This window comes from Delphinapterus leucas, chromosome 6, assembly GCF_059928025.1.
Source record: "Delphinapterus leucas isolate spDelLeu-1000000601 "Yukka" chromosome 6, BTC_Dleu_Yukka2, whole genome shotgun sequence".
NCBI classification, from domain to species: Eukaryota; Metazoa; Chordata; class Mammalia; order Artiodactyla; family Monodontidae; genus Delphinapterus; species Delphinapterus leucas.
The window spans coordinates 103155504-103397731 of NC_143134.1; the positions used below are offsets into that span (position 1 = coordinate 103155504).

The 242228-nt window shown below is 38.0% G+C and overlaps 4 protein-coding genes and 1 pseudogene across 9 annotated transcripts; 3 read left to right on the forward strand and 2 right to left on the reverse strand.

The window, feature by feature from the left end:
• The first annotated feature begins 4633 nt into the window (after nucleotides 1-4633).
• DNAJC25 (DnaJ heat shock protein family (Hsp40) member C25) lies at nucleotides 4634-25508 on the forward strand. 2 transcript variants are annotated; one of them, XM_089913583.1, is made up of 4 exons: nucleotides 4634-5715; nucleotides 18075-18227; nucleotides 20314-20784; nucleotides 20968-22158. In XM_089913583.1, exons 1-4 carry the CDS (start codon nucleotides 5383-5385, stop codon nucleotides 21211-21213), a joined length of 1203 nt encoding a protein of 400 aa, XP_089769709.1. In that variant the 5' UTR covers nucleotides 4634-5382; the 3' UTR covers nucleotides 21214-22158. The 2 variants fall into 2 exon arrangements, with proteins under 2 accessions (XP_089769709.1, XP_022434766.1); XM_022579058.3 differs by lacking the exon at nucleotides 20968-22158 and adding an exon at nucleotides 22165-25508 and having other exon boundaries at nucleotides 4686-5715.
• Nucleotides 25509-31163: 5655 nt separating this feature from the next.
• On the forward strand, nucleotides 31164-52339 carry GNG10 (G protein subunit gamma 10). 2 transcript variants are annotated; one of them, XM_022579060.2, is made up of 3 exons: nucleotides 31164-31303; nucleotides 35943-36074; nucleotides 40373-52339. In XM_022579060.2, the coding sequence occupies exons 1-2, from the start codon at nucleotides 31223-31225 to the stop codon at nucleotides 36066-36068; spliced, it is 207 nt and encodes a 68-aa protein (XP_022434768.1). In that variant the 5' UTR covers nucleotides 31164-31222; the 3' UTR covers nucleotides 36069-36074; nucleotides 40373-52339. The 2 variants fall into 2 exon arrangements, with proteins under 2 accessions (XP_022434768.1, XP_022434767.1); XM_022579059.2 differs by lacking the exon at nucleotides 40373-52339 and adding an exon at nucleotides 37335-38295 and having other exon boundaries at nucleotides 31175-31303.
• Nucleotides 43877-126018, reverse strand: SHOC1 (shortage in chiasmata 1). 2 transcript variants are annotated; one of them, XM_022579053.3, is made up of 25 exons: nucleotides 125939-126018; nucleotides 118368-118552; nucleotides 111153-111318; nucleotides 110855-110948; nucleotides 109756-109906; nucleotides 108700-108801; nucleotides 107515-107623; nucleotides 99523-99617; nucleotides 98556-98795; nucleotides 92224-92637; nucleotides 88988-89116; nucleotides 87848-88024; nucleotides 82843-82947; nucleotides 79149-79327; nucleotides 69422-69494; nucleotides 65292-65358; nucleotides 63462-63640; nucleotides 61682-61799; nucleotides 60380-60491; nucleotides 58985-59106; nucleotides 54776-54869; nucleotides 50682-50813; nucleotides 48284-48433; nucleotides 46661-47624; nucleotides 43877-44064 (listed from the first exon to the last, which is right to left on the reverse strand). In XM_022579053.3, exons 1-25 carry the CDS (start codon nucleotides 126001-126003, stop codon nucleotides 43964-43966), a joined length of 4323 nt encoding a protein of 1440 aa, XP_022434761.2. In that variant the 5' UTR covers nucleotides 126004-126018; the 3' UTR covers nucleotides 43877-43963. The 2 variants fall into 2 exon arrangements, with proteins under 2 accessions (XP_022434761.2, XP_089769710.1); XM_089913584.1 differs by having other exon boundaries at nucleotides 88988-89107; nucleotides 110837-110948.
• Nucleotides 101466-103620, reverse strand: LOC111177329 (heterogeneous nuclear ribonucleoprotein K pseudogene; annotated as a pseudogene).
• Nucleotides 126019-203293: 77275 nt separating the features above from the next.
• UGCG (UDP-glucose ceramide glucosyltransferase) lies at nucleotides 203294-240071 on the forward strand. Of its 3 annotated transcripts, XM_022579052.3 has the most exons (9): nucleotides 203295-203824; nucleotides 222166-222307; nucleotides 229217-229319; nucleotides 230265-230366; nucleotides 232231-232343; nucleotides 233865-234043; nucleotides 236182-236268; nucleotides 236770-236959; nucleotides 237435-240071. In XM_022579052.3, exons 1-9 carry the CDS (start codon nucleotides 203727-203729, stop codon nucleotides 237603-237605), a joined length of 1185 nt encoding a protein of 394 aa, XP_022434760.1. In that variant the 5' UTR covers nucleotides 203295-203726; the 3' UTR covers nucleotides 237606-240071. The 3 variants fall into 3 exon arrangements, with proteins under 3 accessions (XP_089769711.1, XP_089769712.1, XP_022434760.1); XM_089913585.1 differs by lacking the exon at nucleotides 236182-236268 and having other exon boundaries at nucleotides 203294-203824; XM_089913586.1 differs by lacking the exon at nucleotides 230265-230366 and having other exon boundaries at nucleotides 203294-203824.
• The last annotated feature ends 2157 nt before the right edge of the window (nucleotides 240072-242228 follow it).

Below are 242228 nucleotides of genomic sequence, written 5' to 3' on the forward strand. Positions count from 1 at the left end.
GACATTTGTTACAACTGATGAATCTGCACTGACACAACCCGAATCACCCAAAGTCCATAGTTTACACTAGGGCTCATTCATTCCTGTATAACATTCTATTTGTTTGGACAAATGTATAATGACATGTATCCATCACTATAATATCATACAGAGTATTTTCACTGCCCTAAAAATCCTCTGTTCTTTGTCTATTCATCCCTCCCTCTCCCAACCCCTGACAACCACTGATTTTTTTTTTTTTGCTGTCTCCATAGTTTTGCCTTTTCCAGAATGTCATATAGTTGGAATCATACAGTATGCAGCCTTTGCAAATTGGTTTCTTTCACTCAGTAATATGCATTTAAGCTTCCTTCATGTCTTTTCACGGCTTGATAGCTCACTTCTTTTTAACCCTGAATATTATTCCATCACCTGGATGTACCACATTTATCCATTCACTTACTGAAGGACAAACTTAGTGCTTCCAAGTTTTGGCAGTTATGAATAAAGCTGCTATAAGCATCCACATGCAAGTTTTTGTGTGGACACATTTTGAACTCCTCTGAGTAAATACCAGGGAGTGCAACTGCTGGAGTGTACAGTAAGAGTATGTTTAGTTTTATAAGAAAATGCCAAGCTGCCTTCCAGAGTGACTGCACCTTTTCGCGCTTCCGCCAGCAGTGAGCGAGAGAGCTCCCACTGCTGCACAGCCCCCTCAGCGTTTGGTGTTGTCGGTGCTCCGGATTTTAGCCATTCTAGTAGGTGTGTAGTGGTATCTCGTTGTTTCAATTTGCATTTCGCTGATGACATATGATGTGGAACATCTTTTCATATGTTTATTTGCCATCTGTATATCTTCCTTGTTGAGGTGTCTCTTAAGCTTTTTGGCCCATCTTTTAATCAGGTCTTTCATTTTCTCATTGTTGAGTTTTAAGAGTTCTCTGTAATTTTGGCTAACAGTTCTTTATCAGATGCGTCTTTTGCAAATATTTTCTCCCAGTTTGTGGCTTGTCTTCTCATTCTCTCAACACTGTCTTTCACAAAGCAGAAGTTTTTAAATTTTAATGAAGTCCAACTTATCAATCATGTCTTTCATGGATTGTGCTTTTGGTGTTGTATTGTTAAAGTCACCAACATACTCAAGTTGAGATAGCTTTTGAATCTGTGATTTTATTTTTAAATTATATATGCATTGAGCATTTTTTTTCTTCATTTGGAAAAGAAAGATTTTGAGACTTCCTGCAATGTGTGTGAATTAGTTGCGAGTGCACTTGCAAATCTGCAAATGTTACTGTTAATAGAGACTTCTATTTTGGAGTAAGTATGTGTGCTTAGTCTGTGACAAGTTAACGTCAAATGAAATAAAATTAAGTTTATGGAAATTTCAAGTCCATATTGATACTAGAAAATTAATTGTATTCCATATGACTTTCCAATACTGTTTATCAAAACTTAGAAATGCTGTAGAGGTCAATCTCAGTTACCAGAATCCAAAATTCAGCTGTCATCAAGTTGCTCATTATGAACTCTGTTTTAGGCTATAAGTCTTCTAACTCATTGAGGTCATTTGACTAGAGACTGTCTGTGAGGAAATCACTGTTTACTATGCTCTCTTTTCTCCTTTTATAAAGAAATCCAAGGAAGAGATAAATAAGGAATAGAATGTATAGGTTACATCTCAAAATCCAATGTTTGCTCATCTAATCTTGAAATTTGGACTAAAATAGAGCCAAAGGCCAGAGATTAGATAATAAGGATGTTTTGGTTTCAGATGTTATTGCTTAAATAATTTAATATTCGTCAACACAACCCTAACCGTGTTAGGGTTTTGTTGATTTATTGAATGTGTTTTTACCTAAGCAGTTGAGCCACAGGAGGTAATAGCTCTTAAACCCCATTCCCCGGGTTCTAGTATGAAATGAACCAATGATTGATAAGCCTCCCTGCTTCTTCTAGTAGAGCCTTGGGAAAGAAAGTCAGGAAAGAAGAAGTTCTGCTCTGTGGACAACGGTTGTGGGGAAAGGGACTTCCCTGGAGGCACAGTGGTTAAGACTCCGCACTCCCAATGCAGGGGGCCTGGGTTCGATCCCTGGTCAGGGAACTGGATCCCACATGCATGCTGCAACTAAGAGTTCGCATGCCACAACTAAGGAGCCCTCAAGACACAACTAAGGAGCCGGCAAGCCACAACTAAAGAGCCCGTGAGCCACAAGGAAGGAGCCCATCTGCTGCAACTAAGACCCAGCACAACCAAATTTTAAAAAAAAAGGGTTGTGGGGAAGAGCCTCCTCTGCGTTTCTTAGTTCCTTATTTATTTCCATTTCCCTCAGTCACAGGGGTAGTGGCTACCCTTTGTATTTACTATTTTTAAAATTTTCTGTTATGTGTAAACATAAAATCTACCACCTTAGCCATTTTTAAGTGTACACACACTTTTGTTTCACAGTTCTAGAGATTATAAGTCTGAAATCAAGGTGTTGGCAGGGTTGGGTCCTCTTGGGACCTCTGAGGGAGAATCTCTTCCACGCCTCTCTCCTAGTGTTTAGTGGTTGCTGGCAATCCTCGGTGCTCCCTGCCTTGTGGGAGCATAACTCCAATTTCTGCTTCTGGCTTCACATGGTTGTCTTCCCTGTGTGCACGTCTCTGTTTTCTCCTCTTATAAGGTCGCTGGATTCAGTGACTTCATTTTAACTGATTACATCTGCAAAGACCCTGTTTCCAAATAAAGTCATATTCACTGGTACCAGAGGTTAGGACTTGAACATATCTTTTTGGGGAGACACAATTCGACCCACAACAGGAGTCATCATCAATGTGGTGGCAAAGAAAACTGATGCCACACAGAGAAATCTGCACATAGACCTGTTTACTTGAGGAAAAAAAAAAGTCCCCGTTTCCTTTTCCAGCCTTGCAGTGTGCTTCAAGCACCCTCTACTGGCAGAGTTTAACATCCAGCCAGCTGGCAACAGGCAAACGCAGTCTGCAGAGTGCCGTTCCCTGGGGCAAGGGATGATGGGCTTTGCAGCTCAGAGGCAATAAATTCATAACAGCCACAGACTAAAGTTCTGTCTGCTTTGAAGTGAGCCTTCCCTACGTTAGTTTTAGCTTGACTACGGAGCTCTAAATCGGCTCTGGGACTAAAACCTGGGAAGGGAAGAGTCCAAAGAAAGGAGATGCTTAGGCTAGGTCTGGTAGGTTATAGGAGGTTGGAAGACCTTGAAGTGGGAAAGGGATGATATTTTAGGGAGAGGGACCAGTATGGGCAGAAGCAAAGCATGGGAGACCCTAGGTTGTTATGGAATTCTGAAAGCCACGTTAAGGTATTTGAACTCTAATCTGAAGGTGAAGTTGGGTAAGAGTAACATGACCAAATTTGTAATGTAGAAAATTTCCTTTATCTCCAGGCAGCATGGGAACTCCTTCTGTTTGGGAAGGAGAGCCCTGAACAGGCAGCAATGAGCTTCTATAGGAGGAGTGTGCACGAAGGAAGTGGACTGGGAAACCTGCATAGCTGAAGAACCTCATGGGAGACAAGGTTCAATGAGAATCGTCAAATGTTTCAAGTATGGAAACAACATGATCTGATGTGGAGATGGCTGGCATCTCAAAACACAACACGTATCAATGAATGCATCATCTTACACTGTAAGTTTGTGTTCCTTATTTCAGGAATGGCACCTGATTTCCTAATCTAGAAACCTTAGCGTCATCAGGACTCAGTGCTCTCCTTCACTCCTCCACAACCAATGATTAAATACTACCCATTTTGCTTCATAAATGCGTCTCAACTTTTCTCCATTCTCAATGCTACTACCTTGAAACACGCCTGTAGCATCTCTTACTTGGACTCTTATAACTGTCTCATAACGGTCTTCCTGATATCTCCCAGCTCGTTTTCTCAGGCAGAGTAATTGTTCTGAAATGCAAATCTTAAGGTGTCACTTTATTACTTAAAAACTCTATGCTGGCTCTCCATTGCTCTTAGGATAAATAGCAATTTCTTCAACATGGAACAAAATGACCCCTCATAATCTGGCTTTTTCCAGTTTCATCCCCTCCACTCCTCATCCCCCAGCCCCACCCCCAGCCCAGCCATATGGATTGTCTTTTTTTTTTTGCTGTACACGGGCCTCTCACTGTTGTAGCCTCTCCCGTTGCGGAGCACAGACTCCGGACGCGCAGGCCCAGCGGCCATGGCTCATGGGCCCAGCCGCTCCGCGGCACGTGGGATCTTCCCAGACCGGGGCACAAACCCGTGTCCCCTGCATCGGCAGGTGGACTCTCAACCACTGCGCCACCAGGGAAGCCCCATACTATATTTTTAACTTTATTTTGTTCCATTTTCTTAAAATAATTTATTATTTCTTAAAGTTTATTTGCTTGTTTATTGTCTGTCATCCTCCACCAGAATATATGCTCCTTGAGATTAAAAACCTTGTCTACCTTGCTCACCACTATGTCCTCAGAGCCTACAACAGTGTCTAGTTCATAGTAAAGACTCAAGAAATATTTACTGAGTGAATGATAGAAACAACTTTTTTTGAGGTAAAGCTCTTCATGTTGCTATAGAGTCCCATGCAATATTTTGGACATAATTTCCAAAAAAAATGTTTATCTGAAATTCAGATTTAACCGAGCGACCTGCATCTTTTCTGGCAGCCGTACCCCCAGAACACATTTGAGAATACGTGGATACATTTTTGATTGTCACGACTGAGGTGGTGGTACTACTGGCATCTAGTGTGTAGAGGCCAGAGATGCTGTTAAACATCGTACAATGCATAGGACAGTCCCTACAAGGAAAAGAATTATCCAGGCCAAATGTCAATAGTGCGGAGGCTAAGAAACCCGGAACTAGATGGCCATGAACTTTAAGGCACAGAGCGCCAAGAATCTCTAAGTTAAACTTCCTTTTGGAAAGGGAGAATGGAGTTAGTGAGACGGAGTCGGGGCTGAGACCCATCTTTAAAACCCTGGGCACACATCTTGAGGCTGATAACCAGAGGGCAAGAGGGCCAGACTACCAACCAATGGCAGCAAACAAAGTCATGATGCCTAAAAGACTGCCTGGGAAGGGCACTGTGGACAGTAAAGCACTCTGCATACACTGGTTAAGTGCACCTCAGACACAGAGACATCCTTTAGGTCCGTCCACCTGAGGACAAATCCTCTGGCCGCTGGGACTAGGAACGCGTTCACAGACATAGCGGAAGCAGCCGGGCGGCTGAGGCGTCCTGCTGCTCCCCTAGCAACGGTCGTGACGGAAGTGGCTGAAGCAGCCGCGCCCTGTGCGCCTGCGTGGAGGCGCCGCGTGCTGACGTGGATCTGGGTCCAGCAGCCCAGCCGGGCGCGCGGTGGAGTGCCGGGGTGCGGCTGGGCTAGTGGAGCCGTGGCCCAGCCGGGATGGCGACGCCGATCGCTCCGCGCCGGGGAGCCGGCGCTACCGGCCGGGGCTGGTTGGTGCTGCTGCCGCCCCTGCTGCTGGCGGTGCTGCTGCCGCGGCCCGCGGCGGCCCTGGTGGAAGGGCTCTACTGCGGCACGCGGGACTGCTACGAGGTGCTGGGGGTGAGCCGCACGGCAGGCAAGGCGGAGATCGCGCGGGCCTACCGCCAGCTGGCTCGGCGCTACCACCCCGACCGCTACCGGCCAGAGCCCGGCGACGAGGGCCCCGGACGGACGCCGCAGAGCGCTGAGGAAGCCTTCCTGCTGGTGGCCACCGCCTACGAGACTCTTAAGGTAAGCCTGGGGGCGCGGATGGGCTGCGAGGACCCGCTGGCGAAGCGAGCGGCGTGGCCCCTTCGGCCCCTGGCCCGTGGAGCGAGGCTCCCTGTGACTCCGGCGCCGGGCGCGACCACCGCCACCACCCTTAGGATGCTCGCGCTTCCCCACGTGAGAGAGCGCATACGGCCCACTGACAAAGATGGGAACCCCCTCGGTCTTGGAGGGCAGCCAGCCCCCTCCTTTTTGTTACAGTCTTTTTTATGCAAAGCTTTGGGTTTCTTACGATTTAGTGAAAATGTTTTAATAACGTGCAGCTCACTCTCGGAAAGCAGGGTGATTATTATTACCAAGATCTGTGATAGAACACAGGAAAGGGCTCCAGTGACAGTGAGATCGCCCGAATTTGAGTTGACAGAAACTTGGTTTCTGGGGATGGTATTAATTGTGACATTTAGCTTGGGTTTAAGGATGTAGAAAAATACTAAGAAGAACACCGGATGTTTGACTCCGGCTCTGAACGCCCCTGTATGACCTTGGATAGTGACTTAATAGGTCAGAGTACCTGTTTCTTCATAGACAAAATTAAGGCCATGATGCCTGCTCCACGGGTTGTTATGATGAATGAGATGAATGATGAATGAGATGAGAATGAGAATGATGAATGAGAAACCCCCTATACAGGACCTGCAAATAGGTGCTTAATGACTTGGGTTTCAAGACTGAGAATTTCTAGTAGGAAATATTTTGTGAGTATATATGTGTAGTCATTTGCCAAAGGTTTTATTGAGTCTTGTGGGGATGGGGAGATTTAGCCTGATCCTGTTTTCTTCTACTGCTGGGAAAAGCAAACCATAAGAAATCACTAAGTACAAAACATATTTGGTGGAAGTGTTACTGCTTCAAGGGCCCCATCATGCTAATGCAACAGCAGTTGCAGTTGTAGGGTACTTTTTTCTAGCTTTTTCTTTTCTTTTTGAGGCAGAGTTTTCCATGTTGCTGTATCGTCTGCTTTTAGTGACTACTTTGAGTGGGTATGCTATAATTTAAGCATGGATTATTTTTCCAGGTTAGATTTCCAGAGCTGAAAACACTGAGTCAAGGAGTTAATGGCTTACTTTCCAGAGCAGTTTGGATAATATGGAGTCATAAAATTCACTAAATCCTCACCAGCATTGGTGAGATTGTAATTTTTATTGGCAGTTAACTGAGGAATGGGGGGTTTGGGAAAGTGCTGAGGCCAGAGGGCTTGGTTGCCTATTATTTGGGATAGAGAGTGATTGAGGAAAGACTTCAGAAAGATGGGAAAGAACTTCATTCAGGGCAGCCCAGCATGTGAAGCTCCAGTCTGCTTTTCTGCAGTGAGGAAGGATAGTGGTCCAGACGGCCATCCAGAAGGCCCGCCACTGGTCCTCCAAAGCCCTCGTGGCACAAGAGGGAGCACTGGGCAGGTGGAGAACTTCCAGAAGAGAGGCAGCAGAAACAGTGGCAACTGTTCCCTTCTGCTGGGGTTGGAGATGGGGAGATTTGGCATGAAAATGGTGAGCATGATAGTAAATAGAGACTATAGAAAATCTGGCTGGGAGGAATCCCAGGACTCTAAATATTCTTGCCATTTTCTCGAAGAGACAAATTCAGAGGCTGATCTGGCTGTAATGGTTGCCTCTAAATGCTGCTACGAGTTTAGCACTGATTTGTCAGCTAATAAAAAGCTCAATAAAATAATGTGTCCACTCAAGAACAAGGAACTTTGAAGCAGTTAAAAACTAGTATGTCTGGAGAAAGTAACACTTACTCTTGATTGGGACAGGTTTGCGGTAGCTGCAAATGCCTCCAAACAGGAAAACTAGAATTGTAGTTGCACTGATGGAGGGTGGGAGAGAGTGTTCTATAGCTTCCCCAACCCCACTCATTATTACTGCAGGAGAATGGAAATTATCTGTGAGAGAAAAGGGGTGTCTGGGCTTGGTTTGGACCCATGGAAATCAGACTTAGTTGGGCTCTATGAAAACTCCCATGTTAAATTTATAGAGATAGACAGGGGTTCCACTTCCAAGTGGAACACCTTCAGAAACTTTTTTAAAAACTTCATTGAAGATGCTCTCTCCTGGAATAAGGAAGAGGACTTTGACTTGCCATGTGTGGAAGAAGTTATTAAAAACAAACAGGGTGGTCTGATTTTATTGCTGTCATAATGGAGAATTGTGAGAAGGTTGCCGGAAGATATCATTTCTGGGTAATGCAGAGATCTGATAAACTGGGGTCATCCCCTTGAGGCAACAGGGAGGCAACCACTGTTTTGCTTGGATTATATCTACAGACTGGAAAGAGGGCTTGTGAGGGATAAGAGGTCCACCTGGCCTTTACTACGAGCAGGTCAGATAGAATAGTGGGAGAAGCTGATAAGTTCCAGTGGCTCTGGAATGAAGACGAGCCGCAGAAGCCTACCTGAAATTCCATATATCATCTCATGGGGGCAGCAACTGCAGACCTGGGACCGCAATTCATTTCTATTTGCTCTTTTTGTTATACACTATATATTTCTCCATAAAGAACAGCAATAAACCCTGTGAGAGCTGAAAAGGAGGGAGGGCCTTGGGAAGACTGTGTCCTCCTTCACAGCCATGTTCAGTTACTGCTGGCATATGAAGGGAAAAGTTGATTCTATATTTGCTTTGTAGAATGCCCAGGTAGATTCCATCTCTGGAACAGTGTATCTAACAGAAATTGTTTCTTTTGTGAAATCTGAAATAAATTAGTTGTAAATTCATTGGAGCCAGGAACCTTTTTTCTCTCCCCATAATTTTTTGATAACCTTCTTAATTTCTTATTCTTGGTCTGTTCAAGTCTCTTAGCATTTTTAACATGTATAATATAAAAAGCTATATTATATCCTCATTATAATCTTAAAATGGTGTTCCATCAAAACTTATAACAACCAAGCATCTCTGAATAACCAAAATGAGAATTATATTTGTGTAAGATATAGTGGATTTATGACTCTGAAGTTGTCTTGGTTAAATAAATGCCTCTTTGAGAGAGAGTTTTTTTAGATGGAAATTGTTAAAAATAAGGATACTGACATGATTTAAATGCAGTTGGTCAGACAAGGAGATATTATCACAGTTGGTCATTGTTTTCATAGCAACAGAGATTCTACCTGTGAATAGAGAGATTGAGAAAAACCAGAAAAAGAAGGACGGGTAATAATGGAAGGCAAAGGGACCTGTCAGATGCTTTTACCAAGTCATGCTTAGTTCATGTTCTCAAATAACTTAAACCTCTAGATCTCAGCAGGACTTGAAACCATTATGATTTCACACACTGCTTTATATTTGTTTCATAATATGAGTTAAGCCGGTGAAATAACTATTTAGTGTATTTGACTACTGGGGATTCAGGGACACATGGACTTTGGAAGTTAAGTAAACAGACTCTCACTTGCTGTGTCAACATTGGATCTTTTTATGTGGATATAGCACTTATCACACTGCACTGTAAATCCTGAGTAGCCCTTCTCCCCTCTCCACTAAACTTCATTTTTGCATGTATATCCATGGCACCTAGCACAGTGTCTGGCACATAGATAATGAATGCTTGTAAAATAAAAACTCCTATCTGGAGATAGATTCAGATAGGATGGAAATCGAAAGTGGATTTCTGGCGTTTTGACATTGTTATGTGAAGCCTACTTTGGCATTTTACCCCAAATTAATTGTAGTCTTAAAGAGTGGTACAGATAAAGTAGATTGGATGGGTATGAATGAAAAATTCCTGCATGAGAGAAAAATTATACTTCTGTTTTTAAGGAGAAATTATTTTCTCAGGGTTTTTGAGAACATTAATTATTTTTGATATAGATACAAACTGGATGAATTAGATAAAATGAGAAGGATGGCATAGAAATAAGCAGATGAGGGAACAGGTGGTAAGGACGCACTTAGAAAAACTGCAATTGGTAGAAAATGGTAGAGTTTGACAGCATTTTGCAAGATCATGAGAGAAGAACATAGAAAAGGTCTTGGAGGTATTACTGGCGTGCAGGTTATCTGATAAATTGAAGGGATGTGTAGAGAGAGCCTTGTGCTCCTCCAGCCTTGTCTTGGCAGGAAAGTCACAGGAACACATCAGTTTCTTTTTGCCAGTCTGGTTGATGTGGCAGGGCTTTAGCACTTAAGAATGATTTGACAAAAAGGGGATTATGAACTTCCTGCCCTGTTATGGTTACTGTTTATTGTTCTCCCTTTGTATATTCGCTTAACCCTTTATCTCACTGGTACTGACATAGGTGCTGGGGGAGGAGACCATAACAATGAAAAAGGTACAGTTCCTGCCTTTAAGCTTTTAATATAAGAAGGATACAGATACTTATTGTTTGGTTATTATTTATCTAAGTTATATAATAAAAACGTGTAGATTATATTGCAGCACTGAGAGAACACAATTATTTCTTCTCAGGGGATTGGAGAAGAATGCACTCTTTGATCTGGATCTAGAACAATCCCCAAGGTTGACTGTGGAGGGACATTTCTGGTAGAGAAAAGTCTTGATCCACGAAAACATGGAGTCATGAGTGTGCAAGGCTGGTTCCAGGAATGAGATGTAGGATCACTTCTATTATGCTTTTCCCTGGAACTCTTCGTTCTGGAGGAAAAAAATTAGCTGCACTTTATTGCTATTACTATTTTTCTTTTCCAGCATCGATCCAGATTTTAATCAGTCATTCATAATAATTGGGTATTCATAAAACTAATAGAAATGATGTAAATTTCTATCACAGTTGTGAGGCTGATACACAGCCAAGTTAAGTCAGCTTGATGGCAGATAATTTTCATTTCACGTGCCAACTGTAATTGGTCTAGGCTCCATGTAACACTTGTAAATTTGGGGGCCTTGTCTGGGTTTAGTGGAAAAGATGACATGTTAAACTGTTCTCCCATGGGCCCAGAAGAAGGGTGTGGTACCTTATGTGCCACATTTGCTATTTCTGCTGTGAACCCATAAGTGTTTTTCATTTTTTACTCATCCCTTAAAATTTCACCTGTTATTCCCTACTTATGGCCAAGGTTGATTACACCTAGTGCTTTGTTTAAATCTAGTGCTGTGACTACCTGACACATGATGGTATCAACAACCCATCAGAGCTTTTTTGAGTAACACAAAAACTACTGAGTTGATATAATTCTAGCCAGAAACTAAGCACTTGACGTTTTAATTTTGCTTGTGCAAATTTATCATGGGTAAAAAGAATATTCTGAGATAGTCACAGCACAAAGACCCTTACTGTATTTTTAGAGACTGTAGGGAATCTACTGTTTCTAGGTTAGAAGCCAGTCAGGTGCATGGTAGGGAGAATGTTTCAGGAGACTGGAAATAGTTTGGGATCGACCCTTTAAGCTGTGTTCAGGCATGTGAACCTGATGTATTGAAGAGTTACCACAGGTTTTAAAGTGCATAAGTAACACAGTCTGATGTCTGTTTCAGAAAGAAAGTTCTGGGAACAATATGGAAGATGGGTTGGGGGAAGGCAGGAAGGTATTCTTGGCTGAACTCATTTTATTTCCATCTTAGTCTTCTGGAATCTCATCATTCCTCTTTGGTAACTTAAGAATCTCTTATTTGGTTCATTTCTCATTCCTTAATTTTGCTTCTTTTAAAGCTATGGTCACATTTTTCTTCTCTCCTCATTGTTGGCTATCCTTACTTCCTCGTCCCCCTTTCATTTAAACTGTCATAGACTGACATGTGCATCAGCACACGTTCTGGAGCTGTTCTTCCTAAGATGAAGAGTGATGCTCTAAGCATCAGATCAGAGGGCTGCTCTTCCTTTTGGAACTATTTGTGGCATTTGATGTCGACTACGTAGTTCTTTAAGCTGTTCTCCCTTGACTCCCTTCATGTAATTCTCTCCCCTTTCTCCAAGCTTTCTAGCCATTTCTTTTAGTCTGTATTTCGTTTCCTCTGCCTTCACCGTAAACATTGCATTTCCTTAGAGTCCTGTCCTTTGGGTACTCTTCTTTTTATTTTCTAAGCTCGTCCTGATGAAACTCAACTACATCCTTGACAAGCCTGAAATCCGTGTATTCTCTAGGTTCATATTTTTCAATTGTCTCTCATTTGTAGCACAGGTACCCAAAATTACACATGAAACTAATCCTGTTTTCTTTGTTAAAGCATAAATTTTAAAAGAGCTTGACTCTTGTACAAATACAAAATAAACACGTGTCAAAGATTTTATTTAACTCATTAATTAATGAGGGAACCAGTAAGATATTAAAACTGGTTCAAAAGAGAAAAAGTGCCACACAGTTTACAGTCAAGACAAGGAGTGCTGAAATGCCTGTAATACTGGTCAATATGACAAGGCAGTTATCAGTTGCCTTAATTCCACTGGTCACAATTTGTCTTTTTGTGAATAAGAATTATTTGCATTACTTCCAGTTTTCCACAAGTTACTTCTTTCTCTACAAAGTTAAAATAGACTTTTCAAAGACAAATAAAGGCACACCCCTCCTACAGGAAAAGATAATCCTTGGAGGCTCCAGACACTGAAAAGCTATCCAGTAATTTTCTTTCCTCCCCATTTCAAAATCTTCCACAATTTTCCCCTGCATCTTCTCCACACTTGCTGTCCTCTTCCTTTATTCTTAGAATAACATGGTTCACACAGTGACTATAATTAGAAACATCAGTATCATGCTTAACATGATTGATTCCTGTACCCCTTTAATCACCAAGTCCTATTTGTTCTACTTCTTAGTCTCTAAAATCTGTTTCTCCCTCATTCCTTTCTTTACAATACTATCAGAGTTATCGTCCAAAAATATATACTTCTACTCAATGCTATTTATTTTTATCATACTTGAAAACATGTTATGTTTGAATAGCACAGACAGTAACACCCTAACACTTTAGCATGGCATATAAGATCCCCTGTGGTTCTTATCCAAACCTATCTTCCTGGCCACATTTACTGCTCCTTTCTTCCCTAAACTTCCCCAGTGCTTAAGCTTCACTGAATCTGTTCTATACACTGATGCTTCTGTACCTTAACACTTGCTGTTCCCCTTGCCTGGAACAAATTTTACCACATCTTACTTGCTTTTAGGATCTAGCACTCATTTCATGTCTTCTGTGAATCCCATTACCAGTGGTCTCAGGCACAGTTAGTCCTTAGTACATTGAATTGTGCTCTTCTCGCCTGCTAGATTCTTCTTGTAGATGGGAGAGTTACTGAGGCTAGGTCCTTAATTTATTTGTTTTTTTTATCCTCCTTTGTGCTCAGCACATGGCTTAAGGCCCTGCATAACTATTTTCTGAACTGAAAATAACTAAGGTTTTTTAAAGCTCAGGTAACCAAGTAGATGGCGATACCGTTAACTGAGACACAGGAGCAGATTTGGGTTTTGAGCATGTTGAATTTGAGATATTTATGTTACATTTAGGAAATGTTCAGGAGGTATCTGAAAATAGTAGGAGCAGGGAAAACAGATCTGAGTGTCACTCGTATATGATATATAGGTGATACTGCAAATGATGGAAGTTGCTATAACCACGTGTAGACTGAGAAGAGAAGACGTAGAAAATAGTTGCACGAGTGGCTGGTGGGTAGGGAACAGGAAGAGAAATGAAAACTCAGAGCAGTTGACTTTCTTCCTCTTTAGTAGGGTGTAATGGCCTGGAAAGAAATTTAGGGGAACAGATGTTATTTTTTTAAAGGATCATTTGTATGTGTATTTCTCTTAAAAACAGGATTACTATATATATTTAAGAATGAACAAACTATTACTATATTTTCATATATTATTGATTCTTGGCCTTTGCCATTCTAAATGGTTTCTATTATTTGTATAATCGAAGATTTTTAATGTGAACCTGGCTGCAATATCTGATTATTGCAATTTATGTTTATTGAAATCAAACAATTCATTATTTCTTTCAAGGACAAGAACATAATATATTTTTGCCTCTGGGGAGGGGGGAATGATCATTTTCATAAGAGAAGGAAGGATTCAGTGCTTTCTTTGCTTGTGGGTTTCCTCTTGTTCACTTTTGATCTAGATATTGGTGGTTATGTTCCAGTCCTCCTGCATATGCCCAAGAGGATTGGGAGTGGAGTGGACACCAGCAGAAGCACCATTTTTTCCTGTAGAGATTAGAAACAAGGAGCTTATTGCCCTGCTTGTCAAGGCTCAGGACAGAGAGGAGGAAGAAACAAGTATAAAGGTTTTGGTTTTGGAAAGAAGTTGGAATCTCCTGACCCTGGGACCTTAAGATCCACAAAATTGCTGAAAGAAAAAGTACTACCTTATTGAAAGGTAAGATATTACACTGTTTTAAGGTTTAAGCTATTTTAGCCACATTAGCGTATCTTCATAAGCTATGAAATCAAGCAGTCATTTCTGCCAAGCCCAAGTTTTTGTGGCCTAATCACCCGTCTCGCCTTCCTGCTGAGATGGAGACCTGTGTGGCTGGAGAGATGTCTAGAGTGAGGGAGAGCCTTTACAAAATTTCATTCAGTTTTGAAATGATGTTTATTGAATGCCAGGCACTGTGCTAGGCCTTGGATATACAGAGGTTAAGGAATCACCCTACCTGCCTTCTAGAAGTTCTCATTCAAGGAAAAGAAAAAAACTGATGATGACAATGTGATAAGTGCTATAATAAATAGGTAATAAGTGTAATAAGAGTGGTCTAAATCTGTCTACTAATGTTTATGTTCTAAAGGATTAATAGGAGCGCATGAGGTTGGAAGAAAGGCACGGGCATTTGAGTTAAAGTGAATTATCTGTTCAGTCATAGATATAAAAGAGCATGCTGTACTTGAAGAACACACCAAATTCCAGAAATTGCTATCTGAATGTTTGCTATGGGCAAAAGAAGGGAGAGTGATAAGATGTTTCTTAAGTAGGTAAGTTTGGGTCAGTTATGGAGGCCTTGTTGCATGACAAGGAAAATTGAACTTACCTTACTAGACACTGGGAAGCATTGGACAGAACAAACAAAAAAACTGTGAGGCTACTTTAGTCCCAAGATGGGTAGGAAAAAAAATAAATATATGGTATTAAAAATAAAAATATGTAAGAATGTACATGAAACTCTCTAATTGGGTCCCAGTCTGTCTTTTCTTTTCTGCTAACATTCCTGGTATCCTGTGTTCTTATTAGGTTGATTCTAAACTTAGTAGGCTACTGAAGAGTAGGACTTTGACTTAGATTGTTGAGAATCCCTAACTCTTCAATTTGTGCCAACCTTGAACAACCTTGTAAAGTGTATTATGCATGCCTCAGCCTAAAATCCATTTTCTTCATTCTGGAGAGAAAGCTTTAAACACATTAAAGAAAGAAGACTGTGTCTGAATAAACGCTGTAACAAGGAGATCGCAGACCTTCTTGTCTCTAATCATGACCAAAACAGGGTCATGAAATTATGGTGGCCCCAAGGAAAAGAAAACCATTCTAAGAGAAGTCAGACTTGACCCTGAAACCTTTTACAGGGATGAGGTAGTTTGAGGACTCATTATAGAGGGCCCTGAATAGACCCTACAGGCTTCTGGTTACAGTAGAGAGGCTAGACATAAGGTATAAATTTTGGAGTTGCTGGTACTGGAGCATTAGCTGACCATCCTGTTAAATGAAGCTCTGTCACAAATCTAGGGACCAGTGAGAAGATGGTGACTCTGGGGGAAGATATGGGTGAAAAGCTTGAAGAAGGATATCTGCATTCTGTGGACTGTGACCTTCAGTAAGATAAGAGAACAAAGGAGAGGACAGCCACTAGACGCATGACATTCACAGAGCAGATTTCAGTGACACTCACAGATCTTGCTGTATACTTCAACCAGGAGGAGTACAGACAGTCAGAATGGGCAATGGACTGTGCAGAGATAGTGATGCTGGAGGACTGTAGGAATCTCATCTCGGGGGGGCAGTTAGTTTCAAAACTACTTGTAATCTAGTTGGAGCAAGGAGAAGAATCGTGTTTGAAGAAATACATTTCAAAAAGCATCTGCCAAGACTGGGAGGCTGAGTATAAAAGGCAACGAATTCAGGCCAGAAGCAGAGCATATTTATAAAATTAGCCAAAAGGGCAAAAAAATGGAGGGAGAATGGAAAAATTCTCAAAGGATGTCTTGAAGTACTCAGAATGAAATACATCAAGGGACATAGGCTTTAGTCTTCAGAGCTATCTGTATGACCTGTAACATTTTACCCTCTTTCGGTTAGAAACTCTAGAATATGATGATGGCTTATAGGAGGAATGGATTGACAGTTGAGGCGTGTGGCACACAGCTTGCGGGATCTCAGTTCCCCTACCAGGGATTGAACCCAGGCCACAGCAGTGAAAGGCTGGAATCCTAACCAGTAGGCCACCAGGGAACTCCCGAGAAAGTCTTTTCTAATGGAAGAGAACATACAAGGAGTGAATTTGAAAATAATATCAGCCTGAGCTCAGCTTTCCTTATATAATAGATGATTCGCATATTGGCCCTCCATACAGTGCCATGGAATAGACTTTAAATATATTTACATCTAATTATACTAGATACTACTTCATCTAGCTTCAAATTCTAGTCAGAGGTAAAAAATATTTTGAATGTAATGAGCGTAAGAACTGTTACTGAGGGCTTCCCTGGTGGCGCAGTGGTTAAGAATCCGCCTGCCAATGCAGGGGACACGGGTTCGAGCCCTGGTCCGGGAAGATCCCACATGCCGTGGAGCAGCTAAGCCTGTGCGCCACAACTACTGAGCCTGTGAGCCACAACTACCGAAGCTCACATGCCACAACTACTGAAGCCCGCGCACCGAGAGCCCACGCTCTGCAACAAGAGAAGCCACCGCGATGAGAAGCCTGCGCACTGCAATGAAGAGTAGCCCCTGCTCGCCGTAACTAGAGAAAGCCCGCTCACCATAACTAGAGAAAGCCTGCGCGCAGCAACAAAGACCCAACGAAGCCAAAAATAAAATTAAATTAAAAATAAATAAATTTATTTTTTAAAAAAAAGAACTGTTACTGAGAATGTGCTCATTCAAATTCAGAATTCTTAATAGAAAATATATAATGATATTAATGGGTACAGGAAAGATTTATCATTAGCAAACTTCTTATTTTAAATCTAAGAAACAGCATATTGGAGGACTCGGGAGGAGGCCCTGAACAGACCCCAGCGCCTCTGTGGTAACAAAGCACTAAGTGCAGATTTTGAAATGTTGAGCTAATAATCTGCAACTTTATGTATGTTGAATAATTAATTTATCATAGAAAGAAGTCATCTAGGTTAAAGAAAGATTTTTTTCCATAATGGTTTATGTTGTATTCACTTATAGAGAGTAAAGAATTTGCTGTAGTTTTAGTCTTTAACATTTTTTTGGAAACAAGACAAGCTGAAAAATAGGTTTCCTGTGGGCTTAAAAAAAAAAAAGCAAATCATAACCTAGTTTGGTAGCTTTTCAACCTATGTAGCTCAGTAAAAGATTACCTTTTAGTAACTGGTTAAAATTAGAGAAGGTTTTAAGAAATGCTTTATTTGTGACCATTTGAGCAGCATTTCAGAATGCTATAATTTTTTCAACATGTTTGCATGATTAAGAAAGAGCTATATATTACCTTATTTATGAACTGGGCTGTGAAAATGTGTTATAATAGTGAATACTACATATTTTTAACCTGTTTTTGTATACTGTATGTCATCTGATATACAAAATAACCCTGTAAAATTAGTAGGGCAGCTATTAATATCTCTAATTTACAAGTGAAGAAGAGTGAGGCTCAGAGAGGCTCAAATTTTTGCCTGATATCACAAAGCTAGACTTTGACCATTATACTGCATCGATGTCTCAATGTTTCCTTGGGATGAGCATAATTCAGTTTTGAGGGCATAGACTGGTTTTGTCTACTTTTTTGTTGTTTTAATCATTGCTTTCAAAAGAAAACCTTCTATACAAGGTTGGGAAATGATTGTGAATATATACAACAGAGATAAACATTCTTTTTTTTCTATCAACAGTTACTGAGAGTAGGTGTCAACATGCTCTTAAATTATAAGAACACGGCGACATCCTTATTAGCACCACAGCACTGGCTAAAAAGGCATGGTTCATTGCTACTGAAGTGTTTTTATTTTTTCCAGGAGGACTAATACTCCTCAAGAATTTGAGGAAATTTTTTTATTATGCTTTATACCTAGTATTAAAGTTCTGGAAACAAATTTGTGTGTCCCTTTGAGGAATTATGGGAAATTTTTTGATTTTAACAGTTTGTTCTTTTATTCAGATTGATTACATAATTACAAAATTCTAGATTTGACTTTAACAGATTATTAACTAAGACCATTTTATGAGCTGTCCTATTAAACTGGATATCTTGTTATTTTACAGGATGAAGAAACTCGAAAAGATTATGATTACATGCTGGATCACCCAGAAGAGTACTACAGCCATTACTACCACTACTACAGCAGGCGCTTAGCCCCTAAAGTGGATGTGAGAGTTGTGATCTTGGTCAGTGTGTGTGCTATTTCAGTGTTTCAGGTGTGTATTGATGGATGTGTGTATCTATGTGCATGTGCAGGAGTGCACATTGGCTAGTGCTAGTCGTTAAAACTGAACTAGAAGTACCTTTTTGTAGAATTTTACTTCCAGGTGAGATTAATGTTTTATATTAGAAAAATATTTATTTAACCAATTGATAACATTGGAATCTTTGTTGGCAGGCAATCTAAGAAATCATGAATGTCATTATATAACTGTCAAAACCAAACAAACAAAAAAGTCAGGTATTTTTCTCTTTTCCCCCTCTAGAGTATTTTCCATATAACAGCCAGAGTGAATGCCAACTAGACCATATCATTTACAGGTGACCCTTGAACAACATGGGTTGGAACTGCAGTGGTCCACTTACACACGGATTCTTTTCACTAACTGCAGTGCCGACCCGCAGCAGTGCACCTTCTGAGGTTGGCTGAATCGGAGGATAGGGAGGAGCCGTGCATACGGACAGCCAACCATACGCTGCACTCAGACTCTGAACAGGGTGGTGCCCCCCCCCCCGCATTGTTCGAGGACCAAACTACCTTCATAGGACTTTTCAATGATTTCCCATTAAACTTGGGGAAAATTCCAAACTCCTTAATATGGCCTAACAAGTCCTGGCACCTACCCACCAAATGCCAGGAGTGTAGAGCTTGCCATCACTGTAACAAACAAAAATGTCTCACACATTTCCACATGACGGCTAAGGGCACTCCTGCTCAGTATGAGAACCACTGAAATAGACTAAAAGTGCTACAGTAACTTTTTATGTTGTTTTAAAATATCACAGAAATACAAGTTTAGCCTGAAATGAGTTTTCCCTACTATTATTCCTCAACTAACCACACCTATCATATCCTCCTCTAGAAGAAAAAAGAAAGTCAAGTGACTAGAATGAAGCAATTTACTAGTTTCAGAATTACTTCTCCAGTTTAATTCCCAGAAATGAAATTCAATCGATATGACAAAAGAATTCCTACTGAAAACTAAAGCTGTATATATATATATATATATATATATATTTTTTTTTTTTTTTTTTTTTTTTTTTTTATTTTTTGGCCGTACATGGGCCTCTCACCGCTGTGGCCTCTCCCGCTGCGGAGCACAGGCTCCGGACGCGCAGGCCCAACGGCCACGGCTCACGGGCCCAGCCGCTCCGCGGCACATGGGATCCTCCCGGACCGGGGCATGAACCCGTGCTCCCCGCATCGGCAGGCGGACTCTCAACCACTGCACCACCAGGGAAGCCCTAAAGCTGTATATTTTAAACATATCAGCTTTTGTAGTGTTGCCTTTTCAACAGGGAGAGGAAGGGCAACTTTACTTTTCTGTTTTAGATAATGTAATACCCTCATCACTTTTTTTTTTTTGCTATTCCTAATAGATTGCTACTATAATATTTCAGGATATTATTGGTACAACTGCTGTATTTATTCAGTAAAATAGCTGAAATGTGTGGAGGTACTATATGAAGAGTAGGACTTTTTCTGATAATAAAACCCTTTGTGGTTGAATATATTTATGAAGTGACTTAATGTCTTCCTGTCCAAATAAGTAAAGAGTTCAAACATATTTGAATCTTTCAGTTCAGAATGTGACGAGCGTTATTGTGGTATGTGCAGATGGTTTAGAGTTGCCCGAGTCTATACCCAGGGATTTTTTGAAAGAAACTCCTCACCAGCTAGTTTTACCATTCAATTCTTCCTCCAGTAAGTAGACTGCAACCTTAAAAAAAAAATAGATGAAAAGGGATTTCTTAATTGTGATCTAGGGAAGAGTCAAATGGTAAAGATGTGAAATGAACAGGTGTGATGTGATTCCACCGATCCATCCTCTGATCCTGGGTGTCTCCTGTGGAGAATCAGTGGCTTTTTGGCTCAGCTCAGGGCTTATCTGACTTACCAGGCCTGGAGATCCCGTGTCCACATGGGCATTATTCAACTGTATCTTCAACTTACAGAGTAAGATTTTTGAGGTCCCTGTTTTTAATCAGAATAGGTTTTGGCGGCCGGGGGGGGGGGGGTTGTGTTCACCAAGATGAATTTTGTAATAAAAATTACCCAGTTTTTTTTGTTAAATATTCTAGTTTTTCAGCTGGTGGAACAGCTACAACAAGGCAATCAGCTACCTGGCCACGGTGCCCAAGTACCGTATCCAAGCCATGGAGATTGCCAAGCAGCAGGGATTGCTGAGAAAAGCCAAAGAGAAGGGCAGAAACAAAAAGTCCAAAGAGGAAATTCGCGACGAGGAGGAGAACATCATAAAGAACATTATAAAAAGTAAAATAGATATAAAGGGAGGCTATCAGAAACCCCAGTTCCGTGACCTTCTCCTGTTTCAAATTCTCTTAGCTCCCTTTCACCTGTGCTCATATATAGTCTGGTATTGCCGGTGGATCTATAATTTTAACATCAAAGGCAAAGAATATGGGGAAGAAGAAAGACTATATATCATACGTAAATCTATGAAGATGTCAAAGTCTCAGTTTGATAGTCTAGAAGATCATCAGAAAGAAACTTTTCTTAAACGGGAGCTTTGGATAAAGGAGAATTATGAGGTGAGTAATTACTGTAACCTTCCTTACCAACTTAAAACTAGGTATGTGACGGGATCACAGAAGTGTGCTCAAATTTCTGAAATCGAAGAGTTAAATATAGAAAGATCTTACTTTTGTTGACTGTATGACTATATTTAGTAGTGGAACAGTGGGTTTTTAACCTATAATTTGTCTTTTTAAAAGATGAACTTCAGGGCTTCCCTGGTGGCGCAGTGGTTGAGAGTCCGCCTGCCGATGCAGGGGACCACGGGTTCGTGCCCCGGTCTGGGAAGATCCCACACGCCGCGGAGCGGCTGGGCCCGTGAGCCATGGCCGCTGGGCCTGCGCGTCCGGAGCCTGTGCTCCGCAACGGGAGAGGCCACGGCAGTGAGAGGCCCGCGTACCACACACACACACACAAAAACAAAAGATGAACTTCAAATACTTTAATTTACTAATGCTAAAAATTTACAGTATGGTCTAATTTGTTGGGTTAAACTGTACTATGAATTGCCAGAATGATTTGGCAAGTAGATATATTCAGCCTACTTATAAAGAACATAAAAATGGAAGGTAACATGGTAGCTCCTAAATTATTTGATAAGTTTTCACTTTTAAGTAGTTGAAGCTGCCCACTATACAGTAAACTCTGTCTGTCATAGAGTGCTATCCTGGGCTGAATTATCACGGCATTACATGAGGTTATCTTAGTTGTTACTTCCTGAAATTTGGAAGTAAAATAATTTCTTTCTGAAATTTGATATGGCTGTGAAATTGGTTATGAAAACTTGTCCATTTAGCTTCAACTGATATACATGAAAGGTTATAGAAATGAAAGATGTTCTTTGTTCTTAACCTCTGTGGTTTATTTAACCTTCTTTGGGAACTTTAAAAATATTCTGAAAAACCAATAATTATCATTGAAGATAAAATTAGTTGTAAGTTCAATTTGGAGACAAATGTATTTATAAGGTCACTTTGTTCCTTGGTTAGGATCAACAAAACTGAAAGTCATCTGTTAAATTTACAGAGTACCATGTTAGAAAAATAAACTGTTGACTCTTTAATATTGGACATTAGTCGTAGAGAGGAAATGTTTAAACCCTTTAAACTCAGCTTATATATGATTTCAAGGAGGAAAAGAATGTATTTCCAGGTTACAGAAGTCAGTGAAAAAAATTACTAGTTCTTGCACAAGTTATTCTTTTTTATTTAACATTGAACATTAAAGTGCTTAATTGCTTAGTAATCTTAGGTGCATGGTCTTCAGAAGACAAACCAATACATTCATTGGAAGCTTTTACCTAAAGTTATATTTGAAAAATATAAACATGCCATAAAGCTAATGACAAATGTTTCTCTTTGGATTGTCAAGTTAGTTTATATTATTTATACTTACAGGTCTACAAACAGGAACAAGAAGAGGAACTAAAGAAAAGATTAGCAAATGATCCTAGATGGAAGAGATATAGGAGGTGGATGAAGAATGAAGGGCCTGGACGGTTAATGTTTGTGGATGACTGAAGATTGCTGGAATGCTACTATGCCAAACCTTAATTGTGATACTATTTTCATAACTGAATTATTTTAGAAATGTACTGACTGTTCCTCAGCAGTAACTAAAACTCAAGTATTTGATTAAACAGTATAATGTAGAAATTTAAACTTTCCCTTCAAACTTTATACATAAGACATTTATGATTGTTCAATTTTTATAATCAATTTGTGGATTTTGTTAAAAGATTTGACATGAAGATTTATTAGTTGCCATTTAAAAATTTTATATGTTTGGTTAAAAAATTTGACATGAAAATTTATTAGATACCATTTAAAAATTTTACGTGTTAAGTGTTTATTCTTCAAAAGTGTTTCCTTATTTTGTTATAGTGCTACACTTTTCTGCTTTCGTGGCCTCTATTAGTTTCACAAAACATAAAAATTATAACAGCGTTTAATTACATTTTTGAGTGTCTTTCTAGACACAGACTTCTTCAGCAAAATGATTCAACTATCATGTCATCTTTATGACAGTCATTATAGGTTTGATTTATGTTCAAAATATCTCTCTAGGAGAGTCTTCTGCTGGACTGTCTTTATAATATCTCCCCCCAGTCATAATATTCTTACTAAGATCAGAAACTCTCCAGGAGAGTGAATCTACTTTCATGTCCTTGTAGGATGATCTTGATTACAGTCATTATAGGACTATAACTGTATTCTCAAACACTGCTCCAGAAAGAACCTTGTAAGAAGGTCTTTTGTACCACAGTATTGTTTTACCCCCCTTCAATTAAAAAAAAAAAGAGCAGAAATAGTGTCATGAAAAGTTCATATATTATGAAGTCCTTGAGTGGTGAAAAATACATTTTATGTGAGCATATTTACATGCATATAAACCAGAAAGAAGGGGTGCATGGCTGTGTGCTGTTCTATCAAACAATGAAATGTAAATGCTTTATACGTGTGAAAGTGAAAGTAATTCACACATAATTTGACTGAATCAAGTATGATACTGCAGCAAAGTATCGAAACACATTCATGGTAGTGAATCAATACTCCTGTTAAAAGACATATCCCAGTCCATCATATTAATAAAACGGTTGCAATATATCACAAGTTTGTTGGTATGACATTTTAAGTCAAAGATTAACATATTGCTTTTGCATTATATAACTGTAAAAGACATAGCATAAAAGTGTAGCATAGTAGCTATGCAGAGTCTGTTTCTATTCAAAGTAAACTAGTCCTTTCAAGAGCTCAGCCCAAATATGTGACACATACAGAGATGCAGGAGGGGGAAGAGTTCCATCCTTGCTAATATAGCAAAAGGCCTGAGGTGGGTTTTTTAGCCTGTGAGTGAAGGCCTCAATTCCTCATTAGAAAATTAGGGGAGGAGTTTGACCAGATTATCACTAAGGCCTTTTGCAGCTGAAATTATATAATATTTATATTTTTGTAAACTTCAGATGAAAGTGTTTTATGCATTCATTCTTTTTTGGGAGGGTGGAGAAATTACAGTGCTAAATTGTAGGAAGCTGTGCTTCAAACCCCAAATGCCCAACTCTAAACCATAGGTAAATGCCTTTGAAAAGTGCTGTGGTTGCAGTCAGTAACCCCTGTCCCAGTGACGATGTTACCACACCCGTGCCACACAACAGCATTATCACCTAAGATTAGACGTGGGTACCATATGTTATGCAGACCAGAAAGAAATGGAGGCTCTTGCCCTTCTGTTAAAATTTCAAATAAATTTATGATTAACTGTATTTCAAAAAAACCTAGTGATAAGGAAAAATAGGAGGACTGAATATGTTAGCATTCATAAAGGTTGGCTGATAAAAACTATGTATCTTTGGATATTATTTTGCATATATGCTAGATTGCTGTATTTCTTTCTGTCTTTATATAGAAGTCTTATTTCTGGAATTGTTCCTGGCAGCCTGCTCACTTGGTAAAAGTTTGGTTGGTCTTTTGGAATCATGGTCACTGTATGGGTGAGATGCATGGACTCTCCTTAACGGAAGGACTATGATTCTTTTCTCCCCTTCCCTCAACAAAATGGCTTTATGCATCAAAATCCTGGAGGAAAGGAAGGGCAATTAGTTGTGTCACAAGTGTCGTTCACATATGTTGGGTATCTTTACTATCTCCATACTCTGCCAATCCCCCACCAAAGAACCAAAAGCTTCTCCATTTCAGAAACACTTGGAGAAGAATCCTGGGTAGGGGATCCCAGAACCCCACTATAGTTAGAAAATTTCTCTTGTGCTTCATTTTAGGGCTATCACCATTTCCTCCTTGCTTGGAATTCAGGGGTTTATAGAGCATAGCTGCTTATTGCTTTCTATTATCACTTCCTATAATTGAGGTCTGTGCTAAAATTACCCTTAGGGTTACTTACATTCATGTCAGATATCCTCACAGCAGTTTCTAAAACTGACCCTTCCCTCACTGGTCTTATTTCTTTATGAATTCTCCAAGTTCTACAAATCCCGGGTTGCAGTTTCATAACACATCTATCAAGTAGGGGCCATGAGTAGAATTTTAAACACTACAAGTGGTATACAGAAATTTAAAATGTTACATGAAAAAATAATTCAGTTTATAGAATTAACTATTTTAGTACTACTGAATTTATGTTTAGAAAAACAGTAGTTTTATTTGCTTTGAGATTTTTTTGGACTGAAACGGCAGGAAACTTTTAACACCCACACATTGCAAATATTTCCTTGAGTAGAAGCCAACTGCTAAGCTAACATGCAGCTAGTGTTATGGACCAGTGTGCCAGCCCCATACTGAAAGTTCTGTGGAAATTAAAGAGAAATAGCTTTTATTAGACATTAGTATGAACAGGTCTAGCTACTTAAAGACTTTAAATCAGAGGTGGTCTCTGTTGAGTTATAATTGTGCAATTGAGGCAGATAAATGTTGGTATTGATACAAAATAGCTGTGTACAGATGAATTTCTTTTTCTTTTTCTTTTTTAGCTGCAGCATGCGGACTTCTTAGTTGTGACATGTGAACTCAGTTGCAGCATGCATGTGGGATCTAGTTCCCCAGCCAGGAATCGAACCCAGACGCCCTGCATTGGGGGCATGGAGTCTTATCCACTGGACCACCAGGGAAGGCCCCGGATGAGTTATAATTAATTTTATTTACAAAGTGTGATACTCTTCACATTTAAATATGGGCTAAAGCCAAATCTAGCCCCTGATAACTAAATAAAATTTGCTAAACAAATTTAACCTTTCTGGTTTCCTCATCTGTGAAATGAGGGGATCTTTTTATTTTTTATTTTTATTTATTTATTTATTTTGCGGTACGCGGGCCTCTCACTGTTGTGGCCTCTCCTGTTGCGGAGCACAGGCTCCGGACGCGCAGGCTCAGCGGCCATGGCTCACAGGCCCAGATGCTCTGCGGCATGTGGGATCTTCCTGGACTGGGGCACGAACCCGTGTCCCCTGCATTGGCAGATGGACTCTCAACCACTGTGCCATCAGGGAAGCCCCAGGGGATCTTTTTAGATAATTAGGACTTAAAAATCTATAAGCCTGTGAATTTACATAGGTTTAGGGTCTGAAGGAGATTAGACTGCCTGCAACTGCGAAATGTTATGAGTATTTAAGTAAAAAGCCTATATGATTTGTCATAAACTTTAATCAGTTTCTTAACAGATTCAGAGTATCCTTGACAATTATGTATGGAGTGGATCACATAGTCTTACAGCAGTGACGTATGGGATTTCCTACAGACTCCTCCCCAGTTTCATTAGTGGATGAAGAAACTTCCTCCCATTTGACAGTGTCTCCTTTCATAACCTCAAGAAGAGGGAGCAGGATGCAGGGGAATGGCTCAGGCTTTGCAGCCGGTTAGACCAAAGTTTGGTTCCTGGCTCTGCAATGAATAGTTTGACTTTGGGCAGGTTAACCTCTGAACCTCATTTCTCGTCTCTAATAGTTAGTACGGATACTAACTACTTCACAGGATTATCATGAGAATTAAATGAGATGGGGTAAAATGGCTAGCATATATTAATGCTTCAGAGGCAACAGGAGTCTCGTTTGTTAAAATCCATGGTAATAGAGTGTTTAGTGATGATTACAAACCCGTTGTTTCTTTGTTACTTAAATAAGTATTTGAACCCCTTACTTTGTGCAGAGTACTGTGCTAGAGTGAAAAAGTGATGCTCCTTAGGATTGGAATTGTGTGTCTTAAAAGCAGCCGCCTGCCCCTTGTTGTACCCTGGGGTACAAGGTGAAGCAGCTGAGATGACAACTCAGGAAAGAAAGAACTTTCAGAGCGAATAGAATAATCTGCTACTCACTAGTTCAAGGCCTACATTTACAGAAGGGACACTTCCAGTGAGATACAGAGGCATGCCTGGAATGGCTGCTCAAAAGAACATCAAGTAGCCCTAAGTCACACTGCCTCTCAAAGTCTCAAGCAGCCTGTAAAAATCTCTCCAGAGAAGCTGAATCCACACACCTGTTGGTGAATCTTTCACTCCTGAGTCATTAAGTTCTAAAAATAATGCAATGGGTAGAAGGAAGTGAAATGATTTTTTTTTGGTACATTATACTCTGTCACATTAAATATAGTTGTTAATGTGTTTCCCTGTTTCTTTTTTAGAAAACTGAAGGTAGCAAAAACACCTTCCCATTTTATCATTATTTTTATGGAGAAGAGTGATTTAAAGCTGCTTTTCTGGAAAAATAACCTACTGTTAGTAAAAGGGTGACAAAAACATGTCAGGAGTGAAGACTTATAGATCACAACAGGGAAACAAATGAAATGTTTGTCTTTACAAGGACACTGACATTTCTCAAAAGTACTGAGACTCTTAGAAGCAGTGGAAATTTATAAGTTTTTATCTTAACCAAGAAATAAATGGGTAACAAATTCTCTAAAATAATATATTGGTGATCTGTGCATTTTAGCTGGGGTGAGGAGGAAAGGATACTCTGTCCCCATGCCTCACCTTTCAGAGCTCTGGAAATAACTGCATCTGTGGGGACAGACTCTAGTCCTCCAGGTGAGCAGTGACTTCTGTTGAAAGCTAAAATGGAAGTTCTTTTCCTCCCACTTTGTGTGATACTAGGCAAGTCACTTTTCTTAGTGGGCCTTAGTCTCCTCGTCTCTAAAATTGGGAATGGACTACCTTATCTGAAGGTCTCTTTCCACCCTGAAGTTCCACTATGCAAAAATAATGGATGAGAAGACATTTTGGTGACGTATAAAGCAAAGCACAGATGTTCAGCCCTCCGTTAACAAGTGGCACCTAGCCTGCCTGTCCATGGATCACTGCAGGAGGCTGCATGCTAAAACCTGGCTGTTTCTTTCAAAGCCAGACCACTTCTCTCCAAGAAAAGCACCATCAGTCATACAGCAGCAAGCAGGGTGGCGGGTGTGATCGGGCATGAAGGAGGGAGATGGGGCACACTCCTAGACCTTTTCTGCTACCTCGTGGCTGACACACAAGTATCACCTTGGGTGTTTCCTCACAGTGGGCAACCCCAAAGCCCCCTTTTCTAACTAGAGATCATTTCATTTCTTCAGCTAACACATCAACATATGCCACTAAACCTTTTCAGCAGCCTGGAGGCACGAAGCAGTCCAGTTGAAGACTTACTTTCTCCTAAGCCAAACTCATCCTTATTCTTCGCTCCTACCTTCAAACCTAGTCCTGTTTCCTAATTTCTGTTACAGGCATCAGATCTCACCTATTCTCTGCTTCAGAAGCCTCTGCCCACTTTCCTTCGCATTTCATAACTACAATGAAGTCCTACTGGTTTAGTCTCTTGAATTTGTTCTCCATCCCACCTGCACAGTCCTCTCTAGGGCCTCGATCCAGCCACTCCACCAAAAAGACAAAACTACTATTGAAGTCATCTTGTCTCCCCAGCTTCAGTTCATTTTCTATCCTCATCCCAGATTAATATTCCTAAAATGTCTTACCACGTGGCTACCCCGCTGTTTGCCCAAAACTCCTGTTTCTTATGAGGTTTTCTGTGACTTTTCTGTTACTCACTAGAGCCTTCTTTCATTCATTAACGAATTCATTCCACGTGTGCATGGACTCCTGTTCTCCCTGCTTTCCCCCTTCCTTTCTGCCATCTGCAGGACACGTTTCCAAGGTCTAGGTCTCACCATCTAAGATGAGCTTTTCCTGATCCTTCCAGTCTATATCTTTGCTCTGAGTTCTTTGCCTCATCTTTCTGACACACAACTTTTCTATTGTGTCACCAATTTAGTCACGTTTCTAACGTGTACTTTCATGTTTTGACAAGAATATACGTTCTTTGTGGTGAGGGAGCCCACGGGAGAGGGCTTTAAAATTTGCTAATCTGCTCTTGTCATGAGATAAGAAAAACTCTTTAACACCTCAAAGATTGAACACATAGCTCACAAAAGGAATAGAAGAAATGTGCAGCCTCAACAGTTAAGACATCTAAAAGACTTAAGACACCATTTTTCATCTATTAGGTTTGTAGGGATAAAGAACCACAATACAGAACTGTGAGGGTGCAGAGAAACAGGCAGCCTTCTGGTGGAAATAGCAATTGCTACCACCTTCTGGAAACGTTTTAAAAACTGTTTTATATTCTTTGATCCACCAATTCCACTTTTAGGAATGCATCATAAGGAAATAAAAAACATCCACAAAGCTGTATGTTTAAGGTGGCCACCACAGTGTTAACTAATAGGGCAATAGGTAAATAAATTATGACCCAGTTGTACAATGGAATATCATGCAGTCATTAAAAATAATAGCCGAAGAGCAGATCTTTTCTTTGACTCCCCCTGGCCCCCTTCTAGTATCAGCATCCTGGTTTTCCTTTAGGGAACTGATCTTCCCCTTTCAGTCCATATGGTTTGGGGGCGTGTCTTAGTTTGGGTTCCCCAGAGAAACAGACTCTGAGATGGAGATTTTCATGCAGAAAGCCTGTTGCAGAGTGTGAAGATCAACACCTGTAGGGCAGTCCAGGAACTGGGGATTAGGCAGAGGGAGGCACCGAACTGTGAGGCAGCTGCCATAAAGGCCTCAGATGGCCCCAGGGGGAGCTCTGAGCTGCCATCATCCTTCACTGTTGTGCCAGCTTGAGGCAAGGGGGTTGGGGTGCAGATCTTATGCATCCCACACATCCGTCATTGGATGAGAGATGACCCTGGGAGGGGCGGCTCGCGGGCTAAGGGCAGTTTCCAGAGGGACTCAGCTGAGCGGCGTCAGCTGCTGCTACTCCCGGCAGGTGGGGCAATGAATGCCTTGGTCCTAAATGGGAAGTTGGGTGGCACACCACAGGGCCCCCTAGAGGCGGGGCTGACCCCAGCCCACAACCTGCTCTCGGCCAGGGGCAGCTAATCCGGGCATTCCAGCACCACACAAACCCTTGCCTTCAAATCGACTGGTTCAGGGGTGGACACATGACTCAATAAGGTCAGTGAGGTCCATTATGGGGATTTTTGCTGCAGCAATTAGAAAGACAGAAAAGAGGTACTACTGCTCCTGGGGTTCCTAGGCTGGGGCAATAAAAGCCTGAAACTTTCCTTCGCAGCACTAGAGGGAGTCTATTTACCATTGAAAAAAACAAGGCCAACACTCAGAAAAAGCAGAGCCAAGAGATGGAGAATGAGAGCCCTACTGCTATTATTTGGGCAATTAAACCTATTACTTTAAAGTCCTTGGGCTTTTCAGTTACACAAGCCAGTGTATTACCTTTTTGCATTACTCATTTTAAGTGGGTTCTAACAAATACAATAGCGCACAAGAATAATCAGGAAATATTCATAATACATTAAGTGAAAAACAAAATCAACAAAAACCACACGTTTGGGTCTTCCCTGGTGGCTCAGCGGCTAAGAATCCGCCTGCCAATGCAGGGGACACGGGTTCGAGCCTTGCTCCAGGAAGATCCCACCTGCCGCGGAGCAACTAAGCCTGTGTGCCACAACTACTGAGCCTGTGCTCTAGAACCGGTGAGCCGCAACTACTGAGCCCACATGCCACAACTACTGAAGCCCACACGCCTAGAGCCTGTGCTCCGCAACAAAGGCAAGCCACAGCAATGAGAAGCCCGCGCACCGCAATGAAGAGTAGCAATCACTCTCCACAACTAGAGAAAGCCCTCGTGCGGCAACGAAGACCCCACGCAGCCAAAAATAAACTAAAATAAATTAATTAAAAAAACCAAAAACCACGTTTTACATATAGTAATGATGCCAGTTTTGTGAAACAAACTAATGTCCACTATAAAAAAAAAATGCAGTACAAGAGAAACAATGGTTACAGTTGAACGGCGAGACGGGAGTGAGGGGGGCTGAATTTAATTTTCTTCTGTATGTTCTGCAAAGATGTCAGGGCCTGCGATTTTACCCTTCTTACTTTACTGACCCTGCCGGGTCAACCGCTAGGATTCCCGTCACACAGTCACAGGCTAACGCAGAAACCTGTTTCTGTTGCATGGAAACCCCATCGACCGTCCTCACCTACCCGAGGGTAACTCCCTCGCAGGGCTTCGAAGCCTTCACACGTGGCCCCTTATTTCTGCCACTCGTTCCACACCTTGCTCCATACACACGCAGTCACAGTTCCGAGTCTCCAGGAGAGCGTCTTCTCCTTTTCCATCCCCCACACCCACTCCTGCTCCTCCTAGAAGCTTCGATGTGCAGGTGGGCGCCCTGTGTGGGCCCCGCGACGCGGCTCGGGGGCCTGGGGTAGACGCAGGCGCCCTCCCTGCTTAGAGCGCAGAGTTAGGTGTCCGTCAGCTCGGGACCCCAAGGTTTCGCTTACCTGTTGCGTCTGCCACTGAGGGGAGCGGCTGTCGGGCGAGGCCGGGAGCGGCCGGCGGGCGGCGGGGCAGGCGCAGCGGCTTCCCCGCCCCGGGGCGGCGCTGGGCCTCGGGGCCTCGCGTCTCCGCCCGCCCACCGGCTCGCTCACTCGCTCGGAGCTCAGGCCGCCGCCATGTCTTCCGGGGCCAGCGTAAGCGCCCTGCAGCGCCTGGTGGAGCAGCTCAAGCTGGAGGCCGGCGTGGAGAGAATCAAGGTGAGGCCCGCGCCGGCGTCTGGCCTCGGGGTGCGGAGACCGCCCGGCAGTCCGCGGGCCTGGGAGGAGGAGGCCGAGCCCGGGCGGACAGCTGCGGGTCCGGCCTGAGCGCGAGCCGGGTGGCCGGACGCGGTGGGCGGCCCTGAGGACGGCGCCCGACCAGGCTCGCGGCTCGGCCTCGGGCGGTGGGAGTCCGCGCAGGGCCGGGCCCGGACCCCGGCGCCCGGGAGAAACGCACCTGTCCCCGCGAGGGCGGTCCGGGACCGAGAGCCCCGGCGCAGTCACGTTTCAGTGATGGGGACAATGACTCGGGGTGCCCGACGGACCCGAGGACACCAGGAATGCGGGCGACGTGCTGGTGGCCCCCCCGGGCTTGGCTGGTGTTGGAGGATGGGGTCCAGAGCTGCGGGGGAGACTGAATGGATGGGCCTCGGTGATGGGTTGATAGGCTGAGGGGGGAGGAGGGCGCTGCTCGGGTTTCTGGCCTGGTGACAGGATGGATGGCGTTGCCATTCGCTACGGTGAGGAGGAGAGATGATGCGTAAGTTTCGGATACGTGGACTTTGAGGGGATGCCCGGGAGGTGTTTGGCTACCTGGGCCGAAGCTCAGAGAACGAGGCTGAGAGAACGTATGGGAGTGAAAGCTGTAGGAAGTGACCAGAGCGTGGAACCCAGGGACCCGCCGAAAGAGATGCCCGCGAGAAGGGAAGCAAGGGAAAGCAAGGGTACTGAAGCGAGGAAGGAGGGGTTTTCACAATTCTGAGGCTTAGTCAACGTGTCCAGTGTTTAGTCAGTTGATTAAAAAGCATCTGATGTGTAATTGTGTTTACCAACTGGTATATAGCATTACTTGCAGAATGTGTGTGTGAATGAATGGACCCTGCTGCGATAGTCTGTGGACCTCAGTAGTGCCTTTTCTTTGTACCAGGCCCTATTCTAGGTACTGAGAATACGTCATTCTAGTGGGGAAGATAGACAATAAACACACTAACCAATAAATAAAATAATTTCAGAGAGTAATTGATGTAATTGATTCTAAAACAAGGTAGAGAGAGAGCTGTGGAATGCAGAAGAGGTTTCAGTGACATATGTAGTAGTAGATGCCGAATCTAATTTGTAATAGGATAGAAAGACTTTTTTGAAAAAAAAAACCTGGTTTTAAAGAGGAAACCTTTTTTTTTTTTTTTTAATTTAGGAAATGAAAAGCTGTATTTTGAGGTTGAGAGGAAGGAACACACTGTATTTTTAGGTCGAGGGGGAGAAACAAATGGAGAAGGAGAACTGGAGGTAGAGACAGGTAGTCTCTCTAAGGGGGTCTGGGGTTGGAGGGGCACCTTCTGAGGCAGGAAGAAAGGAGGAAGGATATGTGTTAACATAGATGTTTCCAGATAAGGCCTTAATACCTTGTATGATGACAATTTTCTTTGTGAAATAGGAGGCCAAGTTTTCTTTTAAGGCAGAAAAAAGGGAACTTACGGTGTCACAAGCGCTGAGGATGAGGGAGAGAGTGCTGTTGGGAATGGGAGAGGACCCCCTAGCAGGCACCATCATAGACACTTTGTGATTCTGAAGACCCAGCTACTGTGAGATTGATTGTCCTACTTTTTTTTTTTTTTTTTTTTTGTCTCCAGCAGTATTTGGCTGCCCAGGAATCTGAGTGCCCAAGGTGAACGGTAGTTGATCCAAGTAGTGGGTTAGCGGGGGAGTTTTGCCAGAAAGATAGAAATGGGAGTGGAGAGCAAGGAATTTGAGCGTCTGGCCGGAAAGAGGCTGAACCCAGGCTGAATGGAGAAGGAACAGAGCCAGCCTCCCTGTGATGGGCCAGACAAAAAAGGAAGAGATGTTCCCCCTGAGGTCAAAGAGCAGGTGTAGTGAGGAGAAAGGAAGCAGCACCCTGGATGGGCAGGAGAGATTGTGATCGGAAGGCAGGATGTTGGAGTGTGAAATTACAGATGTGGAGCAGTTACAGGTATTGGCTGTAACTACTGCTGTTGAGGAGAAGGTTGTTTGAAGAGAGGAGCTCAGGGAAATGAAACTAGGGTTGTTGGAAATGTTTAGGATGATGTGGGGACCTGAAGTGGAAAGAAAAACTGTGAGCCAGACGCCTGCCTACCCTGTGCAGTAGCTGGGGAAGGTATTCTTATCTACATTTAAAAAGTAGTTACAGGTGGTGAAACTGAGACACAGAGAAGTCAAGTGAATAGCTCAAAGTCACACAGATAATAAGCTTATTTGCAGGGTGTCCTCATGGGAGTATGGTTTGGGGTGCTTGGCAGGGCTTTTCTCAGGCAGCACCTTAGGGAGTCACAACCTTCCAGGGTCTGGTTTGACTCATTTCAGGGCTCAGTGACGGATGGAAGTTCTCAGCACACCCAGAGATGTCTTCTCTTTCACAGACTTGCTAACTGGTAAATAAACCAGAATACCAGTTTCTTAGCATATGATGGAGGGCACCCCTTCCCAGTGCTTCAATGCTCAGTATCCTTCCAAGGACCCCTTCTTTGCTTTGGAGAAGTCTCTCAGAAGTTGATGGGTCAGCCTGGGCTCAAACCAAGGAAAGTCATATGATTTGGGTAGGGATTATCCCACCTCCATTGGGAGGATACAACTTCTAAGGGTTTGGGCTTGTATTCTCCCAGGCCAGAGTTTTTCCCTTCAAAGTGCTAGAGAAATGCTGACCACTTTACTCTTCTCTCATTTGCTTTGCATATCCCTCACCTTAACTTTTTGACATGTTCTTTAGGCTAGGGTGCAGTTAGTCCCATTTCTCTGGGAGTCCTGGGAGACAGTCTCTTTCCACCCATCATGTGTGGAGTTCACTCGTTCCCTCTGAAGCTGAGATAATAAGTATGAGCATAATTGGTTCCAAATTTCTTTTGAATTAATAACATGTATATATAATCAGTAATTCCAATTATAATTAACATGAAAATGTCAGAACTTCTGTTGAGGGAAAGGCAAGCTTAAACATTAGTTTGGCAACATTATATTACATGTTTATATGATATAAACTGTTATTACGTTAATGAAACTAAAATTCCTAAAGTATTCTAGAAACTAGATAGTAACTGACACCTAAGGAATTGATTTTTTCAGTTATTTGGAAGCTTGGAAAATTAACACAAATTAGTAGTAATACTTGAACAGCAATTGGAACATTTTTGTACAATATGGGTGAGATTTTATACAAAACACTTTTTCAGTACAAGAGAAATGGAAAGCAAGGAAAGCCTCCAAGTACAAATATCCATCAAATGGAGGCTAAGAAGAAAGGTAGAATAATATAGTGTCAATACTGCCTAATACACTTCTTCAAAACTTAGTGGTTTAAAACAACCTTTATAAACTCGCAATTCTTGGATCAACAGTTTAAGCTGTGCTCAGCTGTATAGTTCTGTTGGTCTTTGCTGGGCTCTCTGTGCATCTGCCATCAAATGGAGGGTTGGCTGATGGCTGGATGATCTAGGATGGCCTCACTCATATGTCTGGAGGTTAGTAGGCAGGTGGCTGGGGTTTGGCTGACTGGTTCTCCTCCACAAGACCTCCAGTAGGCTAGCTTGGGCTCATTTGATGGTGGTCTTACGGTTGCAACCATAGCAAGAGAAGTAGCTGCAAAGGCTTTTGAGGCCTAAGCTTGGAACTTGCCCATTATTTCTGCCATTGTCCTGGTCAAAGTAAGTTTCAAGGCCAGCCCAGATTCAAGGGGTGGATAAAGACTTTACTTCTTGGTGGTAGGAGCTGCAAAATATTGCGACTGTTTCTGCAGTCTGCCACAAATGATTGCTAACTAGTGTCAACACTATTCTAAGTGTTTTACGTGCATTAACTCATTTATTACATCAACTCAGGGAGGTAGGCACTGTTACTAAATACGTTTCACAGATGAGAAAACAGGTACTGAGAAGTTAAGTAACTTGTCCAGAGACTGCACTCTTAACCAATAAGCTGTTCTGCTTCAAAAACACGATGGAGGGCTTCCCTGGTGGCACAGTGGTTGAGAGTCCGCCTGCCGATGCAGGGGACGCAGGTTCATGCCCCGGTCCGGGAGGATCCCACGTGCTGCGGAGCGGCTGGGCCTGTGAGCCATGGCCGCTGAGCCTGCGCGTCCAGAGCCTGTGCTCCGCAATGGGAGAGGCCACAGCAGTGAGAGGCCCGTGTACCGCAAAAAAAAAACACCCCAAAACAAAACAAACATGATGGAGGGACCTCGTCACTTGTTTTGAGCAGACCAGATAAGGCTCCATCCAGCCTTGTAAACATTAAAATAGTCTGTTCACATGGCAGACCTGGATATATCAATGCATGCTTTATAAGTGAAAATTTGTAAAGGGCACACTAGGATAAGCTATTTCTTTCAAATTCAGTCTCAAAACTAGGATTCTAAATGGATGAAAGGTACGGCTTTATCTTTCCTTTGTTGAGTAAGCCACTAAACCAAAAATACCCTAAATCAAGTTATAGAAATTGTAACCTTTCCTCTTTGGAGTTCAATTATTAGAACTTTCAGCAAAAAAGACTCTTGGAGGTTGTACAAAGTATGACCTTTGTCAGGTTGTATGATCATTTTTCAGAGTCTCAAGTGACTGCTGGATGGATCTGGCTGTGAGCAGCATGTCAAGCTCTTGTCCCTTTGTTTCAGGTCTCTCAGGCGGCAGCAGAGCTTCAACAGTACTGCATGCAGAATGCCTGTAAGGACGCCCTGCTGGTAGGTGTTCCAGCCGGAAGCAACCCCTTTCGGGAGCCCAGATCCTGTGCTTTACTCTGAAGACTGGTGAGTAATGGTACACCAGGCCATCTTGGGGCCATGGCATTATCATGGGGCTTCCCAAAGGACTTGGGCAACTGAGTTTTAAGTATCTACCGTTCTTGGGGGAATTAAAATAAACCCAGCAAAATGCACAACTTTCCCTGAAGGATGACTCTAATCGGCCGCTTGTGGAATACATCTAATTAGAAGAGTCTCAATGCTCTTTGCATTAACTCAAGAGATGCTAATATCCTTGTGTACTTGAGCTTTTGAACTGAGCTGGCCAATAATAATTTCTTGACCTCAATACCATCTTCTCTGTCCTTTACACCATCCTGGAGTTGTGATTTGTTGCTTGGTGCTATCAACTGACTTGTTATTCTTGGGACTAAGGACTCTCCAGAGGAGACTTGGTCCCATCACCAGCTGTGATTTCTTTCCTAGAAGCTTTCAGAATGTATTTCTGTGTTTTAACGGAGGAAGAAATGGAGTAACTGGGGAAAGTGTGAGTAGGGTTAAAAGAACCTTAAAAATTTATTCTTGAAATGAAAACACCTCTTTGGTGGCCTATAATAAATTTCCTGGGTTCTAGTGTGTTGTATGGGGTCTCATTCACATTTTCACTGTTTTTCTTGGAGGCGGGGGAGCAGGGCAGGGCATAGATTATTAGAGTCTTTTGGGGCCAATATATTTCAAATTACATGTTCTAAGGGGTGTTTATACAGGAAGTAATCATCTTAGGTCTTTTTTCATATACTTGAAAAGGAAATTATTCACATTAACAAGAAGGAAGTAATCATTCTATCAGGTACTATTGTACCTTTTAATGGAAAATGTTCACATTTATGGTATTAAAATAATAGTCTTCTGCTGGCATAGCATTTTTCTTTTTACAGAGCACTTTCATGGGTCCTACTCATTCAATGGTGTAGTCTGGATTTTCTGGTATTAACATGTTACTTTCTTTGAGAACCCTAAAGTGACCTATGAAATGATGACTAGTTAATTTTTTTTTTTTTTTTTTTTTGCGGTACGCGGGCCTCTCACTGTTGTGGCCTCTCCCGTTGCGGAGCACAGGCTCCGGACGCGCAGGCTCAGCGGCCATGGCTCACGGGCCCAGCCGCTCCGCGGCATGTGGGATCTTCCCGGACCGGGGCACGAACCCATGTCCCCTGCATCGGCAGGCGGACTCTCAACCACTGCGCCACCAGGGAAGCCCGATGACTAGTTAATTTTATGTATAATTTTACTAGGTGAAAGCCTACCAAATTCTCTTTCCAATAGGGAAGAAGTCCGCTGAGGAATGCTTTCAAGCACCAAGTGATAAATGACTGCCTCCAAATCTCAAGAACACACTTCTCCAGCCAAATGACTTCTAGATATTTCACAGGACCTTTCCTGTGGCCTGGTCCTTTAGCCAAAATTCTATGGAAATTTATGAGTTTCTACTCAAGGAAACTGGGTGAAGGAGTAGATTTTAAAAAATAATGGCCTGGTTCTTTGTTGAAGTGCTTTATACTTAAACAAAAACCTTACCACCAAATATACCAAAATACACCTCTTTCATTAAGTGAATTACTAGTGTTTCTATACCTGGAATGTTACATATGTTTTATTTACTAGATGTTTACATTTTGGGAAGAAAAACAGTATTGTTTGTTAAAAAAATTAAATATTTGTAATTTGTTGTTCCCGACTAAGATTTTTATACCATAACAAAATTTGTTCTTTTCTCATGAATTTATAATTTCTAAATGAAGACAAGCAAGTATAAAATTGGGGGAAGAATGGGCTTTATTAATCAAATGATGTCTTGATTTTTCTAAATGAGAAGATTGTTTTATTTTTAACACTAAATATGGGAGCTGTTTCTTAGCAAACTTGTTTGAAAGGATTAATGTTGTGTTGTGTATTAGATTGCCCCATCGTGTATATGAAGCAGATTTGATCTTTGTCTTCTTAAGTTTCTCTATTTTATAATGGTGGTTTTACTTTAAAAAATTACTAAATTATTTCATGTCTTTAAAACAATGTTTAAATGTGATCTACAGAATATTGCAAATGATTAAAAAAAAGTGATGTGAAAATATTACAACCTAAATGAATTCTCAATGTCACAAGTGTTTTACTTTGATGATGTGCCTTTGATTTAATTTGGGACACTTAAAAGAATACTTTATATGTGTTTGTTATAATCTTTGAAGAGCTTGGAAATAAAATTTCTGCTTAATTTCTGCTAATGACAGCAACATTTTGTGTCTGATTTTGTTTTAAGGCTTCATAGATTTTGTTTGCTTGTGAGATTGAGTGCTGGAAGTGGGAGGTGAAATTTTTGTTTACAAGCCCTCACAGAATTTTGTGAAAAATAGATATATGTATAACATGCAGAAATATCTCAATTACTGGCAACATTTGCTCTTTGAAATAGCTATGTATAAATCCATAAATAAATGAGAATATATTTGAACATAAGTAGTGTTATAGTAGAGAATGTAGAAGTCATAAGATGGAACTTCTTTTACTTCCGGCCACTAAACTTCCAAATCTAAGTGATCTGAATCCCTTCCATTTGGTCAAAATTCAGGTGTCGTTTTTCTAACCCTCTTATTCTGTGGATCCGTTTCACCTCTGAAATGTCACACCATCAGTTAGCCCTTTTCTCCTTTATCTTCAGCTTCTCTACTGCATCCTTTTATCAGCATTTAAACATGTTCCATTCTCCATCTTAACAACAAAAAGCATTAAAAAAAAAATCTCCATTAAAAAATAAATTTTCGGGACTTCCCTGGTGGTCCAGTGGTTAAGACTCCATGTTCCCAATGTAGGGGGCCCGGGTTCGATCCCTGGTCAGGGATCCCGCATGCTGCAACTAAGAGCCTGCATGCCGCAACTAAAAGATTCCTGCATGCCGCAGCTAAAAGATCCCGCATGCCGCGACGAAGATCCCGCGTTGCCGCAACGAGGATCCCACGTGCCGCAACTGACAAATAAAACGAAAAACAAAAACAAAAAACAAATTTTCATCTATAAAAGATGAGTATATCTTAGAAATGTGCTGTTCAGCACAGTGCCTGTAGTTAACACTGCTGTACTGGATACTTTAAAATTTGGTAAGAGGGTAGATTTTATGTTAATTGTTCTTATGACAAAAAATAATAAGGCAGGAGGAAACTTTGGGAGGTGATGGGTAAGTTTATGGCATAGATTATGTTAGTGGTTTCATAGGTGTATACGTATCTCCAAATTCATTAAGTTGTATACGTTAATTATGTAGAGCTTTTTATGTGTCAAAAAAAATCTCTTGATTTCACTTTCCATTTGGCAAAAACTTGGTAAGATAGTACAAGAAAACTATAGACATCTCACTTATGAGTATAGATACGTCTTAAATATAAGCAAGTCAAGTTCTGTAGTTTATCAAGAGAAGATACAACCTTACAAAGCTAATTCAACATAAGCAAATCTATCAATGTCATTCATTACATGAAGGGTTTAAAGGAGAGAATGTTTACATCATTTCATTTTTTCATCTTACTGCATTAGCTAAGACTTCCAAAGTAGTGCCGAATAATAGTGGTGATAAAAAGTATTTTGTTTGTTCCTAATATGCTGAATGCTTCCACATTTCACCATGTAATATGAAATTTGCTGTTGATTTTAGTAAACTGTCTTTGTCATCTTTAATTTCCTTCTCTTATTTCACTAATTCACTTAGTTTTTATTCAGAACAGCTATTGGATTTCATCAAATGACTTGCTGGCATAAACATTTAAGAAGAAATAATATCTGTATTTATGGATTATATAATTTTAACTTTGAAAACTCAGTTTAGTAAAAGAAATACTTGAATTTGTAATATTACAATTTGGGAGGCTGGCTGGATACAAAGTATATATAGAAAAATAAAAAGCATTTTCTACACTGACAATAGCTAGTTAAAAATGGAAATGGGCACAACTTTGTAAATCAACTATAATTTTAAAAAATAGAAATGGAAACTATCCCATTTCCACTTTAATGACAAAACTATAAAAAATACTTGAAAATACATTTAACAAAAGTGCAAGAATCATAAAAGATTTTACTGATGTTTATAGAACAGGGTCCAAATAAATTTCAGGATATTAGGACAATTTCATTAAAATGCAATCTTACTAAAATTTCTATAAATTTATTGGAATTCCTATTTTATTTTTTAAGGGAAACTGGTTAAAATATCTAGAAGTTTATATGGAAAATCAAGTGTCCGAGAATAGCTTTTAAAACTGTGTGTGTGGACTTCCCTGGTGGTGCAGTGGTTAAAAATCTGCCTGTCAATGCAGGGGACACAGGTTTGAGCCCTGGTCCAGGAAGATCCCACATGCCACAGAGCAACTAGGCCCATGCGCCACAACTACTGAGCCTGCGCTCTGGAGCCCGTGAGCCACAACTACTGAGCCCATGCACCACAACTACTGAAGCCAGCGGGCCTAGAGCCTGTGCTCTGCAACAAGAGAAGCCACCGCAATGAGAAGCACATGCACCACAGCGAAGAGTAGCCCCCGTTTGCTGCAGCTAGAGAAAGTCCGCATGCAGCAATGAAGACCCAATACAGCCAAAAATAAAAAATAAAATAAATAAAACAAAACAAAATCATGCGTGTGTGTGTATGAAACGTGGGAGGGTGAAACTTGCCTTACCAGATACTAACTTACTTTGAAGCTGCTGAATCAGAACAATATGACTTAAAAAAACAAAATATTCAAAACAAAAAATTCAAAATAAACAATATTATTGTAGTATAGGATTAGACAAATAGATGATTGGATGGATCATAATAGTTCGGAAATAGACCTGACTTTTTTTTTCTATTCAGTGGAAAGTATAGTTAATTTAACAAATAGTGCTGGCATTATTGGCTATGCATTTGGAAGGAAATAAAATTGGCCCTGTATTATACTATGCAAAAAAAATTCCATAGGTTAAAGAAAGGTGATAAAAAAGCATTAGAAGAAAAATTAGGAGAATAGTTGTGTAACTTCAGGGTAAAAAAGGGCTTCGTAAGCAAGGCAGGAAACCCAGAAATCAAAAAAGAGAAGATGTGTATACTTGATGATCAAATTAAATTTAAATAAGCAATTTAAATAAATAATTTAATTAAGTATGGAATTTAAAATTCTTGTATGGTAAAACTGATAAACCAAATACAAAAGCAAAAGACAGAAAACGTATTTTTTTCAGCTTTCATTTTGGATTGCTACAGTTTGCACTCCCCATTCCCTCCAACCTAGGCTACTCCATTTATTAAAATTGTTGGATACTTTGCTTTAGGGCAGGCTTGTTATTTGAGGAGAGTAACTGGGCTCTTACTGTGAGAGGCAAGGTGTGGGACACCCTGGTGTTGATCCCCAGTTGTATGCTGCGTCTCACTGACGAGGGAAAGAGTATCTTATGTCCACCCACAACTGGAAGGGACAGCTGATGTTCTGATGAGTCCTACAGTGTTTGGGCTGGGCCTAGGAACTTGGGGGTAAGGCCACTCAAAAGCCCTCAAAGGTGAGCATCACAGCTACCAGTCATAGATCTAAGGGCAAGTAACTCCCCTTAGAACATGAAAAACCTCATGGGGAAACGCTCTCAGATAATCGAAGTTTCCATGGCAAGAGCCAACCTGGGAAGCTGGGCCTATTCTAAATAATTCCATGTGATATGGTGTTTGGGAGAGGATCTTGGAGGCTGGACTGACAATTCTGACCCCCTAACAAGGACCTATCCAAACCCTTCAGGCTTCTCCTATGGACCAACCCAATCGGTCATGTGACAGTCGCTCCCTGGGAGTGCTCTGCTGAAGCAGAACTCATTTACTTTATCCTCTGTTCCCAGGCTACAAACACAAGACTTGCCTCCCAGTAATACCTCTGATGGGCAACAGCACTAGAGGCTACTCCAGACCCAGGCAGAATGAATGTGTCCTTAAACACCGAGCATCGTTGAGAAATACAGGCAGGAGGACTCAGAAGCTTTCACTCTATTTGGTGAGGAAGCAGGGGTGTGGGTGTTGATAGCTTGGCCTAAGCTTGCCCCAGTCTAGGGCCTATAAAGAAACTCCTCTCCTCTGCAAGCTGATTAAAGATGGGATCAAGGGACTTCCCTGGTGGCGCAGTGGTTAAGAATCTGCCTGCCAATGCAGGGGACACGGGTTCCACCCCTGGTCCAGGAAGATCCCACATGCTGCAGAGCAACTAAGCCTGTGTGCCACAACTACTGGGCCTGAGTGCCACAACTACTGAAGCCTGCGTGCCTAGAGCCCATGCTCCACAACAAAAGAAGACACTGCAATGAGAAGCCTGCGCACCACAACAAAGAATAGCCCCTGCTCGCTGCAACTAGAGAAAGCCCAGGTGCAGCAATGAAGACCCCATGCAGCGAAAAATAAATAAGTAAATAAATTTTTTAAAAAAGTTTTTTTTTTTTTAAAAAAAGATGGGATCAAGGAGATCCGCAAACTGGTAAGACAGCCTTACCTTAGTTTAGGAGAAATCCTGCCAAAACTTTAAGAAAGCATAACAGAAATTCCAATAAAATTTCCAGAAATAGTTTCTCTTTGAAGTCTCCACCCTCCACACACCCAAGCAAAACCAAACATCCTATAAATAAAAGTGTAATAAAAGAGTAAGAGAGTTGGTTTAAAGTCAAGTTAAGCCAGTTTCAAAAAGGAGGACGTGATTAACAGTATCAAACACTGAAGAGAAATCAAGTGAGGTGATGTCTGAATGTCCTTTGGGTCTAAAAAGGTAGAGGTCAATTTTGGTAGTAACAGGGTGATAATTTCAGAAGCCAGGAGAGAGAGAGAATGCTTGTGGTCTTCAAACATTTTTGCAAAAAAGATGTCCCAAATCCATGTACCTCCATTTTAGAGTTGACATGTAAAAGTTTCATCAGAACTTTGAATAGTTGCAAAGAATAAAATTTTATTAGAAATATTGACATTTTAAAACAAAATTATTACATCTTTCTTTTAAATGTATTCAATGGAATACAAATACTATAGTAATTAGAAACCTACAATCATCCATGTAAAAATATACCAACTCTCCTCCCCAAATGTTGTACCAACAATACAGGAAAGCATTCTTTCTCCCATATGCTGACACTGGAATTCTCAAAAATTTTGCTGATCTGATACGTGAAAAAGCAGTAATTTATTGTTTTAATTTGCATTTGCCTAATAAATAATGAAGATGCATATTGTTTCAAATGTTTATTGGCTATTTTTGTTCCTTCTGTGAAATATCTATTCATATATTTTGCCCATTTTTCTATTAGGTTGTCTTTTTTCCTATCAATTTGTAGGAATTCTTTGTATATTAGGAATGTGTGCCCTTTTTCTGTCATGTGGGTTGCAAATATTTTCTCTCAGTGGTTTGTTTGAAAATTTTGTTTACGAAGACAGCATTTAAATTGGAAGTTCTTTAACTTCAATTTTGCCCTAGGTTTTAACTTTCTTGGTGGTGGAGGGTTGACTGTGGTGATCTTCACTTCTGGACTCAGAGGGTCAGACTGAGATGGAGGCTCATTTCAAAGGCTTTTTGCTGGAGGAAAGATGGAGGCAGCAGGCCCTTCAGGAGACAACAAACAACCCTTTGATATACATCGGCAAGGTTTTCTATTTCTCTTAAAAAAAAAAAAAAGGCTTTTCATGTTTCAGTGAATCTGGGAGCTATTTGGATCTTATAACAATATTATGTTAATTAGAATACTTACAAAGATATAAACTATAAGGCAAGATATATATTACGAAAATTTAATGTAGAAACACCGAGAACATCAAAGAACAAGTGCATTTTCATTGATATATGAGCAAACCTAAATCATTTTATTACTAGTTTATCATAAAAAAGAAAGAAATGTGGCATGCAGCACTATCAATTCTTTCAAAAAAACCTCAGACGAGTTTGTCCATCACGTCTACCAGGGACTTTTTCATACACTAGACGTCGTTTTTTGAATGGTGGTAGTTGTGAGCACGTGAAATCTGTTAAAAGGAGAAAAAGGAAAACCATTTTATTGCTGATAATAATACATATAAGTATTTTTTTTCCAGCTGTTCAAGTGGATCCTGTTTCTTCATCATCTATTTACAAAGTTAAAATTTCCAAACTGAGATAAAATAATTATTAAAAATTACATTTTTTAGCATATATATGCTTGTTCTTAAAGGCCCAATACTGATTAGTGTTAGATACATGTATTTGTATTTGTATGCTCATGCCTTGTACAATTAAATCTCCCTGGATTTAAGACTCTTGCTTTTAAGTTTTCCTTCATTAAGCCTGTTTCTTAATGCATATCTGTAATGTTGTGAAATTTATCCTGAGCTCTGATATATGATAGGTAGTGATCATGTATAGACTCATCTTTTATGATTGTATTATATATGACACATTAGCCTGAAATATTCTAGATTTGGATACTTATGGATATTGATTCATTAAATCAATAAAAAGGGAGGCTAAAATATTTTAAACAGTAGTAATTATTCCTGGCCATATAATCTCAATGGCAAGAGTTGGATGCCTTTATAAGCAAATTCGAAAGGGAATGTAGCGCTCCCCTGGTGGCGCAGTGGTTGAGAGTCCGCCTGCTGATGCAAGGGATGCGGGTTCGTGCCCTGGTGCAGGAAGATCCTACATACCGCGGAGTGGCTGGGCCCGTGAGCCATGGCCGCTGAGCCTGCGCGTCCGGAGCCTGTGCTCCGCAACGGGAGAGGCCCGTGTACCGCAAAAAAAAAAGATTCTTCTTAACTGTTTGAATTAAGTTATAAAAATAATTGCAAAGTGGAAAAAAGCAATATTTTTAAACCAACATTATTTATATGATATATGATTTTAAAATATATTTATAACTAAATTAATGAATTAAAATATAGGTAGACATTGACTATTCCATCTATATCCCTAAAACCTTAAATACTGAAATTTATTAAAAAATAATTTCTGAGATCTTCTTATTGAAAAATTGGGTTATCTCATACATTGGGATGCCCTATGTTAAAAAAATATACAGTAATTCACATGCTTAATTTGTTCCAGGGTGGAAAAAAGATGAAATTTTCAGCCAGTTCATTTATGAAGCCAGAATCACCTTCATGTCAGACTGTTACAGAGTACAATTAGAGCACAATAAATTAATTTCATTATGAATGTAGATATGAAAATCAAATAAATATTAGCAACCATATTTAATAGCATATTTTAAAAAATCATTCCTTAAAAGCCAATTAGGGGGATATGGTGATATATGTATACATACAGCTGATTCACTTTGTTGTACAGCAGAAAGTTTAACACAACATTATAAAGCAATTATACTCCAATAAAGATATTTTTTAAAAAAGCCAATTACGTTTATCACAGAAATGACAAAAATGATTATTAGTAAACCTGTAAACATTTACATTAATGTCAACAGAGAGAACATGTTTGATTTTCCCCAATAGGGACCAAAAAGAGTTTGAATAAAATTCAGCATCTATTCCTCACAAAAGTTCTTACAAAACTAGGGATAGAATATTTTCCCTTAAAATCAGGGACAAAACAAATTATGACTATTAAATGGGACCAAGTCCAAGTTTTGTGAGTCTGGGACTTATATCGTTTGAGTGTTCCTCTTTTAATAAAACAAAGAATATAAGATTTTCTGGGCCCCTTTTGGCCTCACAAAATGGCCTGGGCAAAAGAGGAGGTTTTTTTTTTTTTTTTTTTTTTTTTTGCGGTACGCGGGCCTCTCACTGTTGTGGCCTCTCCCGCTGCAGAGCACAGCCTCCGGACGCGCAGGCTCAGTGGCCATGGCTCATGAGCCCAGCCGCTCCGCGGCATGTGGGATCTTCCCGGGCCAGGGCACGAACCCGTGTCCCCTGCATCGGCAGGCAGACTCTCAACCACTGCGCCACCAGGCAAGCCCAAAAGAGGAGTTTTGAAGCTTCCAGCTTCTCCTTTCTTTTTGTTTTTTCCCCATCATAGTAAGGCCACCTTTGTATGACCATCAGAACTTAATATTTTGTTCTAAATGCTTAGGCCAAGGCAATAAGAAATAACACAGAAATAAAAGGTATAATTACCAGAAGTGAGAAAATAAAATTGTTCTTTTAAAAAATTGATATGACTAAATGTTCAGAAACATCAATTGTAAAATAGATAGCCAATAGTAGTATCTATTTAATAGGATTGTCAAAATTAAATCCACATAAAGGAAATATAATAAGTTCTTAATAAATGTTAGCTCATTAAATATCCCTGCTTGACAAAGAGGCTACTTTTCTAATTCACTAATTTCTTTATTTAATCTTTGTTAATTTTAGTCTTCTGCTTGACTTAGATTTGTTCCATGTTTTTACTTGTAACTTCTTAAGTTAAATGCTTAGTTCATCTAACGCTATGAGAATTTGACATATTTTCTTTGCCTTTATTTTCTTAAAAGTCTATAATTAGAATTTTGATTTTCTTTGATGCCAAAGTTATTGAAGATTCTTAAGTGTAGTAATTAAAACAAATTTTTTTTTTAACTTTGAGATGAGTCTATCTTTTAAAATTACACTAGAGAGTAGTTTTATCAACTATAGACAGTATTACCTGTTAATGATTTCTTGTCTCCTGAGTTAGATGAAGATACAGAGTGCCTTTTCTGTCCTAAACATTTTCCAGCTCTTTGGTAGAGATAAAGACTGTTGAATTCTTTTTGACTTACATTAGAATCAGAAGCACAAAATAAATCCAAACTGGGGACGGATGGTAATTCTTTCCAGAAAGTCTTTTTAGTCTCAGCATTTGAACTTTCACATATGAGGCCTTCTAACTCATCCGATAGACATTTTTGCTGATTAGTGAATAAATTATCTTTCTGAGAGGACCATTTGTCGCATGTATTCTGCTCTGCACCATATTGTAAGTTGAATGAGTGATTCTGTTGTTGCCATACATTTCTTTTAAAGTTCCAATGAAGAGGAGATTGAGAACCCTCTAGTGAAAAGACAGGGGCAGACAATTCTTTATTTGTAGGTCCTTTTGCTTCATGTGTTTCCTTTTTCTGATAATTTATAAAGTTAGGGGTAACTCTCTTCTGAGTGTCAATTGGTGATATCATGGTTTCACAATTCATTGCTGTTAGACCCAAAGAAAAGACATCTGACCCTGAATCATTCTGGTTCAGAAAGGAACTACCAGACACATTCCTTGCTTCTATATTAGTCAGGAAAGAATTATTCTGCATTATGTTAGGGTTACAACTGGACTCTTTCCAGTAGCTGGTCTGATTGTAAGAAGTCACAGGTGGTAAAATGCATGGCATTTCTTTTAGTTTCATAAGGGAAGAGTTATAATCTGAAGCGGCGTTTGTGTCTTCGTGCACTGTCTCTCCTAAGTCTGAATATTGGTAATATTCATTATGTTCTTGAATGACAGAATCTGAAGAGCCAGAAGCTGAAGTCTGAGAAGTAAAGGCACTAGTTTGATTCCTATTTTCCTGAGGTGACGAAATTTGAGGTGATTTTGTTACAGAAGGACTAATCTTGAATAAGGAAGTGATGTCACAAAAATGCTAAAAAAATTTTAAAAATTAATTAATATAATAAAAATACAACATAAACATCAGTCAAGTAAATATAAGTGATGACACTTATCTAAATGGAAATAAGGAAAAATATAAATAAGTAGTCCATCCAAAGGTATTATATTGATCCATGTAGTGAGAACATAACTTAATTAGGCTCCATTAAAAGAAAAACATTGTAATTTGCATCTATTTTCTAATCACTTAAAATAAAATTTTTAGTTACACAATTTATGTGAATACCATTTCCTTCATAAAAATTAAAGAAACTTACTGATAAGGCTAAAGTTCTCTTTAGCTACTACTATAAAGAAGGGCTTCAGGATTATTTGGAAGAGATAATGTAAACACATATGAATAGAGTGTGTAATTGAATATCTGTGGGCAGTATAACACTTCAAAATGATTTGAAGTGTGATAAATGATCTGTACAGAATTATCTATATAAGATAGCTTTAAAATATATAATGTGACTGACGACCAATGAGAATTCTGTATGAAATTTAGTTTAAGTAAATAATTTCTTTGCTCTGTGAAGTCCAAAACAAACTTGGATAACTTCATTTTGAAAACCCTTATGGTAAAAATAGATACTTAAATGCAAAGGAAATAAATTCATAGAAGAATATGGATCTCAAATAGCTAACCTTTAACACTTTTTCTGGAACTTCAGGTAGGAGTTCCTGAAGTTGACAAAGAGTTGCTAATAGTATCCAGTTCAGTGAAGGTCCTTTATTTAACATGAGCTGAGCCACCAATGGATTAACACTTGGAAAATCAAGTAAGTACATTTCTTCCTAGAAAAAAGTGTAAGGAATAATCAGCCAGTGTTTTTTTCTTACTCTACTCACTCCAGCAGATTAAAATTTTTGTTGTTGCATTGCACCTACCACTCAATTTGAGATGCTCGGGGGAAAAAGTATGGCCAGGAAGAAGGAAACTTGTTTGTCAGTAAAGATTCATACACCCAGAATTGGGAAGGCTCTTAAAGTTCATTCAGTCTAATCACTCATCCAAAGAGACTCATTACAGTCCATTTCCTTCAAATGACAATCGTTTTATCTAATGACAGCTCTTCTACCTTTCAGGGCAGGGTTCCCCAGCCCCCCGCCCGCACAGCAGGAGGTGGCAGAGGGCCAGCGAGCGAAGCTTCATCTGCCGCTCCCCATCGCTCGCATTACTGCCTGAACCATTCCGCCCCACCCCAGTCCGTGGAAAAACTGTCTTCCACGAAACCGGCCCCTGGTGCCAAAAAGGTTGGGGACTGCTGTTTTAGGGGACTTAGTTATATAGCTCAAGATTTCTTTAGCTCTCCCTTTGTAGACCATATACTATCATGGTTTGGTTAAAAGAACCATGTTTATGATATCTAACAGATGTTATAATTTCAGGAAAGGCTTATTGTGAAAAGTACAGGAAGAATTACTATCAACCAGAACTGACCCTGACAGTCTAAAAATATACATTTTCAGAGAGATCTCATAAATGTCTAGAAATGTAGCAGCCATCTTTATTGCCAAATTTCTTTTTTTTTTTCTGGGTTACACTGGCTTTTTGCACCCTCTTTTAGTTTATCAAACGACAGACATGTGAGTAGATTGGACATGCCTTTGTAGGAAGGAAATTGCACATACATACATATATGTCATAATTAATTATACCCATACTTGTTGATAGTGTTATGTTCTGTTAGGCATGTAAAAGTCCTGTGATTTAATATATATGACTATTTTATTTGTTTTATAATTTTATATTTTCCGTAGGTAAAATTCAAAAGGCACTAAAAGGTATACAGTGAAAAGTCCCATTCCTACTTCATTACCTCAGTTCTCTCTAGAGATAATCAATGTTATAATTTCTTGGTATCCTTCCAGAGATATTTTATTCATTTACAAATACATATAAATATTAATTTCCCCTTGTTTTACACAAATGGTAGTGTACTGCATGCTCTGCACTGCAACTTTCATGTTTCACTTAATATATTTTGAAGGTCACTCCAAGTTAGTACATAACGATCTTCATCATTCTTTTCTCATGGCTTCAGGATTTGAATATATTGAAAATAAAGGTAACAGAAACACTAGGTTGGTATGAAAGCCTGGAAATATTTATGCTTAAACAAAAGGAATTTCTAAAAATTAACTAATCTTATAACTATTTCATAACTCTACTTTCAATTATATAATTGAGTTACTGACAAATCACAGAATGATAGAATTTTGCTATTCTCATAATATACCTACTATTCTTGAATGCTGAAATGTAGGAATTAGAAAAATTATTATATTTTAAAAATATTAGACATTGAAGCCATTAGATCACCTTATAATAAGTTAGATTTGAAAGTTCATTATAAAAGATCCCATTAAAATAGTTCTATGAGGGACTTCCCTGGTAGTGCAGTGGTTAAGAATCCGCCTGCCCTCAAATCAACTTCAAGATTTTAATGTACCTGTTTACCTTTTAACAGGCCAAGAGCTAAGGACGGTTTTTACATTTTTAAATGGTTGGGGGGGAAAAAGACTATTTTGTGACATTTGAAAATTATATTGAAATCAGATTTCAATGTGACCAAATAAAGGTTCTTGGAAGAATCCGCCTGCCAATGCAGGGAACAGGGGTTTGAGCCCTGGTCCGGGAAGATCTCACATGCCACGGAGCAACTAAGCCTGCGAGCCGCAACTACTGAAGCCCGCGTGCCTAGAGCCCATGCTCCGCAACAAAGAGAAGCCACTGCAATGAGAAGCCTGTGTGCCACAACAAAGAGTGGCCCCTGCTCGCCGCAACTAGAGAAAGCCCACATGCAGCAACGAAGACCCAACACAGCCAAAAGTAAATAAATTTATAAAAAAACAGTTCTATGAGATTGAAAAATACTCATAATTCTGGAAAACTGTCTAAATAAATGCTGTGCATTATGGCTATTGTTACATATATTCATGCAAGCATGATAGAACAAGAAAATGCTACCAGAAAAAGAATTCAAGTACATGTATTTATATTTGCTTTGCAAATATCTAATTTATATATTAGGAAATAAACCTTAGATGGTGAGATTTCAAGCCAGGATTTATCCAACCATTCATGAGGATCCCTCTTCGAGGTCATTAAATTGTGGTCAGCAATTTGTCGAATTAGCAGTGCAGTCTCTTCCACTCCTGGGGCAATTAGAAGCTAAAATATATTTTTTATGTTAGATTATAGGAAATACTAGGAAACAAAATATATCACTCAAAAATTGTTTGCAATTAGGAGAAAAAAAACCCCAGAAGATTCTAATCTTTGTACACTATTTTAGATATAATTTACTAATTTATCTATGTGAAATCCAGGATGTTTTATTTGTGAGGATAAACAATTTACTTTCCTTCTTTAAATATGATATCCTTGTATTTTCTAATTTTTGGAACTAAATTGTTATTCTTCACTTCCATTTGGCATTTATTAATAAAGTCTTTTAAACATATTTGGTGTTTTATTTCATCTGTATTAGAAAAAAAGCAATTTGGACGTCACTAGCAATAATTAATATTTTGCTTTTTCTAGGTTAAACTTAATAGTTCTCAAATAAAAATAAGAATTAAACAATAGTGCAAGATTTTTCAAAAACAAAGTTGAAAAATAAGGATATTCACAGATTAATTTGATGCTGTATTCAAAATGAAGAATATGTTCTGATTTAGAGTATTCTTGGAATTATTCATCCAATCTTGGCTTATTTGATGGTAAGATACCCCTGCCAAAAATGTGTGATGTGTGAGTGTGTTAAACTTAACTCTAAAAAGAATTTCTTAATATGTCCTACTTCCTGTCTGTCTCTTGTGTTTTCCTCCATGCCCTTCCCTCTTCTGAAATGCCAGCCTTTTCCTTCCCCTTTCATTTCTATTTTTATCTTCTTCTTCGTCTTTTGGCTTTGGTTGAAGGAAAGATAGTTCATGGGTTAGCAGTTTAATGTGGATAGAGAACACTGCCCTAAACAATCACATCTTAAAAATATGAATATTCTGTCCTGTAGTGGAAATTTAAGAAACAAAGACTGTACAAACCTCACAAAATAATTATGACATTTTTTTTTCTTCCACAAGAATAACAAATACGAAACTGCTAGCATATACCTGGGGGTATATGCATGCTAAAGAAGGATTTTCTTTTTATATGAAATATATAGAGTACACAGAAATACACTGTTTGATTCCAAATTTATTTTATTAAAAGCTTTGGATGTTTTGAGACGATTTGAGACTTTTATTTAAATATAAATTTTATTTTAAAGGGCATAATTTTATAATGGTAATGAATATTACCTTAACTTAAGGGTAAGGATTCTGGAGCTCATGGCTAGACTTTGGGAGATTCAAGAACCCCTGCTAACATTGTTTTCAAAAATTTGCATATGTGTGTATCTATGCATTTTTCTGCAAAGAGAATTCATAAGAAATTTATAGAATTTTTTTTATATTAGAGTAAAATATGGCATGACACTACTAGCTGTATTTTCTTTTAGTTTAAGAAAATGTACTTAAATTTCTTAATATTCCCTTTATGGCTAGGCTCTCCAGATGCTTGGAAATAAAAAAATAATCCAACCTGATGGATTTTTTTGGCCTAAGAGGCCAAAAGCCATATTACTAAATGTATTCTAAAATAATACGAGTCTAGGGAACCCCCTTTAATGTCATAGGGTCATCAAGTTAGGAGAATGGGAGACTTGAGTATTGGTGATACATTGATACAAGAATTAGAGCAAATTAATCATCTTGTTTCTCAAATTCCATGGAAAAGTGGACATACTTTTAAGATTATCATGTGAACTTGAAAAGCTTTTGGAGTAGTTAGATCCAGGTGGGAACAAACAATCCATTCCATTTCATTTGGAATGGATTGTGCCTGAGAAGTACCTCCTATTTCATCTCCAAATGCCTTGCTTGGAACATGTCCTCTGTGGATCATGTCACTGTACCTGAATAGGGTAACTTTCTGGTATCAGATACCCCATGTATAGATTTTTTAAATGATTTTCTAAAGCATATTTTGTATATGACTGCTTTCTATTAGCTGAAGAGAAAAGAGGCTGATTAAGTGGTAAAACCTCACTTGAATGAATAAATGAGACAAATTTATATTTATTTAGATAACTTTTCTAAGAATTTTACTTCTATGTTTAACATGCATCACAGGATCAAAATTATCTGGATTCTATTTCAAATAGATCATTTGTTGATTTTCTTAACAGGTTCTGCTTTCACTGAATTCTATTTAGTAGATGTTTGTTGAATATTTTTACTGTGTACAAAACACTGTGCTAGATGTTATAGCTTTTACAAAGAAAAGGGCCTAGTTCTCACCATCCAGGGTGGAGGATATATGAACAAACACCTCATATTATAATAAAGGTATAAAGCATTATTAGGAGGATGGGAGGAGAGATTCATCTTGAGAGAGTATAACTGGTGCAAATTTTTTAAAGGAGGTGGTATTTGAGCTGGGTAGAAAAAGTCAGAACTATGAAGACTGGCAGTAAGGGGATGGGGAATAGTATTTCTGGGGGAAGACAGGACAGAATCAGATGGCTGAGAGGTGGGGGCATATTCAGGAAAAGGTGAGTAGAATGATGTTAAAGGAAGGATTACTAGGCGTCAAATCATGGAGGAGTTTGAATCCACCTGAGGTTAACTCTATTTTGATGAAGTAGGAAGCTACAGAAGGTCTTTTGAGCACAAAAATTCAATTCAACAACAAATATTTATCAAGAGGCTACTACGTAGGCTCTGTGCTTGGTGCTAGGAAGACAAAAATGAAAAGCATGTTCCCTTTCTTTTATGCTTACAGTCTAGGGAGTGAAATATTCACAGCTTATTTCAGAAATGTAATTGGTGTCAATATACATGATGCACGGGAGTGGGAAAAGAGTAGAAGTAAAGAAATTAATTAGAAAGTTACCTTAGAATGCCAAGTGAGAGGTGAAGGCCTGAATTTAGGGAAATAGCAATGGGAGTAGAAAGGAGAGGCATACTCTAGAGACACTGCAGAGTTAAAAGGAAGATTTAGCTACTGATTAGATTAGAATAGTGATGCCATAAACTAGGTGTAAAAAACTATCAGAAACCTTAATTAAAATAGAGTTGGGAGACCAGCAGGAGGAGCTCTCATGCCCTACCATGATAGTACAATTCAATAGGAAGAAAGAGTTCCTCTTCTTTCCTAGCAAGAGCTCAGCCAATAAGAGGCTGTCACAACTCAGCCAATGAAAAGCCACTATACTTCGAACTCTCAACTCCTCCAATGGACTCTTTGTTTACTATAACCCTCCCAACTTCCTTTTCCCCTCTTTAAAAGATTTCACCTCACCTTACTGTGCCCAGACTTGCATATGGCTTGCCATGGTTGCAGGCCCTGAGTTGCCATTCTTTGTTGATCCCGTAAAAACCCATTTTTGCTGCAGAAATAACTGGCAGTCTACTTGTTTTAGGTCAACATCAAGTTTGGGGGAGGATGAGAAGTTGTGTTTTGGATATGCAGAATTTGAGGTACCTGTGGGATATTCATGTGGGGATTTCCAGAATTCTAGAATATAGGTGCAGACCTTAAGAAAAGTTAGAAAAATTTTAAGGATTTTCTTAAAAATGAAAGCTAAATTTGTGGGAATGTCTGAGTTTATCAAGGAAAGAATATAAAGTGATAATAGTAGAGGACTGAGCCCTGAATTTTGGGGAAATATATAAACTTCAGAGTGGGACATTGAAAAAAAGCCAAGAAAGGAGACTGATTAGAGATCACCAAGATATTGCTCTATTCATATGTCATAAGATTTCCATTTTACAGCAGATAAAAACAGTATGTCTCTCATAAGTGAACATTTTTGATCAAGGGATATTTATTTTTATTCATATCCTGACCTGTTTCAAAAAATCTAAGTAGTAATGAAGAGATAAAATATGAATTTAAATTCATTAAAGGCTTTTAGAGCAGAAATTTAATTGGAAAGAATATTTGTTAATTTTAAACTGTTCTTTATATGGCTTTTAAGTGTTTTTTAGTTTACCCATTTAATGTTTCTTCTCACTGGGCAGTTGAGTTTCAGATTTCATAAATTTTGGCTTATGAAAAATACAAACAAACATATAGAAAAAGAATACCTTTACATCCAGTTCTTCTGATTTTAGCCCAGATGAAACCAAAGCTGCATAAATCAAAGCTAGGTGATGAAGTGTCTTTTCTGTAAGATAGTACCTAAAAAAAATTATATTATTATATTCTACTCATTTGATGTTTGACTATACTTATTAAAATTCATTTTATTTTTCACGTTTTATAAAGTTTTTAGAATAACCTGGCTAAAAAAATGCTTGTGTGGCAGACTCATTTTTTTTGTCCACTCAGCACTCTTTTGTAAGAACAGTTCCACTGCCATTCTTCAATAGTACCGTTAAATCTAGGAGATGCTGAGTGTGTGTGTGTGTGTGTGTGTAGAAAAGTTTAACTCATCCCCTTACTAGCCCCAGGGATGGCTATGTGACTGAAGCCTAGCCAAATACCTGGCCAAGGTATCAGGTTCAGATATGAACATATGACCAGAACCAGGATAACTAGAATCCTCCCTGGGTCTTTTCCCTGAACTGTTAGAAAAAACACTCTTTTAAATGATCATTATATGACATGATAGAGGTGTTAACTAACACTAAGGTGGTAATTATATTACAGTATATAAATGTATCAAATCAACAGAGTGTACTCCTCGAACTTACACAATCTTATAACTCAGTTATATCTCAGTAATTTAAAAAAACACTGCTATTTCCCTGTCTATAGTTATTAAGCACATCAGATGTGACTCGAGCTGTGGGTGGATATTCCTACTATCTTTATCCACTTTAAGTACTCCAAGCAACGAAAAAGAAATTTATTGGCTTATATTACTAAGGGGTCCAGGAGAAGACATTTTTGGACCCAGGGACTCAAACAATGTCATTGAGACAATGGCTCTCTTAATCTCTTTGCTCTTCTTTCCTCTGTTGGCTTCTTTCTCAGGTAAGCTCTTTTCAAAAGAGTGGCTGATAAGAGAGACACACTGTGCCTAAACTGTTTGTTCAAACAATGTGGTTTCTATTGAACACCTGCTTTCTTTTTGGAATCTAGAGTTTTGATTCGTGACTAGCTCTTAATAAAAGCCCTGGGCACTGAGTGTCTGGTGAGTTTCCCTGGTAGACAACATTTTACAAACGTTATCACAACTCGTTGCTGGGGAAGTTAAGCATGTTCTGTGTGACTCTCCTAGTAGAAGACTCTTGGAAGCTTCCTCCTAGTTTCCTCTGGACTTTGATCCATACCCTTTCTCCCTTTGCTGAATTTGCTTTGAGTACAAGAATATTTTCAGCGCTGTGAATACTCCTAACAAATCATCAACTTGGGGTTGTCTTGGGGACTCCTGACACATTTCCTCAAACAGGAACTAATGGCATGAAGTACTAAAGTAATTAAAAAATTTTATTTTGTATTTTCAATTCTCCTCATTTGGTCAGTTGATTAAGATACTTTAAAAATGTTCCAATGATCTAAAAATATGAAACTGAGATACCTAGAAGTCTGAAAAGAATTACATTTTATAATAATATATTATTGTGAATAAATGATAATTCTATCCTGAACACAAAACAATCTCAGAGTGTTACATAATTAATTTTTTCATGAACATCTGGATAAAAATAAGTGTAAACCTCCTCTTATTATCTCTTGTACTTCAATTGTACCTCTAGGTGGATACCAATCTAAAAATAACTTTAAAAAATTTCACATCAATTATTTATCCAGAATACTTCCAAGTTCTTGATAAAGCTTAAAATGCTTTACAGCCTTTATTAATCTTCAAAATGAAGATTTTAGACCTGAATAATCTTTAAAAATATCTTTACTGGAGTATAATTGCTTTACAATGTTGTGTTAGTTTCTGTTGTACAACAAAGTGAATCAGCTATATGTATACATATATCCCCATATCTCTTCCCTCTTGCGTCTCCCTCCCTCCCACCCTCCCTATCCCACCCCTCTAGGTGGTCACAAAGCATCGAGCTGATCTCCCTGTGCTATGCAGCAGCTTCCCACTAGCCATCCATTTTACATTTGGTAGTGTATATATGTCAATGCTACTCTCTCACTTTGTCCCAGCTTTCCCATCCCCCTGTTAGAACTGAATAATTATTTTAATTTTTCAGTTCTGGTAGAAAGGAAAACTATGTTAAGTGACTACTAGAGGTTATTGTTAATAGAGGAAGGAATAAGAACCAAGTTGTTTGTATTCTTACATTCTAACTTACACTTATCCTCACATGATAATAATTTTATACAAAGAGCTTGGTACAGTAAGATAAACAAAAATGGAGTCAAACAAGAAAGTCAATAAAGGAAAAAAATCACACAGATAATGTAATGTTAAATAAGATAAGATATCTGTACCTTATCTAATAACTAAAGAATATTTTTGAAACTTCTACTATGATGTGGTATGTGTAATGTAGTATTGTAGAGATCAAAAAAGTGAATAAGACTAGTGTGTAATTTAGTTGGAAAGATTCATTCATTCAATCAAAGAGTATTTACCAAGCATCTATCAAATGAAAGCAATGTGGTCATTGCTATAGGGCAAGTGCCGCAAAATGATAATACAAAACAAAATATGATAATATCAAAGATGAGGAAAAAACAGGGAGCTAAGGAGTTGGAAGGTTGGAAAGGTTACAACTAAATATCTGTTTATATGCAAGAGTGGGAGATACTGAAGAAAGGTTGAATAGAAACAGAAGATAGGTCCTGAAAAATAGGCACAATTTCACCAGATGGAATAGCTGGAGGAAGGAAGGAATATTGTAGGAAGAAGAGAACTGTATGAGCAAAAGTGGAAGCAGGAAAGCAAGGAGGATGTTTGCAAGCCAATGAGCAGAACTTTTGATTGAAATGGAAAGCAGTGAAAAGTAAGCCTGAAAATATAGGTTAGGATTATATGCCAAAGACTTTGAATATTAGGGTGAGTAGTCTGTATATATTCAGTAAATAACGGGGAAGTCAGTAAAGGTGTTTTATCAGAGTGAAATAATAAGAGACTGGTTTTAGGAATATTAATTGAGTGTATGACAGATTATGAAGAGTAATGTTGAGAGTCATCTGGAGGTGTGAAAACCATTTGTTATAACAGTCCACATAAAATAATGAGAAACTGAACTAAGATGTTGGTAATATAAATGGAGTGAGGGGAGAGATGAAAGTCCAGTGGCTGAATCTATAGGATTTGTTTTCCAGTCTTGATGACTAAAAGAAAGGCAATGGTCATAAATAGCTAAAGGGCAGAAAAGAGGAGATACAGTTTTGGAGGGAATAGTGAATAAAATGAACTCATACCATGTTAACTTTGAGAGCCGGTGGAATATCAGAGTGTAAATATTATATAGAAAATTAGAGATATTAGGTCAGGAAATTCAAAGAGAGACTGCAGCTGCAGATAGAAATATAATAATTATATGCAGAAAGATGATAATTGAAGCTAGGGGAGAGGATAAGATTTTTAATGGACAAAACAGAAGAAAAAAAGAGATTTCATATCTATCTGGAGACTGGGACAAGGAAGAAGAAGAGGTAAAGACAAGAAGTAGAGAGGTAGAAGATCAAAAACATTGAAGTGCCATGGAACTGAAGAGTTTCAAGGCAGAAAGCACTGACAATAGTCTTAAATACTTCAGAGTAGTGAAAGATAAAAATATTTTTGGATATGATCATAAGAAAGTCACAAATGATGAGTGACATCTGAGAGATAGAGATCAGAATAGAGATAGAGAGAAAAGCCAGATTGCAAAAAATAAAAGGAGAAAGTGAAAGCAGTACGTTCATAAAATTTAGAATGAGAGAAAGGAGAGACATATAATGATAATTTGAGCCAGTGTCTTGGCGTGGATTTGGGGGGCAATTTTTCAGTTAAGCACATCAATGAAAGAAAGTATAGTAAGATGCTAGTTAGTTGGTATATCTAATAAAATTTTAGAGAGAAGTGATTTAAGAATGACATTTTTTAACAGATGAGTCCAGAATTAAAAATTAATAAAAAATGAAACACTCACAGCAGCAATTCTTAGTGAGGTAGAGGTGGGGAGCATGATTTGCACTGACTGTCCAGGGGAAATATATCATCTCCAAAATTCCGATTTGTTTTCCTATGGGCATGCCTTCACCTTGAGAATCCCTTACTTAAAGCAAACTAGATGAGCAAAAGGAAAATTTACATACCTACTTTTATTCGAAGAAGAAGATGGAATAACTTAAAAGATATATATGTGACTTTGGATGGAGACGTGTTTACTTACTCTGAGTTTAATGGTTTTTTGGCATATAAAATTATCCAACAATAGCTGTACTGGAATGATAATGCCATCAGTCTCATAATGATATTGTCTGATGCCTTCTCACAGTTTAATTCTTCTAGGTCCTACCAGAAAATAAATAAAATAAAAAGATTCACTAGGTTGACCAGTTGTTACAAAATTATTGTTGCCATATTTCTAGAATCTATGATATATAAATTATAACTTGAGAAGAAGCATGGGTATGGGTTCCCATTTTATGGAAAAATTAAAGTCACACTGGAAGTAGTAGGGGAAAAGCTACAGTAGTTGTAAAACGGTTAATGATAGACTCAGCAAGGGGGGTTCATGAATCTCCCAAAGTCCTAGACATGAAGCAAGCAGTCTACAGAGTGCTCCTATCTGGGCAGTTCTTTGTAGACAGGGATCTGGCTACTCTTAAGGACAAAAACCCATGGGATAATCTGCACTTAATGCTTACTTAAGGAAGATGAAAAATCAGCAGTTAATGGACTTACAGGAATGTCTTTCTAATGATCTAGAATCTCTTTTTTCCTTTAACAATATTAATTTTTGATAGAGTGAATAATTCAAGAAGTATTTTATTCTAACAGTAAGTTATGTAAGCATGGATTAAAACAGTTTTCCCAAACAGGATTTCCCTCCCACAAATAACTGTTATTTAGTAACCTTAAATATGCAAGATACAATATTCCATAAGAATCTTTCTAACAGAGCTTTTTTGTTTCTGTCATATAATTCTTATAGTATTAACATTTGCTTATCAAATCAGACTTCTACCTTACCATAATACGTGCCATTAATTTATACTCCATACCATCAAACTGCTTTCTGCTCTCCACTCCCACACTATTCAATTAATTTCTTTGTAATTTGTACTCCAATCAAGCAAACATATCAGGGAGATTCATACATCTTAAATTCTAAAATATATGGATTTTTGAAGAGATTTTCTCTCTCTTTTTAAAAACTGACTAATTTATAGGCAATCCCCCCTTACTTTAGAGGAAATCCCGTATTACCAATTACAGATTAATATGTTACCTCCTTTTAAGAAACACAGTGGCTAGAATTTGATTTTTAAAGTTTTCAACACTATAATTATTCTATAAATGTATTTAAAAAAAGGTCAGTACATAATATTAAAGATACTATATTTGCTCTATCTTCTTAAAGTACGTTAAAAATTACAAGGCATTGAAAAAGCTTGGTAATAGCCATTTTCCACGGTGATGATTTTAGCACTTATGGCCCATTTGCAAAGTTTTGGAAGAAATCATAAGTAGATTATAGTTAAGCTCTCTAAAGCTAATAGATTACATGGTTACACATGTATTTTAATATATTTGATGTATGTTTTTTATTGTATAGTTTTACCTGCAAAATTATGGTGGTGTCCTCATCAATTGTCACCACTACATAATGCTCTGTACCTCCAAAGAGTTTCAGTGACTCACTGCAGCATCTCTCCACCAATGTGATATTATACCTGTAAAATATAATATTTTGGGGTGACAGATGGCTAAGAAAAATTCTTAAGAAAAACTGTATTGTCCTCCTGCATATTAAATTATTTGAACTACTGTTCCAGTTTCATACCTCAATTTATTCTACTTAAGAAATTTGAGGAATGAAATTATGAATTATTCCGTTTATGACAAATTAGTTGAGATATGTGTTGCCTTAGGTATTTTGCTAAATATTACTGTACATGATACTATTATAAATGTCTTTCTTTTGTTTGTTTGTTTTTTGGGGTTTTTTTTTTGCCCGCACCCACGTGGCTTGTGGGATTTTAGTTCCCCCACCAGGGACTGAACCTGGGCCCCTGGCAGTGAGAGTGTAGAGTCCTAACCACTGGACTGCCAGGGAATTCCCCTATTATAAATGTCTTGACCAATTTATTCTGGTTCTGTAAGTAATAATTCATGAAATTAAAACATTGTGTTATGAGACTAAAACATTCTGCATTTATCAGAATTTTCTTTTTTCTCCTGAAAAGTTGCCTAGATTTAAACTATCTTTTATAAGCTCACAGTTTTCTGTGAATGCCCCACAGCCTTAAGATATAAAAACAAAAGTATGGAAAATAGATCTGCATTTTAATGAAGGTCACAGCATAATTATCCTTCCTTGATATACAGCCCAATGTCTAACCTTCCTGTGACAACTTGTATGCTATGATAGTGTTTTAGATCATTTAAAAATGCTCCGTGTTGGTATGATATTAGAACTAAAGGTCTAAAAACTTGAGAATTCATTTAGAACTTCATAATCTTGCTTCCTAGTCAGTATTTAAAGTCCTCTAAATAAGAATACTCATTCTCAATAATATCAATGACCCAAAAACATGACCATGTAATTCACAGAAAACCCCCCCACATAAAATCCTCATATTTGCTGCTAACAAAAGAAATGCAATTAAAAATGAATTGAAATAATAATTAACTATTTTTTCTCCACAAAATTGATATATAACCAAAAAAAGACAATATTCAATAATTATGATGGTGTACTATAGGGAGAGAAGTATAAGTTGACATAAACTCTATGGAAAACTATTCCTATGTGATATAATTCCAGGCTTGAATCAGAAAGAAATAGTACCACATATATAGCATAATATTTAGCCAATTAGGGTATATACATCTTTCCTAAGTTATGAAGTCAATAACTTACTTGGTTTCTAACAACTGAAGTATTTCTGGAGTATTAAGAAGTCCTTCAGATGCAAAAAACACATATGGAATCTGAATTTCCAAAAGAAAACCACCAAAACTATCCAGCAAGGTGCTTCCTAAATATGAAAAAATTTATAAATATTTCTCTTTTTTCTCACCCCTCAGTTCTTTCTCTTTTTACTAAACATGAGAATAACAGGTGTATGCTCAAGGAGTAGTATAAAAATAAAACATATTCATTGTAAAAATATGAATTCAGAATAAAGAAAGGTCTGAAGAATAAAATAAAAATCATGTTATTCTACTCCTAGAAATAATAGTTAATAGAATTTATTAAAACTACTATATACTAAAAACAGAGTTTAACACATACTTCCACACTTTTTTCTATATGTTTGCTTGTCTATACTTACACATGTACATTCACTTGAAAAAATAAGGAAAAGAAAAAACAGGATCATACTCTACCTGAATGTTAATATCTGCTTTATTCAATTAGTACATATTGGACATTTCCTGTGTAAATATATATACTGATTTACATCAAAATTTAAAATTATGCACAATAATCCATAGGGAATGCTACAGATCAATAGGAAAAAGATCATATACCTCAACAAATAAGTTGACAAAGGACATAAACTGGCCATTTATAAAAGAATGGCTATACAAGATCAATTCACTTATGAAATGGTATGGATAATCAAAGAAATGCAATAACACAACTATAAAATATTATTTGCCTCTAATCCTTTCAAAAATTTAAAAGATTAATAATACCTACTTGTAGTAAAAATATGAGGGAAAGGATTCTCTCACACTTTCCGCGTAAATATAAATTGGGATAGAATTTCTGGAAAGCTATTGGCAATATATAAATGTGTGTATACCTTTGAACCAGCAATTCATTTTACCCTGGAATTTTTACTTCTTACAACAAGTACATAAAGATATATAAGATATATAAACTACTATAAATCTTGTGGTATAATAGTAGAAAATTGAAGCATTATAAATGACCCAAATAAGGAATTGGTTGAATAAATTCAGTTTAAAGATGAATGTTTACCTTTTATCCTTTCTTGAACCCATGTTTTAATTATTTAATGAAGTTAATGCTTAAATCTCTGTATCAAAGATTCCAAAGTAATAATTATGGTTGTATTTTTAGAATTGAGTTGGAATGTCTCAGAATTCAAACTTCCTACTCATACTTGAGGTGGATGGAAAGTGACTTATGGCAAGTTTTGAATGAGAGATGCACTGGGACTAAAAATATACAGGACTTTTAATTTAATGGATCTGAGAACTCACAACCTTAGTCATGTGAAGCGTTACTGAGAAATACAAAGAAACCAAATGCTATGCAAAGTGGTTTAGACTCTTTGCCAAGCATTTGTGCATAATTTTTTGTTGTGTATTAAAAGTTCTCTGTGTCAGTCAACATACTATGACATATTTTTCCCTAAAATTCAATAAAAATATTGTTGCATAAAAGTCAGTTAAGATTAGATATAATTATAATTTAATTGTGCTATTATAAGTAAAATTTAGAAGCTAAATGGATGAAGACAAATAGAATCAGTAAAGGCTATTTTACAAAAGAGGCAAGAGATAGTTAAAGGTCTTGCTCAAGGTCACACAGTTGGTGGTGAGGTTAGAGCTTGAACTCAAGTCTTCTAATGCTATAGTTTATTCTCTTTCCATAGATCAGAAATAGAAAGCAGCAAATTTTCATGCTAATGGAACAAAAAAGGAATTTTAGTTTATATCCTTACTCTTTAAAACTGTGTCTGGAAGAATCACTTTAAAGGCCAAGTAAGGAATATTCAATTTTTCACAATGTTCAGCCCAACAAGAGTTTTCTACAAAATTGTATTCCACCACAAAAGAGAAATTACTCCAGGGGAAATCTGCTCCGATATATTGATTGTGTACAACTGCACAGAAACTTGTACTGAAGACAAAAGAAAGCCAAGAAAATAGAATTAGTCTTGTGTCATTATACACTTGGAATGCTAAAAGATGACTGTTTTGGCTATTTTATTCTTCTCTAATCTATGCCTACTTATCTTGGAAGGACACTGGCGTATTTTCTGTTGACTTGTTTTCCAATTGTGCTAATCTCTTTTTATCTTTCATTTTGATGGTCATACTTAAAAAAAACAAACAAACCAGGATATAAAAAAACTGTGGACTATTTCACATCCTCATATGCAAGGGACCCTATTTTATTACCTGAGTCTTATCAGTAATACACAAATCACCATGAGAAATCAACCTCATTTTCTTATAAATGTGAGATTTTAATCTTTGAGAATCTATATAGTAGAATATTACCTGATTACTTTGTTTTTTATTTATTTATTTATTATTTATTTTTTTTGGCTGTATTGGGTCTTCATCGCTGCGTGTGGGCTTTTTCCAGTTGTGGCGAGCGGAGGCTACTCTTCGTTGCAGTGCGTGGGCTTCTCATTGCGGTGGCTCCTCTTGTTGTGGTGCATGGGCTCTAGGTGCACAGGCTTCAGTAGGTGTGGCACCCGGGCTCTAGAGCGCAGGCTCAGTAGTTGTGGGGCACAGGCTTAGTTGCTCCGCAGCATGTGGGATCTTCCCAGACCAGGGCTTGAACCCGTGCCCCCTACATTGACAGGCGGATTCTTAACCACTGTGCCACCAGGGAAGTCCCTTCCTGATGACTTTGAAATGGCTTTTTTTTCCTCAATGGGCTTCATAAGTGATTTAACAACAAAAAGGTGGGTACTTAAGTATCGTTAAGTTTATCTTTCCCATCTTCGAATTTCATATAACATAGAATTTACTATAATTAAAATTCTCTGCTGCTGCTTTCTATCTAGAAATAATTTCTACATAAAATAAGGCAAAATGAAAACATTTTTAGACAAGCCAACACTAACTTTATTATTAGCAGGCTCTCACTGAAAGAATTTCTAAGTGATGTACTACAAGAAGAAGGAAACTCAAAAGGAATGAAGAAAATATAAGAAACAATGCTGAGCAAAAACACTGGTTAGAAACAAGTGTAAGTCTAAATAGGTACTACTTGTACTGACACTAACAATAACAATGATAATTTGGAGATATTAAAGAAAGATTGTACTAAAATTCTGGACGACAATAATACATAATACACAAGGCAATAAACTTAGTTAAAGCATTTTTCAGGAAGAGAGTGGAGACATTGATTAATTTCAGGTTTTATTAAACCTTTTTTGGGACTTCCCTGGTGGTCCAGTGGTTAAGAATCTGCCTTCCAATGCAGGGGACGTCGGTTCAATCCCTGGTTGGGGAACTAGGATCCCACATGCCGCAGGGCAATTAAGGCTGTGCGCCGCAACTACTGAGCTTGTGCACTCTGGTGCTCACATACTGCAACTAGAGAAGTCCACGCGCCTCAACGAAAAGACCCGCATGTCACAACGAAGATCCCATGTGCTGCAACTAAGACCTGACGCAGACAAATAAGTAAATAAATAAATTTTTAAAAATTGGCTAAAAAAAACTTTAAAAAGTTAAGTTCTAGGAGAAACTGCACTTTTCCCATGGAACTGGTATGTCTCCTCCCCAGAGATGAACAAATATGTTTTTACCCATTTAAAACACCTTTGGATTCCAGAAAATCTTTTTTGTTCGAATGTAAGACAGTCAGTGTCAAACCTGTTGGAAAAAAGAGTAATGCAAAAAGTTTTTTTCAATATTTTGTTCATATATATTTTTAGGTGTGTCATATATTTCACTACCATAGAAATGAATTAAAGATCTGTGAACAAGGATTATTTTTCTAAGTCTAGGGAATCAGAAAGTTTGAGCCATGGTCACTGTTTCTGGTGTGTATGTATGTTGGGTGTATATAAGCCTGGAAATTCTGAATTTATTATGTAAAATAATAAAATAGATCAAAAACTTAATGTTAAAATAACTAAATACTTACCAATTCTGTGCAGTTCACTTTATTTTGCTAAAAATTACGGTAGATTTTACCTTTTTTCTAGCCAAAAATTTAAGTACATAACTAAACAGCAAGAGACTATACATTTCAGTGCAGTAGGAATTTTTTTTTCCTTTCTCCTTGCTGTATAAGAAAAAGAAGACTTCCTGGACACTACCTGTTTCATAGATTCACTCCTGCTTCTCAATTATAATTTAAATTACTTATATTATTTATGTTATATTTTAAACCAAATATAATAAACTTAAAAATTTTATTATACCCACATATACAGTTTATTTTTGGTACACATAATTGATTTAAGAGTAGCTAATTCTAGTAAAAATAAATTCTATACTCTATTAGTGAACTTTTGTCAACTGTAGAGTTCCCAAAAGTGTGATGTAATAATGGCAGAGTAATGTTTAATAATTTCATGTTTACTTGATATGACAGTAGTTTTGGTGATAATAAGAATGGAGTTAGTAGTATTTCTCTTTTATAATTTATGAGGTCATATTATTTAAAACCTAATCTCCTTAAGTGGTTTGTACTAGCTTTGATCCCAAAGCAGATTACTTGCTGAGCACATTACTAGGATCTTTCAAACACGTGGAACGATGGAACCACATCTTTATTTTCTAACACTAGACACAAAGAAAAGGCCTAGCTTCTAGATACAGAGGATAGTTGCCAGTTACAAACAGAGTAAAAACATTTTTCAGTATATAGAGTCAATATTTTTGTGTCAGCAGACCTTGTTGAAACAAAACAATAAGAGTAGTAATGATATAATCTCAAATGTCAAGAGAAATAGGAATGTTCGGCATGAAGCCTACATAAGAACCAATATATATACAGCAATAATTTGCCACTATATCTTACATGACATCAAAGGAAAATGTGTCTCATTAAGTAGGTTTAAGTATTCTTTTCTGGGGGCAGGAATATTTCCTCAGCTTCTTCACAAAAATATTCCTTTGGTTATCCAAATCCCTTTGTCTTATTAATATTTTAAAATTTATTTTTTAGAATTTTTATTGGAGTATAGCTGATTTACAATGTTGTGTTAGTTTCAGGTGTACAGCAATCAGTTATACATATACATATATCCCCCTTTGTTTTATAATGCTAACATTGGTCAGCGCAATATACACTACTATGTATAAAATAGATAACTAATGAGAACCTGCTGTATAGCACAGGGAACTCTACTCAGTGCTCTTTGGTGACTTAAATGGGAAGGAAATCCAAAAAAGAGAGGATATATGTATACATATAGCTGATTCACTTTGCAATACAGCAGAAACTAACACAACATTGCAACTATACCCCAATTAAAAAAAAAAAGTTTCCAATTACCCTGATTGTCTAGACAACTGTGGCAGCTTCAGCTCCTCAATTGTTAAGTATTGCTCTAGCATTTTGGTACTAGTAAGGATCTTGTGATTTGGTAAATATGAATTTATCTTCCCAGGACTGGAAAACTGAACGAAATAATAAGATCCAAGCTTGAAAATTTGGACTCTAGCACATGATAACATTGTCAAGAAATAGCACCGTATAAGGCTCTGCTTAAAAGAGCTTTCCATTCTCACATTACTATTGATATGTTTTAATAGTTTACTAACTTCACAGAGTAGCAGATATTTGTCACAATACTTGCATATATTTCAGTTAAATCTTTCTCACGAGTCTTAGTCTAAGTAGGATATATAGGGAGGTATTCATTAGCTTATTCATTTATTCAATAAATCTTTATGATGTGCCTTCCATGTTCCAGGCATTTTTGTGGGTGCTGGAGATACAAATCAGGGCATGGTCATTACCTTCCAGAAGCTGAAATTTTAGTGAGGAAAACAGACAAGATAATCAGTTATTATAGCCCAGGATGGTAAGAAGTGTCTTAGAAGGATGCACATAATACCCTGAGAGTAGAGAGGGAAAGTATTGAAATCAAGGTTTCCTAAACAAATGTTTTAACTAATTTTTAAAGGATGTATAGGAGTTAGCTTCCTAAAGAAGAGGGAAGAGCATTATGATAGCAGGAACAGGAAGGGTAAAGGCATGGAGATAGGAGACAGCAAGATAAATAGTTTGGTAGGGTTAGAGCAAAGAAATATTTTGGGAGATGACAAAAGATGCAGTTCATAGAGGGAAGAGAATAAATAAAGGTTGACACAGGTTGAGGGTGATATTTTATTTTATTTTATTTTTAAGACTGGAAGGCTTAAAGATTAAGAGAAAGAGTCATTAGAGAAGAAGGCTGGCTGGGAAATAACTGATGGAACAAACTGTTTGAGACTGCATGAAGAGATGGGATCCACAGCACAAGTGATAGATTGGTTCTCAAAGGGTGGAGATTCACCTCCTCTGTAGAGAAAGGAGGAAAGATAAAACAATAGAAGAAATAAATATAAGTTTGTAGATGGTGGGAAAGATGAAACTGAGGAGGATTATTACTGGACTAAAGGACGTTAGAAGGCATAATTCCCTTCTCAAAATGAGAGGACGAGTGGCATGGTACGGGCTTATGGTACAGCCATTAGTATGATAGGAATGGGAACTAAGAACATATAGAAAGATTGTTAAGAATTATTAAAAGCCCTTATAAGTTCAGAGAACCTGATTTTGTAGTGGTACCAATCTATCTGATTTTCTCCAGTAATGCTCAGCAGCTCAGGTGTAGGAATAGAGAGATTAAATCTTGATTGATTGAGGGCTGAAGTTTAAATGGAAGGTATCAATACAATAGAAGAACAAGACTGATTAAAGTGATGGCCATCCCCAATTCTGGAAGGAGAAAAAAATGAAAAAAGGAGTTGACAATTTATCAATCTCTAGAATGCTGAAGATCATGAAAGAGCTAGAGGTAGCTGTAGACAGAGAACAATGTATCAGAGTTTAAAGTTTAGAGGCAGGACAGTTCTGTATTATCACAAGGTCGATAGCAAAGTGAAGGAGTGAATATCATATTTGTTGTGAAGGCCAACGAAACTAAAAGGTCAGGGTATTGAATGAGTCATTCACATTAAAGACACCTAGGATAATGGCAGGACCAGGAATAAAGAGAGTACCATGAATCAGGTGCAAAACTGTCCATGGATGATTGTGGGGTAGTAGAGAATGACATGGCAATATGAAAGAAATGGCCTTCTCATCCCTATACATAGAGAGGGAAAATTATCAGCTTCTATATGAAAGGGATACAGGGGAAGCATTATCATCTAGGGAAAGTTGGGTTTCACTTAAGACAAGGAGATGAAGAAGGAGAAAAGTTTACATCTTAGCAATGGGTTCCACAGCACAAGGTGGAAAGGGTTGGCAGAGGGGGCAGCAGTGGGTAGAAGAGTTGAAAAATGACCCTGGAACAAAAGAGACTTAGGTTCAAATCCTGATTCCCTCACTTACTACCTGTGATTTTGGCGTGATACATCACTTTTATGAATTTTAGTTTCTTCATTTGTAAAAACTGACTTAATAAAACCTATTCATAGAGTTGTAAGTAGTCCATAATATTAGCGATTAGTAGACAATAAAAGGTGTCAATTGGTAATAATAATTAACAGTAATGATAATGTACATATAAGTACATTGTAGTATATTTATATTGCAGACTAATATAGTCCACATTGATTTAAAAACTGATTAGATCCCACTGAATTATATATTTTTAAAGTATGAATTTTATGGTGTGTTAATCATATCTTAATTAAAAACTTGGTTAGATCAGTACATTTTTATATATTCAAGCATTTGTTATCAAATGAAGCATAATTTAAAACTCCCTACCTTCTATTTTGTTAAGGATTTTAATGAGTAAATGTTTTTCACCATCTGAATCCATTCTTATTATAATCAGCACCTGTTCAAAAATAAGAAGTTCATATACATGTATATCTGAATGATTATTCTTTTTCATATTCTTTTGCTACAGTGACAAAAATAACAAACTTAATTGGTTACATGAAACTAATGACAATAAGGTGGCAAAGTAAATATTTGTGTTGCAAAAGATATCAGTGCTTGAACACAAAGGAATAAATTCTGGTAAGATCAAATATTAATGAGGAAAGTATTTTGGAGTAGGGCATTCTTAGTATTCCTCAAGAATTCCAATATAGGTGACTATATATAAGTTGTCTCTGCCTGTACTGTAAGTGTTAAATTTAACCCAGGCAGGTTTGAATTGCTGGAGAAAACCAATGATTTGCTGCTATACTTTCCTACTTACCATTACAGTTTTGGGGGCGTGCAGGGTGGAGATAACAAATCAACCATAGGTTGTTTCCGTATCTTGGCTATTGTAAATAATGCTGCATGAACATAAGGGTGTATCTTTTCAAACTAGTGTTTTTGTATTCTTCGGTCAAATACCCGGAAGTGGGGTAGATGGTTCATATGGGAGTTCCATTCTTAATTTTTTGAGGCATCTCTATACTGTTTTCCACAGTGGCTGCACCAACTTATGTTCCCACCAACAGTGTATGAGGGTTCCCTTTTCTCCAAATCCTCACCAATATTTATTATTTCTTGCCTTTTTGATAATAGCCATTATGATAGGTGTGATGTGATATCTCATTGTGGTTTTGATTTGCATTTCCCTAACAATTAGTGATGTTGAACATCTCTTCATGTGCCTACTGGCCATCTGTATGTCTTTTTTGGGAAAACGTCTATGAAGCTCCTCTGCCCATTTTAAAATTTTTTTGTAGTTGTTGTTGAGTAGTATGAGTTCTTTATATATTTTTGGATATTAACAGCTTATTGAATATAATAATTTGCAAATATCTTCTATTCAATAAGTTGTCTCTTCATTTTGATGATGATTTTCTTTGCTGTGCAGAAGCTTTATAGTTTGATGCAGTCCAATTTGTTTATTTTTGCTTTTGTTTCCCTTGCCTGAGGAGACATAACCAGAAAGATATTGCTCAGACTGATGTCAAAGAGTGTACTGTCTATGTTTTATCGTTTCAGGTCTTACATTCCAATCCTTAATCCATTTTGAGTTGATTTATGTGTATGGTGTGAGACAGTGGTCTACTTTTTTTTTGTATGTGGCTGTCCAGTTTTCCCAACACCATTTATTGAAGAGACTATCCTTTCTCTATTGTTTCTTCTTTGTTCCTTTGTTGTAAATTAATTGTCCATATATGTGTGGGTTTATTTCTGGGCTCTCAATTCTGTTCCACTGATCTATGTATCTGTTTTTCTGCCAATACCATGCTCTTTTTATTACTATAGCTTTGTAATGTAGTTTGAAATCAGGGACTGTGGTACCTCCAGCTTTGTTCTTTTTTCTCAGGATTGCTTTGGCTAGTTATGGTCTTTTGTGGTTCCATATAAATTTTAGGATTTTTTGTTCTATTTCTGTGGAAAAATGTCCTTGGGATTTTGATAGGGATTGCATCGAATATGTAGATTGTTTTAGGTAATATGGACATTTCAACAATGTTAATTCTTCCAATCCATGAGCATGGAATATCTTTCCATTTATTTGCATCTTTAATTTCCTTCAACATCTTATAGTTTTCAGTGTACAGGTCTTTCACCTCCTTGGTTAAATTTATTCCTAGGTATTTTTTGTTCTTTTTGTTGTGATTGTAAATGGGATTGTTTTCTTAATTTCTCTTTCTGCTAGCTCATTTTTAGCATATAGAAATGCAATAGATTTTTTTTTTTTTTTGCGCTATGCTGGCCTCTCACTTTTGTGGCCTCTCCCGTTGCAAAGCACAGGCTCTGGACGCGCAGGCTCAGTGGCCATGGCTCACAGGCCTAGCCGCTCTGCAGCATGTGGGATCTTCCCGGACCGGGGCACGAACCCATGTCCCCTGCATCGGCAGGTGGACTCTCAACCACTGTGCCACCAGGGAAGCCCACAATAGATTTTTATATGTTGATTTTGTACCCTGCAACTTTACTGTATTTGTTTTGTTATTTCTCATAGTTTTTTGGTGGAGTCTTTAGGGTTTTCTACACGTAAAATCATGTCATCTGCAACAGTGACAGTTTTACTTTTTCCTTTCCAATTTGGATGCATTTTATTTCTTTTTCTACTTAATTGCTCTGGCTATAATTTCTAATACTATATTGAATAATAGTGGTGAGAGTGGGCATCCTTGTCTTGTTCCTGATTTTAGAGGGACAGTTTTCAGCTTTTCACCATTGAGTATGATGTTAGCTGTGGGTTTGTCATATATGGCCTCTATCATGCTGAGATACACTCCTTCTACACCCATTTCATTGAGAGTTTTTTTTTATCATAAATAGGTGTTGCATCTAGTCAAATGCTTTTTTCTGCATCTATTGAGATGACCATATTTTTTATCTTTCATTTTGCTAAGGTGGTTTGAGAATATTGAACCATCTTTGCATCCCTGGAATAAATCCTACTTGATAATGCTATATGAACGTTTTAATGTATTGTATTTGGTTTGCTAATATTTTGTTCAGGATTTTTGCATCTATATTCATCAGAGATATTGGTCAGTAATGTATATTTTTTGTATTGTTTTTGTCTGGACTTGGTATCAGGGTAATGCTGGCCTTGTAAAATGAGTTAGAAAGTGCTCCCTCCTCTTCAATATTTTGGAAGAGTTTGAGAAGGATGGATATTAATTCTTCTTTGAATGTTCGGTAGAATTCACTTGTGAAGCCATCTGATTCTGGGCTTTTGTTTTTTAGGAGGTTTTTTTTTTATTACTGTTTTAATCTCTTTACTAGAAATTGGTCTATTCAATTTTTCCATTTCTTCATAATTCAGTCTTGGAAGGTTACATGATTCTAAGAATTTCTTCATTTCTTCTAGGTTGTCCACTTTGTTGGTAACTAACTATTCAGAATATTCTCTTACAATCTTTGTATTTTTGTGGTATCCATTGTTATTTTTCTCCTTTATTTTCTAATTTTATTTATCAGAGCCTTCTCTTTTTTTTTCTTAGTGAGTCTGGTTAAAGGTTTGTCATTTTTGTTTACCTTTTCAAAGAACCAAATCTTAGTTTCGCTGATCTCTTCTATTGTCTTTTTAGTCTCTATTTTATTTATTTTTGCTCTGATCTTTATTATTTCCTTCCTTCTACTAACTTTGGGCTTCATTTGTTTTTTTTTCTAGTTCCTTTAGGTGTAAGGTTAGATGATTTATTTGAGACTTTCTTGTTTCTTGAGATAGGCTTGTATTGATATAAACTTCCCTCTTAGTACTGCTTTTGCTGCATCCCATAGATTTTGGTATATCGTATTTTCATTTTCATTTGTCTTAAGGTATTTTAAAAATTCTCCTTTGATTTCTTCATTGACCCAATAGTTGCTCAGTAGCATGTTGTTCAGTCTCCACATATCTGTGATAGTTTCAGCTATCTTCTTATAGTCTCATAGTGTTGTGGTCGGAAAAGATGCTTGATATGATTTCAATCTTCTTAAATTTATTGAGACTTGTTTTGTGTCCCAACATACAGTTTACCCCTGAGAAAGTTCCATGTGTGCTTGAGAAGAATGTGTATTTTGTTGCATTTGGATGGAATGTCCTATACCAATCTATCAAATCCATCCAGTTTAATGTTTCATTTAAGACCACTGTTTCCTTGTTGACTTTCTGTCTGGATGATCTATCTATTAATGTAAGTGGGGTGTTAAAGTCACCTCCTATTATTGTGCTGCACCAATTTCTCCCTTTAGGTCTGTTAATAATTGCTTTATATATTTTGGTGGTCCTATGTTAGATGCATAGATATTACTAACTATTATGTCTTTTTTTGTTGTTTGTTTTACTATTATGTCTTTTTGATGAATTATCCCCTTTATCAGAATATAATGTCCTTTCTTGTCTCGTTACCTTTTTTTGGCTTAACGTGTATTTTGTCTGATATGAGTATGGCTACATCTGCTTTCTTTTGGCTGTCGTTTGTTTGGCGTATCATCTTCTACCACTTCACTTTGAGCCTATGTTTGTCTTTAGAGCTGAAGCGAGTCTCCCAGAGGCAGCATATAGTTGGCTCTTGTTTTTTAATCCATCCAGTCACTTTGTGTCTTTTGATTGGTGAATCCAATCCATTTACACTTAGGGTGATTATTGATAGATGAGTACTGAGTACTGCCATTCTATATTTTGTTTTCTTGTTGTTCTATATCTCCATTGTTTCCTTTTCCTGTGTTTCTGTCTGCCATTTTGGTTTGGTAGTTTTCTATGATGTTTTTCTCAGTTTCCTCTTTTTTTATGTTTTGTGTCTCTGTTTTAGATTTATGCTTGGTGGTTACCAAGAGGTTTGTGTGAAATGTATCATAGATAAAGTAGTCCTTTTTCTGCTGATAGCATCTTATCTTCATTTGCCTATATGGGTTCCCTTCTTTTCCTCTTCCCCTTTTATGTTTTTCTTGTCTCAAATTATCCCTTTTTATATTACATTTGTTACCAAATTGAAGTGGCTATTGTTTTTTTCCTGATATTTCTCCCTTTAACTTTTATGTTGTAATAAAGTATTTAAAAACCTATTCTGATACAGAGTTGCAATTTTCTGATTCTGTTCATCTATTTATCACCTTAAAGTTTTGTGTACTTTTGCCTTTTTTTTCTGGCAGCAGAGCTCCTTTCAACATTTCTTATAAGGCAGGTCTAGTGTTGATAAAAATCCCTCAGCTTTTGTTTGTCTGGGAAAGCCCTTATTTCTCCTTCGTATCTAAATGATAACTTTGTTGGCTAGAGTATTCTTGGATGACAGTTTTTATCTTTCAGTATTTTGAGAATGTCATTCCACTCCCTCCTGGCCTGTTGAGTTTCTGCTGAGAAACTGCTAATAGGGATTCCTTTGTAGGTTGCATCCTTTTTTCACTGACTGCATTTAAAATTCTTTTTCATTGACTTTTTTTTTTTTCGGTACGTGGGTCTCTCACTGCTGTGGCCTCTCCCGTTGCGAAGCACAGGCTCCAGACGCGCAGGCTCAGCGGCCATGGCTCACGGGCCTAGCTGCTCCGCGGCATGTGGGATCTTCCTGGACCGGGGCACGAACCTGCGTCCCCTGCATTGGCAGGCGGACTCTCAACCACTGCGCCACCAGGGAAGCCCTTTCATTGACTTTTGACAGTGTCTTGGAGAAGATCTTTTTGCATTGAGGTGATTAGGTGTTCTTGTAGCTTCATAGACTTGTATATCCAGTTCCTCCCCCAGGTTTGCGAAGTCCTCAGCTGTTATTTCTTTAAATAAACTCTCTGCTACCTTCTCTGTTTCTTCTTCTTCTGGGATAACCATTACCCTAATGTTGCCCTTCCTAAAAGAGTCAGATAACGCTCATAAAATTTCCCCCTTTTTTATATCTTAATTCTTTTTCCTCTTCTACCTGTACCATCTCTAGATTTCTAAATTTGAGCTCAATAATTCTTTCTTCCATATGGTCTTCTCTATTTCCAGTGCTTTCTAATGAATTCTCAATCTCATTTATTGAGCTCTTCAGCTTCAGAATTTCTGTTTGGTTCTTTTTTAGTTTCAGTCTCTTTGGTAAAGTATTCCTTCTGTTCATTAATTTTATTCCTGAGCTCATTGAACTGCCTTTCTGAGTTTTCTTGTAGCTTGTTGTTTCTTCATGACAGCTATTTTGAATTCTCTATCAGTTAGATTGCAATATTCCATGACTTTAAGTTTGATTTCTGATGAATTGTCATTTTGTTTTTGTGATACAGTGTTGCTGTGGTTCTTCATAGTGCTGGATAAGTTGTTCCTCAGCTGACACATCTGAAGTATCGAACACCTTTCTTCTTTAGGTAAAAATAATTTTTTCTACTTGATTTTAATGAACCAACAAGTTATAAACTAGAAGCCGTTTTCTTTTTCTAAAAAAACATAAGACCCTGTTAGGAGATTTATTTATCACAAGGAAAAGAGTTATCCGGCAAAAAAAATCTACTGAGACACAGCAGTTCCCTTTTCAGAGGTGCTGCAATAAAGAAGACAATAGCAATATCTTTACTGTTTAGGTCGATACAATTATTGGATGGGTGAAAGCAAGAAGCAAAATATATAAATTTCATACTCAGTGACCTAGTAATTTGTCAGTCATTTTTCTGCATTAAACCTAATGCATCCTCTGGGACTGGGGCAGAGGATTCCAGAGAAATCACACTCCTGGCCTGGCCATGCTCCAAATTCCATACCATCTTTTCTATTCCTTTCTTTGTTTTTTAAATTTTCATTGAGGTATACTTGATTTACAATGTTGTATTAGCTTCAGTTATACAGCAAAGTGAATCAGTTATACATATACATATATCCATTCTTTTTTTAGATTCTTTTCCCATATAGGCCATCACAGCATATTGAGTAGAGCTCCCTGTGCTATACAGTAGGTTATTATTAGTTGCCTATTTTATATATAGTAGTGAGTATATGTCAATCCCAATCTTCTAATTTATCCCTCGTCCCTTATCCCCTGTTAACCATGTTTGTTTTCTACATCTGTGACTCTATTTGTTTTGTAACTAAGTTCATTTATACCATTTTTTTAGATTCCACGTATAAGTGGTATCATATATTTGTCTTTATGTGTTTGACTTACTTCACTCAGAACGACAATCTCTAGGTCCATCCATGTTGCTACAAGTGGCATTATTTTGTTCTTTTTTATGGCTGAGTAATATTCCATTGTATATATGTGCCAAATCTTCTTTATCTATTCCTCTGTTGATGGACATTTAGATTGCTTCCATGTCCTGGCTACTGTAAATAGCATTGCAATGAACACTGGGGTGCATGTATCTTTTCGAATTATGGTTTTCTCTGGGTATATGCCCAGGAGTGGGATTGCTGGGTCGTATGGTAGTTCTATTTTTAGTTTTTTAAGGAACCTCCATACTGTTCTCCATACTGGCTGTACCCCTTTACATTCCCACCAACAGTGTAGGAGGGTTCCCTTTTCTCCACACCCTCTCCAGCATTTACTGTTTGTAGATCTTTTTTTTGGGGGGGGGTACACGGGCCTCTCACTGTTGTGGCCTCTCCCTTTGCAGAGCACAGGCTCCGGACGCACAGGCTCAGCGGCCATGGCTCACGGGCCTAGCTGCTCCGCAGCATGTAGGATCTTCCCGGACCGGGGCACGAACCTGTGTCCCCTCCATCGGCAGGCGGACTCTCAACCACTGCGCCACCAGGGAAGCCCTGTAGATCTTTTGATCATGGCCATTCTGACCCGTGTGAGGTGATACCTCATTGTAGTTTTGATCTGCATTTCTCTAATAATTAGTGAATTTTTAAAAGACTTATTTATTATTTATTTATTTATTTATTTTATTTTTGGCTGCATTGGGTCTTAGTTGCAGCACTTTGGGCTCTTCGTTGCAGTGCATGGGCTTCTTGCTAGTTTTCTCTTCTCAAGTTGTGGCCCACGGGTTCCAGAGTGCGTGGGGTCTGTAATTTGGGGCCTGCAGGCTCTCTAGCTGAGTTGTGTGAGCTCAGTAGTTGTGGCACACGGGCTTAGCTGCCCCGCAGCATGTGGGATCTTAGTTCCCTGACCAGGCTTTGAACCTGTGTCCCTTGCATTGTAAGGTGGATTCTTTACCACTGGACTACCAGGGAAGTCCCTAATTAGTGATGTTGAACATCTTTTCATGTGCCTTTTGGCTATCTGTATGTCTTATTTGGAGAAATGTCTATTTATATCTTCTGCTCATTTTTTGATTGGGTTGTTTTTTTTTTGATATTGAGTTGCATGAGCTATTTGTATATTTTGGAGATTAATCTCTTGTCGGCTGCTTCATTTGCAAATATTTTCTCCCATTTTAAGGGTTGTCTTTTTGTTTTGTTTATGGTTTCCTTTGCTGTGTAAAAGCTTTTAAGTTTAATTAGATCCCATTTGTTTATTTTTGTTTTTATTTTCATTAGTCTAGGAGGTGGATCAAAAAAGATCTTGCTGAGATTTATGTCAAAGAGTGTTCTGCCTATGTTTTCCTCTAAGAGTTTTACAGTATCCGGCCTTACATTTAGGTCTTTAATCCATTTTAAATTTATTTTTGTGTATGGTGTTAGGAAATGTTCTAGTTTCATTCTTTAGCATATAGCTGTCCAGTTTTCCCAGCACCACTTACTGAAGAGGCTGTCTTTTCTCCATTGTAAATAGAAGCCTTTCTCTTACTTTCCAGTAGGTGGCACTATAGCACATTGTTTTCTCTTACCTGCGCTGCCTCTGGTTGTGTTTGAGTATTGGCACTTTCTACCCTCCATGTCTATGTCAGAGGGGTCATCCAAAGCATTTGTTGTCACTGCTTGTGCCTCTGGGGTTGTTGGTGCCTTGCTGTTTCTGGTGTTATTTATGTCACTGCCTGAGTACTAGGATGGTGGTCTCATTTGGGATCCCTGAGTCACAGGCTCTGCCACTGCAGGAGGAGCAGGAAGGCTGGGAGGAGGAACTGGGGTCATGTGTGCCGTTCCTTTTCTGGTGTTCTTGGGTTTCTGGGCTCACCCACTGCTGATGGAGGGTGGGGCGCCAGAGCTGTGGGTGGCTCTGAGCTGGAGGGACAGGGTCACGGGCCTCGTGCCACGGCTGCTCCAGCTATCTGTGGCTGTGGGTACCAGTGCAAGTGGGAGGCCGGGGTCATGTGGAATGCCGCCCTCGCTGCTACTGGGTTCTCTGGACTGGGGTTCAGCTGCTACAGCCCAGGGTCCAAAATTGCAGGCACTGCCTATGCTGATCCTCCAGTTCTGCCTCTTCTATGGGTTCCATTCCACCTATCTTTACAGGTACAGATGGGTGGAACTCTCCAGTGTCCTGGTGTTAGGCAAAGGCCCCTTTGTTGAGTTGTGGATGTTTTCCTGGTTGCAGATTGAAGGGGAGAGCCGAGAGAGCATCTCTTCCTGCCATGATGCTGACATCACTCCCCAATTTTAAATTTCTTACTGACTGATTTAATTTGTTTTAATGACAGGCAAGTTACCCAAGTAACCATAGAGTTAGGGATAAGAATATCCCCAGCAGGGACAGAGGAAAATGAAGAAAAAGGCCAAATTTGTTTCCAGATTTAGTGTAAAGATTTTGAGATGCTTTTCTGCTTGAAAATATTTTTTAAAGTATTTTCCCTTAAATCTTTACTTATGCAAACTTTGTTCAATGCTTGATGTAGAATGGGCAAAAAATTTCCAACATAATCCAAGAAATAAACAAGTGCTTTTTTTTTAGAATTATATAAATGAGATTCTGGCTCAATATCTAAAAATTAATTATTGTAGTTCTATTGTTGGTATGTGTTCATGAACTTACGAGTAGAAAACAAAATTTTTGAGATTTAAAGGATTAATCCACAGAAAACTATGTATAATAAAAATTAAAGTATTAAAAAAATCCAAGACATATAAATAATGATGCCAATGATCCTTTCTCTGGGTCTGATTCTGTCCTGTTAACTTACTTAAGGAGAAAACTGTCAAGGGACCAAATAGTATATACTACACTATTTCATAATTTCAAATTAAATGCAAAAATTTATCTTACATCCAATTCTTATATAAGCTGATTGCTGTTATCTGCTTTATTTCAGTACTTACCTTAATTTGCTGTCCACTTTGCATCCAATTTAGTATCTGACATTGCAATTCTTGTATCTTATAGCTGGTTTCAGGCTTTTTTTCCCTAATAAACTGTACAATCTCCAGTTGTCGCCAAATGTCATCCAAATAGGAGCCTAAAATACTTTTGTAGATATCTTTTGCATTTGACAAATATCCTGTTAAAAACAAAAGTGGGAAAAAATGCATGTCTTTTTGTTCTTTTAGAAACTGCATGGTAAAAACCTAAAAGGAAATAAGGGTCAGAGCAGAGACAGTTAAATTTCCCTTTACTACTTTTCTGATTTTGATCAAAGATAGAAACTAATGAAAACCTTAAATTTAAGTGAAGCTGAGAAATATGTAGCAAATGTCTATTTTTAAACTACATAATACCAATATAACTGGATATACTCTACATATTCTCTGAGTATTTCTCATCCTTTCCTGCCTTCTGGCTTGTTAAATGCTATTGCCTTCTTCCTAAACCCTAGAATCTACACTTACATGCAAGTCCTGTGGTAATGCATTTCACTGAGATTTTCTTGGTATGCTATCGATACAGCTTTGCACTTGATTTCTGGTTATTTATGTATACAACTTAACAACCTCACTACTCTATAAGCTCTCATAATCCATGATATTTAAGCATAATTAATTTATGTAGCTGCTAAAACAGCAGTGCCTAAATTCAGACTCACTAAAAGCAATTTTAAACACAGAATCCTGAGACCTATCCTTGAAGGTTCAAATTCAAGAAATCTAGATTGAGTCCCAGGGATTCCTATGTGTAAAACTTCTCCCAGTGATTCTACTGCACAGTGAATTTTGTGAATTACTGAAGTAGAGCACCTGGTAGAGTAACTTATGTAGATCGGGTATTCAATGAATATCTGGACAATAAATACAATAATAAATCAAAAAGTTAATGTTCATATTTTTATACTATGTACATATTAATTATAATTTTATATTAATACAGCTAGAATGATGGGCAATTTAGAGACTGACTTATGTTCTTTCTGCTTACTAATCTCCAAACTTCCCACTGATTCTCCATACTGCCATTAGACGTAACCTTCTGAAAGACAAACCTAATCCAGTAGCTTCCCTGTTTCAGTGGCTCCCTATCATTTACAGAGTAGTGACTGAACTCTTTTGTGTAGCTTAAAAGGCTTTTCATGATTTGGCTTTCTTACTTCTTCAGGCTTAGCTCTCTTTGCTTTCCACCTTGTACTCCTCAATTTAGCCACATGGAACTGTTTGTCATACACCCACTAAGTCATTCTTCTGGGCTCTTAATTCTGCCTACAATACCCTTTCATATTTTATTTACTTGGCGAACTCCTACTTATTTAAAAAAAAATTCAGCTTGAAAGGGTAACAGTCACCATCCTTTGTGCCATTACTATGTATCTCTACTACAGTACCCATTACACAATACTGAATTTATTTCTGGGTTAAAGCCCAGAAGTGAAACTCTATACTTTTAACCTTGAAACTAATTACCTTGCTAGTTTGGGAGAAGAAGCAAATTGGAAGCTGGGAGAAAATACAGAATTCTGGGTCCAGGGTAGGCAGTCAGACCCACATGGACCTTTCTTCCTCTGTCACTATTCACAGAGAAAGAAAGGAGGACAACCTAACTTGCTCTTTGATTTTGAGAGGTTTAGAGGAGTGAGAAAGCCTTCTACTAAAAGTGTCCAAGGCAGCAAGGTTACTCATTATGGCTTGGTACCTAGGGCTTAAGAAGTTATGTTTTCCAACAAGGATTTTACTTTTATAAGTATTCCTCAAGGTAGCCAAATAGTAATGCCAAAGTTTGCTTTAGTAAAAGCATTTCTTTGAGGAACAGAAACAGTTCAGTTCAAGTATATAGCTCTCAATGGTCTCACTTAATCCTAGGGTAAAATATAGAGTACTTAAAGGTAAATATACTTTAAGCAATTCTCCATAAATATTATTTCTCTAATGCAAGATTTTGATAAGTATTGAGCACGAGTGAGTCACAACTGTACTCTCCCTGGAAGTCCAAATATTCTAGATTCTGACATTCTGCCTTACTATTATGCTTTTATAGTTAGCTTAGTTGTTGGTAGGACTGACAATCTTCTATGGCAGCTGAAAATTATAATGAAGACAGGTGACTGAACAGAAGCATGTGACACTACACCATTATACTAGCTACAGATACTGTAAACTAGGGCTATAGTTGTCTGGGAATGGAGACAAGACAACTTGATCCAGCATCAGCACTCAAATGCTTTAATTGGAGAAGAAAGGAAAAGCACCATGTTGGGCTTTCTAAAGGTAGCTGTAACTTAGTTACAATACCTGGCCAGGTAATACTAATATAATACTTGGCCAAGTATTACAACTCCCAGTGATGTAGAGGGAGTACAGTTGTAACGCGCTGCTGCCCAGTACTTATCCAAACCTTGGATTAGAGAAATAATATTTGTCTGAGTCACAGATAAGAAAAAATGTCTGCGTCACAGATCAGAGAAAAAATATTTTCACTTTGTATATAATGGGTTCTAGAAACTTTAAATTATAAAACATAATCCTAAAAAGATACCATTACTAAACAAGTCTAAACAACCTGCAATAAGGGGCCTAAAACAGTAATGCAGTAAGACAGATACTTTCAGGATTTTAATAGTTTAGAAAAAATTTCCAAAATCTTAAAAATTTTCAATACATTCAAAATAGTTTCATTTTTAATACTTAAGTAATTCATATCCTAACTTACATGCACAACTAAAAAAGAAATTACAGAAGATCTTGCTATATAGCTATATTGCATCTAGCAAAGATTCAAAGACACAGATATTCAATGAGGACCTAAAATGTATATGTCAAAGTGTCATCTTACATTAAAAAGCAGTGCATAATAAAAAGAAACGAAATTGAGTTATTTGTAGCAAGGTAGATGGACCTAGAGACTGTCACACAGAGTGAAGTAAGTCAGAAAGAGAAAAACAAATACAGCATGCTAACACATATATATGGAATCTGAAAAAAAAAATGGTTCTGATGAACCTAGGGGCAGGACAGGAATAAAGACGCAGATGTAGAGAATGGACTTGAGGACATGGGGAGGGGGAAGGGTAAGCTGGGACGAAGTGAGAGAGTGGCACGGACATATATATACTACCAAATGTAAAATAGATAGCTAGTGGGAAGCAGCCACATAGCACAGGGAGATCAGCTCGGTGCTTTGTGACCACCTAGAACGGTGGGATAGGGAGGGTGGGAGGGAGATGCAAGAGGGAGGAGATATGGGGATATATGTATATGTATAGCTGATTCACTTTGTTATACAGCAGAAACTAACACACCACTGTAAAGCAATTATACTCCAATAAAGATGTTTAAAAAAATGCAGTGCATAATAATGATTACACAGTCAAATCCCTTAAGGCCATTAGGAGCCTGTAATTCAGGCCTAGAATAAAGAATCTTACACCTATTTTTCTAGGTGATGATTGTTGTTACAGAAAATTTCTTTTAATGAATATAAGGAGAATAAAATATATACTCCATGATAATTACGTCTATATATATAATGTTTAATGCAGGAAAAAACTACATAATTTCTTACAAAGTGCATCTTTTTCAGAAAAGTAAACGTTATTTCAGACAAAATATTTCAATAGGAAGAAAAGGGGAAATAAAAAATTTTCACACCAACCCAATGCTGTGTCCAAGCTACATGTTAAAAGGACATCTCTAATTGTCACCAAAAGGTGTAAGAGGGCAGCATACTTGAATGTCATTTCTCTTTCAACATTTTTACCTAGGTAAGCAAAAACATATTTAAAGACAGAATATACATTAGAATTTTAGAATATATATCAGAATGCTTAACAATAATAGATAACATTTATTATTGAGTGCTTACTATGTGCCAAGCTGTATATAATCTGTTTATTTCATTGAATCTCTAACAATAACCCTATCAGACAAGTTTACTATGATCTTGATTTTATGGATGAGAAAACAGTCTTAACGAGGTTAGGTAACTGCCCAAGGTCAATTTGTGCATAAATGATGGAGATGGCATTCCAACCCCTACAGCTGACCTCAGAGTTCATACTTTGCTGCTTCCAAAGAATGTTCAATTATTTCTACTCTTGGTGGGAAGAAGGACAATGATTCCCAGTTATGAAACAAGAAGAAAATTAAACTCATAACTTGCCAACTGGTTTAGATAAAGGTGGAGGATCATAACGTAAAGCAATACATTGAAATGGAGGTAGACACCTAGGAATATTTGTCCAAAGATATGACTCAAACAAAAGAGGTACTTATATACAAGACAATTATCTAATTAATACGTTCCATGTAGTTGCAAGCTTATTGAAGATGATAGATTGGATTTTACTGCATGCAAAAGTGGGGCCACGAAGACCGGATTCCAGGCCTAATTTATTATAAAGCAGAAACTAACACACCATTGTAAAGCAATTATACTCCAATAAAGATGTTAAAAAAAAGTATGAAAACTATTGATTTAAGCAATGAAGATCAAAGCAAATAATCAGTGGTCACTGGGAATCAAGGAGCAACAGAAAAACCAGTTATGGGTAGTACCTCCAGCCCCTGGAAGGACTTGTGTTAACAAGTCAATCATGACCAGGAAGGGAAAAGAAGAGAGCAGAGAAACCAAATTTGGTATCATTTTCCTCTGTCTTTAGGAGAACATTTCTTACAGTGCAGATCCGCAGCCGATGAATTCTTTCAGCTTTTGTATGTCTGAAAACACCTCTATTTCCCCTTTGTTTTTGTAATGTATTTTTGCCTAGTACAGAATAGGTTGGTGGTTTTTTCTTTCAGGTATTTTAAAGATGTTATTCCACCTTCTTTTCACTTGCACTATTTATTTTTTTTAATTTTTATTTTTTTAAACATCTTTATTGGAGTATAATTGCTTTACAATGGTGTGTTAGTTTCTGCTTTATAACAAAGTGAATCAGTTATACATATACATATGTTCCCATATCTCTTCCCTCTTGTGTCTCCCTCCCTCCCACACTCCCTATCCCACCCCTCTAGATGGTCACAAAGCACCGAGCTGATCTCCCTGTGCTATGCGGCTGCTTCCCACTAGCTATCTATTTTACATTTGGTAGTGTATATATGTCCATGCCACTCTCTCACTTTGTCACAGCTTACCCTTCCCCCTCCCCATATCCTCAAGTCCATTCTCTAGTAGGTCTGTGTCTTTATTCCCGTCTTACCCCTAGGTTCTTCATGACCTTTTTCCCCCTTAGATTCCATATATATGTGTTAGCATACAGTATTTGTCTTTCTCTTTCTGACTTACTTCACTCTGTATGACAGACTCTAGGTCCATCCACCTCACTACAAATAACTCAGTTTCGTTTCTTTTTATGGCTGGGTAATATTCCATTGTATATATGTGCCACATCTTCTTTATCCACTCATCTGTTGATGGACACTTAGATTGCTTCCATCTCCTGGCTATTGTAAATAGTGCTGCAATGAACATTCTGGTACATGACTCTTTTTGAATTATGGTTTTCTCAGGGTATATGCCCAGTAGTGGGATTGCTAGGTCATATGGTAGTTCTATTTGTAGTTTTTTAAGGAACCTCCATACTGTTCTCCATAGTGGCTGTACCAATTCACATTCCCACCAGCAGTGCAAGAGTGTTCCCTTTTCTCCACACCTTCTCCAGCATTTATTGTTTCTAGATTTTTTGATGATGGCCATTCTGACCGGTGTGAGATGATATCTCATTGTAGTTTCGATTTGCATTTCTTCTAACACATGAAAGAATGCTCAACATCACTTGCACTATTTCTGACAAGAAACTTGACGTCAACCTTGTCATTGTTTCTCTTTTGCAGCATATATTTTTTTCCTTCTGGCTGCTCCTACAATTTTCTCTTTATCACTGGTTTTGAGCAACTTGATTATAATATGCCTTGGGGTAGCTTTATTATGCTTCTTGTGCTTAGGGTTCATTGAGTTTCTTGGATCTGTGGGTTTGTAGTTTTCACTGAGTTTGGCAAGATTTCAGTCATTATTTCTTCAAATATTTTATCTGTTTACCCCCTTTTGCCTCTCCTTTGAGAACTCTAATGCTAGTATATAAGGCTATTTGAAGTTGTTTCACAGCCCACTATGCTCTTTTCTTTCCTTCTTTTTTATTCTTTTATCCACCTGAGTTTTATTTTAGATAGTTTCTATTGCTATGCTTACAAGTTAGCTAGTCTTTTCTTCTGCAATATTTAATCTGCCATTAACTCCATCCAGTGTATTTTTCATCTCATGCATTGTAGTTTATTCTCTAAAACTACGATTTGCATCTCTTTTATGTCTCTAGCTTATTGAATGTATGGAATACAGTTATAATAAGTTTCAGTGTCCTCTCTGATAATTCTAACATCTTTGTCAGCTCTGAGTTTGTTTTGATTGATTATTCTCCTTATGGGCTGTGTTTTCCTGTCTCTTGTTATGCTTGACAATCTTTGATCAGGTGTCAAACATTGTGAATTTTACCTTGTTAGTGCTAAATATTTCTGTATTCATATAAATAGTCTTAAGCTTTGTTCTGGGATGCAGTTAAGTTCCTTGGAAATAGTTTGATAACTTTGAGTCTTGCTTTTATGATTTTTTTAGGCAGGTCCAGAGCAGTGCTAAATCTAGGGATAATTATTCCCTACTATTGAGACAAGACTTCTCTAAGTATGGTGATCAATACTCCATGAACTATGAGTTTTTCTAGTCTGGCTGGTGGGAACAGACATTATTTCCTGCCCCGTGTGAATTCAGAGTACTATTCCCTCTAATCCTTTCAGATGGTTTGTTTCCCAACCTTTTGTAGGTTAGTTCCTCACATATACATTTATTTTTTTTGAGATGGCTGTTCTTTTTTTTTCCATATTCTTTTCCATTATGGTTTATCACAGGATATTGAATATAGTTTCCTGTGCTATACACTAGGACCTTGTTGTTTACCCATTCTCTATATTATAGTTTGCATCTGCTAATCCCAAATTCCTAATCCATCCTTCCCCCACCCCACCCCCTTGGCAGCCACAAGACTGTTCTCTATGTCTGTGAGTCTGTTTCTGTTTCATAGATAAGTTCATTTGTGTTATCTTTTAGGTTCTACATATAAGTGATATCCTGTGGTGTTTGTCTTTCTCTGTCTGACTTACTTTACTTAGTATGATAATCTCTAGGTCCATCCATGTTGCTGCAAATGGCGTTATTTCATTCTTTTTTTATGGCTGAGTAGTATTCGATTGTATATATGTACCACATCTTCTTTATCCATTCATCTGTCAGTGGGCATTTAGGTTGTTTCTATGTTTTGGCTATTGTCCTCGCATATACTCTTGGATCAGTACTCTGCTGAATACTTCAGGGAGACTCTCTGCAAATTTCTAGGACTCTCCTTGTGAAGCTCTCTGCTCTCTAACATTCTATCTTTTTTAAAAAATTTATTTATTTTTAGCTGCATTGGGTCTTCATTGCTGTGCGTGGGCTTTCTCTGGTTGTGGCGAGCAGGGGCTACTCTTCACTGCGGTGTGCAGGCTTCTCATCGCAGTGGCTTTTCTTATTGCAGAGCACGGGCTCTAGGTGCACAGGCTTCATTAGTTGTAGCACGCGGGCTCAGTAGTTGTGGCTCGTGGGCACAGTAGTTGTGGCTTGCAGGCTCTAGAGCTCAGGCTCAGTAGTTGTGGCACACGGACTTAGTTGTTCCACGGCATGTGGGATCTTCCCAGACCAGGGCTCAAACCCATGTCCCCTGCATTGGCAGGCAGATTCTTAACCACTGTGCCACCAGGGAAGCCCCTAACCTTCTATCCTTTGAACTTTAGTTGCCTTGGTCTCCCTGGACTCTTAGCTCTGCTTCTTCAACTCAGATTGTCCACTGAGCTCTGCCTCTGGTACCTCTCCCTGTGCCATGGCCTGGCATTTCTTTCAAGGCAGTAAGCTAGGGCAATGGTAGGGCTCACCTCACTTGTCTCCCATCTCTCAGCAATCATTGTGCTTCGTTGCCTGATGTCTAGGATCTTAAAAACTGGTTTTGTCTATTTTGTCTTTTTGTTTGTTTGTTGTTGTTATTTCTGGAAGGAGGGTAAATTCAATCCCTGTTACTCCATTTTGGCCAGAAGCAAAAGTCCAGGATTGACTTTAATCAATTTACGTTTTGACCTCCCCCCACCTATTTGGGGGGGACCTAAGTGGTTCAGATGCTAACAGTAATAGGGTTAATTTGGTTTCTGCAATAGGAATCTGTCAAGTAATATATATGTCAACTAGGAGCTTTACTGAGACGCAATGCCAGATGATACGGGTTTCCCCCACTATCTGAAAATATAGAGTTCCTATGAAACCTTTTGTAAGCTGAAATGGAGTAAAGAAGCAAATACCTTTTTTCATAAAAACGAAAATCCTCTTTGATTTCTTTCAGTTAGTGAAAACAGATATTAATGTAGGTCTTCATAAAATCAAAGTGACATAAAGCAAACATGAAAAGCAGGCGACACTTGTATTTCTTACCTTTTTATCCTTGCTTAGCTGATTTTCCAGCATTGGTCTGTGGGTGTCATATGCTGAATTACAGTTATGCCTCCATCTATGACTAATTTCTGCATTTTCTAATAATCCATAAATTTATATCCTTTAAAATAATGTGACTTTTATTTGTACTCACCTTGGTGAATAGCATCACTTATTACTTTTTCTTGTTGTTTTAAGAGGAACCTTGTTTGGTCAAAAATGACAGTGTCAAATTTCCAGTTAGCAGCAGGAAGAGTACAGAGGCATACAAGTTTTTTTAAGATAGGAGAAGCTGCTGCTTCTAGGAGACAGTATGCTTGGCACTGGCTATCTGCAAAAATAAAAGCATTAAAGGCAGTGTTTTTATAAGGATGGTAAGTTCTTTTTGACAAATCAATCATACATGTTACTTCATGGAAACCTGAACTCTATCCAAATTCTTTTCTGAGTTAAAAATCATTAGATTCTATAGAGGCTTATTTTAGGATATTTATTCTAAATAAACTAGTAAAAACACAACAAAAAAAACCCTCTGTAGAATTAATATAATTTTATGGTTATCTTGTTTATTAGACATGATTTATTCAGTGACTAATTTGGCAGGGCAAGTATGAGGAAGAGAATCACAATTTTTTTCTTCTCCCTCCACTATTAGCTTACAACCTTAAGATGAACACATTTATAACAATGACAAATTGTTTTTAGTTTTCACTAGAATATCAATATTTAAAGATCTGCATTGTCATCTAAAGGTCATAAATGAAATTTAGCCAAAAGAATGAAATGATGTTCAAGAACTAGTGTCATATTTCCTTATCGATTTTAATAGTGAGCATGATGTTCTTAAGGGGTCAATGAAAAGAATATTTTTCTTTACAGCAGAACAAATAATTTTAATTGGTATAGGAATCAATAATAACTTATTTACACCACCCTGAAGGTGGGTAAGAGAACAGAGAGGGCAACCATCAACAGTTCATTTTTCCAGGCTGGGAAGAAAAGTCTGAGTGAGGAGTTGCAGTTTGCTGTTCTCTGATGCATGTAGGGAAGCAGCAGTTTAAATGAAGGAAGAAATAACACTTAGTGGACTGGAATAGGGCGATGGGGAGGGAGGGGCAGAGGCAGTGAATAAGGCACTCCAGGTTTGGAAATAACCTGAAAGTAGGACTGGAATGAAGAAATATCTGAAACAAGTGAAGAAAATTACATGGAAAATAAGGTGTGTCCTAGATACCCAGGAAAGGGCTTTCAAATTTACTTAATTTGAATGTATTTAAAAAAGCATAATGCATACCTGATGCTTGAATTTCAATGACATTATCTGCTCTCCTTTCCTGATTTGCTTTCTCTAGTGTTTTATTAGTACAAACAATAGGATTTTCTTCTTGAAGAGTTAAAGAATGTTCTTCTTTGTCTTGAAGTTCTAATAAAAATATTAATTTGCATTGTTCAGGGAAACTTAATGTTGATTAAAATGCTCTCTTGTAATATGATCATAATTGTTAAAATTCTTTGAAATGCATCAGTATTAAATTGAGCAACTATTCAGGTCAATGGACTTACAGTGCTGGGTAGGAAGCTGAATGGTAATAAAGGAAGGAACTTTGGCATCAGATCAGTGTTTCAATCCCAGTTCTGACACTAGCCTCAGTTTCCTCATATGTAAAATATTGATTAATATACCTATTTCGAATATTGTTATAAGGTGTTATAAATACCAAGGATGATTCCTGATACCTAAAGGGCACATACTGTTCTGTATCATTTCTCTGTGACTGTCCACAGACCCTTCCTCTGTTACTAATTCTCTCCTATGCCCCAAACCCTACCTGTCTCCATCCTTTCTTAATAAGGTCATTTCTTACTACTTACCCTTTAGCTCCCAGGCATTTTCTACAGGAAGCCTTATAAAACTGCCCACTTGGGGCTTCCCTGGTGGCGCAGTGGTTGAGAGTCCGCCTGCCGATGCAGGGGACGCGGGTTCGTGCCCCGGTCTGGGAAGATCCCACATGCCACGGAGCGGCTGGGCCCGTGAGCCATGGCCGCTGAGCCTGCGCGTCCGGGAGAGGCCACAGCAGTGAGAGGCCCGTGTACCGCAAAAAAACCCCAAAAAACTGCCCACTCTACTTCCAGGCCAGCAAAGTGCCTCTCCTTTTTGTTTCCTCAGCACTCGGCATAGTCTCTTGGCACTGACAATGTTGTATGGAAATTATCTGCATGTCTGGTCCACTGTAAGCTTCTCATGGTCAGTAACGTTATCATATTTATCTCTGATATGTGATTTAGTGCCTGGTACACAAGGTTCAATAACTGTAGTTTTCTTCCTTCGTTTGTAAGTATTGTAGAGGATTAAATATATATATATATATATATAATTTATTTATGATTAGAGTTATATTAACTAGATTGCAATGTTATCCATTAATAATATGATTACAAGATAATTTTAGAAAAACATTGCCATCTTGAAACGTTTGAATATATGAGCTTTAAATACACAGTGAAAAAAAAGAGTAAAATATCCTAAACTAGCTTTTTATTATTTTCAAGTATACTTTTTATTAACTATAAATAATTTAAATAGCTATGATTAAATACTACAAATTATTAGAGTTTTTGAGGGGGCCTAATAAGTTGTAGCATTCTTTCTCACCCCTGTATCAACAAGAAGTAAAATATGTATCAAAATATTACCTCTGTTACTAATAAAAACTAAGTTGGAGAAAGGAGCTTAGTTTGAGAGTCAAAAGAGCTTTTTAATTAAACAACAGAATTAGAGTTACCTACCCTGCCCCAGACTATACTGTACTGGGCCAGGATTCTGCACTATTGGGGAACTGCTTGGGAAAGATTCATGACATAGAGAAGCAGAGGAGAATGCCTGTTACTTGTGAGGCAGCTCATTCCTACAAGCTTATGCCCAATTTATTCTTTTCCAAATTTACAATACAGATAATTAATTCCAGTGCCTCTGGGGAGAACACATTAAAGGGCAAAGAGGCCAGGAACATAATACTATAGAGAAAAAATCAGGAGTACAGAGCATTCCCACCTAACATCAGTATTCCTTTAATTGTTTAATTAATGGCTAACTTTTAAAATAAGAAAATACTCTTTTTATCTTTGTCTCCTTTCTTGTTGCTTTCTCTCATTTTCTGTTGCCAATATACCTTGTTACAAGACATCATCACAAGTATGAAAACCAGAAAAGGGTGTCAGTGCTAATTTTGGATTGGTTTCCTTTTTTTTGTTGTTTTCTGGCCTCAAATGTGAATAGAATCTGAAAACATTCACAAACCTGAAAAAAACAAATCTTTAAAAAATTCCTATTTATGCATCACATTCATAAGATAATTCTTTATATTTTGCTCATTCTTTCATGTAGAAATTATACTCTGAATTATGGTGCAAATTGGTTAGAAAGATCTGTTACATATAGAATTGTCACCTAACAAGGTAAGTTATAATGCGGTCAAACAATTACACAAAAAGAAACTTTATGACAAATATATATAAACATAAAGGGTCACAAAATTCTGAGATCTTTAAATACTTTTCTGAATTTTTGTTGAATTTTTCATTGTGAAAATGCACTGATGGACACAGTAATATAACTTTATATAGATCTATAAAAGACTGTCATATCATGCTGCACACAAAGAACAAGCATTCTTTTCTGCTTTTCTATGTCATGACTTTTTCCCAAGCAGCTCCCCAGCCATGGGGAATCCTGGCCCAGTCCAGCATAGTCTGGGTCTGGGTAGGTACTCTGCCCAATTCTGGTGTTTAGTTAGCAAGCTCATTGGACTCTCAAACTAGTTTCTGGTATATATTTTACTTCTTGTCTTATTTTACAGTTTATTCAGGGGCAAGACCTTGTGTACATTAACAGTATCAATACATAGGACAGTAAGACCTAGGTATACTCTAACTCTCACAAATAAATATTTTTGTACTTATTTCATTTGGGTAAGCTGTGTCAAACACATTCTAGAATACTAGAATTTTTTTTTTTACCAGAAGTGAAATGATATGACACATTATACTACTTTGATGTTTATAAGCGATGAATGTAAAACAGTTACAACTCAAACAGAAACTCTTTGATAAAGTTAAAAAGAGTAATAGGCAATGAAACAGGCAAAAGGTTCTTAAGTACACATTAAAATACAAGTTAAAATATGGAGGTAGAACTGTGAGCTAAAAGAGAAAAAAGAATGGCAGAATGATCAGCAAAAGTTAGAAATGTTATGAATCTGTATGACCAAGTTGTAGAAAATGAGTTTTTACAAATAGTGGCTTTTCTTAAAAGTTCAAATGCACTTTTAAATTTTTTGGAAAATACATATCTATATCTATATCTGTATATCCCATATCTATCTCCGTATATAATGTGTCATGAATCAATGACATTTTCTTTGAAGAATAATGTGTTTTATCTGAAGAGCTTTATTTCTTTACCTTCTATAATAAATTATACATTTAGTCCTTGAAGCTATCATACCTACACCAAAATATTAAATTACTCACCGTCTTTTCCATCATTGTCTGTGACTTCAGTCTTTGAGGTGCAAGTCTTATACTTATTTCGCAGCATAATAAAGTCATTCAAAAGGTCCAAATTATTCTCCTGTTTTTTACCATGTTTAAAAGATGCTTCTTCAATTTTGGAAGAGGAAGATGATTCAGTAGATGGTACTGTGCTGTCAAGTTCCAAGTAATCTTTATTTTCTTTAGTTCGGATTATTCTATAACCTAGTTCTAGGTCAATCTTTGGCTTTTCTTCTTTTCGTGGTCTTTCAACAGCAACATATTCATCAGAAAAATACGAGTCTGTTACTGCTTTTGACAGAGGTGGAGTCTTTTGTGAAGGTGATAAATGATCATTTGTAGATATCTCAATAAGTTTAATAGGCGAGGAACAACTTTTATGTTCTAGCCATGCTGAAAACAGAAAATGAAAACATCCAATGACTTTCATGCCTAAATGAATGTTCTACTAGGGTATTAAGATAACCTTTAGTTCTGGGTTCTTATTAATATAATTTGATCCTTACGAGTACTTTGTTTACTGCTTTTAAAATCAATTTTTCATCTGAATAAAATAAATTTTTAAAGGATAAAAATTCAGCACCTCTTTTTCCTATTACTGGAGCTAAGGTTACTGAGCAAAGAAATATTTCCAGACTGTTGTCAATAGTCTAACAACAAGTCATAGCCTTGGAGCTATCATACCTACAGTTATTCTAAGGGTCAAAAACTTACATACAAAGCAAGCCACAGACCAGAAGAAAATACTTGTAATACATATACTTTAAAAAGGACTGTATCGGGCTTCCCTGGTGGCGCAGTGGTTAAGAGTCCGCCTGCCGATGCAGGGGACAAGGGTTGGTGTCCCGGTCCGGGAGGATCCCACATGCCTTGGAGCGGCTGGGCCCGTGAGCCATGGCCGCTGGGTCTGAGCGCCCGGAGCCTGTGCTCCGCAATGGGAGAGGCCACAACTGTGAGGGGCCCGCGTACCGTAAAAAAAAAAAAGACCGTATCCAAAATATTTGAAGAACTGTTATAATATTTTAAAAGAAAGTCAATTAAAAATTTGACAAAATATTTGATCAATACTTCATATAAGATATGCACATGCTGCATATGGATGAATCTTGAAAACATGCTAAATGAAAGCAGTCACGAAAGACCACATATTGTATGATTCCATTTCTATGGCACATACAGAACAGACAAATCTATAAAGACAGAATGGGAGTGACTGCTAATGGGTACAAGATTCCTTTTGGGGGAGGATTAAAATCTCCTAAAATTGATTGTGGTGATGATTATACCTCTCTGTGAATATACTAACTTTGAATGGTAATTCAATGGTTTTTAGTGTATTCACAGAGAGGTATATACTTTTTTTTTTTTTTTCGGTACACGGGCCTCGCACTGTTGTGGCCTCTCCCGTTGTGGAGCACAGGCTCCGGACGTGCAGGCTCAGCGGCCATGGCACACGGGCCCAGTTGCTCCGCGGCATGTGGGATCTTCCCGGACCGGGGCACGAACCCATGTCCCCTGCATCGGCAGGCGGACTCTCAACCACTGCGCCACCAGGGAAGCCCGAGAGGTATATACTTTTAATGGGTGAATTATATGGTATGTGAATTACATGTCCATAAAGCTATTATATATTTTTTAAAAGAAGGTATAAATATAGCCAATGAGCTTGTAAAAAGATGGTCATCGTCATTAATTATCAGGAAAATACAAATTAAAACCACAATGAGATACCACAACATACCCATCAAAAGGGCTAAAATTTAAGATTTTCAATGCCAAGAGTTGGCAAGGATATAGAGTAACTGAAACCCTCACACATTGCTGGTGTAAATGTAAAACAGAGCAACCACTTTGGAAAAAAGTAGTTTCTTAAAGAGTTAAACATACACCTACCATAAAACCTAACAGTTATACTCCTAGATATTCACTGAAGAGAAATGATAACAAATGTCCACAAAAAGACTTCTACAAGAATATTCATAGCAGTTTTATTCATAACAGTAAAAACCTAGAAAAAAATCCAGGAGAACTGATAAACAAACCTTGGTACATCCATATAATGAAAAATTCCTCAGTAATAAAAAAGAAATGAACTACAGATACACACAACATCATGAGTGAATCTCAAAAATGTTATTCTGAGTAGAAGGCAGACACAAAAGAGTTCATACTGTATGATTCCATAAATGAAATTCCAGAACAAGGGAAACTAATATATAGTGACAGAAAGTAGACCAGTGGTTACTTGAAGTCAGGGGTGAAGGTTGGTAGGGGAGAAGGGTGGGATAGAAGGAGAATCACTATAGAATGCAATGGAGCACAAGGGAACTTCCTGGTGATAGAAATATTTTATATCTTAATGGTGGTGATAGTTTCATGGTATAAAAATACATGTGTCAAAATTCATTAAACTGTACAGTTAGAACAAGTGCATTTTATTATATGTAAATTATACTTCAAAGTTTATTTGAAAAAAACATAAGTGCCTTATAGGCCAGCTAAATATGTAAATGAGTGAAGTACAGGGCCAGTGCTTAAATCATAATCTTTGGGAAGATAGATTTTGTTTTTTTCTTCCAAAATGTGGTCTATAAATTTTTTTGCTTTTGCTTTTATTAGAGATACTGGTATCGGAAACATTTTACTTTTCTCTTAACTATTATAAATATAAGACAAAAGTACAAGAGTAATGCTAAATACCAACCAATACCTGGCCTCAATTTGTGAGTGCTGGGAACTACGGTGAACTGGAGGGTGCATGGTCTGTCTAAATGGTGAGCTATTAGCAGCCCTAACCACTTGTTGCCATGTGAGAATCTGAGTCTGATTTTTGGAATTTTAAAGACAATTTCAAAATACAGATCAGTTTCGTACAACCCTCCAAATTTTAAATGCTGGTAACTAATTAAAATACCATATGGGTCAACAGTACGTGGGCTGAACAGGATCTGAGTGCTACCAATTTGCAACCTCCAAGATATTTTCTAGAGATATTCTGGAGTGTTTAGTAGGTAAATAGGAACTGTTTACTATTTCACTTTTCTGATTATTTTCCTCTACTACTCTCTTTAACCACCCCATCCTGACAATGTGGCCATGGGCTCCTGATAAAGTTATTGCTTTTTAAACTTCCGGATGAAACTTCGGGATTCATAATTCTACTAGATAACAAGATGAGTTATATGTTTCATTTTAACCTCAATATAGTTATATATCATAATAAAGATTATACATAATTTTATAGATTTAATACATTATTAAGGATATTGGAAGACTCCATAAAATCATCTTTTCTCTTTTCTTTGTCTCACAATCTGACCTCATCTCTTTTAAAATTCTTCTTCTACCATGGGTAACCATCTGGGTCTTAGGATAGACTGGTGTGCATTTGCTTGACATAGTCTGTTTATCTACCCTCTTTTCTACCACATCCAAAGCCCTCTGTCTTCTGTCTTTGAAACATCCCTTGATAACAATTCTCACCCCAATTCGTATTTCCTTAGAGCAGTCTTCCAACGTACACAATAATGTCTAAAATTCACTTCTTAAAAAAATTTTATTTACTTATTTATTTTTGGCTGCATTGGGTCTTTGTTGCTGTGCGTGGGCTTTCTCTAGTTGCGGCAAGTGGGGGCTACTCTTCGTTGTGGTGCACGAGCTTCTCATTGTGGTGGCTTCTCTCGTTGTGAAGCACGGGCTCTAGGCACATGGGCTTCAGTAGTTGTGGCATGTGGGCTCAGTAGTTGTGGTGCACGGGCTTAGTTGCTCTGCGGCATGTGGGATCTTCCCGGACCAGGGCTCGAACCCGTGTCCCCTGCATTGGCAGGCGGATTCTTAACCACTGCACCACCAGGAAAGTCCCTAAAATTCACTTTTAAATATATTTATTTACTCTGTAATAAAATAAAAGTAAACTTCCCCAGCTCCTTTAAAAGCTAAATTTATTAACTATTGCACAAACTGATTTTAAAACAATACGTATTTAAAACAATACATATTTCAAAAAGGTATAATTGAGTCTAAGTATGTTCCATTTACTATAATGGCATACATAGCAACCAAAATAACTCAAAAGAGGAGGGGGAGTGGCCAAGATGGTGGAGCAGGAACACCCTGAGCTCACCTCCACCCATGGGCACACCAAAATTAGTACAACTATTTGCAGGGCAACTATTGATGAGAAAGACCTGAAGACTAGAAGAAAAAGATCTTCTACAACTAAAGATATAAAGAAGAAACCACAACGAGACAGAGAGGAGGGGTGGAGACAGAGTATAGTCGACACCCATACCCCCCCCCGCCGGGTGGGTGACCCACAAATGGGAGGATAATTACAGAGGTTAATCGCAGAGGTTCTCTCCAAAGAGTAAGGGGTCCGAGCCCCACATAGGCTTTCATGGCTGGGGTCATGCACCAGGAGGACGAGCCCCCAGAACATTTGACTTTGAAGACCACAAGGGCTTAATTTGGGGAGAGCAGGAGAGCTGTAGGAAAGAGTCTCCACTCTCAAAGGAGGCACACAAAATCTCACTCATCCTGAGACCCAGGGCAGAAGCAGTACTTTGAAAGGAGCCTGGATCAGACCCACCAGCTGATCTTGGAGAGATTTCCAAAAAGGCCAGCGGCAATTGGAGCTCACTCCGGGGACACAGAAATTGGCAGTAGCCATTTTTTGGGAGCTCATTCTGCCATGAGGATTCTGGTGATGGCAAGTGCCATTTTGGAATCCTCCCTCTAGCTTATTAGCACTGGGACTGGCCCCACCCATCAGCCTGTCAACTAGTACTGGGACGCCTCAGGTCAACCAGCTAGCTGCGTGGGGACACAGCCCCACCCACCAGCAGGCACCCCTGAACCCCTAGCCACCCTGGGACCTGGTCCTGCCCACCAGAAGGCCCAGGACCCATTCCTGCCCACCAGTGGCTGGACAACAGCCCCAGAATCTCCTAGGCGTCAGCCCTGCCCACCAGCAGGCCAATACCAGCTATGACACCCCAGGACCCTGCAGCCAGAGACCCCAGCACCTGTCTCCACCTATCAGTGGGTGGGCACTAGCCCTGGATCCCTTGAGTCCCACTGCCACCCCCTAGTAGGCTAATGTCAGCTCTGGGACACCTTGGCCCCTCAGCCAGCCACCTCAGGGTCTGACCCCACCCACCAGCTGGCAGACATCAGCTTCAGGACACCCCAGGCCCCTGAAGTGTCAAAAACCAACCCCACCTACCAGCAGGCTGACACTAGATCTGTGACCCCCAGGTCTATAACCAGCCATCCTGGGACCTGGCTTTGCCCATAAGTGGGCCAGCAGTAGCCCCAGGGGCCCCCAGAGCTCCAGCCACCTTGTGACCCAGCCCCGCCCACTAGTAGCCTGCAGCCTCCACACAAGGGCAGGGCTTCGCAACCAACTGGACAAGGGGCCAGCCACGCCTATCAGACCACTCACATTAGTCAGTCTGCCACAACAGAAGTGCCTAGACAGCCCACATAAGAGGCACCCCTAGTGCATATAGCTCTGGTGGCCAGAGGGGAGTGTGCTGCTAGGACACATACGACATCTCCTACAAAAGACCACTTCTACAAGACTGGGAAACATACCCAACCTACCACGCATATAGAAATAAAAACTGTGAATCAGGCAAAATGAGGGGACAGAGGACTATGCTCCAAATGAAGGAACAAGATAAAACCCCAGAAGAAGAACTAAGTGAAGTGAAGATAAGCAATCTACCCAATAAAGAGTTCAAGGTAATAATCATAAATATGCTCAAAGAACTTGGGAGAACATAAAGTTCCTAGAAGAAGAAAAAAAATTAACTCAAAAGACATTTTTGTCTTCTTAAATTATACAAGTAAAAAACCCTTAATGAGTAAACTTTTTGGTAACAAAGGAAGATTTTCTATTGTTGAAGAGAGATTACTAGATATGATTGAACACTTAAAGCTCAGCTGTCAGGCTGAAAAATAACAGTGCTGGTTTGTATCTAGGCTGATGTAAACAGAAAATGGGCTAGAAATTAATCATTTATAAAAGAAAACAAAGACACTAATTGAAAATGGCTAGACATTTAAAGCTGAGACTATAGAATTTTAGGACAGAAAGAGATTTAATGATTAGCTAGTCAAACTTCCTCATTTTTTCAAGGAAGAAAATGAGGCTTAGTGAAGGTCGAAGTTATAAATTCTGGCGGAGCCAGAGCTATATTTAATGTTGGAATTTAGTTTTATTTTCCCAATAACCTAGCGGAAAGCCAGTATCTAACATCTCATTCTGAAAATGTTTACACAAGTGATATTTACTATTACATACTTACATTTTAATTGAAGCACATTGGTAGGCAAAAATGTCTCCAGTTTACTATCATCAGAAGATAGATTATGATACAGATATGTACTTAGATGTTCCAAAGTTTCTGTCATTATCAGATTTAGTCCTGCTTGTTTCCACCACTCTGCATTTTCAGGATTAACCACAAGGCTTTCTTCTTCAATAGAAAATATCTTTTTAAAATCTACAACTGAATATAGACTGTTGGGCTCTCCAGTTCTTGGCACTTAAAAAACCACAACAAACCAAAAAACAAATAGTGAGAAACAGTCCACAGGGCAAAAAAGATAAAAAAACACAATAAACAGAACCACACTGGAAATTTCTTACAAAATAGATTTTTACAAATTAGAAAAAAACTAAAATAAAGTTATGTCTAGTATTTCATCTTCAAGATGCTAATATTTGTAAAAGTCCAAAATATTATAGCAATAGAAGTTACATAAAGGTTTATTTCAACTTACGGAAATATCATGAAGTTAAAATTATTCTACTATTTAGGAGATGGAACTATTATTTTGTTTGACCATTTTAGTAATCACTAAATTAATACATGCGACAATATTTTGAAGAGTTAACGTAAGATTTATTAAATCAGAAATTCCAATTCATTATAATGAGCCTAAACAAGATGATATATTTTATCAGATTTTTATGGTGACTATAATTTTAAATATTTTGACACAGAACTTTCTGCTTCATTACTTTTTAGCCTAAGTAGGGACACAGAATATTGTATGGAGGAACTGAAGTAGCACAACTACTTAATATTATTAACTACATTACAAGCCTCAACCCAAAATTAGGATTATAAATTTTGAAATCCTAATTTTGGAATGGTGCTTTTTATAATGACAGTATTTTCAATAATAATAATACTGACAATACATTTCTACTGATTGTACCTTTTATCTATACTTTCTATTTAGCATTCAAAATCAATTAACCTTTACCTCTAAACAAAAATGGATTCAAAGAGCTTCTGCAGCTTTCTGATTGCCACACCATACAGTATTTGTTAGCTGATTCTTCAGCAATAAGCAAACTACTGAAAAAGAAGAGTTAAAGTTTAATTTATTAATTATATTGTCTTTTTGCATAATAAAATTTCAAGAAAAGTATTTTTCTAAGTATTTTCTACACTCAAAAGCATGTCAAAAATGAACTCTATTTTAGGGCTTCCCTAGTGGCGCAGTGGTTAAGAATCCGCCTGCCAATGCAGGGGACACGGATTCCAGCCCTGGTCCGGGAAGATCCCACATGCCGTGGAGCAACTAAGTCCATATGCCACAACTACTGAGCCCACGCGCCACAACTACTGAAGCCTGCGCGCCTAGAGGCTGTGCTCCGCAACAAGAGAACCACCTCAATGAGAAGCCCACGCACCGCGATGAGGAGTAGCCCCCGCTCATCACAACTAGAGAAAGCCCGCGTGCAGCAACAAAGACCCAATGCAGCCAAAAATAAAATAAATAAATTTATTTTAAAAAAATGAACTTTATTTTATAAATGTGTAAACTGAAGTAGAGAGTTCCACAGACCAAATTTCAAATGCTTACTTCCTCCTACCCTAGGAAGGTTTGTCAGTTTGTCAGCTCCCTAACTGCTCCTGCTTTCCTGTAACTTACTTCTACTTCCTTCCATTTCCTTCAGTGGAAGCTGGAGCCAGAGGGGGCTGACTTGGGAGGGTTTTAGCATTTCCTTCCGTAAACCATGCTAGCACCAACACTATAAGCCACCCAAAATAAAAATGCGATTTACATAAAATTATCTTGCTTACCATACAAAATGGTAGCTTCAACACAAATTTTTATAAAATCGCTGTCCCCACCAAGTCCATTCTAAACAGAATTTCTGGAGCTTCTACTGGCTGAGGATCAGAACTATGAAAAAGTTCTGTCTGCTCTATTTTCTCAGGAAGTGACAGGTCCTAAAGTTTAGTTCAAGTCCTTCAGTCTTGTGTGTGAGTGAGTGATGTCTGTCTGTTTGTGTGTTTTGGGTGCTGAGGAGAGAAGGAAGTATGTACGACAAGCAGTGTAAATCAGTAAATACTGTTTATTAGTAGGTATGAAGTTATTAGCCTTGGTAGGGAAGAGACCATTAATTCACAAACCCTTTAATCTATGCCCCAAACCTCCCACTCCCTCCTAAGTGAGAATTGTATTTTGTTTCTCTGTTCATATGGAGCATACATGAGCATGCCAATTGTAGGTACTGCTAGTTAAATTGACAGTTCTGAGTAGTAGCAGACAACTAAGTCTTACGTCTAAACCATCCAATTTACCCACATAATCAAAAAATCTGGCATGTGGTGGCAATATTTGAGAATCTAGACAATTCTTCAACCTTACCAAGGTCTCTTTGACAACTAGACACCTCATATTGTAGGCGATTATTTTAAAGTGAAAGGAAGAGAAAATATTTAGGCAAGCCATGCTCAGCAGAAGACAATAATATAGACAAATATTCTCATTCCTTTTTTTTTTGGCTGCACTGCGTAGCATAAAGCTATCTTAGCTCTCCAACCAGGGATTGAATCCGTGCCCCCTGCAGTGGAAGCGTGGTGTCTTACCCACTGGACCGCCAGAGAAGTCCCTATTCTCATTCTTAATGGAGCTTTCTGAAGATATGTCTGAATTTGATATCTTCTTTGTTCATGTATAGAAATATATTCACGATTCAGTAATCAGTGTGGAAATAAAGACGTAATGCCACACAGACTTTTCTTTTTAGCACCATAAAATCTAGCATAGAGTTTTATATGTAGCAGGAACTCAGAATATTTGTTAACTGGGCATACCTCCAGCCAAAATGTTGTGTTCTGAAATAAAAGTAATTAGGGCCATAAAAGCAAGTTAAGAGTATAATAACATTACATATTATTTTTCCTTTCTGTTTTTCTTAAAACACTTTTTCTCTTTGTTTTTAGTTTCACAGTTGAGGTGTAAATCTATTTTTTAAATAGGGATTTTTAAGTTTTTGTATTCATGAACTAATGGAAACTATTTACATTTTGCCAGTGATGAGACAATTCCTTTAAGTTGTTTCAAATGGCCCTGGAACCTTTGGCTAATCTATTTATTTATTTATTTTTTAGGTTCACTAAATTTATTTTAAAAATCATAAAACGTGTCTTACAAAAGAGCATTACATTCTGCACACTGCTCTGACTAGATGCCAGGGACATATGGACTATTGCTACTTTTCCTCCCTGTCCCACCCCGCAAATGTTACAGTGACCACAAAGCAAAGTGTTCACAATAATTACATGGGGGGATTTTTTTTTTAAACCACCACCAATAAGCAAAATTTAAAATTCACTCACTCTGCTGCTGTTTCAAAATTTCAGGGTTTTTGCACACCCTCCCCCACCCCCCCACCCGTTTGTAAGGAACTGAAACATTACATCTGGTGAACAGCAAAGATTTCACTACACCTCAAATGCAGAACACCTATGAAGCAGAGGAATGTTGGCTTTTTAAACAAAAGCAGATAAAAAAAAAATGCAGGACTCCTTCAGTTCTTCACTAGTCTTAGAAAAACTTTCCAGAATACTGCTTCACACTGTTCTGCAGCAAATCCTGTGCATTCTGTATCTGGGCCCGTGTTCCTGTAATGGTAATGATCTGATCTTCGGACTCTTCTAAAGGCTCATCAATTTTGATCAAAGCTCCTGACCCATGACGGGTTTGTTTAATCCACTGACTACCTTTGCCAATAATAGATCCAGCCAGATCTTTGGGAACAGTTACTTGTGTAGTAATAATAGGTCCACCAAGATCACCATACGAGCCACGACCCCTAGCATAGGAAAAATCGCATCCAGAGCCACCCTGTGGTTCATAAGCCATCTGCCACTCTGATGGGCTCCATGTATCTACTGCAGAGTCCCAGGTTTCATCAGCACTGAAACCAACCACGCCATCATAATGGTCTCCAGGTCTCCCTCTTCTGTCATAGGCCATTAGATCCCCTTCTCTAGGTGGTGGTGGTGGAGGAAGAAGAAGATTCCGAGCTCTGCCACCACCCATGCCCCCTTGTCCAGGAGGAGGTGGAGGAGGTCCTCGGCGAGGGCTCCTATCATCATAATCTCTTCTGGATGGAGGCATGGGACGCCCACACCGACCAGGAGGCATTCTGTCAAAACCACCTTTTCCCCACATGGGAAACCCACGGGACATCCACAACAGTCATCAAACATCATTGTAAAACCACCATAATCATAGGTTTCATTGTAAAAATTGGTATCATAAGGCTGAGCACGTCCTTTGATGGGAGACTCTGATATAAGATCAAGGATGATCTTTATGCACTCCACAACCATATCAGGTTTTCCTCCAATAAGAACGACTCTGTCAGTGGAATGAGGACAACATTCCTGGAAAAGCTTGATTGTTGTCTGAGTGTTCTCTTGAAGTTCTTTGATTTTAGCACCTTTGACCCCAATAATTCCTCCAGCCAGACTCTGATGGATCAACAGTCTCAATTCGCAAAGTCACTTCCTTTATAGTGTTGGTAATTTAAGCATTCCACAGCATCAGATTTGAGCGGGACCTGGCTGGTTGCAGTGGGTGATGGCAAATGCAGGCCCTCTTCCAAGGTAGGGATGATTTTCTTCAGAATTTCTCCAATTGTTTCAATACCAGCACTGATACTCAATATGCGCTCAGGGCCACTGCTGTCTGGGACTGAAACACTGGCATTGTAGTCTGTACGGAGAGCCTTAATATTCTTGCCTCCTTTTCCAATCACTTCCCCAGGATTCTTGCTCTGAAGCAGAATGCGTAATTCAACCCTCTCATCAGTGTTTCTAGATCTTTTAAGAGCTTGTTCGTCTTCCATATCTTCAGCAGGGCGTTTACCAAATTCGCCATTGGTTCCGGTGTTGGGAAAGGTTTCCTCTGGCTGTTCAGTTTCCATTTTCTTGTATTAAAGGGACACAACAATCAGTTATTAAATATATCCTTGCAGGGCAGAACTGAAGTGTTCTGGGCAGGACCAACTGACACCCTAGTGCTGCAGTAGCCAGGCAAGGCTACTGTCCCTATGCCGTCCCTATGCTGCCTCAGCCGGTCACAGCTAGACAGAGAATGAGCATAGGCTTTTAAGGAGCATAACGCTTTGAACAAGTGTAACGCTTTGAACAAGTGTTAGAAGTCTTTTTGTTTGTTTCTTTTTATGGCTGAGTAATATTCCGTTGTATATATATATATGCCACATCTTCTTTATCCATTCATCTGTCAATGGACACATGTTTGTTTCCATGTCCTGGCTATTGTAAATAGTGCTGCAATGAACATTGTGGTACATGACTCTTTTCTTTTTAAAACATCTTTATTGGAGTATGATTGCTTTACAATAGTGTGTTAGTTTCTGCTTTATAACAAAGTGAATCAGTTATACATATACATATGTCCCCATATCCCTCCCTCCCACACTCCCTATCCCACCCCTGTAGGTGGTCACAAAGCACCGAGCTGATCTCCCTGTGCTATGTGGCTGCTTCCCACTAGCTATCTATTTTATGTTTGGTAGTGTATATATGTCCATGCCACTCTCTCACTTTGTCGCAGCTTACCCTTCCCCCTCCCCGTATCCTCAAGTCCATTCTCTAGTAGGTCTGCGTCCTTATTCCCATCTTGCCCCTAGGTTCTTATGACCATTTTTTTTTTTTTTAGATTCCATATATATGTGTTAGCATATGGTATTTGTCTTTCTCTTTCTGACTTACTTCACTCTGTATGACAGACTCTAGGTCCATCCACCTCACTACAAATAACTCAATTTTGTTTTTTTTATGGCTGAGTAATATTCCATTGTATATATATGCCACATCTTCTTTATCCATTCATCTGTCGATGGACACTTAGGTTGCTTCCATGTCCTGGCTATTGTAAATAGACATGACTCTTTTTGAATTATGGTTTTCTCAGGGTATATGCCCAGTAGTGGGATTGCTGGGTCGTATGGTAATTCTATTTTTAGTTTTTTAAGGAACCTCCATAATGTTCTCCATAGTGGCTGTATCAATTTATATTCCCACCAACAGTGCAAGAGGGTTCCCTTTTCTCCACACATGTACATATATACACTACCAAATGTAAAACCGATAGCTAGTGGGAAGCAGCCGCATAGCACAGGGAGATCAGCTCGGTACTTTGTGACCACCTCGAGGGATGGGATAAGGAGGGTGGGAGTGAGGGAGAAGCAAGAGGGAAGAGATATGGGGATATATGTATATGTATAGCTGATTCACTTTGTTATAAAGCAGAAACTAACACATCATTGTAAAGCAATCATACTCCAATGAAGATGTTAAAAAATAAAATAAAATAACACTGCTATTTAAAACACCAAAAAAAGTCTTTTTGTTCTAACTTTGGCAAATCATAATACACAGATAAGACAAGTTTCATAAATTCTCATTAGATATTTGAATTATAACAATAAGTAGGTATATGACTTGTGTGATTAAAGAGTTTACTGCAGTTTAAGTAAATACTTTCAATATAAGATTGAAATTCAAGATTATGCTAATTTCAGCTAGTTTTTGTTTCTAACTGCCAATCTGCCTTAACAGATGGATTAGGGTATATGGAGTAAAAAAAAGAGTAAAAGAGCACACAAAAAAAGAAGTATAGGTCCTGCAAATAAACGTCTTGCACCTTAACAAAGGGATTAAAAATATTTAAACCAATTATAGATAGTTTCTGTACTCATCCCATGCTATTTTTTTAGAGTTCATATCTGATATGGGCAGTTCTAGTTCATGGTAAGAGTTCTGTATAGCACAAATTTACCCCCCAAAGGAAATACCTCTTTGCCAGAAGATGAAGATAATTGGGGCCCTCAATGTCAGGCTCCTTCATCTTATGCTGTGACACCTTCCTGAGACCATTAACAGAAGCCTGAGCAGCTAGTTATGAGATGCTCCAGTTGCTTCCAGCAATCCAAGAGCATTCTCCTCTGGCAGATCAGCCAATCGCAGCTAAGAACTCAAAACCCAGCACACAGTGTCCACTCTGTGAATAATTTATTAGAGACTTGGAGATGTTCCTGTAATTTTCCTTAAAATGTGTTATTTTAGGACATACTAAGTTCTAGGACTACAGTGGGGAAGAAGGGGGTTGTACTGGTTATGTTCTTAGTTGTGTAACTAGCATAAGAAGTAGGGGAATGAGGTGACTTTATTCCAGGATGGCAGACTAATCTAACATAAAAAACATTAAATTACAGGTATGCTGTATGGTATAAGATAGCAGTCAAAGCTATCTCAGACTCAGAGGACAAAGATGCTGGGCTATTAAGCTATGCAATTTTGGCTCAAACTAGAATACAATGATCCAGCCCTGCAGTATAAATTCTGAGAAGATTACAGACCATCCTGGGCTGTACTGAACAGATTTGTGGCTATTTGGTTCTACGTATCTGGTTTCCCCAACACCAGTACCACATTGACACAGGTAAAGAAGGTCAGTGGATGTCCTCTGTTAGAGAGGGGATGTGATCTCTGGTACTCCTAGGGAAGTAAGTTGAAAGCCAAATCTATTGTTCAACCACTGAACACACTGCTCTCTTATCCTTGGCTCTTCCTGGTCAGAGAGGTGTGACAAATCTTTTGGAAGACCCCAAAACAACCCTATGAGGTATGTACAATTATTATCCCAATATTACAGATAAGGAAACTGAGGCACGGGGCAATGAAGATCACAGAGCTAGTTAATGATACAGCCAGGCAATCTGGCTCTAGTTCAGGGCTCTTAACTACTTATTATGGGCTGAATTTGTCCTCCTCAAAATTCATATGTTGAAGCCCTAACTCTCTGTACCTTAGAATGACTGTATTTGGAGCTAGGGCCTTTAAAGAGGTAATTAAGTTAAAATGGGGTGATTAGGGTGGGCTCTAATCCAAATAACTGGTATCCTTTTAAGAAGAGGGGATTAGGGCATAGACGTGCATGGAGGAAAGACCACATGAAGACAAAGGGAGGGGCTTCCCTGGTGGCACAGTGGTTGAGAATCTGCCTGCCAATGCAGGGGACACGGGTTCAAGCCCTGGTCTGGGCAGATCCCACATGCCGCGGAGCAACTAAGCCCGCGCGCCACGACTACTGAAGCCTGTGCGCCTAGAGCCCGTGCTCCACAAGAGAAGCCACGATAGTGAGAGGCCCGTGCACCACAGTGAAGAGTGGCCCCTGCTTGCCGCAACCTAGAGAAAGCTCTTGCACAGAAACGAAGACCCAACACAGCCAAAAATAAATAAATAAATTAATTAAAGAGCAAGTTTTTTTTTAAAAAAAAGACAAAGGGAGAAGACAGCTATCTACAAGCCAAGGAGAGAGGCCTCAGAAAGAATCCAATCCTGCTGATACCTTGATCTTGGACTTCCAGCCTCTAGACTGTGAAGAAATAAGTTTCTGTTGTTTAAGCCAGCCAGTCTACGGTATTTGTTATGGCAGCCCTAACAAACCAATATACTGCTACACTGTATTTCATGGTAGTGAGTGACAATAGAGGCAGTGTCATTGGTAAGCATCCACTGGCAATGTTCTAAGCAGATTGTTTAAATTTTAAATTTAAAATTAAAATTTTCAAGTTGTTTATATTTAATGGTAATATATTCACATTCGAAATACTAAAAGTATAAAAGAGCCTAGCTTGATCACTTACTACCTCCTATATTGCCAGGTTACCCAGTTCCCTTCTGGGCTCAACCAACAGTACCTGATTTTTGTGTGCCCTTCTAAAGATATTCTATGCATATAAAAACAATTATGTACATATATATTCATATATTCCCTTCAGTTGCTTACTATGAACACCATTTAATCTCTTACATTTTTTTTCACAGAGCTATCTGGGAAATTGACTTTATATGGAGAGATTTAATTAAAGATTGCTTCTTCTGAATTGCAATTTGAGTTCTAGATTTAATCTTTACTTACATTTTACAAGCAGGAGAAGATGGAAATTTCTGAAGTTCTGCACATAATGAATTCACTGAAGAATGTTGGTTTGTTAGGTGTAGATGAGTTAATGGCATTTCTAACTCTACTAGAATATATAAAAATTTTAAAAATCATGTTACATAAACATTGAATAAAATTATGTATAATTCATAACTTTTTGTAAGCAACTATTATGTTTGATCATTGTGTTACAACAGAAATTTTCAATCAAAAGAGATTTGGGTTGTTTGAAACACAAAATAACAGTTTTAAATTTCCATCTATATAAAGGATTACACATATACCACATGGTGTCTCAACTATATACTAGTGATTTTTAAAAAATACATTGGCAACTAAACTTTGTTTACTATATAAGATAAATTCTAAGACTTTATGTGTAACAATGTTTTCAATTCTGACAACTTATGTTGTCAGTACTTAAGAGGTAGTACTATTTTTATCTCCATACTAAATACTGGTGATGTTAAACAAATAGTATTAATAGACAGTAATTTTTCACCTTAAAAAGTATGGAGTCTAGGTGGCCTAGCACAGAGTTGTATCTTTTATAGGGTGGGCTTGAAAAACGAATCCTCATTTATCATAAGTAGTCAGTGTGTTTCTGTCACTTTCATAAATAAAGCAGTATACTTCCAAATAGATGATTAATATGATCAGATATAAATGTAACTAAACAACAGCATCATCAACATAGTTAGGGAGCAATACAATCTGGCATTACACTGGAACAAGAGATGATTCTGAGATTCCAAATTTGGCAGGATAGTGATAGTAACAATAATGATGGGATTGCTTTGGGGATTAAAAAGTTAAATTTACAAAAGTATAACAAGGGTCAGCAAGACTGCTAATACTGAGGTAAAATATAAAGTTCTTTTTAACTGAGCTATAAAATTACAAGATTTCTATTTTTAATATTAATGCTATTTCCTCCATTCCTCTTCCTCAATCTTTGTAAATCTCCTCTTTTGATGCTAGAAGGATGTTAATGATAGTAACAAATGTAAAGGGGTAGATAAAAGAACAACTTGGCTTGCAATAATCAAATTTTACACATGAAAACTGTCTCATAGTAGACTTTATATGTGAATGTATTGTACTTTTACATCATATATAGGTATCCCCTGATAAGCTCCATGATTTATTCAAAATTTCTACCTGGTTCCTTGTACTCTGATTCACATTGACTTTGAATGGCCAAAATTTCTGTGGAGCTGCATTTTATATCCTCAATGTAAATTCCATGCTTGATAGTAAGATCTGGGAAAAAAAAAAAAAAAGGAAAAAGCCTACTACCAGCAAAAGTACTATGATATTAGTTTTTCTGTAGTCTTGTTCATTCTTCAGTGGCAATGATTCTGAGGAGTCATTTAGTACACCATCAGGGCCAAGTGAAGGCTGGGAGTGTAGCACCACAGTCATTCAGTACATTCACCTGTCCTTTTCCATTACCATGCATAGATTTGTGTCCTTCTAACAAGCCCATGGGCCACCTGCAGTTTTGAGCTCTGCTAGATTTTCAAGTTCTGGTATAAATTTGATCTATTTACTTAGGTTGGCTTTTCATTACCTTGCCTGACTTGTAGGCTCATCAGTAATCCCCTGATTTACTCTTGTCCGCAAGAATTCCTTCAAGTCTGTTGATGGCAAGCATCCCTATTCTCAATGGATATCACAAATCCCCCTTCACTCCTCCCTAATATTATTTATCTACGATTATTTCAACTGGAATGTATGAGAGAACAGTTAAATATTTGGGCTCAAATTATATTAAAAGACTTCGACAATATTTACTAGTCTAACTGGGAAGAAACCATGTAAATTCTAGGTTATGACTCTCCCAGTCATCTGATTCCATGAATCATAACCTTACTCTGAGCTTCTAAAATCAGCATAGAAGTTGTTAGTGCTTTGTCACTATGTATAAGAAAATAACTCAAAAAAATTAATACCGTCATATGTGTTTTAGCTCTATTTTTATAATTATCTTGAAACGGTTAAATTAATTTCAGAGACATTTTAAGCTTGCAAGTGTATAAAGAGGAGACAATGACAAAAGTGTCTTATCAATAATAATTTTGAGATTTCATTGTGCAAACTTACAGGACACTTTAAAAATCTGAAGGTTCAGAAAGAAGTTTAATGAACAAGAATTTTTATAACAAACATTATTAAGTAGTTCTAACAAGTAAAGATTTTAAATTTAACTCTCACCTCTTCTGAAAAGCTTTTCATTTTCATCTACATAATTTATCATTTCTGGCATTAAGTTTAATGACTCCTTCAGTTCTGAGAGTGATGGAATATCAACTTCTTCTTTGAGGCTTGCAGATATTAAGAATTCACACTCAGGCAAAATTGATGCCTGAAATAACATATAGGTAAAACTAGTTTTTAGTGAGGTTTTCCAAATAAATATTTCTGAGTTCATAAATAGATACATTTGCTTAATTGGTGTACCAAATTTTAAACTAAACCCACACTCAAAAACTTTAATGCTCTGCATACATTTTATTTAAAAAGTAAATGTAGCAGCCAAAAAAATATATTACAAGCAATGTTCTCTCTGAGTAATATCCTTCATGGCCACCGATTACATTAGTGACATACAATATCCCTAGATGCAGAAGTATCTTCTTTTATGTTAATAACAAATTTTCAAAATTCTAAATTAAAAACAATCACTGCAGCAAATGAGAGCTGGTGAATGGAGAAGTAAAAAGAGCAGATGGAATGGAATGGATCTTTACTGCATTCCACAGAATTTATTTCTCTTTCATTCCTACAGAACTGGATTCTTCAACAAGTGAGACTGTATGTGCATAACTCTCAGAATTAACAGGGGAGGAAGAGGGAGACTGGAGAAAAGGGGCTAATAGGTGAATTAATTATTTTACCATGTGTGTTAAAGTTTTTAGTAAAAAGAAAAAAAAACCTTTAAACGCCTTAAGACCAATATATATATGAACACTTAATGTCCTATACCAGGTATATTGATTAAAATTATTAAAAAATTCCCTATACCTAGGCTGTACACCAGACCAATTAAATCAGAATATATCTGAGTAGGATCCAGGCTTCAGAATTTTATTAAAATTTATCAAGTACTTCCAATGTGTAGCCAAGGTTTAGACCACTGTCTCTGAAGTAAATTTGACTCTTTAATTGATACACGCTCAATCCGTTATCAAGTCTTTTTAACTTGACAATAGTAAATGGCCAATGTATATTACTACATCTTGTAAAAGTGTGATTTACTAACTTTTATTTAAAAATTACTGAAAGCAAATATTACAGCTTCATTTAAACCTACTGTATCTTCTAGCTTCTCCTGACAAAAGTTCTCTTTATCCATGTAAAAATCTTCCACAAAATCTTTCATATCTCCTTGAATAGAGAAACACTCCCTTAACAAAAAAATAAAACATTAAATTAGTGTTTACTAAAAGCAAGGTACATACCAAATGTAGTTAATCAAAATACATAGTGATTAAAATTAGAGTTGAGGTAAACAATGATAAAATACTATGATTGATAACATCTAGACTTGTGAGCATACAAAGAATATTTTCTTCTCTTAAAAATATTCACAACACTGGGCAACTAAGTACCTGAAAAAATCAGCTTCTGTGAACATCTGTCCTTTGAAATCCAACAGGGGATCCTTTACCAAAAATAGTTTTAGCCTACTCAACAGAGTATGCGAAGTTGGTAGCTGACTTCTATAGGTCATCAAATTATTTACAAAAATTATTTCTTCATCATCAATAGACAAATCTGAAAATAAATAAGAAATAGAAAGGAAGAAGAAGAAATCTAAAAGTTATACAAAAGGATCTAGGTAGTTACTGTAGTCAGCCATTGATACAGTTGGGGTTTTCAAACGCATTTTTAAAATTTATTTATTTAAAGTATAGATGATGTACAATATTATGTAAGTTACAGGTGTACAATATAGTGGTTCATAATTTTTAAAGGTTATACTCTATTTATAGTTATTGTAAAATATTGGCTATATTCCCTGTGTTGTACAATATATTGTTATAGCTTATTTTATACATAATAGTCAAACACATTTTAAATTCTCTAGTTCTTCACTGTACTGTGCAAATAAATCATGTAGCATAGCACTGGTACATAGGCAGAAGCTCAATAAAATGTAACATTATTTAGTACACTGAGTAGTAACCAAATGTCCTGAAAGAGTTGTAAAGGCTCATATTTTTTTCCAACAAAATTAATGTAATCAATGGAGGAAAACACCTTGTGGTCTTATGCCTCAAAATAGCCAGGGTTAGCCTCAGCAAGATTGTAAAGAAATAAAAGCATTTGACTTTTGCTGACCCTAGTGTTTTCTTCTCTGTAAGATTTTATCTCTTAAGGTCTCCAATTCATCCCCAGAGACTGACATGTAGGGAATGGAGATGGTCTAAAAAGCCTATAAATGAGGTCAACTCTGATTCTAGCATGCTAAGGTTGTTCAAACATGTTTGTTATAAAATTAATTACAATGGAAGCTGTGTAGTGAAGTATCTACTAGAGAAGTGTGACACAGCTTACATATTAGGGAAACACGACTGCTAACAGTTAATTGTTGGAATAGGTTTCTCCTCTCTATCCCCACCCTATCATGTTTGGGCCACTTTAGAATCTTAGCTAACAGTGTCAGTGCTTTAGCAGTTTCTAGGCCCAGGAGGGAACATAAAACCTACTCCCATTCCTCAATAATCTCTGAGTGGAAAAAGAAAGAGGAAAATATAAACTCAGATGAGGAACTACTCAGAAAACCAAGCTCCCCAAAGCGAAAGCCACCTTGAAGGGGAAGCAATGGTCTCTTGTTTTGGGCAGTGGCCTTTCAGTTAAGTAATTTTAGAATGGTATGAGAGAAGGATAGCATATGAAGTGATGTCTCCCATGACCAGCTACATCACTGGTATACATGTGCTTAATAAATATGTGGTGTAGAGTAGAGAGGCAGGGACCATCACTTTGCCTAGTGCTAACTTAAAATACCAAAAGAGAACTTGTTGTGTAAACTAGCCTCCTAAGAGATTGTTTATCTGTTTATTGGAACCTGTTAAGTTCTTGACAGTCCTGTGGCCAAGAGCTTCCCAAGCATGATACACAGCAGAAAGCTAGCCAAAATCAGTTCCATGTCTAAGCAGGGTTTAGCTGAGACGATTTAAAGACGGTTTGTTCGTAAATCCATTCTGTAAGTACTAATGAAGTCATGTTAACAGTAAAAACCCAAACAACATTCATTTATATCCCCACCTCCACCTTCCACTTTCAAACACAGCCCCTCTAGCCGTCTTTCCTTCCTACAGGCTCATCCTGGTATTTCTGGGAGTCCATGAGGATGCCTCATATCAGTTATGAGGTCTTGTTTTCTAACCACCTTTTTTTTTTTAAAACGTCTTTATTGGAGTATAATTGCTTTACAACTGTGTGTTAGTTTCTGCTGTATCACAAAGTGAATCAGCTATACGTATACATATATCCCCATATCCCCTCCCTCTTGTGTCTCCCTCCCACCCTCCCTTTCCCACCCCTCTAGGTAGACACAAAGCACCGAGCTGATCTCCCTGTGCTATGTGGCTGCTTCCCACTAGCTATCTATTTTACATTTGGTAGTGTATATATGTACATGCCACGCTCTCACTTCGTCCCAGCTTACCCTTCCCCCTCCCCGTGTCCTCAAGTCCGTTCTCTACGTCTGCGTCTTTATTCCTGCCCTGCTCCTAGGTTCTTCAGAACCATTTTTTTTCTTTTTAGATTCCATATGTATGTGTTAGTATATGGTATTTGTTTTTTTCTTTCTGACTTATTTCACTCTGTATGACAGACTCTAGGTCCATCTACCTCACTACAAATAACTCAAGTTCTCTTTATGGCTGAGTAATATTCCACTGTATATATGTGCCACATCTTTATCCATTCATCTGTCGATGGACACTAAGTTTGCTTCCATCTCCTGGCTATTGTAAATAGTGCTGCAATGAACATTGTAACCACCTTTTTCTGTTGGAGCCACTTGAGGGCAGCATCACACCACAACTAATGTTCTTTATAACTATCAAAGGTTTTACCCGGGGTGTTACTTCCTTATATTCTAAGAAATCCAGCATACCCTGGATTTCTTACCTTATTACCACTAGTATATGTACCAACACAGATATGAGGAGACTGTTTTCCTCTATTGTAGAGGAGTGTTAAATTGTCATGAGGAAACAAAATTTTGGCTAGTTAACTACGAAAAAAAGCAGAAGGAAACAGGTCTACGGACAGGAAAGAAGGTAGGGTTATTCTTTGCAGAAGATACTTTTGTCTACTTAGAAAACCCAAGATAACGAAATGAAACAACTGAGTTCACTAAAGTGTCTGATAAAAAATTATAAAATCAATGGTTTTCAAATATATATATATAAACCTAGTCAAAAATTAATGGAAAAACTTGTTCATGATGGCCACAAATATGCAAATATTGAGGAATAAACAAAAATGTGCAGAAAGTATATGGAGGAAACCATAAAATGTTACTGAGGAGCATTATCAATCAATCAATCAATCAATAAACTTGAAGAAAAGGCAAGATAAACTGTTTTCCTGGCTAAAAAGACTAACTATGGTAAAAATTCTAAAAGGTACCAATAACATTTCGATATCTCAAGTGGTCTGTCTTGGAACTTGGAAAATTGATTACAAAGTAAGTCTGGAAGAATATAGACGTGGGAGTAGGAAAAAAATGAGGAGACTATTAATACATGTTACACTAGTGTATTAAATAGTTAAAACTGTATGATACTGACACAGTAATAGGTAAATCAATAGAACATAATAGAGAATCCAGAAACAAACAGTAATGTGGATGAGGATTTGGCATATGATGTAACTGGCATTTCTAATCAGTGGGGAAAGGAAAGAGTATTCCATAAACAATATTGGGACAACTGCCAAAACATTTAGGAAAAAAATTTTTTATTTTTACTTTTAAACATATGCTAAAATCTTGAAGAAAACCTCAAAAAATATGAATAAATATTTATTTAATCCAAGGAAGAATTTTCTCAGTATTGAAAACAATGAAAGAAATCATAAAGGAAACACTGACAGGACTGGTTAGGTTCAAATTAAATACATTTGGGGTTATTGATATCTTTGATACATAAAGATAAAATATAAGAATAGAAAAAGAGACAAAGAAGAGAATCATCTCACAACATAAAAATATGAAAATGAACACACCAGTAATTTTAAAAATGCAAGTAAAAATATAATTTTTTGCCCATCACATTGGATAAATGTATTACAACATCAATAGTAATGATGATAAGGCTGGCATGAATAGGGTATTCTCATACCATGCTAGTGGACATATAGCCAAAAAATGCTTACATCAATAATTTCATTTCCAGAAATTCACTCTAAGGAAATAATTGGAAGTGGAAACATAATGCAAAAAATTAAGAAACAGAAACCTCATTAAATAGAGTTGGGAGATGATCAGGGGAAGCTCTCATGCTCTGCTATGATAGCAGAGCCCAACAGAAGGAAGACGCCTCTTCTTTCCTGGCAAGGACTCAGCCAATGAAAAGCCATAGACTCTTTGTTTACTATAGCCCTCCCAACTTCCTTTTCCCATCTATAAAAGAGTTCCCCTGTTGCTGGGCAAGGACTTACATGTGGCTCACCATGGTTGCAGACCTGGAATTGTAATTCTCTGCTGATCCCAAATAAACCCATCTTTGCAGGAGAAATATCTGGCAATCTATTTATTTCAGGTCAACAATACATTTAGGAACCTACTTTAAATTAAAAACATTAATTGGGAAATCTATAATACATGAATATGATTAAAAGCTGCAGTCATTAAAAGCCATGATTTGGAAGAAAACTTAAATATATGGTGAAATGTTCCCAAAATACTGTTAACATTTAAAAATACTATAAGGCATATACAATAAGATCACAATAGTAAAACAATTTTGTTTAGATTATAGAATTATAAGTTTTTAGTAAAGGGACATTCTATATACTTAAGATGTAGGAAAACATAAAATTCATTAATAAAATTTTAAATGAATGAGGACTGATAAAATTCAGTCCTCATTCATGATCAAAAGCTCTTAGCAAACTCAGAATAGAAGAAGCTTCCTCAACCCAATAAAGTATGTAAGTTTTTCTAACGTTTTGCCATTGAAAATGATGTAAACATTGAAATAATATTTACATCATTTTTAATGGTGAAACAAAGTATTTCCTTTACTATCCAAACAAGACGAGGATGGCAACTATTACTGCTTCTATTGAACAATGTACTGGAGATCCTAGCCAGCATAGTAATACCAAAAAAGATATAAATGTTGTAAAGGGAGAAACAGATGTCTAATGAAATCACTATCTCAAAGAGAGTCTTCCCACGTTCACTGCAGCATTATTCACAATAGCCAACAACCTAAGTGTCTGTTGAGAGATGAATGGGTAAAGAAAATGTGATACACACACACACACACACACACACACGCACACGCACACACACACAGGGAATATTGTTCAGCCTTGAAAAAGGAAATCCTTCCATTTGCAACATGAATGAAACTGGAGGGCATTATGCTAGTGAAATAAGTTAGAGAACAACCAAAACTACCACATGGTATCACTTATATACAGAATCCAAAAAATTTTTTAAATTAAAAAATAAAAAGCCAAACTCATGGAAACAGAGAGTAGAATGGTGGTTGCCAGGGGCTGGAACTGGGGTGTGGGGGAAATAGAGAGAGGTTGGTAAAGGGTACACACTTGCAGTTATAAGTAAATAAGGTCTGAGGATCTAATGTATAACATGGTGATTATAGGTGATAATACTGTAGCGTTTAAATTTGCTAAGAGAGTAGAACTGAAGTGTTCCCACCAAAAAAAAAAAGAAGAAAAAATAAGGTAAATATGTGAGGTGATGGATGTGTTAATTAACTTGATGGTGGGAATCCTCTCATAATGTATACGTATATCAAATCATTACATTGTACACTTTAAATACATTACAATTTTATTTGTCAGTTATACCTTTATAAAGCTAAAATACATGTGGGTGGTTGATGAAGCTAGGGGGCTGCTGCTTTTTATTATAAACATTGAATAACTATTTGACTCTCTAAACTATGTACATGTACAATTTTTAAAAATTAAAAATTTGTTTTTATATATTCCTGGGATGTCTAAAAGGATATTCATAAAAATGGTTACATTTCTTGACAAATAATATGTGAATATTATAGAAAAATTAGTACATATGAACAAACCAACAAATAATTAAAAAAATACCCACTGTTTTTATGTCTTAAAGAAATATGTTTGGAATTAACTTATAATTTAGTAATAACTATATTTCTTATAAGACAGCAAATTTACAGTATCAATTGAATCTCAAAGTATAATACATTCCTTTAAATTTAGACAGTGAGACCAAAGTATCTATAAATCTGGTAGCAATCAATATAACTGCAAGGAAAATAAATGGAATTGCAAATTTAAATTTATAAAGTGATGTCAAATGACACAGGACCCTTAAGGAGATATAGGATATGGACAATTCATATGTATTTGGGAAACTCAAGCATATTTTCATTCAGTGTATAATAGTTAAAGAAGCTTCTGGTTCTAGCTGATGACAGATATTATGAAATTTGCCAATAGATGCTTCTAGCTTGCCACATTAATATAATAACAGCTGTGGTTGGGTAGCCTGTTATTTTTTACAAATCATATCTTTACATATATGTATATATAATTTGATCCCCACAAAATTGTTTATAAGAGATTAAAAGAATGAACTAAAAGAAAGAAATTATAGAAGAAAATTGAAAACCATAAACTTTTTAATAACTGTCAAAATTGTACCACTTTTTAAGAGTAGATTTAGACTATGATCAAATCTTCTGACTCCAAATTCAGGCTCTTCCTATTATAGCATGCTCTCAAGTTTAGTCTTTAATGCAATCTCTATCTTCTCAAACTATAAGAGGGATTTAACTCTCTCTATATCACACACATATTTGCCAGCACTAAAAATTTTATACACCATTTATGTATCTACATAAAAACAGTACTAAAAGAACCAAATTATTTTTCATGTTCAAGCTAAAGCATATCTTAAATGATAGTAGCAATTATATAATGGAGACATAAGTTTTTCAATATAAAAAGGGAATAGGTTGTTATACATACAAGAAAGGTAGTTCTCAGCAAGTTTTTACACAGTTGGAAAAATTTATCACCCTCTAGTAAGATGAGAGATTTGGAATATAGTTTGGATTAAATGTATCTTTAATTATTACTTACTGTAAATTTGTAAAAACAGAGTGAATTTCTTGACCTAATTCTGCAACTTTTCTATCTCCACTTTGAATTATGGTTTCATATAAATTAGATAAGACTGAAAATGTTTAGCATATTTGGGAAAATAAAATATAACTCTCACTTAATAATCTACTACTTTAATGTTACACCAGACTGCTGTGTCATCAGATCTGTACATAGATGCTAATATCGTTATAGCAATATGTTGTGAGCAACCTATGATCAAACCTCTGAGGCTATTCTCAAGCTCAGCACACTTAAACTCCAAAAACAACTACATTTACAAAAAGGGGATTAATATGAAAGAAAATATTTCACTAATGTGAAACTCAGAATTACAATTTTGTGGGTGAATACCCTTAGCAAAATAAAAAATTTAAAAATCCGATAAAAGAAAAAAAATCACCGAAATGAAAATTTGTATATTAGTAAGAAATGTTTTACAACAATGGAAATAACAAATGTTTTACCTTGCTTCTGTGCTTGAAGTAATGGACATTTTTCTAAGCAGTTGACAAGTGTAAAGAATTCATTGTAGTCCTTATGGTTATATAAGCTGGCTTCTTCTACTTCAGTTTGGGAGTCTGGGTTTGAACTTGGAACAATTTCCTCAAATTCACAGCTAAGCTCGGTCACCATTCCTGTAACTGTTTTCCTGTGACATTAGAAAATTACTGATTTTGTGTATGTCCTATTTTAAAACATCTTTATTAACAAGTAGTATATGTTCACTGTAGAAAATTATCAAATTCCAACAGATCCAGAGAAAAATTACCCATAGCTCCACCATTCAAGAGATGAATTTTAAAATTTTGTATTTTCTCAATTATTTTGGAATATTTTAAAATAAAAGTGGATTCAAGTACATAGTATTCTGTAACCTGTTCTTCTTCTGCTAAACAATGAAGCATGAGCACATTTACATGTCAATCAATGTACATTCACTTCATTTTTGAGTGGATAAACAAGAACCCATTGTATTGGTAAATAATAATTTATTCAACCAGTTCCCTAGTATTGGAAATGTAAACTTGTTGTAATTATTTGCTATTATGAGCAGCAATGCAAGGAATATCTTTGTGCACTTGTCTAATCGTTTTCTCAAAATGTAGTTCCTAAAAATGGAAATGATGAGGTTAAAGATACATAGATTTTTAGACTTTGCCATGCATTGCCAAAATGCCCTTGTGCTGGATATTGAATGTCTGCTTTTCCATGTCATTATCCAACCTTTTACATTCTGTTCTACAACCTCGGAGACTGATCTCTGTGAACCAACTAGGCTCCCTTGCTCTGTTTTCTGGTTGCGTTCAACCAGTGGAAGCACTGGCAGGAGATCAAAGGTGGGAAAACAAACAGGTTGAAATATTATTCTTTCCAAATCTTTCCCTCCTGGGCCACAGTTTGGAGAAGTGGCTGCATTCTTCTACCAACAGTTATATCTTTTATCAGACAGCCTCTCTCCCATAGCTGCAGTTCTTACTGTTTTGGTTACTGCTCCTTCAAGCTTAGGGTGGTAACAACTTCCAGCTGTTGTTAGTCCTGGGAACTGTTTTTTTGGCTCCCTTGACACCCTGCCTGTACCTTGCCTGTTTCCTGATTGATCCAGGTATATCTGCCATTGTCTATATCATTGGGGTATTTGGACTTAAAAGAGATCTTTCCACTGATTTTTGCAACAGATAAATATATTATTGGCAATTTAGCTACACGTTCTGATATACATTTTTTATGATATCCTAAAATATTTTAGCCTTAATAATTCTCTGTACAGACCGAAAGAACCAAAATCAATATAATTCCTCAATGTAATTAGAGAAAAATAATGAACATGTCATACCCAAATCATATATAGAAAAATCTCTAAAGTTTCTGCTTTACTCTTTAAGAAAATACAAGGTACAAGAAAAAATATTTCAACTCACCGAGGTCCATATTACTCATAAGAACACTGATTCCTATGTGGATCTTTATAGACTTCTAAATTTAGTGCTTAGATAACTGTTTTTTAAAAAAATAAATATTACTGATAGAGTCAGTACTTTATAAAAATCCTTTGTACTATAGTTTTGAGAAAACCCCATCAATTCTCTTTCCCTAGATATAAGTGAACTGTAAAGACCAGTATTTCCTGGATCTCCTCCTTGTCCAATATTATCTATTCTTTGTTCATTGGTGCCACTCCCTCTGCCTAACTTGTGGTGCTGTTTCCCAGGCTTCCAGTCTACATTGTCTTTGCTTTCTTTCCATGTCATTCTTTTTGAGTAAATTCATCCACTGCAGTTCACTAATTCCTTAACTTAAATGAAATATTTATTGAGTGTCTACAATGTGCTAACACTTCTTTAGGCACTGGGAGTGGAATGGTGAACAAAACAAATTTCTTGCGCTCATGAAGTTTACCTGCTAATGGGACAATAGACAAATATATAAATAAGTAAATAACATAATGTCAGGTGGTGAAAAACTGTTATGAGTGAAATAAAAAGAGATATTAGAACATCAAGTAACAGCCAGAGGGTTGACAAAAGGTATATTTTAGAGAGTGTAGTTAGTAAATGGCCTTCTGAGGAGCTACAGATACCTGAATAATGGTAGGGAGTAAGCCATACAGAGGCTTAAAATAGGGGAGCAAGGTTGGCATAGTCTAAGAAAAGCAGAAAGGTCAGGGTGACTGGAACTGAGTACCACTGATGAAATGGATAAACCACCAATAACTGACACATTTCACGATCTGATTTATGTCTTTAAAAATATATATCACAGGCAAACTCTTAGAAGAAAATATAGGAGTAAATCCTTGTGATTTTGATTTAGGTAAAGGCTTCTTAGATATGACACCAAAAGCACAAATAACAAAAGAAAAAGTAGATAAATCGAACTGCATCAAAATCTAAAAATTTTGTGCTTCAAAGGATACCACCAAGGAAGTGAAAAGATAATCCACAGGAGAAAATATTTGCAAATCACATATCTAATAAGGGACTTGTATCTAGAATACATAAAGAACCCTTAAAACTCAATAATAAAAAGGCACATAACACAATTTAAAAATGGCAAAGGACTTGAATAGACATTTCTGCAAGGAAGATATACTAAAAGCCAATAACTACATGAAAAGATGCTCAACGTCATTAGCCATCAGGGAAATGCAAATCAAAACTACAATGACATGCAATGAGCCACCTACCAGGATGTCTATAATCAAAAAGACAGATGATAACAAGTATTGACAAGATGTAAATAAATTGTAACTTCATATACTGCTGGTGGGAATGTAAAATGATACAGCTGCTTGGAAAACAGTCTGGCAATTCCTCAAACAGTTAAACACAAAGTTACCATATGATCCAGCAATTCCACCATTAGAGAAATAAAATCATATGTCTGCACAAAAACTTGTCAACAAATGTTTATAGCAGCATTACTCATTATAGCCAGAAAGGGGAAAAAAATATCCATCAACTGATGAATGGATAAATAAAATGTGGTATATCCATAAAATGGAATATTATTTGGTCATAAAAAATGAAGTGCTGGGAATTCCCTGGCAGTCCAGTAGTTAGGACTCCACGCTTCCACTGCAGGGGGCAAGGGTTTGATCCCTGGTCAGGGAACTAAGATCCCTCATGCCATGTGGCCAAAAAAAAAAGTGTTGATACATACTACCAAATAGATGAAACTTAAAAACATTATGCTAAGTGAAAGAAGTCAGTCACAAAAGATCATATATTGTATGTATGATACTGTGGTTTATAACATGAGATATATATTTGGTCTTCATATCCATTTCTGGCACAGATCTCCTAAAGCCATTGGAATTTCCTAAGTGATGAGAGCGATAAAGTTATCTTTGGTTATGTGAATAAGGTGACTTTTGGAAAGCACCTAAGGATGGGGACTGGTTGCCACGAGAAACAATCATGTGAGTAGAAGATTGGAACTTTCAGTTCTACCCCTCTGACCTCCAGGAAGGGGAGAGGGGCTGGAGGTTGAATCAACTGCCAATGACCAGTGATGTAATCAATCATGCCTATGTAATGAAGCCTTCCTAAAGACCCAAAAGGACAGGGTTAAGAGAGCTTCCAGGTTGCTGAACACATGGAGGTGCTGGGAAAGTGGGGTGATGGGAGAGAGTATGGAAGCTCCATGCCCTTTCCCCATGCCTTGCCCTATGTATCTCTTTTATCTGACTGTTCCCTTTTGTAGTAAACTGGTAATCCAGTAAGTAAAATGTTACTGTAATTCTGAGTCTATCTAGCAAGTTGATTGAACCCAAAGAGGGGGTTGTTGGAACCTCCAATCTATAGATGGTCAGTCAGAAGCACAGGTGATAACCTTGCAAATGGCATCTAAAGTGTGGGGTGCGGGGGCAGTCTTATAGAACTAAACCCTTAACCTGTGGGATCTGATGCTATCTCCAGGTTGATAGTGTCAGAATTGAGTTGAACTGTAAGACACCCAGCTGGTGTTAGAGCATTGCTTCATGGTGTGGGGAAATCTCTACCACCGCCCCCCCCCGCCCCCACTGGAATTGGTGTATGATTTTAGTTAGATTCCATTTAAAAGAAATGTACAGAATAGGCAAATCTGGAGAGGCAGAAAGAAGACTAGTGGTTGTCTGTCCAGGGTAAGAGGGAAAGAATAGGGAGTAATTGCTAATAGGTACAGAATTTCTTTTGTGTTGATGAAAATGCTCTAAAATTGATTGTAGTGATGGTTGTACAACCCTGTGAATATACTAAAAACTGTTGAGCTGGACACTTTATTTTTTAAATTTTTAAAAAAAATTTTAAAGATTTTTTTGATGTGGACCATTTTTTAAGTCTTTATTGAATTTGTTACAATATTGCTTCTCTTTTATGTTTTGTTTTTTTGGCTGCAAGGCATGTGGGATCTTAGCTGCCCAACCAGGGATCGAACCTGCACCCCCTGCATTGGAGGGCAAAGTGTTAAAACACTGGACCACTAGGGAAGTCCCAGAGTTGGACATTTTAAATGGGAGTTATATGGATATGAATTTTATCTCAATAAAGATGTTATATAAACCAAACCAGAGTATAGGGTGTGAAGTCATAAAGACTAGGGTTTGAGGGTTTGAATCCTCACTCCAACTATTGACTAGCTACATGTCTGTGGGCAATTGACTTAATCTGAGTCTTAGTTTCTTACATATAATGTTGGGATTGTAATACCCATCTCACATAGTTATTATGAGGTGTACATGAACTAAATATATGTGCAATGTCCTGTATTCAACTGCATTCATCTGAATGCAGCAAGCCACAGAGGAATAGAGAATGTTGTTATATGTTCTTCCTCTTGCTCTAGTTGGCCATGAGCTCTGTCCTAGAAGCTAGGAAGCTTACTGCATGGTTCTCCATGATCTTTTTGCATTTTGCCCTTGTCTCCATAATTCAGTAGCCTCAACTCCTCCTTTAGCCTGCCCATTAAGATATTTTCATTTTTTTCAAATTTCTATATTTACCCTAATATGTATTTATTTGTTAGGAATTTAACATGTCTTTTCAAGTATGCTGGTGGTCTTTTTTTAAAACAAATTAGAATAGTTATTATTTTTATTAGTGCTCTGTTGCAAGTTGCATAGCTGTGACTACAGAAGCTAATTTTCTGTATGCCCTGTTATTTTTAGTGTGCAGTTTTGAAGAACATAAGGTTTTTCAGGACACATGACAGAAAATGCCTATATATGTTAAAACAGTGTACCAACAAATTAATAAAAGTAAAAAAACTGAGGTCTTAGAATCAATATTAAGAAGTAACAAAACAGGAGGAAGAAACAGAGGTGAGAAAGAGAGGAAAAGCAAGGTTTAGGAAATCTAGGTAGTGCTAATGATCAGAATGTTTATTCTTAATTTCCATTAGGTAACAAAGTTCCCGAATTTAAAATTAAATTTTGATGTGGGAAATTTCTAAACCTTCTGCTCAATTTTGCTGTGAACCAAAAACTGATCTAAAAAGTAAAGGCTATTAAAAATTAAATTTCACTTCATGAGACAAACTTGAAATTAATGATGGCTAAAACACACACACAAAGTCTCGAGGCTAGAAGGTCATGGCTAGTGAGACAGTTTCACAATTCATCAGGGGCTGAGGCTTCTTTTGTTCCACTCTGCCATTCCTAGATTTAGTTCTTATTCTGTATACTCCAAGGTGGTTGCTGGAACCAATTGTTACATCTGTAATCTATCATAACATCAGGAAGGAGACAAGTGAGGAGAAAGACACACCATTTCCTTTTAAGGACATTCTTTAGAAATTGCATAAGCGTCTTTTGATTATATGCTTTGGGAAGAGCTCAGTCACGTGGCTACAGGGAGGCAGAGAAATATAAATTTTATTCTACGTGGTGCCACAGATTCCACCTTCTTTGCCATGGACATGATCTTGGTACTGCAAAATGGAGGGTCGGATATGATGGGGTGCCCATTCCTTCAGGGCCTCGCATTTCTCTCATACAGGAATCCTTTGTTTGAGCCTGATCATTGCCTTTGTTGAGTAATTATTGCACATTTTTGCTTCTATTCAGACGGGCTGTTTCCTTTGCCTGAAATGCTTTCTCTCAACTTAGTTTATCCTTCTTTGTCCAGCTGAAGCTCAGTTCCAACATCTTTTTGAAGCTGATCTCTCCTGCTTATAAAGGCACAGCCCTACCAATCTAACTCTTAGGGTGAAAAGAAATTTTAGAGAGCATCTTGTATCTTGTAACTCAAAGTAGGCTCCTGGACCAGCAGCATCAGCACACTTAAGAGCATATTAGAAGTGCAGAATCTAGGTCCCAACACAGACTGACTGAATCAGAATCTCCATTTTTAATAAGATCCTCAGTGATTCATATGTACATTAAAGTTTGAGAAACACTGACTCATCATCATTATACTGATACAGAAAGTGAGGATCAGAGAGAGAAAATGACTTGTTGAGAAGTCAGTACTTGACTTTCCAAATCAAGTCCACATCTTTTATCTCATAGTGCAGAGCTCTTTTTACTACACTTTTCTGCTTCCTCCCTGCTCTAGAGTTTAATCATGTGATAGATACTTTGTAGTGACCTTATACCTTGTGATAGACCTTTTGATGGTCATTTTATATTATCATCTAATTCTTAACATTGTTAATTTTTTCTGCTCATATATTATCTTCCTAATCTGATTTTTAAATTCCTAGATGACAGAAATAGTAAATTGGGCTTCTCTGTATTTAGAGGCTGGACACATTTAAGTTGGTTATTTGTTTCTTTCAAGAGTAACTGAGGAAAACTTAAATTACTAAAACTGGAAATCTGAACAATAACTAAATCCTTCCTGGGTCTGATCAGTACTCTTTGCATGAAGTGAAGCAGCAGAGTAAATTATTTACATTTGCACTAAAATCTCTACTTTATGTCTACCTGAACATCATAGAATGGGTTAGATGTTCTTCCTCATATTATGCTCTGTGTTCCTATCTCTGGCATTGTACTTCCCACATTCTATTGTAATTATTTATTTATAAATCTCTATTCCCTATTTTCTTGTGTTCTTTGAGAGTAGAGACTGTATCTTATTCATTTTTTATCCTGTATCCAGCATACAGAATAGTATCCAATAAATATCTGATGAATGACTGAACTAATAATCAATAACGTTTTGACAAAGTATGTTAGAAAATAGCCATAATCTGCATTTCTACTACAGGGATAAAAAGACTGATTTTAATATAAAGGATTTTTTATAGACACTTTCCACCAAAAGTTTACTTATTGTTAAAAGCATAATAGCGTCTTGGCTTTATTTCTGTCTTTTGCAATACAAATGCATAGAAAACTGTTAATATGTGATAAATGAGGGAAAGATAAAAAAGAGGCTGTAAATAATTTCGATTAACCCCTCCTTTGTGGTTCAGACTAGGGCTTGTTTTTTGGATAAAAGAAGAAAACCTGTGAGGATGTAAAGGAAAGGATCTTCTCTCTTAGGTGTCTGGAGAATTCACTATTCATCTTCTAGACGTAAAGGGGAAATTTGGGATTAAGGATACATACTTCGCAGGGAACTCCTCCACAAAGAGACTTGCTTTCCGTTGATCCAAGAGTGAGATTTCTGTCATTCCCCTAACTGAAACAGCTGAAACTAGAAAGGAGAATGGTAAACGTTAGCTTCTGGAATTTTCTTTTAAACTTAATACAAGGAAGCCAAACATTCACCTTTTACATTATGGTGTTATCTTTATTTGTTCACAAATGTAATTTTTTCAAGTTATACCAGATTCCAAATACTTAAATAACCATTCTCATTATTACAACACCTACTAAAAACAAAACAAAACAAAAACCCGCTCTACCACAGTCAGAACAATATCACCTGAACAGAGTATTCTCATTTTTACAGCCTCTCTTTTGCTTATACAGCACTACCATCCCAGATAATTCTGTTCAACAGCTCATGTAACTTCTCATAAAGCCTTTATTTACCATTCCAGCTCACTCTGATACATTCCCCTTGAAGGGCCATAATATTGTCAGTGGCACTCAGTTCAGTGCTTAATCATATACAGTCATAGTTTAAAATTTTATTTGTATCTATAGCTTGTCTCCCAAATTAGACCCTCCGTTCCTTAAGGAGAGGGACCACGTCATATGCTAGTGTCAGAAGCAGCAACTGAGTGAAGAGGCAAAGGACCTGTATTCTACCTAAGAGTTAGCTCTTACTATTCTTGTTACCTTGAACAAATAACTGAACATCTGAGTCTGTGCTTCACTGAAAATATAAAAGTTTAGTGGTTAAGGATACAGGTTCTGGAATCACCCTGCCTAGATACTTATACTGCTACTTTATTAACTGTATGATCTTGGGTAAATCTCTTAACCTCTTTCTACCTCAGTTTCGTTATCAACAAATTAGGAACAATAATGGCCTTTTCATAGTGTTGTAAAGATTAAATGTGATAAGACATGTAAATTGCTTAGAATGGTGCCTGACATGGTGTAAATGCCTAATAAATTTTGGTGTTATTGTTATTATTATTTTTAAAAAGAAGAAAAGGAAAAGAATTAGGAAAAATAATTAACTCATTTTTTTCCTTCTATAGTTTTAGAGAAGCATGTGATGAAAGCTACTCTTTACTTTATTTCCAACCTGACTGAGACCTTCAATCCACTGACCCTTCCATTTTTACAATATATTCATCCTCCCTCATGTCCTCACTTCCTTTCTCATACAGCTTAGGTTCCACCGCCAGTCTCATAATCACTCCCTTACAAAGACTCTTAATTCCCTTGCCTCTCTTTCCCTTATACCAACTTAGGAAACCCCCTACTCTTCACTTTGTATATGTACACTAAAACAGCTGAAAATTATTTGGGAAAAAAAAAACCCAGCCATTCTGAATAAGCTCACTTGAGATTTTGACCATAACTTTTAAATGGGCATCCAACATTGACAGATGATAATGGTAATTCATCTTAATATCCTTCTTAATAAAATTGACTTTCTCATTCTTTAGGACAACTATTTGACACTCCCCCCCCTCAAATTTTTGATACTCATCCCCCTACCCACTCTCTATGTCCTTGCCTCCACACAAAAAGTTAGTATAAATAGAAAAGAACGACCTCATCTTCTACCACCAATTCTAACATCCCACTACCACAAGTACCTACAAACCCTGCCTTCCTATCCTATCATAGTGGAAGAACCATCCTGGCTTCTAATACCAACTCCTCCCATTGTGCTCTTGATACTATCCTCTTTTACTAAGTTATCCTTTTTATTTCCTGCATCATCATTTTCTTTCTTTTTACCAAGATTATTTCCATTGGCAGACAAACATTTTATAGTCTCTTTCCTTATCACATATATATTTTTTTAATTCGCACATCTAAAAAAATAAACTCTTTACCCCATTTCTCCCTTCAGCTAATGCACCTCTATTTTTCTATTTACCATCACAGCAAAATTCTTCAAAAGAGTTGTTTATAACTACCATCTCACATCCCACTTTCCATTCTCTTCTCAACATACTCTGATCAGGCTTTCATATACAATATTCCAGTGGAACCGCTCTTACCAAGGTCATCAATGATCTACATTTAGTTAAGCTAATGGTCAACACACAATTCTCATCTTACTTGACACTTTAACAGGGACCAATGCTTTTGACCACTTCTTCCTTCTTGAAACACTTTCTTCTTTAGACTTCTACAACACCACACTCTTCTGGTTTTTCTACCTCACTTGTCTTCTTAGCTGGTCTCACCTTCTATATCAGCCTTTTAATGGTTGGAGTGTTCTACCGCTTTGTCCTAGATTCTCTGCTCTATCTATACTCATGCTCTCAGTGACTTCATACAGTTCTACAAATTAATGTGCAGTCTACATATCAATGACCCTAATTTGAAACTCCAGCTGTGCTCAAGATTAATATAACCAATTGCCTCTTGATGTCTCCACTTAGATGCCTAATAGGCATTTTAACCTGGCCAAAGCAGAGCTATTGACTCCAGCCATGAATTGGCTTCCCCACAAGCCTTTCCCCATCTTAGGAAATAGCACTGCCATCCACCAGTTGCTCAGGTCAAAACCTAGAAGAAACTCTTTATTCTTCTATTTTTTTTTTAACCCTCTCACTGTTGGCTGGACCTCTAAAATAATCCCAATCTCAACTACTTCTCACATCTTTATTACTATAAGCCTAGTCTAAGGTACCATCTTTTATGTAGAGTATAGATTCACCTAGTAGTCTAGATTCTGAACCATATAGTAGCTTCCTGATTGATTTTCTCGCCTCTACCCTTGCCTCCCAATCCCTACCCCTTCCAACCTCCAAACAACCAGAATGGTTTTTCTAATGCAAAAATCAGGTTATGCCACTTTTTCTTAAAACTGTCCAATGACTTACCGTATCAGCCATAATATAAAAAAACAAACAAACAAACTCCATCTTATGGCCTTCAAAGCCTCATATATTTCAGAATCTGCCTACTTGTCAGATCTCCCCTTTTTCATTAAGTAGTCACGATGGCCTAATTTTCTGGTCCTTACACACATCAAGTTTATTCCTGAGTCAGGAACTTTGCATTTGCTTGAAAGGCTTCTCCCCTATATCTTTTTATGGCTGCTGCCGTCTTATTACTCAGATCTCAACTCAAATGTCCACCTCTTCATTGTAATCCTACCCTAACCATCTTAGGAAATAGCATTCCCTACTCCTGAAATTTCATGTAACATTACACTATGTATCTTCTCTATACATTTATCAATATCAAATATTAGTTTACATATTTAATGGTTTTATTGTTGCATCCTCCTTACCTGTCTGAAAACCCACTGAAGGCAGGGACTATTTCTATGTCTTATTAGTAACTGTGTTCTTAGCACCTGTAATGGTGCCTATACAGAATACAGCGTAAATAAATGTCGTTAACTGACTTGTATCCTCCAGGGAGGCTAGTCTTTCTTAAGTTTATGACGTGATAAAAGCAAAAGATGGTATTTTGTACATATACACTTAAAAATAGTTTTATATTCAGTGTATTATTACAACTTAAAGTAGCCTTCCTACAGTTGAACAAGATCCTATTATAGTACAACAAATGTTACAATGTTAGAATATTTTAAGACTTCATCACCTACATATCTTTTATTTATTTTATTCATATCTAGTATAAACTTTCCAACTCCTTACTTTGTCACCTAAATTCTGTCATAAAAATATTAATTTGTAAACTTCTTGGAATTCTGATATGAATACACTTTTATATAATGAGAAAATCACTGCATTTTCTTAATAATTTATTATGCTAAACTCTGAAATACTTTTAAAAATAGATTTTTTAAAAATAAAAATAAAACATACCTCTTGTCCATGGCCTCCTAAATTTATTATCAGTAATTCTTGCAGGATAATTTTCATCTTGATATAAACATGAAGGGATTCGAAGCAATAAAGCATCTCTGCAAAACTTCTTCCTAACTACATTCTATGTAAGAAAGATTATAAAATCTTTTAATATATAGTGGGTTTAAAATACTTATCTGTCAATATTCAGAATATTAAAATTCTCTCAAATTTATATTATTTTTATTTAAAGGTAATACATGCTTACTATAAAATATCTAACACAGAACCACATAACTGAGAAAGTCAAGGTCCCTAGTCATATCAGTAATAGTTTGGTGTATTTTCCTAGATACTTTCTTTTCTCGATTAGGCTAAAATGTGTGTGTGTGTGTGTGTGTGCGTGTGACAAAAAAAATGGGATCACATCATTTATATACCATTTAGCAATGTGCTGTTTTTCACTTAACAGTATAATATGGCTATCTTAACTTTTATTTTCTACATCTTTGCACAGTTTCACTTGTGACATCCAGCAAATATGTTACTAATTTTTTAAAAAATCTAATAATTAAACCTTAAAAGGATGTTAAATCAGTTAAGTAAGCTTATAAATCAAAATTCTCTATACTTGGGTCTGCCTTTAGTTTCCTGCTTTATTTCCCATTACTCTTTAATACTAACTGTAGTCTTTAAATAGATCAATTACTACCCCGTTAACATTTAGTGGTCACTTCCTCATTAACACTGTGGTCTACACTGTGCCTCTGAAAAATGCCCTGATACTCTTCTCTAACTATCAAAACTCTATTCATCTTTCAAGGCTCATCTTAAGCAATATTTCCTCTATGAAGCCGTCCCTCAGTGACTCTCAACTTCCCACAGAATTCATTATTCTATGTATTTGGACAAATAATAGTTTCTTGCATTACTTCCCAAGAGTTTTATGTTTGCTGAAGGTATAATAACATATTAAATAAGAGGTCTTCATTATCTAAGAATAAATGGTACAAAGAAAAGCTCAGTTAAAGTAATTTATATAAAATGAGGATCAAAGATTCATAGTAAAAAGGAAAGAAAAGCTTGATTAGAACTTTGTCTAAAAAATGAAATAAAGTTATAAAAATTAAAATTTATATTTAATGAAATTTTGTTCATGGTTAGCTTATATTTATAACTGATTTTTTGTCATAATTTCCCTCAAAACCGTATTATATGATGATATGCATGATACTAGTCATTACTTCACCTTTGATCATAAATATTTCTAGAAAATATTTGAGGATTTAATCAAATTTTCCCAAGGCATCTCTGACTCCTTTGATATTCAAACCATTCTCTTTCTCTTGTCTGTAATCTGGTCTAATTTTGTAAAATCTTCGTCTGATAATAGCTTTACCTGTTATTTGAGTGGTTCTTCAACACTGTTTTCACGAACTTTACAAAACCCAGTATCTTTTGCAAGATTTGCCATTGATTAGTATATTTGTATTGTATCATGGCAAGAAACTAAGATACCAGCAAGAAACTAAGATACCATTGGTGAGGATAAAAGTGTGAGGATGTTTGAGTATAGACTAATTTTGCAAGTGGATAATACATTCATAAATATTTATGTAACAATGACCTCTGATTCCCTACCATATATGTGTTATAATGATACATTTGCCTTCCTCGGTTATGAGGGAATAAGAAAACCTGAAGATACCTATATACCTTTTTTATTTCCTATAAAATATAACACAGTTTTAGTTATAGTGGAGCAATTTTTTTCCTGATAGATGGGAGTCAAGGTTATAAAGAAAACCAAAATTTAACTTGTTAATTAAGATCATAAGAACTATGAACTGTTGTGTGACAACTAATTAGTTTCTTTTTTCTTTCGTTTTTTTTTTTTTGCTGCGTGACATGCGATATCTTAGTTCCCCCACCAGGATCGAACCCATGTCCCCTGTATTGGGTGCGCAGAGTCTTAACCACTAGACTGCCAGAGAAGTCCTTAATTAGTTTCTTAACGATGTGCCTGGTTTGAATTTCAGCTTTGTACAAGCTACTTAACTTTTCTAGACACCATTTTTCTAACCTGTAAAACTGTAAAACCTGATAATAGTATCTTCCTCATGGAGTAGTTATGATCATCAAAATGACATAATCCATCAAAAGAGCAAGTGATCAAATGATATAATCCATCAAAAGAGTGAAGTATCTGGCCCATAGTAAGTGGCCAATACATACTGTTACTGTCATTTTATCATAAAGATAACTGGGATTGCTTTTTCCCCACTCCTCTCAAGATCACTCAAGATCATTCATAAAAGCAGTCCAAACTTCTTAAGAGTTTCTATATTTTTTCCTGCTGACAACTTCAAATTCATGTTAAATTGTCAATAATTTCCTTCCGAAAGTAGCATTTTTAAGGTATATTAAAAGTGGAAAGTAATTTTAAATGAATTTCAAAGTAATTAGACTAAGGATTACTCTAAGGACTACTGAAAAATAATCATAATCATAGAGTGAATGTAGATAACACTTTTATATCATAATTTTTAGTAAACAGGTAGTGATCCAGTAATACTCTACCTCATATGAATAGTCTATTGAGCAATATTTGAATGCTGGAAACATGTCTTCTTTCTTTGGAAGCAGTACAAATTTCAACGTCCGGAAATATAAAAATTAAAAGTAAATGTTGGTAAAACAGCAAAGCCAGGAGCAGAAAACCATTCTTAATCACAAACCATTGGTTCATTCATTTTAAAAAAGGCTCTGAATGATAAAAATTTAACTATGAAAATAACATTTATTACTGTGATTTAAATCTAATATGAAAATAATATATATTGGTATAAAATTGCTCATATATTTTTCATACTATTTTATCCATACAACTCCTAGCTGGTGGATTGCAATATATTTAATGTGATCATTTTGTTGCAAAAGAGGCTGGGGTTCACAAGACTGATAGTGATTTTCTCAGGATAACTGTATTTCCTAAGTGCTCTCGAAAAAGGGCAAAACTGTGCTCAGTGGAGTAGGATTTGGAAAATTCCACTCTCTTAGAAAATAAAAAGCCTGAGTTAGAATTCCCTACTAGCTCATTTGGAATAAAGCAACTATAGTATATTATTTTTAGGTCATTGGGTCATTATTAGTAAATCAACAAATTCACCTAATGAAGTAAATTTTTTTTTCTTTTCCATTATGGTTTATCACAGGATACTGAATATAGCTCCCTGTGCTATACAATAGGACCTTGTTGTTTATCCATCCTACATATAATAGTTTGCATCTGCTAGTCCCAGATTGTCTCAATAAATTTTGAATGCTGAATGAGTCCAAAATGGTTCTCATTTACGTGAGAATCAGAGGAATTACAGCTTAGAATATTTACTCTAGGACACAGTCCAGTTTATCAGAAAGTTCTTAGCATTTTGATCAATCATTTAAAATGTTTTTGGGAATTCAGATATAAACTAGAAGTTTTCATACAGTAGTAGTTTGTCAGTAAGCTTTCAGTGAATAAAATATACATTTTAATCCAAATGGTCTTGCCTTAGTTTCATTATCATTTAAAATCTGTTTGAGGTTTACCTATTTCCAAATAGTAAAACTGCTCTCCAGAAGAACTGAAGATCTCATTTACGTTAATTGGCTATGAATCTGTTCCTATTTTCAGTTATCGTCAAGTGAACATTCTTAACTACTCAATTACTGGGTTAAAAATCTAAGTGCAAACTTCTTAATATAGAGCACAATTATTTTATTTCACTAATGAATCAGAAGACATTCTGGATATTATAATAAGCATTCCAATGAAAACAAACCCAGTAAGTTATATGAAAACTTTTTAATGTTGTTAGATTCTGTGATATCAACAAATGTGGGGAACACATAGTGTTGGTGCCCTCTTTCACTCTTACTTAATGCCAACATAAGCATCTTCTAACTGGTGACTACTTCTCTGGAAATATTTCCAATCATTGTACTTCCATACCTTTTCCATACAGAGTAGCACTGATCTTTGAAGCAAATATTGATTCTAGAATTTCTACTTCTTGATATTGCACTTTCAGGAAAAATTATCTGAATGTGCCCGATAGTAGAAAAAGTTAAAAATCAACCAACTCTACCTAGTATATCCATTCAGTTTATTGTCAGCGTTTATCTTAAATTTTCCTTTCTTGTGAAGCCTAATATTCTATCAGCTTTGGATTCATCACTCTCATCAACTACATTAAAAAATAATTACTGTTGTATTGAAGTTAATCATTTAAATTAATGCTAAATGTAGAGTACTTAAATAAGATACCGGATATCATATACATTCATAAAATTTCTTTCATCTGTCCACTGTATTTCATTGCATTACAGATATTTGAATCCATCTCATAGTGGTGGGTGGACATGAAGAGAGAGAAACTGACCTTATTTCTAAAATCCAAGACAAGGGGGAAAACAAGCAAAATCATGGTTAGAGAGAAGGTATCTTAAAATAATCAACTTCTGAATTGCAGCAATTCCTGAAATAGTTTTCCTTACATATTCCTAAAAATTTTATTGCTCCTGTGCTACCTCCTGACAGGACTCTGTTGGGTCAGAATAGAAATGCATACAAATCATTAGGTCAGGCTCTTATGCACAATGCTAGAGAAGTTAGATTTCCCAAGATTTTTTCCACCCAGCTTTATTGAGGCAGAATAGATACAATAAAAATTGTATCTATTTACAGCGTACAAATATAAAATGGAATATTATTCCCAAGATTACTTAAGATCACACAGAGGTGAGTGTGGATTGCAGGCTTCCCATCTCCTTCCACCAGCCTCAGGCATCGGGAGATTTCTTCCCTTCCTCACTTCCTTGCACAAAAACCACACTTTCACCATTGTCAAATCGCAGAGGAGGTAAGGTTCACGGATATTCTCAGGTTGTTTAATCTATGCAACCTAATTGGTGGCTAGAAATCCTATTGGCCCTTCTCTTCCCTTCACACCCTCTATTCTTGCCCAATTAGGTTAGGTGGGCGCTGGTTCTGGGGTCTTGTCCCCACAGAACCACATCAGCCGGGCCTCACAAATCTGTTTTCTAGAGATTTCGGAGCCGCCATACTCTAGACCGAGCCCGACCTTTTCTTCCCCTCAGCTCAAGAACACCTTACCTCCCTCCTCTCTCCAGCCTCTCAGAGTTTTTACCAGAGGTGAAATCTCGTCCTCCCGCTCTTCCCAGGAGAAAATTCCCGCCCACTGGACACGTGACCTCTGACCGTGAGCTCAGTGCTTTCATTGGCCAGCCGGGCCTGGCGTCGCCCCACCACGCCGTCTTGCCCCGCCCCTTGGGATGAGGGCACTTCCGTCTGCGGCGGCCCACATCCTGGGACGCCCAGGCAGGAGACGGCACGAGCACGTGATGTGGTCAGCGCCGAGGTTCTCACGGGTGAGCAAACCTTCGTGGCACAGGATGGACAGTGACCGTGGGGATGGTGGCGGGGAGCTCGGAGGAGCCGGTGTGAAAAGTCGCGACGGCCACAGGAGTCTGAAATTCTTTGGTGTGGCTGCGCCGAACGCGGAGGGACCAGATGAGAACAAGGGCAGAGGCGAGCCAGGGGGCAGATGAGAGGATTTAGCAGCCAGATTCAGGGGCAAAGGAAAGCAAAAGGGAGGAGGCAAACGTGACTCCAGACATGTCTGGGTAGGTGATGGTCATGCCTTAGCAGAAGAACCTTCGAGGAGGGGCAGGAAAAGAACGAGTTAGACTGGGGAAATGCAAATTGTATACCTTGATCACAGCCGCCCTTTCACCGGCAGACTCATTTAGGAGTCCCTAGATCCACCCGAGAAGGAAGGAGACTTGTCCCTTTCTTTCCGTTTCCTAACTCCTGCCTTCCTGACACAGCTTGGCCTTTGATTCCTTCCCAGAGGATTGCAAGAAGTAACATAGACTTATTTATTTTACTAACACATGGGTTTCTTTCAAGTTAATTATTAACGAAATACTAATTATGAAACTCAGTGGTTAAGCCACAGTAAGTTACCTACTTCATTCTACGTTGTAGAGGTTTGTGCAGTTTGCTACAGCGATATGGATTTTATGTTTAGCAAGAATCAGTTGTAAAGGTGTTCATCTGGCATTGAAGTACATTAATTATTCTGTGTTCTTGGATGTATACCTTTTTTTAAACCAATTTTAATTTAATTTTGCAAAAATTACAAAAGTAACAGTAAAACCATCCCAAGATGGATACAGAAAAAGTAATCTCTGTTACACCCCAACTCCCAGGTAGATGATGTTAACAATCTGGGGTGTATCTTTTCACACTTTCCTGCATGTTCATACAAATTTATACAGGTATGCATGCACAAAATAGTTTGGCCAATTATATAAAAATGGGTTACTTATTTCCCTCACTAAACAATACATCCTGAACAACCTTCCAGATCAAGACATACAGATTTAACTCATTTTTAAACAGCCACATATTTCACAGTAAGGATGTGCCATAATTTATCCAAACTTTCTACTACTGATGGATTTTAACAGATTGTTTCCAGTTTTTTACCTTGAAAATAATACTGCAGTAAGAATTCTTGGACATATGGTCTTGAATATTATTGCTGTTATTTCTGTGGTATATATTTGTGTTGTTTTGCTGACTCACATAAGTGAGAGCATTTCAGATTTAATAGATATTACCAATTTACCTCCCCCAAATTTATGCATTTTATGTTAACAGTGCCTGAGAGGAACCATTTTCCTGAAGACTCAACAGAAATGAATATATTGCTCTTTAAATATTTTTGCTGATCTGATACGTGAAAAAAACTATCTTGTTTTAATTTGCATTTCTCTGATTGCTGCTGAGATTAAGCACTTTTTAGAAGTTTATGAGCCCTTTGGATTTCTTCTTCCAGGAACTAATTGCCCAGGAATTGTGTGTGTGTGTGTGTGTGTGCGTGCGTGTGTGTATGTGTGTGATCAGGCAATTTTTCTATTGAGTAGGTTGTCTTTTTGAAAATCTTGAGTATAGGTACATTAGTTAATATCAAGTTTGGCTGTGTAAAAAGCAGAATATCCAAAGTAATATAAAATTTATTTCTCTTTCATGTAAATGAAGCATAGAGGTAAAAGCTTCAAAACTGATATGGCAGCTGTCCTCACAAAGTCCTCAGGGACTTACCTTCCAGTCATTACTCTGGTATTTCTAGGTTGTGATCCTTGTGTTCATGGTCTCAGGTGACAGTATCTATATTTCAGGCATCAGGATGGAGGAAGGAATGAAAAAGAGGAGAGACCAAGAGCACAATGTTCTTTTATATAATCTGTAATTAAAATTGTGAAATACAATGTGCATGTCGAAAAGTCCATAAGACAATGTATAGTTTAAAAATTATTTTAAAGAAACATCCATGCAAACTCTACTCAGAAACAGCTTTACAAGAATTTCAGAAGCTCTCCATTTCCTTTTCTAATCATAACTCTCCCTAGAGGAAGTCTCCTCCTAGATCTAGAGATTACTGTAATCGTGACTTTATGATAATCATTGCCTTGCTTTTCTTTAAAGTTTCACCCAAGTATGCATTTATAAATGATATAGTTTTGCATATTTTTGAATCCTACTGTTTGTGTTAGTTTGGTTCTTGCTTCTTCCATTCAGTGGATGTTGTTGTACGTATATATGTTAATTCAATTTCATTGTTGAATTACTCCCTTCGTATAAATATACGTCAACTTGTTTATCCATTCTGTTATTGATGGATCTTTGGATTATTAGTTTTGGGCAATTACAAATAATGCTGCTGTCAATATCCTTGTACATGTATCTTAGTACGCATATACCATTCTCTAGAATATAAATTTCGGAATGAATTTCTTGATTATTGAGAAATGTGCATATTTTTACATTTAATTCAAGAATGCCAAATTGTTTTCCAAAATGATTATACCAGTTTACATTCCCACCAGCAACGTTTGAGAGTTCCTATTGCTCTACATTCTCACTGACCCTGATCAATTTCATTCTATTTAATTTTGAGAATCTGGTAAGTATCTAGCTGTCTCTTAAGGAAGGTTCCCTTAAGCTTCCACATGACACTTCTGCTTACCTCTCATTGGCCAGGCCCTAGTCACATGGTCAGTCCTCTCTGTAATAAAGATTAGAAGATTCAGGTTTTATTCTGGACAGTCATGTGCATAGTTACAACTTGGAGATTCTATTACTAAAATAGTAAGGAGAGAACAGACCTGGGGGACATACATAGTAAGTGTCTGCCACATTAAGAATAATAATTTAAAAACAGCTAACTTTTATTGAGCATTTACTATGTGACAAACACTATTATAAACACTTTGCCACTCTTTGTAAACTAGATACCATATTACAAACCCCAGTTTACAGATAAGAAAACTGGGACATTGAGAACTTAAGTATCTAATTTAAGTAGTGTTAAGCTAGAAAGTATGAGACAGAATTGCAAACCCAGACAGTCTGGTTCAGAATCCATGCTTTTAGCTAGGCCATACACTCTTTAAAAGGAATATTTGTTCTTGGTCTGCTATATGTTTTGCGAATATTTTCTCCTTGCTTATCTTTGGAAATTTCTAAAAGTTTTCTTTATATATCTACAGTGAATTTTATCATATCTAAATCATCTATATTTTTTCTCAGTAATGTTTCTGCATAATTTCTAAAATTATGCATTTAAAGAGAATCTTAGGACAATTACTTTTCCCCATAAGTTTTAATTCACCATTATTTGCACCATTATTATTTTGAATCTAGGTGGAAATAAATGTTTAGATACACTTGAATATAACTAAGTTGAGGAGTCATAAAAGAAGGGGGGAAAGCTCCCTTTCTATCAAGATTAATTCCACACATTTGGGGAAATCTCCCGTGATGATGTTAAGCTTCATTGTTATATTCACATGCTGTGCTGTCGAGGCCATAGTAATAATGTTCAATGTTTTTGAGAACATACTTTGTGCCAGGCACAATACGAAGCACTGACAATGCAAAAATAAGGAAAACAAATCTTTACCTTTAGGAAGCTCACAAATCCTTGTCTGAGGTTGTTTTTCATCTCTTCAGACAATTCTATACACTGCTGCCAGGATGATATTTCTAAAACAACTAACTGAGAATATCATTCTGCTGCACATTCTTTCATCTTTCTCTCACATACAGGATAAAATCTGAAATCCTTACCAAGGAACAACTACTCACTCAACCCCATTTACTTTGGAACCCTGAACCACTGACCATTCTCTGAACATCTCCCAGGTCCTCCCACGTCCAAGTCTTTGTTCCTGCTGTTTTATTTTGTTTTCTGATCACATGTTGAAACCCTATTTATTCTATAAGGTTCAGTTCAAACGTTTCCTCCTCCCACTGATACGTTTAGAATTAGTTGTTACCTTTTCAGCACTCTCAGAGTTTTTGTCAACATCCCACTTTGGGAAATTTTCATGCTTTGCATTATAATTGTTTTGTTTGTGTCTGCTTCCCCCACTAGACTGCAGTCTTCCTGAGATGGTAGACCATGGACCATGTCTTAATTATATACTTTGTAACTAGCACAATGCTTTATCTAGAATAAGCTCTGAAATGAATATTTAATTTACTTAAAATCTGGCACTAGGTCACTTTGAAATAATAGCTATCAAAAAAATTTTTTTTGGTATTTTTAGGTTTTTGATGTTTTTGCAAGAGCACTAATGTGTATGAAATATTACACACACACACACATCAGCCAAAGGGAACATGGCATGAATATGGCAGATAATCATCTTGAAACAGAATCGCAGATTAGTCTGAAACTGATAATGGAGAAAATCTGGATATATAAAATGAAATAATATTGCACAGATGTGTTGCATAAGTAGCTTATTGTCTTGTTTGCTAATTTATGGGTGTAGCCTCACATACTGTCTTTTGACCAGTAAGGGACTATTTCACATAAATAGATTGAGAGCAAACATTTTAGCACAACGTATTTAATCTAATTAACCTAGATAATAGTGCTAGAAAAGAGCTGTGGTAGCATCAGCATGTAAAGAAATTTTCTCAAGTATAGAAGAGAAACCTAACATTTCATATTCATGGAGTTTACTTTTTTTTTACATAAAGAAGCCAAATGTTATTGTAGCTTATTTTTGCAACATTTGTCTCTATAAACACTATCACTTTTCTCTGTTCCACATGTCCAACCCCTCAACATTTTTCTAATTATGAGCCATCTCATACCTCACATGTTTATCAGATCTTTCACACGCATTGAAAATTCACATAAGTGAAGTTTCTGGCCAGGATGAAAACTTTATCCATGCTTATATTTGACTCTGTACCCACCAAAGAAAACACAGGCTGGAATAAACAGTTATGCTTGAGTGTCCATTTCCTTAGGAAAAATGAAAAAGCCAGCTCTACACTTTAACATTTCCCTGGGTAACATTTACCCTAACACCTTTCATATTGTTACCAAACCAAACTTGGGTCCACTCACCCTTATGCAGTAAAGCCAATCTACTGACACCAGGTTGTGGTAAAGGAAGGTGCAGCATTTACTGCAGGGCACCAAGGAAGGAGTTCAAGACAGCTAGTGCTCCAAAAAGCCAGAACTCCCCCAATGGGTTTCAGCAAGGCATTTTAAAAGACAAGGTGAGGGAGGGACATCCCAGGGTATGTGATCAGCTCATGCACAATTCTCTGACTGGTTGATAGTGAGGTAACAGGGCATGTGACAGGGGCCAATATTATCAATCTTAGGCGCCAGTAGGTCTGGGGGCTACGTGCTTATGATCATCAAGTAGTTCATTTCTTCCATTTGGTGGTGGTTTTACCATCTGTAAAACAACTCAGGAAATATGCATCAGATACTGTTATGTAGGTACTTCAGAGAGGAGTTAAAGCAGAGGATATGGGGGAGAATTCTGTCCTGGGAAGGCCCCATAAGGTCCTGCTCAGTTACAGTACTTCATGGTCCAGTGAGGTTAAGCGATTTGCCCAAAATTACATAGGTAGGTCTAGAACACAAGTCTTCTGACTTCAACCAGTGAGGTGTAATTGTTCAGTCACTGATTTATCCATCAATTATTTTTATTTTTTATTTTTTTTTATTATTTTATTTTTTGCAGTACGTGGGCCTCTCACTGTTGTGGCCTCTCCCGTTGCGGAGCACAGGCTCTGGATGCGCAGGCTCAGCGGCCGTGGCTCACGGACCTAGCCGCTCCGTGGCGTGTGGGATCTTCCCGGACCGGGGCACGAACCCATGTCCCCTGCATTGGCAGGCGGACTCTCAACCACTGCGCCACCAGGGAAACCCTCCATCGATTATTTTTAAGCATATATTATATGGAGGAACCATGCTAGTTGGGGGAGAGCAGATGATTCTACTGTGTCACTGTGTCAGGGAAAAGAAGACATTCACATAAATAACTAGTTATTCCCTCAGAAAATTAATGTCATGAGAGTTATGGGAGTATAAAAAGGAGAAAATGTTGTATTATTTTAACAAATAAGTTGTAGAGATACAGAAGAATAATTGATTAGGTAACTCATTTAGATATTTCACCAGAGTAACCACAACTATAGGAAATCTAGCTGTTTGAACCACAAAAGCAGTAACAGTACTACTATGTACCTAATGAAAAATGAACCAACATAAAATAAATAACTTCCTATGGTCTAAATTTGCAAATTCAAACTATAATTAGTTATAACAAATGTCACAAATATCTAAGGTAGCCAATATCATACTTATAAAAGGTGGGAAAACTATTACTTCTGTTTTTCTCTCCAAAAGAAGTCTTAATATTGTTTGAGGCATCCTTGATTGTATTTATGCTTTATATTTTTTAAATGGAGGAGATTAAACTAAATTTGGGAAGAGGATATTACATTAATAGCTACATTTCCAAATGCAGGAAAAATAATTATATGAAAAACTGAGGGAGTGCTTTTCCCATATATCAAAAGATTTGAATTGTAAACAGCAATTCTCACGACTTCATATTTTATTCTATTTTATTTTATTTTTCCATTTATTTGATATTTCATAGATATTCCCACCATCCAGAACTAACAAATATTCAATTTTTGTATTATTTATTCCAACTAGGTTTTGTTTTGTTTTTTAGTAACAAAGGATGTAATTAAGGTCTACTTTTTAACCTATCTCTATCCTATTTCTCAACTTCCCTTTCAGACCACTTCATATTTTGAATTTAGACCCAATCTTGTGCTTTAGAATATAAATTAATTTAACAAATAATTTTTTAACAACTGCTATGTGCTCAGTATGTACAAAGTTAATAGGAAGTTAAACAACTTGTATTGTCTTTTACAGGAAAAAAAAGAACAAAAAGAAAAATAGCTGGAAGCAAAAACAACTAACACTATTTGACCTTCTCCTTTAAATACTTTCCTCTTTTGACTTCTAGCTTTCTGGTTTCTCTCACCTCTTCTGGACCTGGAACCTCCGTAATTTTGGGAGAAAATATTAGCTGTAAAATCAGTCTTATTGGTTCCACTACAAATATATGCTATGCAACTTCATCTAGTCCTTCAATGCCAATTATCAATCATTATTTTCCTTCATTTTCTTCCTATCTATCTACCTATCTATCTATCTATCTGTCTATCTATCTGGAGAGTCAGTATGTGCCAACAATGTCCTAGATGTGAGAAATAGCTTCAAACAAGACAATGTCTGTATCTTTAGGCCCCTTATCATATTCCAACAACACCTAGATGAGTGGTTCTCAAATGGAGGTATTTTTGTCTCCCAGGGGGCATGTAAGTATGTCTGCAGACATTTTTGGTTGTTGCAGCTGGGGGAAAGGCTGCCACTGCCATCTAATAGGTAGAGTCCAGGATGCTGCTAAACATTCTAAAAAGGAGAGGAAAACCCCACATCTTCCCTAAAAAAGATTGAATTATCCAGCCCAAAACATCAATAGTGCCATGGTTGAGAAATCCTGATATTAACTAACTAAAGACTAAACTATTTCCACACTTTTCTAGTCTTATATATAAAACCTACCGCATTCCTTGCAGATGGCTTCACATTCTTCTTGAATGAGAAGTTGTGTTCCTTCACTTTTCTCTTTTTGTCTCAAAATGCCTATGTATCCTCATTTGGCATTTTCTTACTGTTTTCTTTCTATGGATAAGTATTTCTCTTTCTTTTCAAGACTATTTTCGTTCAATACTTATGCCCTACCTTATTCCCCAAATTATGCTACCTACAAAAATGCATTCTGTATCACAGAATAAAAACAGATAAGAAATCAGGCAAAGAGTACTATTCCCCTTGGATTCTTATTTATTTATATTATTATTTTTTAATTTAAATTTTTTTTTTTTTTTTTTTTTGCGGTACGCGGGCCTCTCACTGTTGTGGCCTCTCCCGTTGCAGAGCACAGGCTCCGGACACGCAGGCTCAGCGGCCACGGCTCATGGGCCCAGCCGCTCCACGGCATGTGGGATCCTCCCGGACCGGGGCACGAACCCGTGTCCCCTGCATCCGCAGGCGGACTCTCAACTACTGCGCCACCAGGGAAGCCCTAAAAAAATTTTTGATGAATATTTTTTTATTAGAATGAGACAGTTCAGCATCAAGTCTTTTAATTTTATTTATTTTTGGCTGTGTTGGGTCTTCGTTGCTCTGCGCGGGCTTTCTCTACTTGTGGTGAGCAGGGGCTACTTTTCATTGCAGTGCGCAGGCTTCTCATTGTGGTGGCTTCTCTTATTGTGGAGAATGGGCTCTAGGTGCGTAGGCTTCAGTAATTATGGCATGTGGGCTCAGTAGTTGTGGTTCACAGGCTCTAGAGCACAGGCTCAGTAGTTGTGGCGCACCAGCTTAGTTGCTCCACAGAATGTGGGATCTTCCCAGACCAGGGATTGAACCCGTGTCCCCTGCATTGGCAGGCAGATTCTTAACCACTGTGCCACCAGGGAAGTCCCTTCTCTTGGATTCTTTATCTCATCCCCACTCACCTCCTCCAGACTTTAGTTCATAGCTTGTTTCCTCTCATGTACATCGTCATTCTCTCTGCTGTACTGTATTTTCACTGTGTCCAAAGTCTGCTTAATTATATTCTATCCTAAAATATTCTCTAAAACTTATTTTGATCCTTCTACTTTTTAACTTTTCTGTATCCCCTAGGACTCCTAGACTGCTGTCATTTTCTCCTAACGGTTCTCCTAAGCCTCTAATGTGGTCTGCATAGTGCTGTAGAATTTAGATTATGTCCACTGTTTTTATCAGAGTCCTTCAGTAGTCAACCAATGCTTATGCATAATAACTATGCCATATCAAGCATCTTCTATTTACAAGGTGCTGTGCTTGGAACTTGACCCAAGTTAGTAGTATCTCCATCATATAGAAGAGAAACTGAGGCTTAGAGAGGTTAGGTGGCGTCAAAACTGTATGGCTAGGAAGTGCAGAGCCAGGTTTCAAATCCATGGCAGTCTTATACCAAAGTCATACATTTTACTGAACTCTTCATTCCCTAAGGAATAAAGTCTAAGCTCCTTAGTTGGGCCTTCAGGATTCTTTGTGATCTGGCTCCAGACTTTTTCCAGTTACTGCTGACCTTCATCTACCCCACACTCTTGTTAAAGTGCTGTTGTTTTCTTCATATTCTCTTTGCTTTCTTTTCTTCTATTTGCTCTCATTTGTATCATACCCTCTGTCTATGTTATCCTTCTCATACAACTCTAAAGGTCCAAATACACACCCACCTTTCAAGCCCAGCTCAAACTTCCCAGATGAATTCTCTAATCTTCTCTGATCCTCCCTTCCTTCCTTCCTTCCTTCTTCCTCCCTCCTTCCTCCTCCCCTCTTCCTTCCTCCCTCCCTTCCTTCTTCTTCCTTCTTCCCTTCCTTCCCTCCCTCCCTCCTTCCTTCCTTTACCCCTTCCTTCCCCCTTCCTTCCTTCCTTCTTTCCTTTTATCCCCCTGGTGGAGCTTTCCTCACTTTCAGACTTTGTTATTATTAATCATATGTATGCTTTTTGCCCTCCTTTAGAGCAGGGAACTTGTTATGTAATAATAACATACTTTTGTGTAGAATTTTACAAAAACTCTTTTATACATGCTAAGAACCTGGCAAAGAGTAGGAGCTCAATAAATGTTTGATTCTAATCTTCATAGCAATTCTCCAAGGTGTGATTATACTTTACGAAAGATAAGGGAACTGAGGCTCAGAGAGATCAAGAGACCTACGAAAGAGCAAAATTGTTCTAAGCTCTAGCCCAAGAGTTACGTCTCCAGTTAAGTGCTCTTTGTACTACACTACCTATGGCTTCTGAGTTTGGTTCCCCCCCCATATATTCTAGCACTTTACCTTGGTCTGAGTAGTTATTGAATATGTTCTGAATGAATGAGTAAATGTCTGTTAAGAACATATTCTTTCAGTTTGAGAATCATGAGAGATTTATTGGCCACCAGGAATAAGAGCACTTCAGGATGTGACTCATCCCCATACATGGTATTTATTGTTCATTTAGGCAGAAGGAAAAACAAACCCTCCCATTCTGATAAAATATCTTAGGCAACATTAGGTTGAAGTCTGTATTATCCAGTTAAAAACACCAGTGCCACACACCTTTAACAAACGAGTTTTTTTATGTTATTTAAAATCAGTGAGTAGGAAGAAAATGGGAGAGTAATTTTTCAATTTTTGTTTTTCATTTTTATGTAGCCAAATTTATCATTCTCTTTCTTACTGTTTCTGCTTTTAGGGTCATGGTTAGAAAGGCCACCTCCATTCCAAAGATTCAGGTATGTTTTCTTCTGTTTTAATCATGTCATCCTTTATGTTTAGAATCTCTGGGATTACGTGTGTGTGTGTGTATGTGTATGGCATAACATAAGTTTATAATTTAATATTTTTCTTATATAGTTTAGTGAGTTATTTATTGATTTACCCTTCTGACTTTAAATTACATACTCCCATAAGCTAAATTCTCATATATGTATAAATATATCAACTTTCTAGATCTGTCATTTTTTCTATTGATGGTTTACTCCTCAGCTGTTTTTATTTATTTATATTGTTTTAATTATTAAAGTTTTAACTTCTGGCTGGCAATCTCATTTACTACTCTTCTTTAAAAGAAATATTCCTGGCTACCCTCTTAAAAATCAGCATATGAAAAAAAAATCAGCATATGAAAAGTTTTTGTCAAGATTCCACATTTTTAAAAAAACTGGGATTCTGATTTAGATGGAATAAACGTTACAGATTAATTTGGAGAATTGACATATTTAATACGTCTGATTTTGAATCTTCAAAATCAGAAACCCTGATATGGTTTTCCATTTACTCAAGCCTTCTCTCATTTCTCCCATTACTTTTATAATTTTACAATTTTTGCATAGCTGTGTGTATATGCATGAACCCTTTAGTAGAGCATAGTGCTTTAGAGCATGTATGCAAGAATCAGACCGCCTGGGTTCCAAACTCAGCTGTGCCATTAACTAATCGTGTAACCTATTCATTCACCTTTGTGTGCCTCATTTTTCCCTCCTGTAATATGGGAACAATAATAATAGTGCCTCCTAGACTTATTGTGAAGATGAAATGGGTTAATATACATAAAGTACCTAAAATAGTATCTAGCACATAGTAAGTACCACATAAGTACTACCTAATGATTTATGTGTTTATATACTATATGCATCTCATGTTACATACTAAATTTAATTGTGTTTTATACATTGTTATTACAAATGAGATATTTTTTTTCTATTATCTTCCTGTTGGTTTTTACTTTATTAATTGTGATTATAGAGTACAGTCCCAATAAAACGCTAAACTCAAATTTCAGCCTCCAGAGGGCTCCGCTTTCCTGTGAATTACTGTCATTTTCCTTTCTTGCCTCCCTTCCTTCCTTCCTTCCTCTCTTCGTCTCTCTCTCTCTCTCCCTTTCTTTTTTTTTTTTTTTTTTTTTGTTACGCGGGCCTCTCACTGTTGTGGCCTCCCCCGTTGCGGAGCACAGGCTCCGAATGCGCAGGCTCAGCGGCCATGGCTCACGGGCCCAGCCGCTCCGCGGCATGTGGGATCTTCCCGGACCGGGACACAAACCCGTGTCCCCTGCATTGGCAGGCGGACTCTCAACCACTGCGCCACCAGGGAAGCCCCTCTCTCTCCCTTTCTTTCCTTCTTTCCTTCCAAGTTTAAGGTGGACAGCATAATGATTTGACTTACATACATCAAGAAATGATTATCACAATAACTATAGTGAACATCCATCATCTCATATAGATATAAAATTAAAGAAATGGAAAAAAGAATATTTTTCCTTGTGAATGAGCACTCAGGATTTATTCTCTTAACAATTTTCATATATAACATATAACAGTGTTAAATATTTATCATGTTGTACATTACATCCCTAGTATTTATTTATCTTCTAACCGAAAGGTTGTATCTTTTGACTGCCTTCATCCATTTCCCTCTCCACCTACCCCCTGCTGCTGATAACCACACATTTGATCTCTTTTTCTATGAGCTTGTTTGTTTGTTTTGAAGTATAATTGACCTATAACACTATGTTCATTCCTGTTACACAATATAGTGATTTGATATTTTATACATTTCAAAATGATTCATGCAATAAGTCTTCTTACTATATGTCACCATACAAAAATGTTACGTAGTTATTGACTATGTTTCCCACACTATATATTCCATAACCATGACTCATTTACTTTGCAGCCAGAAGTTGGTACCTCTTAATCTCCTTCACCCCCTCCCCTTTGGCAATTACCTGTTTGTACTCTGTATTTATAACTCTGTTTCTGTGGTTATTTTTGTTCATTTGTTTTCTTTTTTAGATTCCACATATAAGTGAAATCATACAGTATTTATCTTTTTCTGTCTGACATTTCATTTAGCATAATACCCTCTAAGTCCATCCATGTTGTTACAAATGGCAAGATTTCATTCATTTTTATGGCTGAATAATTTCATATATATATGTATATGTGTGTGTGTGTATATATATATATATATATATATACACACACACATATACATATATATGTGTATATATACACACTTATGTTGCTTCCATATCTTGGCTATTGTAAATAATGCTGCAATGAAATATGGGTGATATATCTTTTTGAATTATAGTGTTTTCATTTTCTTTGGATAAATACCAAGGAGTGGAGTTGATGGATCATATGGTAGTTTTATTTTTAATTTTTTGAGGAATCTCCATACTGTTTTCCATAAAGCATGCACCAATTTATATTCCAACCAGCAGTGTATGAGGGTTCCCTTTTCTCAACATCCTCACCAATATTTATTATTTCTTGCTGTTTTGTTAATAGCCATTCTGAGAGGTGTGAGGTGATATCTCATTGTGGTTTTAATTTGCATTTCTTTGATGATTAATGATGTTGAGCATCTTTTTATGTGCCTGTTGGCCACCTGTATGTCTTCTTTGGAAAAATGTCTGTTCAGATCCTCTGCCCATTTTTTATACCAGGTTGTTTGGTTTTTTGATGTTGAGTTGTATGAATTCTTTGTAAATTTTGGATATTAACACCTTACTGGGTATATCGTTTGCAAACATCTTCTCCCAGTCAGTAGGTGGTCTTTTCATTTTGTTGATGGTTTCCTTTGCCATGTAAAACTATTTAGTTTGATGTAGTCCCATTTGTTTACTTTTGCTTTTATTTCCCATGCCTGAAGAGACATATCTAAAAAAAATTACTAACCAATGTCAAAGAACTTACTGCCTATGTTTTCTTCTAGAAATTTTATGGTCTCACGTATTTTATTTGAGTCTTTAATCCATTTTGAATTTATTTTTGTGCATGGAATAAGAGAGAAATCCAGTTCAATTCATTCGCGTGTAGCTTTCCAACTTTCCTGACACTATTTATTGAAGAAGCTGTCTTTTCCCCATTGTATATTCTTGCTTCCTTTGTCATAGAATAATTGCCTGTATAAGTGGGCTCATTTCCGGGCTCTCTGTTCCATTCCATTGATCTATGTGTTGGTTTTTGTGCCAGTACCATACTGATTTGATTACCTTAGCTTTTATAATTTGAATCAGATGGCATGATACCTCCAGCTTTGTTCTTCTTTCCCAAGATTCTATTGGCTATTTGGTGTGTTTTGTGTTTCTGTTAAATTTTAGAATTATTTGTTCTAGTTCTGTGGAAAATGTCTTTGATATTTTGGTACAGATTGCATTGAATCTGTAGATTGCCTTGGATAGTATGGTCATTTTAACAATATTAGTTCTTCATATCCATGAGTACAGTATATCTTCCCATCTGTTTGTGTCATCTATGATAATTCGTTGTTATTGTATAGAAATGCAACAGATTCTGTATATTAATTTTGTATCCTGCAACTTTAATGAATTCACTGATGAGCTCTAATGGTGTCTTTTAATGACGTCTTTAAGATTTCCTATATATAGTATCATGTCATCTGCAAACAGTGACAGTTTTCCTTTCTTCCCAGTTTGGATTCCTTTTATTTCTTTTTCTTATCTGATTGCTATGGCTAGGGCTTCCAATACTATGTTGAATAAAAGTGGTGAAAGTGGGCATCCTTGTCTTGTTCCTGATATTAGAGGAATTGCTTTCAGCTGTTCACTGTTGATGCTACCTATGGGTTTGTCATACATTATTATGTTGAGTTATGTTCCCTTTATACCCACTTTGTTGAGAGTTTTTATCATAAATAGATATTGAATTGTGTCAAAAGCTTTTTCTACATCTATTGAGATGATCGTATGATTTTTATTCTTCACTTTGCTAATGTGGTGTATCATACAGATTGATGTGTGGATATTGAACCATCCTTGCATTCATGGGATAAATCTCACTTGATAATGGTGTATGATCCTTTTAATGTATTGTTGAATTCAGTTTGCTAATATTTTGCATCTATACTCATCAGTGATATTGACCTGTAATTTTCTTTTCTTGTGTGTGATATCTTTTTCTGGTTTTAGTATCAGGTAATGCTGGCCTCATAGAATGAGTTTGGAAGTCTTCCTTTGAAATTTTTTGGAATAGTTTGAGAAGGCTAGGTGTTAACTCTTCTCTAAATGTTTGGTAGAATTCACCTGTGAACCTGTCTGGTCCTGGACTTTTGTTTGTTGGGAGTCTTTTGATTACTGATTCAATTTCATTACAGGTGGTTGGTCTGTTCACATTTTCCATTTCTTCCTGGCTAAATCCTGGGAGATTGTACATTTCAAGGAATTTCTCCATTTGTTCTAGGTTGTCCATTTTATTGGCATATAATTGTTCATAGTAATCGCTTATGATCCTTTGTATTGCAGTGGTGTTGGTTGTAACTTCTCCTTTTTCATTTCTGATTTTATTGACTTGGGCCCTCTTGTTTTCTTGATGAGTCTGGCTAAAGGTTTATCAATTTTTTTTGTCTTTTCAAAGATGCAGTTCTTAATTTCATTGATCTTTTCTATTGTTTTTTTAGTCTCTATCTTACTTATTTCTTTTATAATCTTTATGATTTCTTCCCTTCTACTCATTTTGGGTTTTGTTTTTCTTTGTTCTAGTTCCTTTAGGTGTAACTTAAAATATTTATTTGAGATTTCTCTTTTCTCCTGAGGTAGGCTTGTATACCTATAAACTTCCCTCTTAAAACTGCTTTGCTTGGGCTTCCCTGGTGGCGCAGTGGTTGAGAGTCCACCTGCCGATGCAGGGGACACGGGTTCGTGCCCCGGTCCGGGAGGATCCCACATGCCGCGGAGCGGCTGGGCCCGTGAGCCATGGCCGCTGAGCCTGCACGTCCGGAGTCTGTGCTCCGCAACGGGAGAGGCCACAACAGTGAGAGGCCCGCATACCGCAAAAAAAAAAAAAAAAAAAAACTGCTTTGCTTTGCTGCATCCTATAGATTTTGGATCATTGTGTTCTCATTTTCATTTATCTCCAGGTATTTTTTTGATGTCTTCCTTGATTTCTTCAGTGACCCATTGGGTTTAGCTTCTATGTATTTGTGTTTTTTACAGTTATTTTCCTTGTAATTGATTTCTAGTCTCATAGCGTTGTGGTCAGAAAAGATGCTTATTATGATTTCAGTTTTCTTGAATTTACCGAGGCTTGTTTTGTGGCCTAGTGTGGGATTTATCCTGGAGAATGTTTCATGTGCACTTGAAAAGAATGTGTATTCTGCTGCTTTTGGGTGGAATGCTCTATATATATCTGTTAAATTCATCTGATCTAATGTTCTGCTTAAGGCCGGTGTTTCCTTATTGATTTTCTATCTGGATGATCTGTCCATTGACATGAGTGGGCTGTTAAAGTTCCCTACTATTATTGTATAACTGTTTATTTTTCCCTTTATGTCTGTTGATATTTGCTTTATGTACTTAAGTACTCCTATGTTGGTTACATATGTATATATATATATTTATCACTGTTGTATCTTCTTGGATTGATCCCTTGATCATTATTTAGTGTCCAGTCTTTATTTTAAAGTCTATTTTTTCTGATATTAGTATTGCTATGTTGGCTTTCTTTTGATTTCCATTTGCATGGAATACCTTTTTTCATCCCTCACTTTCAGTCTGTGTGTTTCTTTATATTTGAAGTGAGTCTCTTGTAGGCAGCATATATATGGGCCTTGTTTTTGTATCCATTCAGCCATTCTCTGTCTTTTGATTAGAGCATTTAGTCCATTTACATTTAAAGTACTTATTGGTAGGTGTATACTTATTGCCATTTTATTAATTGTTTGGGGTTTGTTTTTGTAGTTCTCTTTTGTTCCTTTCTTCTTCTTTTGCTTTTCTTCCTTGTGATTTTTTTTTTTTTTTTTTTTTCCGGTACGCGGGCCTCTCACTATTGTGGCCTCTCCCGTTGCAGAGCACAGGCTCCGGATGTGCAGGCTCAGCGGCCACGGCTCATGGGCCCAGCCGCTCCACGGCATGTGGGATCTTCCCTGACCGGGGCACGAACCCACGTCCCCTGCATCAGCAGGCGGACTCTCAACCACTGCGCCACCAGGGAAGCCCTTTCCTTGTGATTTGATGACTGTTACAGTGTTAAGTTTGGATTCCTTTCTCTTTTGTATGTGTGTATCTATTATAGATTTCTGGTTTGTGGTTATCATGAGATTTATATATAGCTATCTATCTATCTATCTATCTATATGTGTATGTGATTATTTTAAGTTGTTGATCTCTTAAGTTCAAACACATTTTAACAACCCTTTGTTTTTACTCACCCCTTCTCCCAGACATTTACTGTTTTTGACACCATAATTTACATCTTTTTGTTTTGTGTGTCCCTTAACTAATTATTTTGGATATAGATGATTTTACGTAGTTTTGTCTTTTAACCTTCTTACTAGCCTTATATGTGGTTGAATTACTACCCTTGCTGTATATTTGCCTTTGCCAATGATATTTTTTCCTTTTGTAATTTTCATGTTTCTAATTGTTGCCTTTTCTTTTTCACTCAGAGAAGTCCCTTTAACATTTCTTTTTTTTAATAAATTTTTAATTTATTTCTGGCTGTGTTGGGTCTTAGTTACAGTGTGTGGGCTTCTCATTGCAGTGGCTTCTCTTGTTGTGGATCACGGGCTCTAGGCACAAGGGCTTCAATAGTTGTGGCACATGGGCTCAGTAGTTGTGGCTCACAGGCTCTAGAATGTAGGCTCAGTAGTTGTGGCGCATGGGCTTAGTTGCTCCACGGCATGTGGGATCTTCCCAGACCAGGGCTTGAACCCATGTCCCCTGCATTGGCAGGCGGATTCTTAACCACTGCACCACCAGGGAAGTCCCAACATTTCTTATAAAGTTGGTTTGGTGGTGCTGAACTCTTTTAGCTTTTGCTTTTCTGTAAAACTTTTGATTTCTCCTTCAAATCTGAATGATAGCCTTGACAAGAATATTCTTGGTTGTAGGTTTTTCCCTTTCATCACTTTAAATATATCAGGCCACTCTCTTCTGGCCTGCAGGGTTTCTACTGAAAAGTCAGCTGATAGCCTTATGGGAGTTCCCTTGTATGTAATTTGTTGCTTTTCCCTTGCTGCTTTTTAATATTCTCGCTTCATCTTTCATTTTTGCCATTTCACTTACAAGGTGTCTTTGTGTGATTCTCTTTTGGGTGTCCTAGAACTGGTGCTGGCTGCTGGTGGGTGGGACCAGGACATAGGGGGGTCCCATAGCTACAGCTGGCCTACTGTTGGGCAGACCTTGGCCCCAGGGTCTTTGGCTGTAGGGTCCTTGGGGGGTCCCAGGCCTGGTGTCAACCCACCGGTAGGCAGGGCTGGCCTGTTCCTAACATAGCTGGCTGTGGTGTCTGGGGTATCCCAACGCTTGTGTCATTCACTGGTAGGTGGGGCTGCATCCTTAGGCAGTTGGCTGAAGGGCCCAAGCTGTCCCAGAGCTCATGTTGGACTGCTGTTGGGCAAGTCTAGGGCCCAGGGGGTCCCCAGGTTGTGCCAGCCTGATGGTGGGTGGACTGAATCCTGACATGTCAGGATGTCAGGCTGTGGTGGTCCTGGGTCTTGGTTTCGGTCCACTGGTGGTTGGGGCCGGGGTCAAGGGGATCCTAGAGCTGGTGCTTACCAACTGGTGGATGAGGCTGGTCCTGGGGATAGTGCTGTCACTCTGGTGGGTGGAGCCAGGTTTAGGGTCTCTGGCTGCAGGGCCCTGTGGGCCCTGAGGCTAGTGCCTGTGCACTGGTGTATGGGGCTGTGTCCTGGGTCCTTTGGTGGACAGGGCTGGGTCCTGGGGAGGCTATGGGTTCAGGAAGTTTTAAGGCAGCCAGCCTGGTGGGTGGGGCTGTGTCACTGCCAGGCTAGTTGCTTGGACTGAGGTGTCCCAGTACTGGTACTGACAGGCTGGTGGGCTGAGCCAGTTCTCAGCACTAATAAGCTAGAAGGAGGATTCCAAAATGGTGCTTGCCAGCACCAGTGTCTTTGTGGTAGACCAAGCTCCCCAAAATGGCTGTTACCAGAGTCTGCATACCCAGGGTGAGCTCTAGTTGCTTCTTGCCTCTCCAGGAGGCTCTCCAAGATCAGCATGTGGGTCTGACCCAGGCTTCTTTCAAATTACTGCTCTGCCCTGGATCCCAGAGCTTGTGCGATTTTGTGTGTGTCCTTTAAGAGTGGAGACTATTTCCTACAGCCTTCTGGCTCCCCCAAAAGTAAGCCCCACTGGCCTGCAAAGCCAAATGTTCTGGGGGCTTGCCTTCTAGGTGCAGGACCCTCAGCCTGGGGAGCTTGATGTGGGGCTTGGACCCCTCTTTGGGAGATAGTTTGAAGTCAGGAAGTGTGATGGCTCCAGCTTTGTTCTTCCTCAAGATTGCTTTGACTTCAGATTTTAAGAGCAACTTTTTAAAAATAAATTTATTTATTTTGGGCTGCATTGGGTCTTTGTTGCTGCTTGCAGGCTTTCTCTAGTTGCAGCGAGTTGGGGCTACTCTTCATTGCGGTGCACAGGCTTTTCATTGCGGTGGCTTCTCTTGTTGCGGAGCACAGGCTCTAGGTGCGTGGGCTTCAGTAGTTGTGACTCACGGGCTCTAGAGCCCAGGTTCAGTAGTGTGGCACATGGGCTTAGTTGTTCTGCAGCATGTGGGATCTTCCCAGAGCAGGGCTCAAACCCATGTCCCCTGCATTGGCAGGCAGATTCTTTTTTTTTTTTTTTTTTTTTTTTGCGTTACGCGGGCCTCTCACTGTTGTGGCCTCTCCCGTTGCGGACCACAGGCTCCGGACGCGCAGGCTCAGCAGCCATGGCTCACGGGCCCAGCTGCTCCACAGAATGCGGGATCCTCCCGGACCGGGGCACAAACCCGTGTCCCCTGCATCAGCAGGCGGACCCTCAACCACTGCGCCACCAGGGAAGTCCCAAGAGCAACTTCCTTAAACCCTTAAATTTTATTGAGGCTTTTATTGCCTATCTTCTCTTCTTGCATCTTTTCCCCCCTATGTTTTTGTCTCTTATTCCTCTTTTTCTTAAATTATTTTATTTTCACTTCTATTCCTCATTTTCCTTTTTTTGACTCCCCCCTACCACGTAGTCATGTCATTTCTTCTTTTCTGTATTTATGTAACACAAATGATGGGTTGTTTCTAACGTAAGCAGCGAAGGGAGAATATTGACAAATATAGACTCAGAGAAACTGTCTGTGGTACTAAGGTACAATTGTCTAAGAGTCTAGGGAGAGTATTGAAAAATGCTATGAAAAAGTTAATTGGATTGCCAATACATATAATGATGCCTGAGATGAGAGGAAGCTGGGGAGAGTACAGCTCTTCCCAAAGGAAATATATACCTGGGAAATATTCCAAAAGGAATGTGGCTGTGATATTGTGATTTATTAAAAGAAATATATATATTTAGTCTTTGTCTTGGTTCCAGGCACAGAGCTCCTAAAGCCCTTGGGATTTCCTGTGATGAGAGAGATAAAGGTTATCTTTTGTTATGTTAATGGGGTGACTTTTAGAAAACACAACAGTGGAGCCAACCATGGGATTTGAAGGTTGAAACTTTCAGTTCCATCCATCCCCTCCACCTCCTCCCACCCCCCCCAACCCCTGCCACCCCCTGGGAGAGAAGAGGGACTGGAGATTGAGTCCAATCACCAATGGCTAATGATTTAATCAACCATGCCTATGTAATGAGGCCTCCATAAAACCCCAAAAGGATAGAGTTTGGAGAGCTTCCGCACTGGTGAACATGTGGAGATTCTGGAAGAGCAGCATTCTCTGAGAGAGCATCCCTTTCCCTGTATCCTGACCTATGCATCTCTTCCATCTGGCTGTTCCTAAGTTATATCCTGTTATAATAAACTGGTAATCCAGTAAGTAAAATGTTTCTGTGAATTCTGTGTGTCCATCAAGCAATTTGATCAAACCCAAGGAGAAGGTTCTTGGACGCCCTCCGATCTACAGCTAGGTGGTCAGAAGCACTGGTGACAACCTGGACTTGCGATTGGCATCTGTCGTGGTGATAGTGGGAGGCAGTCTTGTAGGACTGAGCCCTTAACCTGTGAGATCTGATGCTCTTTCTGGGTATATAGTTTCAGAATTTTATTGAATTGTAGAACACCCATCTTGGTGTCAGAAAATTGCTTGGTATGGGGAAAAAACCCACACATCAGAATTGGATGTAAAATCTTAAGGGCACATTCATCCTTTGAGAAATTTCTAAGTAAATAGTCAAAAATTCTGGTTAGAAAACTAAGAAAAACTTGCTTCTTCAAGCTTCAGGTGGTCTGTTTCTGATTTCCAATGATTATAGAGGCTACCACTAAATTCAGAATTGAGGGAGTTTAAGAAGTATCATGATATAATCACCCCATGAGTTTTTTGTGTTTTTTTTTTTTGCAGTATGCGGGCCTCTCACTGTTGTGGCCTCTCCCGTTGCGGAGCACAGTCTCCGGACGCGCAGGCTCAGCGGCCATGGCCCACGGGCCTACCGCTCCGCGGCATGTGGCATCCTCCCAGACCAGGGCACGAACCCGTGTCCCCTGCATCGGCAGGTGGACTCTCAACCACTGCGCCACCAGGGAAGCCCACCCCATGAGTTTTGATATGTGCAGAGGTTCCTCTTAGTCAAAAGTAATTTGATCTGGCTGTTTGGTAAAAGTACCTTAAGTTAAAGTGTGAATGCTGAAAGATTTAACTAACTCTTGTGAGGACTACCTAACAATAACGAGCTGATGCCAGGCAGGTAGGTCTGGTACAATAAGGATGTTGAAGTGGTCTGTCTACTACTACTTACTTTTTTTTTGTTTCTGAGCTACGGTGTCTGGCTGGGCTTCGATCCAATACCGCTCTATCCCAGCAGACATATCTATTTTACAGAATAGAACTGTTCCCCACTCTTATACCATCCTACCTCAACCAGTCAGGTGTGAAGGCAGAAGGCATGACCAAAAAAAATAAAGGCAGTTCTAAATAACCCTGTACAGAATCTGACTTTGGATTTCATATGACAATCTAAGAAAACAAACCATTTTGTATTAAAAGACAGTACATGAGCTCAAAAGTTCTGCTAAAGCTATTTAACTTCTGTTAATTCAGCTAATTCTGGAATGTCTGTCAAACCTTCTTTGAATGGTGCCAACATTTCTATACTCACTTGTGTGTAAGGAAGGTTAAACATAAATAAAAATTTTGACTTGCTGAAATCTAATCCTTGATAGTTGAAAAATACTATATAGGCATGAAACCAGAACTTTGGAGATTAGATTATAAATAAAGTGACCATATAATTTATTCTCTAAACCTGATACTTCTAAGAATTAAAGAAGAAAACTAATAATCATGCCAGGGCAGCAAGAACAAATGGAGGCTATCCCAGGCAAACCAGGGAGTATTGTCACCCTAATTATAAACTACATTTTGTGTAAACATACTCAGGATTTTACAAGTGGAGGAAAAGGGAGTTCTGGAGAGTTTCTCTCCCTATATCTACTTTCTCATTTTCTGTCCTCATTTCCTTAGAGTTTCCTAATGGCTTCTCCTATAACCCCAGCTACTTTTTTTCATTCTTATCCATTAGAATATGAGCGGAATTCAACATAAAAATTAAACTAGTTTCACACATACTTGAACTTTATTGGCTAGCTACACTTAGCAGCAAAACAGGTGTAGTTTTGGGGGAACTCCAGAGTGGCTATCAGTATGGCTGCTGGAGAGGTACACCACTTATGTAAAAGATAAGTCCGTATTTCATATTTCCTTTTAGAGGAGGAACTCTATGCCCCCTTTCTGGTGTGTAAAAAATCAGCAGTGTTAGAATGTTAATTAGAAATTGAAGTTTTGTGCAGAGTAGCTTATAGATCAATAAAGTCCTCCTGATTCTTCTTTTAATTGAGGTACAACTGACATCTAACATTTTGTATGTTTAAGGTATACAGCATGTTGATTGATACACTTATATAATGCAATGTGATTATCACTGGGGCGGTAGCTAACACAACTATCATGTCCCATAATTATCGTGTCTTTTTTGTGGTGAAAGCACTTGAGTCTTTCCTATGTGCCGCTCACATGGCTTTTCGTATCTCCCCCAAGCAAAGAGCGAACAAGTCTGCCTTATTCATAAATTTGTGTATCTGAGCTAAATGCTTTAGAGGCACACACCACACAAGTCACAAGATGTGATCATGTCTTCATAAAGATAAAGAGGTGAACCTATGACAGCCGGCCCAGTGTCCCCTGGGGACTTCAAGAAAATGTCAGCAACTTCCCATCTGATGGAAAGGTCAGAGGGAGGGCAAAATATAGGAGGAAGATATAATCTCAAACGACTTCTAAAAACTGGCTTTTAAAGTGGGAAATAGGATGTCCTTACTTATAAATTGGACAATATCTGTTCTCAAGTTCTTGGTATGAATGAGATCTGGGAAGAAGGTCATATTCAACCATTTCCCCATGACTGGCAAATGGGAATCATTTTCAAAAGAAAGAGGGAGTGCTCTTTTGAGAAACACTGGAATGTCTCATAATGACTTAAAGAATTGCCAATATTAAATGGAACTTGCTGTGAATCAGAGACTGTTCTGAATACTTTTCATATATCATCTCAGGAAAATTCTGGGCTTGGTGTCATAGAGATCTGAGTCTGAGTCCTGGTTCTGTCACTTTATAGCTATGTGGTCATAGGAGGAAGGTTCTTAAACTCTAATATTAAGTTTCTTCAGGTGTAAAATACTCTTAGGGTTGTTGTGGAAATAGGTGAGATCAGGGGTGCACAGGCACCAGCAGGGTGCTGGCACATAATGTTCCTCCTGTGTTGGATACCCTGTGAGCCTTCAGATGACACAAATTAGTGCTAGGAGAACATTGTCTGAGGCCAGTGAGTAATTAGCCATTCTGATATCACATGATACGGGACAGTCACATGGGTGCCCATTAACTTCAAGAAGATGGTGTGCTTCTTTCTGCTTGGGAAAAATAGTCCCCGTTTTTATGACCTGTGTTCTATAAACATGGAGAAGTTTGGAAGCAAAGAGCCCGGTAGGATTCACCGAAGCCAAAGGAGACATTATAAGAATGGCAAAGACCTAATAATTATTATGAAGATGATGAAGTTAATTTGCATTTCCTTTCAGCATCCTGAGTTAAAATCTAGTTAAGATTTTATTTAACTAGAAGGACATTCATGGAGAGGTATCTAAATGTCTGTACAACATCAGGAACATTTATTTCTTGTGAACTGGCACTTGTTGAAAGAGACTGATCCTTACATGGTTTCCTTTTGTCAAAAACTTCTGAAATGTGACACTTTCCTGGTGGTCCAGTGGCTAAGACTCCACGCTCTCAATGCCAGGGGCCTGGGTTCAATCCGTGGTCAGGGAACTAGATCCTGCATGCCACAACTAAAGATTCCTCATACCACAACTAAAAAAACAAAAAAAAACAAGATCCTGCATGCCAAAACGAAGATCCTGCATGTTGCAACTAAGACACGGCACAGCCAAATAAATTAAAACAAACAAACAAACAAACAAAAAACAACTTCTGAAATGTGACATTTACATCTCTACCCATACAATTACCAATAAAGAGTATAGATGATTTATGTTGATGATTCTTTTTTTTTTTTTTTTTTTTTGCGGTACGCGGGCCTCTCACTGTTGTGGCCTCTCCCGTTGCGGAGTCCGGATGCACAGGCTCAGCGGCCATGGCTCACGGGCCCAGCCGCTCTGCGGCATGTGGGATCTTCCTGGACCGGGGCACAAACCCGTGTCCCCTGCATCAGCAGGTGGACTCTCAACCACTGCACCACCAGGGAAGCCCTAATCTCTAAATCTTAAATTGACAATATTACTAATCTAAAATTGACAATATTACTAATCTTAAGGCTCTCTGTATAAGGGTTTTTAAGAAGAGCAAGGCTTTCAGAAGCTAAGCCCAGAGATCCTGCTGACAGTTTTATAGAGTAGGCACCCAATAACTACGTGCTGACGTTGGTGTTATTATTGCAAATAATGTTCATCATAGTGCCAATAATGAGATGAGCAAGAACTCACTTCATCATCCCATAAGGCAAAGCACTGGAGCTTTCTTTGTGAAGAGTGAACACCCTGATTTCCCCAGAATGGCATGTCAACAATGCCACTGCCCATTTCCCTCAGGGCTGAGCCCCCTTGGCATGGCTTCTCCCTGCTATAAAGAGTCTCTCCTCTGTACTCTCTCAGCATATCATTCTGCCCCCCAAAGGGTTTTTCCAGGTATCTCATCATCAGCTCTGGTAACCCTGACTCTAGAAATTCTCTCCATTCGGCAGTTGATGCTGTGGTTGAGAGCAACCCACGGTGTTTGGGAGGAACCCACCTTTCAGGAAGCCGTAAGTGCTAACTAGTCAAACGAAGTATCATGCACAGAAAGCGTATTATTAAGTGATGTGCTCCTGTCTCTCTGGAGCCGAACACGTCCACTAAGCTTTGTCTGGCAATTGCAGACCTGCAGACTGGGGGTAGGGGGAGAGACATGTGCAGGTCATTGTCACCTAGACATACCATTCGACCCAACTAATCATGCATCAGCCATCTGGATACAGCATGGCCCAAGGTTGATCGGGAATTCTATATTCTTCATCACATAGACATGATCTTTGTCACGGAAGATTCTCCATCCCTGCTCTTCCCTCCCTCCCTCTTTTCCTTCTTCCCATTTTCTTTCCTTCACTCACCAGACATCATATGAGCTATGTGTGCCAGATACTACTTCAATAAGAAGGTGCTAAGAATCATATGCCAACTTCCAATTTAGGAAAGTCTAAAAAATCCCAACATCAGGAGCTGAAGTGGGTTTTTGTCAGACTCGTAACTCAGCAATAAGTAGAACAGAGTTCAGTTAAAACTGAGTAATTCCCATCAGAGTTGCATCAGCCTGAGTAACACCCTGTCCTACACCCACACTTGGTTGGTAAGGTTCTGTGGGCAATTGTAAGTACACGGATGGGCTCTTTGGGGGAGGGACAGAAAGAGCCACTGCCCAATATGATTGTGCAACTTGGGCTATGTAGAGGAGTGCCTGGAGAAGGTAAGTCAGGGCAGAAATCTAGCCCATGTTCTGCTCACTGAGACACGAGGCTAGGGACCCAGAGGATGGGCACATTTTTCTCATTCTCCCCAAAGAAGCAGATCCATGTACTCTGATTGTAATCTTCTGATGGGAAGGTCAGGGAGTTATAAACCAGAATGGGAACACAGACTGTGTGGAAAAGCACAGGCTTTACAGAGCAAGGTACAGAGTGAATATCACTGTCCATCCACACCTGGTCCCCTTCTTTGAAACAACCGAGGGCCAGGGTTTTTCTGAAGGTCCTGATACATTTCTTACTTGGGGTTTGGACTTCATAATGGATCCCTTGGTTTCTACCCAGTCACTCTTCACATTAGTCCTATTGATGTTTATCTCCCAAATAAATATGTCTCCTGAACGTAAATACAATGTATCCTCTTCATCCTCACTGACATTTTCATATGGTAAATCCCCAGAAAGATACAATTAGACTTGAACACAGGATTTAAGGAGATGTGGCATAGAATCACTAATTTTCCAGGGCCAGCCTTGTTGTTACCTAAAAAACCTGTCCGGAATAAAGGTCCAGGTTCCAGTCGTGGCTTTGATGCTAACTCTTGCCTGCACTTGAATAAGTCCTTACCTCTCTCTGGGCTTCAGTCTCTTGGTCTGTACAGTAAGAGGATTGGGTCTTTATTCAGTTCTGTCAGGCTGCGGTTATACCCAGTTTGGCTTCCAGAGGTTGGAAGCAGAAAGGTGAACTGGCAGCAAGCTCTGCGGAGCCTGCATCTAGGACAAGAGGGAAGATATGGTTGACAGGCACAGAGCCCTGGCTTCTCTCCGTATTCAGTTCAAGCCGAGTGAATCAAGAATATAATAGCTCTCGGCATACCAAACATTACTTATACCAACTTCAGCTTCTCCTTTTGTTCATTAAGGCCTTGTGGAAGTTGCCATCTCTCCCACCTATACATGAGTATGCAGAACGCTACAGTAAAAACCCAGCGGCTTTGAAGTCCCGGTTCCACCCCTTATTAGTTATGTGACTGATTCCCAGTGTCCTAATCTGTAAGGTGGAGATAATAATGTTATGTAATGGAGTTTCTGTGAGGATTCAATGAAATTTTGTCTAAAAAGCAGGTAGCACTGGACCTGGCTGATACATGATCACTTCCTTTCCTCTCCTTCCCCTCTATCCTCCCTGCCCCCCACCAGGGTGCACCTGTCAGTAAAGACAATTAACAATTTTGCACCCTGGGTTGACTGGCTAATGACACAAATTCAGGCATGAAACAGGTATGCACTGGGTTATTTGTGGCTCGAAATCTCACCCCTGCGATTTTTTCAGTATGCGTTTCATCGGAAGAGATGTCTCATTAGAATGAAAGAACATATTGTTCTCTCTGAAGTGATGGGTGTCCCCGGTTTTGTTGGATGTGATAATCCTACATGTGTGTGATGGAAGAGCTTAGCATCCAATGGGTCCACTCAGATGGCATTGGAAGGTTCACCTAAGTTTCAGCCTCAGCACTCTGTTAAATTGACTGTCTCCTACCATCCATCCATGATTTGAAGCCCCATTGTGGTGTCCCTGATACCGAGCCACTGCTTGAGGAGTTTTACCCCCTCACTTAGGCACTCATTCCATCTGTGGAGAGTTCTCTTTTAGTGAAATGTACGATCTGCAGCAACCACACACTGTCCCTACCTCTCTTTTTTTGAGGTATAGTTGATTTGCAATATTATATAAATTTCAGGTGCACAACATAGTGATTCACAATTTTTAAAAGATTGTACTCCATTTATAGTTATTATAAAACATTGGCATTGGCTATACTCTCTGTGCTGTACAATATACCCTTTTTTTTGGCCACGCCGCATAGCATGTGGGATCTTAGTTCCCCGACCAGTGATTGAACCTGTGCCCCCTGCATTGGAAGAGTGGAGTCTTAACCATTGGGGCACCAGGGAAGTCCTACCCTTAATTTTACACATAGTATTTTGTACCTCTTAATCCCCTAAGCCTGTCTTGCCCCTCCCCATTTCCCTCTCCCCACCAGTAACCACTAGTTTGTTTGCTATACGTGTGAGTGTGTTTCTTTTTTGTTATACTCACTAGTTTGTTTTATTTTTTAGATTCCACATATAAGCGATAACATTCAATATTAGTCTTTCTCTGTCTGACTTATTTCACTAAGCATAATCCCCTCCAAGTTTGTCCATGTTGATAGAAATGGCAAAATTTCATTCTTTTTGTGGCTGAGCAGTATCCATTTTATATATATATGTATGTATTCCACATCTTCTTTATCCATTCATCTGTTGATGGACACTTAGGTGGCTTCCATGTCTTGTCTATTGTAGATAACGTTGCTATGAACACTGGGGTGCATATATCTTTTCGAATTAGTGTTTTTATTTTCTTCAGATATATACCCAGGAGTGGAATTGTTGGATCATTTGACAGTTCTTTTTTAGTTGTTTGAGGAACCTCCATACTGTTTTCCACAGTGGCTGCCCCAATTTACATTCCCACCAACAGTGTGCAAGGGTTCTCTTTCCTCCACACCCTCTCCAACATTTGTTATTTGTGGTATTTTTGATGATGGCCATTCTGACAGGTGTGAGATGATATCTCATTGTGGTTTTGGTTTGCATTTCTCTAATGATTAGGGATGTTGAGCATCTTTTCAGGAGTCGGTTGGTCATTTGTATGTTTTCTCTATCTTTATAAAACAAGCAAGTTGGTATAACGTACTGGTTAAGAGCAAGGCCTCCATATTCAGACTGTTTGATTTTGAAGAATGAGTCAACTGCTTACTTACTGGCTTTGTGATCTTGGGTATAGTTAAATTCTGTTTCCTTATCTAAAAAATGGGGCCAATAAGGCCAACCTGATTAGGTTATTGAGGTGATTAAATGAGTCTATTTATATACATAAAGTGTCTGGTACATAATAAGTTCTCATAAATGTCTATTATTATTAATAATGATCTTTTCTCCACGTGATAGGTTGTCATATCCTAGAACAAAGCTGAGAATGGCCCAGTTAACTGCAGTAGAACAGGGTAGGTGGAGAGGAGCCAGTACCTAGAACTTGCACCATCTGGTTCTGAGATAAACCCAGCCTCAGGTCCTCAAGATAAGAAACCTTATCTTGAGACAGACCATTGTAACTGGTAGGAAAGACCATAAAAACAAATAGAAGATATTCAACGTGAAAGGCAGTTTTCTGCCTAGAGATCTGCTGCCTGATCATATAAGAGAGCTCAAGTTCCCCTCTCTGCCAGCTGGGACATCTAAGCCCACTAATGTCAGAATGTCTGTGAATTCCTGATCACCAGCCATCTTGGCATTGTTGGTTTGATGGTCATGGCCCAGCCATCTTCTGGAATTTCTAGCTCATGGCCTTTACTTCAGCCTGCTGCTGTGAACAGTATATGCAACTTGTGTCAGGGACCAAATGGCTTCACCTGGACTTGGAGTACCTGATGGAGAGTATTTTGCAGAAGAAGAGGCAAAAGAGCCACCCCTGGCTATGAGCTCATGCCTGAATCCTAAGAGTGCTTGCTTTTGGTGCTGAAGGCCTGAGTCCTTAGAAAGGATACAGCAGAGAATCTGCTGGTAAGTGTTCCTCTGGCATTTACCCTGCCATTAAAAAAAAAAAAAAAAAAGCAGGAATCAGGACGCGTTGGGATTACTAAGGCTTCTTTCAGTCAGAGCATGCACTGACTACCTACCCTTGATCATTCTCAACTTGCTGGGCCAGCTGAGGAAAGCTTGGATATTCACAAAGTCTGAACTCAGGGCAGTATGTAACCTCATCAGAATCTAGGAGGATACTTGGAAGGAAGCATTCTACAATGACTCAGACAATCTGAATGCTGAGGAATGCCATTCAGTTTCTGTACTTGAAGACATTCATTTTTAGAAGTGCAGAGAATGAGGGATAAGGGGAATGAGGGGAAAAGTTCCCTGGAGGATGTGGTCTTTCATACTCTACTCCCACTTCTAAGATCAGCTTCCCACTTTCCCCTCACTCCCACCCCTGGACCGTAATAACCAAAGTCCTCTACATCTTTGACATTCTCCTCCTATTGTAAATGACATAGGTTCTCCCCTAAGGACACTATTTCCCCTACTGCCCTTTCCATACTCCATCTACCACAAGACCCAGAAGAAAGAGCAGCATTCTTACATCCCAATGTCATTTACGGACCATTACTCCTATAACCTCAAGTAAATAATTTTCCTCTGTTGAATTTCAGGCTCCCTATATCACAGCTCCCTTCTGTGACTCAAACTACCATATTTCTTGTGTCCCTTCCCCACATTTACCTGTGACCCCGATCCACCTCCAGTCCCACAATCACCATGGGTGACCACAATGTCCATATGGATGACCTATCCAACAGCTTCTTGACCTTCTCAACCCCATTACCTCCATGTAACTTTAGTCACCCCGATTCACAAACAAATCTTGGATCTCGTCAATTGCCCCAAACTACTCTACCTCCAGAATCTTAAACTCTAGTATCTTACTCTGTGGCTTCAATCTTCCATTTCTCTCATGCCTTGCTCCTTCTAGACCTCTTTGGTCCTAACAAGACCTCCCAGTACTTGATTCTTCCATTTTCTTCCAGTCTATTTGTCTCTTTCCTATCCAACCTAAATTCTTAGCCCTTCAGATCAATGACGGTGTTGACAGAAGTGTCTTTTCTTTTGTCCCCTTAACCTTTTACCTAACCTACCTGGAAAAACAGCTGGGACTTCCATGACACATCACTGGTCAGCTCTCTTTTCTGTTTCCACATAGCAGTTATTTCAGACTTCTCTATTCTTTTCAAACCTCTACTGCTTCTGTGTCCCACCCTATTTCTTCACTCTTACAAGATGCCCTCATTTGCTACCTTACAGAGAAAATAAAAAGTATTAAAGAGTAATTACTTAAGGTTCTGTTTTTTCTCATCTCCAGTATGCAAAATTACCTTCATCTGTTCACATCCTTTCCTCCTTCCCCTGGTCTAAAGCTAATCCTCTGATCAAAAGCTAATCTAAAGCTAAAGCTACCTGTGCTGTGAATTTTATCCCTCTCCACCTCTTCATGGGCCTTACTCCATCAGTTAACTCTCAGTGTCATTATTGTCTCCCTCTCTACTTGCATCTCAGAAGCTTCTAGACCAGGTAGGTCCTTGTTCACTAGGCCTTTGCTTCACCTGGGAAACATCCTCTTTGAGCATTTCTTCAGGGACACCATTGATAGAAGTAAGTCAGAAAAGGGGAAATATTTTTAGGAACAGGAATTAGGAACTGAGAATTTAGTTTTTTAAATTCACAGTTTGATGGGCTATTCCAGTATAAATGTAAAGTAGGAAGTTTGGAGATGCAAACATGTAGTATCTTTAGGAGAGAGGTCAGTCCGAGACATTCAAATTTCTTCCTTACTCTGATACATCAAAGGCATGTAACTGTGCATGAACTTGGACGGAGGGGGCGGTCCCTGAGTATTTCTTTTCATAGTGTTTTCTCCTCCAAAGGGCTTTTAAGTTTTTGGCATATTAATGCATTGATTTTAAAGATATTTCAGTGGTATTGTTACATGTTACAACTCTGAATTTCATCTCAATCTCCAGAAATGGAATCCAGAAAAAAATTACCTAGTCTTATGACAGAGCAGGAAATGACACTGTGACTCTGGGTCCTTGTTGGGAATTTTATATTTTTCTATAATTAAGGAATCACTTAGGGACAATGTGCAGCCATATTTATTAGAAGAAAGGCTCCCAAAACTCTTGATAAAAAATAACTTTACTATTTCTCTGGGAGTCAAAATGCACTAATATGCACTAATGTACAGATGTGTCAACCTCCCCTTTAGAGTACATCTGCTAACATAGTATGTGCTACATTTAGGGTAGAAAGAAGCAGAGGCTGAGAAATGCTGATGAGCTCTTGGGTAGCCTGTCTTTGGCCTCTGGTTGAAACTGCTCCTCAGAAGTTTATTATATTCCAGATTCACTCAGATAAAGTTGTGCTTTATTTCTCTGATGGATAATTGTTCTCTCAGCCTCAACTACTTCATTACGTATTTAAAATTTATCTTCTATTGCTTGAAACTAATCAACATATTCTTTTTACACTGTAACACACTGGTTATCAATATCATCACAAAGTGCACTTGAACATTCATCAGAAACTTGAAGATTTCCTTGAGGATGACGTTCATCAGTGCACTTGACTATCTTCAGGGCAGCGCTGCCAAGTGGTCATCTGTCTCCTCTTTGAATCATAGGTCATCGCACAGAATTCAGATAGATGAAAACCTGTCAATGAAAAGACAGGCTAGAATGCTAAGACTAGAAGAGTCTTTTAAAGGTCACCTACTCTTTTCAGGTACTATACTATAAAAGCCATTCCATAGGATGAGATTTTATCATCTATTCCTATCTCCTTCCCTTTCTTCTTCCTCTCTTCTCTTCTTCCCTCTCCTTTTATATAAACATTTACTGAGCACCCACAATGTTCCACGCCCTGTATTAATTATTGAGGATTTAGTGTTGAACAATAATCAGTTCCTGCCTTAATACTCTGTCTAGTAGAGAAAAGAGAGACTTTGTTACTACATCCAGGAGCCCAGGTGGGACATCTATATTCCTTAACTCAACTGAATGATTAGGAAATATTTCTAGGGAGGTGATGCTTGAACTCATCCTTTAAAAGATGAGAAGCAATTAGCCAAGCAGGTAAAGGAGAAAAGGCATTCCAAACAGGAGGACATCGTGGGCCGCACCATGGAAGAGTGAGAGCACATGAAGTTGGAAACGGGTGGCATGGCTGAGCATGTGTGAATGTGGATAAAGGGGAGTCCTGCTCACCTATTCTGATGATGGCGTTGCAGTAAAAATAAAATTAGCTCTTAATTTTAACCCTCTTCTTGGCAGAATCCTTAAAAAACTGACAAGAATAAAATATGATTCTATATCATTTAATCAGAAGTGCCTTACTACCAAATACAGGAGAGGAAAGTCAAAGGAAATTTTTCATCCCTTTAACTTTCACTGAGGGCAGTGGTTATTAATAGGAGTAGAGTCACGGGAATAATTTCTCAATTATTCTCAGCTGATTTTCCTGGCAGTATTTCATTCAACTCAGAAGGTTGTTAATTCCATTTTTCATAAGAGAGGAATATGACCACTTGTATCAAGTAGAATCCAAACCTCAAATAGTTCCACGTCAGTTTGGATTAGGTGCAGGAAATCCTGATTTTTATCTGATGTGGCCCATAAGTCCAATTATTATACTCACCAGAGAGGTGAGGTTATTTAAGGACTGGCTATTAGCCTCATTTTGCATGCAGAGGCAGGAAGTGATAAATCTTAAAACAAGGTCACATGACTTTTAAAACTGATATCACTGAGGTCTCTCTCCATCTTTCCCTCTTGATCTCTCTGCATCCTTCCTTTTGATCCTCATCCTTCCTTTTTGCCCAATCTCTTTTTCTTTTGTCTCCCTATTTTTTTCCCTTAATTTGTCTTATGCCTACAGCTATCTCTTTGTGCATCTAAATTTTTCTACTGGTGATACTTGGGTTTCTAACACTTTCCCTTAGAAAATATTTCAGATAACTCTTCAGACTGCTCACTTCTCAAGGAATGTCAAATTACCTCCTCTTACGATTCCTCACATACTTCCTCCCATGCTTGACAGAACCATACCTAGAGGAATGGTATTATTGTCTCTGTGTCACTCCGGAACAAGCCTCTTGTGGAGGATCCTGTCTGTCTTTGGCCCTGTCCTGTCTGGCATTTTAAACAGAGATGTGTATGAAGACATGGATAGTAGAATTGCCAAATCTACAGGTGGATCAAAGCCAGGAAGGGCAGCTAAGACCGTAGATGATAGAATCAATTTCCAAAGTGATCTCAGTTGGCTGAAATGCTATATGAAACCAACAAACTGAAATTTAAATCAGGCAGATATAAAATCTGACATGTTAAATTTAAAGGGAATTTTTAGAAACTCAGGTCCTGACTTAGATTGGGTCATGTGGATTAGATTGAAAGGTTTTAATTGAATCTTAGCTTAATATAAGCCCAAAGCATGAAGCAGCTGTTGAAAAGGCTAACATATTATTAGACTGTGATTGAAAGTAGGGTCCAGATCAAAGGGAGGAATTGTCTTACTCTACTGTGTGTTGTCTGGCCATATGTGGAACATGATTTTCTATGGGGAGGCAGAAAAGAGGTAGATGAAGAGGGAAGGACAGTGAGAGGTAATAAAACTAAGAGGGTCTATAAATAAATCATGTCAGATGAAAGTGTTAAAAAAAAAAAACCCAAAAAACTTGGAAGGAAACAAGGAGGAGGAGACCTGCTAGATGAGTTCACCCATTCCAAGGTCAGTCTGTCCTACCTGTGTCCCCTGTCTCTGCCCAGTTTATTTTATCCCTGTGAGTTCTAAAATGAGTCCAAATTTCTTCCATAACTGTCCCTAGCTATAAGTATACAGGTTTTCTCTATCGTGATTAAGGTATGGAAAGTGTTGCCTTCGTGGATGTATGATCTACACTTAGAAGGACCCCATGCTTGGTTTAATGTCTTCCACTTGAAATTCACAACAATTTTGAACAAGGGCACCTGCGTTTTTATTTTTCACTGAGCCTCACAAATTATGTAGCCAGTGTTGGGTATAGAAAACATTCTTTTCTTCTTAGACCAGTTGGAGTTTTCCAAAAGGAAGTTTTGCTATGAAAATGATCTAGCAAACAAACAATGTCAGCTACACCGATAGCTAGAAAAGAATAAACTTTCAGATTACAGATTAATCCTAAAGTGAATTGGAACTCAGGCAAAAAATGCTATTAGCACAGTTAAGAGGGGCTATAGCTTCTGGCTCCTTTCCACCTCATTTTTAGCTGCCCCAAATGTTAAATTAAGATATGCACATGACCTGAGGTAGATTTTGGTTGGCAACAAGAAATGAGCCCTAGGTCATCGGCTGTAGCTTTGTTATCACTTGCCAATCCCTTGTTTCTGACCTCCTCCTTCTGTCTCTTTCTACCCAATGGAAATCTATGAGGTTCCTGGCTTCTTCAGTTTGGCTCCATTTACTTTCTGTTTACTAGCCCATTGAAAGGCCAGTTACACAAACTGGAGAACCTTGTCTTCTTCACCTATCAGTGGCATAATGTAAAGTTGCCAGATTTGGCAAATAAAAATACAAGATGTCCAGTTATATTAGAATTTTAGATAAACAATGGATCGTTTTTTAGTATATGTTCCAAGTATTGCATGACAGATACTTATGCTAAAAATTTTATTTCTTATCTAGCTGAAATTCAAATTTGTTTGAATGTCCTGTATTTTATCTTGGAAGCCTAGCATCATGGGCACGCATAGATCCTGGGCTGCCCCAGACATTCAAGATATGCCTACCATCTAACCTCCTTGGAGTCCATTGGCATCTCTTCAGTTTTATTTTCTGGAACCAAAACTGTCTCCTGGATTTGTCTAATGTCAGATTCTGGCTCCTGCGATTTCCACCTCCTCTCTCTAGTTCCCATTTCATCAAGAGGGCAGGAATGACTAGCGGATCCTGAGTTTAATTGAACAATCACCTATCTTTCCCAAGTCACATTACTAATTCTTTACATTTATTCAGGCTCTCTTTCATAATTTCATTGCCAAGTACTCCCAGAGAAGTCATGCTTATTAGATTTTACAACAGAGATTGTGACTCATTTTCTCACCATTATTTCCCCATGCTACTATAGTGCATGGCACCCAGTGGAGTTCAATAAATATTTGTTGAATGAGTTAAAGAATAAATTCCCTACAGACTGTTTGCTAGATTAGATGGAACAGAGCGTTCTATTTTATTCCAGAGGGGAGGACTATGGCCAACAGTGTTAACATTTAGGAAAATCGTTTTTACTTCAACACGGCCCCAAATTCCCTACTATCAGAGGTCAAAGTGGTAGTGTTGAGAAGTCAAGAGCTGCTCAACTGTTCAGGAGGAAGCCGAATTCTCACCTGGTAAGGAGCTGCTGCCACAGACAGAATTTCTGGACTGCAGTGAGAATTAATTATTAGACTACTTCTAACCCTAAGATTCAAGGATGCTAATGCACTCTCTCCACACACACTTTTTTTTTCAAGCTTGAAAGTTGCCTATGTTCCTGAATCCTCTTCTGAGACCTAGCAGGTATAACGGTTGCATGCACTTATTAATGATGTGCCAACTACTTTTGGTTTCAGATCTTGTAGGGCATAAAGATAAGGAAGCAGTTCCTGTCAATGGAAAGTAAAAAGCCCTTAATTTTTCAGTTTATCTTTGATTTATGTGTTTCTGTGTCTATATGTGTCCAGGCTTTCCTTGGCCTTTTTCAAAAAGATCACAGTGTAATAATTGAAAATGTGTGGTAACTGACTACATGTCCATTGGGGAAATGTTATGTGTTACCCAAAATTACAGTCACTAATGGAATCCCAAACTAGTCCCTCAACATGAAAGAAAAAAGTAACTGTAGGTGTAGTAAGCATAACCATTCACCCCAATAACCCTGGAATCCTTATATATCTCCCAATTCTTTTAATGTTGTAATGTGTGAGGGAAAGGACAGGATATTTGGGATAGAGTTACTGTGCATATCTGAGTAGTGCCTCTGGTGCTGGTGGGCAGTGGGGTCAGGAGGAGGGAGAGAAAGAGTTAAAGGAGAGCGGGGCCAAGCTATGTGATGTCCCTGGGGCCAGGATGGGGAGTATGGGATGGCTCGGGATGTGTGTTTCAGATGTGAAGGCTGGGTAGAGGCTCTGTGTGTGTGTGTGTGTGTGTGTGTGCACGCAAAAATAAGGATGATAGGTGGAAGCCAAGTATGTGATATGGATAGGATGGTAGAGCAAAGGTTGTAGATGTATATGTGGTTAAGGTCTGTATGAGGTGGAGGTGAGTATGGTGTGGGCCCCTAATTGTATAACATAAAAGAGGAAAAAGTCAGTGTGAATGGACTGATTGTGAGCATGTTTGTGTGTGTACGGGAAAATGGTTGGTGGTAGCCAAATGTATGGTGTGGGGTAAAGTGGTAGGGACAAAGTATGTGGATGTACGTGACAGGATATTTAGAGGTGTGGGATTGGATGTAGTGTGTGTGTGTGTGTGTGTGTGTGTGTGTGTGTGTGAGAGAGAGAGAGAGAGAGAGGGAGAGAGAAAGAGGAAGCTACCTTTGGGACATTTATGCTTATTTATGCGTAGGATATGTTTTTGTAAGTTATTTGTGTATGGACAGGTTATATGTTTATGTTTGGACAAGTGTAAGAGAAGGGTGTGTGCGTGTGTGTGTGTGTGTGTGTGTGTGTATCAGGACAGAGTATATGTACTGGATGGCACTCTACTGTGTTGGCATATAGACCAGTGTACACATGTTTATGACACATGTGTATGTATGGTTAGTAGGTGTGTGCTGTAGGTCCTATGTAACAGTAAGACCCTACAAGAAGGAACGCCAAGTCACCATTATGCAGTTTTTCTGTCTGACCTGCTTATCCTGTTTCCATTGTCGCCAGGTACCAGGAAGATACACTGAGTTCTGGCTCAGAGCAGGTTGAATGTGAATGAAAGAAGACCTTCAGTCCCCGCCCTTTGGGTTAGTCATGCCTGAGACACAAGTGGGCAGTGAGATTCCAACACAGTGCTTCCTCAGTTATGCCCTGGGCATGGCCTTCAACGTGCTCGCTTGGAACTCAGGAGAAAAGGATTTACCCAAGAATGTTCACCTTGAGGGTTTTTCTTTTAATATTTATTTATTTATTTATTTGGTTGCGTCGGGTCGTAGTTGCAGCACGCGGGATCTTTCATTGCGGTGCGCAGGCTCTTATTTGCAGCACACGGGCTTCTCTCTAGTTGTGGCTTGTGGGCTCAGTAGTTGCGGCACGCGGGTTTAGTTGCCCCATGGCCTGTGGGATCTTAGTTCCCTGACCAGGGATCAGACCCGCATCCCCTGCATTGGAAGGCGGATTCTTAACCACTGGACCACCAAGGAAGTTCCCCACACTGAGGTTTTGTGTGTTCACCCTCTTAGCATCCCTGAGTCTAAGCCACATCTCTGAGGCTACATACCAGCCTCTTTGTTTATATACAGTATTAATATTTTATTCACCTCTGTCCTGGAAATTTGTAGACCCGAAGAATATTTAGATCAGAGGTACGCTAGCTAGTGGTTCTCATTTAGGATAATGGGGGAGGGGGTGATAACTAACAGAATCTTAGACCTTGATTGAGAGTGGGGATGAGAGAGTGGTTCAGTGCTCCTTAGATAACTTGGATGTTTCTGTTTTTTCCTCTAATTGAGAAATACTTCTCTGGTGCAGTCCTCTCTTATTTTAGAGAAGAGCAATCTAAGACCCAGAAAGGGTTAGAATCCTGCTCAGTGTGAAACGGCATTATGATCGTATTTTTTGCCAGCTTGAGGTTCTCTGAACCACCCATTTAAGACTTTAACCTTTTGTAGGTGGGTCTATCTTTATTTAGCTCCATCTGTACAAGCATGAACATAGCATCTGAACTAAATAAGCGTTCTTTATGAAATTAATTAGAAAAAGATGAAGATCTGCTACAACATAATGTGGGACTTGGGGAAATAATAAACATGCTACATGAGTTTCAATGAAAACTGGAAGATGAACAATCATGACCTTTATAAGACTTGTGAAATACACATTCATAATGGATAATGGACTAAAAATATCAGGTGGTGTAGAAAGCATTTTTCTGCATCAACCTTTGTCCTAAGAAGACAAACATTGGTCTTCCCAAATTATGAAGCTGTGTGCTTAGGAAACCTATTTCTTAGAAGAAATAGGAACTATCCCATCCTTTTTGCCTTCCCAAAACAGACCTTACAGAAAATAATTTTCTGAACCCCTTGAATTTATCTGTTATTTCCTCTCTGCCTTCTTTGATCTCATGTTTATTCTGCTTACTGATCAAAAAGAACAACGGGAAAGAACTCATAATCTAGAATCAAATAGATCTCTCTGAAAATCTTGGCTCCATCTTTAACTGTGTGACCCTGGGCAAGTTTCTCAAACTCTCTGAGTCTCAGCTTCCCCATCTGTAAAATAGTACGGTAATGACTCCTGTGCATAGTTATAAAAATTAAGTAGTATGCATATACTAAACGCATGGCCCAGAGCAAGCAGTCCGTGAACATGACTCCCATTTCCTTCCTCAACAGATGCTTTTACCTTTGCCTGCTACGCTGACGAGTACCTCTGTCCAGTAGAGTCACTAAAGATAAGAGATGCCCCAAATTTCATCTATCAGTGGAGCCTAGCAGGGCCAAGACTAGGGTCAGATGAATGAAGTGCTTTCCTTGGTCACCTTGGGCAGAATTTAAGGAGGAGGTCAAAAAACTCAGTAATCAAGATAAATAATATTTGAAGTAATATTTTAAAAATTAAAATGAATGCTTTGGGTGGTGAGCATGTTCTAAAATTAGATAGTGATGTTGGTTACACAAATGTAAATATACTGAAAAACCACTGAATTGTACACTTTAAAAGGATGAATTTTATGGTATGTGAATTATGTTTTAATAAAGTTGTTATTTTAAAAATTAATATGAAAAAAGTCATGATGAACAAAATATCAACATTTTAATGAAAGTAAGGATCAGACTAGAACCCACCCGAACCCAAGGGCACCAGATTCCAGATTTCAGGACCACAAATCCTGCTTGAGAAAGAAGTAAGAGGGAAAGAAAGGGGGTCGCATGCAGCAGGGGGAGCACCATACTTTCTGATTCTTTTTTGTAGTTTTAGTTTTTTCTTTCTCAAGTCACAAGCACTGACTTCCCCTGAGTGCCTTTCTTAACAGCCCTACTGCATCTGTTCCTTCCCTTTCCTCCCTCTTGTCCGTAGTTCACAGTAGAGCAAGCACAGAGGGGAAGAAGCAGTCTGGTAGCTGAGCTGGCATGGATGAGGAAAGCAAGTCTATCCTGTTTGTTCCAGGCCCACCTTTAACCCTGGGGAAAGTTTGTAATAAGGTGGGGAAAATATTCAACTAACAACTGGCACCCAAATTTCTAAGAGAGGAAACTTAAGGAGGGAAAACTGCCTCAAAACTGCTTGGAGTAGAAGATGGGACCCAAAAAGCATGTGTGTCAGTTGAAGGCCAGGCTGACAGGACCAGCCTTGCTACCTCAGTCAAAGAGAGGAATTTGTTTATCTGGAGAAGATGGAGTGGCAGTAGGACATGAGAGAACAGTTGATTGTAATGGGAGAGGAAAAAGAGGGAATGTGGGGGAAGATATGAGACTGGGTTCTGCGTGGGCAGAATGGCCAGGAGAGGAGGAGTCCCCTGAATCAGAAAATGGGGAGGGCCACCAAAAAGACTTTTTAAAACAAGAATATCTAAATTGGCTTCTAAAAGTTGTTTTTTTTTCCCCAATTATTTATTTATTTATTTATTTATGGCTGTTTTGAGTCTTTGTTTCTGTGCGTGGGCTTTCTCTAGTTGCGGCGAGCAGGGGCCACTCTTTTTTTTTTTTTTTTTTTTTTTTTTTTTTGCGGTACGCGGGCCTCTCACTGTTGTGGCCCCTCCCGTTGCGGAGCAACAGGCTCCGGACGCGCAGGCTCAGTGGCCATGTCTCACGGGCCCAGCCGCTCCACGGCATGTGGGATCCTCCCGGACCGGGGCACGAACCCGTGTCCCCTGCATCGGCAGGCAGACTCTCAACCACTGCGCCACCAGGGAAGCCCCAGCAGGGGCCACTCTTCATCGCAGTGCACGGGCCTCTCACTGTCGCGGCCTCTCTTGTTGTAGAGCACAGGCTCCAGACGCGCAGGCTCAGTGGTTGTGGCTCACGGGCCTAGTTGCTCCGCGGCATGTGGGATCTTCCCAGACCAGGGCTCGAACCCGTGTCCCCTGCATTGGCAGGCAGATTCTCAACCACTGTGCCACCAGGGAAGCCCTAAAAGTTGTTTAATGTGTGCTATGTGATGTAATCTCTCCCCCATAACCCCAACTCTTAAATAAAATCTACAGGTATGAGTGGGGGTTTGTATGCAAACCAATGGAAGGACTGATTTTCGTGAATAGTTTGACCTGCTCAGAGTAGAAAATGGAACAAAGGAGGCAGAAGCCCAGGATGGAGAAGAGACTATAAGATGTAAGCTCCTAGACTATGCAAAAACCTTACAAAGGGCTCTGAACCCTTGCTGGTCATGGAATTAGGAGAGTTGGGTCAGTTTAATCTAGCTCTCAAGGGTCAGGGAGACCACATCTGAGATCCAGGTTAAGATTAGATTTGTTGAGCAGGGTTAAATCCCCTTTGGAGGGTCCTTGTGGGCCCAGTGGAGGAGTACTTGCCAGTACATTCCATTTATAACTAAAAGGGCCACTGGAGGAAGGAAGAATAGACCAGAGTGACACCAACCATTGCTTCAACAGACTCAGTGAAAATACTTGGGGCCCAGTTCTCTAAGGCCCATAATTAAATTTATTCCTTGACACATTTCAAGGGGTTAGTTACACTCAAGATATTAGAATCTATATCAGCCTCAAGATCTCAGCTAGATAGTCAGATTTCTTATTTTGCTAATAGACGTTCCAGTTTAAGAGCAGATGTTTGCAATATTACCTTGTATATATTATTCTCATCTTTCTTCCTGATAATCTTCTTTCCTCATTAAAGGAGGTTTCCTATTGAAAATGATAGTTTAATATGAACCATGACAGACCCTGTGGTTTCCTAGCACTCAATAACCATGAAGGTAATTGTCTACTGTTTTTTCTATACTAGTTTCTTGTCAATAAATCATTTTCCTTTCCCAGAACTTTCTGACTACAGCTCTATCTGGTTTTATGGTAGGCAAGCCTCAAAAAGACTCACTCTGGCCCAAATTAGAGTTGGGTCTCCAGGCACCACTATTTTTGTAATGCTCCTCAGATTATTCTAATGTTCTGCCTTAGTTGTGAATTCCAGGAACTGAATCTGTGGAGGCATGTATATTTTATTTAACATCTTTATTGGAGTATAATTGCTTTACAATGTTGTGTTAGTTTCTGCTGTATAACAAAGTGAATCAGCTATACATATACATATATCCCCATATCCCCTCCCTGTTGCATCTCCTTCCCACCCTCCCTATCCCAACCCTCTAGGTGGTCACAAAGCACCAAGCTGATCTCCCTGTGCGATGCAACTGCTTCCCACTAGCTATCTGTTTTACATTTGGTAGTGTATATACGTCCATGCTACTCTCTCACTTCGTCCCAGCTTACCCTTCCCCCTCCCCGTGTCCTCAAGTCCATTCTCTATGTCTGCATCTTTATTCCTGTCCTGCCCCTACGTTCATCAGAACCATTTTTTTTTTTTAGATTCCATATATGTGTGTTAGCATACGGTATTTTTTTTTCTCCTTCTGACTTACTTCACTCATATGACAGACTCTAGGTCTATCGACCTCGCTACAAATAACTCAGTTTTGTTTCTTTTTATGGCTGAGTAATATTCCATTGTATATATGTGCCACATCTTCTTTATCCATTCATCTGTCGATGGACACTTAGGTTGCTTCCATGTCCTGGCTATTGTAAACAGACCTGTAATGAACATTGTGGCACATGACTCTTTTTGAATTATGGTTTTCTCAGGGTATATGCCCAGTAGTGGGATTGCTGGGTCATATGGTAGTTCTGTTTTTAGTTTTTTAAGGAACCTCCATACGGTTCCCATAGTGGCTGTATCAATTTACATTCCCACCAACAGTGCAAGAGGGTTCCCTTTTCTCCACACCCTCGTCAGCATTCACTGTTTGTAGATTTTTTGATGATGGCCATTCTGACCCGTGTGAGGTGATACCTCATTGTAGTTTTAATTTGTATTTCTCTAATGATTAGTGATGTTGAGCATCCTTCATGTGTTTGTTGGCAATCTGTATATCTTCTTTGGAGAAATGTCTATTTAGATCTTCTGCCCATTTTTGGATTGGGTTGTTTTTTTGATATTGATCTGCATGAGCTGCTTGTATATTTTGGAGATTTATCCTTTATCAGTTGCTTTGTTTGCAAATATTTTCTCCCATTCTGAGGGTTGTCTTTTCGTCTTGTTTATGGTTTCCTGTGCTGGAGGCATGTGTATTTTGAAAAATCCTCATCCTTTCCTACCAGTTGAGACATTCAGTAAGATGAGATTTAAGATTATCTAATTCTATGAATCAAATAATTAATTATTTAACACTTACAGTGTTTTCTTCCCCTCAATATCACTTGTCTAAAGCACAAGCTAAGGAATGAGAATTTAGAAATTAATATGTTAACCCCAAAGTATCCTGGTAATTTAGTCCCTAATAATAATTTGAATTAGGGGCTTCCCTGGTGGTGCAGTGGTTAAGAATCTGCCTGCCAATGCAGGGGACACGGGCTCGATCCCTGGTCCGGGAAGATCCCACATGCTGTGGAGCAACTAAGCCTGTGCACCACAACTACTGAGTCTGCACTCTAGAGCCCATGAGCCGCATCTACTGGGCCCACGTGCCACAACTACTGAAGTCCCCATGCCAGAGCCCGTGCTCCACAACAAGAGAAGCCACCGCAATGAGAAGTCCACGCACCGAAACGAAGAGTAGCCCCCGCCTACTGCAACTAGAGAAACCCGGCACACAGCAAAGAGGACCCAACGCAGCCATAAATAAATAAATAAATAAATGTATTTTTTTAAAAAAAAGACAAAAAGAAAATGCCAGAAAATGAAAAAGTAAAGGCAGGTTATGCCAAAGGAAATAAATATGCCTACAATCCTTAGACATGTGATGAGGAGCACAGATCTTGCACCTTTGAGAGTGAGTTTATGTAGTTGATTGTGTGGAATGAGGATTGAGGGGAGGGACAAGGGCTCTGGGGCCAAACAGACACAGGTTCAAATCCTATCTCTACTACTTATTTTTATTGTGACTGAGGGCAAGCTAATTAAACAAATATAGCCTCAGTTTCTTTATTTGAAAGTGTAGTAAATAGTACACACTGTCCCAGATGTGATGTTTAAATAAGTCCCTGTATGTGGAAGAAGTTAACTCATTATGGGTATATAATATATATATATAAGGGCCTCCCTGGTGGCGCAGTGGTTGAGAGTCCGCCTGCCGATGCAGGGGACACGGGTTCGTGCCCCGGTCTGGGAAGATCCCACATGCCGCGGAGTGGCTGGGCCCGTGAACCATGGCCGCTGAGCCTGCGCGTCCGGAGCCTGTGCTGCGCAACGGGAGAGGCCGCAACAGTGAAAGGCCCGCGTACTGCAAAAAAAAAAAAAAAAAAAAAAAAAAAATATATATATATATATATATATATACACATATATATATATATATATATATGGGTTTCCCTTTCCTCTTATTATGGACAAAGTATGTCTCCTATTAAATTCATATAAAAAGTCCTAAAGTGTAAAATGGCCTATTCAGACCATTTAACTAAATACTACTGTACCTTCTGTAAATTGGTTTTCAAAATCCTATTCTGCAGCCTTTCCTGACTGTGTGAAGTAATCCTCTTCTCCCTGTAATGCATGATATTTAAAAAAGTAACCCTTAAGCCCTATAAGAAGTGTCTTTATTTTTGTCCATTCCATCTCTGATCTTCCATCTTTCTCATACTATGCTGCTGTTAAAGATTGTTGAACAGGACTCAGAGATTGAGTAATTGGCCTTATTACTATAGTTTAAAATCATCAATTTGAGAAATATATTAGTTAGGATTAGTTTGACAGCGTTTACCCAAAAGCCCTAAAAACAGTGATGGCTCAAAAATACAAAAATGTATTTCTCATATAAAAGATGTCTTGGAGGTAGGCGTTCCTGGGTTGGCTCAGCAGCCCTCTGATAACATAAGAGCTTCAAGCTGCTATATTTCTGTCCAACATCTTAGCACATGGCTTCCATCCTCAAGGTACCTTATGATTTAGGATGGAATCTTGTCCTAGTTGTAGATCAGAAGGAAAAAGGGCATGAAGACAATAAAGGGCCACTTCCAGATGGGATAGTGTTCTTTATGTGGCCTTCATGTGCCACAAAACATTTCAGTTTACATTCCATTGACCAAAAGTAGCTGCAAGAGAAGTTGCAGACATAATTCCAGGTGGTAATATGCCCACACAAAAATCTGGATTCTGTTACTAAGGAGGGAGGGAAGAGTTCGTGTTGAGATAGGCAACTAGTACTCTCTTCTCAGGGATTTCATTCATCCAACAAATATATGACTCTATTTATTAGTCACCATACCCTATTCCAAATATTGAGGATTCATCAGGAAAAAAAAAAGAACAAATTCCTATCTTCACAGAATTTGCATCCTAGTGGAATGATAATTGATAGCATTTATTAAATGATTACTATATGCTAGGCATGGTCGTAAACATCTTACTTGTACTAACTTATTTGATGTTTGCAACAATCCTTTAGGGTAGGTACCATCATTATCCATATTATGTAGATAAAGAAAGTAGAGGCACAGAGAAGTTAATAACTTACCCAAACTGATATGTCATAACTGGTAAATCCACGATTTGAACTCAGTCTAAATTCCAAATGCATACTTTTAACCTCTATTCTGTATTACTTCTCCTCAATGTTTTCATGTGTTAAATTTATGTTCTCTTCTAGGCATAAATATTTATATATATGTTTTGGCGGCACAAATATTTGGTCCCAATACTCCATCTTTCCTTTAGTGGTGGTTAGGCATTGGACGTGGGATGCCTGGCTATACAGTCTATCAGGAGTGAGTGGGAGAAAGTTGCAATATACAGGACCTAAGAGATTATTGGGTTGCTTACCAAATTACAGGGCTGCTCAGATGCAATAGGAAGTAGGAAGTGTCCTCCTCTTTTTTGAGAGCTGTGTCTTGAATTGGGATCAGTGTTAGCATCGCTAGTTGCTCGATCCAGAAAACTGGACATCATTTCTGACTCTTCCCACTCCTTCAGTCCCACATATAATCAATTAGTCCTTTTGATTGAACCTCCTAAATATTTCTAGAATTTGTCAGCTTACCTCCATCTCTCTTGTCTCATCTCCAAATTCATGGCATTATCACCTTTGTCTGTGTGAGTCAGTAGTCACATATATGGTGTTTCTGCCTCCAATCAAGCCCTCTTTGGTCCACTCTCTAGGAGACTTTATACCCACAGCTGATCACATCAGCCCTTCTTAAAACTCTTCAATGACTCCTCCTTTTCCTCAGAGTAATGTTGAAACTCTTAACCTGATTTACAAAGTCTTTCACACCCAAAGCAGGCTGGAAGACTATTGCAGGTTGGGTTCCCCAGAAAGCTGACTCAGATGGAGATTAGCATGCAGGAGGTTTATTAGGGGGTCCTCTTGGTGCCACATCTATGAAGGGGAAAGGAAGGAAGCAAGGTTGAACAGAAAAAGAAGTTAAACTGTGAAGTAGTCTCAGGGAAGCCTCAGCTGCCAATATGTTCCCATCTGATATTGGGATGACCCATCAGAATTGTCCTAAGTTGGAGTGAGATGGCTGGGTCTTTATATCCCCAAATTGATCAGCATTGGATAAGGGTTGCCCTGGGAAGGGGACTTGACCTTGGATGAGGCCATCTATACATCCTACATCCTCTTACACTAACTCCGAGCCCTTTTTGGAACATTGATCCAAACTCAGCACTTCCATGTGCCACACCCTTGAGTACTCAGGACCTCTGACCTAATCTTCCCAGTTTACACTGGAGAGAGTAGGATTAAGGTGAGGCTGGCTGACCTCAGACCCATCTTCCCATTTCTCTAAGGCCCACATAGTACTCTTGGCTTTTTCATGAGGCTTGCATCTGCTGGATTCTGGAGTCTTTTAAACCCTGTCAGAGGTTTCTTTCCCTGGACATCCTCTTATCCCACCACCAGCAGGCATTGTTTTAGAAACCCTCACAAGGACTTAGGCAGTACCTAGGGTTTAGTCACACCCTCTCCCTTCTCATCTAGTCAGTCAAACTTTAATTTCTTTAGGTGGAAAAATAGCTCTTATGTTAACCTCATTGATCCCAAATTGACTAAAAAGTTTTTAGGAATTCTATGCTCTGAGTCCTCCAGCTTTCCCCTTATTTTTTAAAGTCAAATTTTTATTCCTTTCTCTCTAAAGCAATCAGGGTCATGAAGTTGAAAACCATGACTTTCAAGATTATTGAAATCTCTGCTAGATTTTATAAAAGATTACTCAAAAGCTCAAAATCCAAATAATTCAACCCGTGTGTGTGTGTGTGTGTGTGTGTGTGTGTGTATGTGTGTATGTGTGTTTGTGTAGAAAAATCTCTTCCTGCTACTTGCATAGTGAGGGAAAATGATCTGGGCAAAAGAAAGAGAAAAAACCCATATTGTTTAAAATCAGTTGTACCCTGCTATCCACATAAGCCTGCTCTGTCTCACTCTACCTCTCCCTCCCTCTTGCTCCCTGGGATCATCTCCCAAATAAATTACCTGCATTCCTTAATGTTCAGGACTTCTGACAATAAATTGTTTCAGTTTTTGTTTTTCTGAAAATAATCTTCAGTTTGCCTTTTTTTATTTTTGAAAGATATTTTCATGAGGCATGAAATTCTGGGCTGAAATTCTAAGTATGCTGTAATTCTTTTTTCATTAAAAATTGTTATAATGCTTATCTTTGACTCTCTGCATGTAGTTTTTTCCTTCTGACTGCCTTCAAGATTTCCTCTTTAACTTCTTATTCTCAGAAGTTTGACTCTGAGGTGTCTGGGAAGATTTGTTTGTTTCGTTTTAATCCTGCTTGTGGTTTTCTGGGCTTCTTGGATCTATGTCTTGTTGTCTTTCATTAATTTTGAAAAATTCTTGGCCATTAACTCAACAAGTATTTCTTCTGCTTTGCTCTCTATTCTTCTGTCACTCCAGTTATACATTTATCAGGCTGTTTGATACCGCAACTCTGGATGCTCTTTTCTCTTATTTTTTTTTCTCAAGATGTTTCAGTTTGGACAATTCTACTGACCTAATTCACTGATTCTTTCCTTAGCTATATCCAATCTGCCACCAAGACAATTGAAGGAATTCTTCATTCCTTTCATGTTTTTTCCTTAGCATATCCAGTTGACTGGCTTTTATAGTTTCTATCTCCCTAATGAAATTTACCATCTGTTTATGCATGTTGTTCACCTTTTTTTTTTTTTACTAGATCCTTTAAATAAATATTAATCATAGATGTTTTAAACTCCCTATCTGATAGTTTCAACATCTGGGTTATCTCTGTTTGTTTCTGTTAATTAGCTTTATCTCTGGGCAATAGGTTGTTTATTTCTTGATCTTTGTATAACTCATCATTTTTTAAAATTATTGAATGCTAGATAATGTGTATAGCAAGGCAGAAGAGACTGAGTTAATAGTATTTATGCCCAGAAATGAGTATACCTCTTCTTTTGTCAGACTAATATTGTAAGAGTTTAGTCAACCTAGTCACGAATTGAGCTGTTTGGGTTTTGTTGTTTCATCACCTTCACTGCTCCACAGTCTTCTTATTCCTCCAGCAGTTGGTTGCTGTTACCTTATGCTTATAGTAGGGCCTGGCGTCCTAGAAAATTTATCTGTTTTCTTGCTTCACTCTCAGCTTTCAGCAATTCCTGTATACTTGTGCCACAGATGGGGTCTCTCGCCACACTCTTGCCCCCTGCTACCAATAGTAGATAGATATTACTTGTTACTTGGTGCTAGACTGGTTTTGCTTCTATTCCTATCCCACAGGCCACAGAATTTTGCCTGGCTCTGGGAGTGAAATTTTGCTGTCCCTGCCCAGTGGCTTAAGGCTTTTGTTTCCTTTGAGGAAGGGTCTGGGAAATTGGGTGGGATTTTGTGCCTGACCCCCAGTAGCAGCTGATCACTTTCTTCATGCCTGTACCTCCTGTGGGCAGCCTCTCACAACTTTCCTGTCCTGCCCCCAGTCTTTCTTGTGAGTACCCAGTGGAGGCCAAGTAATAGAGTTTGCTAGTGAGTGCAAACTTTTCTTGTGTCTGGGATTCTAGTCATTTCAAAATGATACTAGATCACACTTGGCCCTCAAGAATTTGTTAACATTTTAGACAGTTTCTTCTTACCTGTTTTTATTTTGGTAACCTTTTTCTCCCATGATCTTCCACAGGTGAGAGAGTTTGTGGGTTCCATCTCTCTTTGGAGTAGCTTGTCACTCTTTGGAATTCAGTTTACTTCATTGCCTTATGACTTGAGCTCTGTGATAGACTCAAAAAAATTAAGATTTTGTCTATTATCTGGCTTTTCTGTGCAGTTAGAATGGGAGTAATGGTCTTTTGAGGCTTTCTACCTCCTAAGTGGGAACAGAACTCTCTTCTTACAGCTTCTTCACCAGAAAGATGCTTCAGTTAAGAAAAAAACACCAGGAAGAACCTGATTAGCCTAGTCATTATTGGCCTTGGTCATGTGCTCTTCCCTCTACCAATCACTGTCCATAGGGGATGGTACTCTGATTTGCCTCACCTGGGCCAGAGGCAGGAGATTCAGGGTCTCTTGCCAGAAGAGGTAGAAGGAATGCCTAACAAGCAAAAACAGTAGTCTGAAATGTGATAAACACAGATCATTTCTAAAAGTATTTTTAATGAGAAAAGTAATATAGGCATGTGGCAAAAAATTCAAACAGTACAATGAGATGTCATTCCCTCTCCCAAATCTTACTGCAGTCACCCTCGTCAGAGGCAACTATTGTTAGCAATTTCTTGAATTTTCAACCAGAAAGTTTCTCTGCGTATACTAACACATACACACATAAACACATACCTCCACTCAAAATAGATGCTTTCTTAACCAAATAGCCACTTAACTGACTCATAAGATTAACCAACACTCTTCACTCTTCTTGTAAAACACACAGTGAATACCTATGGCGTCCACATGATGGCTTCTACCAGGTGAGTTTCATGCTTACCAAAAGTCAGTTGTATTTATTTTAAGCCTTTTTATGCCAATTGTGGGTATTAATATATTTAAGTAATTAAACTAAATGTTATATAAACTAATTAAAAACTGAGTGCAAAAGAAGTCATCACTTATGTGAATGCTTTGGAAAGACTTGATAAAGTTGACTTCTTTAAAAAAAAAAAAAGCTATCAAATTAGCTGTGGGAGAAACAACTAAAAATCATTGGGGGAAAACTGAAATATCAAGAAGGATTTTGTGATGAGATTGCTTCAAAATTGTTTACGTCTTCACTTCATTTACTGAGGCATAAATAAAGTTTTAAAAATTACAGTCTTTAAATGAAAAGCATGGAAAATGCACTTTGTATGTAGTTTATTTAAGAAAAGCAACATGAAACGCTAATAAATAAACTCACACCCAGAGAAAAGATTTTAAGTTAAAATTAAATTGTTAAAATATGTTCAAAAATATATAATTTTTTATTATTTCCTATTTTATTACTTTTTTGATTAAACCACCACTGATAGTCTTGACTTCATTGGATAAAAGTGTTTCTACTGTATGTATATGTATGTTTGAAAAAGGAACTAAAGAGTAACAGTGTGTGTGTATGTGTGTGCTTACATATGTGTGCACATGCACACTATCTTAGTGGGCAGCAGCCAGAAAATGCATCCTTAGTAAAATGGCATTTGACCAGAAATCTGAAGGAAGTGAGTCAATCACGCAGATAACTGAGAGTACAACATTTCAGGCAAACAGAACAGCAAGGACAAAGGTCCAGTATATGCCCTTGATTGATGGGTGACTGGTTAAAATAAAGTATGAGTTACTCATATACTAGAACACTATGTAGTAGATTAAAAATTGAAGTAAATGAGAAAAAAAATCTCCATTGTTAAATAATAAATGCAAGACATATTTTTGTATTCAAATGGGATCATTAGAACTTCATGTTCTATGTAACTGTACAAAATGCGTAAATAAAGACTATTAGAAATACAAAATGAAATGGAAAGAAACAAAAAGTGTATCAGGAATTTTCACACAACACTACCAGTTGGTAACATTAAGTAAACAGAAAATAAATAAGGTTAGAAGATTTCGATAAAATAAATACGATTGAACTACGAAGTATGTGATTTGTACCTTCACATGTAGTTTTAACAAATAATTTTAAATTTCTCTGATCCTTTTTCAGAGTTATACCTTTTATATCTATTTTTCATCTTGCAACATTGACTAGAACTTTCAGATCTATATTAAAACTTAGACTAAAAGTTATTTATGCCCTGAATGATCTGACCACTGTCTAGCACTCTGATTTTGTGTTGAACCAATCTTCCCTTTTGCCACAGAGCAGAGAAGTATTATTTATGATAAATGAAAGGGATAAAATGTTATTAACCTTAGCAATATCAGTGTATCTGGCTGAAGTTGGGAAGTCGAGGGGTAGGGGTAATGGAGCAAATATAGAAAGTGGAATGAGATTTGGGAGTAAGAATTTATAAAAGACATTCACTTTTAATTTTCTATGCTTCTATCCTATTATGAAGAATTAAATCACATCTTTGTTTACTTTGATAATACTTTTTTAAAGTAAAAAAAGTACCAAAATCTTGAGAGAAACCCTACTTGGTCATGGTGGCATTAAATTCTATTAATTTGCAGTTTTATTTGTTATTCTAGTGTTTTATTTAGAATTTTCACACCTATTTTCATTAATAAATTTGTTCTGGCCAGTATTCTTTCTGTATGTGCTAATTCTGGTTTTGGTGTGAGGATTGTGTTAGGTTTACATAATAAAATGGGAAGTTTGCTAATTTTTCAATGCTCATTTATTAATTCATTCTTTTGTTTTTTAAGGTTAACTGATTACTTTTATTTATTGTTTGTTTTTATTAACTTTTTATTTTATATTGGAGTATAGCCTATTAACAATGTTGTGATAGGTTCAGGTGCACAGCAAAGCAACTCAGCCATGCATATCCATTAATTCATTCTTCTAGTCAATAAATATTTATGGCATGTCGAGCTTAATTTTAGGTGTTGAGGCTGTAGCAGTAGACAGACAAGGTTCCTGCATTCACGAAATAGTGCTTTCATTCTAAAGTGGGGGAGGCCAAAAGTATAGAGGTAAAGTGATAAGTTTAAAAAATCAGATATAATAAGTACTTGACAGAAAATTAAAACCAAGTGACTTTAGACTTGATGGTCTAAGCAGACCTCACTGAAGAGGTAATATTTAAGCTGAGACCTAAACAATAAAAAAGAAGCAAAAAGAGAAACATGTAACTTTATGAGTCATGCTGCTGCTATAATGATAAAAATAATTTCACGGGCTTAAAGGTCATATATTCTATGTTATGATCACATGATGTAATTCTTTCCTCATATTGAAAGTAAACCCCTCATGAGTGTACAAATATTCCTTCTTTGGTTGGGGGGTATAGTAAGTTTTGGTTTTTGTTAATTTAGTCAATGTCTAAGCAAGCAATATACTCTACATGTCTTCTTTTTTTTTTATTGTAAATGAAAACCAGGTGGCATACGCATATACGTAACCAGGTTTAATATGTGTAGCCTGGATGGTCACTGTGTCATTCAGTTCCCCTTTCAGAGGAGCACATCCTTTTACCCTTCAGGATGTTCTCTCTTTCATTTCTCCTCTCCAGAGCATAGCCTGCCACAGAACATACTAGATAGACTTGTTCCAGTGAGAAGCAACTTAATTTCAAATCATCACTTATAATTTTGGAACAGGCTTTGTTATTCACACACTGTCAGAATGAAACAAGTTTGCTGGGGACTTCAGAAACAAAGGAGCTAGTAACAGAGAATCAGTGATATGCTAGAGATAAATACTGGTTCCCCTTTACTGCACTCCTTGGAAATACACTGTGTGGGACCCAAAGGTTGTAATTATTATTATAACACTGAAAACTACTTGAATGATAAAAAATATCAGCAGCTCTAGGGACTTGGTAATAAGCTCCAATTGAAGCAGCACATTTCTTTAGACTTTTCCATTTCAGGGCTCAAAAGTGATCGCAAAGCTGACATTGAACCAGCATAAAGATTTTTTAGTACAACTGAGTTGGAGCTCCTTTTAAAAATCACAATTAGTTTTTACTGTCTATGGAGGATTAATATTAATGACATTAATACTGGACCACCTTGAGCATAACTATATCTGGTAGCCCTTTAAAAAGTTTATATGCTTCAGAATGACCTTCAGACACTCTCAAAATGACTTTCTTTTTAGCTTCTGCTTATAAGGAACTGAGATTTGTTTATCTTTGAAATAGTTTTTTGGCTGGTAAAATTTCATATGTACATCCACAAAAGGAAAAGATCCAAATCAATTATTTCAAAATATAAATAAGCAGGGACTTCCCTGGTGGTCCAGTGGTTAGAATCTGCCTTCCAATGCAGGGGACGTAGGTTTGATCCCTGGTTGGGGAACTAATATCCCACATGCCGCAGGGCAACTAGGCCTGCGCGCCGCAACTACTGAGCCTGTGTACTCTAGAGCCCAAGCACCACAACTAGAGAGCCCACGTGCTGCAACTACTGAGCCCATGCGCCACAACTAGAGAGAAGCCCACACGCTGCAACTAGAGAAGTCCACACACCACAACAAAAAGATCCCGCATGCTGCAATGGAGATCTTGTGTGAGCAACTAAGACCTGACGCAGCCAAATAAATAAAATAAATATTTTAACATATATATATATATATATATATATATATATACATATTTAAACATTTTTAACATCTTGATTGGAGTATAATTGCTTTACAATGGTGTGTTAGTTTCTGCTGTATAACAAAGTGAATCAGCTATACATATACATATATCACCATATCTCCTCCCTCTTGTGTCTCCCTCCCACTCTCCCTATCCCACCCCCTTGGTGGTCACAAAACACCGAGCTGATCTCCCTGAGCTATGCGGCTGCTTCCCACTAGCTATCTATTTTACATTTGGTAGTGTATATATGTCAATGCTACTCTCTCACTTCATCCCAGCTTACCCTTCCCACTCCCCGTGTCCTCAAGTCCATTCTCTACGTCTGCGTCTTTATTCTTTTTTTTTTTTAGATTCCATATATATGTGATAGCCTACAGTATTTATTTTTCTCTTTCTGACTTACTTCATTCTGTATGACAGTCTCTAGGTCCACCCACCTCACTACAAATAACTCAGTTTTGTTTCTTTTTATGGCTGAGTAATATTCCATTGTTTATATGTGCCACATCTTCTTTATCCATTCATTGGTCAATGGACACTTAGGTTGCTTCAATGTCCTGGCGATTGTAAATAGAGCTGCAATGAACATTGTGGTACATGACTCTTTTTGCATTATCGTTTTCTCAGGGTATATGCCCAGTAGTGGGATTGCTGGGTCATATGGTAGCTCTATTTTTGGTTTTTTAAGGAAACTCCATACTGTTCTCCATAGTGTCTGTATCAATTTACATTCCCACCAACAGTGCAAGAGGGTTCCCTTTTCTCCACACCCTCTTCAGCATTTATTGTTTGTAGATTTTTTGATGATGGCCATTCTGACCCGTGTGAGGTGATACCTCATTGTAGTTTCGATGTGCATTTCTCTAATGATTAGCAATGTTGAGCATCCTTTCATGTGTTTGTTGGCAATCTGTATATCTTCTTTGGAGAAATGTCTATTTAGGTCTTCTGCCCATTTTTGGATTGGGTTCTTTGTTTTTTTGCTGTTGAGCTGCATAAGCTGCTTGTAAATTTTGGAGATTAATCCTTTGTCAGTTGCTTTGTTTGCAAATATTTTCTCCCATTCTGTGGGGTTTTTTTTCATCTTGTTTATGGTTTCCTTTGCTGTGCAAAACTTATAAGTTTCACTAGGTCCCATTTGTTTATTTTTGTTTTTATTTCCATTTTTCTAGGAGGTGGGTCAAAAAGGATCTTGCTGTGATGTATGTCATAGAGCGTTCTGCCTATGTTTTCCTCTGAGAGTTTTATAGTGTCTGGCCTTACATTTAGGTCTTTAATCCATTTTGAGTTTATTTTTATGTATGGTGTTAGGGAGTGTTCTAATTTCATTCTTTTACATGTAGCTGTCCAGTTTTCCCAGCACCACTTATTGAAGAGGCTGTCTTTTCTCCATTGTATCTTGCCTCCTTTATCAAAAATAAGGTGACCACATGTGCATGGGTTTATCTCTGGGCTTTCTATCCTGTTCCATTGATCTATATTTCTGTTTTTGTGCCAGTACCATACTGTCTTGATTACTGTAGCTTTGTAGTATGGTCTGAAGTCCGGGAGCCTGATTCCTCCAGCTCCGTTTTTCTTTCTCAAGATTGCTTTGGCTATTCGGGGTCTTTTGTGTTTCCATACAAATTGTGAAATTTTTTGTTCTAGTTCTGTGAAAAATGCCATTGGTAGTTTGATAAGGATTGCATTGAATCAATAGATTGCTTTGGGTAGTATCGTCATTTTTACAATGTTGATTCTTCCAATCCAAGACCATGGTATATCTCTCCATCTGTTTGTATCATCTTTAATTTCTTTCATCAGCGTCTTATAATTTTCTGCATACAGGTCTTTTGTCTCCTTAGGTAGGTTTATTCCTAGGTATCTTATTCTTTTTGTTACAGTGGTAAATGGGAGTGTTTCCTTAATTTCTCTTTCAGATTTTTCGTCATTAGTGTATAAGAATGCAAGAGATTTCTGTGCATTAATTTTGAATCCTGCTAGTTTACAAATTCATTGATTAGCTCTAGTAGTTTTCCAGTAACATGTTTAGGATTCTCTACGTATAGTATCATGTCATCTGCAAACAGTGACAGCTTTACTTCTTCTTTTCCAATTTTTATTCTTTTATTTCTTTTTCTCCTCTGATTGCTGCGGCTAAAACTTCCAAAACTATGTTGAATAATAGTGGTGAGAGTGGACAACCTTGTCTTGTACCTGATCTTAGAGGAAAAGGTTTCAATTTTTCACCATTGAGACAGTGTTGGCTGTGGGTTTCTCATATATGGCCTTTATTATGTTGAGGTAGGTTCCCTCTATGTCTACTTTCTGGAAAGTTTTTATCATAAATGGGTGTTGAATTTTGTCGAAAGCTTTTTCTGCATCTATTGAGATGATCACATGGTTTTTCTCCTTCAATTTGTTAATATGGTTTATCACATTGATTGATTTGCATATATTGAAGAATCCTTCCATTCCTGGGATAATCCCCACTTGATCATGGTGTATGATCCTTTTAATGTGCTTTTGGATTCTGTTTGCTAGTATTTTGTTGAGGAGTTTTGTATCTATGTTCATCAGTGATATTGGCCTGTAGTTTTCTTTTTTTGTGACATCTTTGTCTGGTTTTGGTATCAGGGTGATGGTGGCCTCTTAGAAGGAATTTGGGAGTGTTCCTCCCTCTGCTATATTTTGGAAGAGTTTGAGAAAGATAGGTGTTAGCTCTTCTCTAAATGTTTGATAAATTCGCCTGTGAAGCCACCTGGTCCTGGGCTTTTTTTGTTGGAAGATTTTTAATCACAGTTTCAATTTCAGTGCTTGTGATTGGTCTGTTCATATTTTCTGTTTCTTCCTGATTCAGCCTCAGAAGGTTGTACTTTTCTAAGAATTTGTCCATTTCTTCCAGGTTGTCCATTTTATTGGCATATAGTTGCTTGTAGTAATCTCTCATGATCCTTTGTATTTCTACAGTGTCAGTTGTTACTTCTTTTTCATTTCTAATTCTGTTGATTAGAGTCTTCTCCCTTTTTTTCTTGATGAGTCTAACTAATGGTTTATCAATTTTGTTTATCTTCTCAAAGAACTGGCTTTTAGTCTTATTTATCTTTGCTATTGTTTCCTTCATTTCTTTTTCATTTATTTCTGATCTGATCTTTATGATTTCTTTCCTTCTGCTATCTCTGGTGTTTTTTTGTTCTTCTTTCTCTAATTGCTTTAGGTGTAAGGTTAGGTTGTTTATTTGAGATGTTTCTTGTTTCTTGAGGTAGGATTTTATTGCTATAAACTTCCCTCGTAGAACTGCTTTTGCTGCTTCCTGTAAGTTTTGCGTCGTCGTGTCATTTTGCGTTGTGTTGTCATTTGTTTCTAGGTATTTTCTGATTTCCTCTCTGATTTCTTAAGTGCCCTCTTAGTTATTTAGTAGCATATTGTTTAGCCTCCATGTGTTTGTATTTTTTACATTTTTTTCTGTAATTGATATCTAGTCTCATAGCATTGTTGTTGGAGAGGATACTTGATATGATTTCAGTTTTCTTAAATTTACCAAGGCTTGATTTGTGACCCAAGATATGGTCTGTCCTGGAGAATGTTCCATGAGCACTTGAGAAGAAAGTGTATTCTGATGTTTTTGGATGGAATGTCCTATAAATATCAATTAAGTCCATCTTGTTTAATGTGTCATTTAAAGCTTGTGTTTCCTTATTTATTTTCATTTTGGATGATCTGTCCATTGGTGAAAGTGGGGTGTTAAAGTCCCCTACTATGATTGTGTTACTGTCGATTTCCCCTTTTATGGCTGTTAGTATTTGCCTTATGTATTGAGGTGCTCCTATGTTGGGTGCATAAATATTTACCATTGTTATATCTTCTTCTTGGATTGATCACTTGATCATTATGTAGTGTCCTTCTTTGTCTCCTTTAACAGTCTTTATTTTAAAGTCTATTTTGTCTGATATGAGAATTGCTACTCCAGCTTTCTTCTGATTTCCATTTGCATGGAATATCTTTTTCCATACCCTCACTTTCAGTCCGTATGTGTCCCTCGGTCTGAAGTGGGTCTCTTGTAGAGAGACAGGTCTTGTTTTTGTATCCATTCAGCCTATCTGTGTTTTGGTTGGAGCATTTAATCCATTTACATTTAAGGTAGTTATCAATATGTATGTTCCTATTACCATTTTTAAAATTGTTTTGGGTTTGTTATTGCAGGTCTTTTCCTCCCCTTGTGTCTCTGCCTGGAGAAGTTCCTTTAGTATTTGTTGTAAAGCTGGTTTGGTGGTGCTGAATTCTCTTAACTTTTGCTTGTCTGTGAAGGTTTTAATTTCTCGTCGAATCTGAATGAGATCCTTGCTGGGTAATCTTGGTTGTAGCTTCTTCCCTTTCATCACTTTAAATATGTCCTGCCACTCCCTTCTGGCTTGCAGAGTTTCTGCTGAATGATCAGCTGTTAACCTTATGGGGATTTCCTTGTATGTTTTTTGTTGCTTTTCCGTTGATGCTTTTAATATTTTTTTGTGTGTTTAATATTTGTTAGTTTGATTAATATGTGTCTCAGCATGTTTCTCCTTGGATTTATCCTGTATGGGACTCTCTGCACTTCCTGGACTTGATTATTTCCTTTCCCATGTTGGGGAAGTTTTCAACTATAATCTCTTCAAGTATTTTCTCAGACCCTTTCTTTTTCTCTTCTTCTTCTGGGACCCCTATAATTTGAATGTTGGTGCGTTTAATGTTGTCCCAGAGGTCTCTGAGACTGTCCTCAATTCTTTTCATTCTTTTTTCTTTATTCTGCTCCCTGGCAGTTATTTCCACCATTTTATCTTCCAGCTCATTTATCCGTTCTTCTGCCTCAGTTATTCTGCTGTTGATTCCTTCTAGAGTATTTTTAATTTCAGTTACTGTGTTGTTCATCACTGTTTGTTTGCTCTTTAGTTTTTCTAGATCCTTGTTAAATGTTTCTTGAATTTTCTCCATTGTGTTTCCGAGATTTTGGCTCATCTTTTCTATTATACTCTGAATTCTTTTTCCGGTAGGTTGCCTATTTCATCTTCATGTATTTGGTCTTGTAGGTTTTTACCTTGCTCCTTTGTCTGTAACATATTTTTTTGTTGTTTCTTTCTTTTTTTTTCTTTTATGGGTGGGGCTGTATTCCTGTCTTACTAGTTATTTGCCCTGAGACGTCCAGCACTGGAGTTTGTAGGCAGTTGGATAGAGCCCAATCTTGGTGCTGACATTAGGACCTCTGGGAGGCCTCACTCCGACTAATATTCCCTGGGGTCTGAGGTTCTCTGTTAGTCCAGTGGTTTGGACTAGGAGCTCTCACCACAGGAGTGCAGGCCCAACCTCCTGCCTTGGAACCATGATACTGCAAGCCAGTCACTGGGGGTTCCTTCTGTCCCCTTAGGTGTCTGTGGTCCCCCACCGGTGCCTGGTAGGTGCATTTGTGCAGAGACATGAATTCTGCATCCTCCTAGTCTGCTACCTTGACTCTGCCCCTATATAATTCCATTTTTATTAAATGTCCAGGATAGGCAAATCTATAGACAGAAATTACATTAGTGGTTGCAATGAGCTAGGGGGAAGGGGAAATGGGGAATGACTGATAATGGGTATGGGGTTTCTTTTTGCAGTGATGAAAGTGTTCTGAAGTTAGGTGGTCATGGTTGCACAACTCTGAATATACAAAAAGTCACTGAATTATATACTTTAAAAGAGTGAATTTTATGGTATGACTACGTCTCAGTAAAGCTGTTAGTAAAAACAAAAAGCTGAAGGAGTTTAACTGGGATCTTCCATATTTAAAACTTCCTAGAAATTTCCCATTGTTTCGTGAAAACTCAGTGTAGTGGGTATTATGGTTAGCTCTCCAATTCTAATTTTCCCCATCCATTACATAGCTGCCATGCAGTTTGAGTGTGATTATCCTTACTAGCAGCTTCAATGGGTCCTGATTTGACCATTCTAGTTTTCCTTGCCATACCTTAAGCCAGTACACAAGTGGCATCAAGCGTATTCCAATTGGTGGGGTGGGGGCCGGAGGGAGGGAGAAAGCCCAGGTTTTTGTTAGGTGGTTGTGAATAACTAATACGTTTTCTCTTTTTCTGCATGTAAAGGGAAAACCATGAGGTACAGGTTAGCAGCCGTCTTCCAACCATGAGAGAAGTCAGCTTGAAGACAAAAGTGACACACAGAGAAGGAGAGAGCCAAGACTATCTCAGAAAAATGGAGCAAGAGCCCTGATTGAGCCTTGCGGGACTCCTGCGTCCTTTAAATAATCTTTAAGTAGTGTGTGACCATATGGCTAATTTGCCTATGACAGTCTCAGTTTATACCAGTTTTCCTAGCTTTCTCTTTCTGAAAAGTGTTCCAGTTTCATTTATATGGTCACACTCAAGATAATTGGATTTTCAATCATATATCAATCAATTTAGCAGTTAACTAAGGTCAACTGTTTTTCAAGTTGTGTCCATTTGGACTGTTTTCTGGCTACCTCCCATCATCCTCCCTCAGATTGTTCAGTTGTTTAGATTCAAAAAGTAAGCAAAGGAAACATTCTGGTTTCTTCTCACTCTTACTCTTTCTTCAGGACCTAGGACTTCTCCATGAAGTCTTTCTAGACTTTTCTAAATAAAAGTGGTTAAAATGGTTATTCCCAACTCCCACACAATTCTCCTCATCCCTCTTTATCAGTACTCAATAACATTGCATTACAATGATCTGTTCTTGTGTTTATCTTCCATAGCCAACTGGGAACATCTCCTGAAAAAGGATTATATCACTTTTAACTTTGTATCCAAAGCATGAGAACAATGTGCTCCCGGAACAGTTTCTTTTGATATTTGCTGAGGAATAAAGGAAAAGAAATAACTGGATAGGAAAGCCATTCATTTGTTTGCTTTGTCATTTTAACAGTCTGTTCAACTAATTTTGCTCAATATTTTCCATTGTAGCAACTAACCATTAATGATGACTCCCAAGCCCAAATTATCTCAAAATAATTAAAATGGGCAATTGAATTTAAGGATGAGCTTAATATAGAAAACCCCCAAGAGTTGTTTCTGTTACCCTGAATTGTCCAGTGAACTGTTTCATGCTTCTTCATATTTAAGATAATGCTTCAAATTTATACCCACAATGAAATAAAGCCTTAAAAATAATCTGATATGTTTTCTGAACAATTAAATTATTAGACTAGGTGGAGGGCTCATCTTCTTCACAAATTCATTGTTAGTTTGGTCTCATTCATGCAGATGTTCCTTTTTTTTTTTTTTAACCAATTCAGAGCTAAAAAAAAAATGTCATGTAAACTAGACTCTGAAAACTGCTTTCTGTTAATCCTGATATCCTGATGCATTTTATTCTAAGTATTTTTAAGATATTTATTACCAAAAATAATATTAACATTCAATATCATTGTTTCTTACATGTCAGAAGACCCCATGTGTATCTAAATACCTTTTAAATCTTATGCTTTGCTTGTATAGAATATTTTATTTCAAGGCCTGAAATTTATTTTTCTTATGGAATAAAAGTATCTTGGTTTGCTCTTTACTATTTTATGATATTATTCCTATTCTATACAATTATCATCTAATTGCATTTGTTTCTGAATGAATAAACCAGTTATGTTAGCAAAAAGATGAGATCTAAAGGATATCCTGGTTTGTGTTATAAGCAAAAATTGAGTGTTGATGCTTCTGCTACAGAGAAACCGATTTGCTTTAAAAAAAATCCTTTTAAGTATAGTTAATTTTATTTTTCATAGGTAAAAACAGTAAAGGAAGAAATTGAGAAAATAAGTTAGTGATCTAGATGAAATTAGAATGAAGGAATGCTCTCTGTTAAGGAATAATAATAAAAGTTTCAAAAAATTTACACATGTCTGCAACTGTTCTGAATATTTTATATATGTTAACTTTAGTCCTCACAACACAGGTCATATAGGTGGTAAATGGTAGAACTGGAATTCAAACCCAGCCAGTTTGACATTCACAATGTATGTATGTGCTTAACCGATAGTCTACAGTGTATCCTCAAACAAAGCTTTCTTCAGATAGAAAGTATTTTGAAGAGATCCTAAACTCCAAAGATGTAGGTTATCTCCACAGCCTTTGTTCCTTAGTAAAAGTTAAACTCACATTTAATTATATTGTTGTTAATACTATGAAATAAGAAACAGATTTTATTGTCATTTTTCTGATCTTTTAAATCTTCTACTTGTTGTTTACTCTCTTAGATGAATTGTTCTGAAATGACGGTATATTTCGTGAAATTCCTCTTAATTGAAGTAAAGGATGTGGTAAAGAGTAAGATGTTTAGTGCATCTTTGCATGAAATATATGGTCTATTCTAAATACACTTTCCTATGTCTCAGATGTTGAAATTGCCTTCTACAGAGTATTGGTTATCAAACTAAATAATGCTAAACCAAAATCTACTTTGTGATCTGAACTTTGAGGATTGATTATCTACTATACATTGTTTAAATTAACTTAATATTGTACATTTTAATATAAGGAGCATTGGCTTTGGAGTCTGATAGACCTGGGTCCAAACTCCAGCTCCCTCCTTATCAGATGCATAACTTTATCTTTTTGGCTTCCAATTATATATTTCATGACATTTGTGAAAGTCAAGTTAATATTTTAAAATTTGCCTGGCACATAACTTATGTTCTTGTGTTCAGTAAATACAGTTGGCCCTCCATAACCGTGGGTTCTGAGTCCATGGATTCAATCAGCTGGAATTCAAACCCAGAGGAGAAAATATTTGAAAAAAAATTCTAGAAAGTTCCAAAAAGCAAAACTTGAATTTGCTGCATGTCCTGGCAACTATTTACATAGCATTTACATTGTATTAGATATTATAAGTAATCTAGAGATGATTTCAAGTATACAGGATTATATGCTTATATAATACATACCTATAGTGCTTAGGTTATATGCAAATACTATGTCATTTTATATAAGGGACTTGAGCATTTGTGGATTTTGGTGTATGAGGGGGTCCTGGAAATAATCACCCACTGATACCAAGGGAGGACTGTATTACAGTCTCAGTCTCTGTCTCTCTCTCATTCTCCAATAAATCTACAAAGTTTGTTAACACACACACACACACACACACGCAGAGCCTAGGTGAAAGTTTTGACATTATAAACTTTAATAAATAAATTGAATTGAGTCATGAATATCTATCTAAAAAGAAAGCAATTTCAAAAACATTTTGAAAAAGAAAATAATTGATACTTACATGGGACACATTTGGAAATCTTTAGAATTTAGCTTCCTTTAGGAATGAACATCAGTGCTTCAACCTAGCACACTATGGATTAAAACAAAATCAAGTATGAAATTTGAAAAGAAATGAGTATGAGGTAAAACATTTTAATTAGTCATTTGGATATGAGCTAGCAAAACAGCTGAGAATGAAACGAACTCTAGTAAACTCTAGGCACTCCCCTGGACCACACCTATACATACAAACACACTATACCAGTGGTTTATCAAGATCAGGCCTTGAACTGACAATTTGCCTAGAACCTTTGTACACTTGAAGTCTATTCATAGTGATATAGTATCTGAGGATCTGAAGGCCTTTACAAAGTTACCATTTAATGGGTAAAAAAAACCACTGTAGGTTAAGCACCTGAACTGATAAGTAGATAAGGCATTTTTCTACTAATTTCAAACATGCTTAGGGGAAAAAAATGACAAGAATTAAATTGTTTCTTTGGGCATTAGCACAACAAATTTCAGATCAATTGATTCTAACTTTGTTTTTGAAACTTCAAACTTACCCAATTTCTGGAGGATCACTTTTTGCATTTTAAAAAAGTTTTTATAAGGGCTGAAAATTTACAATATACCTGTCTTTTAAAAATAACACATTAGCCACATTCAACCAGCCTCGGATCATGTAGTATTGTAGTAGTATTTACTGAAAAAAATCTGCATATAAGTGGAGCCCTGTTGTTCAAGGGTCAACTGTATGTCCAATATTGACATAAAAATGATGCTGTTGACTCTGTCAAATAGAGCATGGGCTCTGGAGCAGGTCTTCAGGCTGTGATTAGGTGAACTAATATGTAGTTACTTTCACTCACTCTAACTCTGTGGTCTAATTTTATAATCTGAAGGAGGGTTATGAGTAGTTAATGTGTATTTGTTTTCCACAGAGAAAAAACACATATTTAAAGTATTTGCAAACAAAGGAGAAAGTTGAACAATTTTTCTAGTGACTTCTCTCAGTGTAGATCAGTTTAAATAAACTAATTCACTTGTTCAACAAATATTTGAGTGCCTAGAAGGTGGAAAGCCCTGGGCTCTGATGACAAACTACTTTATCTCACTAATTCAGACACTTATAACATTTCCAGTACTTCAAATGGAGCACTCACTTATTTTTTTTAAAAAATAGACTGGGGCTTCCCTGGTGGCGCAGTGGTTGGGAGTCCGCCTGCCGATGCAGGGGAGGACGCGGGTTCGTGCCCCGGTACGGGAGGATCCCGCATGCCGTGGAGCGGCTGGGCCCGTGAGCCGTGGCCGCTGGGCCTGCGCGTCCGGAGCCTGTGCTTTGCGACGGGAGAGGCCACGGCAGTGAGAGGCCCGCGTACCGCAAAAAATAAAAAAAGACTATTTTTAAAGCAGCTTTAGGTTCACAGTAAAACTGAGCAGAAAATACAGTTCCCATATACTCCCTGCCCAACATACGCACAGCTTCCCCCACTGTCAACATCCTGCCCCAGAGTGGTATATTTGTTACAGCTGATAAACCTACACTGACACATCACAGTCACCCAAAGTCCACAGTTTACATTAGGGTTCACTCTTTTAGATTTTTGTTTTTTTTTTTCAGTACACGGGCCTCTCACTGTTGTGGCCTCTCCCGCTGTGGAGCACAGGCTCTGGACGCGCAGGCTCAGCGGCCATGGCTCACGGGCCCAGCCACTCCGCGGCATGTGGGATCTTCCCAGACCGGGGCACGAACCCGTGTCCCCTGCATCGGCAGGCGGACTCTCAACCACTGCGCCACCAGGGAAGCCCCAGGGTTCACTCTTGATGTTGTACGTTCTATGGTTTTGGACAAATGTATAGTACATGTATCTACCATTATATTGAATAGTATCATACAGAATAGTTTTACTGCCCTAAAAATCCTCTGTGACCTGCCTATTCATCCCTCCCTCTCTCCCTTCTGGCAACCACTGATATTTTTACTGTCTCCATAGTTTTGCCTTCTCCAGAATGTCATATAATTGGAATCATACAGTATGTAGCCTTTTCAGATTGGCTTCTTTTACTTAGGAATATGCCTTTAAGTTTCCTCCATGTCTTTCATGACTTGATAATTAATTTCTTCTTAGCATTGAATAATATTCCATTGTCTGGATGTACCAGACAATGGATTTATCCATTCATCTACAGAAGGACGTCTTGGTTGCTTCCAAGTTTTGGCAATTAGGAATAAAGCTGCTATAAACATCCGTGTGCAGGTATTTGTATGGATATGTTTTCAGTTCATTTGGCTAAACAGCAAGGAGTGTGATGCTGGATTGTATGGTAAGAGTACGTTTAGTTTTGTAAGTAAATGCCAAACTATCTTCCAAAGTGACTGTATCACTTGTAATTTTTTTTTTAATTATGAAAAATTTCTACATGATTTTTCATCATTGATAACTCATTTGTAAAATAGAAAATGGTCATTTTTCTTCATGGAAACAGTAATGCTCATTATAGAAAGTCAACAATATAAACGGGTAGATTTAAAAAAATCAACCTTTTTCATTCCTCAAAGATAAGTACTCATAATTGTCTGGTGTAATTTCTTTTAGTCTTTTTTCTGTATATAGGCTTTGTGTCACCTTTTAAACTTGATTTTTCTAGAAATCTCACTAAAGATGATGTTTTTCTTAGACGCAATCCAAATCAAGAATCCTGATTATTAGACTTCCCTGGTGGCACAGTGGTTAAGAATCTGCCTGCCAACGCAGGGGATGGGGGTTCAATCCCTGGTCCAGGAAGATTCCACATGCCACAGAGCAGCTAAGCCCATGTGCCACAACTACTGAGCCTGCACTCTAGAGACCACAAGCCACAACTACTGAGCCCACGAACCACAACTACTGAAGCCTGTGTGCCTAGAGTCCATACTCTGCAACAAGAGAAGCCACTGATCACAATGAGAAGCCCGCGCACTGCAATGAAGAGTAGCCCCAGCTCGCCGCAACTAGAGAAAGCCCGTACACAGCACAAGGAAGACCCAATGCAGGCAAATATTAATTACTTAATTAAAAAATAAAATACATCTTTAAAAGAAGAATCCTGATTATTGAAAATATTACAACTTTAAAAAATGTAAAACTAACTTTTATATATAGGCATTTGGGGCACAGTGTAACAGAGTATCAACTTGCCAAAGTTTGTTTCATTTCTCTGAGGTAACTTATGTACCTGTGTTCTCCCAGCCTCCACTCTTGTCTTTTCTGGGACATGTGACTAGAACCAATATAATTTCATTTCAGTTTCAGTTGGAATCAGCTACCATTATTTTGGCTTGGATTTGGTTCAAACTGAAAATGTGTTCCAACTACTTGGTTTGGACCAGACATTTTGCCTCCTTTTCTGGTTAAGGTTTTATAACTAAACTATCTAGGGCCATTAAATGACAGTCAAATTTGGCTTTTGTTTACCTCTAAAAACATTGCTTCTTAAAATGTATGAATTCTAATATATACTAATGTTACTAGATTGCCACTGGAAAAAGTCAGAGGCCCTGAACTTGGTAGAATTTGAGGAGAGCCCTTTAGACAAACAAGCAAAACAATGTTAGCTGCCAAAAGTGAGATTGGTGGACAGGGTCTTTGCTAGACTCCTATGCTGCTGTGCTACATGGAAAAAATTTACACTTATACTATATTTATAGAATATAGATGTCTATATCTATAGAATAGTCTATATCTATAGAATGTTAGGATTGCACATTCTAAAGCTGCTGCTTTAAACTCATCAACCAGGTTTGGACAGACCAAGTTTAACTAGGCTCAAGTACAACATAGCTGATCTATTATCTACTGATTATACTCAATCAGAGGAGTTCTGTTAACTGTTAGGAATATCGGGTTCTTTCAACTTTCTTTGGCCTCCTTTTCCAAGTCATTGATCATACTGTATAAAATCCTTTGTTGTAAGGTTCCAAAAACCATTTGGAGAAATGTAGAATACAACAAAATGCTTAAATTGACCAATTGATGTAGTTCATCAAATCTTAAAGTACATTAATTGAATGCAGTATTATTTTATATACGATTAAGAAAAAAAAAATCTACCAATTAGTTGTAAGATGCCGTTGACTGTGAGATGCATTTCCATTTCAGAAATGTTAAAATGAAATGTTTCTTAAAAAGTATGTCTTAGAATTGATTAACTAAAATAGTGATGTTTTAAAATTTCCACTTGTAGTGTTATTTCCATGCTAATATACTATTGGGCTATAACTTTATCACCAGTAACTCTTAACAATGGAAGTTTGGTTTCTAAGCCCTGTTCTTTCTTACTGACTTTAACCGGGTAAAACAAAGAGTATAGCAAATCCAGGATTGGTTCTCAGTATAGATATTAATTTAAACTCTTTTCTGATTGTAGTTTATCATTTACTTATAGATTGAGGTAGCTCATTCGATCAGTATTAGCTGTAATAAATAACAATAATAAAATAAACTTCTTTTCAAAATTGAATTCCATTCTGAAATCTCTCAAGGGAGGTCATGGATTATTTAAAAGGAAATCACTTGAATAAACATCGTCTAAACATAAAACAATAGAGAAACTATATAAACTCATCTAGGCTGAAGAAACAAACAGAAACATTTAGTACTAGATTAACCCATCTCCCTGGACTGATTTAAAATTAAGATAAACACTAAATTACCTTACTATCCAAAATGCCATTTCTTTCCATTTTAGAGCAGTGCTATCCCCCTGTGTAATTTTAAATTTTCTAGTAGCTAACCAAATTTAAAAAGTAAAACAACAGCAAAGACAGTGAAATAATTGAAATAATTTAACTCAGTATATCAAAATATTGTTTCAACATGTAATCAATATAAAATAAATGAGGTGGTCTTCGATATCAGCTGTATGATTTACATTCGCAATACATCTCAATTCCTACCAGCCACATTTCAAGCGCTCAATACCCCCCTATGGCTACAGTATTGGGCAGGAGTAGTCTTTGAGGACTTCAGTATTAACTGATTCTTTACATTCTGAGTTTGAGAATTTCTTTTATGTTACACGCTGCCTCTAAGGTGCTTAGAGATCTGCGAAGCACAAGGAGATTATTTTACTCTCGGTCCGTTGTGATCCAAGACTCCACAGCATTAGAACCAGCGAGGGAGGAAGGCCATGGGACACCCTGGCGCCCAGGAACGTGTCTTGGAGGAGGGCCTGAGCCGCTCCGAGTAATGCCCGGCGCAGCGGCTGCGAAACCAGCGTTGGAAGTTGGACTGCGAGACAACTCGGGGTCTGCCTGGAACCCCAGGTCTTTTCCTGGGGCGCCCTGGAACACCAGAACCGGACAAAGGGAAAGTGTTCTCCGAGTTGGATACACGGACCCGCTCCGCCGACGGAGGCCGGCCCAGGGCTGCAGTGCTGGCCGCCCGGGTAGCCTCCGCCGGTCACTGAGAGGTGGGCGGAGGCCTGAGCCCGGAGGTGGAGGAAAACCCTGCCTGCGTCCTGGGGAGAAGTCTCCCAGGGGCGCGCTCACGACAGTGACGCCACCGGCGCGAGGGCGGCAGGGTGGGCGGAGAGGAGCGGCGCGCACCGCCCCTCGGAGGCGGGGGGGGAGGCCGCGGTTCCGGAGGGCCGGGGCGGGGCGGGGCTGGGTGCGCCGGGGAGTCTGGGCACAAGCCGGCGGTTTCGATTAGTACGCGGAGTTGCGGCTGCAAAGGAGGGCACGGAGCTGCGCTGCCCGGAGCCCGGCGGCGAGGCGGCGGGGAGGCGGCTAGGCGGCGGGGCGGCGGCGGCGGCGGAGGCGCAGGCGTTTGGGGTCCGGCCGGCGGCCGCGAGGGGGTGGAGAGGCGAGCCGGAGCGCGGGGCCACGGCCGCCCTGCCCACTGCGTCCGGCCACCGCAACGCCTGCATCCGCGAGCGCGCCCAGGCCAGCGCGCGAGCGAGTGCGCGCGGGCGGGGGCGCGCAGGCCCTGTCCGCCCCTTCCGCCCCCACCCCCCTCCGCCCCTTCCTCTCGCCACCTTTCTCTCCACTTCTGCGACCCCGCGCCGGGCGCCCACCCTGTCCTCTTCGGGAGCGCTGTCCGCTGCGGCGGCCGGAGCGGGCCAGGCCGGGGGATGGCGCTGCTGGACCTGGCCCTGGAGGGAATGGCCGTCTTCGGGTTCGTCCTCTTCTTGGTGCTGTGGCTGATGCATTTCATGGCCATCATCTACACGTGAGTGAGGGGCAGCTGGAGGATCCCGTGGCGGGGGTCGAGGCCTGGGGACAGGCGAGGGTGGGAGGAATTTCGCTTTGGAGGGGATTGGGATCGGATGAGGGTGGAGGAAGCTAATTCTCAGACTCTTCCTCCCATTCCCTCTCCCTGTGCATCAGCTGGGGCGGGGGGTTCATTGGAAGAGAAAAGTGGCGAGTGAGGGGATGGCTGGGCTTCAGGCAACTGCACAGCCAGGGGAAGGGAGACTATGCTCTTTTTACGTGTCAGGCGGAAGGTTGCTTGCTTGGTTTGATTGTGTTGGGGATTCGTGTGATTTTTCATCTGGGCCAAGATGTATGGTGTATTGTGTTTTGTTTTGGTTTTTTTCCCTCGACCTGGGCCACGTTTCTATTATGGTGATGATCGTTTTCACCCTTCGGTGAGCTGCACACAGCCACCTGGAGACCTCCCTGTGGATTTTCTTCTTCCTGGAAGAACTCTGTGTCCTTAGATAGGTGTGAAGCACCTGTCCACCTTGAAAAATGTCCACCAAATGTCAGAGCTGGCGTTGTAGCCTTGAGTCATGTCAGCTTGTACATTTCAGTGTGGTTTTCTTTCCTTTTTTTTTTTTCCCCAATTCCTTATTTATTACCTTGTTTAGATGTGCCCCCCCCCACCTTTTCATTAGATGCCTTTCACTGGGGACACAGTGGCGAGCACGACAGAATTCCTGTCCTCAAAGATCTTACATTCCAGAAGGGAGAGACAGATAATAAAATTCCGAATAAGGTTATTTCAGATAGTGATAAAGACTATGAATAAAATAAACCCGGGTAATGGATGAATATGCCATAGAGTGTGTAGCTGCTTTTGATATTTCAGTTGTTCAAATGTCTTTAAAATGAAGGAAGCCTTCATGAGGATATGAAAGAATTGACATAGAGCGCATTACTCTTGGATTCACTGGATTTTTAGCCTCCCCAAAAGATGATGGTGCATAGTGATCTTTACCACCCATTAGAATACGGTATATGTTAGTAGAAGAGAGGGGAGAACTTTAAGAAATTAATTACTTATAGTTTTTTTTCCTTTTCACTACAGAAAAAGTGTGCTTTTTCCTTTTGGAAATGCTGCATTTTATTAGTATAGTGTGGCATTTCCTGGTACTGGAGAAAGATGCTACATTGTACAAGGCATACTGATATTTCTTTGAAGATTAAAGAAAAATGCTTCTTGGACACTGTTGATCTTAGGTTTTGGAGTTTGTGAGCTGTAGGCACTGAACATTCTGGAGTTCATTTTAAATATATGAGTTCTTAAAAAACAATTCTGTCACTTTTTCCAATCATAAAAATAAGACATGCTTACTATATAGAGCATTTAGACAGTACGGAGAGGAAGAAAGAAGAAAGTTCAACACACACACCAAAACTCCATTACCTGTCAACCTTTTGTGACTATCCTTCCAATTATATTTCTGTGGGGGGAGGGAAAGGAAGGGAGGGAGGTAAGGAGGGAGAGAGAAAGGAACCATATTATGGTTGTTCTTTCACCAGCCTCAAAATTCATCTATTTAATAAATACTTTCTGGGAAGCTCTTTTGTGTATGCAAGGCACTGTTCTAGGTGCTAGAAATAAGATTGAAGAACAATACATCCAGGGCCCCTGCTCACATGGAGCGTCCATGTAAAATATCTTGAGTAATTTTCTCATGTCAATAAATGTATGAGGGACTTCCCTGGTGGCGCAGTAGTTAAGAATCAGCCTGCCAATGCAGGGGACATGGATTCGAGCCCTGGTTGGGGAAGATCCCACATGCCGTAGAGCAACTAAGCCCATGTGCCACAACTACTGAGCTTGCGCTCTAGACCCCGTGAGCCACAACTACTGAGCCTGCGTGCCACAACTACTGAAGCTCACGCACCTATAGCCTGTGCTCCGCAACAAGCCACCTCAGTGAGAAGCCCGTGCACTGCAACAAAGACCAATGCAGCCAAAAAATAAATAAATAATTTAAAAAATAAAATAAATTTATGATCTCTCCATCATTTTTAATAGATGCATGACATTTTTGTTTATGAGGTACTAATATGTATTCATTGTTATTATTGATGGGCATTTAGTTTATTTTCAATTTGTCGAGATTACAAACAACATGGTGATGAATTCATATGCTTACATCTTTGAGAGATGATCTCCTTAGTTTACATTCTGAAAGAGAAATTATTGGGCCAGAAGTGGTGCACATTTTAAACTTTGTTACATATTGCCCTATAGGAAGGTTGTAGCTATTCATAGTCCTTGTAACATTGTATGATGGTCCCCATTTCCCCTTACTAAGTATCAGGCTTTTTACTGTTTTCTGTTTTTTATTTTCATTTCTTTAATTACTAGTTCCATTGAATGTTTTTCATATATTTAATACTAGTTACATTTAGTTGTAAATTTCATACTCAGTCTTTTACCTGTGCTGCAATGTATTGCTGTGTTAATCTTTTTAATAGGAAGATTGTTCTTCTGTGATATGTTGCAGTTTTTGCCCACCTTGTTTTTTTTTTGTTTTGTCTTGTTTTTGTTTTGTTTTGTCTTTCAACTTTGTACATGTATTTAACATGGAGAAAAAGTGTGTACCTGTGTGTTTTAGGTAGTCAAGTCTTTTTTTTTTTTTTTCCTGACTGGTAAAATTTTTTATCTTCTCCATTTCCCCCAACTATTATATAGTAAGTATGTTTTTTAGTATTTTGAGTTTTCTTAGATTCTTTTTTTACACTTTACCCTTACAAAGTGTACCAGTATCCACTGTTTTAATGAATGAAGTATTATTACCTTTATTACCATATTACTGGCGAGGCCAGCCCCTCCTTATTCTTATGCAAATTTTAACTTTTTATACACTTTTATTTTAAAATGAACTTTAGAACCTTTTTTTTTTCAGACTCTAAGTAATCTTGTATTTAAATTGGAATTGTTAAATTCACAGCTTGATTTGAAGAAAGTTGACTTCTTTCAACATAGGACCATGATGGATCCCCTTCCCTCTATGATGTATACATAATGATAAAGCCGCACTTCTTTCACACTGGTGATGTAGCTTAATACTTCAAATAACCATCTGGGGAAGTTTATACTCTTAGACTGTGACAACTCCAGAATAGTTTTAAGTTATTTTGTGCTTCATGATAAACTGCAGAATTTTCTTAAATACTTTTTTACTTAAAATACTTCTAGTTTTTGAGACTAGTACAAACTTTAGCTTAGTTAAGATACTGTAGAGTCTTTGTATTTCTTTTCCAGTGCCCCATAGAGTTACCTTTTATACTGACAGTAACAGGATTCAGAAAAGTTATGTGAAAATAGAATAGAGAAAATGCAATTAGTTTATAACAGATGAGTAGGAATCTTCTATCTTTCTGAAATGGATAACTGAACATAAAGTAAATAATCAACAGCTTAATTTATGTATAAATTAAATCTTGCCTTTTTAAAAATTAAGTTCCTTTCATCTCATCCCACCATCAAAATTATTTACATGTTTGATTTGATTCCTTTCTTACTGAAGTAAAGATACTTCCCAATTTAATGAGTTGTTTTCAAGCAGAGCCCTAAGGTTTTGTCCTCTCCTCTCTTCTGTATTTAGTAAAATTGCAAATTTGATAATCTCCACATTTTGACAAGCAAGGTTAAAGAACATTGGCAATGATATTTTGGTTAAAATATTGTGCTAAGCATTCTGTATTTTATTGAAGAATATATTTTCTGAACAGGTGTTCTGTGTCCTCTCAAATCCTTTTTAAGTGAGGTAAAGTATAAATAAAATAATCATATATTGGTCCTCTCCTAAAACCTTGTGCCTGCAACTGGTGGAATTGGAGCCTATTTTCAAAACCTTATATGGCTCCATATCTGGTCATCAGATTAAGGAGCATAATCTGTGAGCTACTAATGTTTACAAATGTTTAAGTAATACAAACATTGTAGTAAAATTGCTGAGAAAAACGATAAAACATTCTTTTTTAAAACCAGTGATTATTTTTTAAAAATTAAATACAGTGTGTAATGGTATCTAGTTAATTTAGATTCAATGTTCTATTGTATTGTAACTTCTTAAAATGAGATAAAGAGCTAAGTATTGGACTGTATTTTAAAAATGGAGTTGAATGTAATTAATACAGTGAACAATTGTTCAATGAAATTTTTTGCTCCAATTTCATAAATATCTTACAATTCCTATATGCCTACAATTTAAAAAATTGAGATGATTTATAAACTAGAGAACCATTATTTTCAATATTTTCTGCTCACTGGTATCTCTACCTACTGCTTTGCTCCTTTCCAGATTTAGTATCGACTGATGCCTAATCATTTCATAACATATTTTAGATGGCAGACATTTGTGGGATTTTGCCTATAATGTCTCCCCCTCGCCCCCCCATGGCTTGCGGGATCTTAGTTCCCTGACCAGGGATTGAACCCCAGTCCCGTGGTAGTGAAAGTGAAGACTCCTAACCACTGGACCACCAGGGAATTCCCCTATAATGTTAAAGATAACATTCAGATTAGAGCATTTGAAATTCAGGGCTCTTATTTTGAAGATTATTTTTCCTAAAACAAAACAAAACACAACAACAACAAAAACACTAATGATTATATCCTCTGTAGGCGGAGTTGGTTAAGTGATCTTTATGGATTTTTTTCCTTTTCTGAGAGCTAGTGTGGTTTGATAGCTTGGGGGCTGCTGTTTTCTTCCCTGTTTAGCCATTAGGAGCCATACTGCTAGATAAGAGTATCTAAGCAAGACACCTTGCTTTTTTCTCCTCTCACTCCCCCATCGCTCTCCCTCCTTGGATTTATCATTTTTTCCCCTCTACACATGGTATCCTAATGTTTAGTGATAGGCTTTATCTTTTCTATTAATTGACTGGAGGTGCCAGGGTATGGTGGAAATACTTCTTGTATCCATAAATATTAACTGCCCTCTACTAAAGCAGAGGTCCTTTTCCTGAAGACTTTTTCTCAAGTTAATTCTGCCTTTCCTAATTTTTCTAGTATAACAACTTTTATACCTGCTGCACAGCTTTTGAATGGAGTTTAAATACTCACTGTATCAGGATAACTGTGATAAACTTCCTGTTAGAAAGTAATTGTGTTTTTAATGTGAATTTTAGCATTTCAAATATTATTTTTAGATAATATGATTTTTTTTTGCCTTAAATTCATTAATACATTGATGTTCTGAGCCTTAGTAGAATGTAACTTGAGAGCTTATTTTCTGGGTTTATTCCTGAGGATGCACTTGGCCTTTGGACAGATGTTGATCAGTCAGGGTCATTGCTACCAGAACCACTTTTGGGTGCACGAATAAGGCAATTGAGCCCCTTGAACCTGAGCCTGGGGTGGATACAGAATTGGACTATATTGTGATAGCTTTAAAAAGCAAAAAGGAAATTGTAATTCAGTTTTAATATTTAGTGATGATTCTCTTGATTCATCATTCCTCCCTTTTCCTACCTACATTATTAGTTCAGTACACGTTATCTCTGCCCTAGATTATTGAACTCTCTCTACTCTCTGGTATCTTTACCTACAGCTTTGCTCCTTATCTACTTTATTTTTCTTATTGTAACCTAATCTTTCTGGTGCAGTAATCTTGGATCATGTGCTTAAAATCTTACCATGGTGCCCCACTGCCTTCAGGTTAAAATTCAAATTCCTTAACAAGACATGTATAGTTCTGTAGGAGCTGAGCCATCCCCTGTGCCTGTTTCTCCAGCAACACTGAATTACTGGCCTTCCTTGAATATGCAATGTCATTTTCTTTAGAATTCTCTTTCCTTCCTTTTCTTCCCCTTCTCTCCCTCCTTCCTTTTTGTTTTACTAACTCCTACTCATTCAAGTCATTGTCGACTTTAGCTCTTTATTGGAATTGGCACCCCCTCTATGTCCTTCCACAGTATCTTGAACTTACCCATCTAAACAAATAGGTGTTCCGTTGTCTCTTTCCCCACTTAGATTATAAGCTTTTGAGGGTAAGGAGGCGTCTTTTTTTTTTACATGTTTATTTATTTTTTATACAGCATATTCTTATTAGTTATCTATTTTATACACATTAGTGTATATATGTCAATCCCAATCTCCCAATTCATCCCACCACCACCACCACCTGCCCTCACTCTCCCCCCTTGGTATCTATGTTTGTTCTCTACATCTGTGTCTCTATTTCTGCCTTGCAAACGGGTTCATCTGCACCATTTTTCTACATTCCACATATATGCGTTAATATACGATATTTTTCTCTTTCTGACTTACTTCACTCTGTATGACAGTCTCTGGATCCATCCACATCTCTACAAATGACCCAATTTCATTCCTTTTTATGGCTGAGTAATATTCCATTGTATATATGTACCACATCTTCTTTATCCATTTGTCTGTTGATGGGCATTTAGGTTGCTTCCATGACCTGGCTATTGTAAATAGTGCTGCAGTGAACACTGGGGTGCATGTGTCTTTTTTTTTAAAATTAATTAATTTATTTTTGGCTGAGTTGGGTCTTTGTTGCTGTGTGCAGGCTTTCTCTAGTTGTGGTGAGCGGGGGCTACTCTTTGTTGCGGTGCACAGGCTTCTCATTGCGGTGGCTTCTCTTGTTGCAGAGCGTGGGCTCTAGGTGCGCAGGCTTCAGTAGTTGTGGCACGCGGGCTCTAGAGCACAGGCTCAGTAGTCGTGGTGCAAGGGCTTAGTTGCTCTGCAGCATGTAGGATCTTCCTGTCCAAGGCTCGAACCCATGTCGCCTGCATTGGCAGGCAGATTATTAACCACTGTACCACCAGGGAAGTCGCAGCATGTGTCTTTTTGAATTATGGTTTTGTCTGGGTATATGCCCAGTAGTGGGATTGCTGGGTCATATGGTAATTCTATTTTTAGTTTTTTAGGGGGCCTCCATACTGTTCTCCATAGCTGCTGTATCAATTTACATTCCCAGCAACAGTGCAAGAGGGCACCCTTTTCTCCACACCCTCTCCAGCATTTATTTGCAGATTTTCTGATGATGCCCATTCTAACCGGTGTGAGGTGATACCTCATTGTAGTTTTGATTTGCATTTCTCTAATAATTAGTGATGTTGAGCAGCTTTTCATGTGCTTCTTGGCCATCTGTATGTCTTCTTTGGAGAAATGTCTATTTAGGTCTTCTGCCCATTTTTTGATTGGGTTGTTTGTTTTTTTAATATTGACCTGCATGAGCTGTTTATATATTTGGAGATTAATCCACTGTCCGTAGATTCTTTTGCAAATATTTTCTCCCACTCTGAGGGTTGTCTTTTCTTCTTGATTATAGTTTCCTTTGCTGTGCAAAAGCTTTTAAGTTTCATTAGGTCCCATTTGTTTATTTTTGTTTTTATTTCTATTACTCTACAAGGTGGATCAAAAAAGATCTTGCTGTGATTTATGTCAGAGAGTGTTCTGCCTATGTTTTCCTCTAAGAGTTTTATAGTGTCCAGTCTTACATTTAGGTCTTTAATCCATTTTGAGTTTACTTTTGTGTATGGTGTTAGGGAGTGTTCTAATTTCATTCTTTTACATGTAGCTGTCCAGTTTTCCCAGCACCACTTATTGAAGAGACTGTCTTTTCTCCATTGTATATCCTTGCCTTAAGGAGGTGTATTACTATTGTATCTTCAGTGCTACTTGGCACTCAATTATTGCATGTCGAATGAATGATCTTTGAATTTTTTCCAGTAGTAATGGTGGGATTCTTGCTCACTCATTAACTTAGTGTCATTTGGCCATTGTGATTTGAGGTAGATGGACAGAATTTGGGATGCATTCAGTGGCCATGGTCTTTAATGAAATTAATTGGACCAAATGGAATCTTTATCTCACTATTTCTAACTAATCATGGTTCAAATAGAAACAGGGCCGTATCAATAACGTAATAACCCACAAATTATTTGTTAGATTTGAATCTTCCCTCCACGGTTTTCCAAAGGGAATACCTGTCGTGCCATCATAATCTTTACACTTAGATCTGCCCTTTGGGAAATTGCAAAGCCATTAGTTGCTGTTAGCAAAATACCTTGATCTACTTATTTCCCATACACTAGGGCTGACTCTTGTCACCAAAGGGTGAGTGAGTGGAGTTTTTTGGGGAGGGAGGGGGAGCAAAATTAATAAAGATCTCCTCTTTGTTTTTTATGGTGATGGAATCTTTTGTGTTTTGTAGTGTACAAGTCCGTTGTCCATTGGAAATAGTTTGTGTTTTCCTATAAAGCTAACTCACTATTGGTTGTTCTGTGTCCTTTGGGGAATCTTGTGTCTACAAAGTTAATGTTGCACCAGGTATGCTTTGTGTTGCCGATGAAGCCCATTTTGCTGCAGTACCATTTTTGACAAGATAAATGCGATATGGAAGTAACATTAGTCATGACACATACTGATTATTAAACACAGTAACAGCCTTCCAGGGCACAATCATAGCTAACAACAACAACAGAAGGCTTTTATCATTGGGAATTGCTGGCATGGACTATATGAAGTAGGGTATCTGCTGATCAAGCAATCAACTTAATTTTACATGAAACATTAACAACCTTGATGGCATGGAGCAGAGGAGAAAATTCCTAATGTCAGATAAGTTGGTTCAGCTGAATTGCACAGCACAGTCTGGGACTGTTAAGCAAGGTGAACTTTGCCCTCAAGGAATCCATCTTCTCCCTTAGAAGCTTCTAGGGAGATTCTTGTGCCTCACTTTTGGGAGGTGTAGCGCTGTCTTAAGGTTGCTGCAAGGGGCTGACAGAAGGGGACGAGCACAGCCAGCCCTCTCCCAGAAGTTTCCCTTCATTCCAGGCCCCCCTGCCACTCAAAACTCAATTCGAATACAAAACTGTACAATCAGTCATTTTAAAATGGTGCAAACCATTAAATAAACTGTTGAGTAGGGGCAGAGGGGAGACTAAAAGATATGAAAGATAAAACAACTAAAATGATGGAAAGGACAGTAACAATTTTAGAGACTGAGATGTTAGGAAAGAAAAATCAACGAGGAAAAACAAGGCCATCCTATCAGCTCACAAGTTGAAAACCCTTAGGCAGAGAGGCCATGAAGATTCATCAGGCCAAAGCAGCCATAAAGCCCAGCAGAATATTCCGGAATACTCCTTAGCATCCCTTGGAGTTCTTTGAAGTGTTCCCTGAATAGATGTCCTTCTGGCTCGCAATGGAAAGCAGGACCCTGAAGGCCTGTCTTTCTTGCTCGTGATTCATCTCTCGTGACCTTTTAGACTGAAGTGACTCTTACTCTGAGAAAGCGCCTCAGATGGTACCTACCCTTCTGTTCCCTGTCCTTGCAGCTGGCGGGTACAGCCCTGCGGCAGCTTGCTGTGAGCATCTGCCCCTCCCTGTCTTTGACAGTGACATGCCTTAATTACATGAATTCGATTTTCTTTTTTTCTTTTGACTCCAGCTCTCAACTTCAAGTGTAATTTAGAAATAATTCCTTGGGAAAATGAGACGTATTGAAAATTTACCCCGCTTTCTTGTCTTCCCCAGTTGCTCCCTTAGTTTCAGGATCATTTTATTCTTCAAAAATGAAGCCAATCAAAACCATTGGCTAGTATATAAGAGGTTCATTCCCCTTTTACCTAATGTGTTCCTGAAAATGTAATAAAATCAAATTTCTGAAAATCAAATGGACATACATGTTAGATGGGGAGATTCTGTTTCAAGAGAACTAAGAAAAGTATTAAAATCCCAGACTGTGGATCTGCTGGTCCTGGTGCCTGGACATGCTGCCACTGACTGAGAGCTTGCCGGGTATTAGGGGCTGCGGGGAGGGGCTTTCTCTCAGGCCTGGACCCCCGGGAGGAAGGCTGCATTGTAGTCTTTGCTTTGGGGACTGTGTTAGGTGTGGTGATTTAATGGTCAACAAAACAGAATACTGGCCACTTTGGAATGCCTGAAAATATCTTCATGAGAGACGGTGGTATTGATTGAATTACATAGTAACCAGTAGTTGCTTTGTACATTGTACGTGCAGCATTGTGGCAATTATCTTGCCTCTGCCTCTCAGCTCTGAGGGTGACAGTCTCTCCCTCCAGCAGAGCCAAGGGAAGGGGGGGATTCATGTGGCTACAGAATCCAACACTTTGAGCCAGGCTCTGAGGATGGAGGGATTTCGAGAAGCCAGGACTATGCAGCACCTCTGCCCAACTGAGAACCCATTTAATAGTCTTAAAGGAGAGCTCACCTAATAAAACAGTAACAGGTCATTTTTGGGCAATAATAATTTGTGACATTTAATGCGTCTCACTCTCATACTTGCATTGTTTTTATACAATCATCTTTTGGATGACGCCTATAGAACTTTAAATTGGTTCCTAAATTTTGAGTGTAATTTAAACCTTGAATACAATTTTAGCTTAAATGCTGGATATAATTTAAACTTTACATTAAACGTTTTATCCCATATTTTGACTTATTCTGTTTTAACCATGATTTGAGACTTTTCCCCCTTTAATCTTTCTTAATACATAAGAGTTGACTTTATGTTTAAAAAGAAAACCAAGCTTTGTGACCACCTAGAGGGGTGGGATAGGGAGGGTGAGAGGGAGACACAAGAGGAAGGGGATATGGGGATATATGTATATGTATAGCTGATTCACTTTGTTATACGGCAGAAACTAACGACATTGTAAAGCAATTATACTCCAATAAAGATGTTAAAAAGAAAAAAAAGAAAACCAACATAATGGTCTAATCTTTTTTTTTTTTTTTCGCGGTACGTGGGCCCCTCATTGTATGGCTTCTCCCATTGCGGAGCACAGGCTCCCGACGCTCAGCCTCAGGGGCCATGGCTCACGGGCCCAGCCGCTCCATGGCATGTGGGATCCTCCCGGACCGGGGCATGAACCCGTGTCCCCTGCATCGGCAGGCGGACTCTCAACCACTGCGCCACCAGGGAAGCCCCCTAATCTTCAAATATATATGAAATAATCTTTAAATCTATGAATTTCCAGTCCTTCCTTTTTGTTTATATGTCGCATCAATGTTTGATATCTCTAAATCTCTCATCAGAACTGGTAATTCAGAGAAGTTACATTTAGTGGAAAATGTCCTTAAAATTAGCAGTTTTTGAAAAAAATTACCAGTGATAGCTATCACTGAATGTTTACTTTGTGGCTTCATCTCATCTATTTCTCACAACTATCAATACTTTATGAGGTAGGTACTGTTATTCACACTTTAAACAACAACAACAACAACAACTTGAGATAAACAAGTACCTTGCCCAAGGATACACAGCTAGTTAGCTGTGAAGCTGGTACAGAAATCCAGACAGTTGCCCTCCAGCCCTGGCTCTTAAACCAGTATGCTATATACACTGCCAGTGATAACCTAAAAATAACCCCAGAAGTAGTCCATACGGATAGGGTAATCTGTATGGGAATTTCTCCAGTTGCTATGAATCTTAAGTTTCTGATAACTGGCAACATTTAGATCACTAGGGAGAGAGCCCCTACTTTCTCTCTTCTACAACCCTTCCCCATTCTCTTGCCACTTGTATGGCTCCTTACAGGCTCCTTGTTTTCTGTCCATCCCATAACGGCTGACCTTTCTGAGAGTTTCCATCTCAGCCCTCTTCTGTTCTTACAGTAATCTAGCCTTCCTAGGTCCGTGGGTCTCAACTTTGCACTTTGGAGTCACTGGGAAGTTTTTTTTTTTTTTTTTTTTTTAAAAAAGCATGCTGCTACCTGGGTCTCAATTCAGGAGATTCAGATTTATTTGGTCTGGGCATCAGGAATTTTCAAAAAAAAAAACTCCCTAGGTGATTTTCATGTACAGTCAAGGCTGAGAACAGCAGCTCTAGGCAATTTATCCACAGGTGTGGCCTCTACCCGCTTACCTCTTGGTTTCACTTAATTCTCCATTACAATTCATCACTTCGTTATCTTGCCCCTTCCCTCATATCATCAGTCTGCCCTGTTATCCTGTATCCATCTCATAATTTACAGCTTCTCAACTTTCAGAATCTTGCAGAGGTAATCACGCGGCCACGTGGATTGGTACTACTACACATTCATGGTCTCAAATCTCAGCTAAGCCTACGCTGGTATCTGGCAATACTTTGTTTCTGTTTATAGCTCTGACACCCATGACTGGCAGCACCTCTTCTAAATCTTCACCATTTTACCTTCATTCTTGTCACATTACCTTCACTCCTACTTCGCACTGTGGATCCTATCATGCCATTAATTATTTTTATTTTTTCTCTATTTACCTTTTGACTAGCTCTTTCCCCTGACCATATATACTCAAGGATTAAAAACTAAAAATAATTAAAAATTAAACTGAAAAACGCTTCTCCATCTAGTTACTCTTTGGCTCTTTTTCACTGTCAGGTTGCAGGAGAAACTAGTGTTTATTCACTGTTATCACAGCTCACCTCTCATTCATTTGCTTCTTAACCATTTTTATCTACCTGCCCCTTGCCCAGAGTACTCTGAGGTCACCAGTGTTCACACGTTCTAGTGGACATTTCAGTTCTGTGGACTTTTCAATCCAGTGGACATTTCAGTTCTTATCTTGTGCTCTCGACAGCATTCAATGTTTTTCTTTCTTGAACCCTTTCAAAAAGAAAACAGCCCAGCCAAATAAACCCTTCTGTGACTTCACTTTCTTCCTGGCTCTCTTTCTACTGTCCTGGTCACTCACTCTTGGTCTCCCTCATGCATTACTGGTTCTGTAATATTAGTATATTGATTTGTGGCCACCTGCTAATGGCATGCTCCACCTGGGAGAGCTTATGTACTTACCAAACTGTGGGTGACTCCCATGTTTTCATCTCTAGACTAACCATACCTTCCAGCTCTATTTAGCCAACCATTTTTTACTCTTCATTTATTTAACATTTTTTAAACTTGTGAACATGCTATTGTGTTGGACCCTAGAGACTTGACAGCCTACTGTAGTGTGTCTTCAAGTGTGGTTCACCGCTAGCCTGCATCAGAATCATTTGAGATGTTTGTAAAAATGCAGATTCTGAGGCTCTGGAATGGTCCAGTAAGTTGTGATTTCTGCCTGTGGGCATTTTGTATACTAAACGTTTAAAAAAAAAAACAGGAGTCTCCTGGCCTGGAAATTGTCTCAGAACAGTAAGCTGAGGCAATTGGAGGACTCACCTCATTCGTTTTTCATGTCTTAGGAATCACTTCTCTACCTGATATTCAGTATCTTAAAAAACATTTCCTATTTTTTGTCTGCTTTTTTTGTTAGTTTGTTTCAGGTGGGAGAGTAAATCCAGTTCCTGCTTCTTCATATTGTCCAAAAGTTGAAGTCCTGAGGTGTGAGAGAGGGGAAGCCAGGGGTTTTTATACTTCTGTAAAGTCAGAGACAAAGTCGCAGACTATTTGTGATAACCTGAAGCTGGAAACAACCCAGAAGTCCATCAACAGGAAGTAGATAAAGTGTGGTATATTAATACAGTTGTGAGACTGAATGAACTATAACTAACGGTACCAACAAGTATGACCGTCACAAACATGGTGTAAAGTAAAAGAAGCCAGACACAAAAGAGTATGTCCTACGGGGTCCCATTTAGATACATTTTAAAACCAGCAGAATTAGTCTGTGGTGTTTGAAGTCAGGATGTGGTTACCTTGAGGAGAGGGTAGTTAGTAGAAGGGCACATTCATGAGCTTCTGGGGTTCTGGTAAGACTCTGTTTCTTGAGCTGGGTACTGGTTCCATGAGTATTTCACTTTGAGAAAATTCACTGAGCTGTGTACTTACATGTGACTTTACTATATGGGTTACGTATCAAGAAAAAGTACTCCCTGGCTCCCCTACAAAAAGGTCAAGGCTTCAAGCCAAATGCACGATGGGAAAGTAGAAGTGGATTCCCAGTATAACAGCTGAAACGGAGAAAGTGCTATACCCAGGATCCGGCAAGAAAGCAAGTTACCTGATCAAGGTAGGGTTGGAAACGGGCACCCACGGGAAATCCTGTGCAAGGTGTCAGGGCAGTAAGCTCATGTTCATGCCACCTAGGTAATGCAGAAACCCTGACCTGAGATACTTAAATAAAAGCTGCTTTGAAACCAGGAAACCTTGCAAGACCCTGTCAGAGACACTCATGAAACAGGCCCACTGGGGGACTTCACCATTAAAGCCACTTCTGAGACTCCAGGCAAATGGGCTGTTGTTCATAATTTGAAAACTACAAATTAGTTTACAACACACTGGCCATGGCCAAGGTACCCATCGGCATCATTTCTGTGTGGCAGACAGAGTTCAGGTAGGTATTCTTTCTCTAGAGCATGGCTCTGTTGGCCTCTCTAGGAGTTTTAAAAGGAGAGGAGCTTCTGTATGTGGGCACCTCCCCCGTTAAACCACAGCTCCTTGACAGTACGGAGTCCGTCTGTTTATCATGGTATCACCAGTGCATAGGATAATGCCTAGTGTACATTTGGGCTCAAAATAGATTTGCTCAATAAGGGAACGGTGAGTAGTTATGGAGCACCACTGTGTGCACAGCAGAGTGCTGTGTGATTGTGTGTGTGTGCGTGCGCGTGTTGACTTAATGGATATTCTTTTTTTTTTGTGGTACGCGGGCCTCTCACTGCTGTGGCCTCTCCCGTTGCGGAGCACAGGCTCAGCAGCCATGGCTCACCAGCCCAGCCGCTCCGCGGCATGTGGGATCTTCCCAGACCAGGGCACGAACCCGTGTCCCCTGCATCGGCAGGCGGACTCTCAACAACTGCGCCACCAGGGAATCCCCGATTTTTTTTTTTTTTTTTTTTTTTTGATGAGCATTTCAAGTAATTTGTAGCAAGGGGCTATGTCAGTTGTATTACATAAGTCAAAACAATACTCTCCAAAGTAGGATACTTGTATGCTAGGGGGCAAACTACAAGATGACCCCTTAGGGTGTGGAGGGAAAATTGTGTGTGTGTTTGTATGTTAGAGAGGTGGTGGGGGGAAGGGAGGGAGAGGACTAGATACATAGATAGACAGATATTGGGAGGAGGCACAAATGAGAATTTTTTTAAAGGTCCTGTGATATAGTTGCGCTTATAATGACTTTGAGTAGAAATTTCAGATATAGTATTTATCATCAATTCGCTTCACTGTAAACCTGGAGAGGGCTTCATTGTTGTTTGGCAGGTCAACCTATCTTTGATAAAATGCTGCATTCTTGATATGAAAGGATAGGAGGTATATCTATATTAGCATTTAAAGTAAAATGTCTTAATGAAGACAAAGGGAAGAAGGGAAAAACAGGATCAACGCTACACTGTTTAGCACAGTTTAAATTAACATTGTTTTTCATCTAAAGCCTCGCCAAATACAGTGTGTTAGTGGGCTAGGTTTTTCCATAATTGGTCATCACCTCACATGCATGTTTTGTTACAGTTTAATAGCACTTAATGAGCATACAATGGGACCAGGAGATAAAAATTACTGTGATTTTGACTTCTTATTCTAGCCTCCATGTCTCAAACCCTTTCATGATTTCAATGTCGTTGCCTCTCATTCTCTCTGTGCTGCATTCTGGATAATTTCTTCAGATCTAGATTCCAGTTCTCCAGTTGTCTTTTGAACTGTGTGTATGCAACTTCTCTATGACCTGTCTATTGAGTTTCTGATGTCAGTGACCGCCATTTTCATTTCTAGACATTGTGTAGTTCTTTTCATATATTTGTGGTCACATATGATGGTCTCTCTTGTTCCATCTCTTAGGTTTTTTTCAAGCAACACCTATAGTTTGCGTTCTGGGTTCCAAACCCACGTGGTTAGGTGTTCTCCAGGGAGCCTTTTTGCTTTTGTTCCATTTTGCTTCGGACTGAATCCAAGATAGGCAGCATCCCCATCTTCCCTCTGTGGTCCACAAGTTTTCTACTTTGCCTGTAAGAGATTCCGTATTTATTCAAGGTTCTTCAGACAGATTTACTATCATTCCTGTCTCAGGCTTGTCACCATTTCTAGGTCACTAGGGACCAACAGATGGTCCCAGTGCAAGTATTGTCTCCAGCACTACTCACTCAGGGGTTTCTCCTCATTTCTGACTTGGGACGCTTTCCTTTTATTTCTAACAGTTTAGTCATATATTTAAAAACATGCTTTTAGTGTGCTTGTATTAAGAAGGAGGAGAGAAAATTATGAATATTATGTAAGAATTTTGTGTGTGTATGTTTTGGCTTGAATATGCATTTTTTTAAATCTCTGGAAAGATAAGTAAGAAACTAATAATGCTGGGGAGGTGGTGATGGCAACAAGACAGATGTGGGACAGGAGTGACAGGGGGACTTTTTTATATGAACCTTTTAATATTTTTAGTGATTTGAACCATGTGGATACATAACTGTTTCAACCAATTAAATATATAACATAAACTTTTCCTTCTGGCAATCTAGATGTTCTGTACTGGGTGGATTTCTCCAGACATCTAGTCTACTATTTTGTTAGAAATGGAATAGTTGTCATATTTGCGGTTATATAAATTTTAGATCATGGTTTTACCTCTTTCCAGCCCTCTAGATGAACTCTGTAGATCAATATTTTCCAAACTATCTGTGGCAAAGGATCAGTTCTTTAAAAGTTTTCCAATCTGTCATGGATTGATACTTTAGTAAACTACAGTGAAAATAAATGACTGACCATATGCTTGGATGGCATGGCAATGTCAAACTGCTGTAAAAGTTTCTAAGTGCTTGCTCTCCATTTCTTTCATCATTGGCCAGTAAAAAGCAACTTGTGGACCACTGCCACACTGAACAGCACTGCTGTAGATGGTACTCATTATTTTCTGGCGTTTGATGTTATGGATGAAAAATTGAGACCACACTGTTCTTTAAATTTTTTGTTGGTTTAAATATTTTTCCATTGTAGGTAGTAGCCTGCTTTTCTTTCCGTAAAGATGGATTCTGGCAGCTGTCCCCAACCTTTTTGGCATCAGGGACGGGTGGAAGACAATTATTCCATGGATCGTGGGTGGGGGAGGGAATGGTTCAGGCGGTAATGCGAGCGATGGGAAGCCGTGGATGAAGCTTTACTTGCCCATTGCTCACCTCCTGCTGTGCCGCCTGGTTCCTAACGGGCCTCGGATGGGGTGGGGGGTGGGGGGGGTTGGAGACCCCTGCTTATGGCCTTATCTGAAACATGAGATGTTTGCTGCAGCACACCCCTGCCTTAATTAGGGGAGTGAGCCTGTGGCTAACTTCTGTGGATGATGGTACTGGTGTACTTCCAGAAATCATTCATAGATGAATAGTATATTTCACTATGCATTGATACTGGCGTTTTCTTGATCTTCTAGAAGGGTTGGTTTTCATGCTATTAAGTCCGGGCCGCCATCTGGCTGCCAGCAATTATAAGATGCCCTTGATTTCAGAGATGTTAAAATGTGGAAGAATTGTGTCTTAAAATATCCTGCGGTTGGCCCCGTGGTTGTCCCAGCCTCTAATTACTCTTGAGTGCTTGGAGACTTGCTAATGAGAAGGAGGGAAGACGCCTCTGGTGACTTGCTTTAGAAACTTCAGCACTCTGCTGAAGGACATCTCCTCTCTTTATCCTGACAACCTGACATGAACTGGAGCACGTTCTCTCTTCTCTAATTGGCATGGCTTCCCCCATTAGGAGCTCATTCCCCATGGGATGGAGCAGCGCTGAGAACCTTGGCCAACTTATCTGTGATTTGGTGGCACTGGTATATCTTCTAGTGTCCGTAATAGGCATTTCTGTCATCATTGGAATTTTTTTTCTTACCTTCAATTTCCCTCTATTCCATCCCTGCCATTCTGAGATGGTGAGCATTGGGAGTTCTGATAGATATCCCATTTTCTTGCTTGCCAGGAAGGCTGGCTTGGTAGTTCTTTCAATCAGTGGTTGTGTGGACTGTTTGTTATAGAAATTTCTCAAATTTTTCTGGTTCCTCTTCCATATTTTTCTGGTGCAAATAGGGTTGTTGTTTTTTTTTTCCCTGCTATGTTTATAGTTCTTTGGCCACCTTGATGGCGATTTGGGAGGAAGGGCAGTTAATGCGTGGGCTAACATTCCATTTGTTTCTTCAGCCGGTATTTATTGAATGCCTGCTCCAGGCCTAGCACTGTTCTGGGTTCTGAGAGTACAGCAGTAAACAGCAGTCTTACGCTTCAGCCTTCACTGGAACATTCACTCTGTTTAGTTCTGGTTTTCCTCAACTGGAAGCTTACCTGGTTCTACTTTCTTTCATTTTCAGATATCCCTTTCGAAAGATGCCAATTAAAAAGAAATTCAGTAATTTATTGGTAGCTTGATACATACTTTATATAGATTTGGCCCTAATATAGCCTCCAGAAATGTACGTTAATATATGTATCATTTGCTTTTTAGCCGATTACACCTAAACAAGAAGGCAACAGACAAACAGCCATATAGCAAGCTCCCAGGGGTGTCTCTTCTGAAACCACTGAAAGGAATAGATCCTAACCTAATCAACAACTTGGAAACATTCTTTGAATTGGATTATCCCAAGGTGAGTACAGTGTTGTACTCATAGGAATGGGCTAGACCATACTTTTTTTTCTTATAATAAACACTTAGAAATTTTGACACTGTATCAGGTGAAGGTATTAAAAATGCATGATGGTGTTGGCTTCATCATATTTATGCTCTAGTAGTAGTAGTAGTAGTAGTAGTAGTTGTGGCTGTCATCACAGGACAGAAATGGGGGGTTGAGGAAGGGGTATAAATTCCTTTTCTAACTACCTATATGTCAACCTTGAATTAGAAATCCCTGAATAAAGCTCCTGGAATGCAGACAGTGTTAAGTGGCCCGTAGTTTGAGTATGAAAATCTTGTTCCATGAGAGTCACAGTGAAAGTGAGAAAGCAATATTCAGTGGTCAGAAATGGGATGCAGGACAGCTAGAACTAATGATAAATCCCCTTGAGAATCTGACTTTTGGGGTTAGAATTAGTGGTAAGGTGGAGCTTCATCAATACCGGATTTTTCACAGGGAGATCAGCTCGGTGCTCTGTGACCACCTAGAGGGGTGGGATAGGGAGGGTGGGAGGGAGGGAGACACAAGAGGGAAGAGATATGGGGACATACGTAGATGTATAGCTGATTCACTTTGTTATAAAGCAGAAACTAACACACCATTGTAAAACAATTAAACTCCAATAAAGATGTTAAAAAAAACACCTAATTTTTGATTTCTTGATTTTTCTGGGGTTTAATACCTAATTGTATTGCTTATATCTTTTATCTATATAATCTGTTTATAAACTCAATGTACTTCCTTCCTTGGAGACTTCAGTTTTCTTGAGATGGGAGTATTCTTTTTATTTCTTCCCTTTAGTTTCTTAGGAAAACTTAATATTCCTTAATTTTTGTATTTAGTTTTATGGCAACTTTTTCAATTGCCTATTTGAGACGCTGCTTTTGAAAGCATGTTCTAGCAGTGGTAGATTACTTGTGAAAATATGTCTAAATTTCTACCTGCTTGATTTTCAGTCCAGTTTAATTTTCCCTCTGTGGTCTCCACTCACTTTCCTCAGTTTTTACCATCATTGCCTCGGTTTTTCCATAGTTTTTGCCAGTCGGAGACTCTTTCCTTCCTATTTCTTTAGAACAATGTCGCCCAAGTAGTGAGAAAGAAGATGACATCTACACACCACGCTCTCGTGGTGACTGGTTTTCACGCTGTTATTTCGTTTCTTTTAAGAAGAAGAAGACACAGACATGGTAGCCTTAATTCAGCTCTTATTCAGTGTGTAGACATGAGTATCATTCAGTTATTTTTTAGTGCTGCTATATTATTGCTTTTGGAGTTTTGGAGTCTAGGCATTTGAAGCTAATTTGTAGCAGAAAATTATGTATTTCTTCTACTTTGTGTGTGTATATATATTTAATAATTTTAGAGATCTGAATCATATGCATGCATTATCTTCAGTAAATTAAATATGTAATTAGAAAAACTAAGAAGATTGGTACTTGATTTTTCTTTTCAAACTAAAAATGCAAAAAAGTGACCTTTGATAATTCAGGAAGGATGAGAAACAAAATTAATTGTAAAATTAATAAAATAATTATATATATTTTATAATATATATTAATATATATAAAATAATTATATATATTTTTATAAATTTATTTATAAAATAATTATAAATAAATTAATAAAATAATAAAATATTTTATTTTATATTTAATAATAAATAAATAAATAAAATAATAAAATAAAAAATTGTAAAATAAGCAATAAGAAAAATGGAAGTTTTTCAAGCCTCACCTTATATAAGTGAATGTAAAGGAGAATTTATTTTTGTGAATGAAAGAATATTTTCATTGATTATGAATAAATTTCAGAGCATAGTGTGGAACCATATGCATTTATCCTTGTGAAACTTAATCTCACAAATTTCAGTTTTTTAACCATCATCCAACCCTTTCCCTATTCAACCACTCTTAAAACTTAGTTATGGAATTTTTATGTTGCTGCTCTTGTGAGATAATACTCATGGAATTTAAAATGGTTTTGGAAGTTAGTGTGGGTTTAAAGAGTTTCTTAAAATAACCCCAGGAACATATGTATCCATTAACTATGAACATTTGGGATGAATCAATAATTGATTTCTTCTTCTGAATGAAGTTTTTTTTTTATACAGTTTGGAATTATCTCCAGAGCTCTAGTTTTTCACTTAGCTCTCTTTCCACTTAAGTTCTTTTTCCGCTTAAGTTATGTCATTAAGACATTTATTTGGTTGAGGAGGAAGTTGTTTTGACACATTACAAAAATGAATAACATTATATGCAAGGGATTGTTTTCATTCTTTTTTAGTTCATAATTTTATTTTCTAATTACAAAAGAATTGTTAGCTGTGGAAAAAGAACATTTAGAAAGCAGAGCAAAAGTGCAGAGTACCTGCAATCTAAAAGGAAATGTTGATCTCACCGCACTATATTTGCTTTTTAAAAGACCAAAAGCAATGGCAATTCTACAGGAGACTGAAGTTAAACCACTGAAATCGCACAAATCTGAGTGTGAACACGAGTTGTTTGTGTCATCAAGGAGGCATATAGTCATGAAATGAACATTTGTGTAACTGCCAGGCCCAGCACACTTTAATATTCTCCATTTGTCAAATGTGAACATTGTTTTATAAAAGTATGGAAACGTTTTTGTTCTGGATGTAACTCTTTCCTCTGTTATTTGATTTGGAACCATATAGGCCATTTGGAAATATGTATATAACATACTGAAATTCTAAAATTTCATTTAATTTTAGACATGTACAAGAAGATTTATTACTGACACTTGGTCTGAATTTCTAGGTTTAAATTTTGGTGAGACTGTTATTATACTAAGTGCCCTGAAAGACATCTATGCTTTAAATATCTTGTAAATCCACCTTATATTGATATTTATTCCTTGGGGGAAAAAATTCTTGGAAAAAATATAAGAATAAAAAAATGAATACAATTCATTTTTCACAAAATCGAGTACTCATTTGGCATCAGCATAGAAGAAGGCATTTAGGCAGAAATTCAGCCATAGTAGGAGGATTCAGTAATCCGCATCTAAAGTGTCTTGATGGCTTTACTTTAGTAAATTCTGGCCATATGAAGAATTTTTAAATGAATGATCAGAGGTATTAACAGAGTGAGGTTATGGTAATTGTGATTTTCTTTTCTTTTTTGCAAATATAGAATGGGTTTGAAATGTTTTAAGTCCAGTGCCATACTTGGATTCTTTATTGTCACTGATGACAATAAAGAATTTAAAAAGATTGAAAATAGGTTCAATTATTGAAAGATCGGCACAATACATGTAATAAAACTACTACGTCTGAAAGATTAGTGTTTTACCAAATAAATTTGAAAAATCATGTAAACTACCTAGTTCTTGAAAGTAAGTTTTTGATATAACTTATCAAAACTTTGAATTCAGAGCAGTTTTCTTACAAAACATCTTCCTTTCACTCAAAGGAAGCATCTATCTTTCACTCAAAATTTACCCTAGGGCTTCCCTGGTGGCACAGTGGTTGAGAGTCCGCCTGCCGATGCAGGGGATGCGGGTTCGTTGACGGTGCGGGAAGATCCCACACGCCGCGGAGCGGCCGGGCCCGTGAGCCATGGCTGCTGAGCCTGCGCGTCCGGAGCCTGTGTTCCGCAACGGGAGAGGCCACAACAGTGAGAGGCCCGCGTACCGCAAAAAAAAAAAAAACAAACTTTTAATCAACTTAATATCTTATGTTTTACCAATTGCAGTGTAGTCAGAGTGATTTAACTATTTAAGTACAGGAATTCCTAGCAAATTAAATGTTGATCAAGCAGAGATTCTAGCTGAAAAATGAAGATTCCTGGTTAAAATCTAATACTTTAGAAAACACTTGGAATACTACCTCCAATTTGGTATAATTTTTAATATCAGACACATCTAAGGGAAAGTTATATCTTTAATAAGAGTCTGAACATTTTTTAGATAAAGTGAATTGAATTTCATCTGCGCTCTGGCTAATCAGGAGGTATTTGTTTTTCATTTGAAATTAAGTTTAAGAGGTGTAATCAATAAAAACAAAAACTTTAAATCTTGCATTTGGATAAAGGTAAACTATGCCTCCCTTACTTATACTAACACCATATACTTCTGAAAAAGTTTTTGCTACAACCTAGTATAGCCTTTTTCTTCCCATTGAGTAGATGTCTAGTACTATATATTACAGTTTTCTCTTGCTGAGGAAAAAGCCAAGAGTAGATTTTTAATAATATTTTATGGAATTGTATTACTTATAAACATATTCTTTCACTATATTTACTTATACCTGTAAAACAGTATAAATCATAAAAGCATAAAACTACGCTATGTTTGGAAAAACAATGAACTCTTTAGAGCAAGCCTGACTGAGCAACTCACTATAGTAGGAAAGCTCATTGTTACTTACACCCTTTGGAAAGTCACTTAACCTTTCTAATCTTCATCGTTAAGGTCTGCCTCTTGTTGGCTCAAGCAAACATTTTGGTAGAGAGGATGGCTGACTTTTTATGGGACTTAAGAGTCAACCCTTGAAGAAGTTTCAGGGTGTGGCAGGAATGGTGCCCATCCCATTCTCAGATTTTTATCTGATCTCTGGAGACCACTGGCTGTAAAGTTGCTTAATCATTTCAGTACCTCTAAGGTGGCAATTTTGGTCAGTCATCATGAGAGGTAGATATTGGATAGAATATGTAATAACTATAGGTAGAAAGTATGAGGAAAGTATACATTGCTTTTCCCTTTATTTTATTTTTTTTAATTGGGGTATAGTTGCTTTACAACAAACTGAATCAGCTATATGTATACATATATCCCCTCTCTCTTGGACCTCCCTCCTACCACCCCCCCCACCACCCCCCCCCCCCGCCGCAGTCCCACCCATCCCATTCACAGAGCACCAAGCTGAGCTCCCTGCGCTATACAGCAGCTTCCCACAAGCTATCTGTTTTACACATGGTAGCGTATATATATCAATCCCAATCTCCCAATTCATCCTCCCCCAACCTTGTGTCCACATGTCCCTTCTCTATGTCTGCATCTCTGTTCCTGCCCTGCAAATAGGTTCATCTGTACCATTTTTCCAGAGTCCACATATATGCGTTAATAAACGATATTTGTTTTTCTCTTTCTGGCTTACTTCATTCTGTATGACCGACTCTCAGGTCCATCCAGGTCTCTATTTAATTATTGAGAAAACTTGTTTTTCATTTGAAAAAAATAATCTTACCTTGTTAGCTAAACTTTCTTTATTTACCTTAGTCCTGGTCCTTATGTGCTTGACCACTAAATTCTGTGCTGCCACTTTTTGCTGACATAATATATCAATATATTAGGTGAACAGTAATTATTGTGCTCAAGGCACTGTACACATTTTACTTCCACTTTTTACTTGTGTATGCTTATCAATGGAAGTAAATCAAACAGGCCTTCCCATTACCTTAGCTTTAGTCCCTGTATGTTAGACACCTAAAAAATTGTGTCCTCAACTTTTTGTGTTTTTTAGAACACATAGCTTTGTCATTTTCTCATGGACATGATTAACCTTCCTCCTTTGCTTAAAAATGTTCAATCTGTTTTAGAAAGAAGATTTGGTAGGAAATTTGCTGTTGAGTCAGCATGAATTTATCACCACTATTGAAAAAAATTACTGCTTAGAATACATAGCCCACAGAATAATAGAGTAGCATCTTTATGTGTGAAAGCAAACACTTTTAAAAAATTTAGTAGTTTACTAAATGGTATCTTAGAGCTCAAGATTTTATAAACTTGGTTACATGTCAGAATCCCCTCAGATGCTCTGATTCAGAAGTTTAAGAGTGGGGCCAGTATCCTCTTTTTAAACAAACTGTCCGAGGGTAATTTTGACACAGCCAGCCAAGTGCTAAGAAATGTCTTCCTTAGTGTACTATCAGAGAGTAAACATAGGGCTTCCCCAGTGGCGCAGTGGTTAAGAATCCGCCTGCCAATGCAGGGGACTCAGGTTCGAGCCCTGGTCTGGGAAGATCCCACATGCCACGGAGCAACTAAGCCCGAGCGCCACAACTACTGAAGCCCGTAGGCCTAGAGCCTGTGCTCCACAACAAGAGAAGCCACCACAATGAGAAGCCCGCGCACCGCAACAAAGAGTAGCCCCAGCCTGCCGCAACTGGAGAAAGCCCGCGCACAGCAACAAAGACCCAATGCAGCCAAAAAAATAAAATAAATAAATTAAAAAAAAAAAAAAAACCCGAGTAAACATGGGTCTGGGCAAAATAAAATCCTGGGTGTTTTCATAGTTAAAAGGCTAAGTGTGCTTTTCAGGATACATTTTTAATCAAATCAGATTCTATTCTACTTCAGAAAATTATTATACAACAAAAAATCTAATCTCACTTTGTCCTTGTGAAGAGTTTGGGAGACCTCTTTAAATTTATCATAGTGGTATTCAATATGTAATTTTTAGCACCTTGATGAAATGATATTAAGTTCAGAGACAAAGCTTCTAGAGAACGAAGGGTGTGTTCATTTTGGCTGCTTTCTGTGTTGTTTTCACACTGCTAAGCACCCTGTGAGCATCTAGTAAATCTTCAGTGATGAAGGCCATGGAGAAGCTTGGAATCCAGTTGAATTATTAGGCCATGCCTATCTGGCAGTGGCAAGACTTCAGCTGTGGGCCCTGCCAATCTCTTCATTCTCTCTTTGGCTTGCAAACAGGCCCCTTCTGGAGAAGCTGCTCTTGGTTAAAGCAACACTTGATAATCCTTTAAGTGTCTGCATCCATTATGAATACTCTCTTAACTTTTAAACTTTGTGTGTACAATTGCTTGTTTTTCTTAATACTTTTTGATCCATCAGTAAATGCTAATAATAAGTGGTTATCTTTGGAAAAGAGGTTAATTTACATAAAATGTTTTCTTTGACTAGTATGAAGTACTCCTCTGTGTCCAAGATCATGATGATCCAGCCATTGATGTGTGTAAGAAGCTTCTTGGAAAATATCCAAATGTTGATGCTAGATTGTTTATAGGTAAGTAACAAATTCTACAATAACCTTTTTGCTTTAATATATTAAATATCAGTAATCTTCTTTGCATTAAACTATAGGTTAGGGTGCTAGACACCCATTAAGTTATTAGCATGTTTGCTTTATGCATGTTTGTTAGATACAGTGAAAGGTGTTTCTGTCCTTTTGAGAAGACTTAAGTTATAAAGACAAAGTTTTTTTTTCATATCTGGGATTAACAGAATTACCCCAAACTATGTTTTACTCGTCAGTCAGACATGAGCCTGTTATTTTTGTTTCTTTAATATTTTCAATCTATGGCCTTTTCTGTATCTCATTGATTATAATTGGGAATGAGGGATAGAATTCATTTTTGTAATATTGCAAAAAGAATATTTTTCCAAAAGCCTACAGGCTTATTCTAAAGACTAATTAGAGGTATATTTGCTATTAAATATTGATTAATGTTTACTATTAATGTAAGCACTTAAGAATTAGAAAACTGAAACTAATGAATTTTCAAAGATTAATGATGTAATTTTCTTTTTGAGAATGAACAATTTTTTTCTAAATATATTATTATGAATAATAAGAAACATAATGGGTTTTTTGGCTTTTTTTTAAGTATGATGGTTTCACCTATTTTCTTTTTTTTTGAATTTTATTTTATTTATTTTTTTATACAGCAGGTTCTTATTAGTTATCCATATTAGTGTATACATGTCAATCCCAATCTCCCAATTCATCCCACCACCAGTGTCCACCACCACCCCGTGCCACTTTCCCCCCTTGGTGTCCATACGTTTGTTCTCTACATCTGTGTCTCAAAAGAAATATAATGTTAAAGTATGTTTGTTTAAATTATTAAATCTGCAAGTACTTTTTACTTCTCTCTACTATGTATATGTATAATAGAAAATATTTCCAATATTGCATGAATTGTTCACTGCTGTACTTTAAAATTTTTAGGTGGCAAAAAGGTTGGCATTAATCCTAAAATTAACAATTTAATGCCAGGATATGAAGTTGCAAAGTATGATCTTATATGGATTTGTGATAGTGGAATAAGAGGTGAGGTTTTTCTTATTTATTTTGCAGAACTATTCATTCAATGATAAAATGCCAAGAGCAGTCTGAGAATACATTTATCAATCCTATTTGTTTGCCTAATAAAGTAATTCATTTTATCATTATTTCGTGGTAATATGTCAAGTTATACTTACTAAGATTTTGATGTTTTTTATACTAACCTAGAATGTTACGTGTATGAAAATGTTTTCATTTTGAAGAGAAAATTCCAACTATTAAAAAAAATAAAATAGTCGGGACTTCCCTGATGGCGCAGTGGTTAAGAATCCGCCTGCCAATGCAGGGGACACGGGTTCAAGCCCTGGTCCGGGAAGATCCCACATGCCGCAGAGCAGCGAAGCCCGTGTGCCACAACTACTGAAGCCCGCGCGCCTAGAGCCCGTGCTCTGCAACAGGAGAAGCCACCACAGTAAGAGGCCTGCACACACCTCAACAAGGAGTGGCCCCCGCTCGCTGCAACTAGAGAAAAGCCCGCGTGCCGCAACAAAGACCCAATGCAGCCAAAAAAAAAAAAAAAATAGTCGTGGTCCGTTATATAGTCTATGAGCTTTTTCTAGGTGTAAGTTTTCCCTTATTCATGTGACATCTTTTACTTTAATCTGTTTGTGGCATGCGCAATGTACTGTCTCATGCAAAGGGACAGAAATTAATAGGTGCATATTTTACTAGAATTACATACATTTATTAGAATACATTCATGGCTTTTTACCTAGCTGATTTTATCAGGAATTATTTCAATAATAATGTTTTCAATTATATTGAAGTTATAATGTCAATATCAATATATTGACATTATAATTTGTATTTTTGCATTTTTAAACATACTTATAATAATTTTGGTATTCTGTAATATTCTATTATATTCTAATTACCTCAAGGTTTTCAACCTCAACACTTTTGGGCTGGGTAATTCTTTGTTGTCAGGGCTGTCCTGCAGGGTGGTTAGCAGCATCCCTGGCCCCTACCCTCTAGATGCAGTAGTAGCTGCTGTTGGTTGTGACAGCCAGAACTGTCTCTGGACATTGCCAAATGTCCCCTACAGAGCAGCAGTTGAGAACCACTACACAGACTACCTGTATTTAAGGTCCAAATACACTTTTATACAGTAGATTTAGTTCTTAAATACTTGAAGGAAATAAAAATGAAGTCGTATAAAATGATATGATATTTTTGCTATTTAAAAATGGGGAAATGATTTAAATTTTATCAGCTTGAAATGTGCAAATTTGAAAATTAATAGTGTGGCACTCCTACTTAATTAGATCATTACAAATCTATCAATTCATGGTCAGAGATTACATTGATTTTTCACATTTGCTATCTTAAATTATTTACTGTCATATATTTGCTATGTTTTCAGTGTATCAATCTCTGTCAAGTATATTCTCATTCAGTTCCAATTAGCAGTTTTGAGAGAGAATATCTCATACCCCCAGAAAGAGGAGGCTCATTCCCTATGGTTGGAATGGAGGAGTCATAGTGAACACTGAGCCCCTTTGACCTCTGCTCCTGTACCTTTTGTACTAGGACATATTGTCCGTTATTCCAGTTGGGAGGTTCAGAAACGGACTGTTAAAGTTTTTAAGGTACATCCTGCCCCTGCTACATATTAGGTATGTACCAACCAGCAAGTGTCCAGAATAAATTCACTACCATAAGTTAACCTCTTTGAAATTTTGTATTCTACTCAGAAAAGTGATTGAGATTCATTTTATTAGACCCACATACAAAGAAAAACATTTAAGAATTTAATAACTCATAAATTATATTTTACATTAGTGGGCATTTTACTAAAAGGAAATTTTTTCCTCTCTCCCTCTGCACCTTTTTTTCTTTTGCATCCTAGTGATTCCAGACACACTCACGGACATGGTTAACCAAATGACAGAGAAAGTAGGCCTGGTTCACGGGCTGCCCTATGTAGCAGACAGACAGGGCTTTGCCGCCACACTAGAACAGGTAGGTGCAATGGTTATAAATAATATTCTTGGGCTTCCCTGGTGGCGCAGTGGTTGGGAGTCCACCTGCCAAGGCAGGGGACATGGGTTCGTGCCCCGGTCCGGGAGGATCCCACATGCCGCAGAGCGGCTTGGCCTGTGGGCCATTGGGCCTGTGCTCCGCGGTGGGAGATGCCACAGCAGTGAGAGGCCCGCATAAAAATGTATTAAATAATATTCTTGTTATCAGATCCCTAATCTCCCAGAAGCTTGAGACTATGCTGAGAGTTGGGATGAGCTACCTGAAGTTAACTGTGTTAAGTCTATGGGTTCTACATCTGTGGCTTCAACCAACCATAGGTCGAAAATATTCGGGAAAAAAAAATTCCAGAAAGTTACAAAAAGCAAAGTGTGAATTTGCCTTGCACCAGCAGCTGTTTACATAGCATTTACATTGTATTTACAACTCTTTACATAGTATTTACATCTCTTTACTTTGCATTTACATTGTATTTACAACTCTTTACATAGTGTTTACATTGTATTTACAACTCTTTACTTTGCATTTACATTGTATTTACAACTCTTTACATAGCATTTACATTGTATTAGGTATTAGAAGTAATCTGACAGGTGTAGATAATACGCACATAGCATCGGTGGATTTTGATACAGGGCTCCTGGAACCAATTCCCCTAGGATACAGAGAGATGACTAATTACAAAAGGCAGCATATCTAAGATGTAAATAATAAATAGGTTTTATATCTGATAAGTTGGGTGATGACCATTTAATTCTACCGTTAATTTAGTAGTTTGCATTTCTCATGACTTCAAAGCACATCTAGGAAAAGGGCAGTAAAATGGAAGACAGAATATTAGTATCCACCCTATTTATGAAAAATACATTGAAAAATGGGGAAGTTGGGAAGCTCAGTAACTCCGGCAGGAAATAGCTAGCTATATAAAAGGACACAAGAAAAGGAATTAAGAAATAGGATTGTTTTATTGGTTGATGTACCTATAAATATTGTGTGTATGAATGTGCGCATGTGTGTAGCCACATGCATACATATACACATATACATGTATGTACGTATACCTGTTTATGTAGATGTGTGTATATCTACATGAACATTCTGAAAACAACACATTAAATATTAATATTTTATATGAAGTGAGTGATACTTTTTACCTGTCTGATTCAAATCCAAATTAAGTTTTACTTCAGTAAATCTTTAAATATTGGAGTTTTAGAGAAGACAGTATTTATTTGAGAATAAAATATACTTTTCCCTCCTAGAAGTAAATACTTCTTTGTAATGGTGATAATAACAAGTGTAGTCAATCAAATAAGAAATTATTGACTGCTTGCTATATGTAAATATTACTTTGTACCACTTTTTATTCAGGTAATTTATGTAAGAATAATAGAATATTCACCCAATCATACTGAAATTCATTAGGAAAAAGAATTTATAAACATCATACTTTTAACATAAAATTCTAATTGTATACATATGTTTTTGGCTTTGTTTTGGCAGGTGTATTTTGGAACCTCTCATCCAAGGTCCTATATCTCTGCCAATGTCACTGGTTTCAAATGTGTGACAGGAATGTCTTGCTTAATGAGAAAGGATGTGTTAGATCAAGCAGGAGGGCTTATAGCTTTTGCTCAGTACATTGCTGAAGATTACTTTATGGCCAAAGCAATAGCTGACCGGTAAGAAAACTAAATTAAATTAGGCTGTTACATTTTTGGTTCCTAACTTCTGTTGGTCTACTCTGTTTGTTAAACCCATGGATTAAGAGCTATTTTATTTTATTTTTTGCTAGGGAGTACAGAATAGTTTAATACTTTTAGAATGTAATTCCTATTAATTATTCAGTTGTGTACTAATGAAGCAAATAAATGTTCTAATTTCTCTACATTCTTCAAATTAATGTGGTTTCTAGAGCAGTATGGAGTTTCCTTAAAAAAACTAAAAATAGAGTTACCATATGATCCTGTAATCCCACTCCTGGGTATATATCTGGAGAAAACACTAATTTGAAGATACATGCACCCCAGTGTTCATAGCAGCACTATTTGCAATAGCCAAGACATGGAAGCAACATAAATGCACATCAACAGATGAATAGATAAAGAAGATGTGGTCTGCATATACAATGGAATATTACTCAGTCATAAAAAACAATGAAATAATGTCATTTGCAGCAACATGGATGGACCTAGAGATTATATTAAGTGAAGTCAGACAGAGAAAGACAAATATCATATAATATCACTTATATATGGAATCTAAAAAAAAATACAAATGAACTTATTTACAAAACAGAAATAAATTCACAGACATAGAAACCAAACTTACGTTTACCAACGAGGATAGGAGGGGTGGGGGAGATAACTCAGGAGTTTGGGGTTAACATATGCACTATATAAAACAGGTAAACAACAAGGACCTACTGTATAGCATACAGATACATACACACTGAATCACTTTGCTGTACACTTGAAAGTAACCCAACATTGTAAATTAATGTTATACTATACTTCAATTTAAAAATAAAATAAATACATTTAAACCCTAAAAAAAAAACTGCATGGTTTGAAGTTATTAAATTGAAGCTTCTCTGAGATTATTAATTTTCATTATTATGGATGTAAATTTGTATGTGTTTTAGAAGAATTAAAAATGTCAGTGCAGTCATAAGCCAGTAGGTGAAAATTAAAATAATATGATTTCAAATTTTGAAATTTCACAGTAGATTATTTCATACCTTGCTAAGAAGCCACCTAATGATTCACATGATTGGCTTAATAACATTTCTCTATCACACAGTGACACTCATTTGCTTTTTTAAAGGGGGTCATTTCCTTGTCTGATAATTTACTAAAGATGTGATCTTAAAAATTGAAGTATGTTTTTAAACTTCTCTCCTGATGGTGTTAATGTGGTCCATGGTTTCATAGCGTTTCTCATGAGATACAGAATACCACTTTTGTTTTCACACCCTGCCCCCCCCTTTTTTTTTTATTAATAGTGTTCAGAGACTAAACTATTAAATACAGGACCCACTCTATTTAGTACTTTCAGAATGTCTGTATTTTAAGTTTATTAAACTGTGAACTGAGGGGTTGTTCTTTCCATTTCTTAGGTGGTACTATCATGGGCCTCTGTAATGACTAAAATGTGTACAAGTATGATATACCCTATGTAGGGTGCTATCCTGGGATGAGGCTCACTCTGAACACTGACAGTTGCTCACTTTTTTTTTTTTTAATTAAAATATAGTTGATTTACAGTATTATGTAGTTTTAGGTATACAACATAGTGATTCAGTATTTTTATAAATTATACTCCATTTAAAGTTATGGCAAAATAATGGCTGTATTTCCCTGTGCTGTGCAATATATCCTTGTTGCCTATTTTATACAAGGTAGTTTCTATCTCTTCATCCTCTTCCCCTATCTTACCCCTTGCTGCTTCCATCTCCCCACTGGTAACCACTAGTTCTCTAAGTCTGTGAGTCTTTTCTTTTTTGTTTAGTCATTCATTTGTTTTAGTTTTTAGGTTCCACATATAAGTGATAACAAACTGTTTGTCTTTCTCTGTCTCACTTATTTCACTAAGCATAATACCCTCTAGGTCCATGCACATTGTTGCCAATAACAGGATTTCATTCTTTTTTTATGACTGAGTAATATTCTAGTGTGTGTGTGTGTGTGTGTGTGTACTTCCATATCTTGGCTACTGAAATAACGCTTCTTACTCTTTATAGGGATGAATAAATGCATAATCAGTCATGCTTGCATGTGTTGATCATCATAGCTCATTTTATAATTGTCTTAATTTTCAGAGGTTGGAGGTTTGCAATGTCCACTCAAGTTGCAATGCAAAACTCTGGCTCGTATTCAATTTCTCAGTTTCAATCCAGAATGATCAGGTAAATCAGCTGGATTTCTTCTTTTTATACTTTATTAAAAGAAAAGGGGAAGGGAGAGTAATTTTTACATGGTTTTAACTTGGTTTTAACAAAAAAACTAAAAGTCAGATTTTGTTTATTTCCAGAAAAGAGAGGTTAACTTCCTTATTAAAATAAATTTAACGTCTAAATATATTTTCTTTCCTTTGTAACACTGAAAGCTTTCGAAAAAGAGATATTGAGACTTTGAATTTTTTATGCCAATCTCTATTTTCTAACTTTCTACCCTTTGAATTTTATGATCTTTATTCATCAGAGTATAGGCCATACAAATGAATTGATAGACTTTTTTCTTTGAGATACTAAATAAAAATAGAAAAGAGATTCATTAAATACTCTTTAAAGTTTATATAAAAGGCTTTTATATAACAGGATAAAATGCTGATCATTTTGAGAAAAATTGATTAGTCTTGTAACCAGGCTGTTGTTTAAAGAAAATCCCTTTTTGTTTGTTTGTTTAAGGTGGACCAAATTGCGAATTAACATGCTTCCTGCAACAATAATTTGTGAGCCAATTTCAGAATGCTTTGTTGCCAGTTTAATTATTGGATGGGCAGCCCACCATGTATTCAGATGGGATATTATGGTATTTTTCATGTGTCATTGCCTGGCATGGTTTATATTTGACTACATTCAACTCAGGGGTGTCCAGGTATGTGGATAGGCTTGGGAAAGTTGGCAATCATTTGGTGGAACTAAAACACTTTTGATTTAGAAGAAGTTGAAGAAAATCTATCTGAGCCATTCTTCAGCCTCCCAGTGAAGGTTAAAATCAGGTTTAAGCATTACTTTCCTTAGTGGAACGTGGACACAAAATGGAACTTGATTTTCAACTTTCAGCTGGTTATACAATCACTTTTATTAAGGCTCCAAAAAAAAAAAAGAAAAAAGAATGATGTTAAGCAAATCAACAAGTCTTCAAACTAAGAATATGTTAGGATAGCAGTTATTTTAATGCTGCTTTTCTTCCTAATTAACATTTCCTTAACCAATATAGCATGACAGTTGAATTGTCTTAAGCAGACTTGACTCTATATAGTGTATTTAAAAGAGTGAAATTGAAGAATTTCATTTTTTAAACTGTGTCTTTAGTCTGACAGTACATAATTTATTTTTTTAATTCCTAGGGTGGCACACTGTGTTTTTCAAAACTTGATTATGCTGTAGCTTGGTTCATCCGTGAATCCATGACAATATACATTTTTTTGTCGGCATTATGGGACCCAACGATAAGCTGGAGAACTGGTCGCTACAGACTACGCTGTGGAGGCACAGCCGAGGAAATCCTAGATGTCTAACTACAGCTTTGTGACTGTACATAAGGAAAAAAAGAGGATTATAAATTATGTTTCTATAAATGCTTTTAAAAAATCTACCTTCAGTAGTTTTATCACATGTATGTTTTGGTATCTGTTCTCTAATTTATTTTGCATGGCACTTGCATCTGTGAAAAGGAAAGAAAAGAAAAAAAAAACACATCTGTAGTCTTGGCCAAATGGTTATACTTTATTTTGTGGAAGTAGAGAATCAAGAGAATTGGTTCTAGGAAGCTGGGTTCGGTTTTTGTTGTTGTTTGTTTGTTTACTTTTTAAAAATACATAAATAAATCTATCTATATATATATGAATGTTCTGCAACAAACACTATGACAGTATCCTTCAGTAGAGAAAGTTTCTTATTGGTGAGTACACTCATTTAGAATATGTATGGGGTGGAAACAGCTTTGTTTGGGGGGCTCGAAAAGACCAGAAGGTGCAATCCCTTTATGTCTAAAGTGAAAGGTTTAATGCAGTGAACTGCCTGCAGTGAGGTACTAACTGAGAAACTTTTTCATGCTTTATGCCTACCTCTTGTAGTCGTTGCAGAGGAAATATAAACTGTAATATGGTAGCTAGGCCTTGCAAAAACAAATGGAAAAACTTTAAAAATAATAATAACAAAAGAGCTGGAGTCTAGTATTTATATGAATCTGTGAGAAATATTTTTTCGGTCTCACCGCAATGAACCAAAAGTGGTTGAGTTTGGTTTTTAATTGTAGCCATGTCTTGAAGGCATCTTTTTGACCAACTCTTGTTGGTTCTGTCTTGAACCATTGTTAATCACTGTGCTGGTAAGTCTTTCCTTCCCTGCTCCTCACCTGACCCATCCCATCTTTCCTTAACTTTTTGCAGGGGGTGGGGTGGGGGGGTTGTTTTAGTGTGAATGGATGTTTTGATAGTTGTGAGGAAAAATGCATTTCAGACACATTTCACACATGAGCTATTTTCTTACACGGTCTGTCTTATTGTTAAAAAAGAATGTAATTTCATGATACAGGTATTTAATATCTTTTTTAAGTAAATAAATATTCTAGCCATCAATAAATAAATTGCAGTAGAGTATTGAGAGGGGACAGGATGAGTTTTACTCTTAAAATTAATCAGTATCCAACTAAGTCTGTGTGTGTGTGTGTGTGTGTGTGTGTGTGTGTGTGTGTGTTTTGTTTTGTTTTGTTTTTTAATTTACTATTACTGTTAGTCTAGTCTTATTTAAATTGGATTTTTGTATTCCAGTTTGTATGACAAAATAGACTAGAGCAGTTCTGGTTGTAAATGCATGCTGTATTTCACTCTTCTCTCCCCATGATGCCGCTAAACTCGCTTGTCAGGTTGTGCTTAACTTGTGGTGAGCTGGACTTGTTTTTGTTTAAAAGAAAAAAAAGGAATAGGCAGAAATGTAAGGGACAGTGCATAAGCCTTTCATTTTTCTTTCTTTTTTTTTTTTTTGTAGTGGACGTTTTGCTCTTTCTTCAGGATTGGATGGCATGTTGTCCATATGAATGCCTGCTGCAGGGCTGACACTGGCAATATGGCAGCTTTAAACTCTTAAGTTACTGCAATTTCCATGTCAAAGCATAATGTGTCACATATTAGCAATAACTACATATTTATAAAAAATGGACACTTTTTCACTGAGCCAATTTCATTTAATTGTCTAATGAGTATATACATGGTTTAAATTGCAGTATATCTGTAAATGTGTGTATACTGAGTGTACACAGTATATACAAGCTTTCTCTGGGCCAAACTGTTTCATTCAGTTTTTCCGTTTTGTTTTGTTTTTTTTTTGCCTTATGATGAATTTGTTTGAAGGGCATTTTCTTCATGAACAAAGGCTTTGATGCATATTCCCTTCTACATGAAACGGGGGTAGTATTGTTCCCTGAGGAAAGTTGCATAGCGAAAACCAGTCTAGTTGTGACCCACTCTGTTTATTTTTTTAAGTCAGTATCATGCAAGCTGAATTTTGCTGACCGTGTTTGTAATTTGTTGGTTTGTTTAACGAAGTTTGGTTGATGCCATCCTTTGCACTGCTGAAGTGAAATCTTGCTTATTCCTTAGCTTTTTGCTGATCTCGGTATGGGCAGTGTAACAACAAAACCCAAATGGCTGGACAGACTTCTTGTGTTTGTAAATATAAAAAATGACTGTTCTGTATATGTGTGTTTTTAATGTGGTAGTGGAGTATTTCCTTCCAGTGAAGCTTCACTTAACCAGGCAGAGTGACTCTTTGTTTAGCAAGTTTAGAGCAATGATAAAATGGCAAGAAATAATATAAATGTTATTATAATGATGAAGAAAGCATCACAGCAGAACTGTAGGAGTCCAAATTTAATAAACTGTCTAAAAAAAAACACCAAGTGTCTAGAATATACCATGTTTATTATTTAAAATCATTGTCTTAAGTTTTTTGTTCAAAAAATAAAAATTTGAATACAATCAAAACATTAGTAATAATGTATTTTTGTTTGTTGTCTTTTATATTTTTATAAATAATCTAACATGTTCCACCATTCACAGCAGAATTATTTGAAGAATTCTTTAGTGTTAATTTTCAAATCTTCCCTCTACCTGTGCTACAGGTGAGATGTATAACTTAAAAGTCAGGCTTTTCTGTATTGGTTGCATGTTAGAATCACCAGTAGAACTTAAAAAAAATACAGATGCCTGGGCCCTGCCTGCAGAGTCTGGTTTAATTATTCTGGGTGGAGCCTGAGCACTGCTCTTTGCTCTGTGCAAGCAGATTTGAGAAGCTGTGGCCCATTATAACATTTAGAAAAGACTCAGTAGTCCTTTAGTCCCCTCTCTCCTGCGCTTACAACCTGAACTCAGCCTTTGAGATCTTACCACCCCAATGGTGAGGAAAGGCAGATCCAAGGAAAAGAAAGGAATGGCTTTGCTGCTGGACATCTAACAGAGAAACAGACTACGTGTCATCCCACACACTGTCCAGGGTCAGGCTCCTCCCAAGCTCAGAGGCACCCCCAGGCCTGTTTTACCACCAGCCCGTGAGAGAAGAATGCTCTTAACTGGAGAGCCCGTCCCAGGGGAGAAAGACTCTAGAAGGGGTTTGGCTGTGGCCTGCCAGGGGCCCCACTTCTAGCACCTTGACCCAGTAAACAAGCTCATTCCTCCTGGTTTGTAAAGTATGCTTCTAACACTAACGTTTAAGAAACAATCAACAAAAAGTTGGTGTAAGTCTTTTAGAGTTTTATAGCTAGGCAAACTTTGAAAAGCCCTTGCCCTTATTTTAGAGTAAAAAGCTGAGACACCCACTGTGAAAGCTGTGGTCACAGAAGGTAGGTGGACAGTTGTCGGCTGAGCTGGGAGTAGCCCCTGCATCTCTCAGGTCCCAGCATCACCAGTCACTCCACTAGATCCTGTTGTTTAAAATTCTGCCTACAACAGCTTTAAAACTCAGTATATAAACCTTAAAAATTTTTAAAAATCCATAATTTCAATAACCATCTATATTCCAACTCTTACATTGTTTTAGAGAACCAGATTCAAACCTGCCAAACAAGAATAATTATAAAGCTAGTTTAAGGTAAATGCTTTACATATATTATTTAAGATAAGATAAGATAGATAAGATTAGTACATACCACAAGACAATGTTTATGAAAATAGTTAAGACATTTCCTTCTCATGTTTAGTAGGATATAGTGTTTGGATTATTTATTCATTTCAAGTTATAGTTTATGACTACACCAACTTCTTTTTGTTGGCAAGGAAACAAACATTGCAAAATGGTGAGCAGTTATCCCTGCAGAGCTGCAAGGAATGCATTTGAGTAATTTGCCTTAAAAATACTAATATCTGGGGGCTTCCCTGGTGGCGCAGTGGTTTCAGAGTTCGCCTGCCGATGCAGGGGATGCGGGTTCATGCCCCGGTCCGGGGAGATCCCACGTGCCGCGGAGCGGCTGGGCCCGTGAGCGATGGCCGCTGAGCCTGCCCGTCCAGAGCCTGTGCTCCGCAACGGGAGAGGCCATAACAGTGAGAGGCCCGCGTACTGCAAAAAAAACACAAAAAACAAAAAACCTAATATATGCAAGATACCTTACAATCACTATCTCCACATTTTCTAAAAACAAAAATGTATAACTTTAACAGTTTCCTAAGCATCTACTTGCCTAAGAACCAAAATATGCTAAACACTTTACACGACCCCTGCCCTGTCCTGGGAGAGATTGGCAGAGACTGTGGGTAGTGTCATGTGCTTTGCTGTTTAGTCGATTCATCATTAAGACATCTGTGCTAACAGCATGGACTTGTAATTAAACAATTTAAGGATATCATTTCTTTATACTAGGACTGGAAGTATCTGTTCTGCCCCCGCTGCTGCCTCCACACCTCTCATTGCCACCTTGTTTCCACTGTTTTCTTACCCTTGTCATCAGCCCTGGAACCTCTGTCATCTTCCCTCATGGCTGACCAACACCAGGCCAGTGGAAGGAACATAGGCAGGATATTAGAGAATTATGCAGACCATTGACAGGCTGCTCTGGAGCACAGAAAAGAGTAGGCTTGGAAGTGGAGACTTGGGAGTCCTTTCCATAGACGTGATAGTTGAAGACAATGAATGTGATAACCAAAGATAGA

Coding starts and splice junctions, on each gene's coding strand:
- DNAJC25 (XM_089913583.1), top strand. CDS start 5,383: ATGGCGACGCCGATCGCTCCGCGCCGGGGAGCCGGCGCTACCGGCCGG. Junction 5,716..18,074: donor CCGCCTACGAGACTCTTAAG/GTAAGCCTGGGG, acceptor GTTATTTTACAG/GATGAAGAAACTCGAAAAGA. Junction 20,785..20,967: donor GGATAAAGGAGAATTATGAG/GTGAGTAATTAC, acceptor TCTTTTTAAAAG/ATGAACTTCAGGGCTTCCCT.
- GNG10 (XM_022579060.2), top strand. CDS start 31,223: ATGTCTTCCGGGGCCAGCGTAAGCGCCCTGCAGCGCCTGGTGGAGCAG. Junction 31,304..35,942: donor CCGGCGTGGAGAGAATCAAG/GTGAGGCCCGCG, acceptor CCTTTGTTTCAG/GTCTCTCAGGCGGCAGCAGA.
- SHOC1 (XM_089913584.1), bottom strand. CDS start 126,003: ATGACAGAAATCTCACTCTTGGATCAACGGAAAGCAAGTCTCTTTGTG. Junction 111,319..118,367: donor ACTTCAAGCACAGAAGCAAG/GTAAAACATTTG, acceptor ATTTATTTTCAG/ATTTGTCTATTGATGATGAA. Junction 63,641..65,291: donor TCCAAAGGTGTTTTAAATGG/GTAAAAACATAT, acceptor TTTTGTCTTCAG/TACAAGTTTCTGTGCAGTTG.
- UGCG (XM_022579052.3), top strand. CDS start 203,727: ATGGCGCTGCTGGACCTGGCCCTGGAGGGAATGGCCGTCTTCGGGTTC. Junction 230,367..232,230: donor TTGTGATAGTGGAATAAGAG/GTGAGGTTTTTC, acceptor TTTGCATCCTAG/TGATTCCAGACACACTCACG. Junction 236,269..236,769: donor TTTCAATCCAGAATGATCAG/GTAAATCAGCTG, acceptor TGTTTGTTTAAG/GTGGACCAAATTGCGAATTA.